We start from the raw sequence: 288358 nt of genomic DNA, 5'->3' as shown, positions 1-288358 counted from the left end.
GATATAGTACATCACACCACGAAGATTTAACACTGACTTATTAGATGAAGTGCAAACATCACACCATGAAGGCTTTGCATTGACATATTTGATATAGTACAACATCACACCACGAAGACTTTGCATTGACATATTTGATATAGTACAACATCACACCACGAAGACTTTGCATTGACATATTTGATATAGTACATCACACCACGAAGACTTTGCATTGACATATTTGATATAGTACAACATCACACCACGAAGACTTTGCATTTACATATTTGATATAGTACAACATCACACCACGAAGACTTTGCATTTACATATTTGATATAGTACATCACACCACGAAGATTTAACACTGACTTATTAGATGAAGTGCAAACATCACACCATGAAGACTTTGCATTGACATATTTGATATAGTACAACATCACACCACGAAGACTTTGCATTGACATATTTGATATAGTACAACATCACACCACGAAGACTTTGCATTGACATATTTGATATAGTACAACTTCACACCACGAAGACTTTGCATTGACATATTTGATATAGTACAACATCACACCTGGAAGACTTTGCATTTACATATTTGATATAGTACATCACACCACGAAGATTTAACACTGACTTATTAGATGAAGTGCAAACATCACACCACGAAGACTTTGCATTGACATATTTGATAAAGTGCAAACATCCCACCACGAAAACTTTGCATTGTGTTATTAGATGAAGTGCAAACATCACACCATGAAGACTTTGCATTGACATATTTGATATAGTACAACATCACACCACGAAGACTTTGCATTCACATATTTGATATAGTACAACATCACACCACGAAGACTTTGCATTGACATATTTGATATAGTACATCACACCACGAAGACTTAACACCGACTTATTAGATGACGTGCAAACATCACACCACGAAGACTTTGTATTGACATATTTGATATAGTACAACACCACACCACGAAGACTTTGCATTGATATATTTGATATAGTACATCACACCACGAAGACTTTGAATTGTCATATTTGATATAGTACAACACCACACCACGAAGACTTTGCATTGACATATTTGATATAGTACATCACACCACGAAGACTTAACACCGACTTATTAGATGACGTGCAAACATCACACCACGAAGACTTTGCATTGACATATTTGATAAAGTGCAAACATCACACCACGAAGACTTTGTATTGACATATTTGATATAGTACAACACCACACCACGAAGACTTTGCATTGACATATTTGATATAGTACATCACACCACGAAGACTTTGAATTGTCATATTTGATATAGTACAACACCACACCACGAAGACTTTGCGTTGACATATTTGATATAGTACATCACACCACGAAGACTTAACACCGACTTATTAGATGACGTGCAAACATCACACCACGAAGACTTTGCATTGACATATTTGATAAAGTGCAAACATCACACCACGAAGACTTTGCATTGACATATTTGATATAGTACAATATCACACCACGAAGACTTTGCATTGACATATTTGATATAGTACATCACACCACGAAGACTTTGCATTGAGTTATTAGATGAAGTGCAAACATCACACCACGAAGACTTTGCATTGACATATTTGATATAGTACAACATAACACCACGAAGACTTTGCATTGACATATTTGATATAGTACAACATCACACCACGAAGACTTTGCATTGACATATTTGATATAGTACAACATCACACCACGAAGACTTTGCATTGACATATTTGATATAGTACATCACACCACGAAGACTTTGCATTGACATATTTGATATAGTACAACATCACACCATGAAGACTTTGCATTGACATATTTGATATAGTACAACATCACACCACGAAGACTTTGCATTGACATATTTGATATAGTACAACATCACACCACGAAGACTTTGCATTGACATATTTGATATAGTACAACTTCACACCACGAAGACTTTGCATTGACATATTTGATATAGTACATCACACCACGAAGACTTAACACTGACTTATTAGATGACGTGCAAACATCACACCACGAAGACTTTGCATTGACATATTTGATAAAGTGCAAACATCACACCACGAAAACTTTGTATTGACATATTTGATATAGTACAACACCACACCACGAAGACTTTGCATTGACATATTTGATATAGTACATCACACCACGAAGACTTTGAATTGTCATATTTGAGATAGTACAACACCACACCACGAAGACGTTGCATTGACATATTTGATATAGTACATCACACCACGAAGACTTAACACTGACTTATTAGATGACGTGCAAACATCACACCACGAAGACTTTGCATTGACATATTTGATAAAGTGCAAACATCACACCACGAAGACTTTGCATTGACATATTTGATATAGTACAATATCACACCACGATGACTTTGCATTGACATATTTGATATAGTACAACATAACACCACGAAAACTTTGCATTGACATATCTGATATAGTACAACATCACACCACGAAGACTTTGCATTGACATATTTGATATAGTACGACATCACACCACGAAGACTTTGCATTTACATATTTGATATCGTACATCACACCACGAAGACTTTGCATTGACATATTTGATATAGTACAACATCACACCACAAAGACTTTGCATTTACATATTTGATATAATACATCACACCACGAAGATTTAACAATGACTTATTAGATGAAGTGCAAACATCACACCACGAAGACTTTGTATTGACATATTTGATATAGTACAACATCACACCACGAAGACTTTGCATTGACTTATTTGATATAGTACAATATCACACCACGAAGACTTTGCATTGACATATTTGATATAGTACAACATCACACCACGAAGACTTAACACTGACTTATTAGATGAAGTGCAAACATCACACCACGAAGACTTTGCATTGACTTATTTGATATAGTACAATATCACACCACGAAGACTTTGCATTGACATAGTGCAACATCACACAACGAAGACTTTGCATTGTCATATTTGATATAGTACACCATCACACTACGAAGACTTTGCATTGTCATATTTGATATAGTACAACACCACACCACGAAGACTCTGCATTGACTTATTTGATATAGTACAATATCACACCACGAAGACTTTGCATTGACTTATTTGATAAAGTGCAAACATCACACCACGAAGACTTTGCATTGACATATTTGATATAGTACAAGATCACACCACGAAGACTTTGAATTGACATATTTGATATAGTACAACATCACACCACGAAGACTTAACACTGACTTATTAGATGAAGTGCAAACATCACACCACGAAGACTTTGCATTGACTTATTTGATATAGTACAACATCACACCACGAAGACTTTGCATTGACATATTTGATATAGTACAACATCACACCACGAAAACTTTCCGTTGACTTATTGGTTATAGTGCAACATCACACCACGAAAACTTTGCATTGACATATTTGATATAGTACAACATCACACCATTAAAACTTTGCGCTGACTTATTGGTTATAGTGCAACATCACACAACGAAAACTTTGCATTGACTTATTTGTTATAGTGGAACATCACCCTACGAAGACTTTGCATTGACTTATTTGATAAAGTGCAAACATCACATGATTCACAAGATACGTTTGCAGAATTCTTTAAAAAAAATAGACTACCTGTTAATACGCCATCAGGATGTTTTTCCGGTTCATCGCTTTTTAAACGTGGCATTAGTCATATAAACATTAATCACGCCCCTTCGTTATTAAATAATTCATACATTTTCTTTTAAATGAAGAAAAGTGTTTTGCAGTAGTTTTTGCATATATAGTGCTTTTATCGTATATCTGGCGTGGTATCTCCATATTCCATATAAAAGTAAACAATAAACGACCATTCGCCCTTCATCCTTTTGAAAATAATGCTACATGTTGTCGCAAATTTTTCCATTGGCAGATCCATGTCTTCGCCTTTAAGCAACTTTGCGTCGAAAGTTAGTATCTTGATCATCGTATGAAGTTATTTTGTGAGATGTGCCTAAAGGCGCATCATACACAATCGAGTCAGAAGTAGTCCTACAATGTAAGAGATATCACATGTTCTTTTTGTTTTTAGTGCTATGTCTTACTATCCAAATAACGGCCTTGTATATCCTGTTCCGATGTCGGTTGACATCAGTAGTATATGGGGATCTTATAGGGTCTATGGGATTTATCATTACAGACCCCCTTGGGAACATATAGGGTCTATGTAAATTTAACATGGAGAAAAATCGTGGGAACATATAGGGTCTATGGGAATTAACATGGCCAAAAACCCTGGGACAATATAGGGTCTATGTAAATTTAACATGGAGAAAAATCGTGGGAACATATAGGGTCTATGGGAATTAACATGGCCAAAAACCCTGGGACAATATAGGGTCTATGTAAATTTAACATGGACATAAACCCTTGGGACTGTATAGGGTCTATGTAAAATTGAAACAGGGAGGGTCTCTATTTTTTTTAAAAAAAAATAAAATAAAAAAGGGGTAGGCAATTCAAAGACTATCTCTTTTCGAGAAATATGGCTGGCCCTGAAAAGGGCCTTTGGGTTTATGTTAATGTATTCATAAACATAAATGGCACCGCATTGGTCTTCTTCTTCTCCTTAGGCTGCGTCTTACTGTTGGTCCGTACATCAGCACTCTTTTCAGGCATCCTTGTCTTTCCACGTAGATCCTACGTATCCACAGGCTGGTGTTTGTCCTGTGGACAACGGTCCACTTCGATCGGACATACATAAGCAAGTCTGTCCGAAACATCATGGAAGACACAAGGGTGGATGACTCAACTGTAGTCCACATCTTGAAGCGACGAGAATAGGTGAATCAATGCAGTGAACGGCGCTTATTTATAGGGACAGGAGGGATTGAAACGGATTGAGTTCATTCACCAATCCGAACACGCGTTACAGAATTCAGTCAGCCCGCATCCAATCCGAAGAGAGCAGTCTGTGACGTCACGTAGTCAATATAGATTCGCTAACGCTTGTGTGCAGTCAATCTATGCGACAGTGATTCAACATGACGGAAACTCAGAAAACGATCCATTGGGCTGCACCAGCAGGGGAGACTGCCCAAGGGAACTCGGACTTACTTTCAGAAGAAGTGAATTGGGATTTTGTGGATTTTCTCTCCTCGCAAGAATTTGTTCCGGAACCTTCGTTACCTTCTTCATTACCGCAAGTGGAGAATTTTAGACAGAGACAGAAAGAAGAATTGGAGAAATTTATGCAACGACAAAAGGAAGCGGAACAAGCTTTTCTCCTACAGCAACAGCAACAAGAAGAAGAGGTAAGAAAAAAACAACAGCAGCAACAACAAGAAGAAGTAACAGCAAAGAAACAAGAGGGTGAAAATGAAACGGCCACGGTACTGTTGGATATTTTAGCGGAGTTAAGAAGTCTGAAACAAATGTATCAGACTTCTTTATCACGACCGAAGAGAATACGACCTTCCCGAGCTAAACACGTTAACCCTGTGACTAAGCCTACCGTACCACCCTTAGTGATTTCAACCCAATCATTATCATCATCATCAACATTACGCAGTCCAGAAGTAGGCCTTGGCCGTGGCAAAGGCATAAGGCAGTTAAAGTTGATTGCTTAAACTCACCCCTACATCGTAAAGAAAAAAGGTCCTTTTCAGGGCCACCCACATATCTCGAAAAGAAATACAATTTCAATTTGCCAATAACTCAAAACAAAAAATAAACCCCAACCATTTTTACCCTTATAGTACGTGCCTGTGTATGAGTGCGTGAGTGTAGCTTCTTATTTTAAAATCAAAACTCAAAGACTCTTACCTTATATCATTCATTTATTCTTTTCTCCATTTTTTACAATCCAATTCACAATTCACAACACAACACTTTAATAAAAAGTTCATCGATTTCTTCTTTTCTCCTTGTTTAGTCTCTCTGTTTTTTGAATTTCTTCACCGTCACACTCTTTTCCTCTTCTTCCTCCTCGCTTTCTTCCCTTCTTTTTTTCGTCTCCTGTTTCTTTTTCTTCACCTGTCTGCTTTCTTCCTCTGAAGAATCCCTCTCTTCTTCTGAAGAATCCTTCTTTTCTTCTGACTCCTCTTGTTTCTTTTTTGGGCAATCTGGAGACCAATGTCCTTTTTCTTTACAATAATAACAGGTATCTTTACTTTTGTCTTTTTTAGCTCCTGTTTTTTGACGGTCTGGACACTCTGAAGACCAATGCCCTTTCTTCTGACAGATATAGCAAGTATCTTGACTTTTATCTCGAAAGGAAGGAGAGTAGTCCGTAGGATGGTCTGAAGAGAATTTTCTAATGACCCCTCGCAAAGCTCTGACGAAACGTTCCATCTGGTTAGTCTCTTCCATCGTTGTGCTCGGCTTGAGAGTGAAATGAATAGTGAAAGGACAAGACACACACCCTTTTATATACGCTGGTCTGCTATGACTATAAAGTAGTTCATGGTGTTTGAACTTGAGTCATTTGACTTTTTGCTTTCAAGATGAAACGATCCCATTCATTCGAGAAGAAAGAAGAAGAAAGTAAGAGGCAGAAACGTGATCTATCGCCTCGTACCAGGGCTGAAATATTGACACAAATTCATGCCAGTGATTTTGAAGAGGACATGAGTGAACCAGAATCCGAACCCTCTAAACCAAGTCCACCACCCTTTGTCAACCCTGAAAAGTACTATTCCATTCGAGAGACGGAAAAGCGCTCCTCTAGAAAATTTAGAACCACGGCTTACAAATACACGGTGAAGTTTAAAGATTTCAAGTCCGAAGTACCGTTAGAGAAAGCAGAAGGGTTCATCACCGGAGTGTGGGATTCTTTGCTCACTGCACTCAAGCGACAATGTCAACCCAAAGAAGACGATCGCTTGAGACTTTCCATACAACACGACGGTTTGAAATCCCCTGTTTGGATCGAGTTTAGCACCCCTGCAGAATTGACCGCTTCCAAAGTCATGGACAAGATTCAACACGTGCAACAATCTAATGACCAGTTTGACATCACCGATGGAAAAGCCACATTGGACATGACCCACGTCTCTCCTCCTCAAGGGACCGGACGCAAAAAGATGTTATTGGTGAACGACCTTCGCAGCATTAAGCGTAGCCTTGTCCAAATTCACAATCCTCATGACCAGATGTGTTTAGCCCGTGCCATCGTGGTGGGACGAACCTATGCCAACAAGAACGACACGGTAGAATGGAAAAGAGACTGGGAGAACATTCGACAATCGGACCGAGCCAAACAACGAAGTGAAGCAGAACTCCTGTTACGACAAGCTGGCATGTCCAAAGACACACCCTGTGGCATTCCTGAGATGCAAAAATTGCAAGATGCCCTAGCTCCACGATACACTTTGAAAGTGCACCCTCAAGAAGTGCGCGGGTCTCTGTTGTTTCGAGGGCAAGATTTTAAGGACGGAAAATACATTCATGTTTATCATCACGATGACCATTTCGATACCATTACCAGTATCACCGGATTCCTAGGATACGGTTATTACTGTGAGAAATGTGACCATGGTTATAATAATCGAGAGCAACACAAGCATTGTGGATCGAAATGCTCAGGATGTTTGGCCTCTTCACCCTGTCTGAGCGAAGAACCAGTGCCTTGTTCCACTTGTCTGCGCACGTTTGTCAGCCCTACCTGTTACCAACAACATCTGAAAACGCAAGGTTCACAGCAGAAATGTGCTTGTCAACTCCTGAGATTGTGCCCTACGTGTGGACAAGGCATACGTACCAATAGTACCAAGGCACACGTATGTTCAGGAAAAAAGAAATGTCACATTTGTCACCACATCGTGGACTTGGAACACCAATGTTACGTGCAAAAATACCAGCCCCCACCAGAGAAAGAGGACGGTCACAAGAAGAAAGGCAATTTCATCTTTTTCGATTTCGAATGCATGCAAGAGACTGGCATTCACATTCCTAATTTCTGCGTGGCTCATCGAGCGTGCGAGAAGTGCATTCAAGAACCTATCTTCAGTCATTGCCCTCACTGCAGCAAGATTCCTGGAGGGCGTGAAAAAATCTTTCGGGGGCCAAACACGTTAGCCGATTTTGCCCAATGGGTCTTAGACCCCATCGACAAGACGTGGAGCCAAGAGGACATCGGACTTTACGGAGATTGTCATCGTCATGCCACGGTGATGGCTCACAATTTCTCCGGATACGATGGACAGTTTCTTCTCAGATACTATACGGAACATGGCACCGAACGTCCTAAAGTGACTTTGAACGGAGCCAAAATCATTTTCATGCAAGTGGGACAAGTACAGTTTAAAGATTCGATGAGCTATTTGGCCATGCCTTTGAGTCGAATGCCTAAAACGTTTGGAATGACAGAAATGGCTAAAGGGTACTTTCCACACTTTTTCAATACGGAAGCCAATCAACACGCCGTTCTACCCCATTTACCTGAGGCTCACTATTACGACCCCGACAACATGCGTACCGAACAACGAGAAGCTTTCTACGCTTGGTACCAGGCTCACGCCTCTGACCCCTTCGACTTTCAGGAAGAAATGCTAAAGTATTGTCGTTCCGACGTGGACATTTTACGGCGTTGCTGTGGAAAATTTCGAGAACTGTTCATGGAACACGGAGGGGTCGATCCTTTGAAAGAAGCTTGCACCATTGCCAAAGCGTGTTCCTTAGTGTACCGCCAACGATTCATGCTTGAAAACACCGTGGCTGTCATCAGTCCTCAAACGACCCACTATGTCAAGCGTCAATACTCGGTCAAAGCCCTACGTTGGTTACATTACTTGTGCGACAAGGAAGACAAGTGGATTCAGCATGCCCGCAACGGAGGGGGTGAAAAGACCATCGGAACGTATTCGGTCGATGGCTGGGACTTAGAAAACCCCAAGATCGTGTACGAGTTTAACGGTTGCTTATTTCACGGATGTCCCGTTTGTTATCCTGACCGTGGCACTAAAAATCAGTTTTTGCAACGAACCATGGAAGACTTGTACCAGGACACTTGTCAGCGACGCCTAAAGTTAGAACAGCAAGGATACCAAGTGGTGGAAATGTGGGAACACGAGTACGATCACCGTATGAAAACCGATCCCGAGTTTAAACGCCTCGTGGAAAGTTACCAGTTCATGGACCCGCTGAACCCGAGGGATAGTTTGTACGGAGGAAGGACCAATGCCACCTGTTTGCTGTACCAAGCCGACGAAGAGAACGGAGAAGAAATCAAATACTTGGACGTGTGTTCGCTGTATCCCTACGTGTGCAAATATTGTCGCTTTCCTGTAGGGCACCCGCAATTGTTCACGGAACACATCGACCTGGTCAACATTCGACAATACGAAGGCTTGATCAAGTGTAAAGTTTTGCCTCCCACGAACCTATACCATCCCGTCTTACCTCACCATTGTCAAGGCAAACTGATGTTTCCCTTGTGCCGTACTTGTGCCGAAACGTGCAACCAAGACCAGCCTTGTCATCACAGCCAGGAAGAACGGGCCTTGACCGGAACCTGGGTCAGCGTAGAATTGTTCAAAGCTATGGACATGGGATACCAACTGTTAGAAGTGTACGAAATTTGCCACTTTCCCAAGACACAACAATACCACAAGGGTGACCCCACTCAGAAAGGCATTTTCGCAGACTACGTGGATGCCTTTTTGAAACTGAAGCAAGAAGCCAGTGGCTATCCTTCCTGGTGTCACACTCCCGAAGACCAAATACAATTCAAAGAGAAATACTACGAACAAGAAGGCATCACTTTAGACCACATCGAGAAAAACGAAGGCAGGCGATCGTTTGCCAAAGTGATGTTAAATTGCTTGTGGGGTAAAATGGCACAACGCCCGTGTTTACCCAAGACGGAATATTTGACAGAACCTTCCCGCTACTTTCAGATGATTCACGACAAAACCAAATTCATGAAACACGTGGACATCGTTCGCGAGGATTTGATCTTAGTCAATTACGAAGAAGATCTGGACTTTGTACAAGACGACCCCTTTGGAAATGTCATCATTGCGGCTTACGTGACAGCCCATGCTCGCTTAAAATTGTACGAAGCTTTAGAACTGTTAGAAGAACGCGTCCTGTACTTTGACACGGACAGTTGCATTTACATCCATCACCCGATTCAACATCACCCTGACATCGAAGGAGACCGTTTAGGAGCCTGGACAGACGAGCATCCCGACGACAAGATTCTAAGTTTCGTCAGTGGCGGTCCCAAAAATTACGGCTACGAATACCGGGACAAACAAGGAGAAGTGCACACGACGTGCAAAGTGAAAGGACTGACTCTGAATTATCGTACCAGTCGAGTGGTCAACTTTGGGGTATTGAAAGAAGCCTTGCAATCGGAAGAGGATGGAAACTTTAAAGTGACCACCTATCAACCGAACAAGATTGTACGTTTACCCACTCACCACATCGTCAGTCGACCCTTGGAAAAAGTCTATCAAATCGTGTACCAGAAGCGAGTGCGACTTCCCAATCACTTTACGTTACCGTACGGTCACGTCGGTATTGGTCTGTATATAAAAAGGAACCCTAGACAAGATCGATAGTTCATTGTGACTACCAAGACCGAGCAAACAAGATGAATACTTTGAAAGAGACATCGTTCCAGTTTGGGGATTGTAAAAAAGTTGTATCTTCCTCTAGTGTGACTAATATTGGATGGATAAGACCCAGGCATTGCGACGGAAAATGTCCGGAAGGAAACTGCGATTGTCCATGTGGTTACCATTGTAATTGCGTCACGGAGTTTGCAGACGAGTGCGATTGTGAGCCTTGCGATGGATACGATGCTGTACGTTGTGACCTGAGCGATGCCGTAAAGCATCATGGGAACTTTAGTGCCCCTACCCCTATCATGGAAAGTGATGCTGTGCGTGTCAAACCTGTCGGATGCGAAAGTGATGCCGCTCGTCCTCTTGGACATTTTACTGGGTTTCGTTTTAAAGGGGAATGTTCACCTTCACGTCTACCCCCCTACGGATGTCATCCAGCCTTGAGCAAACTCCTACCCATGTCACTCAACCCTCATCGAAACGAACCTGTGAAAAACGAATATTCGTTTCCTGTGCGTTTGTCGGAATACTGCGACTTTGAAAATCGTCTTCAATCGTTCAAAGGAAAATGGCCAAAGTATCTGGGAGGACCGACCCCCGAAGAATTAGCCAGAGCCGGATTTTTCTACTTGGGCGAAGGAGATAAAGTCAGGTGCTTCAGTTGCGATGTGACACTTCACCACTGGGAACCACAAGATTCGGCCTACGTAGAACATGCTCGATGGTCACCGAATTGTCATTACTTACCCTTAGTGGGACCGAGACATTGAAGTAACTTCTTACCATAATCATCTGTTCATGGATACTTTACAAGAGAACATTCGTGCTTTGCCTGTGGAGTTGAGAGAACGCATTTACCGAGAGCTGGTCAAAATACAAGTGAAACGTAAAGAACAATTGCATCCGTTACGTCACCGGTGTTTGAACCACTGGTACCTGAAGGCTATACAAGGATTGATTCAATTGAAAGTGTTCCATCGGACAGACATTGATCAACGATCCTCTAGTTTTAAAAAGGATTGGTTTGGTATGGACGATTCTACCTACATCATTGTAAACGTACTGCATCGAATTCCAGAGGAAGAGTTAACGAATTACCAACATCTTGAACACAATGTCAACTTAGTGAAAGAGGAAACTTCTGAACGAATTGTCATGTGTAGATTAGTGACTCAACGATTTAAATTTGACACTGAAGTGAAACCATGTTTGTGCAAAGAGTACATTTCTTGTGTCAGACCAAAGAGGATTTAGTATGACCTATTCATGGATACTTTGCTAGAGAACATTCGTGCTTTGCCTGTGGAGTTGAGAGAACGCATTTACCGAGAGCTGGTGAAAATACAAGTGAAACGTAAAGAACAATTGCATCCGTTACGTCACCAGATCTTTAACCACTGGTACCTGAATGGTATAAGAGAACTGATTCGTCAGAAATTGTTTCAGTGGTCAGACCTTGTTCAACACTTTGAGTTAGTGAATGATCGAAATGTTCATTATTTTGGTTACTTCGAGATTCACCTACAGCAATACATTGAGGAAGACAAGTTAAAGGATTATCAACATATTTTACGTGGAATCTACTTAGAGGAAGAGGAAACTTCTAAACGAACTCTGAAGTTTCGGTTACAGTATGCAAGATTTAGATTCCCTACTGGAGAACGAAGATCTCTGGCTAGAAAGTACGTGTATTGTTTCCGAAACAAAGAGACTATAAAAACAGGCTGCCATGCCACGACTTATGTCACATGTCATCCAACAGATTCCGTGGAAGGAACTCAATGACCATATTCAAACCGTGGATCATTACCATCGATTATTACAAGAACTGTATCCATTCAATTTGGGACGACAAGTGGTGTGTGTCTTAGTGACTTGTTTTTTGGGATTTCGTTTACCAGCCGATTCTTTGTGGACTCTTTACGATCAGTACTTACCACCTCCATGGCCTTAAATGGTCACGAAAAACTCCTTTTGCTCAAAGCCTTGCGTTTTCATCTTGATACTTCTCGACCTCTACGGGAAAAAAAGATTCGTCAACTTTTAGCGACCCAAGACGTGTATGACGATGTGTGTGTAGCTTGTGACTTACATCCCCATTGGACAGATGTCCGTGCCTGGAAAGAATGGGATTTTGAGGCTTGGACCCAAGAAGTGGCCCAGTATGCACGAGAGTTGTTCAAGGAAAAAAGTTACTTTTCAACCCGTGTTAGTGACGGTGCCAGAAGAACCCGTCACCCAGGACAGGACTGTCGTGGACAGACCTGAAAGACCCTTTCGGGAGGACACTTGTGTGACCTTACCCCCTGTTGAACTGGTTAGAACATTACCCAAAAGATGTGATTGTTGTACAGACACTTGTGTTTATTCCACGTTCATCGTTATCATGTGCCTTTTATCCTTGTACTTAAGCCTTTGGCTTTTATGTATTTTTGTCTTTCGTATTCATGTTTGATAAAAAAACATTCAATAAACGTGTTCTGAAAAAGTATATAAACTCTTGTCTTGTTTGTTTTCGTGTCACAAGTGACATTTCTCACACCATGGCTACCTCTGCTGTCTCTGCTCCCTCTTCCTCTACTGTCAAAGTCATCGACGAACACTTAGATCGTGCCAGTTGGGAGGCTTTGTATCTTCGCCATCCCTTTAACATGCTCATTGCTGGACCTAGCGGTTCAGGCAAAACCGAATTCGTCAAACGTTTGATCGAACATAAACATCATTTGATCGATCGGCCACCTCAACGGATCGTGTGGTGTTACAAAGAGTGGCAATCGGCGTACAGCCTCTTGCGAGAAAGTCAAGGCGATTCCATCGTGTTTGTGGAAGGCATTCCTAAAGAAGACGACGGCATCGTCTCTGACTCCCGTCAAACCCATTTGGTCATTTTCGACGACATGTTAGGAGAAGACGAAGAAGAAATTAAATTGTGGTTCACGCGCAAAGGGCATCACCGTAATGCCAGTGTCATTTACATCACCCAAAATTTGTTTCAACAAAGTAAAGCCCATCGCACCATCAGTCTCAATGCGCATTACGTGGTCTTGTTTAAAAGCCCTCGAGATAAATCGCAAGTGCAAGTCTTAGCCAAACAGTTAGGAACGCCTTGGCTGACTCAGGCGTACGACGATGCCACTCAAACGCCACACGCCTATTTACTCGTCGATTTGAAACCTACGACCCCCGAGGATTTGCGATTTCGTACCCACTTGTTTCACCACTGGTGCCAAGACGGAGGGCCTGTCCTGTACACGTCTCCGTCCTCGACTTCATTTCACTCCCCATCAAAAAATCTATAAAAACCTCAGACCCTTTTTCGTCTGTCTCACACAGTGTGAACATGACGTCCCTTCAGTCGCATCTTCCCGTCAAATTGATTCGTGCCTTGTATGGCATCAGTCGAGAAAAAAATCCACAAACACGAGCCCGTGTCTTAGAAGCTAGTCTCAAAGAAGTCTTACGATGGTTCACGGTGACGGCACGTCAATTACTCCAAGGAATCATTCAGATTCCTCATCAAACCCAACGCTTTTTCGATCGAAACAAAGTCGCTTTGGTCCAACTGGCCGATCCCCGCATCGACACTCAAACCAAAAAACAAATCATTTTGAAACCTGGAGGGAGCGGTACTCTAGGAGGGGTCATCATTCGCTCACTCTTAAGATGGGATCCTAATGCCCCCAAAGTTATCCCCAAGACAAAAGTCCAACGAAGCCCCAAGAAGAAAAAGAAAAAGACCAGGTCCCCAAGAAAAATAACTTCTCCAGTGGCAGGACCCTCCTCTTACCAGACACCACCCCGGAAAAAGAAAAGAAGCCCCCAGAAAAAGAAACAGAGAAAAAGTCCCCAGAAAAAGAAAAGTCCACAGAAGAAAACTAGTCGCAAGAGAGGCACTTCGGCCAGGACGCAACCTTACACTCGCAAACCACGACCTGCCACGGCAGTGACTGCGTCTCCGGCATCCTCACGTTCATCCACTTCTCCGTTGATGACACCCAGAACTGAAGAGTACTTGGAGACGTTGATCACACCAAGAACATCTCCGTTGATGACCCCCAAAAGAACTTCCCCAGTGGCAGGACCCTCCAATTTAGTGGCAGTGGCTGCTGCTCACAAAGTACCTTCTCCCAAAATCAAAGTCCAAGAAAGATCGGGCATGTTACAAAGTTTACTGGATTTGTCCAAGCAAGAACTGGCTCGATTTAGTCCGTTGCGTACCCCTGCACGACGTGTCATGCCTGTCCTCAAACTGATAAAACGTAAAGACAATCAGTGGCGACGCGTTCCAGTATAAAAAGAGCCTGTGACCAAGTCGGGGTATCAGTGAACTTGTAAAAAAGATGTCACCTCCAAGAAGCCACAAAAGAAAGAGACAAAGGCAGACGCGTCATCCGACAAAGCGCTTAGCCAAGCATCGACATTACCCTAAGAAAAGACACAGTCGTTCCAAGAAAAAGAGGCGTCAACAAAGGGGAGGATTCCTTGGTGATTTTGGGAAAAACATTGTCACCTTTATGACAAAGCGATAGTCCCAAAAAAAAGATAAAAGGGTGTGGGTTAAGTCATCGACGTTAGTGTCTGTTCGGTGAATGTCCCGGAACCACAAGCAAAAAATGTCACCCTCCAGAAAACCCCAAGGAAAGAAAAGGAAAGGACTGCCACCACGTTTAGCTAAACATGGGGACCTGTTATCTGTCCTGTCCAAAGCTTCTTCACCCCTACGAAAAAAACTCATTCAAACGGCCTCCAAAGAGGTCATCGATACCGTCTGCGAATGTTGTTTGAACGTTTTGAAAGGCACGATCCCTTTGTCCAAACACCAGAAACAATGCTTAGGCAAACATCGTCACGTTCTTCGCCAAATGGTTCAAAAGAAAATTCCCATTCGTCAAAAAAAGAAGATGTTGGTTCAACGTGGAGGCATTTTGCCTCTCTTGTTAGGCCCCATACTGAAAGGAGTCTTGGGAACCATGTTGGGAGGACTGATGGGAGCAAGATAAAAAGGCCTTCGAAAGTCCCAAGATCTCAGAATTGACCCCTGACAACCCCATGGAAGGACGAAAACTAGCTTTAGTGCCTTACAAACGATGGATGGAATACCATCGGTGGCAAGAACAACGCACCCCGCATTTACCTCCCAATCCCAATTTGAGCGAAATGTCCCAGTTACAACACGAATTGCAGTCCTTGATGGATCGCCAAGATTTGTCCGAAACAGAAAAATCGCAAAAGTACGGTCAACTCTTGCAACGATTGCAACTCTTTCACCAGAAAGCTTTAGACGAAACAGCTCTACCCACTCTGAAAGATTTTAAGACCTTGATGAAAAGTCCAGCACCATCACCAGTGGTCAAGACAGAAAAAGGAGAAGAAGAAGAGGAAGGGTTTCTAACTCCACCAGAAAAAGTACGCAAGTTAACAACACCACCTACCTCCAGAATTGGATGGATTAAAAAGATGATGGCTACCCCTTCTTCATCACAAGAGAAAAAGAAAGTGAAGACAGAAGTGAAACAAGAACCGATATCCCCTGCACAGACATCCTCCTCTTCGACACCTATTGCTGGTCGCACACGCAAAGCCTTGCAATCCAAGAAAATACCCCAAGAGAAAAAGAGTAGCCTCTTCCAAGAGTGGGTGCCTTATTAACACATCAACCAACACAAAAAATGGAAAAAGTCTTAGCCAGCATTTACTACGATCCCTCCCATCCTGCAGGTTACGCAGGAGTTCAAAAATTGTATCGTGCTGCCAAAACTCGACTGAAAAGTCTCCGTTTACCTCAAGTGCAACGATGGTTACAAGAACAAGCTACCTACACTTTACACAAACCCATTCGACGCAAGTTTGCCAGAAGTCGCACCCAAGTGGAAGGCATCGATCATCAATGGCAAGCCGATTTAGCCGATGTCTCTCATTTGGCCAGCTACAATCGCGGCTACAAATATTTGTTTTGTGTCATCGACGTCTTTTCCAAATTTGCCTGGGTCGTGCCCTTGACTTCCAAATCGAGCAGCGAGTTAGTGCGAGCCCTGCAACGGGTGTTGAAACAAAGCGGTCGTCGCCCTCTTCGATGGCAAACGGACAAAGGCACCGAATTTCTGAACCAAGCTTTCCAAAAAGAATTAAAGAAACGTGACATTCATTTTTTTACCACCGAGAATCCCGAAACCAAAGCCAGCATCGTGGAACGTTTTCAACGTACTTTGAAAGAACGCATGTGGAAATATTTTACGCATCACCACACTCTGAAGTACATCGACATCTTACCGCACCTGGTGCAAGCGTACAACCAATCTTACCATCGAAGCATCGGACGTGCCCCTCAAGAAGTGACTCCCGACAACGAAGTGCTGGTGTTTGAGCGTCTGTTTGGTACGTCCCCGACGAGGGCTGTCCCCAAGAAAAGTGGAGAGTTGACCGTAGGAGATTGGGTGCGCATTGGCAAAACCAAACGCACTTTCGACAAAGGTTACTTACCTAACTGGACGACCGAATTGTTTCGCGTCACTGGACGAGTGCATGGCCGTCATCCTGCCGTCTATAAATTGGAAGACATGAACGGAGAAGTACTCAAAGGAACGTTTTATTTGCCCGAGTTACAACGTGTCACCAAAAAAGAAGACGACGTGTACGACATCGAAAGCATTCTCGAACGCAGAACCCGTAAAGTGGGCAAACGACGTGTCAAAGAAGTCAAAGTACGTTGGAAAGGATATCCACCCAGTTTCGATTCTTGGATCGACGCTTCGCAAGTCATCGACTATAAAAAGAAGAAGTGACCATCATGCCCTTTCACACAGCAGCAGACGCAGCTACGTCGACCACTCCTCCTTCCCCTAGTTCTTCTGTGCAAGATTTACAAAAACAACCCTTGTGGGTGTGGTGTGGAGAACGTGTGCCTAAAACGCAAATCGTCTTTTTCTGCCAAATCTTCGTGGTGTATTGTGTCATCGGGGCAGCCATTGCCAATTTGAGTTTGCAACAAGGAGACAAACAATTGTGGACCATTTTATTGAGCAGTTGCATCGGTTACCTGCTTCCCAACCCCTCCCTGAAATTCTCCTCGAACGGGAACGTTGTGTCCAGTGCCAGTGTCAGTGCCAGTCACCACTCCAACAACAATCACAACCAGAACCCCATTTTGGGCGGAGACACGCCTCTGACGTCCATTAATAACCCCTCGGACAGCCACAGAACTCTGGAATTATGAGTCACCAAAACCAATTTTACTTAACCTTACCCAGTGACAGTTCCATGGAGGTGTTTCCCCACAACGCGTTGTGCTGTTACACGGCCAAATTACCTCAAGCCATCCCCTTAGATCACGAAGCCCATTGGGAAGTGGCTTTAGTAGAAATGATTCACCCGACCCAAGTCCTCAATGTCCTTCCCAATCAAAATTTTTTTGATGTGGAAGTTCTTGACGAGCAATTGCAACAGGAGTTGGATAAGAGAACCATATCTGACATTAAAACCTATAATGAGAAAACTAAAACGACCACCTACCACTTGTCCATTCTCCAAGGCTATTATTTCAGTGGTCAACATTTGGTCAACACCATAGCTACCAAGTTTAATGGCGTGTTTGGGAAAGCTTTTGACATTGTCAAGAACAAAAGTGTCACCATGGAGTACCACAAAGTAGCTCGTCGCTTCTTAATAAAATTTGAACGGACTAAAATCGTGTCCATTTTATTTTGTCCTGAATTGTTTGACATGTTGGGCGGAGACATGAACCTGAGAATGACCATACTCAAGAACAAAGAATCACCCAGCGTTTACGACAACGACTCTTTTAGCAAGTTATTTCGTACCCCAGTAGAACTGAACCAAGGACTGAATTTGATGTTCGTGTACTCCGATGTGGTGGAGTACAACGTGGTGGGCCACACCTCCGTGCCGTTACTGCGTGTCATTCCTTTCAAAGTGGATTCTGCCACGAACGCTGACGAGGAAGGTGGAAACACTTACCACGTCCACCGCGAATTTGTCCATCCTCACTATTTACCTGTCAGCAAGTCGTATTTGGACACGGTCAACATTACTATAAAAGGAGATCTGGGACAAAATATTCCATTCACCAAAGGAAAAGTCACGGTGAAACTCCATTTTCGAAAACGGTTCTCTCACGACTCGTAAGTAAGTCATGTATCCAGTGTACCAAGGGGTGGCTCGACAGCGAGGACACGGTTTAGGAGACATGTTAAAATCGGCCTTTCGTTCGGTGGCCCCAGTGTTGAAACCGATGGTGACACGCGGATTGCACGCCTTGAAAGATGCGGCACTGACGCAAGGCAAAGAATTTCTCCAAAATGTCATCATCGACAAACAGAACCCTAAAGAAGCCTTCATGAGGGCTGGCAAAAATGTCTTGCTGCAAACGGGTAAAGACATTTTAGGTCGACGAGAGACACCTATAAATGCCCTGCACGCTACCGAGTCAAGCATTCAGCAAGGACAAGGCAGAAAGAGACGACGAAGAAGAAAACACCCTTTCACCAGACTTCAAGCGAGAAAGGCCAAGAAAAGAAGAACCGTTCGAGACTTAGACGTTTTCGATTATTGAAACACAGCAACAACAAAAAATGATGCACCGAGAGTCTTGCGCTTGTTCCAAGACGGAACTGGATCTGTTTGCCATGCCCCCCACCATGATGACCATGCAAGAATCCCAATGGGTGGAATTTAATCCCATCTCCTCATTGACCGATTCCGCTCCCATCGAGTTTGAAATCAAAGGACAGCCCGAAGATTACATCGATCTGAATAGCAGTTACTTGTACTTGAAAGTCCAAGTTCTAGATAAGGATGGTGATGCAGTAGAAGACACTGAGAATATAGCTCCCGTCAACAATTTCATGCATTCCTTGTTCAGCTCAGTGGACTTGTACTTGAATAACAAACTAGTCAGCAGCAGCATGGATACTTACCCTTACCGTGCCTACCTGGAAAATCTCTTGACGTACGGAATAGATGCCAAGGATACTCATCTCAATGCTTGTGTGCTGTGGGAACCTGACGAAGCGAAGGAGTTCGACACATTAAAAAAAGACAATAACGGCTTTGAGGAAAGACAAAAGAAAATCCTAGGTGGAAAGAGTTTAGAACTGATGGATCGTTTGCATTTGGACATGTGGTTGCAAGAGAAATATTTGCTGAACGGGGTCAATATCCGCTTGAGACTGAATCGCAGCAGTGCCGCTTTCCATTTGTTGGCTGATGCTACTAAGACTGGCATTCCTAAAAGCACAATAATACAAGCCAGACTCTACGTACGACGCGTGGAAGTGTTACCCAAAGTGGCAAACGACATCAGTCAAACGTTGAGCAGAACGACTGCCAAGTATCCCATCCGACGTGTGGAAGTGAAAACGTTCACCATTTCTGCTGGACTGCAATCCATAACCGAAGATCATCTGTTTCAAGGACAGTTACCCAAACGTTTAATCCTTGGTATGGTCACGAATTCAGCCTTCAACGGAACCTTCGTTGAAAATCCTTTCAACTTTCAACACTTTTTAGTGAAGAAAGTCGAAGTCAGTCGTGATGGCAAGACCTTGTGTACCCGACCTTTCGAAACTGACTTTGCCAACAAAAATTACTTGAGATCGTACTTGTCCCTGTACGAAGCCACCGGTCAGTTAGGAACCAACACCAGTCACGGCATTGAGTACGAGGATTATGCAGGAGGCTATGCTTTGTGGGCTTTCGATTTCACTCCAGACCAAGGCAGCGACGAGGGACATTTCCACCCTATAAAATCTGGCCAGATTCGTGTGGAACTTCAGTTTGCAGATAAACTACCAGCAACAGTGAACGTCATCCTGTATGCAGAATTCGATAATACCATAGAAATCAACAGTTTGAGAGAAGTCATTCTAGATTATTAGAAAGCCATGGAAGACTGTTATCCCTCTTTACCTAGTGGAGAAACTTTGGAGATGGAATGTAAGGAGACCGTGGAAGGAGAAGAATCTCAAGACAAAGACGAAGAAGTTTTGATGAAGTCGAGATGGCCAGAACAAGAAGCCCATTTAGTCTCCTGTTTTGCCAAACACTTGGTCGACAAAATAACGGAATTGATCAAGAAAAATTGCTATGGATGTCAAAACGATCATCCCAGTCAAATTCAACACGATAAATGCCTAATGTTAAGTCAAGAAGAAAAATTGGACGAGTATCTGGACGAAGCTTGGAGTCTCATCTCGAACAAAGACGTGTTGCACCAGTGGTATAAAGACTTGCGTGAACATTCTTGTCCACCATTAACCACTCAAGAGATCCATCGTATCGAAGCTCTCCTGAATCAGAGTGAGGAAACAGAACGAATAACCGTTTATTCGTCAGACATTTTCAAGCAAAAAGTCAGGATCGAATTGACGACTTATTATTACCTGTGAAGAAAAAACACAAAACAATGGATACCTGGGAACTTTATTACCTTTTGAACCACAGTTCGTATACGTCTTCTTGGAATCCTGTCGTCTGTGCTAAAGATGAACTCCCTCATCGCAAACCTAAAGACCATCAAGCTTACGTGATCAACACGGACGACAGTCATCTCCCAGGAACCCACTGGGTAGCCGTCTACTTTCCTCAAGAAGGATGTGTGGAATATTTCGATTCGTACGGATTGCCCCCTTTGGAAGACGATATCATCGACTTTATGAGAAGAAATGCTCAAACCACCCGATTCAATAACGTGAAATTACAAGGCACAGATTCCTTGGTGTGTGGACAGTACTGTGTGTATTTTCTGCATCATCGCAGCCTGGGCTATTCCTTAGAACATTTAGTGACTCATTTCGATCCTCGTTCTTCTGCTAGAAACGATGTGAAAGTAGATCGATGGTTTTGTGACCATTATGCTTATCTTTTGTCTCAAGCTAGGAAACGTAGTGTCCATCAATGGCCTAATGATTTCCAACAGTGGAAATCACAATTTCATTCACAACGTTGTCAGCCCTGTTTAAAGTAGATTGAGAAAAAAATGTTTGTGATTTGAAAAAATTGTTTGATGTTATAGTGTTGGATTATTGTTAAAAATGTTAGAGTTGTTGTTTAGTGTTAAGTGATTTTGAATAAAAAATGTTGTGTTTTGAAAAAATGCTTTTGTCTTTTGTTTAGCTATAAGAATGTTGAATTGATGCTCTTTCATTTCTTACTATCCCTCTCATGACAATCACTGAACGTTGCGAATCGAAAATCGTGTGGGGGATGTTTTCCTTCACGTCCGCGCTTTCACTATAATAACCGGGGTTGTTTCCAGTCTAGCCATCCACTGTCGACTCATCCTCCTAAGAAGATGTGCTCCAAACTAGCTAAGCTCAACGAAGCCTACGTGAATTTGCATAGGGTCAGACACAGTCTGATACCGAAGCCAGAAGAAATAGAGAATGTGAGAATGTTAAAAATCACTGAAGACCTGATAGAAGAGCTCTTCAGAGAAGAAGTGAACAGGGAAAAAGAAGAATGGACGGAGAAGTACAGACTTCAGAGACAGCAGCAACAGCAGCAACAACAGCAACAACAGCAGCAGCAACCTGAACCTGACAGAGGCTTTGTCGATTGCCGTATCGACACCAAAGAGTTCTTCTTCTCTTTCCGAAGAAGCAGACCTATCGCCAGAAAGTCTATCCTCAGAGGACATCGCATTCTTAGAAACTAAAAAAAGAATGCCATAGCAAAACAAAAAAACAGCCCTTTTCAGGGCTACCCCAATACTCTAGAAAAGAAGTAACGATCGATTTGCCAGTGTGTGTGTAGGTAGAGTAGTGTGAAAATAAACACTAACTCTTTATTGATAGTGAAAGTGTATGTGTTGGTGTGTTTGTGTTTGTAAGAGCTCAAGTAAGTTGGTGTGGATAGTAGATTAAAATAATGTTTTTTGGGTTTTTGAGGTGTATATTTGGAGTTAGATTGGATTGTTTTGCTAATGTGGATAGTCTACTGAAGTGATTTATAAAAAAATTTTAAAATAGTGATGGGTAGCATAAAAAGTGAGTGAGTGTTTCTTTTAGGTCCGCGCGTTGTTGTTTTTTTTTTGGTCATGATCTAGGTAAGATGAATTTTATGTTATTAGAGGGATGTTTTCCTTCACGTCCGCGCTTTCAGTATAAATTGAAACTCGTTCGGTAGTCCAGTTACCCTTGTTGATTGATCAACACAGCCAGAAGAATGAACACGAGACTTGAGAAACTGTTGGAGCTTCATGTGCATCTGGAATATGCCAGGCGCATATTAAATGAACTGGCTGCGGAAGCCATTGTCGAGGAGGGAAGGATAAGAGAGGAGGAAAGAAGAAACAAAGAAGAGGAGGAGAGAAGATATAAAGAAGAAGAAGAAAGAAGATATAAAGAGGAAAGAAGAAACAAAGAAGAGGAGGAGGAAAAGGAGAGAAGAAAAAATTTCAAAATCCCAGAGAGCGAAAATTGGGATTCTGAAGCGACATATCCTGCCTCTGCTCTCTGCCCCCAAAAGGTAAAAAGTAACTGGGGGATAAGATGCGTATGTGGCGCCAGGCCTGGAAGGTGCCACCATTAACCAGGTGCCCATGAAGTTCCAAACAAAACAGCCCTTTTCAGGGCTACCCAATACTCTAGAAAAGAAATAACTATCGATTTGCCAATGTGTGTAGGTAGAGTAGTGTGAATATAAACACTAACTCTTTCTTTAAAAAATGTGAGGGTCAGTGTTTGTGTGATTGTGAGTTTGTGTTTGTAAGTGATAAAGTAGATTATGGGTTTCTTTATTGTTTCTTAGCAAATGGGGAGAGTATAGTTTGGGTTATATTATATGAAATGAAATGAAAAAGTAGGGGATGTTTTCCTTCACGTCCGCGCGTTGTTGGGTCATGATCTAGGTAAGATCAATTTTATGTTTTTTAGGGGGATGTTTTCCATCACGTCCGCACTTTCAGTATAAAACTAACAGTGTTGGCCATTGGAGCTCATTCTACGGAATAAGCAAACAAGAAGATGCCAGCAGCTTCAGCTTTATACAACGATCTTATGGGAAGTTGGTATTGGATGGTAGATGGATTGAGTGTAGCAGAAAGGGTTGAACAGGAATGGAGGTATGAAGTGACAAAAGACTTCGTCACAAGACAAGTAAAGAGCCTGCACTTAGCCGTAAACATCGTGAAAGAAATGATAGAGGATGAGGAGAAGAGAATCAGAGGTTTAATTAACCCACCGTATGTCAAAGTGGGTAAGTTAAAAGAAGCAATAGATCATGTGACAAGTGCAAGGTGCTTTTTAGAAGACGTTGTAGAATGGACAGATTGGTGTTTCGCAAAGTGGGGGTTAGAAAAACTTAAGAAAGCTGAAGAACTAATGAGGAATGTGCTGACCAAAGAGGTCAAGAAGATCAAAGAAAAGTGGTCCAATGAAAGAAAAGACGAAGAAAATAGAAGAAAAAAGGATGAATTCGAAAAACTGAACACAAACTGGATGAAAATCCAAGAGAAGTTCCGGGCCATGGGTCACCCGGACTGGCTGCCGGAAACAGAAAAGAAGAAGAAGAAAGGAATGATGGACAAATTAAGAAGATGTTGGAAAAAGTTAAGAAGATAAAAGAAGAAGAAGAAAAACCCAAAGGCCCTTTTCAGGGCCAGCCATATTTCTCGAAAAGAGATAGTCTTTGAATTGCCTACCCCTTTTTTATTTTATTTTTTTTTAAAAAAAATAGAGACCCTCCCTGTTTCAATTTTACATAGACCCTATACAGTCCCAAGGGTTTATGTCCATGTTAAATTTACATAGACCCTATATTGTCCCAGGGTTTTTGGCCATGTTAATTCCCATAGACCCTATATGTTCCCACGATTTTTCTCCATGTTAAATTTACATAGACCCTATATTGTCCCAGGGTTTTTGGCCATGTTAATTCCCATAGACCCTATATGTTCCCACGATTTTTCTCCATGTTAAATTTACATAGACCCTATATGTTCCCAAGGGGGTCTGTAATGATAAATCCCATAGACCCTATAAGATCCCCATATACTACTGACATCGGAATGAGTAGTCAAAGTTTCAGGAATATCTCTTGGCCGCTTATATCGACACTCTTCCATTAATTTATGTGTAATTAATATACTTACTGTGCCGTCTTTATCCTGGCGGAATGACAATATGACACTAGCAAATGGACGTATTTTCATGTTCCGTTGACATACATTTGAATTTGTTGCAATGCGACTGTAGTCGAGGTATGCCGAAGTATGTTTCAGTAGGTTCATGTGGTGGACATGTTTCTTGAACGAAACGAAATGTTGCTTACAGTTCCAATAGGCATAATATATTTTTATTCGTTTCGTTAAAGAATAATATTTCAACTTAACCCGATTTCGGCATTATCGGCTTTGATCGATTTCCAGCCAACTGAAATGTAGGCCAACGAAACTTGAAAACAGGTCCATTTCTTTTGTGAGAATTTAAATTTATTAGAGAAAAGACACCAGGATAAGTAAAGTCTGGCAAAAACATTATAACTTTACTTTGTAGAAAAGCGTCGTTGTTGGTTGCTAGTTGTGTGTGATATTCCTGAAAATTTGACTTTCGTTACACTGTTTGTCGACATCAAAACACGCTACACAGAGCCGTTAGTTAGGCTGTAAGACCCATCACCCCCACCCACCCCGAGAACAAAAATACCGGGTGATGTGTCTTACGTTTTAGGACTAGAGGCAGAAGATGCCAATGTTTCAAGTTATGGCCTTGTCAGCTGGCCATATAATTAGATATATTTCGTGTCAAGGTTTCCATTTCGGGTAATATAATACTAAATTCAGCAAAATGTATATAAAGAGTATACAAGTTACAGCGGTCGTGTAATTGAAAAGGAATCCTAAAAGAGGACTCAATGCGATTTAGTAAGTTTGAACATAATGACCTTCAAAGCGTGCCATGTGTTGGTATTTTGCAGACATAAAAGAGTTGTTTCCCCTTATTTCAGGGATAACACTTCGTTATTACTCAGATGCTCAGAGGAAGGTGCTAATAAAGCAATTTTCCCAACATGAAGACGTATTTGCTGTATTTAATGATGATTCATATCTTATCCTGTATATCTGTAGGTAAGTTCAAAAGATCAAACCAATTTTAAGATCCATGTTCTTACAATGAGTTATTTACAACTCTCATCAGGAAGAAGGGGTGGGGGTGGGGGTGGGACTGTGTAACACACTGTTACGTTCAATGACTAAGATCATTGTACATACTTGAAAATTTTGCTGTGTTAATAAAATGCTAAGTATATATATATATATATATATATATATATATATATATATATATATATATATATATATATATATATATATATATATTTACCTGTCATTGATCAGTGTGTGTGTGTATGTGTGTGTGTGAGTTTGATTTTCAAACGTAGCTGTTGAGATTTTTCAGTCATATCGCTACGATGTATGCAGTGTGGCAGTTTATACTGATGTCTAGCACTGGGGCATACATATAGCATCATGACCACCCAGTCACATATTCCTGACACCAGGCCGACCAATCTTAACACTAACCTCTTAATGCTGAGTGCAGTGTAAGGCACCTGCTTGTACCATTTGTATTGCCTTGGTATGAATCGCCTGGGGTTCGAACCCGCGACCTCCCGCATCCCAGGCGTATGGTCTAACTATTAGGCCACCACAGCGACCGTCATTAATCAAGTAATAAGTATGGAATAACTTCTCAGGCTTTACGTTTTCAGGTCAGCTTCCGAATCATTTGGAATTGTACCCTGCTGTCATTCTTAACAAGTATTTACCTGACTGAGAATAATTTAATCCCTTCATACATAACACATTTGAAACCATACCATACAGTCTAGAAAGATACAGTCATCAACGTTGAGTGCAATGTGAAATCCATACTACTTCTAGGTTACAGTGCAACATAATGTACACGTAGAGCAGGGACGTCATTGGGGGGGGGGGGCGCAGGGGGCATTGTCCCTCCCCCAACCTCCGAATTCGCATGTGCTGTAAAATGTAAAATTGCAGTTGGCTATATACGAAAATTAACAAGCCCGTCAAGTTTTGCCCCCCCCCCCCCGAAAAAAGTTCGAAATGACGTCCCTGACGTAGAGCTGCAGCATTCGAAATATCGTCGTCTCTTTCCGATGCTAATTGAATGACCTCCACATCCCGAAAGAGACCCCGGAAATAACAGCAGTGATACTTCTCAAACTGGGAAGGTTCTGGCGGACGAATATCCGGTTAGATATTCGAATAAGATTTTTTTAAGATAAAAATAAATACAGTTGTTGAAATTAATAATCGACAACGCTTATACAATCAATAAAGTTACTGCTTTTTAAATTGTTAAGGCTATTATCCGAATTAAATAGCCAGAAACAATTCCCTTTTACGCTGTTAGTGATGGCACGTCATCTAAAGTATTTGACGATGTTGTCGTTTACGCGCATTTCCTAATCTTAAATTGTAATTTTTGTTCTGCAATTTAACACTAAAATCTGATTATTATTTGCTCTGCATATTAACTGTTCTTAAAACATCCAGACAAATATTATTGAACGCAATGGACTTTTATAATGGTGGCCAGGTACTAAACTGAGCCAAAAAAAGATCACGTATATTCTAATGGTCACAATATAAGGTAGTACAAATTTGTTTTTGCAACATGTGTAGCTCGCATTGTGACATCTCAACGCGTGACATTCGATCCGGTTTGTACTGTTCAGACCTTTAGTTTGATCTCGTCCAAAAATGTATACGTCCTTTAGCGGTAAGTTTCGCCGTATGTGTTTCTCGGGTAGTGCAGTGATCTTCCAACGGTACATAGATGTATGGGGATAACAAATAAAGTGAATAATCGCCATTTAAAGGTATGTGTAATCTAACTGAAATAGTCGGTGTTGAATGCATACATGACCTGTATGACATTTACTGTTGTTATTGTGGGGTCAATTAATTAAGTTAATATGACAGAATAACAACATGGGAATGATAGCTGTATGATTCAGAACAATTTTCAATGTTGTTTTATTTTTCTTATAGCATTTATAGAGGTAGGTATCTTGCACGGATTTTTACAGTGTATTCTTATTGACTTTTTTCTTGGCAACTTGCGCTAGAGACCAGGTTATGCCTCCTGCAGTGCATCATGTATATATGGTTTTTCTGACTCTTAAAAATAGCTTCGATATAACATTGAACTCGTTTTTGACTATATTGTTTCCAAAATTACAAAATTTGCGGTTACTGCGAAAGTTATTCGTTTGAAAATTGTGTAAAGTAAGAAGGGATTAAATAATTTTCAGCTAGATTGTGACTGTGCCAGGTAAATACTTTCGGAAATAGAACGTGGAGTACAATTAATTCTGTACGGTTATTCCACACATGATGAAATTTGATGTCAATACAGTATCGAAGTTTGTATTTTAAATTTATGATAAAACGGACATAATAAAATCGTAAATGAAGTCAAACGCGCATTGAAAATTAATTAAGGGTTTAGTTTAGCATTCTAAGTCACTTCTAACATCAGGCGAAATCAGACGAATCGTTCATGTTTTACATTTAGAAAATTAAATGTGGAAACCCCGAGAATCGAAGTTTAAGAAATGCTAAGTAATGATTTTTTAAACTTTCAAACTCCAAAATTAAAAAACCTCAAAACGTGTACTTTGCTTATTGGAAAATAAAATTCATTATCAGGCTTGTATCTTACTGTTCATGGAAATCTTTTAGCGAGAATAAAATTTAAGCGAATACAGGAAGAAAATTATAATACTAGATAAAAGTGATATCTTCGCTTGTGTTTTTAGATGAAAGATGTGTGTAATAGAAACGAAAAAGATTCTCCAGAGCTTGTCCATAATTTTACTGTAAAATCCATAACCATCAGCAGCTGTTTATGATATTTACTGGTAGAGAATCACATGTATTCAAATACAATTCGCCCGCGCTTCATTTCATTTGCATTTACAGGGATTAGCGTGCATGTTCGCTTACCCTTCGTGTAGATGGAGAAAACCTATTACTATTTTTTTCCTTTACGTTTTATTATATAAACATTTTCCAATCGATAATGGGATACAATAATATTCCAAATAAACGATTTTCTAAAACTGAATGACGCTAAATTGTTGGGATTTATAGTACCTTTGTGACAAACTACTATAAAAGACTGAAGGTATGGTGGTAGAGGAGATGTAAATACAGCAACATCGATAACGGGCTGTGATGGTGATGGTTAATAGTCGATGAATTCACTTCATTGTCAAAGAAAATAACTTGAATGTTTAGCTAATTTTTATTAACCATTTCTGGTGTTTTATTTTTAAACTCAAAGACAAAATAGAAATAAAGGACTTTCTTTTCTCAAATGATATTAATGTACTTAAGTATATTGGAGATTGGAAGCATTTTCGAGTTGAGGAAATACTAGAATCGATGTTGTTGTTTTTACTAAGACATGAAAATCCCAGCTACGTGGGCTTGTAGGGTTGCTTGCTATATATATATATATATATATATATATATATATATATATATATATATATATATATATATATATATATATATATATATATATATATATATATATATCAGTCAAAGGCCTCTGCTGTAACACATTGGGTCGCTACGATGAATTTTATTATTATTTGAAAGACTTAACACCAGTATGTCTTGGCGCTCAGCATTAAGAGGTTAGTGTTAGGACTGGTTGGCCTGGTATCAGGATAACGTGACTGGGTGGGACATCATGCTACATGTCTGCGGCATGATGCCCCAGTGCTATACATCGCTATAAACTGCCACACTGCAGACATCGTAGCGATATGACTGAAAAATTGTTAAAGCTACGTTAAAAATTCAAATCACACACACACACACACACACAACAGTATGTCCTAAAATTAGCTTTTTTTCAAGACCTCATGTCTAAGATATGCAGCAGAGTAACTTGATATCTAAAAATCAAACAAGAAAACAACCAGTCAGTTTTAAAAAATAACATCAATAAAGGAATACAGTTTTGAGTTTTCTGTACTTTGTCATTTTTATGTTCAAAGGCAATATGATGATACACAGAAAGAGAGAGAGAGAGAGAGAGAGAGAGAGAGTTTGTGTGTTTGTTTTCGTGTGTGTGTGTCTGTGACAGAAAATGAGAGATGACTGTTTAAGGTATCAAAGTTTAACACTGTATTGATGTTATTAATAAGCAACTAAGCATTTCAAAACGATTTTTCATTAGAGTCTTAGTCCACCTTATACGCAAAAGATGCCGTCATGTTTGGTGGGTGGGATCGGGTGGCACCTATGATTTCTTTGAACGGTCCGCTAAGTTTTAAGAGGCTTACATATTTACAGATTTCTCTAGGTTCTTAGAGAATCCATGTTGTGTGTGCATGGTATGACTTTAAAACCACTTTAACATCTCGTTCATCTTAAGATTAAACCATGGGTTTGAATGAAATGACAAATTTGAAACTCTAATCGTCTGAGAAACAAAATGTGGAAAAGGAAAAAAGTGGCATCTGAATATCTCATCTTGCTATTTTGTTTTTCAGTTTCTCTTAATCCCACATTTGAAAATATGCTGAGAAAGCATCAGCTGGATGACGAGACGATCGAGATCCTGAGGAAGCAGAAGTTATACGACATTACAGCAGTTCGAGGTTTAACCGAAAGTGATATGAGAGATTTAGGCCTACCCATAGGCCAAAGGGTATTACTCAGAGAACTTGTGGTAAAACTACGTGCATCGTCTGGAGACGTGCCGCAGCAATCCAGTAAAGACGATCCTGCTAGTAATTCAGAGCCTGAGAGAAAAACTAAATTCCAGGACAAAGATTTACGACGTATGGAAAAACACGAAGGCAATGACGAGGACAATACTGATGAAACGATAAAAGATCAAGACACGTCTACCAGAAACGAGGATACTGGTGATGAAAAGGAAATGAGCGAGGAGCAATTTTGGTGTATATTCAAATGCCTTGGGGGCATTTCTGCAGTTGGTATTGGTGGAATATTGGCCCTAATTGGGCTTGTCACATATGGGCTCCCAGTAATCGGATTTGGAGCGGCTGGAATTGTTGCAGGATCCTTGGCCGCCAAGATTATGTCCCTTTATGGTGGAACCGTAGCAGCGGGGAGTGTAGTCTCAGTTCTGCAGTCTGTAGCAATGGCCGGTATCGGCTGGAAGGCCATACTAGGAGCATTCTTCGGCTCTGCTGCTGTAATGACAGCTGTTAAAAAGACTTGCAGCCATTGCATGGATCTGTAAATCTTAATATTTTAGAAATCTTTATATTTTGTTGGTTGTCAAAGTGCATCCTGGCTTGTTGTATGTGTTGTCCTATCTCGTATACATAAATGACTATAATTTCTGAATTTCTGTTGTTGTACTGGGAAGTGTCAGGATGGATATGTGATTAAGATAGCATAACAAATTTCCCATGGATCAGCTATGGTGGCGCTATACAGTTTCGCATTTTGCATAGGGTTAGGATTTTAAAAAAAAAAGAATGTCCCCGGCTTTCCTCACTGGTTATACTGGCTATTTAAAAAAGACCTTGTATATCTTAGGTATAATTCAAAGAACCTTTAATTCCCTTTATTTTGGTGTATGATTGATGGGTGTACTATGGGTTATAGAGTATACAGCTTGGCCTTACTTCAAATGTGCACCTTTCAAAAAAGTGCTAGTTCTACTTGGTCATTTTCACATCCTGAACTTAAGAGGTAAATTGTATAAAAAAGAGCCGATAACTTTTTTTACATTTTATATATTTGGTAATTCATTCATTGCACTTTCAGAAGCTGGTATTGTCTAGTCTGGCAAAATTCATTTTCCCTATTTTAATAGCTGCTATGTATAGTGTACTTTAGACTAATTCAGACTGATTTTTTAACACAAGGGAGCAGTCATTTTAGTTAGCAGTGTGCTTAAATCATGTAAAATTTCCAAAAGTACAATATCCAAAAGAAATATCATCCCCATTACATTAATGTAGCATAGAGGTATGCAAACATTCTCTCCACTGTGCATGTTTTATATGTGAACTAATTCACCTTACATACGTCACTCTCTCAAAAGTACATATTATCTGGTGAGCGCCACCTATAAAAAGTTGTTTCAATTGATATTATTTGCGTCTTCCTGTAAATAATATAAAATTTACAACAGAGTAACTTCGCCAGAACTTGATGAATGCAATAAAACAGACTGCAGTGATTACTTTTTATCTCAGCGTCATCATATCTTCTTACGTAAAAGACGATAAAAAATGTTATTTGAATTCCCAGTGCATTCCTGCGATTTCATTCTTAATGGTGAAAATCAAAGAAGGTTTGTGTTTTTCTTTCGCATAAAAGTATGTTACTACTAAATCTTGACTTTGGAATTTAAAGTACCATTTTGTTTCTGGGCATAAAATTGAATGCACAACAATATAAATGCAGGTGAAGTTTAAACACTTTAGTTGATTTGTTTAAACCTTAGTTCACCAAGAATAGTAAAGAAAAGAAGTCGTGGCACTTGTTGGATAAAATTCAATTGAAATGAAACTAATACAACATTAACAATACATAGAAAAGATGTAATTTCACGTCATGCATAATCAAAGCATTCCTAATTGCCATCCATCATTCTTGCCAACATTCCTTATGTGCTCTTTCTGTGTTTCAACCCATTAGAAAACCTCTTATTGATCGACATATACGATCATTTCATGATGTCATCCTTTTACGCTTGGTATAGTCACTACTTTATATCGTTTATATCAACCTGTGACTATTTTGTATCGCCAGTTCAATACTTTTCATGCTGTATTACTGGCGTTTTGTACTTCCGAGATGAATGTTCCATAGGAAAGGCTCGAGGCTGTTCAATTTTTCCACGATACACAGTCAAAATCACTGACATTATTGCTACATCACGAATCTCCTTATGATGTAAGTCAACGGAAAATTACATTTTCATCCAATATTTGGATCTGGAATTAAACAAGTTATGTTTCAGAAGTTACTAACACATATCAGTGCTTGTGTATACAAAGATTTTTCGTTTTATCGGCTCATGCTACGTGATACTGATGAAACTAAATTTACGACAATATAACTATAAACATACGTAAATGAATCTGAAAGAAGGTACAGTTATACTCTAAAGATAAATCAAGTATTACACAACGTAACATCTTTATTGTAGGAGTATATAGTTGCCTACCCATTTTATGCCGCTTTCTCCTATTAGTAAAACCAGTCAAAGCAATTTGTTGGAATATCTTCCAAAATCGATGCAATTAATAATCGTTGGAGTATCGAGTCAGGAAAACGTTGCATGGCCGTATGTGTTTGTGACAGATCATACAAATGATATCATGAAAGAGTGCCTTTCTTGAATACTTTAAGCGACGAAACTGCCCACTGTCAGGCAACAAATGACATTTGGTTCACTGCATTCTGTTATATCAATTTAGGTATAAGTAATGCGAATTGTCTTTTGCAGTTTGTTTTTGTTTTAGCTGTTGATGAACTTCGAAACAACTATTGCATCAAATATTTGCGTTTTCAGTTGCATGTATAATGTAAATATTTCACCATAGATTCAGGGTAAATGAAAGCAAAAGTTTTAAGCTAAAGATAGATGAGCAATCTTTTAATGTCCCATTTTGTTTCATTTGATATATTCGTGTGCACAATATAGCAAAGCAGCCGGTACTCTCACTTTAAATAATCTAAAATGTTTCTCTTTTCGGTAATGCTTCATTTTATTAAGGTTTCCTAGTGATCGCATTCGGGTCAGCTGTCATTGTTGTTGCAGGTTTCTTGCCGGCTTATTGTCCTTTACATGGAGTATTATGTTGCCCATTTAAAACGCCATACCAAGAGCATTCATTGATATTCGCGTCGGTGTACACTCTGAAAATTAGTCGTAATTGTTTAGAAATTAATGTATGCTTGCTAGCTGTATATGTGCATTATGATTTGCAGTTTTATTTCGTGCAAATGACTTTAAATCATTATGTATTCTCGAATTCTTCGTTTATGCTAGGTTCACCCTAAAATACTTTTTACTTTTTGTGCAGCGACATTCAAAAAGGAGCACATGACATATATAAAAAAATGCTTGTTTGATATTTTTGCATCTTAGGCTAAATAAACAATAATTGCAGCAGTAAATACTTTATTGTGAGACAGTGTCTAATAAACGAGAATGTTTCATGCAAAAAATTTAACATTTTGCCCTTATATGAATAATCATTTTAAATATACTTGAATTGAGAGAATATAAATAAAGTGTACATAAAACAATTATTCATTGTAATGTCTAATAGAAAATGAAAGGCAATGCTGTAACCCGCTCTTTGTCTTCCTTTTCCAGCCCTTTTTTATTACTGACCTAAATGATTAACGTGTAATAGACTCTTCAGGTATTTGGAATACTTACATTAATGTTGATTGTTAACAGTTGTGTACCTTCGCTGATAAACCACGGTCCACCGGTCTGCTTGCAACTATATATTATGTTCTGATGACTACGTGATAATCAGTGTCCCCTATAAGTACATTGTATGTTAAAAATGGGTGATTTAATAAAAATATTAGAAAATCTTACAGTCTCAAAAGTCAATCAAACCTAAACAATCGCCTCTTTCGGCGATCATCAGACATGGGTGACTTTGGTGATAGCTGGTGCACAACTAGCATATGTAAGTTAGTATAACCGTCATTCTAAGAAAAACATATCCAAAACGTATACAAATTTTAAAGACAAGATGATTTGTGTTTTCTTTGATGCAAGCAAAGACAAAACGACACTTTATTTACCGACAACGTAAAGGAGAGACAAAACATGGCCTCTAATGTTTCACAACATTGTTATGAGACAGCCATGTACTTGACAATACCATCCATGAAATCAATCACAAACGTGATATACCAAAAGTAATATTTTATACCTTACCAGCTCTTGCAAACCGATCCAAGCACAATAATTCCTCAAAAGTATTCAAACAGAAACTGTAACGTCCGCTCAATACATTGGTGTTCGCATCGCAAACCTAGCCAAAGACAATACTTCCTCAATAGTATTGAGACACTGTAATCTCTTCAAAATGCGTTGGTGTTCACATCGAAATCATCATTGCATGGAACACACACTCACGCGCATACACATACAAACAATTAAACACAGACTTCGAAATTCATTATAAGAAACACCAAAGTTCACCATGAAATCTAAGAAGAAGTTTGGTACAATTACATCTGCAGTATGCTTCTTCAGTCAGATCCCCTCACACAAATAACCTTGTCTATCAACGTGAATCCTTCCTAAAGCGTGATGTCGGATAGGTGAGCAAATCATATTGACAAACATCAAGTTTTATAAATGTGCTACAATCGCTACATTCGAGACGGCATGTCCAATAAAGAATGACAGTGTTGCTACTAACAAAGAAAATTAACTCAGTTAAAAGGGACAATTTGACGATAACCACAATTTTGGCAAATGACAGACCTAGACTTCTACAGATTACTGTAAATAATGTTTCTTCTCCAACAGAATCATTCATTTGAACTCTGCAGACATTGATAAACTGCCAGATGTGGGTACATTTAAGCTGGCAATTAGCCACATGGTTACATCAAACCATAACTCCATTCAAAGGTTATTTACTTTTGTTATTTATAGACTGTTTTTCACAATATATCCAACCATATTTTATCAATATAATTATCTCTTTTAACACCACTTTCATTTAACAATGGGCAGTGATGCATATAGAGACAAAGGAATTTTCATTATTATTTGTAAGCAGTTCGTTTATCAGCTTATGGGTTTGATGTCACATTTCAATTTTCACGTGTGGATTACTCTTGGGTCAAGCAAACAAAATCATTGGTCATGTTATTAAAGGTTGAGGTCGATACCGCCGATAAATATGTTTTCTTGGATACGTATAAGGTTTTACTGGCCGATGTCGCCCAAATTCCCATGTAGTCATTACGATACTAATTAAATGCGAGCATTGCATTGTGGGTAAAAATAGGTTCGCACACTTTTTTCAGCCAAAAACATTTTTTAATTATCATCTTTTCCAAACGAACCAGTAATAAATTTTTGTTGAGGATGATTACCACCAACTTCTTAAAAGAAAATTCAGTGTTTATAGAAAATAAACTTAAACTTACTCGCAGATCAGAATGCAATTTTGCCCAAGTTTTTACTTTTTTCTCTGATAAATTGAGTCATTGACTAATACATTGACGTCACGCATGTTTAGCATCGCTTTTTAAACGAAGGAAAACTATTTTACTTAACATTTAAAGCTAAATTTGATTGTCTATAGTTGGATTTATTTGTTCTGATTCCATACATCATGATTACAAAAATCTCGGATCTATTTATTGTCCTGATTATGCCCAAAACAATGCAATATAACTTGAACGTGTGGATGCCTTTGATGACGCATACATTTTTGTACTCAGAACTATTGATTCTAGACTCTCGACATTTTATTGTAAATTTTCTAAAGCAGACAATGAAAAGGTACCAATAATAGTGATCACAGCAGCCTGTCTTTGGTGAATTTTGATTTAAAAATTAAATAAAAAATTAAAGATGATGGTCTTTTTGTGTACAGTTATTCAATGTAAACTCTCTTCTACAATAATGCAGAAGTTTTAGTTGTGCATTTATTTATTTATTTGGATATATATGAGCAATACAGTTACTCTACGTCCACCATCGCAGACCAGCAACGGTTTTGAACGGCCAATTATCTCAATGCGTTATATATTTACATTATGTCTTTTATCCAATAACGTGTTACTAATTTTAAATATGTGCGGATCATATACATTATGTTGATAAAATGCTGTCCAAACCATCGTATGATAGAGATATCAAATACAATGCACATTCGGACAGCGACGGTTTCTTTCGCTCACAAAGGGACAAAATAAAATATCAAGGCTATGCAGAGCTTTTTATTACGTCATATAATTTGGAATAAGCCTACCTAAGGATAGGAAGGCAATTAGTCCACTTCGTTCAGATATGAACAGAGGTACAAAATACACCATCATATCTTCCAACACTCCCCTTTTATAAGACTAGACTGAAGTTCGGGAATTTAATGTTTAAAATAATACTGGTTCGTCACAGTCACGGCAATATCTCAAATCATAATGAAGTGTTTTACACACATACCATGGCATGATTATCAGGTTAAATGCAAATTTTCCTGTGGCATAAAATATTACAATACGAGTGTTTGAAAAAAACCTTTTTCTGTATCGTATAGAATAGCGTGAAAATAAAGTAATTCATTAATTATATAAACACAGAAATGTGATCATGAATCAAACAAGTATATACAAGTATATACAATTTCATTTTCAGATGTTTATACGTTTATTGTATATTTTCCCACGAGATCATCGTTATTTTTCGAAATATTTAAAACATATTTATCTTATGGTCAATTAAACGTGCCTTAAGTATATTAAACTCTTTGAAACTATATTTATAAACATACTATTGAATGAAGAAGAAAAGATAGAAATATAAACATAGTCTTGAATGTAGAAGAAGAAATATGCATATAAACATACGTTCCGTTAATGTTTAGGTTCAACTGAAGTAATTCCAACAGTTTTACATAGGTATTGCCGGTATTAAAGCCCAAGCTAGCGTAACTATCGTCTAATAATTTTTTTTTAATGTAGTTACACAAATTGGACCTTGAGTATTACGCTTGCGATTCATTGAATACTTTGTTTCGTTTTCTATCGCGATTTCGTGGATTGCTGTGATATTTTCCGAACAAATCAAATCATATGCATTGAATTTAAAGTTGAATGGAAATTATATAAGGAAGTTTTGATAATCCTGTACTCGAAAAAGAAATATATTTCGAAGTCAAAATAAGACTGATCGGTTTTACGTCATCATATTCTTTGTCCAGTTCCTTGCATTATAAATGTGTTTTTAATCACGAGTCTCAAAATTATCAAAATTCATTCACTTTTAGCAAAATGTTCCTAGTGTTACGAGTTTATGCTCTTACAATAAGTAACAGAAAAGAGTGAACAGCAACAAACTTTGCAAAATTCGATAAATAATTTATTTGTCTAGAATACAAAGTGAAAATGAGAAAAAACTCACGGTAATGCGAATTAAATCCAAAATAATACATGAATTACAGACACAAGTCCTAAGAATTTAATGTCCTGAATAAAATTCAATAAAAGTCCAGAATAAATCCAAAAACTGAAGGCGATGATGTGTCTCTGATAGCTTATAGAGTGTTGATGTGTCAATAGTCTTTTCTTGAATCTCAGTGATATAATTACAGGTTTGAACTCAGTATTAAGTCCAGTAAATGTCTCTGTCGAATAATGTTATCAGAGAACATTGTATTTAAACAGAAATAATCACTTGAAGTCAATAAAATTTCCAGCCAAAAATGAAATATTGGACACAACATGTGATGTTTCAAAGTGCCAAAGATCTTAAAGCACAACTGAAAAGAACCCATGAAGGCATACATAACCATTATGACTTTTACTATTGTCATTGTGGATTCAATGAAGTTAATGTGACGGAAAAAGAGCAATAATAACATTGGTTTCGTCTCCATTTATTTTTCTTGTAGCATTTATAGAAGTTGGTATCTTGCATGGATTTTACAGTATATTCGTATTAACTTTTTCTCGGCAACTTGCGCTAAATTCCAGGTCTCGCCTCTTGCACAGCATCATGTATATATGTTTTTCATGCTTTAAAAATGTTTGGATATAACATTAAACTCGTTGACTGTATTGTTTCCAAACTTTTACAAGTTTGCGGTTATGGAGAAAGTTATTGTTGGAAAATTGTGTAAGGTAAGGGACTAAATAATTATCAGATAGATTATAACTGTGCCAGTTAAATACTTTGGGAAATAGAACGTGGGGTACATTTAATTTTTACGGTTATTTCATAGATACTGAAATCAGATGTCCGTACAAACGTTTGTACTTTAAAAATATAGGAAAGGGGCATAGTGAAATCGTGAATGAAATGCAAATGCGCATTGAAATTGTTGAAAATCAAGGGTTTTAGTTTAGTATTATTAGTCACGTTCAACATAAGGCGAAGTTAGACAAATCTTTCTTGTTTTACATTTTAGAAAATTTAGACACGTGAATTGAAGACTAAGAAAAATGGCAAATAATGATTTAAGATCTTCATATTCTAAAATTGAAAAACCAAAAACGTTTACTTCGATTACAGGAAAATTAAATTATCATCAGATTAACATGGTACTTTCCATGGAATAATTTTAGCGAGGATAAAATATAAGCAAATTCAGCAAGATAACTATAACTCTCGCAATTTTTTTTATCTTCACTATCTTCGTTTGCAATAGATTCATAAGAGTTCGTCGAAAATTTTACTGTAAAATCGGCAACTGTTTATGATATTTACTGGTAGAGAATCCCATGTATTGAAATAAAAATCACCAGCACTTCATTTAATTTGTATTTACAGGGAATAGCGTGCATGTTCTCATACCTTTCATTTAGAACGAGAAAAAACTACCACTATTTTCCTTTTTATTTTGTGTTTGTTTTCTTCACGCGATGATTGGTTTAAATAATATACTAAATGAACGATTTACTAAAACTTAATGATGCTAAGCTGTTGCGATTTATAGTACCTTAGTGATAAAATACCATAAAAGACGGATGGTATGGGGGTAACCGAGGTGTAAATACAGTGACCTAGATAAAGGGCTGTGATGGCGGTCGATAATTCGATGAATTCAATTTATTGTCAAAGAAAACAACCCGACTATTTATCTAATAGTAACAAACTGTTTATGGAGTTTATTTTTAAATTCAAAGACAAAATAGAAACAATGGGATTTCTTTTCTAAAGTTATATTAATGTATTTAAGTAGATTGAATATTGGAAGCATTTTCGAGTTGAGGAAATAATATAATCGATGTTGATATTTCTTTGTGTGGTCCAAGGATGACATTGCCGGGTGGGAGTAGGAGATAAGTGCCCTACTCCTCCAGAAATTCCCCATACAGCTTGTGTTTCTGATTGCCTCTGTCAACTAAAATCCAGCTCCTGGCCTTCTTGAGTAGCTTAGCTTCGAAGTCCGGCGGACCATGTTTCCGCTAACAGGAGAAGGAGTGAAGGCGGGCCACTGGCGCCTTAAAACCAGCCGCTTCGGGTAGATGGAACTCGTAAACCTTGGACGGTAGCTCATCTAAGAGAAGGAAAACTCCGATTCCAAACCTCTGCTATCTTGCGGCTATACCCACTCACGGGAAAGGCTAAGGGAGTAATCCCAGACAGATAATCCGGAAACGGATTCCCTAAGATGGTCTGGTATTGACTTCAACATCATTCAGGCAACTCCTGTGAAGCCGTTGGTGCCAAGCTGTATCGGCATTCGTCGTTCCCTTGGGTCCACCAGCTGCGTAGAGAGGGGGATCTGCTGCATGGGCAACAGTTGATTCTCCATACCACCCTGCCCAGACTTCGTAGCTCCACTGGATAGGACACCACAGCGTCGTCGTAAGGTGTCGACACAACACGGGAAGTAGCAGTTTACCAGTTCTAAGTCAAAGCTCAATTGACGTGGAGCTTGGCGCCAGGGGATGCTTCCGATGGTGAGAGAGATCACACTGTCTCACTGGACAGCTACCGCCCGCCTCAAGCAGGGCAGCCCTCAGATAATAAGGTACTTTCCGCCATGGCCTGCCTGCTTCACTGGATGCATTGACTTTCGAGAACCATCTCGACAAGTGGGCTACAATTCCGTACGAGGCAAGACTCAAAGAAGAAATAATAAGACTCCAGCTCGAACACCAGGACCATGCTGACCTGCAGCAGATTGAAAACGCATGGAAGACTCCAGTCATTGACAGAGAACTCTCCTGACTATACGTCGACATTGCCTGCCTCCAGGTGACCCAACTGACCGACAGGGGCACCATCAGGGAAGCCAATTACACCTTCTTTTGGCAAGGGAAGCTCTCGGATGAACCTAGGCAGCACGGTGTCGGCTTCCTTGTAAAGAACACGCTAGTAGCCTTCATTGAACCTATGTCATCAGGTACTGAGATAATCATTGTCCTCCGGCTGTCAACATTGTCAGGCCCAGTCATTATCTTCAGCGTGTACGATCCAACCCTCTGCTCCACCCACGAGGAGAAAGAATATATCTAGGAGGCTCTGGATCAGGCAATATCCAGTATCCCCAGCACTGAAGGCCTCTACATATTAGAAGACTTCTATGCTAAAGTGGGAGCTGACCACGAGGCCCGGTCCACCTGTCGCGGCTCTCGCGGAAGGGGCAAGATCAACAAGAATGGTCAGCGACTGCTGAAGATTTGCTGCTCCCACATACTATGTGTGACCAGCACCTTCAAATGCAAGGAGATTCACCAAGTGTCATTGAGACACCCACGTTCCCGCCGCTTGCACCCGCTAGACCTCGCCATCACTAGGCGTACGGAACTGGCCAGTGTCCTCCTCACTCGCAGCTACCACAGTGCCGATTGAATCACTGACCATACTCGCAGCTACCACAGTGCCGATTGAATCACTGACCATTCCCTCCAGGCCAGCAAGGTGCGAACAATACCCAAGAAGCTGCAACACGCCAAGAAGAAGGGTCGCCCTCGCATCAACACCTGCTGTGCAAGCAACCCAGAGAAAACACAACAGTTTATCAGCAAACTAGAGGAATCTCTCACGAAAGCGACATCGGATGACACCATCGATTCCAATTGGTTCCACTTCCTTGACGCTGTGCACAATTCAGCCATCACTGCCTACGGGAAGAAGGAGCGCAAAAATGCCGACTGGCATGATGCCAACTGGGAGGAGATGGAGCCCATGACTGAGGCAAAAAGGAAAGCCCTCCTGGCATACAAGGCTGCACCTAACCCTACTAATCCTAGTACACTACAAGCCCTCAGGATTGGAGCGCATATAGCATAACGAGGCACGTAGATAGACCTGGTCCTCCACTGCATCCTATTCCATCTCCAGCAGTCTTGACCTTGTCTTGCTACTGGATCCAGATGGTCTTGCCCCCACTCACCCGACCCCGGCCCCGCTTTAAACGTTAAATACTTGATTTACATTTGTTATAGGACCAAATTCTGACCAAGATTATCATTTTCCAGAACCTCAAGGTTTCGATTAGTGTGAGCAGGTTCCAAGCAAACATAAGCATAGATATCACAAGTAACATTTCGAAAGAACAGCTGAAGGCTGTTATATATTGTTTGTAACCAGTAAAGTCGGCAACATGAATAAAACATGAAACACTTTCACCCTATAAGCACCCATTTCATTCATTTGTCCAAACAACTATCAATGTTTTCATATATAATCAGTCTGCATATGTGCCGCATTACGATTTCATTTATGCTAAAATATAGTGAATCCAGAAAAGGCAAAGTTTAATTTAAGACAGAGTTTTATACAAAGGAAAAGGAAACAGAAATATGAAATACGTTCGGGAAGAAAAAAATGCTACTATGGACAATCTGCCATGTTTTGAATCCACTGTCTACGTCATCCAAGATAACGTTTTGAGCACGTTTTGCAGCTGATCAGCCCTAGTCTTTAGACGTCATACCAGATTCATTTCTAGTTTTCGAGCCTGTCAAAGAAATAAGAATTTAACGTTAGAAAATCAAATATTGAACAGACGAGCAATACACATAACACATAAAAGTTTTTGAGTTCCATAACAGCTTTATAATTTCATTACAACACCCCACAATACTTTGACAGTATCTCTACATCATTTCTTTCCGTCATACCGTCCTGTATGATTATCTATCTATAATAATGAACAAGGGCAAAAAAACCCCCATTATTTTACATAAGTTACTAATGTGCTCACCGATACGTTAATGGTCAGCACCATATCTGACAAGAACAAACATTACATATCAAGTGCGATACGTTGTTTCTTTCATTAAGTACGAATACAAATTTCATCACCTTGAATTGGTGATGAAGTCAAAATGTTTTTCCTATACGTAATACAAGGTCATTTGTACACTGACGATAGTTTCGAATCATATTCAAAGTTTGCACAATGTCTTAACAAATGCAGGATAGAACATTCATCTTCTACCATTGTAAAATAATTGCGAGGGTGCGTTTCTTGCAGATGAAAAATGTTTTGCCTTATCTATCTAATTATCCGTCTATCCGACTCTGTCTGTCTGTCTGTCTGTCTCTCTCTCTCTCTATATATATATATAGTGAGTGAGTGCTCATTCATTCATTATTCGCCATTGAATGCCTGGCCGTCAATCAATGTATAATGTAAATAAGTCTATTAGTGTCTAGTATTGTTGTGTATGCCCAATGCCATATTCGCTTGTTGTTGTTTTTGTTATTATTATTATTATTAATATTATTTTTATTATTATTATTTAGTAGTAGTAGCAGCAGCAGCAGCAGCAGTAGTATTTGCGTTCTCTCATTTCATATAATTTTATATTGATTTTGTAAGGAAATGCAGTTTTATTGAAAGAAATTATTTGTTTAATTTGCTTTATTGAACAAATTTTCGTTTAAATTGTTTAATGATACCAATTATCAGATTATTTTAATATATTTAGTGCTGCATAGATAAGATAAATACGTTACGTTCTGGAGAAAGCTTCTTAGCATTCATAATGGGCTTTGATTTTTTTGACTGTATCGGGTAAGGGAGATAACCCAGTGAAGCCTGTAATATATAACTCAATGAAGTTGTATTCATGCTGCATCCACACTTTTCTTAGGAAAACTTTGAAGTTTTAACTTCGTGCCAAAAATCAGATTTCTAGCAATTTGGAAACGGATCATGTGCTGCATTTTGTGTTTGAATTAGTCACAGGACCATGAGTTTGTATTCTGCTTGCTTTTTACCTGCATCGCAGCTTCTCTATAATATCTTTTTTCTCTCAAGGTAAAAGCATTCCAAATGATATTTAGTACCTATTCAAAAGTGTTTTTCGCCGTATCTGTGATACTTTGTTGCAGAATACTTAGTAGATGTAAAAGGAGTGGTTGATGTAATTCCCACTCGAAAGTCTGACTTTTGTCCAACCGCATCCACAGAATCTGTCTATTAGCCAGTCCCCCTCCCGCCCGTAGAAAGAGTGGTGTGTGTGTGTGTGTGTGTGTGTGTGTGTGTGTGTGTGTGTACGGGGGAGGGGGGAGGATGTGGCTCGCACTAAATCAGCCCAGTATTAACTTGCGATAACAGCATTTGTTCCTATAGTTATTAGTGGTAACCTACATTCCAAAAATACCATTCACCATTTCCTACTTCATAGAAGTCAGCGATTTGGCTCTATGGTCATGGCGTCGATTATTCAATTACCATGTCGGTCGTCCAATGTAGGTCACACTGATGGCACAGGGACAGAACAACAAATATACATGCACAATGTTGGAGATTTTAACATAATTTTTTAAAGCCTGATCTTGACAGCTCACCTTGTATGATCTTTCTAAACAAACTCCTGTATGTTCTAGTTACTGGCTAAAAGGAAGCGGTAGTAACGTGAGAGCATGTGATGTGATTTGGATTTTTAACGTAGCTTTAACAATTTTTCAGTCATATCGCTACGATGTCTGCAATGTGGCAGTTTATAGTGATGTCTAGCACTGGGGCATCATGCCGCAGACATGTAGCATGATGTCCCACCCAGTCACATTATCCTGACACCGGGCCGACCAGTTCTAACACTAACCTCTTAATGCTGAGCGCCAAGCGAGGCAGTTGTTAGTACCGTTTTTAGAAGTCTTTGGTATGACTCGGCCGGGGATCGAACCCACGACCTCCCGCATCCGAGGCGGACGCTCTAACCACTAGGCCACCGGAGCGGTTAACGTGAGAGTAAGGCCCTTGTATGTCAGCTCCTAGCGCGTTCCATCTACATGCGCGTCAGCCATTTTATTTAAAGACATTTGGGCGAAAATGGACGACACGTTGTGCATACATGGTATTTATTGCCAAATATTAGTGCGCTTTGTTGAAACAATGGAAGTGAGAGTGGATGGGAAACACTATGTTGGTGAGTATTATGGTATGGATATGGAAGAGTTTAAAAGAGAATAAAAAGCTCACTCAAGCTGGAAACGCTATACTGGAACATGGTCTAATTGCATCATATGTGCAATTTATTGTGAGGATCATGCGGCAACAAATATTAAGAGAGTATGAAAATGGGCAAAATGAATTTTAATAAAAGTAATTCTGAACGGATTTATTGCTTATTACAAACTGCTTAATGAGCAAGTGTGTCTGGAAAAAGAACTCAAGCCGCATGGTGCGACATAACAACAAGCACAGTGAGTGCTAGAGATGGACAAGAACATCCTAGAATTCGAAAACCACTACCACAGGTGTGCGTTCCATTTCTCGTATAAGTGGATTTCGAAGCAATGAACATATCTGTTGAAGGCCCTGCCGGTAATCCTAATAAAAGCAGCACGTAGAAAATAGCTGATACGGTTGCATGCAATTTCTGCTACATAGTCATAGCTCACACGTATCGGCATTTCTGAGCAAGCAAAACGTGTGTGGATGGAGTTTCAATGCCAGAATCTATGAGACTACAATGATCTTTATCTGAGGACTGTGGGAAAAAAATTCAGACAACACCAGTGAAAAGTAATATAGCTGAATAACCTACCATAATAAGCCGTGTTGCATAGTCTCCCAAGTGGAATTTTAAATGAGTCGAACAGACGCGCCAGAGGGCTTCATCCTTGAGGTCGAGGTGGAGTATGCTGATACGTTCCATGACGCACACAGAAACTACCTAGTAGCCGTAAAAACACTACGCGTTTCTGAGAGCTGGCTGAACTGCTATCATCATGATTTAATGGATGAACTGAGGCGAGTTCAATGAGTGCTTGACGTGAGTTCCCAGTCTAAGATAAAAGTAATGACATGCGCTACGGTACCGAAACCTCACGCTATACACAGTCGCGGGATTTTAGTGTCAGTAAGGTTTGACGGACACTAGAGTTGAAGCAAAGCGCATGAATGGTGCCATACACCAGTGAAATACTGATCTCAGGACCATTATAGACTAGCACTGAGTAGGAATTATTCAAACTGATGAACAACTTGAGTCTTTGGAATGCCTCAGAAAGTGGAGAGAATCCGAGGATACAGTATTCAAAGAAGTGCTCTCAGCTCACAGCATCGGAACTAGTGGATTTTAATACCCTACAAAAGCAAGAAATCAATAGCATAAACTGGCACTTGCAATGTACAAAGGCTCACGTGTTAATAATAGTGTGAAGATTGGAAATCTCGATGATGCTATCGAATAATAAAAGGGAAATCTGATCGGGGATGGAAACGACACAAGCCTTACAAAAGATAGAAGAGAAAGGACGAGGACAGAAAATACGATATCACATTAAAAATCTACAAGTCGAGCAGAAACTGTGGTTACATTCTGCCAGCATTGACCGAGAGGGCTTCCACAGTCAGTATGCCAAGGTTCGGGAGACGGTTAATCAAGTGTTCTATAAGGACTGAACCCTCATGAAAAACTTCGAACTCTTCTCAGAGAGCAGGGCATTATAGTAGCCTAAATTTTTATGGCGCTCAGTTTTATCATAAGCATGATTGTGTTCGCGATCACATTTACACAGCACCATGCCCAGTCCATTCACCTAAACAAACTCAGGCGGTGGTGTAAAACACTAGGTGCGAAAGAAACTGGAGCGGGTGGTCAGTATACTGAAAACTCTGGTAGATAAAGCGTCGGCAGTTCCGCCCGGATCTATCAGGTAAATTGTATTGTTCTTACTGAAGACCACTGTCAAGGAATTACAGGTACGGAACCTACTTGTAGTAAGGACAATCAGTCGTGTTCTCTAGCATTATTCATTCTAACTAAATGTCCAACAGCGGTGCTGCCCACGAACTATGCCATTTTAATGGCTTCGTGGTCTTCGGCTTCTTGGCGCCTGGATATTTTGCATGGTTTTTGTCTTTGTTTCAACCGACTCGTAGTGGAAGATAAATTCTGACCTCCTCATATTTGTTGCCTATCGTCATTGTCATCCCTTATAAGAAGCTAATACAACTCATCGGTGACAACTTTAGTTTCCATGTCAGTTAAGATCATGTAGAGTACTACCCTAAACAAAGTAATCTAGCTTATTTTTTTGTCTTCTAGCAATTACTGATACTTATTCAACAACTTCGGGACATTCTCAGCTTGGCAGGACATTTTTCTACCTTTGCAAGACAGTTTATGTTAGAGACTTTTATATTGTCAAATTGTACTAGTTCATATTAAAAAATTATATCAATGTTTCGAAATAAATTTTTTGAATTATGAAAATGGTGTACACTCTTGAGTCCGGTGAAGAGCAAACTTACGTTCTTTCTTACGACGCAGACAGCAGGCCAGAACTATAATCACGATAATACAGATTGCCAATAACGATCCATGTACTATAAGTCCTATATCTTTCTCTGTAATAATAATAATAATAATGAAGCTAAGCTGTTCTCTCAAAGCCCTACTAGATTACAAAGAAGCAAATGAAATATTGCATGCACAAGTTTTGTTACCGGTAATTCTTATTCTAATAAAAGTTCAGAAAGGCAACAAGCGATAAGTAGAATGAACTGCTTGATATTTTTTACCACATTGCAATTGAATTTCAATTAATGAGTAAAATATACTCCAGTTAGAACGAACAAACTTAATTTTATAAAATGGTTTGGTATTTGCACCTTACTTTAAATCAAAAGAGTTTTGACGATAATTTTGCGATAGAGACAGTGATGATTTATTTCTGCTTTTGCCCACTCAAGCACTGATGTTGAAATTGTATCATCTAATTCATTGCATGATTAGACTACGTGACAGACGATAATATAAAATAAAAATATGTTTTCATTCAAAATATTTGCTGATAATAAATTAGTAAATATAATGATAGAATGGTTTAACATTATAGAGCAGAAAAAAGATAATGTGTCCAACTAAAACGTTAAATCAGTCAAAGCAGCCCAGTCTTGGCGGTGTCGAACTCGTTCCATTAGTATCAACTATCCGACAAGCTTGAAATAGCTGTTGTAGAAGCGAGGAAACGTCGTATGATTTAAAGCTCTTGGGATTAGATATTTCTCTCTTGAAACAATGTACGTCGCATATACCTCTGTATTTTAAAATCGATCATGAACAAAGACAATATGTGCTAATTTTAGTTATCAAATATGAATTATGCACGACCAGTCTTTGCTTTAATATAATATTTTCTAATGACTGAAAGGAGTTACTGTATAAAAATTGTATTCATTGGTATTGTGTCTAAAAAAGTCACGTTGTAGATATTCATGATAAAATCAATATCACTTGCTAAGAAATAACACTGAGTCTCAACTGATACAACACCAACACGTCTGCTGACACTACTTTAATTACGCAATAAAATCCATACCAGTCGAGCTATTTTAATTTGAGTCAATTGTTCACATATGCAAACGTTACAGATACCAACTAAAGTTCATGTTAAACCAAACAATAATTTTACTATTCTACTGAATTATATCAACACAAATATGACATGGTTCTTTAATCGATAAATTGTTGTAATAAAGTAAACTTATGACTTTGCGGAGATGGTTAATAATAGGTCATGGAGACCCCTTATGAAAACTGACAATCAAGGACTTTAATATATTCACTGTTCCAAATGCATCATCCTTCAGAAATATGTGTGTAAATTTGATTCACATAACCATTAGTAGTTAACTTACCTACGTAGGTACGTACGTACATACATAGATACATACATACATACATACATACATACATATAAAGCTTCACAAGCAATTATTTCACAATAAATTATGCAATAAATTATGCAAAGATTTAACATTGATGATGAACAGTTTCATGACACTGGTGACGACAAATTATGAACTTACCTGGAGAGAAATGGATACAATTACCTATTTCTCTCTCAAAATAGAAGGTAAGCGATAACAGTTTACAAACCTATCATGTACTCACTGGGCTTCAAGAATCTTTACCCAGATGATACATATATAGACAAATCATTTTTATATGATTTACATATTGCATCAAATTACTTTTCCTTTGTGCAAGGGTCAAAAAACTGTTCCTACATTTACTGTTTGTTGCACTGGAAACAGAGATATAACTTTCCAACATGAAGGGAATGTAATCAATGAAAAGAGATTATAAATTATCTCAAACAATAATGATATGTGCAAATACACTTTATAAGAATAAAAGTTGAAAATTAGTCAGGATTGTTTCACTACTCCCTTCTTGTTGAAAAAGTTCGTCCTCGAACTTCTACTAGTTTCGTAAAAAAGGTTATCATATATTCATAAATCTAACTATTCAAAATTCAATGATGTTGATCCAGTGAGATGGAGTATCTTCTTGCATAGACATCTTGCACACATTTGATAATTTTAACTGCAGATTATGGATGGAAAAGAATACCATTTGAACCTTGTACAATATTCTTCACACATTCCACACACACAGTCATAGTTATCCAATTATTATGGTAAGTATCATTATCTGTCACACGAGAGGTCGGGGTTCAGAGAGCCAATTAATAATGCTGGAAACACAGTGCCATTTGATGGTTATTTAATTCCACTTTAAAAAATATGTAAAAAGAATTTTGAATGTCCATTTTGAAAAAAAATTTGACAGTCCCCTTCTGCGAATGAAAATGAATGAAATTACAGGAAAAGAAGAACATTTGGGGGATAATAACTGTTAACATTAATGTAAAACTAACTGTCTAATTCAAGTTCAAACTGAAAATAGAACACTGTGTTTCCCTTTCCTTCAGTGCTCATGGCAGATAGTGCTATTAAAGATTCCTTTGTCTGTGTCTCCATATGTCTGGTTAATGATCTTTGATCCTGAGTCATGGTGCATTGGCTCCCCATTTTGCTGACTCAAGCCACAGTATGTCAATATGTAGACTGTCCCATCTGGGACAACTGATTTTTCGACCATCCTAAATTACACCTGAGGCGCAGGGCCAGAATGGTATGAACTGGAGATTTGTCTAAACAATTTTGCTTTTATTATTATTCGCCGCAAACCTTCTGCCTCTGGTGTTCTTGAGTATATGCTGGGAGCTCCCACAAAGGTCTCCCTTGGATCAGCGTCACGGAGGGAGGGAAGACGATTTGTATATTCGTATACTTCTCCTTGCCTGGGCATCTCCATGTTCGTGTGTTTGAGTAGTATGTTGGCGCTGGTCACAGAATTTCTACCCTTCTAGGAGGTCTGTATAGTTGATATGCAGTTTCCATTGGAGTTGGATTGTACGGAGGCAGATTATGAAGCTTTTCTGGATCACTGATTGGCTCATAAGGTGACACCGGTTTTCCTGGGATAGGTTCAAATCAATACATCTCCCCCAGATGAGGTTGCTGTAAATGGGGTGGGTGTTACAATTCATGTTGGCTGCTGTTTATTTACTGCTCTTTTGAATAAATTGCGCATTGCTGAAGGTACCATGGTCTCCCTCTCCGGTGTAGTTGGAAAATCTCCCAAATAAATGGGAGAAGGGGATCGTAGAGGCGTCATTCATGTCGAGGCTACAGATGCTATAGGACTTCTATCTGGTGTATGCACCTGTGATGATTGAGTTGCTTCCATTATTTTGTAAGCCCCAGTTTTTAGCCCTCTCCAATATGGACTTCTCCTCCACCGTGTGATTTCGATGAATAAGTCTTTCCCTGGCCCACTTGTTCGAATTCTTACACAGGATGCCTTCTCATGTAACGATCATTCATTCTGTAAAGCACATTCCTGGCCACTACATTGCTGCAGTACTCACCCCTTATTTTCTCACCATGATGATATCGTTGGTGCCTAAGGAGTAGCTGCCAGTTGGCACAGGACACGCTACACTCTGCACACTTGACAACCATTCTGAAAAGTGTCCAGAGAGACAATATTAAAAGTCATTCAATATTAGGACAATTTTAAAACTATAATATATGGCTTACAAGAACCCGCAATCATTTCGGCAATAAACTTTGCATTTAAATATTAGTGGTTTCTCTTTGTTTCTATTTATAAAAATATGTATTAGAATGAAACAAACTAAATAAAGTAAAACCATCACACACAGATAGTTATTTCATTGACTTACGTAGACAAATGTTGTTGTTTGTTTGATTAAGGATTAAGCAAATGCCTTGCCATTTTTATCATAATTATGCAAAAGGAGTACATTTCAAAATACCAAAATTTCTTTTGAACAAAAGCACCAAAACGACCCCACAATATACTGGACAGTACTGCCCATACCGTATTTAAAAATGTTTCAAAATGTATCATATAAAAATACTAATCTGTCCATCCCTCCACTATGACAACATCAGAACCCTCAGAAGTGAGAGTCCTCGCTTCTTTGACTTTCATATTCTGGATCTTCCTTCAGGTGGCTGTGAATATGACAAACCACCAACTAACCTCAGCACAAGTATCTGAGAGCATTTTTCGACTAATGCCTCAGAAAACAAATAGGTACATTTATGTCGGCTAACCAAAAAGAGTCTCGTTCACTCCACAAATAGAATTCACAATAACACCAGGGCTTACATACCCTATCTTTGTGTCTTGTTAAACAAAAAGTGTTGGGCTAAACACAAATTAGAGGTTGCTCTCAAGCATGCGGTTCCCGCCATAAAATGGCTTCAATCTGTCAAGATGGACAATTTTTGGTACTGCTTTAGGGTCGTTCTGTATTTTATAAACTAAATCAGATAACACTCCAATTACATGATGTGAACCTTCCCAGTTTGTTTGAAATTTTGGATTACGACCTTTTTTCTTTGTTTTTGTGTGGAGCCAAACAATGTCTCCTATTTTATACTATCTTACCCTTATCTTATGATCATAGTATCTATTATGCCTCTTGCTTGCTTCCATCATATGATTCCTTGCTTTGTCATGAATTTTCCACATTCGGGCAAGTAGATGTTTAATATGCTCGTTTTCTGGGTCTTCAGCTGTTTCTTGTTCGAATTTTGGCGGAGGTCCGAAAATTAGGTCAACAGGTAGTTGAACCTTCCGTCCCATCATCATCATATTCGAAGTTTGACCAGTGCTTTCATGTACAGATGAGATGATATGTATGCAAGCATAGCCAGTTGAAGATGGTCATCCCAGTTTCGCTGATCGTGTGTAATATACTTGCTTGATATATCTTCAATGGTGCAGTTAAACATTTCAACTAGACCATCACTTTGAGGATGAAAGCCGGTCGTCTTGGTCGTGTCGATTTACAGTCCGAAACAGAGTTCGCTAAATAGCTTTGATTGAAACTGACCACCCTGGTCAGTGTGTTGTTGTTGTGGTAACAAAAAACGGCAAATAAATTCTTCCACAAATAAATTAGTTATTGTTTCAGTGTTTTTTTTCCTGGCATAGGGATTGCATCATTCCATCGTGTGAGGTAGTCTGCAATTACTAATACGTATTTGTTTCCTCTATTTGATCTCGGGTATGACGCAGCACATCCATGGCTAAACTTTATAATTGGGCACCAACAATGTATTGTTTCATGGCTGCTATTGGGCGTAGCTTGGGCCTTTGCGGGATAGACATATTTCGCATTCTTGACAATATCGTCTGACACTTTCTTTATAGCCGACCCAGTAGAAACGGCTTCGTACTCTTGCAATGGTGCGAGTCACGCCAAGATGCCCAGCACTGGGGTCATCATGCAGCATCTTCACGATTTCATTTGTCTGGCTGTTAGGCAATATAAGTTGCCATCGGATTTCACAAGTATCAACTATTATTCATTTTCTGTAGAGTTTTCATCAAGAAGCTGTATATGATCCCTTTGAGACCACTAAGTCTTAACTATTGAATCACACAGAGATACATGTTCCGACAATAGTTTTGTATCTCCAGCCTGCTTCCATTTCATGATAAAGAAAGATTTTGATTTTCATTCTTGGAAAATAAATGTCATGAAATGTTTGTAGAAATTGTATAATTTAAATTTGAATTCTGACTTCCTTTAAACATATAATTTGGCAAAAGCTGTGAAAGAAGGGAGTAAGCAAAGTCACACACAATACTGCTAACATAAATGCCACACATATTGCGCAGGCTTTGTACGAGAGAGACATATATACAGCCAATATGACGTAAACTATCAATTTGTATCCATGTCCTCCTGGTCCCTTCCCCCAAATTAAAACAAATATTTATTACAAACTGTGCCTTACACATGCAAACTTGTCCATTGGCGTATGACAATGAGGCCTGAAACACTTCACTAGCACATAAATATTTGATCTGTGATCAATGAAAGGTAAGAAGAAAAAAAAAATCAAACTTGACATGTTCCAAGTAGAGCGAAATTCCATATTAAGAAGGCGTGAACATTTCCAAAAACCAATACCCTAAAGCGAATAATGCAGAGTTATCGGCATCATCACACCGACATGTTGCAACATATTGGGACAGGACATCCAGAACCTGACATTACTCTGAGAACGGAAGTGTGTATTCATATTCTCACGATTGTCATGTCACACAGTAGCAAGGACAATCCGCATGTCAACCTATGAATTCATTAGGAACAAATACGAAATACTCGAATGAGTACATTTGTCACATGAAAATTCGGGTGAGGACTTGAAACAACTTAAATTAATGGAAAGGAGCCAAACATGTAATGACATTGTTAAAATATTGGCACTCCCACCACTATCCCTCTGTCCTTTAGAGAATACTCTTAAGTTCTTAATGTATTTTGTACTAAGACCATGCGACATTAAGGAGCGAAATATTGTACCAGTTTCAACTACAATAACAAGCATATTTGGCTTTGAAGGTAATCAGTATAAAATATATTTATTTCTTCTTTTCTTGTATGTTTTAATTACAATTTAATTTTTTCAATTCCAGCATTAACATGACTGCTGTATGAATTAGTCGTTTGATTCGCTGGATTACTAAACAGCCCTTCAGCTATAAGTTGCACTCCTGCCATAGGAATAGCTGTACGTAAATTATTTGCTACAACTAGTACATGTAAACCGTTGCCGTGCAAATGATCATGACACATGAGATATGCATCATATGCTGTTAGCGTATGTGAATTGTGGCTTCATCTCAGCTAAATTCAAGCTGTACAAAGGTATTCTATTGAGAAAAAGATATTATAGCTCTGTTACAGTGAACTCGGGATTCTAAGCGGTTCTTCAAAAGACATCTGTGAGAAATACAATCACCAGAGTCTTGCTTATTACTATAGAAGTTACCACCACAACCATCCCACCACACTCAGCTCAGAGTGGAATGCAAGGACTGCAAATAAGGTAGCAATTGTTACTGATGAATTGCATACTGAGGAGATGACACAGAAACTTAAAATTGAAGCATTTTATCCTGGTTTGACTTTAACTTCACAACCAGCCTAATTCGCAACTTCGAGGTCAATGAAACAGATCATACTTGAACGATGGATAAAATCACCCGAACGAACGAGAAAATGATAATCAGTTGAAATAAAGCTGTTTACTTATTATTTATTCGTTATTTCCTATGTTACTTATTCCCTATTTAAGCGGTAGCTGCTTACTTATTCCTTATTCACTCGAGAAAAATGGACGAGGAACTAACTTGATGTCAATGATGTATTGCTCTTACGACACGTGTTTCAACTCAGCGTATATTTATCCAACAATGTCTCGAAAACGGTTATACTAATTTCTTTAAATATTACATACTGTTAGATCCCTAACATGAAACTAAGAGGTGCTGAAATCAGAATCCTCCAAGTAGAGGTTCAGTTATTTCAAACTATTAATATAATCGATCCACATTTTACTTTTTTCATAACAGGTACCCATAAGTTGCTACTTTTTTAATCTCGATTAAATTGGTCAAGGCTTCTTTCGTGGATCGAACATATCCCAAGAAATAAAGTCTACAGAATGGATATATGTCCAAACTGTTTAGTGAGGGATGTTAATGCCCATATGCATGCATAAGATTAATCCTCTTACAGCATGTGCTATTTCACAACTCATGTATTTAGCCCCCCACCCCCGTTTATCGAAATTGACGCGACGATGTTTTAAACAATTTTTGCTACTCTTGAAACAGATAACAAAATTGGTATTGTTTAAAGTCCACGTATGGGCTAAAAAGAGATTTTTCCTTGCCGGCTTTCTTATACCTATCATGTATTGAACTCTCTATTACTTGAAATTTGCACCACGAATTTTCTTCTCACGTTTCGTATTGTTGGAATAGAACCATTGCTAGCAATTATCCAAGAGGCGCTGAAATGAAAGTCCGCCAAGTAAGGGTTCAGTTAGTACAAAATATTAAGTGAATCGTTCCACCGTGTATGGGTTTCTTTCCAGCTATCATTTGGATCATTGGCACTTGTTTCGCGCTTACCTCTCTACAAAGTTCGTCAAGACGTCTCTTGTGAATCGAACATATCCCAAGAGATAAAACCTAAATATAGTGCTATTGTCAAAACGAGATGTGATATTAGGGTCCATGTGTATACGTTGGATTTAATGTTCTTACGGCATGTGTTTTAAATCCCCGTATATTGACTCTTCTTGCCTAAACTAGTCAAGACCGTATTCATCAGTCGAACACATCACTAGACACAAACATCAAGGACGTATCCATCTCAATACTCTTTAAAGAGAGGATGTTGGACCCATCTTATACATTGGATTTAATCCTCTTATATCATGTGTTATTCACCCCCAACCTTATTTAGCGCGCTTTTTCTCGAAATCGGCTAGAAGAACATAACAACTGTTGGAACTGACCCCTAAACAGGAGCTATGGAAGAGGGATCGCAATCAAGATTCTCTAAGATGGCGTTTACTCATAGCCGTGTACAAATCATATTAGGGATGAACTGCAGGGTCCACATATTTACTAAAGATGTAATCTCCATGTATACATGCCATATATTGAGTTCCCGATTTCTCGAAATCATATTGATAGAATAGATTCACAATGTACATGTATTAATATCCGCTATCTAAAAGTTGTCCCTGATTTCACTTATTCAATACAATGACATTAATACGACTTTTGCATGAGTGTAACATATCTTCAGGGACGAAATCTCAAGGAATGGTTCATGTCAAAAGTCTCTAAATGGGGAATTTCAGTGCCTATGTATATTCATAAGATTTAACGCTCTTACTGCACGTGTTCTATACCCCACCTGAACAATTTAGCTCGAAATCGGAACAACGTTTTTTATTATTAATATTGGCTACTGTTGTAGCAGATTCTTAACTAGGAACTGTGAAACAAGCGTTGAAATCAAAATTCTGTAAATAGGGGTTCACCCATCGCACGTTTTAACTGCAATCTGTCCAAAATGTGTTTCTCTTTAATCACGCAAAAGGGGTCGATTAAAGGGGCTCAGTTACAATTATGATTTCAAGTTTTTTGGCACTGATGATTACAATTACAATTGCAATTTATTTGCAAACCAGGATTACGATTTCAGGAGGATGATTACGATTGCGGTTACTGAGGGATGATTACGATTACGATTGCTGAGGTATGATTACGATTACGATTACTGAGGTATGATTGCGATTGCGATTAGTGAGGGATGATTACGATTACGATTGCTGAGGTATGATTGCGATTACGATTACTGAGGTATGATTACGATTACGATTGCTGAGGTATGATTGCGATTACGATTACTGAGGTATGATTGCGATTGCGATTACTGAGGGATGATTACGATTACGATTGCTGAGGTATGATTGCGATTACGATTACTGAGGTATGATTACGATTACGATTACTGAGGTATGATTACGATTACGATTGCTGAGGTATGATTACGATTACGATTACTGAGGTATGATTACGATTACGATTACTGAGGTATGATTGCGATTGCGATTACTGAGGGATGATTACGATTACGATTGCTGAGGTATGATTGCGATTACGATTACTGAGGTATGATTACGATTACGATTGCTGAGGTATGATTACGATTACGATTACTGAGGTATGATTGCGATTGCGATTACTGAGGGATGATTACGATTACGATTGATTTGTATTTGCTTGCATGCCATTTGTTGTACTGCGCAGACAGCATACAATGTATAACTGGAAAACAAACAATTTTAACTCTTTGTAAATCTTTATTGATAATTATTTACCTTCCAAGTAACATGCCTATGAGCACTTCTTTATCGCTGTTTACAACACATTGGCTTCAACAATTTGAGTTGTTATTGTTGTTACAACGAATAAACATTAAGCGTTCAAACGTTCACCTGTCAGATCACACCTGTCTTTTGTGAAGACTGCTTGTAATAGAAAACAGGCTGCAGCACTTGATGCATAAGGCCCTGAAGTAATCCTCCAATGTGGTGTTTGTCTGTGAACACTTTAGTTGAGAATCGTCCATGAATTTTAAAAACACTAAGCTATTTCTCGTGGGTGAGGAGGCATTCTCTGTACTTTCTTTTTCTTCAGGGATACACTAAGGTAACATCCATCTGGGGTCGATGACAGTTGCTATTATAATCATAATTACACTATGCTATTGCACTGCCAATGGAAGACAATTATAATTACGATTACAGTTCACATGGTATTCGATTACAACCGATTACAATTATAATCATAATCGGGTCAATGCCTGGTTTTAATACGATCTGTATCCATAACGACCGTCCTAAATCTTCGTTTGCTTTCCACGAACTTGGGAATCAAATATATCCATATATCCAAAAACTATCAAAGAACGATACCTGCCAGAAGCATTAAAGGGGTGAACTGTATGGTCTATATATGGACTGAAGAGATTATCTCCTTGTATAATTTGCTGTACCTACCATCTACTGAGCTCCCTATGTCTCGAAATCAGCTAGACAAATTTTCTTGCAACTGTTGGAACAGATCACTAGCAAGAAAATCCCCAAGAGGAGTTCAAGTCAAAATCCTCTATTGCTGTATGACACAATAGGCTCGACCAATTATCTCGTAACCATTCCGTCTTTCGGATTAGATTTTTGACTATAAACAAAAGAGTTTTTCAGATGAAAATACTTTAAGGAAGGGTTCACTTAATGTAAATATTTTAATATAGTCGATCATCTCTTTGTAATCAGTTTTACACAGCTGGTACACTTACTTTTCTCTACTTGAGCTAGACTAATTGTTTCGTCTCAAATAGTATAGTGACCGACATGGGGCACTGACTATGGATGCCCTGAAGAGAGTTCAAATTTGTAGCAGTTTTGAATCTGCAATAAGCAAGTGGTAACCTATTCTTTATTGAATCAGGGATAAGGAATAAGTAACCAATTCAATGTCAAAATGTCAAAATGTTTGAATCGGTAATAAGTAATTGCATATTTACCGAATTAATTATTGAATAGTGAATTATGAATAAGCAGCCAACTTGATTTTAATGTGTTTTAGAAGACTCGACCATCCGGGTTCCTAAGGCAGCTCCTGTAAAACGTAGTGTACGTAAATATCATTGATAACAGGTGTGTCGCATACGCCATATATGGTGCTGCATTCGAGGTCAAGATCATAAATCAATATTAAAATTAGCCATCACATTTTTCATTTCGCTGTAGAACTTTAAATCCGTTTGAGATTAAGGAATGAACATTTAAAGACATATATCATCACTAAAAGGCTGTCATATGCTGTCGTGAAGGTACAGTTTACTAGGCAAGGTAATAGCTCAGTGTTTTACGTTGCTATAACAGTTTTATTTCAGCTTTGTACCTTTGAATCTGTCTGAGATCAAAGGACGAAGCTTTATATATTTATTCGTCATCGTCAGCAATGCAGTATGGTGTACTGTTATATAATATTAGAAAGTGGTTTACATGTCTTACCTGGGTGGGGATGGTATCTTTAAATTCAAAGACAAGATAACAATATTTTATTTTTCCATCGCTTTTCCTTTCCACTGGGTAATTTTAAAGTACTTAAAGATTACGGATTTACAATTAATAAACTTTCACATTATTTACATTAGATATGTCGTGTCTCACATCAGGGTTGATATTTGAAAAGGTATATATATATATATATATATATATATATATATATATATATATATATATATATATATATATATATATATATATATATATATATATATATATATATATTACGTACCATATTACTAGATTTTTTGTTGGTATTGTTCAAATCGTACCAGTTCAAAAATTGTTACAGATTTTCTTTTACAAACCCTATTTTTTGAGTTTCGTAATTGTTGGTGGACAATGTACTGTGCTTCGCCTATTCTATTTCTTCAAAGTGTATCTATGTATTTTTAAATTTGGTATTAATTCTTAACTTCAAGATGACACGTGTTGGTGTCAATACAAGATACATCTGACAAAGCCTTATTACTTTTGATTGTATGGGTTATTTTATTGCAAGTAACTATATATCTCTTGAAAGGATTTATGATTACTGCAAAGATTATTTTCATTGATTCCCGGTGAATCATAGGGAATAATGGAGCTACTACTAGGGCGAAGGAATTATATATCGTACAAAGTTAATTTGAAATACAAGTTGATCGCTCTGCAAGGTATTTTTATTCTTTGTAATAAAAAGATGTATGCAACTATGAGTTATGTTCACAATGATCGTTCAGCGTTATGGATAATCTCAAATGAACTAATGGAGCATTCAACGTTAAAAAATATGTTTCTGCAGTTAGCGGTGTAAGAATCCAAATTTGCTATAAAGTTTATATTTGATGTGCATTTTTTCTGCTACTCTTAACTGAATATATATTTGTTAGAAAGTATCATTGCACATAAAAGTGCGGAAACAAGTATCTTTAACTATTTGCCCATAAAACAATAGACTAATGTGTATTCAATAAATTATCAAGATTGAAGATAATAAATTCGGTATACGATATTCACAATAAAACAGAATGCTGGTGAGTGAATAGTTTCGTCAGGTCTTAGTGGTTAGTAACAAAAATAAATCTTCATGAAATGTTATTTATTTTTATCAATTTCATGGAGTTACAAAATTATGTATTGATTATGATCACACCTTCAGAAGGTTTCTGAAATGCAATCCTTTTGAAAAAAAGCAGTTTTTTAAAATTGCACTCGTGAATGTTTATAAAATCACATTATAAGTGTAATCGAATTTGTTTGTAATCTAATGCATTATTGTTCTCTATACAGCATTTCCAAGCAGTAAATTATGTAGTGCGAACGTCTAGATAAAATAATGTAAAATAAATCATAAAATATGTTGCAAATAGCAAATGTTACGTTATTTAAATGCGGAAAAGCAGGATAATTACTGCTTTGAATTTTTGATAACATCTGTTTGATGAAATGATTAAAATACCGAAGGTTATAAATATCAATCACGCTGGACTCTAATGGTTAGTTACTTTGAAATCTTCCATATATATATTTATATATACAGAGAGAGAGAGAGAGAGAGAGAGAGAGAGAGAGATGGAGAAAGAGAAAATAACAGTCTGTTGTATATGTTAATGATTAAATATTCTAAAGACATTTGCAACAAACTAGTTTGCACTAGTTTTTTTTACTGTTTTGCTATTTTAACTATTCTTTTGTTGCTTTCAGAGCTTTTGAAACTACTTAAATGATGACGGATAAGTGACATGAGGAAGGATGCTACAATCATCTTATCTGTGCAGAAAATGGAATTGCATAAGAGTTTAATGTTGTTTTTTTTCGCAGGTTTTGGTGGTATAAACTGTCATTTGCCGAATCACACAGCCAGAATATAACGCCGGAATGGCGTTGTGTAAGCTTTTCTGAGTCGGCAACTGACAGTTTATACCACTACAAACTAAAATAAAAATAAAAATGTTAAACTCTTATAATTGCAATTCATTATAATTTTATTTATTGTTATTGTTATTCTAAAATAAGATATTTCCTACCAGTTTTGGAGCCGTTTAAGCGTATGAATTCTTTGTTCATGTGTCTGCTACGTAGCTATTTATCGAACAGGGGATTCTCCATACGCAGCGTAATAGCAAGGTCAGTAGTAAATAAAAAATATACAATTTTAGGCGATCTAAGGCTTTGCACATTCCACAGCATGGTCTTAATCTTCTGTTTAAGTTTGCTTATGTCATATTGAAAGCAAAGGATATGTTGTTTTGCTTGACATACGAATGACTCTTGACTTTGATGGCATCATTGTGACATGGCCGAATCCTTAGTGTCTAGACACGTGAGTAACCAATCTTTGCGACTTTAAATCTATTTGCGCTATCTACAGGGTCTACCTACAAATGAAATTAAGATTATTGGTAAATGGTTATAGTGATGGGGTCTACTAGTGAAAATAGTGCAAGACATCGACACTGACCTTTACGATGGGGGTGTAGTGGATCTCACACCCATCCTCACGTCGTAACTATCAAGGTCGGCGTCTTAAATTGTAGGACAGTGTATCAAATTGTTATAATATATGTCTTTGATCCCCCGTCCTCCCAATCCTTATATCCATTTACCTATATATTTAATATGATTTGTAACGAGCTGATGTGAAAGTGCTGTTGCCTAAATATTATTGGCAGATTTTGAGTTCCAGCTTTTCTTTTTCAAATCTCGTCAGAGAAAGAATTATATTCAGAAAAAACAACGAAGATTTGTTATTTAATTCTGTCAAATCAATTTATTCAATTTTCTACATAAAATATAAACCAACCATTTTTATTTCGTTTCAAAGGCGTGCAGTGTGTATGCATTCCAGTTCAGAGTTTACATTAGTTTCTTTGCACGTGACAATTTATAGAATGTAGTTTAAATTATTTCTCCGCACAATTTATACAGAAATAAACGCAATTGGGTCCGATCACATGATTATGTTCTGACCAATGGAAATCTTCTTTTCATTTCTCTTCAACTGATTCATCTGCAATTTTTCATCAATGACTTGGCGCAATATATTAAATACATTTTTTTTTTCTGCGTTTATCGTGGTATAAACTCTTAGTTGCCAAATCTCACAGAAAATGATGACTGCATACCTAAAAGTTATCGTATTTTTATATATAGAGAAAGCAATGCCTGCTTCAGGTTGACAGTTCTATTTTCCCCTTGACAGTTTTATCATTATATCATTGTTATATCACAATGATGTCCAATACGTCCCACAGTTCCTAGACATATGCTATCAAGCTTTAATGAATAACGTCATAAGGCTGACTCAACAATGAATTGATTACGTTATCTGGAGCTGAGCGGTAAACTTAAATGTGTTACCAACGTGTATCTTCATGTCCATACTACATAATAAACTGAAATAAATATATCTATAGAATTTGTTGAGGCACTTTTTCACATTGTATATTGCCAGTTTTATTGATGATACATTGAATCAAATGGAAATGATGTGTGTTGAAAACTTTGGAATATAATTGATGCGGTGTTTAAGTCACTGCTGAGACTTTCCGAGGAAATGAAAATCATCTTGTCAATGTTAATAAGTTTAAAATGTTAAATTGTTCGATACCAACTTTAAAGATAAATATAAGTAGCCTAAAATATAAAAGTACCCAAGTTTTATTTTTTTGTGAAATATGCAGGAGGTTGGTAAATATTTAGGTTTGTTTCTTCTGTAGTGTGCTATGCATATGATATTGTATTTTATGAAAATAATGAATTCGAACAGCATTCTTTGTTGCAGTGTATTAAGCAGTTCAGTGAATACAATCCGACCCAGTGACAAAACAAGGTAAAAAACATTTCGGATCGTCTGTGATGCTTTCATAACATTCATACACTTTACGTCTACAATATGACAGTGTCGAGCGCTTGGTAGATAAGCGAGATTTTCATATGTTTGAGCTCATATATTTCCACGAGCACTATATTTTTAATGAAGTTAACATCTATCAAACAGAGTGAACATTTTCATGGACTTTCCCTTTGTCTGCCATCTATTGACTCAACAATACATTTTCTGTCAGCTGCTATTTACGTAGGACACTTTCATCAGTCTATTATTTTAATAGGTGATGTTTCGTTGAATGATCAGGCAAAGGAAAACACGATATTGTTGTCTGGGTAATAATCTTATCATTGTGTTTAAAATACAATGTTTCATGACAAAGGGCTTTGGTTTTACTTGAGTCATTCATTTAGTCGCTTAATAGAAATGTTTGTATTGTTAGGATACCATGATCTGCTCATATTGTATTAGGATTATAGCGTGAGTCAGTGATAAGTCTTTGCTGTTTTACTGAATAGTTAATTATTGTTTGGTTTGTCTTTTTTAAAAATAAATTTATTATTCTGGTATATAGCTTTTATTCCTTAACTAATATATAATTTTATTCAAAATCTTCCATACGTGAAACCTCATATTCTTTGAGTATTATACATGTCTATTGCATCCTTTACGTATAATTGCGTTTTAAAGCACATATTCTGGAAAGTTGGCATATATAACCCGCCCTTGATATGCATTCGGATATGACTTAGAAGAACTGTAATAAAGAACTCGTTAAAGCATATATTATACCGCAGGGACCTTGCGAAATGTAATTAAATGAACAGTGAGAAACGACCAAAATTGTACCTGAGATCTCTTTTGTCATCGATGTCTGTGGAGGAAAATGGAAAACAAATAATGACAATGACTGGATCGAAATACGAAAATACTCTACTTTGAAACGCAGAAGAGATCTCAGCGCATTTTATAACGTTTAAACGACAATATGAGAATAAATATTTTGGATCGGTATCTTCTGGTCAAGCTTGTCGACGATAGTAAATATACACATTACAAGTTACCCCATGTCTCCTAATATATCTAATTTTGCCATGTTTTACTTAATATTTGCTGCTCATATTTCTTCATCATAAATCTAGAACAAAAAGGTTTATAAAGTTATGCACTTGAATTAAAATGTTTGTACTCCATAAAAGTTGACGACGTGATTTATTATTGTTGTTCTCATTTTACTTCCATTGTATTGTTATTCTTGTTCTCCTCTCGCTATGTTCTATTCTCCACAAACAGAAACTGAAATATGTGTCAGAATTATTCTCCGAACATTCATAAAGAATTTGTGATGAATTTTCTTCTTGTAATATGGGTGAAGAAATTACGGATTACTAAGGAAGCACTTTAAAACAGAGTGCCGTCGCAGTAAAATGATAATTTGACACGTTAAAAGTGTAGCTGAATCATCGTTTTCGTATTTCAATACCACGGTGTCAGCTCATTGTTCGGAAATATTCATGTAATTTCGGAGGAAATAAAACTTTTCGAGAACATGACTACTTCCATAGTAAAAATAATGTGTTGTACTAATCATGTGGGAATAATGAATCAAATTTACAATCAACATTCATTGTCAAGAAATAATAATAAATTAGAAAATGATATCATTTTCACACTTACATGCATTTAAAACAGCGCAGATGTTTCACAGTAACTGTGTTCGAGAGCAAATGATATATGTATAGAGAGAAAGTTGTGTATGCTGAATAAAATCAATAAAATAAATCCCACATACACGAACGATGCACGTAGATAATGGTTGTGGTTGTTTCGACTTCATTTGCTCGCACAAACAATTACGAAATTAATTAATACAATTAAATGAGAGAGATTAGCTTGAGCTGATTGAAATGTATGCAAACCAAAATAAACAAACGCTCACACACATATCCAGCTAATGTAGGTAGATTTTGGGAAGGCGTTTTTAATTTATTATGCACCTGCAAGACCCGTCTCCCCCCATAGATTAGTTAGATGTAACAGTCTTTTAAATAAGAGAAGGATATATTAGTGTCAGATGTATGAAATAAATACAAAGCACACACAAACACAAACGTGCACAGGCATATACAGCTAATGTAGGTAGCTCTCAGAAGAGGCAGTTTCGATTTCTCGTGCGCTAACAAGCAATCACATAATTAAAATGAGCAATTATACGAGACAGTAAGTACTATGTTAAAGTACAGTACACACACACACACACACACACACACACACACACACATAAAGAGTTTCACAAATGGGTAGCTGGTATTTTGATTCTTTTTTTCTTTAAAAGTCTTACACAGAACTCAACATTTACATCTTATTTCACAATGTCAACATGGATTTGGTGTTATCACTCTCACATACGAATCGGCTTCATCTTTAGTAACCAAAAAGAAAACAGTTCCATCTCGACCATGTCACAAGTTTGATGGCAGCGTCTGCACAGAAACTTTACATTCAAGAACCCATTGAGAACAAAACCAAGCTGAAAATAGTGGCTTCCGGAGATATTCCAGTATCTGACAGTTCCACGATGGACAAGTTTGAGGAAGAGATGCCACCGGGAACCGAACTTATTCTCCTGCACTACTTCTATTCCACTATCGAAGGTTCTCCAAGTGGAAAAGTAGTTCGATGGATAAAACACCATTTCAGGAAAACCCTGGACATAGCTGTTTACCTAATTTAAATCCACAAAATTAAGAGACTTAATAAGGCAGCTGGACCGCATGCGGATTGAAGAGCAAAAACGCTTTTAGGAAATGCAGTCAGCTTATAACAGCGATGACGTTATTCTTCCTGGTCGTGCCTGGAGAGGTGTACATGTCTGTGTGGACAACAACATTGTATTCGACAGCGAGCAGTAAGACAGGAGAACTATATTTGACCATCACCACCTTTTAGAGATAATCATAACAGCTTCCGATTCTATTTGAGTTGTTCGATTTAACCAAAAACCAGGACTCGGTTGTGGGTTAAAACTCTTGTCCCAAAGAAGTTCAACGTATGCTTAGTCACGATGTGGCTATTGACTGCGATTCCTATCTTCCTAGTCCACACGTATGTCTCCTAGGCAGAAACTAAACTTCAGTTAAGTGAATGTTTAGCCAAAATTTGACTAGTATTTACAATGCCCTTTGGATGAAATGCATGACTGTTATATAAGAAAATCTGGGAAACTTTATGATTAGCCAAATATTACTATCGGCTTTATTTTATTTTTCCGTAAGATACATATATGGTGTTTAGGCAGTAACCATATTTAAGATAAATGTATTTCTAGCCCAATTTGGCTAGTGTCTGCAATTCATTTTTGTATAACACTACATGCATAACTGTTAGAACCAAAATCTGACTATCTATGATTAAACAAATCTGGCTATTTACTTTAGTGTCATTTTCTATAAAGTACATGTACGAGTCTTAAACAGAAACCAAAATGTGGATAACTGTCTGCTTATCCAACTTTGGCTAGTCTCTACAATGCCTTAATGTATAAGCTACATATACGACTTTTAGAAACCAAAATATGGCTGATTGTATGCTTAACACAATTTACCTTGCCAGAATTATGTTCATTTATATAATCTGCACGTGGGACTGTTACCCGTTAAAATCAATTTTATTAAATGGGTGCTTGACCAAAATTTGGCCAGTGACCATAGGGACTGTGGCCATAATCTTCAAGTTATGACCGATGAAATAAATCAAATTGTTATTAACCACCTTTAGTAAAAATTGAAATGAAAGTTATTAACAAATAGTATCACAAGTTTTACAATGGTTTATGCTATTTCTACATTTCAAAATATTTTTTCAGTAAACCCATTCAAGAAAATACAATTAATAATAACATTTTTGCATTGCTAATGGAGTTTGATAATAAACCGTAGAACCCCTGTCCCTTCAAAACTTGATGATAGAGGCCATCATATTTTTCATCCCCTTGACATTTGCAATACAGTTTGCTTGCTGCTGATGACCACCTGATCAATGTGACTTGTAACCACAAATTGTGCTTCTATGGAATTTTAAGCGTTGTATACAGACACCATGATCGTTCCTTCTCAGAATTAATCATCTACATTTATCAAAAACTATGTCACAGGTTTTACAATGATTCATGTTATTTCTACATTTCATAATATTTTTTCAGTAAACCTATCCAAGAAAACACAGTTACTATATTGCACTTATTTTATTGCAAATAGAGTTTGGTAATAAACAGCAGAATCCTTGTCTTGTCAACACATGATGATAGACGCCATCATTTTGTTATTCCCTTGACGGTTTCAATACAGTTTGCTTGCTGCTGATGACCACCTGATCAATGTGACTTGTAACCACAACTTTGGATTCTATGGAACTTTAAGCGTTGTATACCGACAGCACGATCGTTCTTTCTCAGAATTAATCATCTACATTTTAAAATTTAATATACACATTAGTGTACTAACCGGCTAACTAATCTGTATGATGTTTTCAGTTACATTTGTTACATATTTGGTTCAATCGTTTGCAATCAAGCAATGTTCCAGTTTTTAACAATTTTGTACCAGTCCATCTGCCCAAGAATCCATTTATCTGTCAATCTACCTTTCATTATATCTTTCTTTCTTTTTTTTCTTTCGTTCTACCTACCTCGAATGTGCTTCATCTTGCATTGCTTGCAAAATCTCATACATTTGTGTGCATAAGACCACCTATACAGAACACCTGCATGTGATCCTTGTGAGTGTTTAATATTGATGTTTTACTTTTTATTCTGCGTACCATCACAAAATGAGATACATGCCATAGAGTTTACAAATTACACTGTAACCTGCTGAATCAACAAATGGTATAAAATCGTATTTGCCCCATTAATTTACGACTGATTTAAGAAAATTATTATTTTTTGAAATACAAATTTATGAGGTAAATTATCTTTTTTATCTCGCCCCTCTAATCAGGGAATATGAATGTCTTTTGAAACATTATTTTCAGAAAATGAATGGATTACCAAAATGAGAATACCAGAATGACATGGCGATGAAATATCCATATTTTAGTGGTAAATTCGCAACTTCTGAAGATTGAATATTTTCAAACAGTGCTTTTTTAAGCTGTGTTTCAAAATAATTCGAGAATGCAAACACGTGCATATTTACTATTCTGTATACTTGGCCATGTGCTCCATGTATCTTTAAAAGTGATCAATTGTTTGGATTTGAACTTGAGTGAACTGTTAATCTTTGAATCAAAGAAAATTCAATATTTGTTTTGATTGGTTTCTTCACAGAATTTGACAATAAATAAAATGAGCATGCCCTTCCTGTATATGTGAACTTTTGTTTTGATGGAAGTTTATGGTATTTTTAACATATCATTGACCATATTGTGCTAAGTAAATAAAAGCCAAGTGTCTTTCCCATGGACAAACAGAGGCAGCCAACATGGCTGGTCTGGATGGATATCGAACCTGTGACCCTTGGATTAGGTGTCTGATGCTCTACCAACTGATGTACCACAGCTTCCATATGTACAAAGAAAATGGAGGGAAAATTAAAAAATATGCATATACGAATCTTATTTTCAATAGCAATTCGGAATGGCAAGTTAATCCCTGCAATTTGTATCATGTCTGTATTTGAATATTTCATAATAAAGAATAGGAGGTCCTTATTAAGGTTAGAGTAATTAAGTCCAATAGAGTACGTAGGAAGCATAGTACCAAGTATATCAACAGAACTGGTAGAATTCGTTTTAGTTTTAAATTTGACATTATGTGTGTAATAAAACTAATGTACATGTATACACGACATTCTAATACCGTTATAATGAGATTGTTTAGGAGGCCATGACGGAACATAATACTTACAAATTAAACCCTTTGAAGGATATCTTTATATTTCCTGCCTCATATTACTTTCTTGGTGTTTTTATGAATATACAAATGCAGCATCAACTACGCCAGCTATCACGTATAACGAACCCACTATGAGTTGTAGGATACAACTGAATCACGAAAAGAAGGCCCGCAGAACAGTCCTAACGACCCGAAATTAATTAATTTGAAGTATGGTACTCTCAGTAGCAACCCCATTTATTCGTGTTTCTGCTTTGTGTTTGCTTTTAAATTATTTTGTATGCATTTTAGCTGTTAACCAAATTCAGTTCTACCTGGATCGTTTACCTTTCGTGAACTTACCTTCTCTGGTATTTTAGTAACCTTTAACTTTTCTTCAGTTTTTCTTTCAAGAATTTGCTAGAATTCTTCCGGTTATTTGTACGTCAATTGAAGTTTTCCTAAATAGATATTGAAGTTATTTTGAAGTCATCTTAAAGTTAGTTTCAAGTCACCTTCACGTTATTTTCAAGTTACGTCTATTTTAAACAGCTACTGTCTTTTAAAAGTAATTGAAATAGAAAATTACTTGGAGAATTAAAATTGCATACCTTAATGCTGCTCTCTTTCAGTAATTTTGCGTTCTAGCAATTAGAACCTGTCTTTTATTACAAGATATCCACCTGGTCCTCTTTTCGTGTTTAACGAGTAAAGCGCTATTCTTTTTAGGCTTCCTTGAGCGACTCTTCTTATCCCAGGACATTTAAGACTAATTTCGACCAAGGTTGTTGCTTTAAATTCACATTACTTCTAACGTGTACGCCTTAATTTATTCTGGCCAATCGTAAGCAGCGGTTCCTAAATTATCCCAAGATAATCATTTCTTTCGTTAGATTTAGACACATATGAACTAAGGTGCAGCTCAATTTCCCTTTGAAAATGATAATTTGACATGGGTTCCTATCAAGCGTCTACGGTTGATAGCTCATATCTTTACTTTCTCAGGACAGCGTTGCAATGCCCTGGTCAAATCTTATTGAGTTATACATGCTAGCCTTTCAAGTTTTAACACTGACACGGGGGAGAAAGGAAGTCAATGAAACAAAATCTAGTATTAAATGATATTGTTTTAGTTCCTGCAAGTGTCGTTGAAAGTGCGTTAATAATAGACAAAACTCCATGGGCGTTAGGATATGCTATATTAATTCATCACATGGATTAACTATTTCTGATATAAATATTTGGATTGTTGATAATCGTATCAAATGGTCAAATTTAGTTTTTTATACAGTGTCTTAATTCAGAAGAATATCTCAGCTGCGGAAGGTTATCGTATATTTCACATAAAATAAAAATCGAACTCAGGAAATTAACGATGATGTAGTAAGAAAAGAAACAACAACATAATAATCATTGTGCGAGCTGTAACAAAGCAATCTTCAAATAGTAATCCAAGACAATTTACAGCAGATAGAATTCATAGTAGTCTTGGTCAAACGCGAAAATGTGATGTTGACCTGTCTCGAATGTAATCGGCGTCGAGGCGTCAGTTCACAAATGTGAACGCGGTGGTAATTGTGTATCATCAGGAATTACTTGTAACTGTTCACGTACAAATCCACGTTGAGGAGCAGTTGAATCAAGTATGTAGGTTGCAGGTTTACCCGTGGATCTTACCCCGCTGAAACGTTTATAACGTCGCACCCCAAATATGATCAGTTGCTCCTTTTTTACCACCTTCAAGTTCACTAGGTTCGTATAACTATCTTACAGCCACATTACCTGGTACTGTATTTTTGGTGATTGCATTAATGTGTTTCATAGAAATTACACGAGTAATTTCACTATTTAACGCAGCTATTACACTTGGTAGTCTTGCAACCCATTCATGAGATCCCTTGTTTTTCTGAATTATTTCCTTCTCATACTGATATCCAAACAATCGCTCAACAAGTGTTTGATTAAATCGTTCAACCATTGCCTGATAGCGATGACTTGCGGTCTGTCCTAGTTTGATTTTGCATAATGTTTTTTCATCAGAGATGATACTGCACCAAAACACTCCTTCCCAGGATCAACCTGTAGTAACTGTGGCCATCGTAGACCACCACGTTGATAAATTCGTTCAAGCGCAGATGCAACTTCAGTTGCTGCTTTAGTTGAAATTGGTTCTGCTTCTTTATATGTACTTGCAACGTCAACAGTTAACGCGTATTTGTATGTACATTATTTACGATTACCAGTTTTCATGGTATCGTGTGGTAAGAACAAACTATCTGCTTGATGAACTTCATTGGGAGTGCTAACATCTAACATCGAAATGTGTATTCTGAATTTGTTAGAATGGTATATACATTTGCCGTATTGCTTGTCGTTCTAACCAATTTGCAGTAACATAATCTGTGACATTTGCTGCATCAGCAAGTTTATCAATCGCTGCTCTACCCCTCCCATATCTTCTTGGGCCATAATAAATCGATTCCATCACAATAATAACACTGGACAACAAATTTTTACAAAAGTCATGTTACTGAAATAAAATTAGTCAATTCTTATCAATTTTTATGTGCTGAACACGAATATGACAGTCAAATTGCAAAATTGGCTCTAGTTTTTTTGTAATCTGCAAGAAATTAATGTTTACATAACGAAATGCATTCCAATAGTAAAAGGTCAACTGTAATAGCCTACCTATAAAAAATCAAGTCATTGACTACATCTTAGATTTCTTCGCCTGTCTCTTGTACAGCTGTTCGGGAGCATCTCTGAGGAGTGTCCAGCAGTAGTCAGCCAGCATTGTAGTGGACCATTTTCCCTGGTATCTTTGTTCCATTGTTGCGATATCTTGATGAAAACGTTCGCCGTGTTCATCACTAACAATACCACAGTTGCTAGGAAAGAAATCCAAATGGGAATGAAGGAAGTGAATCTTTAGAGACATATTGCAGCCAAGTTTCTTATACTTCATCAACATGTCTTCTACTAGTTCCTTATAGTTTTCTGCCCTAACATTTCCGAGGAAGTTTGTAGAAACTAGGCGAAAAGCATTCCATGCTTGTTTCGCGTCACCTTCCAGCAAGTTGTTGAACCGGTCATCTTTGAAAAGCTCTCGAATCTGAGGACCCACAAAAACTCCCTCTTTAATCTTTGCTTCGCTGAGTCGAGGGAATTTTTCATGCAGGTATCGGAATGCTGGCAAAGTCCGGTCAATGGCTTTCACGAAGTTCTTCATCAAACCTAGTTTGATGTGAAGGGGTGGTAGCAAGATTTTCTGAGCCTCAACCAGAGTTGGGTGTTGGATATTCTTCTCTCCAATGGCTACATTCTGCCTGTGAGTCCATTCCTTCCTCATGTAGTGCATTTCCCTTGCTCGGCTGTCCCACTCGCATAAGAAACACATGTATTTTGTATATTCTTGCTGCAGTCCCATTAAAAGGGCAACTACCTTCAAATCACCACAGAGGTGCCAGCTGTACTTGTTATACTCAATGGAATTCAGTAGCTGCCTTAAGTTATCGTATGTCTCTTTCATGTGGACAGCATACGCTACTGGAATAGATGGAAGAATGTTTCCATTGTGCAAAAGCACAGCCTTGAGACTCAGTTTCGAAGAGTCCACAAATAGTCTCCATTCTTGTGGGTCATGAGTGATTTTTAAAGCATTCATGAGGCCCTCAATATCGGAACAGAATATCAGATTACTTTCCTTTCTGAAGAAAGGCTCCAATTGCTGGTGGCGCTTTCGATATGCAGTAATTGTGACATCTTCTTCTAGAAGATTCCATTGTTGGAGTCTTGATCCTAGCAATTCTGCCTTGTTCTTTGATAAGTCCAAATCACGAATCAGGTCATTTAGTTCTTCCTGTGTTATTCTGTGTGGGGTTGATGATGCACCACAGTGAAAATCTGGATCACTGCATGCTGATGGACCAGGAGAAGAACAGGTCGACTCACCTTTGTCTTCGTCAGATGAATCAAGAGAATATTCTGCTGGAGGTTCTGGAATAGGAAGTCCCTCACCATGTGGAACTGGTCTCAATGCAGACGGAATGTTTGGGTAGACTATTCTCGACTTCTTTCGCTTCGTTATTCCGCCGGAAAGAGGAGGAACCAAGCAGAAGTAACAGTCATTTAGGTGGTTGCTTGGCTCTCTCCACACCATTGGGACTGCAAACGGCATTGATGACCTTTTGCAATTCAACCACTGTGAAAGCTGTCTTGTACATGTAGCACAGCATATATGCGGAGCCCAAGGCTTGTCTTGGTCACCAACCTTGCATCCGAAGTAAAGATGATATGCCTTCTTCACTTGAGAATTGATACTTTTCTTCTGGTTGGCAAATGTCACTTCCCCACAAATATAGCAAAAATTGTCCGCGGTATTAACACACTTTCGAGGCATTACTGTTCTTTATTGTACGTAAATGGATAAAAAAAAATAATAAGTTTTATGTAACAGTAGCTTGAACTGTCTCGCACAACGTCTAAAATATTTTAAATGCTGAACCTATCTGATTGGGCTTTATATAGTACACTGCTTACGTCAGCTTCAGCAGCCGCCTGGCATTAGTATAATAGGCCTACACATGTATAGTACACTTCTGACGTCAACTTACTTCAGCAGCCGCATGGCATTAGTATTGCATTGCATCAGAAAATGATGCAATCAACTGTGGATGATGTGAGCATGATGGTATTATGCAATGTTACATCATTATTCCGGATGTTGCTGCAGTCCTACTGGAGAAATTTACACAGTGAAACATAGAAAATGAGGTATATGAATATCTTCAAAACGAGAGCCAATACAAATTTTTCACGGTTATATTCGTGTTCGGCACACCAAAATACTACAGATTAGGGCCTTTTCAAGTCAGTAATGATTTCACTGTTGACCAGTGTAATCGGTTGAATAATTTACGGCCCCTCATACTAGTTTACCTTTCGTCGCGGATTTTAAAAGTACGTTAACAAAGTTTTCTCTGATAGATTTATCTTTTTATGAAATTCAACGAGTGATTCAATTTCATATCTGCAGTATGTCATTGGTGTAAATCCTTATTTTTTATACGCTACTTTGTGAATGTGCCATGCTTGATCAATAGCATTTATTGGATATTCTCCTGGTTTTGGTTGATCTCGTTCGTCAAGTCGGATATGAAGTCGGGTTCCAGGACCACAACAATTATATCCAGGGAGATGTTATTCTGCTGGATATTTTGCTCATGGAGCTCCTGGTAATTGTCTTAATGAAGCACCTGTTTTCCTTGACTTGTCAGGGGATATAAATTTGTATTTTTGGTACCACGTTTCACACACTTGCCTGTAAGGGCGCGCTTTTTAGCTTTTGTTATTATTGTTGTTGCTTCACTTGCTGGGTTGGATGCTCTGCATCAAACACATTATAAATCCTTATTATTAATTATATTTGAACAACATGGATGTTATTGATTTTTCAGCGACACGAAAGTAAGAGCCAGTAAAACATCATCCAGCACTACCACATTCTATCAGATCAATTATCATAGGTTTTTCCGGGTCTGGTAAGATGCAAATTGTTACCTAATTTGATAATGAGATGACTCAAGTGGGATAAATTATATTAAGTGGTACTATCCGTAGATAATCAGAGATGCTACGATGTATTTGAAGATTTTAATAAAAATGCAAATTATTGGGCGAGGATGGTAATGGTATTATTGATTTTATCACCGATATTGTTGAAGCCCCATCTGTGGATAACCTCGTTGGATTTATTAATAATTTCGTAGTATATGATGATATGATGCTATACAAACAATCAAATCCAGCTGGTATTTTTCTCGAGACAGGCACAAAAACACAGACGTGATTTATGTTACTCAGCGATATATATAAATACATAAAGTGATCAGAGATAACTAATATTTTAGTTGTGTTTAATGGAGTTGATACACATACTCAGCGAAATATTCATCAAACTTGGTGTTCAGGGGATATGGATGATTAAGTATAAAAATTTGCTTTTAAAAACACAACCTACTACAAATGGATGTATAACAATATATTTACATGATCCTCGGTGTCGATATCGTGTAGGTCTTGATAAAATTTTCGGTTGAGAGATAGCAGCAGGGAGGGTGCGATCAAAAATGAATATCCGACTGGTAAACAAACACACACACAAATTTGAAAACACGAGCGACAAAGATAAAATAACATAAAGGGGCTAATCAAATTATAGAAATCTCCGTCCGCTAGAGGCTTCGGTTTGACGTTATTGACCTTGCATTTTTCATTTTCGTAGGAAGCTTTTTTTTCGTGAATGGACTCTTCTATAAAATGGTTTGTACACCCTCCCTGTTGCTTGACATGAATGTGCTGTACCATCAAGTTGGCATAGAAGGCATGCTTGTAAAAACTGATGAGAAGCACTCACATACACATAAGCTTTAAATATTTTAAACGTATATGAATCCTGATCAAGATATAACTGGGTATTTTCAAAAACAACTTTAATCATTAGTACATAATACATTGTAAAGATAGAGATACACCATGCCTAGACTACCTGTTTGTCGTCCTTCTTATAAGACGAATACTTTATTAGCGATCTGAAACCGGTAGACTACGTTCTATATGCGAGACCACGGGTATATGAGTGGTCGAAGGTACTCGCCTCTACAGATCACTTAAACATCTCACTTATGTCCGCATGAGTTTGAGCTTTGGCTCGACCAACGTAGGTTTGGGAGATAGTTTGCTAGTCACTATACGTGCGCCCGTGGTTTTTCCAAGGATCTTCCCGCCCTATGTATTGGCGTTTATGCATAGCCTATAAATTGCTTTAAACATAACAAACAAACAAAGAGACAAGACACTTGATTTGTAATGCTTTAGGTCATTTGCATGACAACATGATTAACTTGTTCTGATCTAATAGAATGGCTTGGATGGCATCTTACGTAACATATTCTATACTTTATTATGTCGGTTGCTATTTAGCATCTTCTAAGTTTACACAATCAGAGAAAAGTACTTAATGGTCCTAATCGGTCAATGATAATGAGTAACTCTAGTCATCTGTCCAACATTTCATCACGAGTCATTACAATTATATTGTCGCCTCTTAAAAAGGAATTTCTGCTGTAAGTCTTGCCATGAATAAATGTTGGAAACACGATTAGCACAATGTCAAATAAGATTTCTTTATTTCAGATTGCTCGATTCCAGTGCAAACGTTTGTCTTTCCGCTGTGTGTATCAACACATATGATTATTTCGGAGGTTATTCCTTTTATGTGTGTATAAAAGCCTGATTGATTACTCTTGCAGACATAAAGAATTTATTCTGTTGTTAGCGTAAGTGCAATCAAGAAATTCCCCTACATTAATGGGTCAAGTATAATATATAGAATATCTTGGATGGCATCTTATATATATATATATATATATATATATATATATATATATATATATATATATATATATATATATATATATATATATATATATATATGGAGTATTTTTGTGCTGGATGATTTTATTGCAAATGTCTTAATCATTCATGGGTCTATCTATTCTAAAAACAATGTCTTGTTTATGTTTTGTGAACCGATATTCAGAATTCGAGAAAATGAGAGCAACGCCACAGCAACCATATTAACATTTTTGTTTTTATCTATTTCATTTTCCAGTCAGGTATTTAGAATATTGTGCACTACTGTGCTACTAATTGAAGTTATGTTTATCTTTTGGACATTCAGAAATGCATTAAAAATTAAATTTCTAGATGTTATTTCTAGTTATTGTATATGTCATATCCTTTATTAATATACGTGGAAATTACCTGGATGAACGCTGTTCCGTGAGAATATTGAGCGTAATTTATTTGTTGTCGACTGGTGATGTTTTGTCGTTTACTTATATTATCTTCAAGGTGTTGCTGTTTTCTAAACTACAGAATATAACATAATATATCATAACGTTAAATATAACAGGGGCTTGTAATTTACATACATTATATTATTACCAGCAAAAATACCGATAGCTGATATATAAATTCATATGTATATATACACTTAAACACAGACACACAGTACATTGATAACTAAGAAGTCGAATCAACACTGTTCTCTGCAGGATGAGAAACCAATCTTCGCATATACTATTAATTACAATAATGTTAACATAATTCATTGCTTGGTTGGTTTATTTCTAAACGGAAGGTTAATGTTTCGAACCTCATGTTTACCATATGACAAATTCGTATAAATACATAGATCACACCGGACAATGGATCTCAAAACTTCATCATTATCATCATCATCATCATTATTATTATTGTTATTATACAGTATTAAAGATACGTTGCTATGTAATAGCAGAATAAAACAACCTGAGTGACAGAATGAGCTTATGACAATGTCCTATTGAAGAAAAATGAGAATAATCTTACACTGAAGATACAAATAAAAACAAACTAATGATTTTTTTTAGAAAGCATAAATGTGAGATTTTGACTGCGGCAATCAGGTTAATTCCTGATGCAAATGGTGGCTTTTGTACTGAACCATCACTGCCACCAACCCCTAAATTTTACATTAATTTTTGACATCTAAGAGCAATTTTGAATATATTCCTATGACAAGGGAGCTGAAAGAATCAATATGTGCCTTATGCATGAATCAAGGTCCATAGTACTATAACAAATCAGCATACTTTTCATCATCCCTCAAACATCTAGATTTTTAGATATTTACCTCTGTAGCAGACACACGTAGATTCTCATTTGCAGCCCAAGTTACGCATTTGATCTCCAATGCTCATCTAACTGTGACAGGCAGTCACCAACAAGCTAGCCCATTTCCAAGCCTAACTCAAAGTAAATCTAAACCACATTACATATTTAGCTTCTGTGTGAATTTATAAATTATAAATCCTAGGCGTGTGATAACTAGGTCCATGACTTAAAAATTAGGGAGGTGTCAAAATACGAAACTATCGAATGAGACTTTAGTTCAGCAAAAAGGGCCCTGGGAAAAGAACCTGGTTTCGTGAATGACTATAATACAAAAGTCACGTGGAGCTTGCATCCAAATGTCCGAATTCAGGACATATCAACATCATCTTTAAGAAAGATTTGCGTCCTGCCCTCTTGGCATGTGATGGGCTCCTGTCATGTCTACCACGCGGACGGAGGCTTTACGTTATGAATATTTATGCAAATGTTTATGGCAAAATTTGAAATTTATGATTTACAAACGCATTTTAAGTTTTAGATAGAAAAACAAACTGTTAATGTTTTTGCTAGATAAATAAATAAATCAGGGATGAAGATTTATATAGCTGATCAACCCATTTAAAAGCATCTTATGGATATACTAAAAGAACAAGTAATACGATCATAAAGTCGTAAAAATTTGGGAAGAATTAATAAAGGAAATGTAAACAGTCAGCACTAAAAGCCTTAGCAAATCTTTCATGATATAAAGAAACTATTTTACATTTTGCTGTGATAGCAATTAATGTGAATTTCACAAAGTGACAAATATGCTAAGGTCATCATTCCTAAAATTTTGTGAAAAGTTTAACATTCTTTAACAGTCAGAGTTTCGAAGAGAGAAGGAAGGCTGAATATATCGATAATTCGATCATATCACAAGATCTATGAACATAATACATATAGGTGAAATGGATAATATTACCCACTGTTTCCTTGCCATTTTACATCCTCCTTTTGACCAGGAGATAAGCAAAAGTACAAAGCGGATGTTCGGCTACATTGAATATTTAGTAATGAAGGCAGGAATGTATCAATCAAGACAAGAAAGCCCCTTTATAGAGTTGCACATAATGAGTGAACAAAAAGTAAAAACGCTTTTGTAACTAAAGGCAACATGAAAAATACTGATGGCACGTTTTGATTTTGTATGCATTTGTATCTCTGAACTATATATACACCGAATGGTCATCTTTATCAGGTGTCTCAAAGTCAAACCATCCTGAGGGCCGCATGTGGGCATTTTCGATGGCCCTACCATTATTATCTCTCAGATGTGACGCCAGTCATGTTGCAGGCCACATCACACGGCTTGGCGGGGCCCATGAAGTCCGAGGGCCGCATGTTTGAGACCCCTGATCTATATATACTGTTATAATATGGTGGTTCAGATAAAGTCATTGGTTTGGACATGCCCCATAACAGTATTCTGCATCCATAAATTTGAACTTTATTACATCTCCGTGACCGTGTATAAATAGTTAACATTACATTAGTTAAGAAAAAGGAAACGTCTCATGTTGATCGTATATAACGGAATTGAAAAGTATCATTATGATGTAATAGACAACATAACCAGACTGGTATTAGAAAAAGATTAAGCAAACACCGTGAGAATAAATGCATCTAGAAAACGTGTTTTAAAACATTTCTATAGGCATGAAACGTTATCAGGCCACAAAAGCCCATGCTATATTCTCGACAACTCGACTATGTCGGACAATAACACAGTGGTAAAATATACAAATTGTCATCATAGATTGAAAGTCCTATATGTCATTTGTTGCAGCTTTGAAATTGTCGTAATTATGCAAACTGTACTAGCCACGCACCACGAAAATGTAATGCGGCCTCATATAAAAGTAGCACATTCAGGATGATGAAAACAGGGTTTGATTGCATATTGGTGTTTCAAAACTTGCTGCGTATCAAAGTGAGACTAGCACACCAAAATGAAAAATGTAAGTTGTTTATGTTGTGTCTAGTTTGGTGCTGAATTCTTATTTCCTTCAAATTATTTAAAATCAAGTGATTGTTTTCCCTGGAAATCCAAACGTACTCTAAATTAATTTTTGGACAATGGCATTTACCAAAATTATACTTAATTCCAAAACTGGAATAATATTTTCTGTAGTTCAAATAGAGACTGTCGACACATCATTACAACGCTGACTATTGCATACGTCATCTCCTTCCATCTTGTGATTCACTTATAACTTTTCATTGACTGGACTAGTGTTTTTAAATTCTTGGATTACACTTTGGATTTAATTCCCAATACCATAAGTTCTTTTTTATTTTTTAACTTTGTAGTCTAAGGAAATAAATTATTTGTTAAATTTTAGAAAGTTTGTTGTATTCACTCTTTTATGTCACTTATTTTAAGAACATAGACTCGTAACGGAAAATTGGTGTGCTCCTCCTTGGAATACGAGTTTTGGCAAAAATATTTCAGAAAACTTTGTTTTTGAAATTTAAATTTCCCTAGTTTCAGAATATTTTAAGTCCCAAGTATTATTTTGCATTTTAGAGATCTTTCTTTCAAATCCTGTCAAGGAACAGAGCGTTTGAAAAAAGACGAATTGATTCAGCTTGCCAGAAAATATGATCTTTCCGAGGCAAACGCTAATTTGACGTAAGAAGAAACGAAAAACATTTTGGTCCAGTATTTGGTGGAAAAGAATGTTTTGGATAAAAATGCGTTGGTTTCGATCAGTAAGTCTGTATCAGACTCTGACATAAAAGTAAAGGAATTAAAATTAAAATACAAGATAGACTTAGAATTAAGAAGCTGCAACTTTAGAAAGGAAAAGAAGAAAAACAAATGCAGTTGCAATTCGAGAAAAGGAAAGAACAAATGCAGCTACCGAAAGAACAAATATTATAGGTGAAAGAGGAGAGAGAGAGAAACAAATGCAGTTACAATCGGAGAAAATGGAGAGGCAGACGGATGCAAATTCAAAAAGAGTAGGAAGAGAAGTAATATCAAGTTAGAATAAAAGCAATTAGAGATGGCATTCGTAATGCACGTTCCTACTTTACATACACATTTAAGGTTTGGTGCTACTAAGAATTTTAGGTTAGTACCCCCTTTTAGAGCAAAAGAAGTTGACAAATATTTTCCTTATTTTGAAATAATTGCTGAAAATTTGAAATGGCCAAGGGAGCATTGGACTGAATTGTTACAGCGTGCACCTTTTGGCAAAGCCCGAGACTTATATTCATCCCTGTCAGTACGGTAGGGTGTTGACTATGATTTGGTGAAGGAATACATCTCAAAAGGTTTTAAGTTAGTCCACGAGGCTTATCGGCAACAATTCAGGAACTTTAAAAAAGAAGCTGGACAAACACATGTTGAATTTGCTAGGGAAAAGAGCAGTTATTTTGATAAGTGGTGCTTAGCCAAGAAAGTTCATAAAGAATACGAAAATGTAAGATAACTCGTATTACTTTGAAGAGTTCAAGACCTGTGTCCATAGTGACATTAAGTCTTATCTTGATAAGCTACAGACGAATATTCCTTAACTCATCAGGTTTCTTTTGTAAGCAAGTCTTCCACTCAGCAGTCTTCTGGTAGAAAAGTATTTCAGCCTAATACAAGCCTTTCTAAATTTCAATCTGGCACGACTTTATGAAATCAAGTGTCTGATATGAATGATCAAAAATCATTATCTCTTCCTACGTGTACCTATTGCAAGAAGAAAGGACACATTATTTCTGATTGCTACAAACTGAAAAAAAAGCAACAGAATCACGACAAACCTATTCAAATATTCGTATTTCTAAGAAGCCAAGGTCACGGTCATGTATTGACAGCAATACATTTGTTGGGTCTAATAAACCCCAGTCTGATTTTATGAGCATTATGAACCATTCATGTCGAAGGGTTCAGTATCACTTCTTGGGAATTTCGGCCAATCCCATCCCTATTAAATTTTTAAGGGACGAAGGAGCTTCTCAGGGTCTTTTATTATCAGGTAATTTGCCTTTGTCTGAGAAGTTTTCTTCTAATGAGAGTGTCCTTATTCAGGGAGTAGAGTGCGGCTTTGTTAATGTTCCTCTCCGTTGTGTAAATTTATCATCAGACTTAGTCTCAGGACCTGTTAAAGTCGGAACTGTGTATTCCTTTTCCGTTGAGGGCATTCATCTATTACTAGGCAAGAACCTAGATGGAAATAAGGTTGTGGTTAATCCACTTGTAACTGATAAGCCTTGTTTGGATTAGAAAGTCTATCTAATTGAAAAAGAATCCTCTGTATTGGTCAGGCTTTTAATGAAGTCACTTTCACTCCTTGTTTGGATTAATTAATGGGTACAGATCACAGTGATCCTCTTTTAACTACTCATTCTCTTTATTCTAATCAGGGCGACAAACGACAGTCACATGTCATTGAACAGGAAAAAGATCCCGAGATCTCCTGCTTGTTTCAAATGGCCATTAGTGAAACTGAAGCCACAGAAGTAACTGTTTGTTATTTCATTAAAAATGGAATTCTTATGCAAATATTGAGACCTCCTGAGGTACCTGCTTGTGACGATTGGTCGGTGAACTATCAAATTGAAGTTCCAAAATCATACTTGTTTTATTAATTCTTTGATTATAATTTGGATTCAATTTCCAATATCGTAAGTTCATTTTTCGTATTTAACTTTGTAGTCTAGGGAAATACATTATTTGTTAACTTTTACAAAGCTTGTTGTCTTTACTCTTTCCTGTTACTTTTTTGAAGAACTCATAACAGGTAAAAGAACAACTTTGTAGAGATTTGTATGTTGATGGATAATTCATTACAACATCTAGTGAAAATTTAAATCATGACAAATGTATAAAAATAGTGACTCTTGGTTTTATAAATATTACATTTTTGAAGAAATACATTTACCTCTTTGAATGACTGCATAATTTTGAACGATATAATGACACGTCAATGCCACACTAAGAAATTAGGTTTATTAGTGTTATTGCTTGTTATATATCATTGATAATGACCAGTATGTACAAAATATGATGCCATAATTCAAATTTAACACATGAGAGGACCTTCGTGATTACTAGGTGAAAATACACATAAACTGATCCTTTTAATTAATTTAGAGGAGTTCATCTGAACGTAGAAGATCTATTTTGGTAGTCGTTCTTTTGAATTGACATTGTCTTGTTCTTCCTGTATCAAACGTTCATCATTAGATTGTGAGTTCCTGGATGCGAGGACCTCAAAATCTAGGACCATGCCCTGCCATCCTATCCTCATCAGTTTCATTAGGCAGTACGTTTAACTTTTCATATGGTGTCTGTACAGTGTTCATGTTTCCAAAGGGGTCAGCAGCATAATGATCTTATTAACATTCAGTTTTGTTTGCAGACTGATATGCGCTTCCACACATTTGTGCTCAGTCTGCCAAAAACCACACTTGCTTTTCAATTTTAGGGTTGATTTCCATCGTCGATGTGGACAGTACAGAACAGCAATGTGAACTTACCCACTGTCTGGAGGGTATGACAATTGAATGTTATGGTAGACTATATCTGCGGCTTCTTCTTGCAGGTTGGCACATCACCTCTATCTTGAGGTGTTGAATAAAGCTGTAGAAAAGTGGTTAATATTCTGTTTCATGTTAGACTTGGATTTGGTATTATGGTAACAATCGTCAGCCAACAGTACATCACTGACAGTCACTTCCTATAATTTCGTCTTTCTCGAAAGTCTACTCCGATTGAAAAGCTTGCCATTAGTTTATCTTTCGATATCGATCACAGTGTCAGAGGTACGGTAAGCTCCAGATAGCATTGCAGAAAACATCATACTAAAGATATCTTGGACCATCACCCATCCTTTTTCGACTCCATATTGCCAAGAAACCGTTCACTTAATAAACAGTCGTCTACGACGGAAATGGGCATACCTTCATGGAATTGCAAGTAAAAGGAATTTCACTGGGCATTTAAATACCCCATGATCCTCCTAACGATCTCATGACGGACTGTATCAAATGCTTCTGTCAGATCCGTGGACGAGATGGAGGTTTGATACTGGCGCCTCTGAGCTAACGAGCTGCAAGCAATATATATGTGATTCCTCGTACTTTCCTGAAGTCATAAAGGCAGTCAAACATGAACTCTTGATATATATGATTCATTGGATGATTCAGGAAAATTCTGGCAAGGATTTCGCCAGATCGACAAATTCTAAGATATGTTCACTCATGTGGAGAGAGAGAGAGAGAGAGAGAGAGAGAGAGAGAGAGAGTTGTGAAATGAAGATAAATCAAATTTGCCTAAATATTACGTTATTGGTTTGAATAAAGTACATACAACTCAATTAGTAACTTAATGGAAAGCAAAGTAGTTTCAGAAGTAATATAGCCACTGTGGTGTTAAAATTAGTACCACCACTCCTGCGATATCATTAGGCTTCCACTGAGAAGAATAAGGTCAAATCCTGAGTAAGTTTTTCAAGAAAACAAGACTCTGCAGATAAAGGATAAGTTAAACGTGAAAAAGTAAACTTAGATTCTACGCTTCACTTTTCTCTACACCAACAGAACAAGCTGAGATGTGAATCTGTTTAATATTCATTTAAAGTACTCCATAGGGTTTTAACTTTTTGAGGTTACATTTGATTTCTAAATGAAATTTTTGCCATGTAAATATATTTGGATAATATTAAACTTACCAAATAATGTCGATCTACCTGTCTTTGAACCTTTTCTTCCCCAGCTTACATTTAATATCTAATTAATAACAACTTGTACAAATAGTTATACTGGTTATTCATTAGTATTAATATCATACTAAATACATTTTCACATAACATTAGCAATATGCTCAGTTTGTTTGATTGCAAATGGAACCGATACAATATAGTAATATATTCAATTACATATTAAATATAGCATGTACTGGAATCAACAGAGAGCAATGGTGTTTACACCATTAGTTATATGTGACCTTGCCCTACTGGTAAGAGTGTCCGCCTCAGATGCGATAGGTCGTGGGTTTGATCCCCGGCTGAGTCATACCAAAGACTTACAAAAATGGTACAAACAGTTGCCTAGCTTAAGAGGTTAGTGTTAGATCTGGTCCGCATGGTGTCAGGGTAATGTGACTGGGTATGATGCCCCATTGCTAGACATCACTATAAACTGCCACACTGCAGACATCGTAGCGATTTGACTGAAAAAATTGTTAAAGCTACGTTGAAAATCTAGATCACACACATACACACAATACACATGACCTATACATTTCCCCACTTCGTGACCTTACGACATATTCTTGGATTGGACCGTGACTCACTAGGCGGAAGAACTGTACACGAAGCAGTTGTAATCTGCATTATGCAGCTGACAAGATGGATCGCATATGTGTTGCGCCTTTGCTAATGTGTTTGTTTTATGTGGAGAAAAGTGACGGATGCAATAGTAAGTAAAACTATTTGTTTCGAGCGTAAATTCATATCTTTTTATTTTATCATTAATAATCGCAGTTTATGAGACCTTTCACAATATCACATGAATCTTTTAAAATGTTGTAGCCAGTCCACAAATTAATTTTATATATATATATATATATATATATATATATATATATATATATATATATATATATATATATATATATATATATATATAGCAGCATCTCTTATACAGTACAAACCTCGTTATCGAAATCTGTATTTTCCTATCAGCTTATGATAATTAATTTCAAACTGTCGTTACAGTGTTATTAAATTATCCACAAATATTCCTCACAAAATGAAACATGATACAGCTTGTGGAGGGTCAGGTGTGAATAAGTCGAAGATGTCGGCAAAGTTGCTATTTCTGTGCAGGCATTTATTATTAATATCACGCCCACTATATCACATGATGTGTTGATTCTGTCACACAAGACTTTAATCATTTCCTCTTGACTTCCTCCCTTGGGTTAAATACGACCTGAAAAAGATTTTTCTGAAAAATAGGTAATTTGCACTACAAGGAAACGTACACTGGTTTGTTTTCTTTGCAAATAAAAGCTTGAAATCGTCATCCTCATGAGAAGATTCAATGACTATCCATCGTCAGATCAAGGTATTTAAATGTTTTCTATTTCCGTTTTGGCCTATATCATGGCAATTGTTACCTACAAAATTTACAGAGATTACAATTATTAAGATCTGAAAGAATCGGGCAGTTGAGGGTATTACATCATGTTGTACATTGTTGCGACAACAATGAACCGAAGCACAATTTTGTTCATGAAAATGAAGATAAATCGGCATCAGTTGCTGATAATAAACCCGCTTTATTAGATATTCTGAATCAGGGCTAGTCGTATTAAATGGGGTGTTCTGGTTCAATGTTATCCAAATTTTGTTAGTTGTGTTATTATAAGAGAAAGTATGTCTGTTTCTCATATCTAGCTCACGCGTCTGAACCACCTTAACAGCTCACGCTTTATATGCATTACAATTGCAGTGGACTGGTGCTGTATTCGTCGCGACAACTGTTGTACTTGTGAAAATCATTCGGTTGTTCAAGACAGTTGATTTCATTCACTTGCATAAAGCAAAAACAAAATTATCAAGAATCTATAGTAACAGCTCTGTTGTAAACTTCCTTATCGCAGGTGCTCCATCTGTTTTAGGCCACATAATACATAAGCCACTCAACAATCGTGTGCGTAATAAGTGGAGTTTGCATAAGTACCTTAGAAATGTTTTATGTTGAGTAAGTATATTACACATATATTTGATATCCCATGGATGCAAAAGACTGCTGGCAGAAAAGCAGTGTAGTTTGACTGTAGCTTTAGCATGGTACACATATGCATACATATGGTAAACATGGTAGACATATGTTTGACCAGCAATGTCATCCCTACCTGTAATAGTAAGCACATTGATCTACCAATCGGGGTGAGTAGCATGACAAGTGCCGCCTTCGATCTCGCCTAGCGGGTAGAAATATATATGAACAGTGTTGGATGGAAAATGCTTGTATTGACTTAATATGGAAAACAAGTTTTTCAATAGTATTTGACGGTCTTTTAGCATAAAAAACGTTATATCGCTGATGAACGATCTAAAGTGTCAAGTTCCACTAGCATCACTTCCTGAGTATAATGATAGTGTTCCGTTGGTATGAATTTAAAGCGTTCAACTATAACCAGCGTACGGTGGTTGACAGGTTCATCTTGCGGATTACTAACGTGATGTTTTGACAAGTGCGATATTCCAAGCTTAAATATGGGATCAAATCAGCCTTGAAACAATTGGTACTTGAGCCAGGCAAGCTTATATCTTCATGACAATCCATCAGAAATTTCTACCGCTGGTGTATCAGTAAGAAAGACTGCTTATTTACATCGCGAGGATACATCAACAATAACTACGTAATGCTCGTACACTTCTTGTGCTTTGCTCTTGCTGCTTTTACCAGCCTCATCGTATGGTATATAGAGTATGTGAACCTGGTGAACTGCTCATCTTAGTCAAGCGCATTGTCACGGAACAAACCTAGAGGTTTTGGGATTAGTAAAGGGATATATTCAAGAAATACAATTTATATATTTATGCGTCAGTAAAAATATGCACGAAAATTTAACATTAGTAATTCTGACACCAGAAAGATACAGAAATCAAAGTTTGATCTGGTTCACCATGAAGAGTAAATACATGAGATCTGTAAAAATCTTTAATATAACCGGAGGCAGCTCGGCCGCTGATATTCCTGCGGCTATAAAAATGCAATAATAAATCCCGGTTCAATTAAATTGGGTTTAATTACCAAACCCAAATTTGTACTGTGCATTGGTAACACCGCTAATAAAACGTCTGCAACACGCTCGCAGAAATTATGGGATGTCATAACCCGTTAAGTGTCCATCATTATTGAAGCGCTCTCAGTCGTCTCTTCGGGCTAATTATGAGATGTAATGGAACGTTACTATTTCGACAACATGACTGCACGGCTCATGACAGGTTCATGCTTGTCATCAAAACTGAGCTGCTTTTCTAATAGATTACATGGTAGTGACCAAATAAAATGTGCGCATTCTCTCGCTGCTGCAGTCGATGTTTGAAGAAAAAATACTCTTTACATTTACCTTAAGTAATATGGGTTGCTACATTGGCAAGAACTTCTTGAGTTACATTTCGTATCTCATATAAGCTTCGTTTGCATATTGATTTCAAACATTCTTCTAAGAGACCTTTTTCAGAACACTTTCTTTTACAAATACTGCTCGAGATTGCGTCTCTTTAAAATTAACGGACCTAAAAGCTGATCAGAGCTATACTTTCCGAAAATTGATTAAAGGTGAACTAGAGATTATGTGACTTCAACAAGTTTATCAACTGATCATTCATTGCCGCTTTCAAATTCGTGTCTATTGCTATGGTATACATGCTGTCCTACTACTGTTCCTAATGTCTAGTCGTAATCACCAGACCAAGGCAAAATTTTCTACATTATGCAGTCGATTAAAATACAGTTTTTCCTCCCTCATTTAACTGTAGCTGAGTAAAGACCTTATTAATTTAAGATTATGATACGCTGCCATCTGCAGCATAATTATTATCATCAACAACCTTTGCAATTTTAACGACAATGTGAAACGCATCTTATTTCAGCTTTAAAAGCTTGCTGGTGACCTTTATCTTAAGGCATGATCTCCTGTTTGTGACTCCAGATAATATTCCGTCGCGAACGGGAAATCGGTAACTTTTGAGAGTTATTCAAATGTGTCCCATGCAAGTAATATTGTATGCAACTACAGGAAAAATTCAAAAGGTATATTATCTTTTTTAAATTTTATATTTCCTGAGACGTTTCAAAATGGAAAGCCACAAGAACGTCTCAACATGGAAGAATCATATGCAAATCCTCAAACAGTTCTACAAAGTTTTCTATCTCCATGCTTTTCTTTAGGCGATTCTCAAGCATATCAAAACCACATAGACTACAATGCCTGATGCTAATTGGAAGTCACAAGTAGTACAGTTCTTGTTAACACCAATGCAGAAGCACCATGGGGAGTCGCATCGACAGCTTCGGGTGAAATGTGCCATAATCATAGCTTGTATTTTTTGACTGCAGCAGTTGTGTATAATCTTGCTCCAATCCTTGATTTTGTCATTGCCGCTGTCTTAGCTTTTCATTTGTCCAAGCAGTTCTGGCTGCATTTGTTCGTCTACTTAATAACACGGCAGTTCTTCGAGCTTGTATTCCTTGCATAGTTAAATCCCCAGCAAGCCCTTTATTTCAGGAGCTATCTTAATATCATCTTCAGCTCACGCCGTATCTGGAGATGCGACAAAAGGCCCACGTTTCCTCTCAATCGCTTTGAATGTTCGTGAAATAGGATGGGCAGCCTCAGATATAGCACGTATATCACCCAAAACCGTACTCATGTGTTTTAGCATACTTTGTCGCGCATTAATATCTTTATCTTTGTCTTTAGGCGAAGAAATATCCGCTGTTTCCGTCGTCCCGACTCCGTGCACAACTGATACTATTTTTTCCACACTCAAATGAAAACAATGCAGACGATTTGACTATAGTTAACATTTCTGGGGGCTTTATTCTGTAAGAATCATTTAACATGCAACATTAACAGTTTAGATTTATGGTTGGTCCCATCGACTGGTTACGTTTCCAATTTGATCAGTTTAAATACAATCATGCTTATCGTTTTAAACAAGCTGACGATTAAAAATTGCATCTGTGACACGCGACGCGTGCTAGCGGAATATTTTATTATTGTTGTTTTGTTTGTTTGTTTTTGTTTTGTTGTTGCTTTTCTATTCTTTTTTCAACTCTTTGACCTTCGAACAAGAGAGTTTGTGTCACGCAGCTTTAATGTTTACAAGGGGTCATCGCTCACAGATCTAGATGTATAGAAATGTGTTAAAAATGCAACAGCCTCATTTGCATGCCAGGCAGAAATAAACTTTGCAGTGTCCTCTGCAAGTACAAACTTGCATGCTGACAGCTAATCATCGAACATTAACCATTCTGGTGTAAACGATCGATGCGCGACTACTCTGGGCGGATGTATCGAATAGTGTTAAGATTAGGCAGTGAGTCATTGAAATCTTAATATATGTAATCTTTTAATCCGCACTTAAGTTACACGTTGGTTTACTAATATTTTAATGATATGCAATAACGAGCAAGTAGTTTACCAAAACGCAAGACTTACCCAAAATCTTACGATAGATCTGCACATGGGAGTATTTTGCGCGACTTGTTATTAGCCTGAAGAAATTTTGTCTGTCAGCTTTCTGGGCCGTCCGCAGAGAGTGCACATATGTCGCAGTGTCTTTTTATCGAGTTAGGCTGTTATGCTTATCGGCGTTGTATTCGTACAATCCATCATTCTTATTATAAACTTTTGCGTTCGCAAGCGTGATTTTAGAAAGCATACCATTTATTATTTTACACTCTATCCAATAGACCAGAGGGCTTGCCTGGTATCCAGTATATCTATACAGATGTGCTGCAGTTTACATTCAAAGGAATTTGAGAACCTTCGGGCATGCTATTTATGTAAATCCAATTGGTCTTTGTGTCAAATCATATATTTTGAACACTAAAACTGAACTTAAAACAGTTGATAGCAGAATGATTGATCATCCTAGAAATTATAGGGACAACTCAGAATACATATATGCAGATAATGGTTGTATTTAGTGCTGTTTTACATGGAAAGATGAATAAGATAGCAAAGTCAGTCACCTGAACTGGTGGAAATCTAGTGGCATGGGATACAGTTGGTGCCGTCAAATATTCTGTTCTAAACAGAGCCATATCACCAAAACTGGTTTCCTAACCACAACTGTCGAAAGGACATAACCGGCTGCAGCTGATGGTCATCTAACATAAATTGTTCATATTCGTATTCACATATGTCACCCTCATCTGTAAAGAGAAGGACTTGAAAAGTTAGCAAAGTTGAGATGTCAGGTTTTGTTACAAAAGCGAAAAACTGTTTCAGATTATGTAGCTTCGATGCAATACTTAACAGGTCTTCACCATTTGACGTTAAAACAAAAGTAAAGGATTCCAAATGTCAATTTACAAAATCACTTGATCAGTAGCGTCTGTAACGACGACGGTGAGTCAAATATGTGCTGGTATCGTAGAAACAAATCTAAACGTGGCAGAGTTTAATATTAGTCTTAGGTCAAATATTTCATCCATAGATGCTAAAAGTAGTAAGTCAAGCTCTGAAATAAAATACATCCTCGTTGCTTCTGGTACAACGAAGTGTTATCATCGGAAACATTATCAAATTTTCAGCAGAGGTCTTGTTACGGACTCCGTTCTAAGCCTAGAGACAACACGTGACAACACGTGACTCACTCATATGGGTTGAAAATAATCTCTTAGTGATTGGTCAGAACGAAGAAATTAGGGATTCCGGTATAACAAGGACTAGTTTGCGCTCTTACGGCTGGAACAATTCACCTGGGATAAAATTGCAAGTTCTGCCAACTTCTCCCAGCAGGTGATCAAATGGAGGAGTCCATTCCGATTTTCACTTCAAGTAGACATATTGTAAGATCGGTAAAAAACTAAGACCGACAATTAATACGCCCATCAAAAATCATGACAAACCTGCTGTTGAAGGCGTTGAAAAAGTTTGGTGGAGTTCGGATCAAATTTGTTTATCAAAGATTCCGAAGCGTCAGTATCAGATATTAAATCGGAAATGTTGCTATTGCAAGGTTATTGGCAACATTCGAGCTCTATAAACATCAGAACAGGGATCCAGAAAAGGTTCAGAGATTCCAACATCTTTTTCAACGAGGACAACTTGGTCATGTTTGGTCTTAATGGCCCAAACACCAATTCTGGTAGGGCAGTTTCAAAACCATCCAATTACCTGCTCGTGCGAGCTGTTCCTTGCTCAAGGGTTGACAATATTCCAATTTCTTTTTCAAGCAGTGGTCTGTAATCAAGCTACGATCTTCAATGACCATACTTAGTCGTAAGATTGACAGTTCATACCATAATGGGAAATGTGGTTAGTTTATACACAAATGCCATGGTGTGAGACTTCTGCAGAACACTAATCTAGTTTGATGAAATCTTATACTTTAACAACTTTTCTGTAGAATAAAATACTTTAATCAATTGAGGTACAGTTTGGCATTTCTATGTTTGCCTTCCTACTAACATTTCTGCGTTACACGATTGCCATCTCACCTTCAAATAGATGTAATTTCCTAAATTTTATGGAAAAATGATCTTTAAAAGCCTTTCGAAGTCATTCAATATAACTCATTCCAGTATAATTACTAATGGAATATTCTAGGCACTAAAGGATTTTGTTTTCCTCTTGATGTGTACAACCCCAGTGATATATTAAATGTTTTTTGTTTTAGTTCCTGGTACATTTACGTTTGAGGAAAAACTTGTATCTCTAATTAGTCTTAAAGCTGCACCACTTAAGATGGACAATTCTTTCGGTGGTAATTTTCATAATTTAAAATTAGTATAGTTTATTTGTGGAGTACTCTATTATCACTTTATTTTAAGGAGACTTTCTCTTTTAATATTTTAGATGACGATATATGTGCCATGATCGGATGCGATGTGTCTTTTCACTGGACATTAGGGAAAATATCAGTTGAAACCATTCACGCCACGGTTTATCATTCCTCTAGCAACATTGCTCAGATTATTGACGGTGATTGCGAAATTATGGACAATTTATCAGCCGATTGCAACATATTGAAGGATGAGGATGCGTGGATCCTATCTCTTACTATTTTTAATGTGACTGAACACAACCGTGGCGACTATTCATTGTGGCATTTTGTACCAGACCAAAGAAACAAACACACTTCTAAAAGTCTGGTAGTAATTGGTGAGTCATTTAACTTATGTCAACAACATTTCCTTTATTCCTTAATTTATTTTCCTTTTAGTTTCTCAGGTGAACTTTAAAAATGAAACATTACTATTCCACCATAGTATATTTCAAACTGTATCTCGTATGAGATGTGGCTGAATAATATAAAATGTATCATTATTTTCTTCTTTAATGCGGACAGTGTTCAACGTATTACGAAAGGAACTAGTAATGCTAAAAGGCAGTCATCTTGTCAAATTTTGTTCCCTATAGATGTAAGTGAGCTTAGAGGTCCCCGCTGATTTTCGTTTAATAAATATTTCAGTAATTTATCATCAAAGTTTTGTTTAGTATTATCAAATGCGCTGTTCTTCAGAAGGATCTTTTAATTATTATAACAGAAGAAGAAACAAAATGACTGTAAATTGTAATACAGACGACATGATTATATAAAAGATTATTGGCAGAACCATGAACATGGGTTATACATCAAGCCACTATTCTCGGTTACGAAAAGTTACAATATTAAAGTCCTTTTTCAGCGTATGGGTCGCTGACTTAATACATTTAATAAAAAATTCCAAGGCCATATACAATTTGTGGTTGCAATGTAGTTTAAGACGATTTATATTTTATTTTTCGAATGAAAACAGTATATGGAATTGAGAGAACTATAAATAAATAAAGAAAAGGAATTAAGCACAGTGATTATAAACCTTCAAGAGTGTTACATGAGAAAATATTAATCAGCTGACCAATTCAGGAAAGACCTCTGTATTATGAATATAATTAATGCTATAAATATACGGTATTAGCATACATAACTTGATGCCAGGTATGTGGAAAATTGAATAGCTTAGGAAACTTGAGACCAATTCCTTCTTTAAGCGGCTAACTACCTTAAATGAAAGAACAGAACTATTAGGCAAAAATTGTTAGTCTTAAATGATGCCTCTGATAAACTGGCACCCTGAAATTACTTTACAACAGAAAACTTAAACAAAAAAGATCAACTTAATCCAGTATGATGTACAGAAGATACAAAATTATTTTATCAGTGTGTGATGAAATTCTAACAAAACCATGGTGTGATAAAATATGACTTTACATGACATAAATAGTATGTATTTATATTATGAAATGCTTATACTCCCCCTCCTACTTCTTCTTCTTCTTCTTCTTGGTAACATTCTAACTGTGAGAAAAAAAATTCTATAACAAGATAGGGTCTATAAATATATCACAGTCTCAACGAATATCATTTCCTTTTCTTTATCGAAAGTCATCAAAACATTTTATAAAAAATAGTTGACAATATTACAACTCTCTGTTCGTAAATTAAGTAACAGAAAAACGCGAAAACCAACAAGAATTATGTGTGTATGATTTGGATTTTTAACGTAGCTGAAATAATGTTTCAGAAATATCGCTATGATATCTGCAGTGTGGCAGTTTTTAGTTATGTCTATCATTGCGGCATGAATCAGCAGACATGTATCATCATGTCCCACCCAGTCACATTATTCTGACATCAAGCCGACCAGTCCTAACACTAACTTCTTAATGCTGAGCGCCAAGCGAGGCAACTGTTAGTACCATTTTTATAAGTCTTTGGAAGGTCTTAGCCGGAATTCGAACCCGCGATCAACCGTACCCGAGGAGGACGCTCTAGGCCACCGGAGCATTCAATAAGTTTTGTAAAATTCAACATAAGTTATATCCATAGAAAACGAAGTAAAAATGTAAAAATAAAATATATCAGTCAAAATGTATAAAGTTCTAATTGAATTCCATTGTTATTTTCCAATATTGAATTTGTTGATGTTGATATGCCTATAGTCCCGAATGTGTTAAAGTGCCGATGGGCTGGAATGTGGCGATGTAGTAATATTCTGGTGATGTACCGCAATAATATAATCCAAACTGTCCTTTTCTGAATTCACTATAATTCCAAATTAATATTTTTGTCCAAGAATATTACAATCTGTAATTGTAGTGAAAAATAATCTGAATAAATTAATCAACACAAGTTAATAACTTATTATGCTTTCGATGTTAAGGCATTACTTTTCAAGTAAAGAACATTGATATAAAAAGCTAATAATAAAGCCAGGATGTAGGTCTATCTTCTCATTACAACCTTCAAAGTTGTCAGCAAATTTAGGGATTTCCAAGTGTAAAGCTGATACCTTAGATTCAGGTTTAAATAAACATATATACATCATCAGTAATGATCTTAGTATTTGATCTATTATCTAAGAGAAATACTAGCTATGATATGTTGCTTATAAAATAAATATTAATAACAAACATTGGCTTATCTAACTCATAAACGATTTACTTTTGAATGTCCATGAACGTGGTGATTTAAAAATAAATGAAATACATGTTAATGTACATAAGCATGGAATTGACTCTTTACTTAAGTCTCTCTCCCACATACACGATATATATAATCTGTATCACATACACGCAGATAGATAGTTTACAAAATCAGTCAAAGGGTAACATAAATTTGTTCTTTATGAACAGTTTTCTTTTTTTATAGAGAGCTTAAAGATGATAAACAGTTCGGAAAATGGATTTGTATGTATTATCCGTTCCAAGAGGTATTCTTTATATAGTTTCGTCCTGTACGGTAATACTTACGAAATTTATCAGGTGAAAGGGAACTTTTGGATAATTGACGTCCTAAAGAGATAACATCAATATAAAAATCGGTTATATTTCTTAATCCTATTTAAATATTATATGCCTTTAATTACGTTGAAAAACAATATTTCGTACTTGTGCAATTAATTTGCTTCAATTGTTTCCAAATAGAAAAATATCCCTCATGTGGGTCACACTTACCGGTTTCTAAATCTTAATATCCTTATTCATACATGAAAATTGCTTCATTTAAATCTTAAATTTAATTTAATTTAATTATCTTCGCATATCCATTTATTATCACCTTAGTTTTCCATTCGAGATGAATTAATATTGAGCTAATTGAAAAGGAAAAACAGAAATTCATTTATCATACCTTAAAGGAACGTGACTATGCAAAGAATTTAATTCTTTCATGAATTACATGCTGGAAATATGAGATAACTAGGTTTCTAGTTTCATGACAATGTACAGCTACAGCTATCATTTTAGGTCTTTCTTCTTCAGATATTTTTTCAGGGATGTTTCAAGGAAATCAATTTAATGGCACATTAACAAGGCGATGATGATGATGATGCTAATATTACATTTAATACTACTACTACTACTACTACTACTAATAATAATGATGATAATAATAATATAACAAGTAAGGAAAGACACATATACACATTGAAAAACACAATGACATGTATGTTACCGCCAAGAATCTACACACAAGTGTAACGCGAAGTTTCTGAAAAAGGAGACAAACTGCTCCAGGTCGTCGTTTCAAAATCTCTCGTGTCTCATTAACAAGCATTACTTTCACATACTCATTTGACACCCTATCATGTATTACTTTTACAAGCTTTTCTGACTATCTAACATACAAGGTTTCCACATTCTCGTATTACTCCATAACATAAATTATTTACCTCGTATTACGACTCTATCGTCTTTAAAAAAGTAACATAAAAGAGTGAGATGCAACACGCTTTGTAAACTTCAACAAATAATTTATTTCTCATAAATACAAAGTGAAAATGCAAGAAAGGAACTTCCGGAAATGTGAATTAAATCCTAAAAAATAATATAATTACACACACACAAGTCCTAATGATTAAAGTTCTGAGAAAAAAAAAACTTCAGTGGACATCTGAATTAAATCCAACGCTGAAATTGTCGATATGCATGTGGTGTCTTGTGTCGTGGTGATGTACCAACAGTATTGTGTTGGATTACAACAATATAACCCAAGAATTAAATCATTATTTGAAATTTCACAATCAATTCAAGTATATGTTCCCAAGAATGTTATGTTTGAACAGCCCTTTGTATTTTCAGATAAAAATCACTTGAATTAAAAATAGTGAATAAATAATTTGGAGCTCAAATGAATTTATGGACACAACAATATACTGCAACTGACTCTACTAAGATCTCAGAGCACGAATAATTAATTTTTAGAAAAAACAAGAGTATATAGTCATCTACCTGACCTCGGGTAACAATTAGAATTTTCTAGGTTTCTAAATTTTTTGTACCTAATGGAACTTTTCCTCTTAGAAGGTTCATATTGTTTACAGAATAAACTCATAGTTATATATAGAAGCCAATTATTAATAGTATAATATAAAATGTAGTAAACAACAGGTACACCAATTTCCAAGGTTCTAGGCTCGGACGGATATAAATATGTTTTTGTACAAAACCAGATTCAATAGTTCATGTCAGTTAGAAAATGAACTTGATTTGGCACGGTCAAGTCCATTATCAATTGCATATAATAAAAAAAAACGAAAAAGCCATCCAACAAAGATCGCATAATAAATATATATAACAACCCAAAGTACATAACACCTCCCCAGTAGAGAAACAAAAGATTAATACAAATAGAGCTTTCTTTAAACTATTTGTCAAATGTACATGAAATGAAAATGTACATAAGACGAAATCGTATGAAAGACACAACATATACACGAAGCAAAATATTACTTCTGTACACGTGAAAGTGTATTTGCTATTAGACCGTCTCTTCACTTGACGTCTCTAATGTCAATATTATATTACTGCAACATCACACTCCACCTTAATGATCATTGATTCTTGTGTTTCGTCTTGCCAGTGAAAGTAAGGGGGTTATGATCACTAAATATAATAGCCGGAGAAGAACGGAATTAATATACACTTCAATGTATTAATAACATAATATAGACTAAAAGTAATACTAAAATTCGGAAACTCACGCAGAATTAATCGTAATTTCATAATATCCCTGGTTTTTTTTATTAAAATGGCCGAGGTAAAAGTAATGCAAGAATTTAAAAACAAAATCAAACAGACTTCAGCAGCAATTTAAACGAACTGAATACTTGATTAAATGACCCTGAATGACAGTAAAACCAATATTCCAAAACCGACACTAAATTGCATAACAAAAATAAATTTGTAAAACAATTGTCACCAACAATTGTATAAAATTCCAAACAAAATGGAAGAAGTAAATAATTGGTAAATGTCACTAATAAAATGAAAACAATAAAATAAATTTGTAAAATAAATGTAAAAATGTCCATAATGTTTTCATTAAATTTTAATAAATTCTATTAAAAAGGTTGAAATTAACAAATTTCAAAATTAATAGCATATTTGTGCACCCCCCCCGCAATAATCTATGGAAATGTACAAATAAAAATTATTAAAAGAAGTATATGTCATTTAAAGTGAAAAGACTGAAACATTAAAAAGTAATTTCCTGTGATAACCAGTTAAAAAACAAATGATAACCAAAAATAATTAAACAAAGTAGGAACTAAACATTTTGATGAACATGAAAAATTAAAATTAAAATACAAAAATACATTTAATAGCTATGTACTATTCGGAAAATACAAACATGATCACTGACGGAAAGAAATAAAAGGTCCTCCACAATGAAACTTAATTTTTCCGCCATCTACTGTTATTAAACTTTTGGGATAGCTTGTCCTATCAGTAAGTTAAATGTCATTCGAGTTTAGTTCAACGACAAATACCAAGGTCACTGTTACTGGAGGAAAACATGTTTTCACAAAATCGATGAGTTATGCAGCACGTATAGTTACTAAATTTAGAAGTTAGCTACATGAATTCAACTTAGACAAGATTCAGGTACGCCAAAACTCTAATCCCCGGTTCTGGCAACGGTCAAGCACACAATTACCGAATCAACAGGAGAACATTAGAAACATTCTGCGAGGATAAACCCTTTACATCTACGAACGAGTACCCCATTCATCCTGGATCGTAATAAAAAATATAAACAAATAAATACTTAATTCATTTCATAACGAACACTGTGACCCAGTCTTGTACGAAGCAGCAGAGAGGGTGAACAGACCACTTAGGGGAATGGTCACCCTTGTGTTTTACCAAAAAAAATAGTGACCACTCATAGAGGTCAATTACCACGTCTACGATTATTGTTTGTCCCAAACAGAACCGTAGACGCCCCTCTCTGCTGCTATCAATATTGGGAATCATCATCTGAATCATGGGAATCTTCATCTGTTTCATCTTCATCTGAATCTTCGGAATTTGTTCTATGTTTCAAGTAATATTCAAGTTCTGATGGTGGTTTTTCTATTTTGGGATTTATGTTATTTCTTTTTCTGTAATAGTTCATCAAACTTCTGTATTCCTCTTCTGCTGATATTAATTAAATTATTATGTTATAATAAAATGGTACATCCAGAATCTCATACTGCAAGAACAGCACGAGAACGATTAGAAACAATTAAAAAATTTCTTCCTGTCAAAGACTCATTTAGAAAAAATCTACAAGAGCAGCAAGAAGCAAAAGTTGAGTATGAAGAGGACACTAAAAAACTGTTTAAGCCCGTCACTGCAGCTACTAAGAAAGTTAGAACTGTCATCAAAAAAGATCTTCTTCCGGTATCAAAACAAACTGCAGCGCTGACTGAACAGACAATGGAGATTTTACGAAATCTTCCAACTAATATAGCTGCGGCTCAGCCTCCACCTGTTGGTGAGGAAATACTTGAAGGTATTGGAAAACTTCGTACTGAAGTCGCCGATGTGAGAAAAAAACTTGCATCTGAACCCAAAACAGCAGAAGAGAGCTTAAGATTAATTGCAAGATTTAACGAAGGAGTTGTTGAGGAAATTAGAAACACTGAAAGAGAGAGATTACCTGAGTTGATATCAAAAAATATATCTAATAAATCTAATTTTTTAAAACCCTTTTATGGAAAAACAACTGATGATGATTTCATTAAATGGATATATCGCGTATATTACAATAAAAAACAAGCTAGAGGTCAAGAATTTAAAAGACTTAAAGAAGAAGTAGAAAGATTTAGAGGGGGACGGGAACAACCAAAACAAGGAGAGTCCTCCCAGTATCAGCTTCCTCCACCTCTGCAACAAATAGAACAACAACAACAATCTTCTTCGCCACAGCAAAGGTTGTTGTCGAAAATTAAAAAGGCTAAAGAGTCACTTAAATCACCCTTCTCGAAGAAAATTTCTGCACCGAAAATGACATTTGCACCGACAGGTTCACCACATGGATTTCGAGAAGGTGAATCATCCCCGGCCACCGCTGAAGTACTTACTCCGGTAATGCAACCACCAGTATTTAAAACACCTCAAGATGAACCTAAAACAGGATCTGGTTTATGTCCTGATAATATCATCAATGACGTGTCACGGTTAGAAGTTCTCATAGGAGGAAAACGTGCCGGAAATAATTCACCAGAAATAACCAATGAAGCAGCTGATATTTGTCGGCGACTATTTCAAGGTGGTATCATGGATATCGGCGTTTACCGAGAACTTATTGATGAGCTCGTTGATGACTAGTTGTTAGATAAATGGTAAATAAAATAAGATGATTGTGCATGATAATCATCGTAAACCCACACAGGTTAGAGCGGTAAACTCACGATTACCAATCTATAGTGTTATTTACGGAAATGGACTTGGTGATGTCATTCGAGGATTATTCACGAGGATAGCTCCAAAAGTAGCACCCGTCGCAAAACAATTATCGATGAAGGCTATTGATATTGTTCGTGATAAAGCTCCTGGTGCAATTGTCAATGTTGCTGGTAAGGCGTTCTCGGCGATCAAGGAAAGACTAGCACGATTATTGCGACGAAAACAACAACCACCGGTGAAACTGGCAAGTACTGAGGTGATGCCCTCAGACGTAAGTAAAATAATAAATCAGGCTGCAAATCAAAAACTAGCGGCGATATCTGAAGAAGCGGAAAAAAATATAACAGCAAATTTAATAGCAGGAAGTGGTCTTCGTCGACGATGATCATCATTTGGAAAAATGATAATTATAATAAAAATGTTCAGGCGCGAATCAGACCCAGCATTTGATATGGAGGCACCTGTCCTTAAGTACGAGTCAGTACGTGATTATCAGTTTTATTCTTATGACGCAAGACAACCAAATCATCCCGGGAGAATCGAATTACAGGTTCATGATACAAGTAGATATTTCTTGCCCGCTGAAGCGTTTATTGAAGTAGAAGGTACACTTGTAACGAATGTTGCAGCTAATACGGCATATGCTGCTAATTTGCGTGTTGGTTTTGTCAACAACGGGATTATGGCGTTGTTTGATAGCGCCACATACATGATTGATGGAAAAAATATTGAATCAATTCAGAAGGATGTCGACGTTGCTACAACAATAATTGGTCTGGCGAGATATTCTGACGACTTTACAAGATCAGCTGGTCCAACAATGATGTTTGCTAAGGATATTACCAACAACGCTGATCATGTTCAGTATACCAAAGTACTGGTAACACGAGCTACTGCAGTTGATCCACAAACGGCTGATTTTGAACACGCAGCCAGACCAGGTGCTGATTATGATATTATAGGAAGCGTTAATGCGACTTACAACCTGGGATTTGCAACACGCCGATCAGCACTGTCGGGAGATGATAGAAATTTTTCGTGTGCAATTCCATTATCTCACATCTTTGGATTTTGCAGAAATGTTAGAAAAGTCATCTTTGGAGCTAAACACACAATTGTGCTCATAAGAAAAGGTAATGATAATGATGCAATCTGGCGAGGTGCTGGTGTTGCCGAGGGTAAAGTAAATATATCAAAACTTTCATTGTGGATGCCAGTAATGACTCCATCTATTACTGAGGAACAAAAATTACTATCTTTTATGGATCAAGGCGGTAAATCATTGCTATTATGGTTAACAGTAACCACAGATGCTGCTCAAAGCAATATTAATGGTTTATTTACATGGAATATAGCATCACAACAGGGTGTTTCTGCACCACGACATATTTTTATTGCACTACAAAATAATGACCGGATAAATAATCAAGAACGTTCACATATGATATTTGATAACCTTGGAGTTAGTGAAGTTTCTTTACGGATAAATGGACATCAAGAACCATCCGAGGATATATTGTTAAATTATGCACAAAATCATGTAGCGCGCATATCATCGTTTAATGTCATTCATGGGACGTGATCAAAATATAGATACTGGTTTGCAAATATCACAACTAGATTTTACAGGTCTATATCCGATTTATTATTTTTCATTAGAACATCTTGATTTATCCAAACAATCTGTTGTTGATATACACTTTCGAGCTCATGTTACTAACCCGCCAGGTGCTGGTGCCTTTTACAGAGCGATCGCGGTCATACTTAGCGACAAGGCCATGTTACTTGAAGGTGGCAGTGGTCGAATGAGGGTCGTTGATGCACCGGTGGAAAATCTTTAATCGTGTTATTTAGAAAAATATATTTTATATAAAAATGTCGTATGGTCATGTTAATGTTACTCTGACCCCGGGTCAGGTAAAAAAGCTTCAATCAAAAACCGCCAACAAATGCGGAACTAAAATATCACTAAAACGAGATCAGATTGGTGGTGGTCCAAACAAATTATCGCTGACAAATAATCAGATTAAACATTTCAATAAAGCTCTAGAATCAAAAACTGGAGTTCAATTCCATCTCTCCCCGAGCGCCATCAAAGACATGGTTAAAACGGGTGGTATATTTCCATTTCTTGCGGCCATTCCGGCATTAATAGCTGCAGCTGCTCCAGCCTTAGCAAAAGCGGCCGCGTTAGGTGTTGCTGGAGGTGTTGCTGGAGCGGCGGGTAAAAAAGTTTTCGAAAAAGTTACTGGTGGACGATATAACAAAAAAAAGGGACGCGGTCTAAGATTACCGGGATCTCGTTGGGGGAGAGGCCTAAGGCTTCCAGGGTCACTTCGTTAGACGTTCCATCATCAAATTTTGATTTACTTGATGCTGCTAAAAAATTAAAAATACCTGCCTTTAGAGGTGTTTTTATGCGAGATCAATTACCGAAACAACCAAACAAACTAGAAACAGGTATTATTAATCTTGACAAACGTTCCGGACCCGGTACTCATTGGGTATCATACGCGATTGATCCGCGTGGAATTGTTTATTTTGATTCGTACGGGTTAGCTCCACCTGTTGAATTTATCAAGTATGTCGCACCACTCCATGCAACAACTAGAGGTTCCAAAGTTTGGTATTCAACGCTACCCACACAAACAATGACAGATCCGCCAATATGCGGCCGTGAAGTAATTAATGTACTCGACGCTATATCAAAATCATCCAAGCCGCCACATAAAGTCGTGCACGATTATACAAGCAACCGATATGTTGCGCGTAAAGCATTTTAAACAACGGATCTTATTATAATGGTTGATATTTACGGAAGATCTTCTACTGGTAAGAAAATAAAATCCGACGTTGATCTGTCAAAGTATGCGACTAAAGATGACCTCGCTGATATTATGAACCTTGCTGGAGTTGATCCAGATGAAGTTGTTATTTTTCAAGATCGATATGGTAAACTAAAAACCAGCAATATCAGATGGAATGATATAGTCCGGCGAGTACTCGGTGCAGTTACGGATAATATTCCCGTGTTTACTGACGGTGGTAGAATCAGAGATTCAAGTATGTCACTTAAAACCATCAGAGATGAAATTGCAAAAAGTGTTGCTAATCGCGTGAGAAACACCGGTGACACGATGACAGGTGAACTTAGCATGAACGGGAACAAAATAGTAGCTGTAACAGCTCCAAAATCTGACAACGACGTCGCAAACAAACTATACGTCGACGACGTAGATGGAAAACTATCCACGCTACGGGCCGAGTATGACGTTCACGTAACCGGTTTTACAAGGCTTCGAAGAAATTTTCAGAAAACCGATGATGCCATAAATAAGTTCTTTGGAACTCCTTCCGTCATTGACATGAAACTCGTTGATATCAAAAGTAACCTAGACACAATCAAACGAACACAACTAGACATCGTAGCGGGAATTCCTGAGATTATCAATAAAACCAATCTGATTAAAATTCCAGCTGAAATAACTCCCGGGCATATCACAAACATCGTATGCACGGTATCATCGGGATTTGCAACATGGTCAAAACAAAATAATACCATCAAATATACCGCAACAAGTACTGGCATGTACAGGCTATCTGTGTTTAGTGCTGCAAAATTTGAAATATTTACAACGTTTCCATGGCGTCATTCCACCGACAGGTTTTCCGGGGTTGTATCTGTTATATTAAATATCGGAGCCGAGGAAATATTTATTCTGGAAGCAGCTGATAGGACATTAACCGCAACATCTTACTGGTGGTGTTTGGAATTTGTAGCTGAAGCACATCAATTGGTTACTGTATAAAAATATATATGGACGGTGCACAATACAGATACAATCAAGCGCGTGAATGGCAGGCTGCGCTAAAAGATCAAGTCGATCAATATACAGTAAAAGTAAAAAAATATCGACGACGATTGGTTATCGTTGATGTGATTGTTTATTCAGTATCCGCTGTTGTTGCTGGAACCGGTGTAATATTATCAGCGTTGACAACGATGGCACCAGTAGCTGTAACTATCTGTGTTTCAGCAGCAACAACTATTGCAGGTGTGCTTGGTATCATCACAAAAAAAATATGTACTTGTACGAACGAAAAATTATCCGATTACAAAATAAAATTACATACAGCGACGGTAGCATACTCGAAATTATCCTCGTTGTTATCAGCGAGTCTCAGTGATGGAATTATATCTGATTTCGAATTTTCAATGATGACCAAAATATACGATGAAGGTATTAAAGATACAAGTATCAATAATGACAGAATTACTCCAGCAGATCGTGACCAACACAACTCCGCCAAAGATAACGATGATCTCGGTAAGTTCAACTAATCCTGAATTTAGTGTTAATTTTCCTATTGCAATTCCAGTAAAAGAAATAGCACTAGCACAATTACGAGTATATTACAGCTGGCCAAATATCAGATCAAAATCATTTAATGGTACACCAGCAAATAATTCGCTCGTATTTACTAACAAGAACAAACCCGATGGAACACCTGACTGGGTTGTTGTTGGAATACCAACCGGCAGTTACCAGATTGAAGAGATCGGTGAGGAATTTGCGCGTAGAATAAAATCAATAACGGGAAATGAATCAAAAATATCAATAAACGTTCATGAGCCGACGTTGTCCTCGACGGTTGAAATAAACTCGCCTGATTATGCCGTTGATATTTATCAATCTTCAATCAGATCCGTGCTAGGATGGCCTGAAATTCCCCCGGTGCATAAAGGACCACCAGAACCAACTCGGGATGATTTTACGTCAAAGACCAGTCTTCGTCATGATATTAAAATGAATTCAGAATGGCTAGATTACATAGAAGTAAAACCAGGATGGAGGGGGGGAACACCTGTATATGATCCTAGAGCTCTTTTGTATAATCTTAATGAACGTGTTATTGCTTTGAATATTGATTCTATATTTGCTTCAATAAACTTAGACCATGAAATACAGGTAAATAATTTACGTGATAGTTTTCAAGAGTATTTATTTGATTCAACATCCGCGCGCGATAATATTATTAGGTACATAGAAGTTTTAAATTATATAGTTAATTCTTCTGAAGTTATCTATAACAGAATTACAGATATGGTTCTTAAGTCATCAAGCGATTATAAAAAATCCTTCGCAGCCAAGTACAAAATACCCGAAGCTGACATTGTAACGTTTAAGTTTCCTGATTATAATCCGGATAAATTAAGAAAATCTGTCAATGATGTCATTGATGAGTTTTTTCCTAAAATACTCGATGCGTGGAAAAAACTAGCACCATTAGCAGTTGTTCTCAGATATGATAATGATCCACACGGCGGTGGAAGGCACGTATCCCCGCGGATCGTTAATATAACACCGACGGTCGCGGTCAATCTGGTTTGTGACGTAATCGATGGCAGCTATCAAATAGATCTCGGAAGATCAAATCAGGCTCAACAAGGATACATCCTATACACGTTCACACCACAAGTTCCCCCTGGAAATTTAATCGTGCAAGAACCAACTAATCCCGTGTATTTACGGTGTCACAATAATATGTTAACACGAATCAATTTTAAACTCACAGACCACCTTAATCGCTTGATTGACATACGTGAAGAAGAGCTTGTAATAAATCTGTATGTAAAGTCGTAAAGACTTCCGTCGTAGATCTTCATGTGGAGGAGGGTTTTATACGCGAGGATTTCTTAACAGTTAGAAGAACATTTGTAACAGAGATCAGAATCAAATTCGATCAACTTAAAAAAATAATATTTATTAATTTTCCTGATTTTTACTGAAATTGTACAAATTACTTGATTTTGACTACCAACTACCCCCTCAGAAACATAAAAATGCACGAACTACTTGATTTTGACTACCAACTACCCCGTCAGAAACATAAAAATGCACGAACTACTTGATTTTGACTACCAACTACCCCGTCAAAATCAAGAAAGTTCTAACCTTGTCAAATTGTTCCTAACAAATTTTATTTATTATAAATTAATTTTATTTATTAATAATATTATTTTTACTGAGATTTTTATTTTTTTTTTACTAAAATACAACGAAATTGCTCAATTTTCCTGATTTTGACTACCAACTACCCCGTCAGAAATCAAGTAATTCGTGCATTTTTCTTTGATTTTGACTACCAACTACCCCGTCAGAATCAAGTAATTTGTGCATTTTCTTGATTTTAGTAAAAAAAAATAAATCCTCAGTAAAAATAATATTATTAATAAATAATATTATTAATAAATAAAATTTATTAGGAACAATTTGACAAGGTTAGAACTACTTGATTTTGACTATCAATACACGTGGTCAGCGTTGACTTGGACCCCAGTTACCAAAACTTTCATTTTCATTATCACCAGTAACGAAGTTACCTTGGATCGTTTCATCAGTAACGAGGTTACCTTGGATCGTTTCATCAGTAACGAAGTTACTCTCTGACATTATTTTTCTTAATAGTCTTATGCGAGTACTAATCGTTTTCTTTGCCTCATACTCGTGGGATAATAACGACTTAATTCTTTCTACGGCGGTAGAAAGAGGAACGAACTCCTTCACATGATCATCTTCTACGGTAGCTAGCGACTGAAACATTGCCGATTGAATCCGTTTCATGAGCCTGTATTCAGATGATAGTGTGTGTGTCCCCATGGTTTTACGTTCTTGTAAAATCTCAAAGTCAGAAACTATTTTTTCAGGATTAAGTTCATCAGATATATTAATTCCATCTTTTTTTAATTTTTTAATAGCGACAATTACATCATTGATATTTTCATGGTTCATTATATAATATATAAATCTTTAAAATAAAAAAAATATCCCTAGAACACCTATCGAGTGTATTAGCGAGTTCGTCGGGATGTTTCAGGGACAGCACAGCCAAGAACTCGTAGCTTGCCACCGCAATCTACCAAGTTCATTAGGCAAATATTCCCTCTACGAGAGCCCCTAACCCGCCAAACAACGGTCTAGAGGCCCAAGAGGGAGGACAGCACAATCCTCATTAAACTCGTAGCTTGCCACCGCAATCTACCAAGCTTAGAGGATATACATATAACATATATACAATGAATGAAGAGCCCCTATCGAGTGTATTAGCGAGCTCAGATTATGAATGAAACGGCACTAACTAAGGACAGCACAAGGACAGCACAGTCCTCATTAAACTCGTAGCTTGCCACCGCAATCTACCAAGTTTAGAGGATATACATATAACATATATACAATGAAATGGTTATATACAATGAAATGGTTATATACAATGAATGAAGAGCCCCTATCGAGTGTATTAGCGAGCTCAGATTATGAATGAAACGGTACTAACTAAGGACAGTACAAACATATACGCTCAGCAAAATCACACCCACAATAATTAATCCAGTGGGTGATACGAAAATATGTATCAACCACAAGTCAATATTGTGGTTTGTGAATTTGCTGAGCGGAGGGGTTCTTGCGGTTCCCCCCACTATTATAAAAATCGCAATTATGCGCACCACCGACAAATTGTCAGCCATGGGGATTCGATCCTGGACCGCGAGCGTCACAGTCCAATACCATACTGATCGAGCTATCAAACATTGTTACGAACATATGTTTCGGAAGTTAATATATAGCTAGCTATATAGCTAAGGAACCAATATTTACACTAAACAGCGGTTTCTGAATAATAACAGTTTCTGTATTTATAACAGTTTCTGTATTTGTAGCGGTTTCTGTATTTATAACAGTTTCTGTATTTATAACAGTTTCTGTATTTATAACAGTTTCTGAATAATAGTTTCTGTATTTGTAGCTAGTTTCCTAAGCAGACCGAAAATCAATAATAACAGTAGCATTAATGCACCAGTCAAAGAACTTTCCAGAATTGTAAGTTCAGTGAACACACAACTGCAGGTCAATTACAATGAGTAACGGTTTTCTGTTTCACACACAGCTTCCTACGGATCAATAATATTATCATGTGTTGTATGATGGGAAAATATTTAAAAACCATAAATAATACTTATGAGTCTAATGAGTTAGGTTCGTCGGCACTATACGATGTAATTAGTTAAACTGACTAATTACGATCATAAAAAACCAACCATCTACGAAGAAAACTATATATTACAAAGTAATCTCCCCTTAAATAAAAAATTCAGTAGTGTATGGAGGACCTACTGTGACATAAATTAAAAAAATTAATTCAATGTGGTGATGATAGTTAATAATGTGGTGATGATAGTTATTGATACTGAAATGTAATTTTCTGCTTATATTTTTTCGAGAGAGCAGATCTGGTTATATTATCTGCCACTCTTTGTACTGAACGCGAGTGAATATCAAAATATGTCGCAGCCGCGTTCATAGACTGAAACATAATTTCTTTACCGGTTTCTATGTTTGTAGAAATTACCGCCCTCTTTCCGATTGTCTTACATCTTCCTGTATTACCACATGCAGAGTTCACGCTTCGAGTTGTCACTCGAAGGTTGGATAAATTATTGTTTTGAGGATTTCCATCAATATGATCAATAACAAGACCGTCATTGATCAAACCCTTGTGACACTCGTATGTAAATCTATGACATAGATATCTTCTCTTTCCAACTGTAAATCTAAGATAGCCAGTATTAGAAACATTACCAACTGGTTTTTTTAACTTACGGTGCCTGATGATACCATTAATATTTGATTCATAGTTTGTTATGACAGGATGTGGGACAAATATATTTTGCTCCATTATAATAATATTATATGTTTAAATCATTGTTTGTCTGAAATCTTGATATATAATCCTTCACGGATTTTATAGCGTTTTCACCGCTATTATTTTTTTTGTCATAATATCTTTTAAGCTCTCTGAACCGTTTCCCGCCACACTTTCCACATAATTCTGTTTTTCCTCGCACTCCAATACCACACCGTAGACATGGTATTGGTCCTAGACTTCCTCGTCGTATGTTTTGTGAGTGCATCCAACAAAATTCCTTTCTACAGGATTTGTTGCATCGATTTACTGATCCGATCATCAACCATCTACATTGGGACATTGTATATATATATATAATTTTCTTTATTTAAATATTTGTTTTAATTATATGAACGAGTTTGAGAGATTATCCCAAACTAGGCCTGTTAAGTATAAATTCAACCTTGACAGATTATCTTCTGACTTGCCAGTACGAGATCTGGTTGATCCGAAAAATAAAAGTTTGATCTCGAAAATTCATGACGCTAAGAAAGAATTTTACACGGATGGTGCATCTCATACATGGTCAACGTTCAAGATTATACGCAACACTGCCACGGACGCCACAATGAACGACAAGCGAGCGGCAACTATCATTAACTACATCGCTGAATACGAGGGCAATCAAAAATATTTCTTCAGAGTAAAATTTATTGTATTAACAGAAACAGATAGTTGGATTATCCGTGACAAATATGATCCTGTCCTTGGTAATAATAAAACTATCATATTAAGTAAAAATTCCAGACCGGGTCTATTGACTGGTATTGATAAACCGTATTATGAGCGAGCGTATCCTGTAACAGCAGTTATTTATGGAATTTATGAGATAAATAAAAAACCCAACGTTGATAAACTAGCGCCGATGAAATTTTCAAGGTTAAATTGTGTAGCTGAACGAGTAATAGAACACTTTACAAACGCGATGCGTGGAAATGGATTAACTGATTTAAGGCGTGAAAAAATAAACTCGTGGGCTGATTCAGTTAAGGATACTGGTGCTACAATAAAAGATGTTGCTGAGTTAGGAAAAATATTAAAATTTCCAATAACTGTGGCGACAATAACGGGAGAAGTACTGTACCAGTCGAAATATAAATCGAAGGGAGCTCCAATAAATATTATCGATCATAACGCGCACGCATGGACTAACGCAGTAACAATATTTCCACGTGATCGAACTGTTAGATTTTACTCCACAGAATTATCTGTGGCAGATATGTTTGATTTTATTAACGAAATAAGTAAAACCGATCCTGTATCGGTATGGTTATTTAAAAGTAATGAGGAGGGTGAATTTGATCAGTTTGTCAAACCGAACGGTGAAATATATCGCACAGAATTCCTCCATGACGAGATGAAAAATCTTGCGACGTTTTTACAGTGCAAGCACGTGGAAAATACTGACAAATTACTAACTAATTGTTTTACCGTTCCATCTGTTGCGGCTCATTTCGCCAGGGAACGAAATTCATGGAAACCAACACGATTTGATTTACTCGAGGACGTACGCGCAAGTTGCGTCGAATATGGACATGGCGGATTATGGAATACCAAATACAATTACAATGATGTTATTTCGGTTGATATGGTTGCATGTTATCCAGGAAGTTTTCTGGGATACGGAGATTGTTCTACGTACTTTGAAAGATTTGGTCACCCTACAAACGAGATGACGCGAGTGGCAATTAATGGACAATTACCTGATTTTGATCTGACTGGATTCGCCTGTATTGAATCATTCGAGCTTAACGAAAATCTTCACAAGATTTGTTATGTTTGGTTTGGTAGACATTTTTGTGAAAAACGTTGGGCACCTATAGTTTTGTTGCGATATATGCTAGATTGTATGATACTGACATCGTTGGTGGTCAGTGAGGCAATTATATCATATCATGCACAGACCAAAGTTTGGTTGCCCATGTCAGATTCTGAAGTTATTAGCGAGTTTAAGGATGATATTCCTAATAAACTCAAAACCGCAAAAGATCTCGGTAGAAAAATTATAGGTAAATTTACTCAAGGTGGTGCATATGATTATAAAAGACATCACGCACGATTAATTCTAGATGATGCCGAGTACGATTTTATAATCGCTGATACAACGGCGAAAAATACATTTGTAAATCGAGAGAGTGTTTATTTATCCGACGGAACAAAATTAGGTACGATCGTTAGTTACATAAATGACGTATCCCCGCAATATACTCATCTAAGATCTTCCATGTTGGCTTATGTTTCTATAAATTTATTATCGATGATTAATAGATTTCCTGAGGCCGCAGTCAGAATCGCAACGGACTCGTTTTATATTTCAAGTAAATATTTAGAACCTGTTATGAAATTTACAAGTAATGATGAACGATGGGGTTCGTGGAGAATAAAAAAGGAACTATTACACAATTACACAGAATCAGCAGATGTTCCAGTGAGAGATTTTTATCGTGAGGGTAATAAAATATCAGAAATGTCGAAAGCGCCATCGTTGAGTGATCCAATAACCAGATATAAGACAGTATATCTCAATGGACCTGGTGGATGCGGCAAAACAACTCGAACGATTAATGTTTTTAGAAATTCAGATATAATCGTGCTGACACCCACACATAGACTTGCACGTGAGATGAAACAGCGGCAAGTACAATCGTGTACGTATCATAGTTTCTTCCGATGGCGCGGGGATACATGGACTCCTGAACGGATGGGAGAAAAATATATACCTAAAATAATTATTTGGGATGAGATATGCACGGTCTCATTGGATACATTAAAAACGTTTCTTGATTGGTTGTTGACGAAAAATACCGCTATAATAATGTGTGGCGATCATGGTCAACCTCCGCCCTTTGTTGGACCATCTCCACATGATTGGTTAAAAAATTTCGTTGATTATTATGAAGAAATAGATGATGATCATAGAGCTCTTGATGCAAATTTGAAGGAGTTTAAAAAATTAATCAGATTACAATCAAACAAAATTCAGTGTGAAATATTACGTGGAGTGATCTCAGAGACATCAATGAGTGATTTTTTGAACTCATGGAGACCCACTGATTTGATCGTAGCAAGTAGAAAAATAATCAGAGACGCTTTACAGCAGCAGTTATTTCAACTACATAAAGAACAATATTCAGAACTACCCGTTCCGTTGTGTTATAGACCATCAGATACACGAAAACAGAATATTAATGTTGATATTCCAGGACAGACTGAGAAGCAAAATCTCGTATTAAATGATATTGTCGCCGTTGATATCAGTGTAGTCGAAGATGCATTACACGCTGACAAATCTCCATGGGTGTTGGGATACGCTATGACGATCCACTCGTCACAGGGATTAACTATTTCTGATACACGAGTCTGGATTGTAGACGATCGCATCGAGTGGTCAAATTTAGTTTATTTAGCGGTATCGAGGGTCAAAAAAATATCTCAATTACGTAGAATTATAATTCCTGAAATCTTTGATAAATTTAACATCATCGATGATAATATAATAAGAAAAAAATTAATCGGATACAAACAATCTGATAAAAAAAATAAACGTGACTTTGATCTTGATGTTGAATTTATTATTGAGTTAAAACAGCAGCAGAACAATCATTGCGCATGTTGTAATTGTATAATGTTATGGCGGTATTCGAGTAATGATTCAAGACAATTTACCGTAGATAGAAAAGATAATAGTCGCGGTCATACACGAGAAAATACCATGTTAACCTGTCTTGAGTGTAATCGACGTCGGGGTGCAGGGCACCCTTGGCGCTAGTTAAGTGATCGAAATCACCGGAGTGATCGCGGTGGTAGTTGTGTATCCGCGGGAATTATTTGTAGTTGTTCACGTGTAAATCCACGTTGAGGAGCAGCAGAATCTAATCTGTAGATTGCAGGTCTAGAAACGCCTACATTTCTTCCAGTGGATCTTGTCACGGTAGATATTTTGTGTGTGGTAACACTCCAAATAGGATCAGTTGCTCTCGCGCTACCACCTTCAAGTTCACCAGGCTCATATAAATATCTGACTGTGACATCACCTAATATTTTTTGTTTTCCAACATCTTTCCGTTGTGTTGGTATATTTTTTTTTGTGACCGCGCTAATGGGTTTCATGTTGGTTGTTCGTGTGATCTCATTATTTAATGCAGCTATCACGTTTGGTAATCTTGCAACCCATTCACGAGATCTCTTATCCTGAATAAATTCCCTCGCGTATTGATATCCAAATAACCGCTCAGCAAGTGTTCGATTAAATCGCTCAACAATTGCCTGATCACGGTGAATTGCAGTATGACCTCGTCGTATTTTGGTATTATGTTGTTTCATCAGCGATGATACTGGACCAAGAAATTCCTTACCAGGATCAACCTGTAGTAGCTGTGGCCATCGCAGGCCACCTTGTGGTCCAAGTCCTCGTTGATAAATTCGTTCAAACGCATCGGCTACTTCAGATGATGTTTTCGCCGATAGCGGCTCTGCTTCTTTATATCTACTTGCAACATCAACTACGGTTAGCGCGTACTTGTACGTTTTTCCACGCACAGTATCATGCGGTAAAAACAGAATATCAGCTTGATGAACTTCATTAGGAACACTGACATCGAAATACGAGTACTGAATTTGTTTAGGACGTGGTAGATAAATTTGCCATATTGCTTGTTTAGATAACCACGTTTTAGCAGTAGAATGTTTAACCGATGCTGCATCAGCAAGTTTACCAATTGCTGCTTTGCCTCTCCAGTATCCTCTCGGTGAATAATAAATTGATTCCATTATTAATTACCAGCCCCAATCGCTAATTTACCTTTCATCGAGGATCTTACTAACCAATTAGCTAATGATTCTCTAATATTTTTATTTTTTATAGAATTTAATGAATGAATTAATTTTACATCTGCAATATGCCTATCTTGTAGATTTTGACTTTTATAAGCTACATCATGAGCATGACAAGCTCGATCAATAGCGTTTACTGGTTCCTCGCCTGGTTTTGGTTGATCTTGATTATCGAGCCTGATATCAAGTCTGGTACCAGGACCGCAATAATTATATCCTGGTAGATGTTTTTCTCCGCTGTATTTAGCCCATGGAGCACCTGGAAACTTTGACATCAAATTAGCAATATCACCACCGCGCTTATTAGGTAAAAATGAAAATTTCTTTCTACCGCATATAGAACATTTTCCACCGTACGCTATTTTTTTGTTTTTTGTTATAACTGTAGCTAAATCAATAGTTGGAGTTTTAACTTTACAGCGTAAACAATATAAATTCATGTTATAATATATATGGATATAATTGATTTCTCAGCAACTCGGCAACGAGAGCCAGTTAAGCATCATCCTGCGCTACCGAACTCCATCAGAATGATTATCATAGGACCATCTGGATCGGGTAAGACGCAATTATTACTTAATCTGATAATGAGATGGTTGAAATGGGATAAGTTGTATTTAGTAGCACCATCCGTTGATGATCAACGATGTTATGATGTACTTAAAGATTTCAATGAAAACGCACGATTACTGGATGAAGATACTGATGTTATAGAGTTTATAACCGATATTGATGAAGCACCATCCGTAGATTCCATAGATGGATTTATTAATAATTTAGTTGTATACGACGATGTGATGCTAGATAAACAATCAAATCCAGCCAGAATATTTTCCCGAGGGAGACATAAAAATACAGACGTGATCTATGTTACTCAACGATATACACAAATGCCAAAAGTGATCAGAGACAACTGCAACATTTTAGTTGTGTTTAATGGCGTAGACACACACACGCTGCGAAATATTCATCAAACTTGGTGTGGTGGTGACATGGATATAATTAAATTCAGAAATTTCTTCTCACGAGCGCAAGCTACCCCACATGGATTTATAACAATAAATCTACATGATCCAAGAACAAGATATCGTGTGGGTATTGATAAAATATTTGGGTAACAGGGGTGATGATAAAATTAAATTGAATTAAATAGATATCATTAATATAATGAACAACTGTGCGTGGCTGCGTCAAGGAACAACAGATAAATGCAACAAAAGGTGCCGTGGAGAATATTGCAAGAAACATAATTATCTTATAAAGAAAAATCCTCATGCTGGTCCACGAAGATGTGTTGGATGTAACAACGGCGTTAGAGGATTATATCAGATTTGCAAAAATTGCGGTGGAGATCGATATCGAAGTTTGATGAACTATTACAGAAAAAGAAATAACATAAATCCCAAAATAGAAAAACCACCATCAGAACTTGAATATTACTTGAAACATAGAACAAATTCCGAAGATTCAGATGAAGATGAAACAGATGAAGATTCCCATGATTCAGATGATGATTCCCAATATTGATAGCAGCAGAGAGGGGCGTCTACGGTTCTGTTTGGGACAAACAATAATCGTAGACGTGGTAATTGACCTCTATGAGTGGTCACTATTTTTTTTGGTAAAACACAAGGGTGACCATTCCCCTAAGTGGTCTGTTCACCCTCTCTGCTGCTTACGATGATTATGCTTTTAAGTCCAATAATACGTTTGTTTGAAATTGTTTTAGAAATAACGTTTACGTTTGTGCACGCTAGTCTGTGACATCACTTCTATATCGAGATGACGACAAATGTGTCGTTTACAAACAGTTGTTTTTCATATAGAAAGGTTAAAAAGATAACCAAATTAAGAAATATAATTTACACGTGTTTTCCAAATGTTGCCATGCTTGATTATGATGTTTATGATTCAGGAAAGCCAAAAGTAATGGCAAAAGAAAAACCCATTCTTGGCCGGCCGTTTGAAATGACCTGTAACTCTTCCCATGTAATCGAGTCTGTGATGTATAGGTGGAGAATGCATCGTGCCCAGACAATATACATGTACAATGGAAACACACATTCTATCCCCAGTCTGCGCATGACTGATCACTTAAGCCAAGTTACTTGTCAAGTATGTTTGAATGAAACAGCAAGAAAATTCTCAACTATAATCTGCGAAAATGATGCCTGTTCAACAGACAGTGTTCCTTACACAATACAAGTAATATGTAAGTCATTAAAGTTTTATTAGATAGATAGATAGATAGGTATATAGATAGGTACGTGCATGCGTGCGTACATGCATGCATGCATACATACATAGATACATGCACATACATACATACATACATACATATGCTATAATACCAATTTCGCTAGATAGATATATAGATAAATAGATAGATAGATAGATATGTGCGTACATACATACATACATACATACATAGTGTAATATATCAAAAAGACCAGAGTTCAAGACTTAAAATGCTTTTTTAAATAATAAAGGTGAGATAGAACACGTTTTTCAATCTCGCATATGGGCTTTACATAAACACAGTGTCTGTCACAACACTAAGTTTCTAATAATATAGAGCAAACTTGTTTGTCTAAATCCCAAAAGACAACGTTATAATACACCATATTATGGTTAAATGAATTATATTATTAAATTCATGCATGCATTACCAGATAAATATATTAGATTGACTGTAACACATTCTGACATAGTAGCGTAATCTCAATAATGAAAACGTTTTTATTACTAGTGTACTTCAGCAATGTGGTGGGAGATAGCAGCGGCTTTATAAAGAATTATTTAAGAATTATAATACGTTTAAATTCAATAGCAATCATGCAATACATCCATTTAAACTTCTCATAACAATCTGATCCAGTTTTGGGCTTTTAAACTGCCAAAGTTAATATCGGTTGTGTAGAAATTTATAAGTGATGGTTTTAGAATACATGGCCGAAATTCATTTCTACGTAGTGTTCTGTATATTTGATTTAATTATATCTGATTTAATATATATTTATTTCAACTTAATTGTTTGTCAGTTTTAATTTTTTTTATTGTTCATTACATGTTATTATAATGTAAATTTATTCACTAGAGATGATACTTTTTTTTAGAAAATAGTTTGACCTTCACTGTTAATAAACACCTGGTGCTGATCTAAGATGGAGGATGATAGTAACTCTTATATGGGATGTCACAAAACACAGGAATCGTGAAACATTTCTCAGCGATGTTGATTATCGGGGTCACTCACACTCTTCCTTTATTGGGCGAATGAATCAGTGTCTTCATGAAATAATTAACTGTTTTTGTTTGGCTATTTCGGTTACGTCCCTAAGAGAGCGTTTAGCACACTGGTTGTTTCAATGGTATTCACCCTTCTCAATATCGACCTATCTAGCACCCCAAGATGCTTTTTGGAATGATTCAAATCATGTTCATTAAGCCGTATCTGGAGGTGTAAATTTATGACGCACAACGTACATCAACAACTCCGTGCCTTTGTAGTCGAGTTGATATTGAAGGTTGGTTTAAAAATTCGAAATTTGTGAAAGAGTTGGAATGTTTTCATGCACTTTTTAGCAATATTGTGCATGCATTTAAGCAGGTGTACAGGTACAAGCCATATACAGTGGATCTCGGAGATACTTTGATTTGTTTGCAACTCAGTTTGCACAGTATTTATTTTATTTATCAATATATTTTGGAGTTATTTACGTATTCTATATGCAGTTTTTTTTCCACTTCGTGTTTTCGGCTCGAGGTGCGGGTGTTGAAAGGGTATGGAAATAAAAAGCTGAAAAATGTAGTTCACTACAAACGGTGTTATTTTACACATATGCACTATTGCAAATGTTTTCATGACAGATTCCAGACATATTTTAACTTAAGAAAAGAACATTATAAAACTGATTCAATCATCATTCTTTCTTTTTTATTCGATTTTAATCCTTACTACCTGTTCGATATATTTTTGTGAAGTTTTGGTCAAATAAATGATGAATATATATCGTAAATGATAATTATTATATAATTAATATATAATCATTAATCCTCTTTTATTTCAATTAAACAATGTTAGTCGAATCTGAATACTTTTAATATCGTAGACTTGCGAAATTGAAAACATTCCTTGTAAGGAAATACTTCCGCATAAAGCTTAAAAGTCCTGCCCAAAATCGTAAATATTTCGGTAGTAAACAAACGCGGCGGCCTGTCAGCTGAAAGAAGACACTACCTACCGAGGACTGGAGTTAGATACATATTCTTTATCTAAGTTCATATAATCCAAAATGAAAAACATCTAAAGCCTAGTTTGAAATAAAGAACGACAACCGATGATTTTGGCCCTGAAAGCCTGAAATATGGTTCGGCTTTAATAACAATCATATATCTTAGTCACCTTGGTTCATCTGAAATCTAAACGTTCATTCATTTCTTTTCATACTAGATATTGTCATCAACGCATCAGAACAACAATGTTAAGGCTAGCCAGTTTCCTGGCACACGTGCCTAAAGTACTCCCCTGCTGTTAGGCATATATACTGTATTAGTGCAGATTAGTTTGCTTTTACATCATATAAATGGCTAGGGTTACCATGATAACGTTTCTAGGTACATTTATCAGTGAAATATAGCGCAATTCAAGATCTTAAATACAAATCACACAACTAAAACGGCTTAATACTTTATACATGATGACGTCAGGTACCGATCTGAGTCTGGAGGTTTTCAAGCACTGTATAGCGTCGTGTGTTGATGGGGACGCCACTACGGTCAGCGTGGTGCAAATAGTGTTTAATACAAAAATATAACTGGTTACAACTATAGTAAACAAGATAAAAGAAGATTGCAGAAGTCAAATGGTGACTTATTGTTTATTCAATGGAAAAAAATGTGATGAGCGATTTTAAAAGAAAGTTGGAAAATAAAGATACAAAAAGAGTATTTATAATTTGGATGCTGCTGTCGCGAGTTTCGAGCTGGTGACCTCTTGTTTTGGTAAGCATTATACACGGAAAGAAAGAAAAATGTGGATGTTTATATATAAGATCTGTGCCATCGAACAAACAATGTGTGATATTTAAGGCTGCTGGAATCATGATGTATTATGACGTTGCAATAATCTCAAAATTTGTAGAAACATTTTATTTATAATTCCTCATTGGTCACATAGAAATGCGAATTATATTAAATAAAGGAATTGTTTTCTGAGAAAGACTTCGTGATACTAAATGAGTGTGTGTGTGTGTGTGTGTGTGTGTGTGTGTGAGAGAGAGAGAGAGAGAGAGAGAGAGAGGGAGGTTGGGGTGGGGGAGGGACTGACAGGTGGAGATAAGGTGCCACGGTATCTAGTAAAAGAGATCGTTACCACTAATGTTTGCTCACAACTACTCGCGAGCCACTCGCATGCAAAGTTGCAGGAAAATGTATTTCCAGAACAGTTTGATTACCCTTAAACGGGTCAATGCAACGTCCACAGACTTTATGACATGAGTGGTTATTTTAAAATAGGCCATTTTTAAAATAAAAAACAGATTTCTTCCATCATGATGACTTTCTATATCTACGGACGAAAACGTCTCTTTACTTTCGCAGAACAGGTCAGTACTACTCTATTATACGTTATAAAACAGCAATCAGATATATTCCAACTAATATTCATGTTTTGTAATTCCATATTTTACTTTGTTTGGTCACTGTGTCTACTAATATAAAAAATATTTCAATGTATCATACTGCAACTTAACACTGACTACTCTGATGGTTATTGTAGCTCTTTTTGTTTTATATAATTTATAACATGAATTGTATATGACCAGTGGCCTTTAATACAAAATAAAAGCCGTCATGTTTGTTCAGCTGAATTGCATTACACACACCTATTTCGTTCATATAATAAATATTGGTATCAACACTAGTGATGGTTGTTTTTTCTGAGAATAAATATTTGCATTGTGACATTTTAAAAGGTCAATTCAAACGGGCAAAAAGACGTATGAGGCAGTAAACAGCGACAGTGGAACTGTTTCGGGTCTATCTATAACAAACGAGCGCAACTTTGAACGTTTGTACTGACTTAGGGTCATGAACTTGAACTAAGAATATTATCTTTGCTTTCTTTACTTAATTTCTCTTTTACGTTTTATTTTTGATTCATCACACCTCTATCCAGATCTTCGTCGCCAAAAGGTTCCCCATTTAGGAAGCTGTTCACCTCACACGGGAAAGACGAGAAAGTTTCGAATGTGTGTAGAACGGCTCGTATTGTGATCACCTGACACGGGAATGACGAGAAAGTTTCGAATGTGTGTAGTACGGCTCGTATTGTGATTACCTGACACGGGAAAGACGAGAAAGTTTCTAATGTGTGTAGCACGGCTGGTATTGTGATTACCTGACACGGGAAAGACGAGAAAGTTTCGAATGTGTATAGCACGGCTCGTATTGTGATCACCTGACACGGGAAAGACGAGAAAGTTTCGAATGTGTGTAGCATGGCTCGTATTGTGTTGATCTCACACGAGAGTCTGGTAGAACAGTCTGCTGTGCCGATGATATGATTACCAAAAAGAGAAGCTTTGGTCGCTATTACAGAAGTCCTCATTCTTACATAAAAATGTGTTTGACTAGGTGTATAAATGTGTCTGTATCTATGTATCAGCATATGATTTCACGCGGTATTAATGACTTGGTGTTAACGTATCCTTTTTCTGGGCCGCACCCACCACAAATTGGATGAGAACATTCAATCATATAATATTTGTCAGTTGCTTGTAAGAAATACGTTTTAGTAGAAGAAAATTAAAAAAGTAAAGTATTCACTTATCGTAATATGCCTTTTTCATCCCGACCAAAAAACATCTAAATAACTATGCACGCAAGGTGTATTTTGAACTAATCTGCTCCACAGTAGTAGATGTGTATTATCAGTTTGTGTATCATCAAAAATAGGGTTCAGAATGTGTATAATTTTATTTATATTAAACGTGGGTATATCTCAATAGATCTTCAAAGCTGGCTTATTTGCGAGACGCTGATATACATCGATCGTTTTACATCAGCCAGTCCGGAGCAAGCACATCCCTGGACAAAAATTAAATAAAGCTTTAATACCTGAATAAAAGAAGAAAAATAAAACATGTATGATTCCTATAATGTATATGCGTGTAATTTGTTTACCAAATTACGTCATGATGCGTGTAAATCTATACGTTCATAATGATGAACATTGTTGAGGGTTGTTTTTAGGAATTGGAAAGATTATATCATAAATTTTGACAATTCCTTTCTTATTATCTCCGGTGACTGGAATGTTGTTTAGGACGTGGAGCTTGACTCTAATAATATCTTGCTTGATAAATACTCCATGGCCCGAGCAGCAGTACAGGACATCAAGAATCAACTTGACTTAGCGTATGTCAATCCTTAGAGTAGAATATTACCTGTACTATTAATTGTCCCACCCAGTCACATTATCCTGACATCAGGCCGACCAATCCTAACACTAACCTCTTAATGCTGAGCGCCAAGCGAGGCAGCTGTTAGTACCACGTTTGTAAGTCTTTGGTATGACTCAGCCGGGGATCGAACCCACGACCTCCCGCATCCAAGGCGGACGCTCTAACCACTAGGCCACATGAGCAGTCAGTTCAAATTGTATTAACGCTTCTATTATTCCTGACTGTAAATATGACCATTCAGCAACAACACTAAAAGTAACGATATCCCTAGTACCAAGAGGTTCTGGGTACTGGAAATTCAATTCAAAGTTATTAAAGCATGATGTTGTTCTTGTTGTAGGGTTTAACTCCATTTTTCAGCACACGATAGGCTATACATGGCGGTCAGTATTAATGGTGGAGGAAGAACCCGGGAAAACCCCCGAAAAGAACCACCGACCCACGAGAAGCTACTGGTAAGCTTTCTCACATACCGACATTGGCTGAATCCGAGACGCGAACCCACGCAGGCAGAGCACTCGGGGCCCCAAAGCATGATGAATATATTTAGTTGGTTAAAAAATGTGTATCTAACTGTTGTGAAGTCGATAAGAACAACCCAATTCTGGTGAAATTTATTTGCAATGAACAATTGGTTTTGAAATCCTTAAATGATTATAAGATCAGAAGTAATTACGTATTCTCAAGCTAAGGCAAAACAAGAACAAAAATTAAAAAAATTGAAACTGAAATACAGATCTTGCATAGTTTAGCAGAGGCGTAGCTATGATATTTTTGCGCCCGGGACGAACTATAAAATTGGCGCCCCAGCCCCCTCCCCGTTTAATCACATTTTTGAATATTACCCTTGTTTACTTATTATAATGTAACGTTGTAAGCCTCATTTTGGCGCCCCTGTACCTTGGCGCCCGGGGACATATGTACCCCCCTGCCCCCCCCCAGCTACGCCTCTGTAGTTTAGTGAATCAAAATAATAACCCTACCGAAGAACTGAACAAAAACAAGCAGATTTAGAAGATATCAGAAAAAGAAGTGGAATGTATACTCATACGATTAAAAGCAAGGTGGTGTGAGATTGGTGATTTAAACAAAATAGTTCCCGACTTTTGATAAGAGAAATTACATAAGCAAAAAAATATAAGAGTTAATTATGGAAGATGGAAGAAGACTAACGAATCATAAAAGGTATTAATTCACCAGAAAGATTTTTATGAAATATTGTACAAGAAACAAAAACAACAATAACTTAAAAACTCATAATCGCTATTTTAAATCATGATAAAAACCTTTCAGACCTTGAAATATACTCGTGTGACGGTTTGAAGAATGTGGATTAGCAACCAAAATAATAAAAAATGAAACTAGCCATGGTTCCTATGGATTTACTATTGAATTCTACAAATTCTATTGGAAAGCTCAAAGCGGCTTTCAATTTAGGTCTCTAAATGTTCGACATGATATTCAACATTTTTCGAAATTTCAGCCTCAGGGATTCATTACTTGCATTCCAAAAGAAGATGTAGATAGAAAATTCATTAAAAATTGGAGACCAATTTCACTACATAATGTAGATTACAAGAATGCTTCAACATAAATTGCTTCTAGGGTCAAGAAAGTATTCCCTTTTAGTTTTAGTGACATTCATAAAGGTTTTATGAAAGGGAGAATCATTGATGAGAATACACTACTTTTGTATGACCTGATGCAGTGTCTTGAGGAAACGAACGAATCTGGTCTTTTTTTACTGATAGACTTGGAAACAGTATCGTCTATGCTAAATGGGACTTTCTGGAGAATGCCCGGTAATATTTTAACTTTGGGGATTCTTTTTGTAAGTGGATGACAGTTAAGTACAATAAATAAATAAAAATTGTGTCGTTAATATTGGACAGTTATCCCCATTTTTTAATTTGGAGAGAGGTTGTAGCCAGGGAGACCCTTTAAAACCATACCTATGTATAATAGGAATTAAACCGTTTGCAATATAACTAAAAGAGAACACAAATATTACAGACATTTTTTATAATGAAATGGACCAAGTAGGGCTAATGACGCTTTTTATTATATAAGGTTCTCCTTGTCTTGGAAGACAACCATGCATATTTTAGGTCTGCACTGCAATGTTTTGAAAGCAGAAGCTATTTGGATTGGAAAAAAAATTTCGAATGAAAAAATATATCCCGATATTGATAGTAACTGGTCAATCGCCAAGTTCAGGTTACTGGAAGTAACTTTCTCTTTGAATTTGGAGGATATGGCTAAACTTAATTATTTGACGAAGATGAAGGAAGTAAAACAATTGCTCGGCTGGTGAAGCAGAAGAAAATTACCCCTTACTGGAAAATGACTTTGATAAAGTCATTGATTTTGCCAAAATGTATTGTTTTTGAGATGGCAAAACCGAGAGGGTAAACAAAGATGCTCTTATACCTCTCTTTAAGGAAGTCTGATTAAATTTGATAAATTTGCACTTATTTACATGGTATATCAAACTTTCCTAGATTTGGCGCATTAGCCTGGATGAAGATGGATTCTGGTAAAAGCTAGTTTCCGAACAAATTTTTGAAACATTTGGAGGTATACTGTTGTCAAAATTTGGAAAACCCCAAACTGAAAGAAATCTCAAAAACAATTCAAAATATCTTTCGGCGGGATGTTATTTGTGCTTTATCTCAATGGAAAAATGAAACATCAACTGTTCAATAATATTTGTCTCGAGATTTTCTTAATTTTGTAATTATAGATAAGTTTAAATCATGCACATGGTGGAGAACCAACCGTGTTGTACTTATTAAACGCCTTTTTGATATGGAAGGATCTCTATTAAGGTTTGATAAAATAAAATAAACAACACAATTAATAATTGTATACAGTCCTTTGCCTTTATCTAAAAAATGCCACTAAAGTGGAAAAAGAAAAGTAATAGTCTGTTTTGAAAGTGAAAATACCTTCCATGTTATACTCGACGAAACGTCGCTTCTTGGGGTAAGATAAAAGAATAATTTATTTATAAAGATCTAACTTGGTCCATGCAGCAAAGCAGATGCAATTGGTGTAAATTAGTGGACCAACTCTTTTGTTGTGGCTACACTTTATACAAAAGACACATACCTGATTAGCTTTAATTTTAGATTTATACATATTAGTATAGCTCCAAACCAGTTTTTAAAAATTATTTAATTCAAGTGATAATGATAAATAAGGAGGGAACTGAAGAAATTGAGCACTTATTCTATTCAGTTACTAAACATTATTGGAAATCAGTTGTGGAATGGATCCAAAATTACGACCCAAAGTTTAAAATTACACGAAAAGATGTTTCTAATTTTACTTGCAAAAATATATTATATACAGAACAAGCTCTACATTAAAAAATCCCAAATCCCACCTGTTATAACAAGATTATTTGATCATACGAAGGGCAGGAAAAGTATGACATCAAAGTGAATAAGAGAAGTGACTAGTTTTATAAACCTTTTTGACCCCTTTTGGTTTGATGTCTTAGTTTTATCTTTACTTACACGCCAAACAAACAAACATGCAAATAAAACACCTTGTGACTTGTAAATGAATGTTTCTATTTGTACATTATTTTTGACATTGTGTGTGTGTGTGAATGTGTATGCGTGTGTTGTATGTAAATAAAAGAACATAAGTAAAGATGAGGAAAGGAACCAAATTAGAGTAATGCCCCATATACGTGGTTAGGTGGTGTTATATGGGGAACATGTAAAATCCTGACAACTTATGTTCAATAAATAAAATACGGCATGTCTTCGTGTGCATGTTGCACACCATCGCCACATAAAAGATGATTTATTTGAAAATTCAACATCATATTGTGTTTGCTGTGTATAATATCTTTAAATTATATTTCAAACATTGTCCATACAAAGTAGATAACAAACATAGACGTTAACTAAATGATCAAACGAAAATATCTCTTCATAAGCGAAATTCTTATTTCTTAATGTCATTTCTTGTCCTGGTAATTTACTTTCAGATGGACCAGACAATATATCCCTGAGTCTCAACCAAATCAACTTTTATCTCGAGGATCGTGAGTTTTTCACAATAGATTGTTACGCCAATTGCAATCCAAATTGCACATTTTCATGGAAGGGTCACAAGACTACAGAAAGCAACAAACTAGAAATCACCAGCTTTGATTCAAAAATGGCAGGATATTACATTTGTCATGTTACAAATCAAGAAACAAATTATACATCGAAATCTAACACCATTTATTTGCATCATGTAAAAGGTGGGTCAGATTACTAGCAATTTATATCATCTTTGTATCGGTTGTTGAGCAAAGATTCACGGTATAATTAAAATTGAAATTGCATTAGTTGATAAAATTAGCGAATATTTCCATTGAACAGAACATTATCATGTTAATATAAACAAGGTAACGTACAAAACGTACAAAAATTCGTCTCGGCAATGTGATCCTATAATTTAAGGATTTATAAGATACTTAATCCATTTGTCTGAAGTGGAGAATATAGTTTCCTGTACTGTTGGAAGGAGGGTTTTCATCTCCCTCATACTTGGATGTTCTTCATATTGTGTCGCATGCCAAAATTACTTCGTATGAAGTAGTGACATAAACGGAAACGATTGGACAGTAAATGAACTCATAACACAGTGTATTTGTTGATGCTTTATTAATATTGTCTAATCATATAATTTTAGGCTTATAATGTACATACAAACAATGTTAGGATGAATATTGCCATGGACATGACCAGCAACACTGTTAGCATTCACAAACATTTTTCGCCCAGATGGATATATAAGCTTTGGTTTAATGTAATTCTTGCCATATTTCAGTTAAGACTATGCATGAGAGTATCCAACAAGGAACATATAGTCTTTGTGTATGTATAGCGTTATTTCAGACATTCTTGCTTTCACAAACTTCCAGCAAAACTGTGATGTTACTGACTCCGTTAGCAACTTTTTGTGGAAAGACGGGTGTCTATATTAACGCTGTATGTGTCAACATATTTCCTTGTACTTTTTGCAGTTTTGGGTTAATGTCCTTTCCAAATATTGATGAAAGCCAAAACCTTGATGCGAAGGAGGTCGAGATATATATTTATAAAAGTGCTCTCATGAATGTGACTTTGTATCATGGTCTTGATATATATTTGATTTACAGTCTTATGGTCTCGCAATTCACATTGCCACAAAACTATAGAAACTCTAGAAATTTAAAACGCATCGTGAGTTTATCGGTAACTGAATTCACGCTGTAGAATATTTATCTGACTAATTTATCTGTATGGTCTGTGGACAGATTTTCTGCAAAAAATGTCGCAATATGAATGAAAGTTATCTGATTAGTGACGTACTATAATGTTCTATTAGGACGAGACCATTTGGTGGCATTAGGACGAGACCATTTGGTGGCGTTGGCTGTAGTTATCCTAATGAAAACTTTATCTTTAGATTTTTTTCTATCATATTACAAATATAAACATGTTATCGCTGATTTGGACATAATTTACATTCTTCTCTCTCCATGCAAATAAAGAAACTGCCAGTCCTGAATCCTAATTTTTTAATAAGTTCATTTTCTACTCGTTTATTTGCTAATGCATGCATAATCTGAAATATAAGCACACACATTTGTCTTTCTTTATGTGTATAACGCTTTCCCCAAAGTACGTTGCTAGCTCGAAGCTTGGGGCGGCATCCATATTAAAAAAACTTTTTCTGCTATTTTTATGTTCGAACTATTTTAATACTTTTTTAACGTTATTTTGAAACTTTCTTTTATGACTCCACGCTACCCAACAAGAGGTCGCGAGTACGAAACTCGCGGTGTACCATTTATTTATTTTTTTTATTTTTATGTTTCAACTTGTGTTTTAAACTTGTGCATCCTAATGTTTTATATTGCACTGGTTTTTTAAATTCAAACTTTTATTTTTTCATACATACATACATACATACATACATACATGCCCACACATACACACACATGCATACACACACATACATACATACATACATACATACATACATACATACATACATACATACATACAAACATACATACATACATACATACATACATACATACATACATACATACATTACATACATACATACATACATACATGCAATCATGCATGCATGCATGCATGCATGAATGCGTGCGTGCGTGCGTACGTACGTACGTACATACATACATACATACATACACACACATACATGCACACACATACACACACATGCATGCATACATACATACATACATACATACATACATACATACATACATACATACATACATACATACATACATGTAACATTTGAAAAACAAAATTAAAAGTATGCACCATTTGGAACAAAAAGGTTGGAAAAAATTAGCAAACTCTAAAAGAATGAAATTTATTTTCAAAATTTCAAACTTTTGAAGAAATGTTTAAAACATGATAACAATTTAAACATATAAAATTAAAACATAACTAAAGAAAAACTGTTGAAAAATAGCACTTGAACACTTTTAAGAAAATTAAAAATCGTCCTTCTGAAATTAATAGATTGATAACATTAAAAAAATTTAAGATAAAATTTAGAAAAAATAAAATACATACAAATGTTTAAATAAGATTAAAAAATTAAACAGTCAGCAACATTGCTCCTTAAAAGAATTTGGACAAATTAAGATATTGAACATTTTAAATAATTGTACAGTTGATCGTAGAACAATTAAAAAATTGCATTAAAAAGTGGTGAATATTGCTTGAAATTGGTTTATAGTATCCTCTATTAATAAATGTAATTTGTGGAGAGGAACTATTGCTATTTGTCAGTTTCCAAGATATTGGCCGTTTAAAAATCTTCACTATAGAAGATTGGGCGTTTTTGATATTCAAATTTAATTTATATCTCATATTTAAATATCATAACTCAATATATATTTTTAAATGACATTTTGAGTGGTCCATCCACGTTACAGTTCCTCAATGGAATGCTTTAGGACTATTTTTATTTTCGTTGTGAATTAATGAACTCCCCATGGTATCTGACCATACTGATATGTTTATGCATGCGGACACTACAGTGCTCAAGCTATAAGTACAAATATAGAAGAAACTGAGAGTAAACTAAATTCTGACTTTTCAACTTAATTGATCAACAACTCTATGTACATAAATTCATTAAATCAAATTTTTAGTATCGCTCCTCAAAAGTTAAAAGTAAAAGAAATCATTCTATTTATAGCGGACAAAGCAGGCTTCCATGTGCCACGCATTAATACTTTTAGCAGTAACAGTTTACAACCTTATGTACTTTACATAAGTACAAATCAGCTCTATTATCGCATTCAGATTTAAGTATTTTTAACAAGAACAAATAATAACCCTTGACAACTGGTTTATGTTACCTCAATTGGATGTTTATTTTATCATTTGTGGACATTACTCATCACATCGTTTAAAGCGGATATAACATTTATAAAAAGAACTATATAATACACTATGAAACTTCAGTTGCAAAACTCATTTGGATATTATGTAAAGATAGAGCAAAATACAGTAAACCAATCCCCATATGCAAAGTCCCAAACATTCCAGTACCAAATTATCTGAACACATTTACTCCATCATGCACAACGCTTGCTGATTTTAAGATGAAATTAATATATTCTGTACAATCTTAACTATAAGTCTATAAATGTTTAAAGAAGAAATTTTCATGTTATTTCATTGCCTCCTGACAGATAATATTTATTTTCTGTACTTCATGCATTTGTTGTATATGATACGCGTCCTGTATATTTTAATACATTTCCACCTTAGTATTATTATTATTATTATTATCATTATTATTATTATTATTATTACTAGTAGTAGTAGTAGTAGTTGTATTAGTAGTAGTAGTAGTTGCAGTAGTAGTAGTAGCAGCAGCATTGATGTCATTTATCCCATTCGACCTATATTACAAATTTATGTCAAGACTTGCAGAAACGATTAAAATAAATGTGTCCTTACTACAACACAATTAAGCTACATAATGATACAAACTTGCTTGATGTGCAATCTCAGAAAGAAAGAGGCATTTTCCAGACCTTTAACAGAATATAAATTCACGAAACAACCACTATGCATTCGTTGTATATATATATATATATATATATATATATATATATATATATATATATATATATATATATATATATATATATATGTGTGTGTGTGTGTGTGTGTGTGTTACGAAACAATGATTGATTCATAGATTATATCTTTGTACTTTTGTCATTCTCAAATATATGATTGCACTCAGACACCACATTTGATGACAACAACTCAAAAACCCTTCCGATGCTGTTTTGTTTTATCAGATAATTGATTACATTTTGTGCCAACATCAAGTACAATCCACTTTGTCTCATTTTATAATGTATATGTTCTTCCTACTGTCTAGAAAGAATGTGTAATGTCCTGGTGCACAATGCTTCGTTGTTTTGAGTCCTTAGGTAAGACATACATAAATTAAAATGCCGTTTAATTACTCTTTCAGCTGTCCGACCAGAAGAATACTGGAAGGCACCAGTCATTATTTCCGTCTTCCTTGTTATATTTGGAGTTGTACTATTAGTCACAAGTAGGCGTAAATTCAAAACGAGAGCAATAGGTATGATTTTACATCACTCAAGACGCAAAACAATTTTACTGCTCCGCACTTCCTAAACAAGTGTAATTATCGATTTGGATATGGGTCTTACCGAAGAGTAAACAAGGTTCTTGACCACTCAGAGGTTCGTTGTGACCACCAAAACCAAATCAAAATGTTGTAATTTATCAGAGAATGGCAGCAGCTAAAAGTGTTAAAGCAGATTCATCTTTAGAATCACGGATTTTAAGTCGAACAATATTACTATCATCATTTCGTTTTAGTTGGAAATTGATTCATCTCTTGATTTATCAGCCAAACAGCGAACGTTATCTCTCTCTCTCATCTAATATAATTTTAATAACCTACATATTACATGTATTGTTTAAGGATTACTGAACAAGCATAATTTTCATAGACTACAGTTGAGATTTTTCTGCTGTTTTATTCGAACATACTTGACATGTAACTTGGCTTAAGTGGTCATTCATGCGCAGACTGGGGATAGAATGTGCATTTCCATTGTACATGTATATTATCTGAGCACCATGTATTCTCCACCTATATATCACAGACTCGATTTCATGAGAAGAGTTGCAATTCATTTCAAACCGCCGGCCAAGAATGGGTTTCTCTTTTGTCATTACCCTTGGCTTTCCTGAAATATAAACATCATAATCAAGCATGACAACATTTGGATGACAAATGTGAATCATTTATCTTAATTTGATTATCATTTTAAAATTTATATATGAAGAACTGTTCGTTAACCTGGTGTCAGAATAATGTGACTGGGTGGGACATCATGCAGCATATCTGCCTCATGATGCCCCAGTGCTAGACATCCCTATTAACTGCCACAATGCAGAAACCATAGCGATATGACTGAGAAATTGTTAAACAAAAGTTAAAAATCCAAATCACTCACACACACAGATCTATCTATCAGTACACATACGAAGCACCACGTGAGAAGGTAACTATGCCATATGACGTTTCATCATTATAACACCACAATAAAGCTAGGTAGTATGTCAAGCAATATACGTTTAAAATCATTTTCTTGTTAGTGTTCGAGCGTTGTAAACGTGGAAATTTGGAAGGAAAAGTGGGTAAACAACCTTACATCAGATCACTTCTTATTCGTAAACACTGGTTATACCTACATATAACATACTATTCGCTTCGTGTTGAAGATATAATCTATATATTTATTATCATTCGATTTATAAAAAACAAATAAAATAATTCATGAATACAAGGTACATTTATAATAAATTTGAAGAAGAAAGTAGTTTTAAAATTAGGCGCTTTCGGACAAAATACTATTAGTAACCAGATTACATTCTTTTACACACTTTAAACATTTAAATCAGGTTTTTAAAGTTTTTAAATTCTCAAGCAGCTATCCACTATTTTTTCATAATTTGTGTTTGCTTTTGTAGGACCAATGGTATAGTGTCTTTTTTTAATCAAAAGTTTTGGACCACTGACCTAGCACTCTTTCTTACATGTATTTAGGACAAATGATCCAGCCTTTTCTTCATATATTTTTAAGGACCACTGGTCCAATGGTTTATCATACATTCTTGAAGACAATGTATTAATACTGCATATAGCAACCAAATATTTAGAATGTAAGGAATTGTCAATTTGATGCAAACATGCCATACCTACTGCAGAGTCAAGTAGAGTAGGTGTCTTCATATTCTTACAAGTAGTTTTAAATTTAACGGGTTACAAATATTGACTACAGCAGCAGCATCAGTATGTGTCGTATTATTCTCCAAATAAGGCGAAAAAAATACGATCCTATGTAGGTGCCCACTATAAACGTTCGAAGAAGAAGAGAAATAGTATAATTTACATCCAGGGCTACCTGTGCGACAACATCGATACGTTTAAAATATGCAATAATTCCAACCTTACTATTGCATAGAACTGACTCATAAATCGCCTTTGAAAGTCAGGAATTTAATTTGGGCCAATCAGTGGCTTCATTCTCCAAAACAGTATATTCCACCACACATATGCACGTTCAATAGCTCTTGCATTATTAGTTGTATATGACCATATACAACTGTCTATGTGGTAAATATAGTTTCTTCGAATTGTGTGCAGCAGAATGAAGTGTCATTTTTGCTATAAGAACGTATTTTGACAGCAGTTTATGTAGTGTTTACTCACAATATTTAAGAAGGAGAGGAGTCATACGTTAGCGAATGAAATAACACTTCACTTTACATACAAAATCGATTACTATTGTCCTGACTGGTCTTTAAATTGTTACAGATTCCACAGAACGGCAGACAGACATTGAAGTAGTTCGGAAAGAATTAGAAAGGCTTGACAGACTTCTTCATATTCCATCAATACAAGACGGAGTATCCAGGCGGACTACGAGACTGGTGTATCCTAACGAATCACAACAAAACAATAGTGGACCAAACCTCCAAGAAGACCCTTACAGTACTATTAATGAAGTAACATTTGACGATATTCCTCTCTCTCTCTCTCTCTCTCTCACTGGCTGTATTTCATAGTGAAGTAAAATATGTTTTTCTTCAAATCTGAATAAGTTTCTAACTGTACACAGTGTCTATGCTGAATTTACAGCTATTATGTGCATTATCAAATGTGTAAATTGTTGGAACAGTGTTTCTGTTAACTGTCCCATGAGACTGCATATTTATGAAATATTTGATGTGAGTTTAACTTTATGCATATTATGTAACCTGTGAACGTCTTAGAAAGTTAGCTAGATACCGGACATTTCTAATACTTTATGGTGTTTTTGTTGGCTTGGAATATAAAAAAGGAGACAAATCCTCAAAGATTGGCAGGCGACAAACTGTTTCCTATCAAGAAACGTGGGAATGTCATGGTGCAATTGATTGTAGTAATTATGGTGTTAAAATATCACCAAAACAGAGTGTCATCAGTAAACGTATCCGATCCATCATCTCCATTTCAATTTACTACTATGAACATTCATATGCGACCAACAATTATGGTATGGCACTTTTTATCTTCTGAGGAAAATTTTAAAAAGTATGCAATGCCTATTAGGTTTATAGGCGCATCATTTACCTTAGATAACTTCTTTACCACGTCAAATATCTCGATAGTGGTCATTTTGTAATCAATTTGAATCGACTCATCTGTGTTACCCTCCAGTCCACAAAATATATACTCTAACCACTACCTAGTTCGCAAACTTTACTTGATCTTACTAGTATAAAGCCTTCTTTCCAACCTAATTATTGACCGAGCTGTTGATTTCATTGGTTGGTTAAAACAGTAAATGTTTCCGAAATATATTCATACGTCTTCTTCTTCTTCAGGATGCGCTGTCGGCAGATTTCGATCACGGGATAGACAACGTAATCAACGAAAGTTTACATGAAACCGGAAGAAGTATTGAACATTACGATTATGCTTATTCACTAGAAATATGCCATGTTGAGACAGCGCACGTGCATGCATCAGATGAAACCTGTTTAACCCCAAATGAAGATTTAGACCGTTCGTTTGAAATACTTCAGGATGAGGAAATAGACGCACTTGAAACAGATCATGCATACTTAGCATTAATGGATGATCATGCACATCCTATTGAAATATGTCATGTTGAAGAAACCGAAACGGATGAAATAGATGAAACCTATATAACCCCAATTCATGAGTTGTAGTATCCGTGAATTACTGACAAAGAAACGATTACATATTGCTGACTTACATAATGAATGTTTTAACTCTGAAATATCTGTATCCCATTTGTTTCTTTAACTCTACATCACTAGCCAATTTGTTTTGAAGCTGCGAATGTATAATAGTGTTTATATAAAAAACACAATTTTCTACAAGTAAATATATCACGAAACATTGACCAAAAGCATCCTGCTAGAGTTTAAAGTTTCAGTCGTGTTAAAAAGAAGTCATAAAAATTTTGACTTTATATTAGTCATCATTTCATCCTTGAACACCCGTTTAGAACGGTCAACACATCCAGTATGGTCAACACATTTAGAACGGTCAACACATCCAGTATGGTCAACATATTCAGTATGGCCAACACACCAATTACAATATATTTGAAATGGAATGACGGGTATATTATCAGACTGTAATACGGTTTACATGGAACTTTGTTTTGAGAATGGACATGTTTAAGCAAGTAATTGTATACTGCATATTGTACTGCATAGTTGGCATGCTTGCCTGAATATATTCACATCTTGTACGTAAGGCCAGAAGTTGATGTCATCCGACATGTCATATTCTTGCGTTTGAATCTGTGTTCATTATCCGCAAAATGTTCTTAAGACCATTCATAACACAGATCATGATACAGTGTCTACGACGGATGTAAATATTTCATATAATGAATTGCAAATTGTTTCAGGAAACTATCTTAGGAATATCTTGGCAAATATATAGCTTATTAACTATTTAAGGTAAAATGAAAAGTATTTTTTATAGGAATGTACAGAGATTATACGCTTAATTTAATGTACATTTCTAGATGTTTTACAAATTACATTATAAATAAGGAATGGTATTTTCAAGTTGATAATATGTAAAACATATTAAGTTGAGTTCTTGATTATTAAATTATGGATAAATTCTACATCTCAATGCTTTGCCCAATGCAGTCTTTTTCCCGTAACTATTCGTTCTTCATAAAACACAAAATGACCACGGCCAGACATCTTCAAAACACGGGGAGGCTGATGATGATAGTCCTAAAGATTGTCTTCTCTAAAGGATAGAGAAGTTGCCATAATTAATGTAAGAAATGTACGTATTGGGAAAAGAAACAACATCATCAGCAACAACAGCGTCAACAACTACCAGCAGCAACAACTACCAGCGCCAACATTTTGTATTTTACCTTAGTCATGTTAACATTTACATAGTTTATAAACAGTACTCAAATTATATGGTATGCACAATCTGCTGAGATGAATCTCTCTCTTCAGACAACTTGTTTTATTCTGAAATAAGATATTGAATTTATTTGCAAAGACTTTTTACAGGTTAGTCAGAATTATTCCTTGCATGAGTCTCTCACCTGTACATTGCTACATTTAAATCTTCCCTACGTGTGGTGTGTATTTACAAAGGCATGTATAAACATGCTCAGTCTTCCCCACGTGTGGTGTGTATTTACAAAGGCATGTATAAACATGCTCAATCTTCCCCACGTGTGGTGTGTATTTACAAAGGCATGTACAAACATGCTCAGTCTTCCCCACGTGTGGTGTGTATTTACAAAGGCATGTACAAACATGCTCAATATTCCCCAAGTGTGGTGTGTATTTACTAAGGCATGTACAAACATGCTGTCTTCCCCACGTGTGGTGTGTATTTACCAAGGCATGTACAAACATGCTCAGTCTTCCCCACGTGTGGTGTGTATTTACCAAGGCATGTACAAACATGCTCAATCTTCCCCACGTGTGGTGTGTATTTACCAAGGTATGTATAAACATGCTCAATCTTCCCCACGTGTGGTGTGTATTTACAAAGGCATGTACAAACATGCTCAATCTTCCCCACGTGTGGTTTGTATTTACAAAGGCATGTACAAACATGCTCAATCTTCCCCACGTGTGGTGTGTATTTACAAAGGCATGTACAAACATGCTAAAGAACTAAATCTCAGCTAATTAAAAGTTGTAATTAGATGTCATTTCTCAATCGTCCTCTCACTGCAGAATAATACAATTTAATTCAGAGCATGCTTGAACAAGAGACTGATCTTCTATGTTGATTACTTTGCAGTTTTATCGTACACGCTATACGGCAAAGACAATGAAGGACTCCCATCTTCAATTCTCTAAAATAGTCATAGTGTCTCCCCCCCCCCAAGAAGTGACTCTCGACAACGAAGTGACTGATTTTGAGCGCCTATTTGGTATGTACTGACGGTGGCTGTCCCCATGAAAGTGGAGTGTTGTCAGCAGCAGGAGATTGGGATCGCACTGGCAAAACCAAACGCATACAGGTTACTTACACAACTGGACTACCGAATTGTTTCGTGTCACTGGATTAATGCTGTCTATATATTGAAAGATATGAATGGGGACGTGTTAAAATGAACGCTTTACTTGCCCATGTTAAGATGAGTGACCTAAACAAAGACGAAGTGTACGACATCGAACGCATGCTCTTAAAGATAGTATGGATATAACATTAAACTCGTTGACTGTATCGTTTCCAAACTTTTACAAGTATGCGGTTATGCAGAAAGTTATTGTTTGAAAATTGTGTAAGGTAAGGGATTAAATAATTCAGTTAAATACCTTGGGAAATAGAACGTGGGGTACAATTATTTTTTACGGTTATTCCATAGATACTGAAATGAGATGTCCGTACAAACGTGTGTATATTAAAAATATAGAAAAAGGGGCATAGTGAAATAGTGAATGAAATGCAAATGCGCTTTGAAATTGTTGAAAATCAAGGGTTTTAGTTTAGCATTATTGGTCACGTCCAACATAAGGCGAAGTTAGACAAATCTTTCTTGTTTTACATTTTAGAAAATTTAGACCCGTGATTTGAAGACTAAGAAAAATGGCAAGTTATGATTTAAGATCTTCATATTCCAAAATTGAAAAACCAAAAACGTTTACTTCGATTGCAGGAAAATTAAATTATCATTAGATTTGCACGGTACTTTCCATGGAATAATTTTAGCGAGGATAAAATATAAGCAACTTCAGCAAGATAACTATAATTCTCACAAAAAATGTCATCTTCGCTATCTTCGTCTACAATAGATTCTTAAGAGTTCGTCGAAAACATTACTGTAAAATCGGTAACTGTTTATGATATTTACTGGTAGAGAATCCCATGTATTGAAATAAAAATCACCCTTGCTTCATTCAGTTTGTATTTACAGGGAATAGCGTGCATGTTCTCATACCTTTCATTTAGAACGAAAAAAAAACTACCACTATTTTTCCTTTTTATTTTGTGTTTGTTTTCTTCACACGATGATTGGTTAAAATAAAATACTAAATGAACGATTTAATAAAACTGAATGATGCTAAACTGTTGCGATTTATAGTACCTTAGTGACAAAATACCATAAAAGACGGAAGGTACAGGGGTAGCGGAAGTGTAAATACAGTGACCTAGATAACGGGCTGTGATGGCGGTCGATAATGGTCGATGAATATGATTTATTGTGAAAGAAAACAACCTGAATATTTAGCTAGTAGTAACAAACTATTTATGGAGTTTATTTTTAAATTCAGAGACAAAAGAGAAACAATGGGCTTTCTTTTCTAAAGTTATATTAATGTATTTAAGAATATTGGTTATTGGAAGCTTTTTCGAGTTGAGGAAATAATATAATCGATGTTAATATTTCTTTGTGCGGTCGAAACATGACATTGCCGGGGTGGGAGTAGGAGATAAGTGCCCTACTCCTCCAGAAATTCCCCATACAGCTTGCGTTTCTGATTGCCTTTGTCAACTAAAATGCTCCTGGCCTTCGCGAGTGGCTTAGATTTGAAGTCCGACAGACCACGTTTTCCACTAACAGGAGAAGGAGTGAAGGCGGGCCACTGGCGCCTTAAAACCAGTCGCTTCGAGTAGATGGAACTCGTAAACCTTGGACGGTAGCTCATCTAAGAGAAGGAAAACTCCGATTCCAAACCTCTGCTACCTTGTGGCTATACCCACTCACGGGAAAGGCTAAGGGAGTAATCCCCGACAGAAACTCCGGAAACGGAGTCCCTATCATGGTCTGATATTGACATCAACATCATTCGGGCAACTCCTGTGAAGCCGTTGGTGCCAATCTGTATCAGCATTCGTCGTTCCCTTGGGTCCACCAGCTGCGTGGAGAGGGGGGATCTGCTGTATGGGCAACAACTGCTTCTCCATACCACCCTGCCCACGCTTCGTAGCTCCACTGGATAGGACACTACAGCGTCGTCGTAAGGTGTCGGCACAACACGGGAAGTAGCATTTTACCAGTTCTAAGTCAGAGCTTAATTGACGTAGAGCTTGACGCCAGAGGATGCTTCCAACGGTGGGAGAGATCACAATGTCTCACTTGACAGCTACTGCCCGCCTCAAGCAGGGCAGACCTCAGTCAAAAAAGGTACTTCCCGCCATGGCCTGTCTGCGTCAGTGGGTGCATTGACTTTCAAGAACCATCTCGACAAGTGGGCTACAAACTCCTCACGAGGCAAGAATCAAAGAAGAAATAAAAAGACTCCAGCTGGAACATCAGGACCATGCTGATCTGCAGCAAATTGAAAACGCATGGAAGTCTGCCGTCATTGACAGAGAACTCTCCTGACTAAACGTCGAGTGACACCACCGACTCCAAGTGTTCCCACTTCCGTGACGCTGTATACAATTCAGCCATCACTGCCTACGGGAAAAAAAAATGCCGACTGGCATGAGGCCGACTGAGAGGAGATGGAGCCCATGACCGAGTCAAAGAGGAAAGCCCTCCTGGCATACAAGACTGCATCTAGCCCTAGTACACTACCAGCCCTCAGGACTGGAGCGCACAGAGATAACGAGGCGCATATGTAGTCCTGGTTTTCCATTGCATCCGATTCCATCTTCAGCAGTCTTGACCTTGTCTTGCTACTGAATCCAGATGGTATTGCCCCTCCCCCCGCCCCCGGCCCCGCTTTAAACGTTAAATACTTTATTTATATTTGTGCCGACAAACCGACGCTGTACAGGGACGAGGGCCGTTACAACCTGCCACATTGTCACGGAATTGTGTCAAACCATAACACCATTCAAAGTTTATATACTTAGTTATTTATGAACTTTTTAAAATCATACTATTGGGAATTTGTTTCAGTATAATTACCTCTTTTAACACCACTTTCACTTAACAATCTTTTCTTCACATACTTATTTACACATTTCTCCATAAATATAACTGCGTATACATGCATCTCAGCCTCAACAGTCTCACAAATGGGCGAAAGGTATAGAGAGAAGGACGAGTTTTCGTTATGTGGGATTGGAATAATCTGTTCTTCCTTCTGACAATTTATGGGTTGGACATAACATATCTTCCTCAAATTTCACATGCGGATTAGTCTTGGTCAACAAAAATCAACAACAAAAAACATTGGTCCTATTGTTAAATATTGAGGTCTATACAGCCGATTAATGTCTTTGATACGAATACGGTTTTACTAGCCGGTGTCGCCCTAATTCCCATGTAGTCATGGTTATAATAATTAAATGCAAGCATTGCATTGTGGATAAAATGGTTAGTACACCGATTTGTTTTCCGCCGAAAACATTTTTTAAAAAACTTTTCCGAAAGTACAAGTAATAAATTTTTCTTCAGGATGACAAACACCAACATATTTAAAGCAAATTCAATGTTAATAGAAAATAAACTTAAACCTACTCACTGTTTTGCACAATTTTTACTTTTCTTTATCGGAAAAACTATGTAATTGACTAATACAGAGAGGATATTTTCTTTTTCTAAGTTAATACCGAATATATTTTATTGTGTGGTACCAAAAACGTGATATTTTAACGAGTGGCGAAGCCTCGACTTAAATGTATAGGTTTTTGGTACCACAAGATGAAATATATCCGGTATTAACGTAGGAAAAGAAAACTTTCCTTTTATTATAAACCACATTTGCTAAAAAATCGAGCTTAGAGATTAAACTCACTCTTCGGCAGAATACTCTCACCCCAACCCCTTATTTCGTAAATTCACCTCACATTTATTTGCTGATCATATAAATTTACGTGACTTAAGAAAGCAGTAAGATTGGGTTGACCTAATCTGTTACACTAGATCACATTTGTGCCATTTTGTAAACTAGTTGACCTTATCTAAAAACAATGCAAGTTCAATTAGTCAATGAATCACAGCGTGTTTGTCGTTCATGTCATGGGAGTAAAGCGAATTAATTTCAGAGAGACGCCGAATTTGATTGTCTATGGTCTGATTTATTTGTTCTCATTCCGTACAATATGATTATAAAATGTCGGATATACATATTTTCCTGACTATGCCCAAACTAACTCGTAAAATGGCCTTTGACCTGTATGTTTGGAGCGCCTTTGATGACGCAAGAATTTGTTTACTTAGAACTATTGACTCTGTACTTTTCTCCAATAATCGTTTTGCAAAATTCTCGAAATCTAATTGTAATTTATCTTAGGCAAACACTGCTAAAGACCCAATAATAGTGATCACAATAGTATGCTTTAAATAGACTTTGGCGAAGATTTATTTAATAAATAAATAAAAACTTATAAACGATGGGCTTTATTGTGTACTGTTACTTAATGTAAACTCTCTTGTACAGTAATGGCCACTATTTAGTAACGCATTCATTTATTTATTTAGATATATATGAGCATCACGGCTGCTCCACATACATCATCGCAGACCAGCAACGAGTTTGAAAGGCCATTTTTGTTAATTGGTTATATATTTACAACATGCCTTTTATCCAATAATGTGTTACTAATTTACAACATGTGCGGAACATTTCCAGCATAATGATAAAATGCTATCTAAATCGTCTATGACAGACATATCGAACACATTATAGGTTCCGAAAGCGAGTTTTTGCTTCCAGACAAAACAGACAGAACAAAATTTCAATCCTATGAAAAGAGTGATATTACGTCATATAACTTGAGATAAGCCTATATAAAGATAGGAAAGCAATTATTTTCCTCGTTCATATATGAATATAGGAACAAAATAACATCATCCTATCTTCCCTCACTCTCCTTTTACAAAAGCGGACTGAAGTACATGAATTTAATGTTTAAGATAATACTGTTGTTGGCATTATCTCAATTTTCGGGATGAAAAGTTTTACACATCTACAACGGCATCATGACCAGGCGATGTACTAATTCTACAGTGCTATAAAATATTTCGATACGAGCTAGCGTTTGTTATTACTCTTTGGCCTCCTATAAAATTGCATCAAAATATCATGACTTAATTAAGTAATTACGTATTTTCAGAGAGATGTGATCACAGATCAAACAAGTATATACAATTTCATCTTCTGTTGTTTATGGTATTATTGTATATTTTTCCACGTGATCATCGTTATTTGGACATAATTAATACAAAGCTTTCTCACATTTATGAGCATAATTTTGAAAGAAGAAAGAATATAAATATAAAGAAGAGTTCCGTTATTGTTTAGTTTTACTTAGGTATCATTGGCATTAAAGTAAAAACTAATGTAATCATCGTTTATTAATTTGTTAGGTAATTAAGCTAATTGGACATTGGGTATTATGCTTTTGATTCGTTGAATATAATATTTTGCGTTCTGTCTCGATTTTGTTGATTCTTCTGATGTTTTAGGAACAAATATAATCGTATGCATGGAGAGGATGCAATGACATCAACGTTAAGGATAATTAACAAATGATTAACAAAATGACACAGTTATTGATAATGATCTTCTCGAAAAGAAAGAAAATTCAAAATCAAAACAGCACTACCAGTTTATTCGCAATTGGGTACATTTTTTTCCTATTCCTTTCTTTCCAAATGTGTTGTAATTCATGAGTCTCAACATTAGTAAAATTCGTTTATTTTAATCTTAGTGAAAACGTCAGTGTTCCCAAATTGTAGTAATTTACCGCTTTTATCTCATTTCTAACAAGGCAGGTGCATATTCCTTTTGAATAATATTTATCCATCCAAAATAAACTAAATTCTGTTTTTGCATGTGCAAGTAAAAGAAACTTTTCAGGCAAAGATTTGTTGAGGTTCGTGTCTTTGTGTCTTAGCAAACCCTCATAGTAACTTTTTATCTTTGCAACTTAGCATTTTCTCATCATCGCATCATATTTCGTATTGTCATAACTTCGCCAAACTGTCTCATAGCGATGAAGTTAAGAGGCAGTTGTTTTGTAGAACGGCGCTAACGGTACACCGTATGCAACCAACACCGGCTGTTGCAAGTTGAATGACGTGATAATTCAATTAATTGTCATCTAAGTTTCGATTTTGCGTAAGAGAGACATCGATTGCTCTAAACGCAGAACTGCATCACGGAAATAACGGGGATCATGAGATGAAAAAGAATCACATAAAGGACTCTTTTCAGCTGGCAAATTCGAACCTTGTGATCGCGCAGTTATCAGATAATGGCTAACGTTGCTTGCCATATGCGTTTGTTAATAATTAGACTTACTCCTAAAAGAGTTGTTTCCCTCGTGTTCAGGGAATCGCATGACATTATTAACCATATAGATTCTTATTACACAGCTAATTCAATCGACTCAAAGTGAGCAGGATGCCTAGTATTCTGTTAACACCACTTATTAAAATGATTATACTGCTCTGCTAATCTAAACATTTTCTTCCATCATTAATGGAACCAGACACCTCCACACATGAAGATAGAAAATATTTCTTTGTTAACTATTTCAGGCATTCAAACAGAGGAGACAGAGAATTTGTTAGACAATGGGATTGTTGTCCTCACAAGCCCACACTATTTATGACAACGTGTATTATTAATGATTAATTGATTTGATTGCCTAATAATCATACGTCCAGAGAATAATTTTTTAGACATTACCTATTAATTGCAGTTCATCAATGCATGGGAAAAAATAAAATATATACATATACATATACATACATATATACATACATATGTGTATATATATATATATATATATATATATATATATATATATATATATATATATATATATATATATATATATATATATATATATATATATATATATATTTAGCCTTAGATAACATATACATATTAAGAAATCTACAAAGCGACTTACTACGAATTGATCATAACATTGAAATTTACTGGTGATATAAAGGTATATCTGGTGAAAGTACAACGAGTCCAATGAACACATAGTTAGCGTTCATGTACACCTGGGGAGCCACAGTAACTCAGCTGGTAGGGGTCAAAGTTTCGATACCCTACCAGGCCAACACTTTTTTATTTCCATAGAAAATAATCACTTGAATTCAATAATTTAAAGAAATAGATTTCAGCCCCAAAATACTGGTTACAACATATGATACAACTTGATTGTGTTAGATCTTTAAAACACGAACGAAAAATCCTCTCACTTACAAGGTTATATAGTTCTCTACTTGACCTCAGGTCACAATAAGCTTTTTATTAAAAAACAAAAACTATTACCTAATGGAAACAAACCTTCAATAATGATCCTAATGTTTCCAAATAAAAGGTGTTAGTTATTATTAGAAACGAGAACCTAGACTATGTCAAATGCGCTATGGAAATTCCAAAACCTAGACATTGTCCCAAATAAACATATTTACTTGTATTAATAATAATTCTAATTTTAACCCCATACACATAGAGAATAATTTAGCTATGTATTAATTGTTTTGAGAATAAAATGAAAAAGTTAATTCAGGTCAAGCAGAAAATGAGCTCAATTTTGGACAAGGTCAAGTCCAACGAACAATGTTATATTACAAGAGCAGGTAATCAAATTAAAAAAATTAAAAACAAAACTAACAAATAGTGCAAATAAAATATCCACAATACTTCCTCTCGTAAAGAAAAAGAAAGATTTACGCCATAAATCTCTCTTTTTACTATAAGTCAAACATACATGTGACAAAAAATTACATAAGATGAAATCTTACGAATGACACAAAGTATACATAAACCATATATTTCTATACACGTGAAAGTGCATCTGCTAAACGAATTGTTCTTGTCCATGACGTGCCCGATGTCAAAATTGTATTCCTGCAACATCAAACTCAACTTTATTAATCTTTAATTTTTGTTTTTGATTTTGCCAATTAAAGAAAGGGGACTGTGATCACTAAACACAATAATCGGAGAAGGTGCTGAACTAATGCAGACTTGAAAGTGTCGTAATGCCAATATCAAGGCCAGACGTTCCTTTCCGATCGTAAAATAATTTCTCTGGTGCTTATTTAATTTCTTTGAAGAATATCACACTGGATGACTTACACCATTTTTATCTGCTTGAATCTTCACTGCTCCACCCCAACATCACTTTCATCAACATACATTTTAAATGATTGACTGAAATTTGGACTCTTAAGTATGGCTTTTAACTTATTAGAAGCCTCTCAAACAATTTTCAGACCAATGGAACTTGGTGCTTGTGCTCAATAAAACTTTCAGGGGTTCAGCAATTATGAATAAATTGGAACAAAATTGCCGATAGTATCCAGCCATACCCCAAATTGCTTCAGTTGCGTTTTACTAATAGACGCATGCAATTCAGGATAGCCTTGACCTTAGTATCTATAGGTTTAACTTATCCGTGTCACATGATATGTCATAGAAATGTTACACAAGCACGGCACAACTCACGTTTAGATGAATTAATTGTCAAATTTGCATCTATGAGTCTGTAAAAGAATTTCCGAATTGCCTCTAAATGATCTTTTCAGGTGTCTTTGTAGATGATGGCATCATCGACGTAAGGAACACAATTATCTAGATCAGATGTAATCATTTTTATCAAAGTTTGAAAAGTACTAGGCGAATCTTTCATCCCATGACCTGGACCTCTTAGAAACAAAAACATTATAAATAGGTATGTCTTGTTTCTGTTGCTTAATTTTAAGCTAGTAGCAATCAGAACTAACGTGCCTTTTGTCTTTCTATAGGAACACGTAGGTAGAGATAAGTAGATTTGATGAATCTTTTCAGAAATTTGATATCTTAACTTTGTACCAGTTTGAAACTTGAAGTGCTCCTATTAGGCTGAAATATTTTTTTTTAATGAGAAGACTGCTGAGTTAACGTCTTCCTGGAAAAAGAAACGTTATTAGCTAAGGAATACTCACGAGCAGCATTTTCTAACGCTTCAATCTTGTGCACATCACGTTATTTTTCAGCCTCACCATTGACCCAATTATATAACCCTTCAACCAAAATGAGTTGTCTAAGATATTCGTAATCTTGGAGAAACATTCTTGGCTAGGCATCCTTTATCGAATAAATGCTTTTTCTCTTGCAAATTCAACATTAGTGAGTCCATTTTATTTTTTATGGTTCCTACACTTTTGTCCATAACCTAGAGTTACCAGCTCGTAACTGTTCAAGGTACATTTCTTATCCAGGTCATGATCAGCACATTGCTGTACTGACAGGGAACAATATGTCACGAGCTTTGACAAAATGTGTACTTTGCAATATTATAGTCTAATGCTCCCTTTGGCATTTCAAATTTTCAGCATTTTTGTTCAAAATGAGGAGAATATTTATCTACTTCTTTTTCTTTAAAAGGGGAAATAACCTTATATTTTTTGTAACATCAAAACGTGAACTTGAAATTCCCTTTCTTTCTTTTCTCTTTCTCTTTGTGGCTGCAATTATCTTTTTCTCTCTTTCCCCTTTCTGTAACGGCATTTTCCTTTTTCTTTCCTCGGTATATAATTGAATTTGTTCCTCTTTCTTTTTTCTGTAACTGAATTGTATTTCTTTGTGCTTAAGCTTTCTTTACTCAATTTTATTTTGTATTTTAATTTCAATTCGATAGCTTGCAAGTTACATATGAATTGTAGTATTTATATACGGTAGAGATATCGTAGGGTTTCCTATCATATGCAGTGTTCATGATTTTCACAATCATTCATTTATTTAACTTCCAATAATTATCATAGTATTTTGTTGTGCCCAAAGCTGAAGTCTAATAAAGTCAGAGTCTAATCTTTATTTGAATAATTTCAGTATCAGAACTAGGTTTATACACGGTTGCACCATCAACAAAGAAATTTGGATTTGCCGATTCATTATTTAATGGGAGAATGTTTCCATAAATAGAAAAGAGGAGTGTGCCTAAACAGAGCCTTGAGGGACACCTGAATACATAATGCATTTTGTTGTGAGTTAATATTTCCAGTGGTTACCTGTTGATAGCTTTTGGTTTAGGCATGATCTAAACTAGTTTAAGAACAATAATAATCAGACCTATAATAGTTCAACTTTTGCAGCAGAATTTCATACTGAACTCGACCAATGGCTTCTTTGAAGTCAAGGAAAACAATCCCAATCAAAGAATCCTATTCCATTTCTTACAGCCAATGCTCTGTTAATTTGGTGGATTCTGTTTGGCCTCATTGATAGTTATAAATCCGATTGCACATTATTAAATAGAGAGTAGGTTTGAGTCAATTTAAAGATCGGCATAGCTAATTGCTTTCAAATAATTTTGACACTATATGTAGAATGAGTATTCGTCTCTAGTGCCCTGGATCGAACTTTTCTCCATTATTAAAGATAGATGTAACCTTTGACATTTTAAGGCATCTGGAAAGTTACCCATCATTATACTTAAGTTTACAATAAGCATTAACGAATGCAATTAATGTTCAAAATTTAAAGATTTAGGGCATAATGCCATTCAGTCTGGAGGATTGACTAAAGCTGAACTAACTGAGCATGTCACAAAACTTACCTTCACTGATATTATCTATTAAAATATATCTATCATCAGGAATTTTATCTCTTATAAATAATACAAGGGCATCAAATTCAATTGGGATGCTAGCCTGGTTTGAATACAGGTATTGTATACGCTTGTTTGGATTTTATTGAATATTTCAACAATATATTGCACATATGTTGTTGTGTCATCAGTTTGCTTAGCTCTAACGGCGAAACAACTGTTCTTGGATGTGTTAAACTCTTTTAGTTGCTTCCACATTCCACACTTTCTTGGTACTATTGTTTTTATATATAGCCTATTTATAATATAGGGGGCTCTAGAGATAGGTAGTACCTTTGTTGTCTCGCAGCTGCATTCTCTGAGTGGACGGACACACTGGTCCTCGCGCATTTTCCAAATCTCTCACGTCTGCCTCCAAGAAGGAATTATTCCTGGCATACCCCGGTACATCGCTTGAGCTGGCGGGCCAAACGACGTTGATGGGGTGATGTTAACACTGCATCACTAGGCGTATGCACTTTTACAGTGAAGTCACCGGCTAGGGCGGAAGGTCTCTACAGATCAACGGCCAAGTGTTCGGGACCAAGGCGCACCATAAGTATTAGTGGATTGCGGCTGTGGCCGACCAGCTATGGTTCGAAATAGCAGGGAAGGCAGATATCTTCAGTCATGGTTGTCCATCTGCCTTAGAGATGGAAACTCTGATATAAAACCTACGGCCTGCAGATCTCGCTATCACCGTCCTCGCTTGCTGGGCCAAGGCAGATGAACACCTGGTTTAAAGGGTGGGGCCAGTTTACGCAGACTGCACTCCACCTAAAAGCTCCATTGCGCAGGAATGAATGAACTGTCTACTGCCTACGTTTACGTTCGACTCTATCAAGCCCTGCATCGATGGGAAAGGGGAGAATACGGCAGGTGCAAGATGTCACTGGAATCCGCAGTCCAAATTCTGCATGCAGGAGACTCAGGCCTTTGGCCGTCTGGTGTTGATCCGGAGACGACACCATCACCTGGCAGCAGCCTGAGTGACCAAGCAGCCTTCTCTACGGAAAGTACTGCTTGCTCCGCATGGAGATGGGCCTAGAAAATGTGGTCTAACCAAACATCGTCTCTTTACCCCCCCACCCGTTGGCCTGCCGCAGCCAATGGGCATGTTCCAATGCGGTGGAAAATTAACAGGAAAAACAAGGCATTCCCCACCTGATTCACATCGTGGTAAAAGATTGAAACTGGCTTGTTGGAACATCAGAACATTGCTAGACTCAACCGACTGCAATAGACCAGAACGACGCTCTGCCTTAATCTCACACGAACTCTCTCGCCTTGTTGTTGACATTGCTGCACTTAGCGAAGTCCGCCTTTTAGAGGAGGGAAGTTTGAGAGAACTCGGAAAGATTAGACCATGTACTGGTCAGGAAAACCAAAAACTGAAAAACGACTTTCAAGAGTCGGTTTCATGGTCAAGGACACAATCGCCACCAAGTTAACAAACCTTCCCACTGGTCACGATGACCATATCATGTCCATGCGTCTCCCGTTAGGGAACCAACAACACGTCACACTCTTCAGTGTATATGCCCCAACACTCCAAGCAGATCCTTCTGAAAAGGATAAATTCTACGTTGAACTGCTCAGCCTTATCAAAAGCTTCCCAGAGAGCGACAAAATAATCATCCTCGGAGATTTCAATGCCAGAGTGGGTCGAGACTCAGAAGCCTGGAAAGACGTCACTTTGAAACATGGCGTGGGTGACTGCAATGACATTGGGCGCCTGCTTCTTGAATTTGCGCAGAATTACAGTTCCCCATCACAAACACCGTATTTCAGCAGAAAGACAGCCTGAAAACCACATGGATGCATCCTAGATCAAAACACTGGCACCTAAACGAGTACATCATAGTACGCCAGAGGGACTTAAAAGATGTGCTTCATACCAGAGTGATGGACAGTGCAGAGTGCCACACAGACCATCGTCTTGTCTGATGCAAGCTCGACTTTCACTTCAAGCCCAGGCCCAAATAACTAGGGGGTACCCTAAAAGGAAGCTCCAGATCAAAAACCTGTTGTCTGAAGACGTCAAGGCAGATTGTCAAGAGATCCTGCAGTCTAGGCTTGAAATACTTAATTGTCCCCTAGATCTACTGCTGAAAGAGTTGTGGAATCATAACAAGGCTGTCATTGTGCAAACCTCGGAAGAAATCATTGGATTCATCACTAAGAAAAGCAAAGACTGGTTTGACGAAAACAACCAAGAAATCCAAGAACTGCTTGCCAAAAAGAGATCAGCGTACCAAGCCCATCTCGCACAACCATCCTGTCTACAGAAGAAAGCAGATCTGCCTTATCTGCAGCTCACTCCAATCCAGTCTCCGAGACATACAAAATGAATGGTGGACAAAGCTTGCAGAAAAAACCCAGCTGTACGCTGACACTGGTTACTACAAGGGGTTCTATGAAGAGCTGAAATCAGTGTATGGTCTTTCCTTCCAAATACAAAGCCCCCTATGGACTGCAGATGACCAAGATCTACTCACTGACAGGGAATCTATCCTGAACCGCTGGTCAGAGCACTTCCACACCTTCTTCAGCACTAGGCGTACAGTCCAGGAGGCAGCTATTGATCACATCCCACAACAACCACCTAAGATGGAACTTGATGAGGCACCCACACTGCAAGAGACTCTAAAAGCTATAAAACAACTGAAGACAGGAAAGACTGCAGGAAAAGATGGTATCCCACCAGAGATGTGGAAGAGAGGAGGCCTAGCATTGCACACCAATCTCCACGAGTTCTTCGTTTGCTGCTGGGAGCAAGGGAAACTTCCACAAGACCTCAGCGATGCAGTCATCATCATCTTGTACAAAAACAAGGGAAAATTCTGATTGCTCAAACTTTCCATCGCAGGCAAAATTCTTGCTAGTGTGTTGCTAAACAGACTGGTGCCCACCATTGCAGAAAAACATGCTACAGAGAGTCTTTAGACCGACATGTCTGTTATAACTAATGGAACTTTCTACATGGATAAGAACACCCCACCCCAGAGTCACTATATCTTTAACTTCAAGCTAGTATACTAAGGAACAAGTATGGGGTCAATGACCTAATGCTTACATGTTAGTAATATAACAGAATTAACTATAACAATATAACAAAAGAGGATATGATAATAAAAAGAAGGTAACCAGAGTACACTAACTAGTAGGGTATATGGGAATGTAGTACAGTTAATATATGATATCAAAGGAGATAAACCATCATTCGTCTTGTACAATATACATACGCTTGCACAATACATGCACGCTTGTCCATTATACTTTCGTCTGTTTGCAAGTTTGATATCAAACATACATAGATTTAACTATAACCAATGAGTATTGCAACACTTTTCTGACCATGAGGAAAGTTATTAAGGTCGATAAACACTAATATTAAATGAGAAGGACTCGTTATTATTACGAAGAGTGTAATAGGTAATGACCTATAATAAATAAAAAGTAACATATGGATAAAAAATAAGCTGATAATATCTGTGCAACCAACATATGTATGAGAATGTTTGTTCTAGACATGCTAAATACTGAATATTTGGACTTCATGGGCCATATGGTTGTTATCTGCTCATTATTTAACAATCGACGACATCCGAATTTTAGTAGGTCTAGTGGACTCGACAAATTATGGAGTACTTAGTGATTGTATGCAAGGGATATTACTCAAATTGAATCTACTACTCTAAGCTGGCCTTTATCAGAAATAAGCTAGATTATATGTGTGCATGATAACACATCTGTACAGTTTTAAAGGCAATTATTCTGAACCCTGTCTGAGTTCGTTTATAAGGATGATTGCTCAGATTATAATATGTAATAGTTCAAATTGTTTTAGAGATAATCTCACAGTGCATTATGTCGTTGTCAGCGTGACAAGTAATCGTTAAGTTTGATTTATGAGCCAGGATCGCAATAAATTGACTACTGATATGGATGGAATCTACTCTGTTTAGGGCATGATTACAATTTTAATTAGAGTCCATTCGATAACGATTCGATAGACATGTCTGTAAGGGAAATATCGGAATAAATGACGAGTTGAGATAAACAAGAGAAATGTGTAGGACGACTTGTGCCATTTGAGACAGGTATCATAATAAACTATTTTTCAGAATAATTATTAATAGAGGCTGTAGAGAGAGGATTATTCTGACGTTAAAGGGAGTGATACATTTTGGGTGGTAAAAGAAAGTAATCCTGATTGGCTAAGCTGACTGACGGTGTGCACGTGTTCTCAGACGGAATTCTGGCTTTTAAGAAATTCCCTTCGCGAAATTAGTCTAAGTTCCTGAGGGAAGAAGGAATTAAGCTCCTAGAATTATTAAAAGGTACTTTTCTCGTTAAATTGTCTAACGAATACGTGTCAGAGAGGGAGAGACACGAAATGAGAGAGATTCGACTTCATAGAAAGATAAGGGTCTCGAATACTGCACAAGGTTTATCTCACTAACATACAATATATGTTCATTGACGTAAGTTTAAATTTAATTGTTGAATTTATTCATTTTAATTCATACATCAACTTTTCATTGAATTCAGAAGTACTTCTTTGCAAGCATATTTTCTCAAGTATTATCAATGGCTCATGTATTATATGAATGAGTTCGGATTTAGATGTTTTTGTATGTAATATAAATATTGCAGTGTAAAGATGTCATACATTTATTATTTATTGTAAAAATTATTTTTGTTGTCTTAAATGATTTGTATCATATATGCTGAGAATTGATTTTTCTATGTCCGGAAAGTTATGTCAATGAATTGCTAGTTAGCAAGGTAAACCTTGTTTATTTTATTTATAAATTTTAGCGTATCGTCTATGCAAATATCTGCAGTAAACATCATGCAGACGGAGAAAACGTTACTATGGTAAATGTAAATTGGAATATCTGTAAAGTTTAGTCGAATTCACGGCTTTTCAGTACGGACTCTCAAAACTAATTTAGTCGAATTCAAGGCTTTTCAGTACGGACTCTCAAAACTAATTTAGTCGAATTCAAGGCTTCTCAGTACGGACTCTCAAAACTAATTTAGTCGAATTCAAGGCTTTTCAGTACGGACTCTCAAAACTATTTAGTCGAATTCAAGGCTTCTCAGTACGGACTCTCAAAACTAATTTAGTCGAATTCAAGGCTTCTCAGTACGGACTCTCAAAACTAATTTAGTCGAATTCAAGGCTTCTCAGTACGGACTCTCAAAACTCTTTTACGATTATCGTGTATTAAGACAACATTTTTAACTGAAAATGTGTGAATACCATGTTCATGTTTGCATGAGAGAAAGAAAGAGAGAGAGAGATGTGTGTGTGTGTGTGTGTGTGTGTGTGTGTGTGTGTGTGTGGGTGTGTGTAACAGCACTCAAACATATACAAAATTATATCGTTTGGATGGAATCCTTGCCTGGAGTTTTTAACGCTGATTTGATAAGAAACTAGGAAGATAGACTGAGTCTTTATTCATTTTAGTCGCGATAAATTTTTCAATAAAATGAATTGAAAAGTGGATACAATAAGCAACACGGCATTATCTTTCGTGTACAAAATGCCAAGACAAAACATTAAACAACGAAAATACGTCTGCATTCAGATGTAAGCAAAGCACATACAATAATCAGGTTAATTCACACAAGAGGGATAGCAAATATTTGAATTGTTAAAGGTATACATATGAAGATAAAAGCAGCCATGTAATTTACAATCATGTTGAAACAATATTAGGCAAGTGTTTAAATCATTGAACATCATTTGGTACATATATGTTATATATCTGTTCAAATTTGCGTCTAATAAGATGAAATAATTTTCCCCAATGAAATCATTTCTATTTATTATTGTTGGGATTTTCGTTTTGCTTTTAAGATGGCGGATGGTACTATAGAATGCGTGTGCTTATAGGACTGAAATTAAATTTGATAGCTTATATGTATTTATTAGTATCGCTACCATTGAAAGGATTCCTTGTATTTAGACTTCTATATGAATTTACAATTGTGTAGTCAGTCATGGCTTCAATTGTTGGATTTGGTGTGCAGACGGACAATCCATTTTCTGTTCTAAATGACAATCACATCGAAATTGACGGATTACAATTTGTGGCCAGTTAGCGATGGCGGGCAAATACAGTTGGGAACCTTTGGGGGACCTAACGATGTTGGATCAGTTACGATGGAGGATAAACTAGTATTCATTTTTGAGATTCAAGTTACAAACAAAAACGTTGACATACTAAAGATTCTGGCATACGAAACAATACATATCGAAGTTCGAAATAGGAAAAAATCAGATTCCATAGGGTGTTGATGAAGCGTTCAGAGAAAACTGTATTGTTGTGGTGCGAAAGTTTACTTGCAGTCAGCTGATGTTCGATGTGGATTCCATGTCCATGGCTAGTCCGTTCAGATTAGAGGTACATCATTTGAACAACCGTTACCCCGAAGTAAAGAGACACAAACGGCCCATATTTGAGGCGTTCCGTAACTATTGTGACAGAATACTTAAAAATAGTCTAGAAGGGTACTAACTATTTATTTGAAAGCACGAAATATGTGGTCACAAGTCAAGTTGCTACGCCACATAAATTCGAGGTCCAAACTTTTGATTCAATATCTATCAAATCCGGTTATTAATGGGACTGTCATCAGTGACCAATTACCAGACTGGCTGCATGCAATGAATGGTTTTTGTAATATGTCACGTCTGTTATATTCAACGTTTAGAGGCAAGCCAGAAAAGTAATGTTTCTCCTAACCAATTACACAAAGCACGCACACAAAAAGCAAATCACTAGTAAACTATGAACAATCCAAGCAGCAATAGTTAAGATGGTCGACACATTGTTTACTGCATAACATAATAAATGAAGAATTAAAATCAAACACCGATAAATATGAGAAGCACAATTCTCCTAAGAACGATAACATGCCACTCATGACAGTGGGTTCAGCATGTTCAGCGAGTGTAGAGCAAATACAACGGGTTAAGAAATAACGATGATTACAGCGAGTTCAGAGTGCAGCTCATATGAATGCTGATGAAAAAGTAAGGTGCACAGCAACATAAAAGTAGATGCAGATCTTTCTTCCAAGTTAAACACAAACACCTCACCAACCAATTGATCTAAAATAGATTACCTCCGCCAGAAATTCGTTGTATGTTTCTATCGAATGCATCCGCAAACGTTCTAGAAGGTCTGTCATCAACATGAAACCCACAAACAAACATACCTGAATACCTGTCTTCAACGTTAAATCTCGTCATTTAACAGGTCAGTATTCATCTATTGAACCAATCCCGCACTGATCAGGTTCAAGAGCTGAGATCATCGACACCAAACAGCAATCTGACATGCAGCCGACTGTGACTAGGACAATACACAGTGATAGTTTACACAGAAATAACTAATGATTATTACAGAACAATAAAGGGCAGGACAAATGAAACCTAAATGGTAGTATAAAATGTGGTATTGAAAATCCCGTGTCTGAAAAGAGGAGAGCCGAGAAGTAGGTACCGAGTTTTCACCATTTGTTTTTAAAAAAGCCTTTTCCTTTCTGGAACATACTATGACAAAAATAATTTTTCTTTCGGAAAGAAGCAAGAGTCATTGGTTACAGCTTTAAACACGCATAACATCTACACTTTTGAGATATGGATGGAAATCCTCATATAGTTGCTTTAAATTTACTAAAAATCTCATATATAGTCAATGGTGGCTACCGAGAAAAATAAATATTTGATACCAATGCAGATTTCTTTCTTTATACAGCTAACTGTCAAGCAAGTAACTCTATCGATTTTCCCTGCTGCCACATCAACTTGGAAAAATAACTAAAGAGCGGCTTTTTTCTCCACAGAAATGGTGGCCCGAGGACATCTTTGTTTATCACTAGGGAATAAGAATCTTATAGCTATTTGCCCAAAGAGGAAAAGCTGTTATCTCCCCTTAAATCTTTTGGAGCATTTTAGAATCACCCCATCCCCAGAAAACTACTCCAAATATATTTTCATCCGCAGTATGCACGTGTACGTCCCTGATATATTCTTTGATAATTCTCAGGGTTTGATACAGCTGACGTTAGTTTATAGTTCATATAAATCGTTTAAAACAAAATATATTTCCTCTATTACTGTGCGTTCTTTTAAAACAAATATTACGCAGAACAGTCATGTATATTCGAACTGTATCAACCTTTCTGGCAACAAAATGTATACAGAATATGCGTTTCATCCATGCATCAGTTCACTATCAATCACATTTTCATGTCCACTTGATAGAAATGGCTTGCACTATTGAAAATGACTCGAGTTAAATAAACTTTTTTTTATAAAAAACCGTTATACGTAAATCTATCTGGCATAAAATATTCCTTTGTAAAACTATTGTTTTGTTTGGATAGACAGATATTAGTTTAAAACATTATCTAAGTTTTGAATGCATGGCAAAGCCTGTTGCAGGATATCTGATGTGAATAAGAAGCCTGTATACGTTTTAATGACCAAGTCAATAAGTTTTATGCAAATGAATTAAATTGTTATCTGACTAGACGAGTATTGCTATTACACACACTCGTGAACAAAATAGTGCATATATTTTTCACTGAAAAATGGATACAGAAAAGGTTTTCTTCGCGGAAAAATAGTTCTGAAGTGATCTTTCACTGAGTAAAAAGAATACTTCAAAGTGAAGAACTTAATCTTGGGTATCTTTTCTTCCACAAGTGAAAAATATGTGCTTGAAATTATTTTACCACAGGGGTGGTGACGTTTACGGGGGTTGAGGTGGTATTAGAAATCAGCCAAAGGAGAAAGCAGCTTTGCAGATCTAACATAAATACTTTAAAGATTTCATTTACCATTTTAGAGTCTTATTAAATTTGTATGAATACATATATAAAGAGGTCTATCTATAACCGGTTATAGGACCAAATTCTGACCAAGATTATCATTTTCCAGAACCTCAAGAGTTCGATTAGTGTGAGGAGGTTCCAAGCAAGCGTAAGCATAGATATCACAATTAACATTTCGAAAGAACAACTGAAGGCTGTTAGATATTGTTTGTAACCAGTAAAGTCGGCAACATGAATAAAACATGAAACACTTTCACCCTATAAGCACCCATTTCATTCATTTGTCCAAACAACTATCAATGTTTTCATATATAATCAGTCTGCATATGTGCCGCATTACGATTTCATTTATGCTAAAATATAGTGAATCCAGAAAATGCAAATTTTAATTTAAGACAGAGTTTTATACAAAGGAAAAGAAAACAGAAATATGAAATACGTTCAGGAATTAAAAAAAGCTACTATGGACAATCTGCCATGTTTTGAATCCACTGTCTACGTCATCCAAGATAACGTTTTGAGCTCTAGTCTTTAGACGTCATACCAGATTCATTTCTAGTTTTCAGACCTGTCAAAGAAATAAGGTTTTAACGTTAGAAAATCAAATATCAAACAGACGAGCAATACACATTACACATAACGGCTTTTGAGTTCCATAACAGCTTTATAATTTCAGTACAACACCCCACAATAATTTGACAGTATCTCTACATCATTTCTTTCCATCATACCGTCCGATATGATTATCTATCTATAATAATGAACAAGGGCAAAAAAACCCCATTATTTTACATAAGTTATTAATGTGCTCACCGATACGTTAATGGTCAGCACCATATCTGACAAGAACAAACATTACATATCAAGTACGATACGTTGTTTCTTTTATTAAGTACGAATACAAATTTCATCACCTTGAATTGGTGATGAAGTCAAAATGTTTGTCCTACACGTAATATAAGGTCATTTTTACAATGACGATAGTTTCGAATCATATTCAGAATTTGCACAATGTCTTAACAAATACAGGATAGAACATTCATCATGTTCTATCAATGTAAGATAATTGCGAGGGTGCGTTTCTTGCAGATGAAAAATGTTTTGCCTTATCTATCTATCTAACTATCCGTCTATCCGACTCTGTCTATATCTCTGTCTGTCTGTCTGTCGCTCTCCCTCTCTCTTACTCTCTGTTTCTCTCTCTCACTCTCTGTCTGTCTGTCTGTCTCTCTCACTCTCTGTCTGTCTCTGTCTCTCTGTCTCACTCTCTGTCTCTCTCTCTCACTCTCTGTCTGTCTGTCTGTCTCTCACTCTCTGTCTGTCTGTCTCTGTCTCTCTCTCTCACTCTCTGTCTGTCTGTCTCTCTCTCACTCTCTGTCTGTCTGTCTCTGTCTCTCTCTGTCACTGTCTGTCTGTCTGTCTCTCTCTGTCTTTGTCTGTATGTCTGTTTGTCTCTGTGTCTCTCTCTCACTCTCTGTCTCTCTCTCACTCTCTGTCTGTCTGTCTGTCTCCCTCTCTCTCTCTCTCTCTCTCTCTCTCTCTCTCTCTCTCTCTATATATATATATATATATATATATATATATATATATATAGAGTGAGTGCTCATTCATTCATTAATCGCCATTAAATACCTGGCCGTCAATCAATGTATAATGTAAGTAAGTCTATTAATTTCTAGTATTGTTGTCTATGCCCAAGGCCAGATTCGCTTGTTGTTGTTGTTATTATTATTATTAGTATTATTATTGGTATTATTGAGTAGTAGTAGCAGCAGCAGTAGCAGTAGTAGTATTTGCTTTCTCTCATTTTATATAATTTTATATTGAGTTTGTAAGGAAATGCAGCTTTATTGAAAAAAATTATTTGTTTAATTTGCTTTATTGAACAAAATTTTCGTTTAAATTGTTTAATGATACCAATTATCAGATTAATTTAATAGATTTAGTGCTGCATAGATAAGATAAATACGTTACGTTCTGGAGAACTCTTCTAGCATTCATAATGGGCTTTGACTTTTTGACAGTATCGGGTAAGGGAGATAACCCAGTGAAGCCTGTAGTATATAACTCAATGAAGTTGTATTCATGCTGCATCCACACTTTTCTTAGGAAAACTTTGAAGTTTTAACTTAGTGCCAAAAATTTGATTTCTAGCAATTTGGAAACGGATCATGTGCTGCATTTTTTGTTTGAATTAGTCAAAGGACCATGTGTTTGTATTCTGCTTGCTTTTTACCTGCATCGCAGCTTCTCTATAATATCTTGTTTCTCTCAAGGTAAAAGCATTCCAAAAGATATTTAGTACCTATTCAAAAGCGTTTTTCGCCGTATCTGTGATACTTTATTGCAGAATACTTAGTAGATGTAAAAAGAGTGGTTGATATAATTCCCACTCGAAAGTCTGACTTTTGTCCAACCGCATCCACAGAAGCTGTCTATTGGCCAGTCCCCCTCCCGCCCGTAGAAAGAGTGGTGTGTGTGTGTGTGTGTGTGTGTGTGTGCGTGCGGGGGAGGGGGGAGGATGTGGCTTGCACTAAATCAGCCCAGTATTAACTTGCGATAACAGCATTTGTTCCTATAGTTATTAGTGGTAACCTACATTCCAAAAATACCATTTACCATGACCTACCTCATGGAAGTCAGCGATTTGGCTCTATGGTCATGGCGTCGATTATTCAATTACAATGTCGGTCTTCCAATGTAGGTCACACTAATGGTACGGGGAAAGAACAAACAATATACATGCACAATGTTGGAGATTTTAACATAATTTTTTAAAGTCTGATCTTGACAGCTCACCTTGTATGATCTTTCTAAACAAGCTCCTGTATGTTCTAGTTACTGGCTAAAAGGAAGCGGTAGTAACGCGAGAGTGAGGCCCTTGTATGTCAGCTCCTAGCGCGTTCCATCCACATGCGTGTCAGCCATTTTATTTAAAGACATTTGGGCGAGAATGGATGACACGTTGTGCATACATAGTATTTATCGGCAAATATTAGTGCGCTTTGTTGAAACAATGGAAGTGAGAGTGGGTGGGAAACACTATGTTGGTGAGTATTATGGTATGGATATGGAAGAGTTAAAAGAGAATGAAAAGCTCACTCAAGCTGGAAACGCTATACTGGAACATGGTCTAATTGCATGATATGTGCAATTTATTGCGAGGATCACGCGGCAACAAATATTAAAAGAGTATGAAAATGGGCAAAATGAATTTTAATAAAAGTAATTCTGAACGGATTTATTGCTTAATACAAACTGCTTAATGAGCAAGTGTGTCTGGAAAAAGAACTCAAGCCGCATGGTGCGACATAACAAAACAAGCGACAGTGAGTGCTAGAGATGGACAAGAACATCCTAGAATTCGAAAACCACTACCACAGGTGTGCGTTCCATATCTCGTATAAGTGGATTTCGAAGCAATGAACATACCTGTTGAAGGCCCTGCCGGTAATCCTAATAAAAGCAGCACGTAGAAAATAGCTGATACAGTTGCATGCAATTTCTGCTACATAGTCATAGCTCACACGTATCGGCTTTTCTGAGCAAGCAAAACGTGTGTGGATGGAGTTTCAATGCCAGAATCTATGAGACTACAATGATCTTTATCTGAGGACTGTGGGGAAAGTGTTCAGACAACACCAGTGAAAAGTAATATAGCTGAATAACCTACCATAATAAGCCGTATTGCATAGTCTCCCAAGTGGAATTTTAAATGAGTCAAACAGACGCGCCAGAGGGCTTCATCCTTGAGGTCGAGGTGAAGTATGCTGATACGTTCCATGACGCACACAGAAACTGCCCAGTAGCCGTAGAAACACTACGCGTTTCTGAGAGCTAGCTGAACTGCTATCATCATGATTTAATGGATGAACTGAGGCGAGTTCAATGAGTGCTTGACGTGACATGCGCTACGGTACCGAAACCTCACGCTAGACACAGTCGCGGGATTTTAGTGTCAGTAAGGTTTGACGGACACTAGAGTTGAAGCAATGCGCATGAATGGTTGGTGCCATACACCAGTGCAATACTGATCGCAGGACCAGTATAGACTGGCCTTGAGTAGGAATTATTCAAACTGATGAACAACTTGAGTGTTTGGAAAGCCTGAGAAAGTGGAGAGAATCCGAGGATGCAGTATTCAAAGAAGTGCTCTCGGCTCACAGCATCGGAACTAGTGGATTTTAATACCCTATAAAAGCAAGAAATCAATAGCACAAACTGGCACTTGCAGTGTACAAAGGTTCACGTGTTAATAATAGTGTGAAGATTGGAGATCTCGATGATACTATCGAATAATAAAAGGGAAATCTGATCGGGGATGGACAATGACACAAGCCTTACAAAAGATAGAAGAGAAAGAATGAGGACAGAAAATACGAGATCACATTAAAAATCTACAAGTCGAGCAGAAACTGTGGTTACATTCTGCCAGCATTGACCGAGAGGGCTTCCACAGTCAGTTTGCCAAGATTCGGAAGGCTGTTAATCAAGTCTTCTATAAGGACAGAACCCTCATAAAAAATTTCGAACTCTTCTCAGAGAGCAGGGCATTATAGTAGCCTAAATCTTTATGGAGCTCAGTTTTATCATAAGTATGATTGTGTTCGCGATCACAGTTACACAGCACCATGCCCAGTCCATTCACCTAAACAAACTCAGGCGGTGGTGTAAAACAATCGGTGCGAAAGAAACTGGAGCGGGTGGTCAGAATACTGAAAACTCTCTGGTAGATAAAGCGTCGGCAGTTCCGCCCGGATCTATCAGGTCAGTCGTGTTGTTCTTATCGAGGACCACTGTAGTAGTAAATGGGGTCACCCTAGGGACAATGGGACTTAGCATTAAAAACACCCCTGGGTCACTCTAGGGACAATGGAAATTTAACATGGAGAAAAATCGTGGGTCACTCTAGGGACAATGGGAATTTAACATAGAGTTTGGGTCTGTCTAGGGACAAGGGAAATTAACATGGGAATAGAGTTTGGGTTTGTCTAGGGACAAGGGGAATTGAATATGGGATTTTTTTTTAAAATTTTTTTTAAAATTTAAATTTAAATTTAAAAAAGTGTAGGCAATTGAAAGGCTATCTCTTTTCGAGAAATATGGCTGGCCCTGAAAAGGGCCTTTGGGTTTATGTTAATATTAATATTAACATAGATGGCATCTGTCACATCTTCTTCTTCTTCTTCTTAAACTCCTTCTAACTGCCGGTCCATACACAAGTACCCTCTTGAGACATCCTTGTCTTTCTATGTAAACTCTCCTCATCCATTGACTAGTATCTGTCCTATCAACAACAGTCCACTTGGACCTGACATACATGAGCATGTCCGTCCTAAACATCATGGAAGACACAAGCGTAGAAGATTGCACATCGGTCCACATCTTGAAGCGACGAGAACAAGTGAATCAATGCACTGAACTGCGCTTATTTATAGGTAGAGGTAGGATTGAAACGGATTGAGTTCATTCACCAATCCAAACACGCGTTACAAAATTCAGTCAGCCCGCATCCAATCCGAAGAGATTAGTCTGTGACGTCAGTTGGTCTATATAGATTCGCTAGCGCTTGTGTGCAGTCAATCTATGCGACAGTGATTCAACATGACGGAAATTCAGAAAACGATCCATTGGGGTGCACCAGCAGGGGAGACCGCCCAAGGGAACCCGGACTTACTTTCAGAAGAGGTACATTGGGATTTTGTGGATTTTCTTACCTCGCAAGAATTTGTTCCGGAACCTTCGTCTCATTCTTCATTACCGCAAGTGGAGAATTTTGGACATAGACAGAAAGAAGAATTGGAGAAATTTATGCAACGACAAAAGGAAGCGGAACAAGCTTTTCTCCTACAGCAACAGCAACAGCAACAAGAAGAGGTAAGAAAAAAACAACAGCAACAACAGCAAGAAGAAGTAGCAGCAAAGAAACAAGAGGGTGAAAATCAAACGGCTACGGTACTGTTGGACATTTTAGCGGAGTTAAGAAGTCTGAAACAAATGTATCAGACTTCTTTATCACGACCGAAGAGAATACGACCTTCCCGAGCTAAACACGCCAACCCTGTGACTAAGCCTATCGTACCACCCTTAGTGATTTCAACCCAATCATCAGAAGTAGGCCTTGGCCGTGGCAAAGGCTTAAGGCAGTTAAAGTTGATTGGTTAAACTCACTCCTACACCATAAAGAAAAAAGGCCCTTTTCAGGGCCACCCACATTTCTCGAAAAGAAATACAATTTCAATTTGCCAATAACTCAAAAAAAACCCCCACCCATTTTACCCTTATAGTACGTGTCTGTGTATGAGTGCGTGAGTGTAGCTTCTTATTTTAAAATCACAACTCAAAGACACTTACCTTGTATCATTAATGTATTCTTTTATCCATAGTTACAATCCAATTCACAATTCACAACACTTTAATTAAAAGTTCATTGACTTCTTCTGTTTCGTTGTTTAGTCTCTCTGTTTTTTGATTTTTTTTCACCGTCACACTCTTTTCCTCTTCTTCCTCCTCGCTTTCTTCCCTTTTTTCTCCTGTTTCTTTTTCTTCACCTGTCTTCTTTCTTCCTCAGAAGAATCCCTCTCTTCCTCTGAAGAATCCCTCTCTTCCTCTGAAGAATCCCTCTCTTCTTCTGACTCCTCTTGTTTCTTTTTTGGGCAATCTGGAGACCAATGTCCTTTTTCTTTACAATAATAACAGGTATCTTTACTTTTGTCTTTTTTAGCCCCTGTTTTCTTTCTTTTTTGACGGTCTGGACACTCTGAAGACCAATGCCCTTTCTTCTGACAGATATAGCAAGTATCTTCACTTTTATCTCGAAAGGAAGGAGAGTAGTCCGTCGGCTGGTCTGAAGAAAATTTTCTAATGACCCCTCGCAAAGCTCTGATGAAACGTTCCATCTGGGTAGTCTCTTCCATCGTTGTGCTCGGCTTGAGAGTGAAATGAATAGTGAAAGGACAAGACACGCACCCTTTTATATACGCTGGTCTGCCATGACTATAAATTAGTTTATGCTGTTTACACTTGAGTCATTTGACGTTTTGCACTCAAGATGAAACGATCCCATTCATTCGAGAAGAAAGAAGAAGAAGAAAGTAAGAGGCAGAAACGTGATCTATCGCCTCGTACCAGAGCTGAAATCTTGGCACAAATTCATGCCAGTGATTTTGAAGAGGACATGAGTGAACCAGAATTTGAAACCTCTAAACCAAGTTCGTCACCCTTAGTCAACCCTGAAAAATACTATTCCATTCGAGAGACGGAAAAGCGCTCCTCTAGAAAATTTAGAACCACGGCTTACACCTACACGGTGAAGTTTAAAGATTTCAAGGCCGACGTACCCATGGAGAAAGCAGAAGGGTTTATCACCGAGATGTGGGATTCTTTGCTCACCGCACTCAAGCGACAATGTCAACCCAAAGAAGACGATCGCTTGACACTATCCATAGATCACGACGGTTTGAAATCCCCTGTTTGGATCGAGTTTAGCAGACCCGCAGAACTAACCCCTTCCAAAATCATGGACAAGATTCAACACGTACAACAATCTAATGACCAGTTTGACATCACCGATGGTAAAGCCACACTGAAAATGGCTCACGTCTCTCTTCCTCAAGGGACAGGACGCAAAAAGGTCTTATTGGTGGACGACCTTCGCAACACCAAAACAAGTCTCGTCCGAATTAACAACCCTCATGACCAGATGTGCTTAGCCCGTGCCATCGTGGTGGGACGAACCTATGCCAACAAGAACGACACGGTAGAATGGAAAAGAACCTGGGAGAACATTCGAAAATCGAACCGAACCAAACAACAAAACGAAGCAGAACTCCTGTTGCAACAAGCTGGCCTGTCCAATGACACACCCTGTGGCATTCCTGAGATGCAAAAATTGCAAGATGCCCTAGCTCCAGGCTACACCTTGAAAGTGCACCCTCAAGAAATGCGCGGGCCTCTGTTGTTTCGAGGCCAAGATTTTAAGGACGGAAAATACATTCATGTCTATCATCACGATGAACATTTCGATACCATTACCAGTATCACCGGATTCCTGGGATATGTTTATTATTGTGAGAAATGTGACTATGGTTATAATAATCGAGAACAACACAAACATTGTGGATGGAAATGCCCAGGATGTTTAGCCTCTCTACCCTGTCTGAGCGAAGAACCAGTGCCTTGTTCAACTTGTCTGCGCACGTTTGTCAGTCCTACCTGTTACCAACAACATTTGAAAACACAAGGTTCACAGAAGAAATGTGCTTGTCAACTGCTGAGAATGTGCCCTACCTGTGGACAAGGCATACGTACCAATAGCACCAAGGCACACGTATGTCGAGGAAAGAAAAAATGTCACATTTGTCACCACATCATGGACTTGGAACACCAATGCTACGTGCAAAAATACCAACCCCCACCAGAGAAAGAGGACGGTCACAAGAAGAAAGGCAATTTCATCTTTTTCGATTTCGAATGCATGCAACAGACCGGCATTCACATTCCTAATTTCTGCGTGGCTCATCGGGCGTGCGAGAAGTGCATTCAAGAACCTATCTTCAGTCATTGCCCTCACTGCAGCAAGATTCCTGGAGGACGTGAAAAAATCTTTCGGGGACCGAACACGTTAGCCGATTTTGCCCAATGGGTCTTAGACCCCATCGACAAGACGTGGAGCCAAGAGGACATCGAACGTTACGGAGATTGTCATCTTCATGCCACGGTGATGGCTCACAATTTCTCCGGATACGATGGACAGTTTCTTTTGAGATACTATACGGAACAAGGCACCGAGCGTCCTAAAGTGACTTTGAACGGAGCCAAAATCATTTTCATGCAAGTGGGACAAGTACAGTTTAAAGATTCGATGAGCTACTTGGCCATGCCTTTGAGCCGAATGCCTAAAACGTTTGGAATGACAGAAATGGCTAAAGGGTACTTTCCACACTTTTTCAATACGGAAGCCAATCAACACGCCGTTCTACCCCATTTGCCTGAGGCTCACTATTACGACCCCGACAACATGCGTACCGAACAACGAGAAGCTTTCTACGCTTGGTACCAGGCTCACGCCTCGGACCCTTTCGACTTTCAGGAAGAAATGCTAAAGTATTGTCGTTCCGACGTGGACATTTTACGACGTTGCTGTGGAAAATTTCGAGAACTGTTCATGGAACACGGAGGGGTCGATCCTTTGAAAGAAGCTTGCACCATTGCCAAAGCGTGTTCCTTAGTGTATCGACAACGATTCATGCCTGAAAACACCGTAGCTGTCATCAGCCCTCAAACGACCCACTATGTCAAGCGTCAATACTCGGTCAAAGCCCTACGCTGGTTACATTACTTGTGCGACAAGGAAGACAAATGGATTCAGCATGCCCGCAACGGAGAGGGTGAAAAGACCATCGGAACGTATTCGGTCGATGGCTGGGACTTAGAAAACCCCAAGATCGTGTACGAGTTTGACGGCTGCTTATTTCACGGATGTCCCGTCTGTTACCCTGACCGTAGCACTAAAAATCAGTTTTTACAACGAACCATGGAAGACTTGTACCAGGACACTTGTCAGCGGCGCCTAAAGTTAGAACAGCAAGGATACCAAGTGGTGGAAATGTGGGAACACGAGTACGATCACCGTATGAAAACCGATCCCGAGTTTAAACGCCTCGTGGAAAGTTACCAGTTCATGGACCCGCTGAACCCGAGGGATAGTTTGTACGGAGGAAGGACCAATGCCACCTGTTTGCTGTACCAAGCCGACGAAGAGAAAGGAGAAGAAATCAAATACTTGGATGTGTGTTCGCTGTATCCCTACGTGTGCAAATATTGTCGCTTTCCTGTAGGGCACCCGCGATTGCTGACGGAACACATCGACCTGAAAAACATTCGACAATACGAAGGCTTGATCAAGTGTAAAGTTTTGCCTCCCACGAACCTATACCATCCCGTCTTACCTCACCATTGTCAAGGCAAACTGATGTTTCCCTTGTGCCGTACTTGTGCCGAAACGTGCAACCAGGACCAACCTTGTCATCACAGCCAGGAAGAACGTGCCTTGACGGGAACATGGGTCAGCGTGGAAATGTTCAAAGCTCTGGACATGGGATACCAACTGTTAGAAGTGTACGAAATTTGCCACTTTCCCAAGACACAACAGTACCACAAGGGTGACCCTACTCAGAAAGGCATTTTCGCCGACTTCGTGGATGCCTTTTTGAAACTGAAACAAGAAGCCAGCGGCTATCCTTCCTGGTGTCACACTCCCGAAGACCAAATACAATTCAAAGAGAAATACTACGAACAAGAAGGCATCTCTTTAGACCACATCGAAAAAAACGAAGGCAGGCGATCGTTTGCCAAAGTGATGTTAAATTGCTTGTGGGGTAAAATGGCACAACGACCGTGTTTACCCAAGACGGAATATTTGACAGAACCTTCCCGCTACTTCCAGATGATTCACGACAAAACCAAATACATGAAACACGTGGACGTCGTTCGAGAGGATTTGATCTTGGTCAATTACGAAGAAGATCTGGACTTTGTACAAGACGACCCTTTTGGAAATGTCATCATTGCGGCTTACGTGACAGCTCATGCTCGCTTAAAATTGTACGAAGCTTTAGAACTGTTAGAAGAACGCGTCCTGTACTTTGACACGGACAGTTGCATTTACATCCATCACCCGATTCAACATCACCCTGACATCGAAGGAGACCGTTTAGGAGCCTGGACAGACGAGCATCCCGATGACAAGATTCTAAGTTTCGTCAGTGGCGGCCCCAAAAATTACGGCTACGAATACCGGGACAAACAAGGAGAAGTGCACACGACGTGCAAAGTGAAAGGACTGACTCTGAATCATCGTACCAGTCGAGTGGTCAACTTTGGGGTATTGAAAGAAGCCTTGCAATCGGGAGAGGATGGAAACTTTAAAGTGACCACCTATCAACCGAACAAGATTGTACGTTTACCCACTCACCACATCGTCAGTCGACCCTTGGAAAAAGTCTATCAAATTGTATACCAGAAGCGAGTGCGACTTCCCAATCACTTTACGTTGCCGTACGGTCACGTCGGTATTGGTCTGTATATAAAAAGGAACCCTAGGCAAGATCGATAGTTCATTGTTCATTGAAGTAACTTACCATGTCGTTGACGAAGAAGAAACCAGATTGGTTTGGCTTGGACCCAAGAGGTGTCCCAGTATGCACGAGAGTTATTCAAGGAAAAAAGTTACTTTTCAACCCGTGTTAGTGACGGTGTCAGAAGAACCCGTCACCCAGGACGGGACTGTCGTGGACAGGCCTGAAAGACCCTTTCGGGAGGACACTTGTGTGACCTTACCCCCTACTATAGAACTGGTTAGAACTTTACCCAAAACATGTTGTACAGACACTTGTGTTTATTCCACGTTCATGGTTATCATGTGCCTTTTATTCTTGTACTTAAGCCTTTGGCTTTTATGTATTTTTGTCTTTCGTATTCATGTTTGAAACATTCAATAAACGTGTTCTGAAAAAGTATATAAACTCTTGTCTTGTTTGTTTTCGTGTCACAAGTGACATTTCTCACACAATGGCTACCTCTGCTGTCTCTGCTCCCTCTTCCTCTACTGTCAAAGTCATCGACGAACACTTAGATCGTGCCAGTTGGGAGGCTTTGTATCTTCGCCATCCCTTTAACATGCTCATTGCTGGACCTAGCGGTTCAGGCAAAACCGAATTTGTCAAACGTTTGATCGAACATAAACATCATTTGATCGATCGGCCACCTCAGCGGATCGTGTGGTGTTACAAAGAGTGGCAATCGGCGTACAGCCTCTTGCGAGAAAGTCAAGGCGATTCCATCGTGTTTGTGGAAGGCATTCCTAAAGAAGACGACGGTATAGTCTCTGACTCCCGTCAAACCCATTTGGTCATTTTCGACGACATGTTAGGAGAAGACGAAGAAGAAATTAAACTGTGGTTTACGCGCAAAGGGCATCACCGTAATGCCGGTGTCGTTTACATCACCCAAAATTTGTTTCAACAAAGTAAAGCCCATCGCACCATCAGTCTCAATGCGCATTACGTGGTCTTGTTTAAAAACTCCGAGATAAATCGCAAGTGCAAGTCTTAGCCAAACAGTTAGGAACGCCTTGGCTGACTCAGGCGTACGACGATGCCACTCAAACGCCACACGCCTATTTACTCGTCGATTTGAAACCTACGACTCCCGAGGATTTGCGATTTCGTACCCACTTGTTTCACCACTGGTGCCAAGACGGAGGGCCTGTCCTGTACACGTCTCCGTCCTCGACTTCATTTCACTCCCCATAAAAAAATCTATAAAAACCTCAGACCCTTTTCGTCTGTCTCACACAGTGTGAACATGACGTCCCTTCAGTCGCATCTTCCCGTCAAATTGATTCGTGCCTTGTATGGCATCAGTCGAGAAAAAGATCCACAAACACGAGCTCGTGTCTTAGAAGCTAGTCTCAAAGAAGTCTTACGATCGTTCACGGTGACGGCACGTCAACTACTCCAAGGAATCATTCAGATTCCTCATCAAACCAAACGCTTTTTTGATCGAAACAAAGTCGCTTTGGTCCAACTGGCTGATCCCCGCATCGACACTCAAACCAGAAAACAAATCTTTTTGAAACCTGGAGGGAGCGGTACTCTACGAGGGGTCATCATTCGCTCTCTCTTAAGATGGGATCCTAATGCCCCCAAAGTTATCCCCAAGACAAAAGTCCAACGAAGCCCCAAGAAGAAAAAGACCAGGTCCCCAAGGAGAACTTCTCCAGTGGCAGGACCCTCCTCTGACCAGACACCACCACCCCGGAAAAAGAAAAGAAGCCCCCAGAAAAAGAAACAGAGAAAAAGTCCCCAGAAAAAGAAAAGTCCACAGAAAACTAGTCGCAAGAGAGGCACTTCGGCCAGGACGCAACCTTACACTCGCAAACCACGACCTGCCACGGCGGTGACTGCGTCTCCGGCAGCCTCACGTTTGTCCACTTCTCCGTTAATGACACCCAGAACTGAAGAGTACTTGGAGACGTTGATCACACCAAGAACTTCTCCGTTGATGACCCCCAAAAGAACTTCCCCAGGGCAGGACCTTTCAATTTAGTGGCAGTGGCTGCTGCTCACAAAGTACCTTCTCCCAAAATCAAAGTTCAAGAAAGATCGGGCATGTTACAAAGTTTACTGGATTTGTCCAAGCAAGAACTGGCTCGATTTAGTCCGTTACGTACCCCTGCACGACGTGTCATGCCTGTCCTCAAACTAATACGACGAAAAGACAATCAGTGGCGACGCGTTCCAGTATAAAAAAGGCCTGTGACCAAGTCGGGTATCAGTGTTTTTTGGTGCTCCTGAAGACTCAAAGATGTCACCCTCCAGAAAACCCCAAGGAAAGAAAAGGAAAGGACTGCCACCACGTTTAGCCAAACATGGGGACATGTTATCTGTCCTGTCCAAAGCTTCTCCACCCCTACGAAAAAAACTCATTCAAACAGCCTCCAAAGAGGTCATCGATACCGTGTGCGAATGTTGTTTGAACGTTTTGAAAGGCACGATCCCTTTGTCCAAACACCAGAAACAATGCTTAGGCAAACATCGTCACGTTCTTCGCCAAATGGTTCAAAAGAAAATTCCCATTCGTCAAAAAAAGAAGATGTTAGTGCAACGTGGAGGTATTTTACCTCTCTTGTTAGGCCCCATACTGAAAGGAGTCTTGGGAACCATGTTGGGAGGACTGGTGGGAGCAAGATAAAAAGGCCTCGGAAGTTCCAAGATCTCAGAATCGACCCATAACAACCCCATGGAAGAACGAAAACTAGCTTTAGTGCCTTACAAACGATGGATGGAATACCATCGGTGGCAAGAACAACACACCCCGCATTTACCTCCCAATCCCAATTGAGCGAGATGTCCCAGTTACAACACGAATTGCAGTCCTTGATGGATCGCCAAGATTTGTCCGAAACAGAAAAATCGCAAAAGTACGGTCAACTCTTGCAACGACTGCAACTCTTTCACCAGAAAGCTTTAGACGAAACAGCTCTACCCACTCTGAAAGATTTTAAGACCTTGATGAAAAGTCCAGCACCATCACCAGTACCAGTACCAGTACCAGTGACCAAGACAGAAAAAGGAAAAGAAGAAGAAGAAGAAGGGTTTCAAACTCCACCAGAAAAAGTACGCAAGTTAACAACACCACCTACCTCCAGAATTGGATGGATTAAAAAGATGATGGCCACCCCTTTCTTCATTACAAGAGAAAAAGAAAGTGAAGACAGAAGTGAAGACAGAAGTGAAACAAGAACCGATATCCCCCGCTCAGACATCCTCCTCCTCTTCAACACCTATTGCCGGTCGCACACGCAAAGCATTGCAATCCAAGAAAATACCCCAAGAGAAAAAGAGTAGCATCCTCCAAGAGTGGGTGCCTTATTAACACACCAACCAACACAAAAAGATGAAAAAAGTCTTAGCCAGCATTTACTACGATCCCTCCCATCCTGCAGGTTACGCAGGAGTTCAAAAATTGTATCGTGCTGCCAAAACGCGACTGAAAAGTCTCCGTTTACCTCAAGTGCAACGATGGTTACAAGAACAAGCTACCTACACTTTACACAAACCCATTCGACGCAAGTTTGCCAGAAGTCGCACCCGAGTGTAAGGCATCGATCATCAATGGCAAGCCGATTTAGCCGATGTCTCTCATTTGGCCAGCTACAATCGTGGCTACAAATATTTGTTTTGTGTCATCGACGTCTTTTCCAAATTTGCCTGGGTCGTGCCCTTGACTTCCAAATCGAGCAGCGAGTTAGTGCGAGCCCTGCAACGAGTGTTGAAACAAAGCTGTCGTCACCCTCTTCGATGGCAAACGGACAAAGGTACCGAATTTCTGAACCAAGCTTTCCAAAAAGAATTAAAGAAACGTGACATTCATTTTTTTACCACCGAGAATCCCGAAACCAAAGCCAGCATCGTGGAACGTTTTCAACGCACTTTGAAAGAACGCATGTGGAAATATTTTACGCATCACCACACTCTGAAGTACATCGACATCTTACCGCACCTGGTGCAAGCGTACAACCAATCTTACCATCGAAGCATCGGACGTGCCCCGCAAGACGTGACTCCCGACAACGAAGTGTTGATGTTTGAGCGCCTGTTTGGTACGTCCCCGACGAGGGCTGTCTCCAAGAAAAGTGGAATGTTGGCCGTAGGAGATTGGGTGCGCATTGGCAAAACCAAACGCACTTTCGACAAAGGTTACTTACCTAACTGGACGACCGAATTGTTTCGCGTCACTGGACGAGTGCATGGCCGTCATCCTGCCGTCTATAAATTACAAGACATGAACGGAGAAGTGCTCAAAGGAACGTTTTATTTGCCCGAGTTACAACGTGTCACCAAAAAAGAAGACGACGTGTACGACATCGAAAGAATTCTCGAACGCAGAACCCGTAAAGTGGGCAAACGACGTGTCAAAGAAGTCAAAGTACGTTGGAAAGGATATCCACCCAGTTTTGATTCTTGGATCGACGCTTCGCAAATCATCGACTATAAAAAGAAGTGACCATCATGCCTTTTCACACAGACGCAGCTACGTCGACCACTCCTCCTTCACCTAGTTCTTCTGTGCAAGATTTACAAAAACAACCCTTGTGGGTGTGGTGTGGAGAACGTGTGCCTAAAACGCAAATCGTCTTTTTCTGCCAAATCTTCGTGGTGTATTGTGTCATCGGGGCAGCCATCGCCAATTTGAGTTTGCAACAAGGAGACAAACAATTGTGGACCATTTTATTGAGCAGTTGCATCGGTTACCTGCTTCCTAATCCCTCCCTGAAATTCACCTCGAACGGGAACCCCGGGAACCTTGTGTCCAGTGCCAGTGCCAGTCACCACTTCAACCACAACCAGAACCCCATTTTAGACGGAGACACGCCTCTGACGTCCAGTAACCCCTCGGACAGCCACAGAACTCTGGAATTATGAGTCACCAAAGCCAATTTTACTTAACTTTACCCAGTGACAGTTCCATGGAGGTGTTTCCCAAGAACACGTTGTGCTGTTACACGGCCAAATTACCTCAGGCCATCCAGTTAGATCACGAAGCCCATTGGTAAGTGGCTTCAGTAGAAATCATTCACCCGACCCAAGTCCTCAATGTCCTTCCCAATCAAAATTTTTTTGATGTGGAAGTTCATGACGAGCAAATGCAACAGTGGATGGATAGCAATGTCAAATATGACAAGAAAACCCGTACACAAAAGTACACCACCTATCACTTGTTCATTCCCCCAGGCTATTATTTTAGTGGTCAACATTTGGTCAGCACCATAGCCTCCAGGTTTAATGTCGTGTTTCTGAAAGCTTTGGAGCATGTCAACAAAAGTGTCACCATGGAGTACCACAAAGCAGCTCGTCGCTTCTTGATGAAATTTGAACGAAGTAAAATCATGTCCATTTTATTTTGTCCTGAATTGTTTGACATGTTGGGCGGAGACATGGACATGAGAAAGGCCATGCTCAAGAAAAACGAATTACCCATCGTTTACGACAACGAGTCTTTTAGCAAGTTATTTCGTGCCCCGGTAGAACTGAACCAAGGACTGAATTTGATGTTCGTGTATTCCGATGTGGTGGAGTACAACGTGGTGGGACACACCTCCGTACCGTTACTGCGTGTCATTCCTTTCAAAGTAGATTCTGCCACGAACACTGACGAGGAAGGTGGAAACACTTACCACGTCCACCGCGAATTTGTCCATCCTCACTATTTGCCTGTCAGTAAGTCGTATTTGGACACGGTCAACATTGCTATAAAAGGAGATCTGGGACAAAATATTCCATTCACCAAAGGAAAAGTCACGGTGAAACTCCATTTTCGAAAACGGTTCTCTCACGACTCGTAAGTATGTCATGTATCCAGTGTACCGAGGGGTTGCTCGACAGCGAGGACACGGCTTAGGAGACATGTTAAAATCGGCCTTTCGTTCGGTGGCCCCGGTGTTGAAACCGATGGTGACACGCGGATTGCACGCCTTGAAAGATGCGGCACTGACGCAAAGCAAAGAATTTCTCCAAAATGTCATCATCGACAAACAAAACCCTAAAGAAGCCTTCATGAGGGCAGGCAAAAATGTCTTGCTGCAAACGGGCAAAGACATTTTAGGCCAACGAGAGACACCTATAAATGCCCTGCACGCTACCGAGTCAGGTATTCAGCAAGGACAAGGCAGAAAGAGATGACGAAGAAAACACCCTTTCACCAGACTTCAAGCGAGAAAGGCCAAGAAAAGAAGAACCGTTCGAGACTTAGACGTTTTCGATTATTGAGAAAAGAGACAAAAAAAATGATGCACCTAGAATTTTGCGCTTGTTCCAAGACGGAACTGGACCTGTTTGCCATGCCCCCCACGATGATGACGATGCAAGAATCCCAGTGGGTGGAATTTCACCCCGTCTCCTCACTGACCGATTCCGCTCCCATCGAGTTTGAAATCAAAGGACAGCCCGAAGATTACATCGATCTGAATAGCAGTTACTTGTACCTGAAAGTCAAAATTCTAGATAAGACTGGAGGTGCTATAGACGATGAAGCAGTAGCTCCCGTCAACAATTTCATGCATTCCTTGTTCAGTGGAGTGTACTTGTACTTGAATAACAAACTGGTCAGTAGCAGCATGGATACTTACCCTTATCGTGCCTACCTGGAAAATCTCTTGACGTACGGAATAGATGCCAAGAACACTCATCTCAATGCCTGTGTGGTATGGGAAGCTGACGAACCTACCAAGTTTGAAATATTGGAAACTGATGAAAAGAAAGACAACAATGATGGATTTCTAGAACGAAGAAAGAGAATCACGGGAGCCGACACAAGTTTAGAACTGATGGATCGTTTGCATTTGGACATGTGGTTGCAAGAAAAGTATTTGCTGAACGGGGTGGATGTCCGCCTGAGACTGAATCGTAGCAGTACCGCTTTCCATTTATTGGCTGATAGTGACGGTTACAAAACCAAAATCCAAGAAGCCAGACTCTACGTACGCCATGTGGAAGTGTTACCTAAAGTGGGAAACGACATCAGTCAGAGGTTGAGCAGAACGACTGCCAAGTATCCCATACGACGCGTGGAAGTGAAAACCTTCACCATTCCCAAGGGACAGCGATCCATGATCGAAGATCATCTGTTCCAAGGACAGTTACCCAAACGTTTGATCGTTGGTATCGTCGAGAATACAGCCTTCAACGGAGCTGCCGAAAAAAATCCTTTCTACTTTCAACACTTTGGCGTGTCCAAAATCGAAGTAAGTCGCGATGGCAAGACCTTGTGTACCCGACCTTTCGAACCTGACTTTACCAAGAAGAATTACTTGAGATCGTACTTGTCCCTGTACGAAGCCACCGGACAGTTAGGAACCAATACCAGTCACGGTATTACGTACGAGGATTATGCAGGAGGTTACGCTTTGTGGGCTTTCGATTTCACTCCAGACCAAGGCAGCGACGAGGGACATTTCCACCCTATAAAATCCGGCCAGATTCGTGTGGAAATTCAGTTTAAAGACCGAGACCCTGATGAAACGGTGAACGTCATCCTGTATGCAGAATTCGATAATACCATAGAAATCAACAGTTTGAGAGAAGTCATCCTAGATTACTAGAAACCATGGAATACTGTTATCCCTCTTTACCTAGTGGAGAAACTTTTAGTGTTGGATTATTGTTAAAAAATGTTAGAGATGTTGTTGTTTAGTGTTAAGTGATTTTTGAATAAAAAATGTTGTGTTTTGAAAAAATTGTTTGATGTTATATTGTTGGATTATTGTTAAAAATGTTAGAGTTGTTGTTTAGTGTTAAGTGATTTTTGAATAAAAAATGTGTTTTGAAAAAAATGCCTTTGTATTTTGTTTAGCTATAAGAATGTTAGATTGATGCTCTTTCATTTCTTACTATCCCTCTCATGACACTCACTAAACGTTGCGACTCAAAAACCGTGTGGGGGATGTTTTCCTTCACGTCCGCGCTTTGACTTTAAGAACCGGGTTGTTTCCAATCTAACCATCCATTATCGACTCATCCTCCTACGAAGATGTGCTCCAAACTAGCTAAGCTCAACGAAGCCTACGTGAATTTGCATAGGGTCAGACACAGTCTGATACCGAAGCCAGAAGAAATAGAGAATGTGAGAATGCTAAAAATCACTGAAGACCTGATAGAAGAGCTCTTCAGAGAAGAAGTGAACAGGGAGAAAGAAGAATGGACAGAGAAGTACAGACTTCAGAGACAGCAACAACAGCAGCAACAGCAGCAACAACAGCAACAGCAGCAACCTGAAGCTGACAGAGGCTTTGTCGATTGTCGTATCGACACCAAAGATTTCTTCTTCTCTTTCCGAAGAAGCAGACCTATCGCCAGAAAGTCTATCCTCAGAGGACATCGCATTCTTAGAAACTAAAAAAGAATGCCATAGCAAACAAAAAAAACAGCCCTTTTCAGGGCTACCCCAATACTCTAGAAAAGAAATAACGATCGATTTGCCAATGTGTGTAGGTAGAGTAGTGTGAAAATAAACACTAACTCTTTTTTTAAAAAATGTGAGGGTATGTGTTTGTGTGTTTGTGTTTGTAAGTGGTTAAGTAGGTTGGTATGGATAGTAGATTAAAATGATGTCTTTTTTTTTTGGTGTTTGAGGTGTAGATTAGGAGTTAGATTGGATTGCTTTGCTTATGTGGATAGTCTATTGAAGTGATTTATAAAAAAAATTTAAAATAGTGATGGGTAGCATAAAAAAGTGAGTGAGTGTTTCTTTTAGGTCCGCGCGTTGTTGTTTTTTTGGTTATGATCTAGGTAAGATCAATTTTATGTTTTTAGGGGATGTTTTCCATCACGTCCGCGCTTTCACTATAAATTGAATCTCGCTGGGCAATCTAGCTACCCTTGTTGATTGATCAACACAAGAATGAATAGCAGAATAAGCAAACTTCTTGAACTCCAGATACATCTGGAATATGTCAGGCGCCTGTTAAATGAACTGGCCGCGGAGGCTATAGTAGAAGAGGAAAGAATGAAGAACGAAGAGGAGGAGAGAAGACAGAGGGAAGAGGAGGAAAAGAAACTAGAAGAGAGGATGTCGTACAATATTCCCGAGACAGAGGATTGGGGTGTTGAAGCGAATCATCTTCCCTCTGCGCTCCCCAGAAGAAAGGTGAAAGGAGACTGGGGAAGAAGATGCGTGTGTGGCGCCAGGCCAGGAAGGTGCAACCATTAGATAGGTGCATCTGGAGTTAAAAAAGACAGCCCTTTTAAAGGCTACCCAATACTCTAGAAAAGAAATAACTATTAATTTGCCAATGTGTGTAGGTAGAGTAGTGTGAATATAAACACTAACTCTTTATTGATAGTGAGAGTGTATGTGTTTGTGTGTTTTTTGTTTGTAAATGTTCAAGGAAGTTTGTGTGAATAGTAGATTATGGGTTTCTTTATTGTTTCTTAGCGTATGTGGAGAGTATAGTTTGGGTTTGATTATATGAAATGAGAAAAGTGGGGGATGTTTTCCTTCACGTCCGCGCGTTGCTTGGTCATGATCTAGGTAAGATCAATTTTACGTTTTTAGGGGGATGTTTTCCATCACGTCCGCGCTTTCACTATAAGAACCCACCACGTTCGTCATTATAACCATTCTACGGAATAATAAAAAACGAAGATGGTGGTTGCAAGTGACTTGTTCAACAATTTGGTACATATATACAACTGGATAATAGATGGTATCTATGTAGTGGAGAGACTAGAAAAAGAATGGAAAATAGCAGAGTACCTGGACTACGCTAAATGTCTAAACATAGCAAAAGAACTGATAGCAGGAATGATAGAAGAGGAGGAAAAGAGATTGAGAGGTATGATAAATCCCACCTATGTCAGATTGGGAAGCCTAAAGGAAGCACTTGACAATGCAAGCAAAGTCAGGTGTTTTCTTGAAAAAATGTCACATGGGACAGAGTGCTCTCATGTGGAGAGAGGTCAGGAAAGACTTAGGAAAGGAGAGGAGTTGATGAGAAAAGTGATGGAGGTAGAGGTAAAGAAGATTAAAGAGAGATGGTATAAAGAAAGAAAAGATCAGGAAAACAAAAAGAAACAGGCTGATTTTGATAGGCTAAATCAGAATTGGATCAAAGTCCAGGAAAAGTTTAGAGCCTTGGGCCATCAGACTGGATGCCAGAGGAGAAAAAGAAGAAGAAAGGAATAATGGAAAAAGTGAGGACTTGGTGGAAGAAGTTAAGGAGTTAGAAGAAGAAGAAGAAACCCAAAGACCCTTTTCAGGGCCAGCCATATTTCTCGAAAAGAGATAGCCTTTCAATTGCCTACCCTTTTTTAAATTTAAATTTAAATTTAAAAAAAATTTTAAAAAAAATCCCATATTCAATTCCCCTTGTCCCTAGACAAACCCAAACTCTATTCCCATGTTAATTTCCCTTGTCCCTAGACAGACCCAAACTCTATGTTAAATTCCCATTGTCCCTAGAGTGACCCACGATTTTTCTCCATGTTAAATTTCCATTGTCCCTAGAGTGACCCAGGGGTGTTTTTAATGCTAAGTCCCATTGTCCCTAGGGTGACCCCATTTACTACTCACTGTCAACGGCTTACAGGTACGGAACCTAGTTGTAATAAGGACAATCAGTCGTGTTCTCTAGCCTTATTCATTCTAACTAAATGTTCAACAGCGGTGCTGCTCACGAACTATGTCATTTTAATGGTCTTCGGCTTCTTGGCGCCTGGATATTTTGCATGGTTTTTGTCTTTGTTCCAACCGACTCGTAGTGGAAGATAAATTCTGACCTCCTCATATTTGTTGCCTATCGTCATTGTCATCCCTTATAAGAAGCTAATACAACTGATCGGTGACAACTTTAGTTTCCATGTCAGTTAAGATCATGTAGAGTACAACCCTAAACAAAGTAATCTAGCTAATTTTTGTTGTCTTCTAGCAATTACTGATATTTATTCAACAACTTCGGGACATTCTCAGCTTGACTGGACATTTTTCTACCTTTGCAAGACAGTTTTTGTGTTAGAGACTTTTATTTGGTCAAATTGTACTAGATCATATTAAAAACTTCTATCACTTTTCTAAATAATTTATTTGAATTATGAAAATGGTGTATACCCTTGAGTCCGGTGATGAGCAAGCTTACGTTCTTTCTTCCGACGCAGACAGCAGGCCAGAACTATAATCACTATAATACAGATTGCCAACAACGATCCAAGTACTATAAGTCCTATCTCTTTCACTGTAATGATAATGATAATAATAATAATAATAATAATAATAATAATGATAATAATAACAATATTGAAGCTAAGCTGTTCTCTCAAAGCCCTACTAGATTACAAAGAAGTAAATGAAATATTGCATGCACAAGTTTTGTTACTGGTAATTCTTATTCTAATAAAAGTTCAGAAAGGCAACAAGCGATAAGTACATTGAACTGGTTGATATTTTGACCACATTGAAACAGAATTTCAATTAATGAGTAAAATATACTCCAGTTAGAACGAACAAACTTCCTTTTATAAAGTGGTTTGGTATTTGCATCTTATTTTAAATCAAAAGAGTTTCGACGAAATCTTTGCGAAAGAGACAGTGATGATTTATTTCTGCTTTTGCCCACTCAAGCACTGATGTTGAGATTGTAGTCTTAACGTCCTTTGATCTGGGCTCTGCGGACTTTGCTCGCCTATGAGAACATGTATATTCTAATTCATTGCATGATTAGACTAATCGATGGACGCTAATGTCAAATAAAAGTATTTGTTCATTCAAAATATTTGCTGATAATAAATTAGTAATTGTAATGAAAAATGGGTAAACATTATAGAGCAGAATAAAGATCATATATCCAACTACAACGCTAAATCAGTCAAAACAGCCAAGTCTTGGCGCTGTCGAACTCGTTCCATTAGTATCACATGTCCGACAAGCTTTAAATAGCTGTTGCAGAAAGTGAGGAAACGTCGTATAATTTAAAGCCCTCGGGATTAGAATTTCTCTCTAGAAAAAAATGTCCGTCGCATTTATTTCTGTATTTTAAATTCAATCATGAACAAAGACAATATGTGCTAAGTCTAGTGATCAAATCTGAAATACGAACGACCAATGTTTACTTTACTATGATATTTTCTAATGAATATATGAAAATTGTATTAATTGGTGTTGTGTCTGATAAAAATCACGTTATGGTTATTCATAATCAAATCAATATCACTTGCTTAGAAATAACACTGTCTTTGAACTCATACAGCATCAGCATATCTGCTTACACTACTTGAATTGCGCAATAAAATCCATGTGGACAGTAGCGCTATTTTAATTGGAGTGTCGTTTGTCCACAGATGCAAACTTTAACTATAGATACCTATACATGATATATTAACACTGTGCATTGTGTTTATTCGTGTTTGTTTTGTTGTTGTTTTTATTGGACACAAAGTCAGTATCACTTATGGAAGCAGCCTAATCAAAAGTTCATGTTAAACCAAGCAAAACCATTTAGTATTCTAGTGAGTGATAGCAGCACAAATGCGACATCATTCTATACTCGATACATTTTTATAATAAAGTAAATTTGTGACTTTGCGAAGATGGTTAATAATAGGTCATAGAGACCACTTATGAAAACTGACAGCGATCACGAACTTTAATATATTCATTGTTCCGCTTTAATCCATCAGCTTCCATAAATATGTGTATAAATTTGATTCACATATACAATCATACATAGTTAAGCTACATACCAGCCTGCCTGCCTGCCTACCTGCCGACCTACCGACCTACCTACCTACTAATACACACACACACACACACACACACACACATACATACATACATACACATATGCCATACCTACACCCATCGTGTCTTACGGATTGCCTACTTAGCCATGTGGACGCCAATCGTTTGAAAATTGTGGTTCTGGACTTCCATTTTATAAATTACAGAGATAAACAGAGATAAACTAATGCTAATTACATACAGATGGATGGAAAATATAACTGATAAATCACTAACTACTTTGACAAAGAAATATTCACTTGAACAGCTGCAGAAAAGGAGCTTTGACGTAGTAGATTTATCAGAACTTTCGTCTGCATTATGGGACTACATCTTACGTAGAAACCGTTAATGAAAATATTCCGTTTTACCAGCAGTTTTAATGTGTCATGTAATGAAGTAGTTTACCTGTTAGTTCGTCAGTACTCCCAGTTGCTTTAGAAACTAAAGAAAAGAAATATATATATATATATATATATATATATATATATATATATATATATATATATATATATATATATTCAGTTTGATATTCAGACTTCCAAACTGCCAACGATTTAATAGTGAAATGTTCAATAAGTGTTTAGTAACACCACACTTGCAAGTAGTTTGTTAAGCCTTTTCTTATATTAGAAATTTTGTTATGTTTAATATTCTATCTTGAAATAAACGTCCGATAATGTGAATATCCATAAAGATAAGAAGTCACAAACTAAAGCCATGATGAATAAACGTACAGTTTTAATATGATCATTATAACGCTTTAACTTTTTAAATTGAAAGTCTAGATTTTTTTCCATAGCCTTCTTAAAAAAGGTCATTGAGGATTAAACAATGTTACCAAATGTGTTATCATTGTACCTTTTCTAAATCTCTATCTCATAAACTTAAATGCATATAAATTTCACAATCATATATCAAGTAATACTAGCAAAATGTACATCCGACAACAAAGTAAGGACTGACTGCCCTGTCAAATTTTCTTAAATTTTTAATTGAAAGGTACCAATAATTATATTTTGCCTTAATCAAGTTATAAATATTAGAACTTTTAATTATGACTGATAATTTAAATCTGAATGATAACAATGCAAAATTGTTGTGAAATGTGAGATGTTGTGCAATTGTAAAAGTAAAATAGTCCTTAAGTATAGTCGATCTTTTTCTGAGATTTTTATTGCTTTGCTTTAGTCATGTAAGCCATTTTGGAAGATGTAGCGGTTTTGTTATTTGCGACTGTGTCGTATTTATTTAATATGCACAATAACAAAATGTTTCAGATTTGACTCTGGTATAAGTATTTTGCCAAGATACGTGAAAAGGTGTTGGGAAGTTGCTTTAGCAAATCTAACATAACAAGATGGACGGTTAAACAGAAGGCCATTCGTGCTGAGCAATACAGTCATGAAAAACCTCAATGCTGAAACTCTGTTGACTTACGTATACACTTGTGAAACTCCTTTTGTGAAAACAAATTTGTAAAAAGCCATATTGATGGTACAACAATGAAGATCACAAAACATTTATACTTTCAACCTTATAACCTTATACCCATTAGGGTGATAACTCATGTACATGTTTCAGCTGAAAGTAATATATGAAAAAAAGTCAAGATCAATTCAGCAGCAAAAGAAATACATTAAAAATTGATTTGCATATGCAAATACATTCATTATAATTATCAGAAGCAGACGCGTACATGACAAAAGTCGGCTTGCGCCACGTTGAAATAATGTTCAATTCCTTTCACATCTCTCATTCACCAGTTCATATATTTGAATTACTAATATCGAGTTATCACAAGGTGATTTATCGTAATTATAAATTAAGTACCACAGATTCACAATTCGCATCATTGAAAAACGCAATCAAGTCGCAAAGAAGTCGCTTGATGCATTTGTTGAAAATAAACATCACGGTATTTAAGAGTAGCTAAATTCCAAGTGAAAGTAGAAGCTGCATGTACTCATAGAATCCATACTGCATGGCAGAAAATGATGTACATTTCATAATAGTGATAACACCGAAAGGTTTAGGATAACCAAACTTAATTACAGTCACAACAGTATGGCTTGATTGTTTCTTTCAATGATGCGTTGTTGTCCTTCCCCTAATTAAAATGTGATTACGAGATACTCTGTAAGTCCTAATGAGAAGAGATTAAGTTGAAAATAATGTATTCCCAGTTGTAACTACTATATATCAAGTCCTATGTAACATTCACTATTGATTATGAGTTAGCTAAGTTGCAATTACAAAATAGATAACTATTACATAAACTAACTCGTAATTACGAACTAGTATTTACAAAATAGTGACGTGTAACTACAAACGAGAGAAAATAATGGCTCAGACATCACCTAACCGGTGTAAATAGTATCATTTTAGCTAATTTCGCTCATAGGTTTAAGCTTATTCACGCATTTTAATATTTTGGTTTGTTTCAGTTTGTTTTCTTTACTCACAAATCTGCTTGGTACTTTTTGCAAAGGATGTGTAAGAATAGTTGTCACTTAACATACGCATTATTAAGTTCATCACTTTTAGTCCTATAACTGTTGTAAATAATCACAGGTTTTTCCACAAACCGAACAATGTCTATAACGTTTTGCAAGAAGAGCAAACATATGTTGAAAGGATGTTTGTGTAAAATAGATTTCAGTAAGCAGCAGGTTAGTCAAGAGACTTAGATGAAGGCCACAATAAATCTGGGCCTTTTATTAATTTTTCCCACAGTAAAAATGCAGGTTTCCATATATAAAAGGAACCGCCTTGTATTCTAACTGAAAGGTAAAATCTGTGCATGTTCAGAAAAGTTGCCAATCTCTTAGAATGCTGTAGAGACATAAGGGCTGACAGTTCCTTCCTCTCTCTCTCTGACACGCACTGACTCAGGTCTTTGAAGTTTCTATGCTTTATTTTTCGTGAAATTATGTTACTTCTGTTTCAAAAAGCCCTTATCATATGTAGAATATTTAGCCATGTTGAAATGTTTTATTTAGCAATATGCCAGGCATACAACGTCTACTTATTGACATAAATAACACTTGATCGCTGAAATACATAGAGGTGCAATAACATTAAAAAAAACGAGTACATGCACGGAGACTTTGTTGGTATAATAAAACCTTTACCTTGCGCAGGATGTTGGAGTGGTGAAGAAGCACATTAAGTGATCGCCTTAGGAAGACAAATAAAACACTTGGCTGCTTGGAAAATTTCTTATGTCAGATGTCATTAATGTTTACAAATTTTTAAATGGTCATCGGCTAATCCTTATTAAACGACACATTCACAGTAAAGCTTGAGAAACTATATTGCGCACATCAGGCCCTATAGCAGGAAGCTGGCCGCTTTGACGTTATTGAAATCTAGGAAGACGTAGACTTTGAGACAGCAGTTCCTCACTCATGCCACAAAACCTGTACCTTGATTGGTATCGCCATCTTCCTGACGCAAATGAAGAGTTTAAAAAGATGGAACAGTGCACGTCTTCAGCGCTTTAAGGATGGAACGTGCCGACAATAACTTTTGCAGGGGTATCAAGTCTGAGGCAATCTCCCGATCTTCCATAGCTAAGCAGGACCGATTCTTGCCACTATCCATGTCATTCCATTCACATCAGCTATATGTTCTATGACGTGAAGCAGAATGAGAGGAAAAAGAACAATGAAGACAGTACAACGCAAGGCCAGAAATGTGGCTACGATTTCTCGTAATACGAAGCCAACACCTTTTATTGGCATTCTTAATCCTTATTATATGTTACCCTTTGACGGAAGAAGTGTACGGCCTCTACCCCTTTCAAAAGTGCCACCAGAATAACCTCACCTAACAGAGGCTGCTACCAAAAACTAACAGTCTAGAAGAAGTCAGGGAGTAGTCGGTTTATCACTGACCAGGATAACCCGGACCACATTTTGGTTGAAGAATTGCGTAGAGTGCGACACTCGTCGAGAAGCAAGTCATTTAACGCCGGGACGTCAATGTTCATACCCAGGATATCAAAGTAATTTTCTGTACCTGTCACGTTTGTGGACTCAGTACTGCAGATCATTGACATTAGGTCCACAACGTCCAAGTCTGACATACATTTGTAGATTGGTAACTGTGGCAAGATACACATTTAGAGTGGTTGCCAGACTCATGTTTCCAGTGTTTCCAAAGCTTTCACTTGGTCTTGTCCATGGTATACATTTTTGGGTGACAAAAATAGAACAGACATTATACACAGGAGTTCCCCGGGACAATTTATTCTTAATGAACGTGGGGAGGGCAAGTGAGGAGCTAATCACTATGACAATTTACATATAACAGGGCGAACGTGATAGGCGACACATGTAGACTATTGGAGCGTGGCTTTTAATACTTATCAAGTGGATGCTAATATATCACATTTTCTAATGAAAGTTATTTCTTAGAAAGGCCACATGATTGTAAAAGTAATACCACCAAGGCATAACATATAATAACGACGAAGTGGACGCTATGACTAAACTATATTCAGAAAACCTAACTCTACTTATCCGACCGTAATGGAAACTATACAGCAATATAATTCAGTTTTCTTTAGTGCACACAATAATAATACACCAAAACAGGCTTTAACAATGTGAGGGGACACACTCAGTGCAGATACATACCAATGGCGCCTAGGTGTGTGTGGACGATACAGTTATAATTAAAATGAAAGACAGAGAGAGGTCTGTTGACGAAAGGAGAAGCACAAACGGTTGGAAAATTGAAATGGAGTATACAATTTATGTCATTTGGTTTTAAATCAACGGATAATATAGTGAATAAAGTGGACAAGTAAACACGAGAACACGACATATGGTGGTTTTGGACCTAGGACTAATAGTATAATACGTTTAAGATATGCTACTAATAGTTTAATATGTAAGTCACACAGAGAGTTTATAAATATATAGATATACATTTTTATTGAACATGAAGCGGTATTTGTTCATGTACTATAGGGTAAATGCACTTACTGTATCGTCTTTTTGTGAAGAAGTGTCGATAATAAGTTATGGAGTCTTTCATTGAATACAACTGTTTGTATAAAACTTGATGCCAATGTATATTGGATAATTATTTTGTAGAATGAAATGACGTAGTTTCATAATCATCGATGCCAATTTTAGGAAACATACGCAGATAAAATCCTTTATCCAAAACCATTGCAAACTGACACTGAAAACCCAGTTTCATGAGCACATGTCTTCGTCTTGGTACAACCTTACAGAAGACAAATAATGTAACCACTCAACTATGATTGTCTTGTCTTGGTGTCAACATAATATTATATTATCCCGACACTGACAATGGTTCAGCTACGGTTAAAGTGCGTATTCGTGTATTTATTGAATTATTACACCAAATACCAAAGAGATAGTTGCAATATTTTTAGCTAGTAATATTCAAACTATTTTCAATTTCTACAGCATATTCATTTGATTGAAGAAATATTCATATATGTATAGTTTGCCGTAATAGGTAATATTAAGATTGCAGGTCTCAAACTATGAAGAAAACCAACAAGTATAGTAACATCAAGAAATAATGTATTTCCCTAGAATACAAAGGGAAAATTCAAAAGCACTTTCAATAATGCGAATTAAATGCTATTACAAGTTAAAACTATATAATATTTCGAATGAATTCAAATAATCATAAATATCCTGATGTACTAAGAGCCTTACATGTCACAATTATATAATCCAACATATCCTGGAAGGAGTTCTCAATAGTCCCAATATAGTGCTTAAAGCCAAAAAGTAAATGAGCACTTCGTAATTCCAATGACTAATGTTTTAAAAAAATAATTCCTTTCGGATTATATCTGAGCACAGTAGTAAATGATACCACATACTTAACTTAAAACATGAATTGACTATTGTTCACAAAACATCTTAAGGTACAAACTCCACTTGACCTGCGAGGTAATAGGTTTCCTGTGGAAGAACCCCTAACTCGTAAACAAGGTCAGGTATTGAACTTGAAGTCAAATAAAGATCTTGTTTACTTCTTTCACTCATGACGATGTCCGGTGGACAAAACTCCAACCCTCAGTTACGTTAAAACGTACATCACGAAATATTGATATAAAGATCTGCTGTAAACGTATTATTATTGGATCATAAACTAAGCCCTATATAGCAATTTACATATAATACATTTGAAAAACACCACTATTAAGAAACGTCTAGTTCTTTTTTGTTTCAGATAGCATCACTTTTGAGCCATGTATGTGTTACTATGTTGGGCAGAATGGATACGTTTCTTAATTTTGAAATACATAATCTTTGATAGGATTCACTTTACATTCATATAATTATCAGAATGTTCGTTACCTAATCGTATCTATTAAATACCAAGATGTTTACCATACAAGTTCTATCTCAAAACTTTATAAATACATAGAAAGTTTCTTGGAAAGGAAAGACATGCACATAATACCAACCTATTGTGAGGTGAATGGAATCTTCACTTGCACCAGCAATATTGGTGGCGTGACACTTGTATGTTCCTGTGTCCTGGGGTGTCACATCATATATTCTCAAACTACCATCGAAAGGAACTGACATTTCACTTATACTGGACCAAAAATAATGTGGGTCAGAGTGGTACAAAAATTTATTCTTGAAGTACCATTGCAATGAGTCGATGGTGGCTGTGTTGGTGATGACACATGAAATGCGGACATTTCCTCCTTCGTTCTCAGAGAGATCCTCGGAGTTTTCAATAGTCACCACTGGTCTGGCTGAAAGAAACTCAAACCACTGAATTTAACTAACTTGCATGTTCTTTCATGTCGATGAGAGAGAATAATACAATGAAAGACAATTGATCAACAAGCAGCAATGAGGCAAATATATACACATACAAACAGATTGAGAGATACATTTATGCAAATGTTATCAGTTTAGAAGTCAGGGGATACTACATCTCCTTTCAGCACGTTTTTCTCTCTAGTTACTTACATTCCTGTTAAGTTTATATTCGATCTGTTCACAAACCACAATATTTTCAGTTTATACAGCCTTCTTAGGTTATTTAGGGTGGAACGTAAATATGAATTAATTGTTGATTTATGTATGGGAGTGAAATATTTATCAGAAAATAATAAAAACACTAATTTAATCATACAGCATAAAACGTTATTTTCAAAAATGTCAATCGAATGAAGACTATATATTAAGCTATGTTACTACTGGTGATAAAACATTAAATAGTCATCACGTCATAATTATTAAATTTCACAAGCATAGGTTGGGTGACACACCACCGCATTCTATTGGGAAATGTAATACAATAGAGTATGTAAATGATTTAATCACAATCGTGGTTATACATAGTACAGTAACATTAGATATTTAAAAGGCAACCTAAACCAGATATAAAGCTATGAAAAGAATCTTTCGAAACTGATGTTAGCATAGCCGCATCTCACTATTCTGAAATTGCTAGATTAGAGATGAGGTGTAGGCTATTGCTAGTGCTGTATTTTGCATAAAATACGAATTATATTGACATATGCATGTGACCATTGAAAATAGCTAGACTAGATCTGGTTATAAATATTACAACTCTCGCACAGCTAGTACTGTAAGAGTCAATTTTAAGCCCAAAATAAAAGAGTAAAAATTCCCACAAGATAATTGTCCAATGCTAGATATAATTTAAATCTTTTTAGAAATGTCAAGATCTTCGCATATGGAACAAAATCAACAGATAAATCTCTCGACAGTAAGGTTGCCTCTCTTAGTCACCTCCTACAATATCTACGAGGCTACACGCTGTCTATACTACCATCTCGAGCTCACACAAACATTACGAAAATAAAGAGACATCAGATAGAGAGACATTCATCAACAAGAAAATATTCTTTAGAATACATACACGTGTGTGCAAATGTCTTTATTTTTTAAACATTTGTAAACATAATTAATTTCAAAATCTTAAAGACAGGTTTAAATGTATTTGTCTAGAAACCATAAGAAGAACACCAGACCGTAAAGTTGATAGTTTTGACTACACTTATTCTTCTTATCTAAATTTTTATTTTAAATCAAGGCCAGAGCAATTAATGACAGGTACATCACAAAAGACTGCTATCTATGATTTGATTGAAGGCGGGGGCCTTAAACAAATATTTTGTTGAATGAGGTATGCTGTTAAAAGCATATGATGAAGTTAATTGTCAAGGGACAAAACTATATCAGAAATGGAATTGACGAAGAAGAAATATAAAAGGCACATCAACGTCTATGAGACATTGTGTACAGTATATTGCATCAGTATTTACTAACTGGGTTTTGAATTATACTAGGTACAAGAATCTGCTATACCGAGATTTCATATTGCTGGAGAAATATAACATCCAAGTATACGTAAAGGTCGCAAAGCTATGTTATATACATTAAATTTCCAATGTAAAGATAATCAGTTAATTGTCAAAGACCATACCTCTGTTAAAATTAGTTCAGAGGATTAAACCTATAAAAGCCACATTTGGATCTTCGAGATAAGATATGCATCATTTTGCGTGGAAATGTTTTGAATGGATTGTGAATTATATTGTGTAGTAGAATCTGCAAAATTGATTAAATAAAAGACAATAGCTACATCAAAATTGTTCCTTGAAGATCTAATGTTTAGATGGCACGTCTACATGTATCAGGCACTTCAACTACCAAATGGAATCCAACTATTTGCAAGGAATACATAGCGATGCTGGTGAAAGGAAATGTGAACGAATACATAGGTGCATGGACAAACCGATGGACAGACAGATCGACCAAAATATTTTTTCTGCATCGTTCTTTAGTTTGATGTGGAGCATGTAATGACAAAGGCAAACCATGTTGTAAAGAGCCCATTTCCCACAGACACAAAAACGTTCTTTCTAAGAAAGGTATTTCTTAAAAATGTACTATTTTTCTTGATAAGATCTGAAAAAGAAATCACAAGATTGTATGTAGAATGCTAAAATAATGTATTAAACCATATATTTTGATTTCTTCTTAAAATAGGTGCACATAATCTCCTTGACCTACTATTACAAATTCCTCCTGTGTGAACACGAAATTCAAATTTAGATTTGATTAATTCCATTATACTAATTTATTTCTCAATAGAGTGTTCTAGATATTTTACAATATTCTTTGAACGAATAAAAATCACAGCTTTCAAGTCTATGCTATAGATATGAAATTATTTACCTTATATTCAAATCCAACATTTAAGCGCACACTAAAATGAGGGAGTTTCGTAAGTGTGGCACTTAGTTAATTTCAAGATAATGCCTCAAAATGTGGCAATAAATCAATTCTTCCTGAGAATAAAGACTACCTTTTAACATCTTAAGAACTAAATGCCTAACTTTCAATATTGCCGCAGTGATACACTCTAATAAGTGGCTGCTTTTATATATATATATATATATATATATATATATATATATATATATATATATATATATATATATATATATTATAACTTAGAATATCTATCTTTGGTTATGAAATTTCTTTTTATCCCTCTCACTTCCACTATATTATTTATTTCTCATGAGTAAACACAAACAAGTCCAAGCACTTGACTTTTCTGTCCACAGTGCACTATCCTATGGTCCGATTTTTCTCGATTTCTGACAGACAAGAAATCAAAAGAAAATAATTTAATATCATTTCCAACACTCTTTAATTCACTCTTGTGAATTCCGTCTCTCTTTTCCACATTGCACTATTTACATCTTACGATACTGTCTTAATTGTTCTACAAACTGGACGTTGAAAGAAGATAATTAAATATCATTTGTAACACTGCCTCACTCGATATAGCGAATTTCTTTGTTTGAAAAACCACACAACGTCAATTCCGGATCATAAGTCTCAACTATCAACAACAAACCAATGTAATAAGAATTACTGGTACAAATTCCATACCTCACTACCCGAATTATATAATATATGTCCTTCATGTCAAACCCACAACTTCTAAACTCTATTCTGACTTTTCAAACGTCACGTTACTCGCCATTAAATACAAATAACATTGTTCTATCAAATTATAAAACAGATCGATCCATCACTATGAGCTTATACGGGCAACCTGCATACTACTATGTCAAATATGGCTGTTAACTGTGTTTCTTGATAATTGGTCTTACATATGAGAGCAAAATCAAGACCAATGTATGGGAAACATAAAAACAGCTGAGGCAGCATATTAGTTAAGGTATATTAGCATCCATTTCACTATTTTACAGCTGAGGGAGCGTATTAGTTAAGGTATATTAACATCCATTTCACTATTTTAATCCTAGAATAAGTGAAAATATTTAGAATGTTTCCAACGAATTCCAGTAATCTTGATTGGCTTGATGTATTAGAATGATGTATTTGAATGAATTCACAAATAATGTGCTAATCCAATGTCAAACAGCATTAATAATCCAAAGAATAATTTAGATAATTCCTCTCGAGTTATATCTCAACACAACTACAAACTATAATCTCAGATTCCCAAAGGGTAATAGGAAACGGCAATAAGCGAATATGTTTGCCTAAACTCTGTATATACAAACTATCACTTGACTGAACAGAATATTCTGAAAATGCCGAGATGCTAGTCGGTTTTAATTGGAAAACGCCATCAAACTGTCAACAAGTTTCTTTCTAGAATATTCTGAACTCAGAAAGCTAATTCAGCTTGATGCTTACAAATTACCATTAACTTAAAGTACAAAATTAAGCACACATAATAAATATACATATATTTATTTATTATGTCTGGAATAAGCATACATACAAAACATACATACCTGCAAAACATTCTGAATTTTAAAAAAACAAATGATATATTTGTTTTACTTATATCATTATCCATTCTCTCAGGATACACTCAATAACATTGTGGAAATGTTCAGCTAATTATTCAACAATTTCAAGGACTTTTAAAGGATAAAACAAACTTTTCTACGCAATACACCTGTATTGTTTTAAAAGCTTGGACATAAGGATCACATGTTTGAAATTAAAACTTACCAACTACTGTGAGATTAATAGAAGCAAAATCTGTCCCTGCATGATTGGTGGCAGAGCACGTGTACATCCCCGCATCAGCGATGGTCAAGCTATCGAAGTAAAGGTTTGGTGTACTAGATGTGAGCCAGTAATATTTCATTTCATTATTGGTCAATGTGTTATTATTGAATGACCACTGAACAGATGTGATGGGCATTCCAGCAATGTAACAACGTAATGTCTTGATTTGACCCACTATGCCAGTTTCTGTTCCGGAACTTACTGTCACATTAAGCATTTCTGAAACAAAAACTCATGCACATTGTGAATACGCCAAGGTAAATGCAATTATAACAAATTTTACGTACAAAATACTAAGATATATTCAGAATGTATAATCTACACTTAATCAACATATCAAAAGCAGCTCCTAGAATTTTATCGAATGGGAGATTGCACTATTGTCAACAAAATGCAGGGAGGATATTACAACACAGTGGGTAATAGGGAAAACGACTGTAGTTCAAACGTTACCTAACACTTAAAAACCGTGTCTCTTTGCTACTTGTCTGCCCTGTTGGTGCTCTATTGGAATCAAAATTCTCGATAGGCGACCCCTCTAGTTATATTAGCAATAATGTGTTGATTGCTTGTGTGCATGAACATGGAGAAACCCGTTTCTTAATATGCTGTTAAAAGGAGCATATTCATCGCTAGCGTCACCAGTATGGTCATTATGGATGATATATACAATTTGCCACAGATCATATGTACTATCGTTTGAATATTTCTGTTGCAAATTAAAAAACCTTGCAAACATGAAATCTGCAAAAGTTTCACAGTCGTGGACAGTACTTTGCAGGCTGTGCGGTATTTAGTCTGTTCCATAATGCGGTATTAATTATTCATGCTCACCAAAAACAGAGTCTGTTTGGTCGGAAACTGGCATTTGTCATCAAATAAATACAAGTATTCTTACTTTCTAATTTACTTTTAGAGTTCTGTTTTTTCAATGTATCTTAACCCTGAAAGTTCTATTTAGTTATGCAGTACAATATCCCTTAGTACTGAATCGATTGATAAAAGAATTGAAAATTGTACTCTATTTTTAAATTGTGTGTATTTTAGTCTTGGTAAACTCCATTTCAGCATTTCATTTCGAAATAGCGATGTTGACTGCCATGCTGTCCGCTTTGGTTCATCACGTATCGGAGTCATAATTCAACATCATTTTCGTGCTCAGCATTACTCGGTCTCTCAGCTACAATAATATGATATACGTCACCACTTTCAAAGTCACTGCCATCATTTCTATCATCCGCCAGTATACGCCAAATTAAATCATCATCTGAAGATGAATACGAAATTAAAACTATGACAGAATGCTTTTTCAAGGGCCCAATGTATCAATCAAATTTATTTTAACAACCATTTATGTTAATCGGAAGTACCAAGATTCGTAAACACTTGCCTACCTGAAAAGACGTACTTCGTGACAAGCGCTAGAAAACCTCTAATGTCGATGCACGCAATTTAATGGGTTACAGTTAATTAAAAATTGTATAATGCGGCAGAATATCTTTGCGCAATTTTTGTACTCGTACACACTTTCAGGAGCACCGCACCGCATACGTTGCTAAACAATTTAAAAAACTGAGACAAAGACTTCAGATTTAAATTACTCAATGAAATGAAAAGGATCTTTAATGCGATGCTTTACAGAGGAGGAAATTGACATGTTTGATGACATATCTTTTTCAATTTTACTTTATAAGAAAGGTATTGTCTATTGAGTGAAAATAAGTTCATTTCTAGTTCAGTGTGAAAACGTGTTCCAGGGAATGCGTTGTCTCACATGCATATGGCTCACAAATACATTAAAACGAACACTTGGAATATGCTGCAGTATTTAACATTTTAAAAGAAAAATATAATTTTCACATAGCTAAAAATTCCAAGCAATCCATAGGTTGGTGTACATTTTTGTACAACCGTTAGGTGAATATCTATCTTTGCAGGCCAATAACAAAGAAAGGAGTGGGGAAAATCAAATTTTCACTAACTATAAATTAAAAACTGCTTCGATATTCATTATTTATCAATTTTTTACAGGTTGAAGACCATAGACTCTCTAATGAATAAAGGAAAAGATTAATTATCTGAATGAATCACATTGAGATCATTTTGTAAATTTCTCATTTCATAACTAAATAAGAGACATAAATTGCAACTTGTCATTTTATTTAGCGTCTGCCCTCATGTATCCTATTGTTACTATACACCGGGGATAAAACGGATTTATCAATGATCTCATGTTGTAATGTTCACGTCTTTTCAAACTGCGTGGTGAGTGTTGATTTTATAATATCGGACTACCTTAAATTAAAACTCTAATATTATGCAATTATTACAAACCCTTAAGAGATGGTAAAGAACGAATGACAGTTGGTGACGTTTTATTCCTTCTTGTCCCGTCTTTACTATACACCTAACATTATTTGAAACTGTATCCTGCATGCAAGATCATTGGCAGATGCTAGATGACGTTTAGCACTCTTGCCATTGCAGGTACTGACCACTACAAACACGAAACTCAAACACAGAACCTTATTATTGATGCTGCCACTGTTGTCACAGCCCACTATATGCCATCCCTAAACTAAAAAAATATTTAACTGTCAGTACAAAATTGTGAACTATCATACAAACCTTCTGCCGAAAGAATGACCGAGTCAGAAACCGTAACAGCAGCGTGTCTTGCTGAGCAATTGTATGTACCACTGCCAGATTTAAGCAAAGATGAAATCACCAGATCTGCACTTCCACTTATCAGACTCTGCGTCCAGGAGTATTGTGAGGAAATATTGAGAGGTATGCCATTAAAATACCAAGTCACTGTGGAAACCACTGTCCCAGATACTTTGCAAAATATTGTTTTTGGTTGACCCACAATTCCAAACGTTGGCTTAATAGACAGTATTGTGACAGTCAGGAGGGCTAAAATAAACAAATAGGTGCAAAGATTAACTTTTACCTATAAACTGAATTATAAAGATCAAAGTCTAACTGAATGGAACCGAAGATCTCATCAAAATTGTCCATTTTCGATAACCTTAAGTTTGAACAATTTGTTATATTTTTAAATAATTATCAATTTTTCTTTTTATGAAACTTTCCTTTGTTTGGTGAGTAAGCAAATTCATAAATATTGCAACATTTCATGCATGTCAAAATGCTATATGAATGAATTAAATTAATTTAAAATTGGTAAAAGGTATAAAAGCCTGTTTAATTTTATTATAAATAAAATGTCATTCAAAATTCCAGTTATGTCATATAACTATCCTTCAATTCTACTTATACAAGCAACGTGTATATTTTACAAATCTAACCATTTCGCTCCTTCCGCATCTCTAGTCTAATGATAAAAATAGAACAGTCTCATTGTTGCCTTTGTACATATAATTAGATTGCTAGCTTCTTACTTGAAGGAATATTGCAACTGAATCATATAAATTAATCGTGAAGCCGTCCAAGTTTTGAATGTATTTAATGTGAAAGTGAACATAATTTAGTTCATGGTGCTGATGTCTTGCAATTACCCAAAGAGATGGTTTCAAGTTCATGAAATGTAAAACTCAACTGTAGGTATATGAGAGCTAAATTTCATGTGTTGCATTTAACATGTGACAAACGATAACAACGCCGCCATGAAACGCTCTGTAGGCACAATTCCACCATGTCACTATTGTCGTACAGAGAGGGTACCCATATTTTCGGGGATCCCATTCTTTTAACTCTGATTAGGTCATATCATGGATAGCGGGACAATTCTACGTCATCATCTGTGATAAGGAAACCGTATATTTTTCATTTGAAACCATACAATATTAGTAAGAATTTTACATAGCTCTGAGAAATGTTTCGTTAAACTTCTAGACACTGTATGATTTGGATATGTTTTAGAGATTTTATTTATGTATCTAAATATGGAATGTGTCAAACAAGTTCTTTTCATTTCTCTTCCTTATGTGGTGACATATCTGTATTTTGTAGCCATTAGTCCTCTTCCTTGAGAAGCGGACAAAAGTAGCAGCAAAATATACTCAGTTTGTTTTCGCATAATTCTATACAAACTATACTATACACATAATTTGGCTTCTGGATTGGACACACTCATAACTGCAAACATGTTTAGTAATTGAAGCTTTATTTTGTAACTGCACGAAGAACATTTCCAAAATTTGTCCAAATTATATACCACACAAATGTCAAATTATTCCTCAGTTTGTGTATACCAAATAGTGATTTCTTGAGGAATGAATCCACATAAATATCCCAGTACGTGATTTGCATTCATAGTATAAACCGTAGAAAAAAGTGCTTACTTTATGAAGAAAAATAATGTGTTGCAATGCGATACCTTTTTGTGCACTTACGCTGTGCGAACACCATGAATAGGGTCATATGTTAGCGTATCATCTGTAATTTATTATACCTTGATCTTCACAAAGTCTGATATTTATCAACATGAGATGAAATTTGAAATTTTGACCTGTCGTGCTTAATATGACTGAAATGATTGTTCTAATTGGGTTTATTTGACATCATATCATGATGGTTTATCTACATGCAAAATTATGTGTTCATATAAGTATTACACAAAGATATAAAACTATAAAATATATTTGCAAACAGATTATTATAAGATTTGCATTTACATGTGAACATAGTTTAGTAACCACTGGTCTATTATGAACCGTACACACCATCCTGTCATCGAAATTATATGCCTGGCACAATTACAGTGTAACGCAAAATTTTTAATCATTTCATTCCTTACAAATTTCAGACCAAATCCGCCAAGGTTATAGAGATTATGTAAAGATCAAAGATGGCTCCAGTATTCTAGATATACTGAGAACTTTTAGACAGCTGGTTACCATGCATCGCCACTGTACGCTATTAACCTTTATCACAGTGATGAAACAAAGCCTGGTTGTGGCATGATAGGAGTAAGTTTAGAAACTATGTAAATGAAACGTGCTTTCTTACTGATCGAATGTCTGGCAATTAATTCTGAGTGTCCGATCTAAATATCATGAGGATATCTGAGTAGTCAAAGGTTAACTTTTGCATCAATAAAATCCACCAAAAACCATTGAACAAGTATAATTATTATGATGTCATTAATTTCCTTGTCAAGTGGTACCATCACTGAGAAAAACACGTCCACGTATTTTAAAACCAACGGTCTAAGACGTGTGCCACAAGCGTACTGTGAATAATGCGCTATATTCTCGACATGTGTTTAATAGTCCTCAATCAACCTAGTTGTGCACGGTTGACTCAGGAAATTATTGGGAGATGTGTCTCAATGTCCTGGACTTACTGGGCAGAAATTATTATTTTCTTATTAGACTAACCATACGTGTAATCTCTCAAGAATAGAAGCTATCTGTTTATTTTATTGTACTATGTGCAAGTCATCCACAAGGTGTGTCAAAGAACTTATTCTGGAATAAAGTTATCCAATAAAAGCCATCGTCTGAATCACAATGGTCCTGACCTTGGCGTTTTGATCCGTAGTTCAAAAGGCATCTTCAATACCTTGAGTGCAATTCCTCTTTAAACTTTGGTCGAAGTACATAGTCTAAATATAAAATTACCATAGTATTGAAAAAACTTATTCTTTCTTGACTCACAGTGACCTTGACCTGTGACCTTTTGATTCCATAATCAATGGGCTGCTTTCTTATCTAAGATGCAAATCAATCACAAATCTCAATGAAGGTTTCGAATCAATATAGGTTTTGTAAAAATTATTTTTAAATGTCTAAACCTACTTAATTGCAATAATGCCACTTCTTCTCTAAGGCTTTGAATAACTACAAATACATCACGCATCCTTGAGTGATAGAAACAAGTGTCACTTGTCAAAACAAATGCAATTTTCTCAATGTAAAACAGAAGGAAGATGAGATACGATTATGTCTTTATTAATATACGGAAGAAAAAAATGAGCAATGCATATTACAATTTAACCAGTTTACATACTTTAATCTCACCGCTGAATCCAAAAGAGAAACCAGCAAGATTTTTCATCTGCATTAGCCTAGGCCTAAGTCTTCCTTGAAGATAAAGTACTTGCATATAGGGCAGCGAGAGAACATGGGGTGCCACAATACACTTAGAGATAAGTTTTTATCAGCTTATTGCAATCGACATCACTAAATCTGACTTTGAGCCAGTTTTGTCGCACATGGAAAACAGGTTTGTGAAGAAAATTAAGGGTCTGACAGTAGTCATATATGGTTATATTTAGACATGAGGTAGTTTTCATGGCCAGTGATCATGCCTTGCATATTGGTAACTAATATAAAAGAATGCGTGTTAAAGCATAACATGGTTATATAGCTTAAAGGAGTACTGGCATGAATGCACATCCAGTTTGTCAAATATGTATCCATTTCCAGCTGTTTGTAGCTTTGTTTACATTTTAGTGATTGCGTGTTGCTTATATTGCTTTTGGTATTATGAATATATGTATTCTGTTACGAGTCTACGCTAAAAAAAAAGAAAAGAAAAGAGTGAAAAGCAACAAGCTATGCAAATTCAACAACTAATTTATTTCTATAGAATACAAAGAAAAACATTAAAAATAGAACTTAAGGTATTTCAAATTAAATTACAAAATACTTCCAGAGACATGTCCTATTAATAAAAGTTCTGAATAAACTTCAGTGTAAATCCAAATTAAGTCCAATGCTGAAGGTGTTTATTTGCCTCTGGCGGCCTGAATCGTGTTATTGTACAAACAGTCTTTTGTTGAAACACAATATTTTAATTCCATGTATGAATTCCCTATAATCTCAGCGAGTGCCTCTATCCAAGAATATTAGTTTTTTGAGTCTTAATTATTTCCAGAGAAAATATTTACAGAATGAAATAATTTAATGAAACAACGTCCAGCCCAACTGAGTTTTTGGACACATCAATACTGCCAAATTGATTCCACTAGATCTTAAAGCACGAAAATGAATAATATTTCCATTAACAAGTGCAACTGTTATGCGCAAGAATTTTCTAAGTTGCGATATTTAACAATAAAGTAATTCATTTCAGTGAAATATGTATGACGAGAAAAGTTAAATACGTCAACCATCATGCACTGTACTTGATCAGTATGTTGGTTCTGGCTGTGAAATGCGATTGGGCATGCTTAGATCGTACTCCTACCCCAAATAATTAAAACGACCAAGAACAGAAATATATCAGCAATATAATGTGTATATTTTCATGTTTAAACGAACTTCTTTATTTCATGTTTTTTTGGCCGTTGCAAGGTATAGATTGAGAAAAATAGATATTGAAGGCTTTTGCATAAGATGTTCCTGAAGAAAATATTTATTAACGCTTATAAAGTAGAATGCATTTGTTTGAATCATCGTCTAGCTTAATATAGTTGGCAGAACGTTTGTGTGTGTGTATGCGTGATTTAGATTTTTCACGCAGCTATAATAATTTTAGTCATTTTGTAGACATGTAGCATCATTTCGCACCCAGTGACATTATCCTGAAACCAAGCCAGCCAGTCCTAACACTAGCCTCTTTAGGCTGAGCGTTAAGCGAGGCAGTTGCTGGTACCACTTTCCGAGGAGGACACTTGTTAACCACTTAGGCCAGAGAGACTGCTCAAGTTATCAAATACAAATAGATAAAAGTAATCTGAGAAATTTGGACTAATAAAAGTGTGTACATACCAATCATTATTACCAGAGGGATGTGTCGGTGCGATTACACCAGAAGATAAAGGGAGTTAATTCAGTCTCGTAGCAAATCGGAGTACCTCTACCTGTTCCGAAAATGAACCTCATATCTTATTCGCCGCCATTAAAAATATTTGGAACTACTTTTCTTCACATTTCAAAATATAGTAGTGAAAGGAAATAAATCCACAGTCAGAATATTTTTGTCGATTTTGTTCACTATACCCATTACATATGTATATATTCCTACAGCTGCATCCAACTTTATTTCTGGATCTACAATGTTCCGAATGTCTTCAAGTACCTGGACAAAACCAGCATGGAGATTCCATGCCAAATTCCGGCCTTTATGTTAATTAACTAACGTTGGTACCATTGTTAAGAATGCAATTATAATTAATATACTGATATAGTGATATCTGGTTGAAGAATGTATGTATGTATATGTATATAACTTTCTTCTTTAGAAAAGATGCAACGATCGACGAAGGCAATATAGGTTACCTTACTTGCTTGATTACTTACTTGCCTATGAGATTAAGTCACAAAAGAGGTAAGAAACTAGAGGATATTAAGATATAAGGGTTTGACTAGATATAAAACTAACTGACAAAATTTAAAACGTCATTCACACGCACTTAGTGGTTTTTGTTTAATACACAAATTAATAGGATCTATCTTTAATCTGCCATCTGCAACATCTTTCATCAAGGCGTAAATTATTATTGCAATATAAACTGACCTTGATGCAACAAACGGCCTTCATATTATACAGGCATGATGGAATTGAGATAAAAAAATATTGCTAATGGAATAGATTCTGTATATACTTACAGCTTTGGGAAAGGGTTCCTGTCATTATGAAACAGAAAACAATAAACAGTACTAGTGACTGGGAAGCAGTACCCATTGCTCCTTTGAATATGTTCGAGATCCTTCTAGAAGTCTAATGGTGACTCCCAAGAAATGCAATACTGAACACTTTGTTCTTCTTGCTGTTTGTGTAACCAGAGTTGTTCACGAGGCACATGAAAAATACACAACAGCTGTGTGGAGAGTTATAGATTAGAACTTCATTAATACAAGCCTCCTAGCTAAGAATATGTACTTTTCTTAGTAAAAGAAATTTACTTTTTCTCCTCAGTTCTGCATTCATCACTTTGTTTCAATCGCCGTTATACAATCCGAAGAAATGAGATTACACTACAAATCGGAAAAGTGACGATGCTGTTTAGTTTTTAATTTTCGTTTCAATCGAGGACTTATATAATATTAAGTTTACTGAGGTTAATATGTCAATTTATTCTATGGCGTTTATTAGGTCCCCTGAATTTTCTCTACTGACACCAAGGAAACAGTTTCATGGGACCTTCCTGTCACATCATACAGTGTTGATAATAATCCTTTCATATAATCGTTCTGAAAAAAAAAAATATATGTTACAATAAAATGCGCCGAAGGTATATGATAATGACTTTGCCAGTTTCATATAAGAAAATGCGATTCACCAACGATAAACATCAAATGCGTTAACATAGTCGATAAGTGAAAGAAACTTAGTGAAATGCCTTACTTGGTCATTCCGTGAGGTTCAAAATCTACGACAGCGAGAGTGGGCTGGCTTCAATTCATGTAGACGTTTGCTAGCTCTTCGCCTTATAACGTGGCAGATTTGGTTCCATATAGGACAATATAGACTCTGCTTATAACGTACGCGGAAGTAACTATCATTTACCTCCTAAGTCAGTTAAGATTATATTACCTGGTCGGCATTTAAACTATACATGTTATATGCATACCTATTTACCCGCTTCCTTTTCAATTGAAATATAAGCCGTGTGTAACAAATGTTGTTTAGGAATACCTGAAGCAAGCTGTACAAAAGGCCCTATCGTAATACAACTTGAAAAAAGATCGCTATTCATATACAAATAAGAAGGGGCTATTTAAGAGCTCTCAATGTTAGTGGCATGAAAAACAAGAGTCTCTGTTAGTGAATAAGTACATCAGTGCACCCCCAGTGGTGATTTGGTGGGGTGTGGGGGTCTTAAGGGGATCAACATTTGGTCATTGACTTACATGGATGTGGCTCTTGGGGATCATACAGGAAATCCAGTGTTGAAGCGGCCCATAGGTTTACCATTAAAACTGGGTTTATTGAGTCAAAAGTGTTTATAGGGTCAAACGATAATAGCCAATATGGACAAACATATACACAAAACAGAGACAAACACATATGGTGTAGTATCTCTCTTTTCTAGCGACGTGGGGTACCCTCCGAAGGGCCATGGGGTTCGTAACCAAAACGACTTAACATGAGCAGTATCTCTCCAGCATTCTTCTTTCCTCACACTTCATCTCATGAGGTGTCCGTACAGCAACACCCTCTACAGACAGTCTTCATTCTCCACATACATTATCTTCCAGCTAGCCGTGTCAGTGATTATGATAATGGCCCATAACGATTAACATACATCATATAATCCAGGTTAAATAGCATTCCCGACACTGGTTTGAATGCCTCCACGCTTACCAACATCGTATACTTCTTAGACTCTGCGGTTATAAACATGCTATACATCTGGATCGTTGTTGAGAACAGGTGAAACAATGGGAAATGGCACTTGTATTTATAGCCCAAGGCCGCATAGAAAAGAATTGAAATGTTTTATCAATCAAATATAGCGTTACATAACTCCAATCAGAGATGCACGCATCTCTTCCAAATTGAAGAGAGCGACGCGTGACGTCACAAGCAGAAACTAGCAACGTGTGTAGGCAGCTAATCATTGCGACACTTTAAGCATGGCTATAACTAGGAAGACCATGGCCGTGGTATGGGATTGAAATAGCTAAAGCGCATCATGACATGTCCATTTTCAAAAATAAATACCCAACGTTCCTTTTTAATGGCCACCAACATCTCTTAGAAAAGAGATAGTACTCAGCGATTTCCAAATCAAGTCAAATTTCAATCTCTTTACACATGATCGAATGGTGTGTGTGTGTGTGAGTGCTTGTTAAATTCACTTATCCAGAGCATAAAACATCAAGACCAAGAGATACTTACGTTTTCCATGGTGTAATATCATATTTGAATCACAATGAAAATTTTACAACACTTTACAAAAATCCATTTTCTTCCTTCCTTTTTTCACTGTCTGTCTGCTTTTCTGAATTTCTTTCCTGGCATGGATTATTGTTCCTTTTCTGTTGCCTTTTCAAGGGTCTGTATTTCTTACATTTCTTGATGCAGATGGGGTCTTCGTCTGTTTCTGAATACTTATCCTATTTCTTCTTTTCATCTGGTTTTTTTATTCTCTTCCTTCTTCTTCTTAGGACGCTCTGAAGATCAATGTTCTTTTTCCTGTTAATGATTTAACTTTATCTTTCTTTTCTTTCCTTTGCATTTGCGCTGTGGGTATTCTGTAGCTAAATGTCCTTTCTCCTGACAGATTAGCAAATACCTTGAGGAGGCTTAGTCCATTTTATTCTCTGAAGTAAACTTTCTTATGACTCTCTGGAAATATATGTCCAGAAGAGCAATTTGGTTTCACTCTTTCATTTTTACGGTTTGAAAACTGAATGGATACTCCCAGGGAAAGACACTTGCCCTAAAGACAGGGACCTAGTGCATGTAAAACTTTGCATTCAAGATGAAACGATTGCATTATTCCAGTAAGAAACTAGAAGATTCAGAGGTAACGACGTGCCATTTTACCTCCTACACGAACGGAAGTGTTAGCTTAAATAGATGCAAGTGATTTTAAGGAAGACATGAGTGAGCCTGAATCAATGCTTTCCGCTTCTGCCACAAAATCAAGTCTCCAGATCCACTATAAAAGAAAATTGACGCAGAAGCTGTCTCCCAGTAAATTTATAACGACGACTTACATCTACACCTTGAAATTTAATGAGTTCAAGTCAGAAAAATTTAGAAGGACAGAATGGCCAAAGGGTATGTTCCGCCCTTTGTCAATACCAAAGCCTATAAACACGTGGTGCACCAGAGAGGAAGGAAGTCTCTACCAACGCAAACGTGTACAGATTAGTGTACCGCAAGAAACTCATGCACGAGAAGAAACTGACTATTATACCCCATTCAAACGTATCTCTCCACTAGCCTCCATATTCCGACAAAGCTCTGTTTCCATTATTTGTGCAAAACGGAAAACAAATCGATCCGACATGACAGAAACTGGGGCGAAAAGGAAATTATAAGTCTTTCGGGGTGTGTGTGTGTGTGTGTGTGTGTGTGTGTGATCAAAACTTTGGAACCAGGGGTCTGCCGTAAACAACAAAGCTTGAGACCACTAATCTTTCAGGAAACCGATTGGGATCATTCAGTAATGAGGATGTTTTTTTAAATTTAAGACCAAATCCCCGAATATAACCTGATTATTTTTTAATCTGGATTTAACATTGTTTAATTTATTTTGTTATTTGAACTGAAAATACATGTATGAATATTTCTTAGTTTACCAACATCTCTTTTCTTTGGACTACAAAATGACACTTAATACAGCCGGTAGAAAGTGGCGTATAACTTAATACAATTTTAGAGTCGTAACGTTGATGCTTTTTTATTTTTTGTTTATATGTATACTGTATAGTTAAGAATATGAAATACCATTAACAGGCATGAAATACGGCGCGCAATGTAAGGGGGTGATACCCTGTGTTGTAAGAAGGATATTTTGCTGAAACTAAATTTTCATATTCTGAATACAGAAGGCTGAAGCGTAGGAAAGTATGTTCACACCTGAATAACCAAAAGAGATTTTTTAGAATTACTAAAATATTCTGAATTACAATATCATCATATATGTTTTCTAAAAAAAACCCCATATCTTCCTTATCCATCATACAGGGTGTGGTTCTGTTCTTTCCCTCGGATTATTTCCAATTGGCAACGATCAATATTTTGTGTGCACTTTTCAATTGCATTGTACGATACTAGAAAAGTCATTATTTAAAAAAGTAATTTAATGAAACTACTACGTGCGCCTGAAACTCAGATTTACTGTGAAATATTTCTGAACATAAATTCGCAAACGATGATATTGAATATGAATACTATTTGATTTTAACATGTTCTGTGTATACAAGCTTGCATATAAACCGAAGTCGAAAGTACTTCTGGCATAATCAATATGTGCACAGGTACACTGAATTTTAACTTCTGGAAATAGCAAAATAATATGTTCGCTTGCGAAAGTTTTTCTGAAGCTTTTAACATAAGCGATAGATGATTATTTTTAGCATAATGAAATACAAAGGTTTTGTATATTTGTCAATCCTTTTCAAGTTTGGTAGTTACCTTTCTTCATTTTTGACATCACTGACGCTTTATCGCTTTTATAAATGGATTCAACAAATGTTTCACTTTTTTCACTATCATCACCAATATCTTATTTGTACTTAATTCAAGACAGGTAGAAATTGAAAGTGTAGTTGAAGTCCTAGGGAAAGGGAAAGCAAGTGCGTTCATCAAGGTAAATCACAATCAAGGAAGTACTGTTGCAGCATTTCATTGAGAGGCCGGTCAGCGAATATGGGTACCCGGTGGGTACGGTTCCCAAACCTTTGCATATATTTTTTAACCTTTTACTGACACTCGTCTATTGCCCAGTGGTGATGCAACACATAGTAATTGATGGTAAAAGTTGCCACGAGGGCATTATAATTGTATTTGCAAATTCGGATTATCTTGTTACCATTCCGAAACCCTTAATAAAAACTGAACATTTCCTAATGCCTCTTTTATGAAGTTTTCAATCGTCTTTAATTGCTGAAGTAATGTGCTTTTTAATAATTTATTACGATAACATTTATTACAAGAAAACACGTTTACAGCAATGTTCTCCTTTAGTCCAATCACGATTACATTAGGACTTTCTCTTCTATGTGACATGGTTGATTACAATGAACGTAACATATAATACAGAAAGACCGGTGTCGTTATGTGTCCAGTGTCTGTCACGTACTTAGGCTTCATCGATGTCTTATCTCTGCATTATTCACGACAGGTAGTAAATCCCAGGTAAAGGGAGAACAAGTGCATTCAACAAAGTAAATCACCATCAAGGAAGCACTGCTGCAGCTCTGTATTGTGGTACTGGTCAGCGGGTACAAATAAAAGGTGTGTATGGTTCAGATGGCTTTTGGATGTATGTTTTCATCTTTTTGCGACATTTTTTTTCTGTGCCCCAATGATGATGTAACAAATCGTAATATATATGCTTGTGTGTGCAAGCGTGCGTATGTATATCGTTGTTTTCTAAAATTAAAGATATTAAATTGCTATTTAGGTGTAAGGCATTTTGCGGACCTGAGCGATAGGAAAATTATATATAGATATATTTAGTATATGTTTACCTAATTAACTTTGTCATTATCTACAGGGTACCTTACGTATGAATATTTAATATGATTTCATATAAGTTCAAAACTATTTGCTCTGCGCTAATCGCTATTCTATTTGCACTGCGTTATACCTGTGCGTTTTCGTTCTTGCGGTGTTGCATTAAAGATGATGATTTACCAGTCATATACAAATCGAGAATTCTGGGATATTTGTTATCTGATCAACGCCAATACTAGGTCATGCTATATTGATTGTCCGACTCATCACTCAAATTATAGCCTTGACAGTTACGAAAGTGAAAATATCTTCATTAGGCATATACAGTTTTAAACTAAGACTCTATTTGAGACGAAATTCAAATGATTTGTCCATCATTTTACCCAAAATACGTTTACTAGTAATCCGTAAAGGTGTCATCACCTTTATCGGTGCTTGTCAACTAGTATTATTAAAGTAGATTCTGATTTCAACCAGATTAAGGAAATATCAACTATTTTGACATAATTTAAGGAAGGAAAGAAAACCAAAACTATTTTGTAAATTCAATTCCACGATAAAGTATATTTGAGATGGGGTATTAGTCTGAAATATTGAATTTTAGATTCTTTAGCTATCGTGAATTATCTGTATTCTATTGTAAAAGGCAGAAATGATGCAAATGTATGATGTTGGTAAGTGAAGGAATATCGTAGTTTATGAAGAGTCATTTCGGAATGTTGATATTGGAATGTAATGTTGTATGTTGAGTATTTCAATAAAGAGTCCATTCGTCAGAAACTCAAAGAGGCTTGTGTCGTTACATCATCCCGAAGTACCCTCGCATCGCCATGTTCCTTAGGGTATGCCATATCTTCGTTGTCAAAGTGACACCTCTTTCAAGAGAGCTTGAACTCTTCTTCTTCCTTTCTCTCTCTCTCTCTCTCTATCGTGTCATGAGAACAGCTAGACTAAGAGTTTATGAGACGAACAGTCTCGTAAAATCTAAATAAAACCGAGACATTACATGAATGCATAAATAACTAAAGGAAATTAGAACATAGACTCATCATCGATATCTAGGCATAGAAGTCTCTTAGAAAAGATAATCATTTAAATTTTCTATTTTCAACAGCATTTAAACGCCCTACACTAACAACATTCTTACCGTTCATAGACTATTAGTGTGTTCACTTGAATGTCATACAAGATGCACTGTTCTTTTTATTCTATTGCGGTTTTGTTTTTAATAACATTAACTTTGTAAACTAATGTATTTGAAGAAAAAAATGCATACTAAGATAGGATGCCACCATAAAGCTGATTGAAATTAAGATGAGATACTGTTTCGAAATGTCTGAATACCTTGGCTAAAAAAAACATTTATCATAAAAAGAGACATGATATAGACTTGTACTAAAACATTCAAATCTGTTCAGTAAATAAGGCAAGCAAATTGACAATTATGTAGGAAAGGTGAATAATAACATTTTTCTGCAAACAGCCACACTCTCGAAATAGAAGCTTGAGGAAAATGTAAATAAGCTTCAAGATAATAATTGTTTTCGTTTTGTAATCTTATTCTTTTGATTTGCTGCAATTTGAGTTATTGCCACTTTGTTAGATAATCAGTATCACCTGAATTACACGAGTGAGCAGGCATTTTGATTTAATTATTTCAAACGAATTTTGATAACATGAACTGTACACCCTAATTTTACATGATGCATAGAGACAGATTGTCATTTGCCTTAATACTAATCTGCTCAGGTTTACATATATACAGCAATGTTTCTTGATCAGAATATCCGTGGCTCTGAGAAATAATTGTACAAATATGCAGTTTCAATGGAAATAGGTACACAAAAAGTGAGAATAGTTTATTAAGCTCACAATGGAATCATAATAAATCACTGCGAACAGTATATTAGTCTCTATATAATAGTTGTGTCGAAGTGAAATGTTGCCTAATATCTAAATGGAATTGCGCGTGTGATTTGGATGTTTAACGTAGCTTTAAAAATTTCAGTCATATCGCTACGATGTTTGCAGTGTTGCATTTTAGAGTGATTGTCCAGCACAGGGGCATCATGCCATAAACATGAAACATTATGTCCCACCCAGTCACATTATCCTGACACCAGGCCGAACAGTCCTAACACTAAATTCTTAATGCTGAGCGCCATGCGAAGCAGATGCTAGTATAATTTTGATAAGTCTTTGGTATGATGTGGCCGTGGATAGAATACGCGACCTTCCACATCCGCGGCGGATGCTCTAAACAGTCAGGGAATTGGAGCGGTCACATCTGGAATTAAATACCGTATAATACCAACCATACTCATTTTTTCCTTTCCATTTTAAATATTCTTCAAGAATATTTATGTCGCTTATATATATATGACTATCTGATTTTGGTGATAACGAAGATGTTGCTGACGATGACAGTAAGGACTTTTTTTTTGTATTATTGATTTATTACAGGACAGCGTGGCCCTGGGTCTATTGGTCTCATCACTGCCATCTCAGCTTTGTCCGCGTGGGTTTGAGTCTTGACCTCGGCCAATGTGGGTGTATGAGAAAGCATGCAAGTAGCTCCCGTGTCGGAGAATGTTACCGGATTTTTCCGATTTCTTTCCCCACCAGTTATTTTGACCGCCATGTATTACCTATCATGCGATGGAAAATGACGATATCCCAAAACAACAACATTAAAAGACAGCGATATTACCATGAAGAATAATAGGTATGAAAAAAACTATGTATGTCATCTTTTTTTCTTCTGGTTTAGAAATTTCACCGTCTTGATTTATTTCTTTACTAATATCAATATATTCTCTTTGAAGATATACAATTTCTGAACTTGACATACCGTATAAAATAGCATAATTCTTCTGCTGTAGTTTTGAAAGAATGTAATTAAAATTGATCACTTAATTTCTCGCCTGTTTATATTTTTCGGAAAAATCAACAAAGTAACATGTATCATATACACATTATTGTTTACGAATTTATTTGTTTTACAGAGCAAGTTTATAAACATGATTTAAAATCGAGAATGACCCGTTATACGGTATATATTGCAATGCCAGGACGCATCTCAAAACAACCCTCTCATTGTGATTCGCGCTCTCCACAAACATACTGGCGTACCAAAAACTTGCCACCTACGGCTGCCTGGTACTTTACATAACGTTACTTAAAATTTTAAGGGAAATTTAGGAACAAAAAAGTACATAATTCTCATTAGTGAAACACCCATAATCAGTATGAATATCGTACGTAAAAATTTAAGAAAATCTTGGGCGGAACGTTGTTTTGTGAAACTAAGCCCAGGATGTTTCTATCTGTAGCCAAAATCTACCATTTGCGTTGATATTATGACGAGTTATCGTCACCTAGTAACGTCAATGAAGTTATTACGATGCAATGAAAACCACGGGAGTGAGATTAGCTTAAAATGGCCGCTATTTCCATCCTAATGCCTTTTTAGCATGCGACGATAATGCACGGATGACATTCCCAATGCGCCACCGTCATGATGTCTGCCACATGTGATAATATCACGGATAAAAATTGTAGTCACGTCAATCAGAAAGTTCTCAACCCTTTCTGTCGCATTCTTGTATATGACCTTGAATGTAAACCGTTTCCGTTCTGAATGGTCATCATGCCCATATGTGCTGTTGTTTTTACGTCATTTGACCTTCATTGATGTCATAGCAGTTCTGTGATGTACCATTAATAATAACAACGTCAGCAATAGTTTGAAGCTATTAAACCAAATATAATTTTTAAAAGATCATTCGAAACTGCAGTTATAATTTTAGAAATTGAATGGTTGAAACGTCGCCCAGTGACAGTTTCAGCACCTGTTTGTTTATAACGATCAATATTTTGGACATCTAACCGATATTCTTCCAACAATATTTTACCAGTTTGGGAGGAATGAATATGATTATTTCGTATCTCTCTCAGAATGTCGAAAAATAACAATAACTTTCTCATGTAATTGAATTAACGAAAAGGTTATATTGTCACTCTTGTCAAACTGCCATTAAGTCGGAGATTTGAATCTGACTGGTGAGTTATGCATTGTTACCTCAAAGTAGGAATATAGAAAAGGTAACTTCGCTTGTATAAAGTGGCAAATTAAATGAGTCAAACAATACTAGAGCTATTAGTACAAGATACATATGTATATGTTTATGAATTTCGCCATCTTTAACTTATATAACTTGTTGAACGTCAATGTTCCTGTTCAATATATAATACAAGATTTATACAACCATTAATTTCGTATATATTTTAAGCGTTTAAATACGAATGAAATCTCTTAAAAGCGGTATTAGAAATGGACAATCATTTTATTAATATTTTGTTAGAGTTAAAAAAGATTTACCGATTTTAGCCTTTAATTGATATCTTTTAATATCAACTGCAAATGTTCTTCTGGCAACTGTTATTCTGAGGAACGTATGTCTGCGTCAGTTACTATTTGCTGCAGCATCACTGGGCCACAGAAGCATGAGAGTAGACGATGAAAGAGTCAATCCATAGGCTTGGGAACCTTGAAGGGCTTGTACCCACACCTGTTGACCGTCATCGCAATGTAGAACTGCAGCAGTGATTCCTTGGTCATAATTTATGTCGTTGAATGCACTTGTTCCCCCTTTCACTAGACCTTCAACTACAATATCTATTCTTACTTGTCCTGCACCAGCCATAGATAAGATATTGGTTAAGAAAAAGTATGTGCCAGATACTGCACAAGTAAAGATTCCGATCTTTGGATCGTATGCGTTACCTTCATTGTGATCAACCCTGTCAAATTGAAGAGAACGACCTGGTGTAATTATGACGGAAACTGCGGAGAACACCGCTGTAAATGCAGCCTTTCTTATGACTGTCCTTTTTACGTCTTTTGTTACACCCATATTTTGCACTAGAATAACAAGAAATAGAAAAAGGACAAGTCATCTTAATACATGCAGATCTATTAGTAGAATTTGTAATCAATGTTTGTAATAACCATTTCATAACAAATGCGTGAAATGTTGTTGAAATGTTCTTCTAGGTTTATAAATATTACAGTCAAAGCTGATAATTGCAATCAACAGTTCCATTTTAAGCCTGGTTATTTCTAAAAAATATACAGATGGGGAAAATTAATGCGAAATCATCGTGTTGCTTTAACGTATGAAGTGCTTGAATTGGAATTTTACTCATTTAGAAAATGACATAATTGAAAAAAATCGATACCATTGAAAAAATTTTGCAAACTACACACGAGATTAATCCACTTCAAAACAATTCGTCATATGGGAAGGTCGCAGTGATGATCGTGTAATTTTGTGCAAGCTGTGGGAAATGTCTGAGAGTAATAAAAGGCATGGATTCAGTTGTTTTTTGTAATGCGTTACGTCAATATCAGCATGATATTTATATTGATTTTCTGCTATGATTCCTGTTATTCTGTTTTGAATCTGCATTTTCCACGTTAGAAAGATGGAATTTCAGTTTATTAGTGGATCATTTAACTAGTCGACCAAAGTTCCCATATAGTGGGGAGGTAGAGTAGATAATAAATAAGTCTTTTGGTTTTGTAATTTATTAACAGGTAATGCTTGTTTGCTTGTTGCGCGAAAAGGATAGTACTATTGAAAACGTTTAAAGTGTTTTAGAACTATCTCCCACCATGTAGTCGTAAAAGTTCTTGACTTTGAGTAAGAAATGTGAACATCACGAACAACTGTACTGGCGGACATTTGACAAATTGAATCTACACACACACACACACACACACACACATATATATATATATATATATATATATATATATATATATATATATATATATATATATATATATATATATATATATATATATATATAAGTTAACAGAAAACAGTGAGAAATTATACTCGTCTGAATGCGATTCTTGAAGAAGAGAAGTTCCTTTATTTTGTCACCCATCTTAGCCTGACGAGACTCTATGTTGGAAACAACTCGTTGTATCCGGACGGAGCCAGAGGAAACGATATCCATATTGTCACCTGTTCTGTTGGCATCAAAAACATCCATATTCGTTTTTCAGCCTTTTGCAGCCTGTACTCTAATTTCTTCATATTCTCCAGTCGTCTGTGAGCCTCGTTAAGACGACCTTTAAGGACATCAATCTCTTCTAATTTTCTATTGATCTCACGATCGCGTTCTTCCAAAGTCGAAATTTTCTTCAGAAGTGCAGAAATAACTCCACCATCCTGGTCATAATCCAGTGTGTAATCTGCCGCTCCAAGATATAATGCTTGAAAGAATGAACACAAAAGAATTAAACTATTCATTCTGTCAGAAATCGTGGCAACTACCTGCTGCTCAATACGCCTCTCTTGCAGGACACTTATGTCCGCCACACGATTCTTTTATATAGGCCTGTATTAGTGTGATAAGACGACACATACGTCTTTGGTTACACCACCTTAGATTTAAGATTAAATTAGCTTTGATACTGTCCATTGTACAAATACATTCATGAAATGTGATATACATGAAATGTCATATACATGAAGAAACAAAATAACATACTTGCCTACACCGAACCTTTATATACATAATACAAACAAACATTCATGCATTCAGTTACAGACATAAAGACTAGGACACAGCTATTAAGGAGATATAAATATAGATAAGCAGGACAAGTTACATACAATGTTTTATCCCTCTATCATCGATGAAACTGCGATGACAGTGACTCTTATCGTTGATGTGGTTGAAGTCGTGAAGCCGTCGTTTGTAAATCTTTTGTCAGTTTCATATTCATATTTTAAAACTGTACTGTAAACCCTATGTATTAAATTAAATGATTACATTTTAGAATTTCACATTCATGCTAATCTGCACGAAATTCGAATGGTAATATTAATCGTTCTATAAATAAATAGATGTGGCATTGTATTACCCTATCTATGTTGTGTACAATTAAATTACCAGCGCCAGGGACCATTGACCTGTGATCTAATGAAGAAAAAACCAACACACACACATACATACATACATGCATACATACATACATACATACATACATACATACATACATACATACGATAAAGATTGCATTATACATGCAGAGAAGCATCAAGCACACAGTCAGAGATTATATGTTAAGAAGACAAAGAAGAGAAAGAGAGACTACAGGACAGATAAGTGCGAGTTAGTTTTATAATTAAAGAAAACAAGTCGGAGCAAATATACGAATTGTTATAGTTTACATTAAGTACAAGTGGTAGAATCTAGTTATTTTTTAAAGGCCAAACTATAATAACTGAACGTCGAGTCAGATATGGCGTTGTGAAATATGTCTCTTTTTACTGCTGCTACGAAAAATTCTGTCAGCTTTATCAAGCATACCCCAGTCCGACCTTTTAAAACATTAGGTTATGAATCCATTGAGTTTCGATGAAACAAAGTACTGATGGGGTGCATCAGATATGCGGAAGTCGTGAATATCATGAATCATGAATCCAGCTCACCCTACATTTATTTAAGCTCACCCAACAATTAATCTATCTTACCCTATGATTACTTCAGCTCACCCTATGATATCTCCATGCTCAACCTACGATTACTCCAGCTCACCCAATAATTACTTCAGTTCACCCTACGATCTCTCCGTGCTTGCATTCTCCAGCTCACTCCAGGTCACCCTACAATCGCTACAGCTCATTCATTTTGAACGATATGGTGTGCCATATCAATCAAATAAACAGAGTTCTCAATATTTCACTAAACAACAGATAGCCGTATTTTATATTATATAAATATTGATCCAACTGCAACTTCATTGATGTAGAAACAGCTTTCGCATACTGTTGCAGTAGGTTTGTGAAGTTTGTTATGATCGATAACAAGAACAGCCAAACGTGACCATGATCTACCGGCATATTATGCAGTTGGGACCTGGCAATAGGCGTGTATACACGGATTTGTCCACACGCCTCCCAGTCAGTACAAGTCTGTCTCAAGATTCAATTTAGAGAATTCAACTTCGTGCTTGATAAGATTTCACAGATGTCTTCGGTTACATCATTTCGCTCTCACAGTTTTGAAATTGTAAGTTAAACATACATATACAGATATAGGCAGAGGAACAAACTTGAAAATAGAGATAGAAGAGACAGACATACAGAAAAATAAAATAACATAGATCTATGTATTCTTTAAAACGGATGATTACGTGTTTGTTTCAATGGGTTGATAAGAAAAAACTATCGTCAGTTTATAATGGCAAATAAAGAAATGCCCGTTTCATTTTCTTATTTCTGCTTTTATTTTAAAGAGATTTTTGGTACTATCTATATCTTATTTCACTCATTTCGGACACTATTTTATAAAAATATTTCTGATTGGAATAATACGTGTTTCGAGATAATATCAGATGCAGACACATAGCCAATGTTTTCTTCTGGTTGTTGAAATATTCAGTTACAGTTATGGATTGGTTACGTATGTGTACGTGTCGAAAGTGCTTCATTGTTTTCTTGGCCATCATGGAAATAACGGATGCAAAGAGCAATAATTTTGACTTAAATAATGGTTCAATTCAATTTGAAGAAAGATATATCACAGTGCACAATCGGTAATATATTCTTACAAAGTAGAATATTGCACGAATTAAATGCAGTCAGTACTTACCTCTGTCCTACAATTAACAGGTAATATTTATACTCTTCTGAATGTCACAGAATAAGGCAAGAAATAATTTGTTTCACCTTAGAACGATTTGATCATTATCGTCGTACATGCGTGCAACGTTACCTAAGGTGAATAATTGTTTTCTAGGTAAGCAACTGAACTAACACGTACCTCGTCGTAGATAAGATTGCGGTGAGATTCACTAAAAGCACGGTAAGCACAGGTATTTTACCCTGACTAATACTTACTCTACTGTGGATTTAAGGCAAGTTCCGTTTCTGACACACTGGTCAATGGATCTTGTCAAGGAGTGAACGTTTTCCATTTGTGTTCTCCAGCCATAGGGCTGTTTAGGGCTGTCTGAAGCTATTTAGGGCTTTTTGAAGCTGTTTAGGCTGTCTGAAGCTCTTTAAGGCTGTCTGAATACGTTTATGGCTATCTGAAGCTGTTAGGGCTGTTTAGGGGACTGTCTGAAGCTGTTTAGGGCTGTCTGAGGCTGTCAAGCTGTCAGTACTGTCTGTAGCTGTGTATGTCTGTGCGCATGGTGGATCCATGAAGGGAGGGTGTAGCCAATACAAGTGGGCCAACCCAATCTAGGAAAATGTTGTGCTGTCTGTGCGTATGTGTCTGCGGGTATCTCAGGCTATCTGTCTGGCAGTCTGTCTGTCGATATGGAAGACGATGTAACCATCAATGCCATACGAAGACGAAACCGCTAGTTTGTAAACTTGTGCGCATGGTTGATCAATGAAGGGTGTGTACGGCCAATACAAGTGAGAGCCAACCCAAGAATTCGGGAGAGCTGTGTGGGTTGTCAGTAGACACATTTTGCAAGTTTTACAAGTATATATATAAATCATACGGCTGTACAAATGACTGAGACATGTTTGTTTCAATTGGCTGTTTCAGTTGAGTACAATTGAGTCGTTTTGTTTACAACAGAATATTTGAATCTTTATTTTGAAAACATGATATTACGTGAATCTCACTTACATTCCAGAGATTATTTGAATCTCACTTTCATCTGAATCATTTTTATTTTCTTACTTGTGACTGTTTGGATGGAGTATTTGAATGATAGGTGTGTTTGGAGCGTGAAAGATATATATTTTATTACTTCATTTTATATAAATTATGCTCTTTCATCACATTTCATCACATTGTGTTGCGTGGTCATCCGATCCAGGCATCCATTCAGGTCTATCCTGTTACACTGAAGAACATTTGGGATTTAGACGAACGTTATCGTGAGTTTGATTGAAATTTAGAAGAGTTTGATGTGCTGAAAGAGCATATTGACTTGGCTCAAACACGTTTGGCGAATATGCAAGAACTAGAGCACAGTTAGCAAAAGACTGACGAACGAACACGGATATTAGAAAATCGTGTGAACCACAAAAAGCTGACTCTAAAGTAAAACCCTCATTTACCATGAAATATTGATACAAACGGACCGCATGGCGATAGGGATATCGGTTCCTCTTACTCCTGGCATCCTGTTTCCAACATATAGTCACATGTGGCTGGAGCTGGGGGAAAGAATCACTGAACGTGTGAACTACGAGTCGCATTTATATAGCAAATATTTCATATGGTTTTAAGGTTAAACCTGTAATTAGTATAAATATGAAAAATATTGCTGTGTCAAATACTCTCCTACACACTTCTTTTGCATATTAAAATGTCTTACTTTCCGAAAGTTAAAAAATATTTCGATTACATAGCTGAAGAGATGCCTGAACCACTAAAAACTCTTTATGGTGGTATGATCCTTTTCGTGCAATAAGCACAAATATACCGATTAATGAATTCAAAACCAAAAGTCTCATTTACTATCTACTCTTCTTCCCCTTCTTACTAGGCCTTTGGATTTTTAGTGAAATTGTTCGCTGATAAATTGAAACTCCATCGTTTTCGGACGTAAAATGCAGTATCAAAACAGGATAATATGAGTAATAGAAGGGAATCAATATAAATAATATGCCAATTTCAACCAGTCGAAACAAAGATGACATATACAGAGAGGAAGCGTTCTTAAGTATACTATGCGATTGATTGAAGTGATTCACACCGCAGTCCATGGAAATTGACAAAGAAAAGCAAAGTGTAATGTCTGTCAATTACAAACATATCAGTGAAATATATATTGAACCATTTTGTTTTTAATTCGATTATTAACGAAGGCTACACTCCTTGTGTTTCCGATTCCAAAACATGTAAGGAAATATATTTAAGCTCCGTTAATACTTTTCAGAACCAGAAAGAAAATACGTTCGAATAAAAAACCTTAAACATAAATATTTCGAATAAATGTAGAGAATGATTTAAAATGTACCTAGCTTTTAATTGGCAACGATCAATATTTTGTATGCACTTTTCAATTGCATTGTACGATACTAGAAAAGTCATTATTTAAAATTTTTTTAAAATGAAACTACTACGTGCTCTTGAAATTCAGACTTAATGTGAACTATTTCTGAACATAAATTTGCAAGCGATGATATTCAAGATGAATGCCATTTGATTTTAACTTGTTCTGTATATACAAGCTTGCATATAATCCGAAGTCGAAAGTATTTCTGGCATTATCAATATATGCACAGGTACATTGAATTTTAACTTCTAGAAATAAGAAAACATTACGTTCGCTTGAGAAAGTTTTTCTGAAGCTTTTAAAATGAGTGATAGATGATTATTTTTAGTATAATAAAACACAAAGGTTTTGTTTATTTGTCAATCCTTTTCAAGTTTAGTTGCCTTTCGCCATTTTTCCCATCACTGACGCTTTATCGCTTTTATAAATGGATTCAACAAATGTTTCACTTTTTTTTACTATCATGACCAATATCTTATCTGTGCGTTCGTTAAGGTAAATCACAATCAAGGAAGTACTGTTACAGCATTTCATTCAGAAGCCGGTCAGCGAACATGGTTACCCGGTGAGTACGGTTCCCAAACGTTTGGATATATTTTTTTACCTTTTACTGACTCTCGTCTATGGCCCAATGATGATGCAACACATATTAATTCATGGTGACCTGCTTTCCCCAGGGTAAAGGTTGCCACGATGGCATCTGCAGATATAATTTTAATTGCAAAATCGGATTATCTCGTTACCATTCAGAGACCCTTACTAAAAATTGAACATGTCCTAATGCCTCTTTTATGAGGTTTTTAATCGTCTTAAAATGCTGAAGTAATGTTGTTATTAATAATTTATTACAATAAAATGTATTACAAGAAAACACGTTTACAGCGATGTCCAATCACGATTGCACCAGGATTTTCTCGTCTATGTGACATAGTTGATTACAATGAACGTAACACGTGGGACATAAAGACCGGTATCTTTATGTGTCCAGTGTGTGTCACGTACTTTGGCTTTATCGATGTCTTATCTCTGCTTTATTCAGGACAGGCAGTAACTGATTTAATAGTTGAAAACCCAGGTAAAGGAAAAACAAGTGCATTCAACAACGTAAATGACCATCAAGGAAGCACGGCTTTAGCTCTGTGTTGTGGTACCGGTCAGCGGGTACAAATAAAACGTGTGTATGGTTCCCAAGCGTTTGGATTTATGTTTTCATCTTTAGTAACATTTTCTTCTGTGACCCAATGATGATGTATGAAATGGTAATATATATATGCTTCTGTGTGCATGCGTACTTATGTCTATCGTTCTCTTTTAAAATGAAAGATATTAAATTGCTGTTTATAAAACGCATAGGTATACCTGAGCGATAGCAACACTTTATATAGATACTAATATATTGTGTAGATGTTTAACTCATTAACTTTGTGATTTTCTACAGTTCACCTTACGTATGAAAATTTAATTTTATCTGGCGACAAAAAAATGTCTCTGAAAGCTATGATGCCATATAAGTTCAAAACTGTTTACTCTGCGTTAATCACTATTCTGGCCTATACATGTGCGTTTTCGTTCTTGTGGTGTTGCATTAAAGATGATGATTTACAAGTCATATACAAATCGAGAATTCTGAGATATTTGTTATCTGATCAACACCAATACTAGGTCATGGTATACTGATCTTTCGAATTATCAATCAAATTATCGCCTTGACAATTACAAACGTGAAAAGAGTGTCATTTGGCGTATAAAGTTTTAAACTAAAACTCTCCTTGAGACAAAATTCAAATGATTTGTCCATCATGTTACCCAAAATAAGTGCACCAGTAATCCATAAGGTTGTCATCACCTTTATCGACAAATAGTATTATTAAAGTAGATTACGATTGCAACCAGATTAAGGAAATATATATTTTGACATATTTTAAGGAAGGAAAGAAAACCAAAACTATTTTGTAAATTCAATTCCACTATAAAGTATGTTTGAGATGGGTTAAAAGTATTCAGATCCCTCTTCAATAACTGTAGTCTGATCTATCTCTCTCTCTCGTATTTTCGATGCGAGTTAAACGAATTCGAGATTCGCAAAGAGACATGGAAGTAATCATATTCATACCTCCCAAACTTTTGGTATATTTTATTGGAAGAAAGACAGGCTCACGTCGCAAGAATAGGTCCTAATAAACTGACAGGTGCTGAAAATATCACTTGACGACGTTTCAGCCATTTAATTGGTAACGTTATACCTGCGATTTTTGAATGATTTTAAAACGATGATTGGTTTAGTAGCTTAACAAGTATTCCTTATCTTACTATTACTGAAGGCACATTACATACTTTTTTTGTGTGACATCAATGAAGCTGTTGGGACGTAACATAAGGATATATACGGACTTAATTGCGATTTTAATGGCCACAATTTGCATCCCAGGTACTTTTCTAACATGCGACAGAAATGAAAGTTAACGTTCTGATTTCAGTAAAAACCCTTGTTTGCCGTGACGTTAAAAATATCGCAGTTGTAGCTGTTCTATTTAAATGGAAATTTTAACTGTGTTGGAAGACTATTTAAATAGCCTTACTGCGAACGGACATACATTTGATTGACTGTAGATTTGTCTTTTCAGAAAAAATAATCTAATTGAGTCACATTTAATATTTGGTGGGTGTGCGTTTATACAAATGTATAATACATTGGTTCTATGAAAATAACGTTTTTCATGTTGCTAATACTACTATTGCATGTCAGTAAATCAAACTTTGTTGTATTAGCTCAGTATGAAAACCAGTCTACACGGTGATGAAAGATCTTTATAAGTATATCGTTATGTCCGCAAGCTTCTTTATTTTTACTGGGATTAGAGATGAAACAGTAACTCTAAAGTGATTTTGGCTATGTCTTGCACGTAAGTCAAATTTCTCTGGCATAATTGATTGATCAAAGAACTATGCAACTATTGTCCGGGAGTGCGATATGGGGCAAACAACACCACCTTATCAATATGATCATATTTCACACGTCAGCGACTCTATCTCATTATTTTATTGATTTTAGTTTTTCTCGCACATTTCGTTACAGAAAAGGGGAATCGCTGGACATGGGTATTCTAGGAAAGTATTTTTATAATGTTAGGCTTGATTTTCATCCATCATTGGGGATGACAACCCTATTATGAGAACTACCAAACGCATACTATAATTTTATGACAATAAGAGGTTGAGACATGAGATGGAATTTTTAAATATATCGTATTGAAAACAAATTTCCAGCCTTCACAAAGAAATAATGATCGCATTGAACATATATTTTCAGCCTTCACAAAGACGAGTAAAGTCAAGCGCTTGTAAGCAAAAAATAACACTGTTGAGATTATACGAGCTTCATAATTGGATTAAGATTATTATTTCCTTTTTTCTGCTAACTGATATGCAATACAACGTCAATACCTTTGATATATTTTGCCTAACAGATATCAAACTGTCTTCGGTAAACAAACAATTATTTTTAAAATGTAGTGAAGGCTTACTTTAGGCTTTGCATGGAATGAATATATCGATATCTAGTTAAACTAAGTGAGTCCATGTGGAAGTGAATGTAGGAATACAATTTATACATTGATATATCACATTTATTATTGTCACTTTTGGTTATGGAAGAAAGCAACATGACGTATTTCCAGCGATCTTTCAAATGACTTCAATAAATATGTTCACATAACAGTTTTGAAAAATGTATTGCACTTTGAATAATCTAAATTTTTAATTGTTATTTCTGTATTGTGGAAACAACAGCGTTGCAACCATCGATAAAATACATGTACATTTTATTTGTAATGATATTCGTGCAACTTTTTAATGAGAGAATTTGAAGAATGGCCCGGCTTTAATATGTTGAGAACATTGCTTATAGTGCTCTTAGTGGTGACACCTCATCGAGTCGTCATGACGCCAATGAAGCTTGTATGATGTAAGAACAACAACAGATCTGAAGGAAGGTCAAAATTTCTACATTTGCATCTAAAGAGTTGTTTTTCTTCTTAAATAACCGAGGAAGTTCCAAGTTACCGTCTCGCCTCCTTCCCACGATCAATCTGAACATCTTGGTCTTTTTCTGATGATGGCCGAAAATCTTCGACTCGGATATATTCTTTGTGATCCTATTGAATTTCCCACGTTTTTAGCGAAAGTGCGTAAGGTTAAACGCGAGAAAGCCTTGTTCTTATAAAATGATACGTGCTGAAATAACACTCCAAGGTTACATTTCACGACACAACGTAAGTTTACGCACAGAATTTTCGTAAGTTTTAAGCTATAAAAGTATCTAATGCTACTTCATAAATGTGTTTCACAAAGAGATTCGGAGGAACATTCTTACGTTTAAGAAAAACTATTGCGTAAGCTACTCTTCTTCATGGGATGAAGATAATAAATGCTAAAATATAACAGGGCACATGAAAGATACTTGCAAAGAATGGCGACGACAAGAACAACTATAGCTATACAATGACCTCCCACAAATATCGGGCAAAAGTGCCATGACGAATTGGTCATATCAAATGAAATGTCGATATTATTTCTGCTTAATGAAGACGGGGTTAATATATCTGTGTGTGTGTGTGTGTGTGTGTGTGTGTGTGTGTGTGTCCAGATTTAAGATTTTTCAGGCCCCAGGCGCTCTTAGATCTGGAGCGCCACCATATGTCCAACATAAAGCTTTGAAAATAGACTCTTTAAAGACCGTTTCTTTCTGAAATAATACAAAAATTTTAACTGGTGTTTTTATATGCAAAATAAATACACTTTTAACAAATCCAGATTTTTATACTTTAAGATCTGCCGCTGCTTAGATTTCTTTCAGCTCCAGGCAGGTAGCTGCCTTCTCTGTCTAATGGGAAGAAAGTAATTATGTTTGTGTGTGTGTGTGTGTGTGTGTGTGTGTGTAAGAGAGAGAATGATAGATTTGTGATTGTCGAGCTATATAATACATGTCGATCAATATCATAATTTAACTTAACGTAATGAAGGTAACGATTAATTCATACTTCTTTAGCTGTCTATATCAAAATGGTTATCTAACCACCAATCTATATTTCTCGACTTTTATTTCCTTTAAATTCTTACATGTACATGAAGGTCCTCATGCTGTCGTTTTCAACGACAAGCCAACCGAGACCGCCATTTTAGATGAGAATGTAAATATGGCGTTTTATCAATCTTTTGCGTTAGATTCAGCCATCCATACTTGCTAGATATTCATTACAATAATAAAATTAGTGTTTCAGATAGGTATAAAGCTACTTTTGCTTAAATTATTTGCAGAATAAGACCAAATTCTGAAACAAACCCTCTCTATTTATAGGTTTGTCAATCGTTTGGATAAAAATACAATGTATAGAATGGGACGTGATGTAGATCCATTTCATTTAAATGGAGGATAATCTCAAATTAATTTCTCTTTGTCACCCATCCACCCACCCACCCACCTCCACACACCTCGCATATTCTCTCGTCTGATTAATTTCAGTTAATGACCACATATTATTAATATTGTTAACTAGAGAACGAAAATATGTTTCAATCCTTTTATTAACGAATTAAACTTTTCTGTAGACCTGTCTGTCTGTCTCGAGACGAGTTTTAACAGCAGTGCACACGACCAATTCAGCGTATGCAAATGAATTTATGCTAGCAATTTTTGAATCCTTACGTAGGTTACCTTATCAGAATTTCAGGGTCTTTTTTATACATATTTTAAGACTGTTTCGAATTGGACAGTTCTAAAAAAAAATAAAAAAAATGGATGAACCATGGCAATTTAGTTGGAAATGTATGATCCATGGCAATTTAGTTGGAAAAGTATGAGCCATGGTAATTCATTTAGAAAAGCATGCGTCATGGTAATTCATTTAGAAAAGCATGAGCCATGGTAATTCAGTTGGAAACGGTTGAGCGATGGTAATTCAGTTTTATGAAACTATGCCCAGGACGTTTCTACCTGTAGCCAAGATCTAGCACTTGCGTTGATATTGTTATGACGTTTTATCGTCACCTAGTAACGTCAATGAATTTATTATGATGCAACGAAAACCACGGGATTGAGATCAGTTTAAAATGGTCACTATTTCCATTCTAATGCCTTTTTAACATGCGACGATAACGTACGGATGACATTCCCAATGCGCCACCGTCATGATGTCTGCCATGAGAGATAATATCACGGATAAAAATTGTAACCAAGTCAATTAGAAAGCTTTCAACCCTTTCTATCGCATTCTTGTAAATGACCTCGAATGAAACCGTTTCCGTTCTGAATCGTCATCATGCCCATATATGCTGTTTTTTTACGTCACGTCATTTGACCTTGATTGATGTCACAGCAATTCTGTGATGTACCATTAATAATAACGTCAGCAATAGTTTGAAGCTATTAAACCAAATATAATTTTAAAAAGATCGTTCAAAATTGCAGTTATAACTTTACAAATTGAATGTTTGAAACGTTCCCCGTTGATATTTTTAGCATCTGTTTGTTTATAACGATCAATATTTTTGACATCTAGCTGATATTCTTCCAAGAATATTTTACCAGTTTGGGAGGAATGAATACGATTATTTCGTATCTCTCCCAGAATGTCGAGGGCATTTAACTCGCATGTCAAAATAACAATAACTTCTTAATGTATGCCCAAATAGTTACTAATTCATCAATCTCTTATAATAGGCATCTGCTTACAATAATATTATCTGAAAGGCATATATAAATGTTGTGACGACCTTTGAGACGATGGGTGTGAGTAATTTGGGGGTCCTCTCAGATAAAGCATTTGAATGTCGTGTCAAGGAGAGTTATAGTAAGAAATTATATAACTTTTAAGGCTGTAGTTTGATTGATGAATCAACATAACATGACATTGTTTCATCGCTTGTCACATTTCGGAGATTTGAATCTGACTGGTGAGTTATGCATCGTTACCGCAACGTAGCAAAAAAAAAAAGGTAATTTGCCTGTATAAAGTGGCAAATTAAATGAGTCAAGCATACTAAAGCTAATAGTAGAAGATACATATGTATATGTTTATGAATATCGACATCTTAAACGAATATGACTTGCTGAACGTCAGTGTTCCTGTTCAGTATAACATGATTTATACAACCATTACTTTCCTATATCAATACATGCGTTTAAAGAGGAATGAAAGCTCTTAAAAGTGGTATTAGAAAATAGACAATCATTTTATTAAGATTTTGTTAGAGTTATAAAGATATACCGATTTTAGCCTTTAAATTATATATTTTAATATCAACTGTAAATATTCTTCTGGCAACTGTTATTCTGAGGAAAGTATGTCTGCGTCAGTTACTATTTGCTGCAGTATCACTGGGCCACAGAAGCACGCCAGTAAACGATGAAAGAGTCAATCCATATGCTTGGGAACCGTGAAGGGCTTGTACCCACACCCGTTGACCGGCATCGCAATGTAGAACAGCAGCAGTGATCCCTTGGTCGTAATTTATCTCGTTGAATGCACTTGTTCCCCCTTTCACTAGGCCTTCAACTACAATATCTGTTCTTACTTGTCCTGCACCAGGCATAGATAAGATATTGGTTAAGAAAAAGTATGTGCCAGATACTGGACAAGTAAAGATTCCGATCTTTGGATCGTATGCGTTACCTTCATTGTGATCAACCCTGTCAAACTGAAGAGAACGACCTGGTGTAATTGTGACGGGAACTGCGGAGAACATCGCCGTAAATGCAGCCTTTCTTATGACTGTCCTTTTTACGTCTTTTGTTACACCCATATTTTGCACTAGAATAACAGGAAATAGAGAAAGGACAAGTCACAAAATATCTTAATACCTGTAGAGCTATTAGTAGAATTTTGTAATTAATGTTTGTAATAACCATTTCATAACAAATGCGTGAAATGTTGTTGAAATTTTCTTCTAGGTTTATAAATATTACAGTCAATAATTGTAATCAACAGTTCCATTTTAAGCCTGGTTATTTCTAAAAATATACAGATGGGAAAGATCCATGCGAAATCACCGCGTTGCTTTAACGTATGACGCGCATGAATTGGAATTTTACTCATTTAGAAAACGACACAATTAAAAAAAATCAATACTGTTGAAAATATTTTACAAGCTATACACGATATTAAACCACTTCAAAACAATTCGTCATATGGGAAGGTCTCAGTGATGATCGTGTAATTTTGTGCAAGCTGTAGGAAATGTCTGAGAGAAATAAAAGGCATGGATTCAATTGTTTTTTGCAATGTGTTACGTCAACATCAGCCTGATATTTATGTTGATTTTCTGCTATGATTCCTATTATTCTGTTTTGAATCTGCATTTTCCACATTAGAAAGATGGAGATTTCGGTTTATTAGTGGATTATTTGACTAGTCGACCAAAGATCCCATATGGTGGGGAGGTAGAGTAGAAAGTAAATAAGAATTTTGGCCTTTGAATTTATTAACAGGTAATGTTTGTTCGCTTGCTACGCGAAAAGGATCGTACTGTTTAAAAAGGTTAAAGTGTTTTAGAAGTCACTCAACCATGTAGTCTTATTCGTTCTCGACTTTGAGTAAGAAATGTTAATATGAAGAACAACTGTTTTGGTGGACATTTGACAAATTCAATCCATGTAAAAGCAGACGTATATATATAAAGCTTAACATAAAATAATGAGAAATTATACTCGTCTGAATGCGATTCTTGAAGGAGATAAGTTCCTTTATTTTGTCACCCATCTTAGCCTGACGAGACTGTAGGTTGGAAACAACTCGTTGTATCCAGACGGAGCCAGAGGAAACGATATCCATATTGTCACCTGTTCTGTTGGAATCAAAAATCATCCTGGTAGCTGATTTGTTCATCTTAAAATCAGAATTTTTATTATCCACAGGAGTTTCTAAAATCCGTATTCGTTCTTCCGCATTTTTCAGCCTGTACTCTAGTTCTTTCATATTCTCCAGTCGTCTTTGAGCCTCGTCAAGACGATCTCTAAGGACATCAATCTCTTCTAATTTTCTATGAAACTCACGGTCTCGTTCTTCTAAATTCGAAATTTTCTTTAGAAGTACAGAAATAACTCCACCATCCTGTCCATAATCCAGTGTGCCATCTGCCGCTCCAAGATATATTGCTTGAAAGAAAGAACACAGAAGAAATAAACTATTCATTCTGACCCAAATCGTGGCAACTACCTGCTGCTCAATACGCCTCTCTTGCATGACACGTATGTCTGGCACACGATTCCTTTATATAGGCCTGTATTAGTGTGATAAGACGACACATACATCTTTGGTTACGTCACCTTAGATTTAAGATTAAATTAGCTTTGATACTGTCCATTGTACAAATACATTCATGAAATGGGATATACATGAAATATCATATACATTAAGAAACAAAATAACATACTTGCCCACACCGAACATTTACATACATAATACAAACAAACATTCATGCATTCAGTTACAGACAGAAAGATAAGGACACGGTTATTAAGGAGATATAAATATAGTTAAGCAGGACAAGTTGCATACAATGTGTGATCCCTTTGTCATCGATGAAACTGCGATGACAGTAACTCTAATCATTGATGTGGGTGAAGTCGTGAAGCCTTCAATTGTATATCTTTTTTCAGTTTTATATTCGGTTTTTAAAACTGTACTGTAAACTCTATTCATTAAATTCAATGATTCCATTTTCAAAATTTCACATTAATGCCAATCTGCTTGAAATTCGAATGGTAGTAGTAGTAATAGTAATTGTTCTATAAATAAATAGATGTGACATTGTATTACCCTATCTATGTTGTGTACAATTAAATTAGCAGCGCCAGGGGCCATTGACCTGTGATCTAATGAAAAAAAGAACAAAAAAAGAAACAACAATACATACATACATACATACATACATACATACATACATACATTTGCAAAATTTAATTATGTTGTGTAGCCTCTTTGAAGCAACATACGTTGGCACAGCAGATGAGAAGCTCAGCTATGGCGATGATGGTGGAATTATTTATGTACTTCTTGGGATTGAAAGTTAGAAGAGGTCGATGTGCTCAAAGAGCGTCTTGATGATGCACAAAGAGGACTGGCGAATATGTAGGACTATGCAAAAGGCTGAAAAACGAATGCGGATGTTAAGAAAGCGTGTGAACAACAATAAAGCTGAATGTAAAGTGAACAAAGCAGTTACCATGAAATATATTGATACCAATTGACCACATGGCGATATGGACATCGTTCTTCTTCATCCGCAGGCATACGACGTCCTGTTTCCAACATATAGTCACTTGACGCTGAGCTGTGTGATATAATCGATGAACTTGTGAATTTAAAGAATCCCATTCAGACAGCTAATGTTTTATTTTGTTTTATGTTAAGCTCGTAATTACTATAAATATGAAAACTACTGCATTTCCATGGACTGAATGTGTCAAATATTCTCCACTACACTTGTTTTGCATATTAAAATAAATTACTAAAGGTTGTAAAAAGATTACGATTACATAGCGGAACCATTGAAATCGTTTTAGGGAGTAATATCCTTGTCGTGCAACAAGCAATACAATACCTCTTGATAAATTCAAACCTAAAAGTCTCATTTAGTATATACTCTATTTCTAATTAGACCTCTGGTCTACTAGTGAAATGGTGAGCTGATAAATTGAAATTCCATATTTCTCGGTTGCGAAATGCAGTTTCAAAACAGGATAATTGGAGCAATAGCAGAAAATCAATATAAATAATATGCTGGTGTCAACCAATCGAAACAAAGACGCCATATACAGAACAAACGTTCTTTAGTATATTATGTTATTGATTGAAGCCTATCACTCCACAGTTTATCGAAAGTGACAAAATTAACGCGAAATGTAAGCAACAGATATATCAGTGAAATATATATTGAATTTTGTTTTCGTTAATTCGATTATTGATGAAGGCTTCACTCTTTGATATTCCGATTCCAAGGCAGGTGGGGAATGCATTTATATCATTTGATGCTTTTCAGAACCAGAAAAGAATTTTGACGTTCGAACAAACATACTTGAACAAAAGTATCATGAAGAAATGTTGAGATTCATTCTAAACAATCCTAAATTAAAACATATTCTAATTGGGCAACGATCAATACTTTTGTGTGATCTTTTCAATTGCATTGTACGATACTTGAAAAGTCATATTTAAAAAATGATAATAAAATAACAAAACTAGTCGGTAAAACTGAAACTCAGATTTAACATGCACTATATCTGGACACAAATTTGCATACGATCATATTGCAGATGAATATTATTTGATTTTGGTATGTGCTGTATATACAAGTTTGCGTACAAACCTAATTCGAAAGTATGCCTGAAATAATCCATCCATTCACAGATTCACTGCTATGCATGCAATGTTATTATTTTAACTTCTAAAATTAAGAAAATTTTAAGTACATTTGATAAAAGTTTCATGAAGCGTTTAAAATTAGAGATCTATACTTTTGAGAATAATTAATTCCAAAGATTCTTTAAATTTCTTAAGTAAATATAATTATCCATCCTTGACTTCACTGCCGATATATCACTATTTTAAATGGATTCAACTGATTTTAACTTTTTTTCACTATCATCACCAATATCTTATTTGTACTTAATTCAGGACAGGTATAAACTGAAATTGTAGTTGAAGTCCTGGGGAAAGGGAAAGAAAGTACGTTCATCAAGGCAAATAACGATCAATGAAAAGCTGCAGCAGCATTACATTGCGACGCTGGTCAGCGGTTATGGGTACAGGTTGGAATGGTTCCTATACCCCTTTTTGATACATTTTTTAATCTTTTACATTCTTCTGCGGCATAAGGAATCTGCAACAAACAGTAATTGATGGGGACCTGCTCAGGGTAACAGTTGCCAAGAGAAAATTTGCAGATATAATTTAAATTGCTAAATCGGTTTATCCTGTTACCAATTAGATAAACTTAATGAATATTGTAAATTTCCTGATGCCTCTTTTACTAGGTTTTAAATGTGTTTTTCAATATTTTATTAGAGGAAAGTAACGATCGTGTAATATCAATGCTGTCAAAAGCACGTTTAATGTTACGTTTTCCTATTGTCTAATAACGAATACACCCGGATTTTCTCTCCTATGTGACATGGTTGATCACAATGAAGGTTACGCATACTATATAAAAACCGGTAACTTTATGTGTCCAGTGTTTGATACGTACTTTTTTCACCAATGTCTTATCTCTGTGCCCTTGAGGATAGGTAAAAACTGAAATTGTAGTTGAAGGCCCATGGAAAGGGAAAACAAGTGCATTTAACATGGGAAATCACAATCATGGCAGCATTGCTGAAACTATATATTGTTATGCGATCAGCTGGTATATGTACAGGTTGTTGTATACATGTTTTCATCTATTATTGGTATTGTTTTATGTGGCCCAATGATGATGGAACAAATAGTAATATATGCGTTTGTATATGCAAGCGTAAATCGGTATGCTTTCAAAGAAAGGATATAAAAATGCTTTTTGTGGATCTGAGTGATAGAACACTAGGGAAATTGTTTCATTTGGAATATAAAATTGTAAACTAATGGTCTCTCTTACACGAAATTCATATGATTTGTGGTATATATCCAACTGGAAATTTGAGCTCTGCTGGAAAGTATTTTAATAGCGTTACTACGAACGGACATAAATTTGATTGACAGAAGACTTGTCGTTTCAGCAAAACAAAGCAGTAATGCACTTAAAGTTAGTTTTAGCAGCAGAGGGGGCGAATCCGACATTTTGTCCAATCGTCATTTGGCTTAATTATTACTTTCTGCACTCAACGATCTAGTGTCGTCAGCGCCTGGTAAAAAAAAAACGACGTCGTCGTCGAGGGGATCGTCCGGACGTCATTTGGTTTAATTAATACCTTCTGCGCGCCGATCCCAGCGTCGTCAGCGTCCGGTAAGCACATCGACGACCGCGTCGATGTCATCGCCCCCTCTGCTGCTATGATCTTACAAACAGAGTGATCACTAACTCCTCCTCTTGCAGATCAATTAGGTTATTTGACTGATCGGTAAGTCTGAAATTAATTCTCGTTAAAAGCCGATTATGGCATCGCATATAGACCGGATTAATCGGACTCTCAATGATCAAAAATCCCGGAGGGGCTGTTGGTGAAAACGAATAAAGGATATACCCCTGTTGAGCTTGATTTGATTGCTTGGTATCCACCTGGTAACTCCCTTCGATAACATCACACACCAGATTGATTGCTATCACCGATGCAATATTTACGTTGTATGGAGCAATATGCCTACCACCATCTCCGTTATCGTATCTGAGGATAGTTGATGGGGGGGCGTCCGCGGGTGGATTCTTAGGCCATCCTAGTATGGTTCTTATTGAACTGTTATAAATATCAACCATATACCCCGGTGTGCTTATTTCAATCGTCGACGATAACGTCGGTTCATGAACCGTAATAGCGATTTTTGATTCTTTTCCTGTGATCGATTTTATCCTGCGTTGAAATTCCTTATTGATTTGTTCTATTTGGTATGACCCAGTTGGTATTGTAACCTCCTTCCAGTCTGGGGTTCCATCGGGTTTATTTGTCCATGCAAAAACCAGCGAGTTATTAGGTTGTTGTCCGTTAAATGCGTCCGCTCGGATATTAGGCCAACTGTGATATATTCGCAATTTTGCCAGCGCTATTTCCTTCACTGGAACCGGTGATGGAAAGTTCACACTGAATTCGGGTTTCGTTGATGTCACTGATATCATACTTGTTTGTACCGGAGTGGTGTTCTCCGCGATCCGCTGAAGCAACTGAAACCCTTCGGGGTTCAGCGACATTATTATTATTCGTTGTCTTTAGTGTCTAATTTCAGCAACCAGGTGGTTCCGGCTTCCAGTTAAAAATCCTCGATTTTTGACATCGCGGAGCTATATAACTGGACCATCGCGGAGAATTCAACATCGGATACGAACAAATTATCAATCGATAATGAGATCAACCCGGATAATTTCGAGTACGCGTCGGATACTATTTGATGTTTTACTGTATACTCGTTGAGTTTTTTCTGAAAACACGATGATATCTTTTTAGTGATTGCGTTGGCGACTCCAGCAATTGTTGTCATCGCGGAGATAGCGATTGGAACAGCGATCGGGGCTATCGTGGTTACCGTGGATAAAATAACACCGGTGCCAGCTACTATACCCGACACCGAGTACACGACCGCGTCGATGGCGGTTATTTTACGACGGTATTTTTTTATTTTTGCACGGTATTGTTCGGAAAGCGTTTTTAAGTTCGCGGAGAATTCTTTTGCGGTATCGAATCGATATTGATGTGACGTCGGTGATACCTCTGATTCAATTACCTTGGTGGTCATTTTTATTTTAAAAGAGCTAGTGTTTTTAATTACTTAGATCCACTACAAATTCCGCATACCATGTGATGTTTGCCCTAAATAGACTGCTATCAACGGCTTTAATTATAAACCGTTCGATTGTATCCTTGTCGATGATTGTTGATATTGTATTGTTAAACCCGGATGAACTCGGCGATGATATACTGAACTGCATCGCCGAAATCAATGTCAATCGATAAATACCCTTAACAATTGCGGTGACATCTATTGCATTACGCGTAGGAGTCCAATCGAATGATCCGTATTGAACCGTGTATACGCCACTGCCGATGATCCCATGAGGTGTTTTCATTTTTTCGAGTTGCTCTGTCATTCTAGGTAGTCTGTCCTTAATCGCTTTAACATCAGTTTTGATTGTTTTTATTTCCCCTCCATACGCGTCTACATTTTTTTTGTTCGCTTCAATATTAGTTTCGAGTTGCTCTGTTATTCTCGGTAGTCCGTCTTTAATCGCTTCAACATCAGTTTTGATTATTTCTATTCTCCGCAAATTCGCGTCTATATTATTCTTGTTCGTTGCAACATTAGTTTTGATTGTTTCTATTTCCCGTGTATTCTCGGTCATACTTTTTTTGTTCGCTGCAACATCAAGTTTGATTGTTCCTATTTCATATGTATGCACGTCTATACCTTTTTTGTTCGCTGCAACATCAGTTTTGATTAATCCTATTCCCCGCCAATACGTGTCTACATTTTTTTTGTTCGCTTCAATATCGGTTTTGATTGTTCCTATTTCCTGTGTATGCGCGTCCACACCCTTTTTGTTCGCTTCAACATCAGTTTTGATTGTTCCTATTTCCTGTGTATGCGCGTCTACACTCTTTTTGTTCGCTTCAATATCAGTTTTGATTATTCCTATTTCTTGTGTATGCGTGTCCATATTATTTATGATCGTTGTAACATCAGTTTTGATTGTTTCTATTTTCCGTCCATGCGAGTCTACATTATTTATGATCGTTGCAACATTAGCGCCGATTATTTCTATTTCCCGCTCATGTACTAATACACCATTTCTGTTCTCTGCAACATCAAGTTTGATTGTTTTTATTTCCTGTCCATACGCAGTGATATCATTTATAGTTGTTGTAATCTCATCCGGTCTGGTATTTTTTTTACCAAAGAATTTATCAAAGTTGTCATCGATCCTGTTAACATTTTTCCGTAACGAGATAAATTGGCCCGACAGCGTTGCAAAATCCAAAATAGCACCCATTATTGCTGCAAGATTTGGTTCGGTTACCGCCGGGGTCCCGAAAAAACTAGCGGTAGTGAGTTGTATATCGGTGATAGATTTTTTCACCTCGGTGGCAGATTTTTTCACCTGCGCGTCAAGTTCGGTCACCGATCTATCCAACCTTATAAAACCGTCTTTGACTAATGTTACCGCCGATATATGTTCACCCGGTTTGAGTCGTCCGTCGCCGGTATACAGCGCGATAGTGCCCTCGGCGGCGTCACGCTGTCGTGTTAAAACGTCATTCAGCGACACATTACCGGATTTCAATTTACCCTGGCGGTCTTGAAATACAACTATTTCGCCTGGGTCAACACTGGTTAAATTCAACGTATCAGCGATTTCATCCTCGATTAGTTTTTTTATGTCATCGGTGGCGGGCGTTTCCGTGGATCCTTTCAGCGCCGAAACCGGTCGCCCCCAGATATCAATCATTATTATTGTAAAAAAAAACAGCGTTTCTAATTAACCCGCCGGGCCTCTACGACCCCACTAGTGTATTCGTTTACAACCACATGAGGTGGTTTCCGCGATGATGAAATCGCCGCGAGTACGTTCAATACCTCACGGCCGCATATCGGTGGGTCACTTAACTGCTGTGTTGGCAGCGTGGAATAAAAAACCCGGGCTGAACACGTCCGGATATACCGCATAAACTCGTTCGGCGGGGCTAACCCGTATGAATCAAAATAGACGATCGCGCGCGGATCAATCGCGTACGCAACCCAATGAGTTCCCGCTCCGGAGGACCCATCGAGGTTAATTATGCCGGTTTCAATATTTCTTGGTGCCGCCGGTAATTGATCCCTCATAAAAACACCTCTGAAGTTTTTTTTATCGCTAGCGCGTTTGCGGCGTCTATTAAATCAAAATTAGACATGGGAGTCATAGACTCCCGAGTCAATAAACGGTTCCCGGTAGTCTTAGACCCTTTCCCGAGTACCATGAATACGGGGTTCCCGGTAGTCTTAGACCCTTTCCGGCCACGGGTCGTTTTTTTTTGTAGCCTTTCCCGGTTGCCTTCTTCAATGCCATTCCCGCCGCGGTACCAACGGCTCCTAACGCCGCCGCCTTAGCCACTGCTGGTGCGGCCGCGGCAATCAACGCTGGAATCGCGGCTAACAGCGGAAATATCCCACCGGTCTTTTCCATGTTTTTAATTGCTGCGGCTGAAAAATCTATTTGAACACCCTTTTTATTCTTCATCGCATCATTGAAATGTTTTATTTGACGCGCCGTCAACGATATCTTATGATTACCACCTGCCATCTGTGACGGCTTCAGCGTTATTGTGGTTCCGCATTGTTTAGCCGACTTTGATCGTAATTTCTTGACTTGACCATCAGTCAACTCTACACTGACGACACTATACGACATTTATTGTAAACGCGTTTGTGCTTTCAATTACATGTTTTCCACTGGCGCATCAACGATTCTCATTCGTCCACCAACACCTTCCAACAGCATTGATTTATCGCTGAGAATGACAGCAACCGCTCTATAATTAACACCACCCGGGGCTATACGAGCTCGGAAGTGTATATCAACGACGGATTGTCTCGTTAAATCAAGATGTTCCAGCGAAAAATAATAAATCGGATACAGGTTTTTAAAATCAAGTTGTGATATTTGCAAACCGGTGTCGACGTTTTGATCACGACCCATATATGACAGCAATCGATGATACACACGTGCGATATGGTTGTCACCGTAATTAAGCTGTATATCCTCGGATGGTTCCTGTTGTCCGTTTATTCTCAGCGAAACATCCTTGACTCCTAATTGATCAAATATCATATGGCTGCGTTCTTGATTACCCAATCGATTCCTATTCTGTAGCGCTATGAATATATGACGCGGGGCTGAAACACCCTGTTTTGACGCCAAGTGCCATGTAAACGTATCGGCGACGTTATCCTCTTTAGCATCAGTTGTTACCGCTAGCCAACTCAACAACGATTTCCCTCCCTGTTCCATAAATGCTAACAATCGTGCTTCCGTGGTAACTGATGGAGTCAGCACCGGCATCCACAATGCCATTTTAGTTAAAATGACTTTACCGGCAGCGACGCCAGCAGCACGCCATATTGCATTGTTATCATCACCCCTTCGCGTCAGCGCGATTGTATGCTTAGCCCCATAGATAACCTTCCTGACATTTCTGCAGAATCCAAATATGTGATGGAGTGGAATCGCGCATGAAAACTTTCGGCGTGGTCCTTGCAACATTCCTACTCGTGTTGCGAATCCTAGATTGAAATCATTGTTGGTGCTTTTTATAACAGTGAAATTGTCACCTGGTTTTGCTCTGCGGTCTGGGTTAGCTGCTTCATCCTGGTCAGCTGCGGTATTTCGTGGTGTGAGCACGTTGATGTACTGAATGTGATCAGCATTATCGGCGGCGTCCTTCGCAAACATCATAGATGGGCCCGCCGATCTTGTATAATCATCCGAGTATCTCGCCAACCCAATTATCGTCGTTGCAACATCAACCTCGCGTTCTATTGATTCAATTTCTCGCCCGTCAATAAGATATCTGGTACTCTCAAATAACGCCATGATACCGTTGTTGACGAAACCAACTCGAACACGATGGTCATCTGCGTACGGTGCATTATCGGCAGCATTTGTCACGAGTTCTCCCTCAATTTCGATAAACGCTTCACACGGCAGAAAGTATTTACTGGTATCTTGGACTTGAAGTTCAATTCGCGATCGTAGGTCGGGTTGCGCTGCATAATAAGAATAATATTGATAATCACGGACAGAATCATCCCTGCGCACTGGGGCGTCCATATCAAACGCGGGATCAGCGGTACGCGCAAACATTCTATTATTTATCATGTTGATGTTTTCAATTGCGATTTTTTCATCGTAGACCACTTCCCGCTATCGCGTTCATGAGCGCGTTGGTTGCCGCATCGGCGGATGGCGAAGTCGCCAACGACTGAGTCGTCGCCAACGACTCTAATTTTTCTTCCACGGCGTTATTTATTACTTTACTGACATTTGCAGGCATCACTGTCGTTGATGGCATTACCGGTGGTTTCTGTTTTTTTCTTCTGGATTTTACCAACGACATTAGTTTGTCTCGTGCGGCAGAAAACGCCCTTCCGGCAACATCTCCAATGGCACTAATACCCTTATCACGAATAACATCAATAGCCTTCATTCCTAATTGTTTGGCTAACGGCGCTACTTTTGGAGCCATTCTTGTAAATAACCCCGCAATGGTGCTACCGAGACCATCTCCATAGTACGCGCGGTAAATAGGCAATCGCGAGTTTACCACGTAGACGAGTACTGGTTTATCATGGTTGTAGTGTATGATCATCCTTATTAAAAACACCAGTTTTCCAATTAATCATCCACGAGTTCGTCTATGAGCGTTCGATATGTATTAATGTCTATGATACCGCCTGCAAATAACCGCTTGCAAATATCAGCAGCCTCATTGATTATTTCCGTAGAGTTATTTCCGGCTCGTTTTCCTCCAATTAATACCTCTAGCCGTGATATATCACTGAGAACACTATTAGGGCAGGTAACACTAGCGTTTTCAACTAGACCACTACCACTTGGATACCCCTCTCCGCTTGTTTTTTTAGAACCAGCTTTTTTTTGACGTTTTTCTCGGACTTCTTCTTTTTGCTGTTGTAGTATTTCTTGTTGTTGTCGTATATCATAATCATCAATTCCTTTTTTAAATTCTTTATATCCCAATTCTTTTGTATCCAAGCGATCAATCTCTTTATTCGTTTTATACAACCAATTAACCCAGTCATCTCGTTTTATATTACTGTTTTTATACTCGTCTTTTAAAAAGTTTTTTCTTGAATGATAGCTTTGAGCGGCAAAATTACCAAAAACCCTATACTCGTCGGATTTCAGTAATTGAGGTCGTTTTATTTGTGCTATAGCCCCTTCAGTGAGTTTATCTATAAAGGGGACTCCTTTTTGAGTGGAAATTTTTTGAAGTTCACCAACATCACCCTGTTCAGAATCATCAATATCAGCTAATCGTTCATACTCTCGTTGGGTTTTTATATCACTGGAAAGTTGTTTTATCCGTTGCTGTGTTTGTTCTGTCTCTGCTGCTATCTTTTCAAGTACAGGAAGAAGAGGCGCCTCTTTCCGTTCGCCCTCCTTAGGAATATCCCCGTATATTGCTCGTTCTGTTGCAGCTGTAACATCCTTAGTCGCTTTAGTTACCGGGGCAAAGAGTTGTTCGCTTCCAACAGTAAAATCGGTTTGCATTTGTTGTCGCGTTTGAAGTTTCTCTCTCACTCTGTCTCGTAACGGTATGAACTTTTTAAGCGCTGCTAGCCGCTCTCTGGCTAGCCGAGTAGTAAGTGATTCACCTACCATTATTGTAAATTGATCCGCAATTTTCTAATTTTCCGCCGAGTGTACCATCGGGGGCTCCACGGAGTTTTCGTCTATAATCCTTCTAATGTTTTTGATCTTACTAGAAATCTCCCGGCGTCGTTCATAAACACGTCCGAGTTTTTTTCGTATTATTTCAACGGCAGTGAATAGTCCAATGAATGCATTTGCGTCATTGTGGTACAGGTTCTCATTAATCGTATGTTGTAATCGTTTTATAAAAAAGTACTCGCGGGCCAGGGTAAAACGCCCCCGTTTCGACTGTTCGTTAATAATCTCATAATCGGATAATATTTTTTCACTGTCGAGACCATCAGATAATTCAATTCCTTGATTTTTTAATTTTGAAATCTCAGTTAATATATTATTGATGTCTTGGGAATCCATATTCTTATAAACATCTTATTTCTAATATCAAAAATTTTAATAAAATTTAAGTTTAAAGTTTAATAAAATTATTGGGGTCATTTTTGACCCCGTTTTTTGTATGGACAGTACAATGCCGTAGATCTCCACTCGAGTGTTGTGGCAGATTGCAGGCATACATGGACAGTACAATGCCGTAGATCTCCACTCGAGTGTTGTGGCAGATTGCAGGCATATACATATACTTAATTAAGGATGAATATATTTACAATGAAATGATTGATGGATGATGGGACGACACAAGACAGCACAAACATAAAACGGCGGGGCGGAACTCTACGGCCAATTCAACCAATCAAAAGCAACCCAATTAAATTAACCCGGTTGCATGATTGTGAACAAAAGACAACCACACGCCCGGGTCAAGAGCGTGGGTTAGTTTTGATTAGTTGAATTGGCTTTCGAAAGCCCCAGGCTTATAACGAGTCAACTTATATATAAAGTGACTAATACAGCGGCGTCAGTCACAAGGTGTGTGTTAATTTGAATTCCCTTGAATCGTTAAACCCTTAAATACTTATTAATGGTGTTTCACGGCATTTAAATGAAACCAAATATTTGAATAAAACATTAAAAAAAAGAATACAGCTGTTAGATAACAGCGTGTATTTCATTAGTTTTCATCGTAAAATGATTAATTAATCGCAACATTAATTGGACTTCAAGGGACATAACTCTTGTCATGCGACGCTATCACAAAACGAGTTATCTCCCTTTGATGTTATATATGAAAATCGAATTCTATGACCCGTCTTTTTTGAGATCGCTGTTTGATATATTCGTTCTGCAACAAATTGTATTGAGGCGATACAAATGTCAAAATATTTTCCTGCCTCATTCATGGAGTGAAATATTTTTTCCTCGTAAGTTGTTGTATCAAATGACTTTACGGGTTTTGCTTTCTTTGAGTATTTACCAGTTTGGCCTTTTTTACTATTTTCACTCTGAGAGATGGCTTGCAGATTACACAGTCTGTTATTTTGATAATTAGAATCAATGTGATCAATAACGAGACTATCTTTGATCAATCCGTGGAAACATTCATAGATGATTCTGTGACAGAGATATTTTTTCCCTCCAGCAGTAAACATTAAATACCCGTGATTGTTTTTCCATCCAACCGGCTTCTTCAGTCTGCGGTTTCTAACAATACCGTCGCGAGATGCCTCGTAATTGACGAGCAGGGGGTGCGGCTGAAATTCTTGGTCCATTTGTATAATAATACTACTTGTCTAATTTATTATTTGGTTTAATTATGAATCTTTCAACGTAGTCTTGGGGGGTTTTGATGACGGAGTCAGCGGTGGGGTCAATGACGGCGTTTTTAATTCGTTTGTCATAATAGCGTTTTAGTTCCCTGTATCGCTTTCCGCCACAATTAATACACAACTGGGATTTTCCTCTTACACCGACGTGGCAAACCAAGCACGGTAGGGGGCCAAGAGAACCATTACGAACGCTTTGTAAATGATATCCGCAGAATTCACCTCTACATGATTTATTGCCCGGGGTTGTCGACCCAATCATCAACCATTTGCAGTGATTCATTATACTATATTCTTTCATTTAAATACTTGTTTTAATTATATGGATGAGTTCGAGAGATTAGCAGCAATTAAGCCCCGGAAAAATATTAAGTTCAATCTCGATAGAGTCCTCAAGGACACACCAAAAGCGTTAATAAACGATAGAACCCTGTTAAATAAAATACGCGATTGTATCAATGAATTCAAACGTGATGGTGCATCTCATAGTTGGTCAACATTTCGAATTGATGGCGTTGTTGATGCTACCATGAACGACAACCGCGCAGCAACGATAATATCACAACTTGACGGTAAAAGGTATTTCTTCAGAGTAAAATTCATTGTCCGGGTGGAATCAGGTGATTGGATCATACGTGATAAATTTGAACCAGTTCTCAGCGACATGAAAACAGTCATTGTTAGCCGCGACTCCAAGCCGGGGTTGTTAACCGGAATTGACAGACCATACTATGAACGAGCGTATCCTGAAACAGCAGTTGTTTATGGAATATACCCGTTAAATAAGAAACCTGATATCGGAAAACTGAAACCAATGAAACAGTCAACGGGGATAAATTGTGTAGCAGAACGAATAATAGAACATTTTACAAATGCATGTCGAGGAAACAAATTGACTGATTTACGACGTAGCAAAATCAACCAGTGGGAACTAACCGTAAAAGAGCGTGGAGCGACCATCAGCGACATAGCGAGATTAGAAACATCGCTGAGATTTCCAATAACCGTTACAACGATAACCGGTGAAGTATTATACGAATCAAAGTACAAATCAAATGGGGCCCCAATCAAAATTATTGATCATAACGAACACGCATGGACGCCCGCGATCACAGTGTTTCCACGGGATAGAACAGTAAGGTATATACCCGAAGAATTCCTGGGAGAACAATTCTCCAAGGACGGTTTTCTCGCGGAGAGGAAACTATTTGATGCTATTGCCTACTTGTGTAAAAACGACCCTGTATCAGTGTGGTTACTTCGCAGCGCTGAAAACGATGCGGATACCTTTGATCAGTTTGTAAGACCAAACGGCGAATTATATCGCACTGAAGCATTTCACAACAGGATGAAAAAAACCGCCATGGAATTTGAAGAGCATGATGAACAACTGCTAACAAATTGTTTTACAATTCCATCGGTTGTAGCTCGTGTTGCAGCAAGGAAAAATGCGTGGAGACCAACGCGCAGGGAATTTCTACCGGATGTACAATCCAGTTGTTTGGAATACTATCACGGTGGACTATGGAACACTGAATACAACCGCGACGCTATGATCTCGGTTGATATGGTTGCCTGTTATCCAGCGAGTTTTCTCGGGTATGGATCCGCCGCTGAGTACTTTAGACGATTTGGACACCCCAGTCATGAAATGACTCGTGTTGCTATTAATGGACCACTGCCTGATTTTGATTTAACCGGATTCGCTCGCATAGTATCATTTGAATTCGCGGCAGGACTCCATCGCTGTTGCTATATTTGGATCGGTAGACACATGGCTGAAAAGAAGTGGCTGCCAATAGCGCTGCTACGGTATATGATTGATTGTAGCATGCTAGTTTCGTTGATTGTCAGTGACGCGATTATATCATACCGGGCACAGACTGAAGTCTGGTTACCAGAACCGGAGCGTCTAGATAGCATAATTGACGAGTCCAGAAAAAACATTGATGCCGACGAGGAATATATCATCGAATGGTCCAGGAGGATATTTAACCAACGAAACCGCGAGGCAAAAGATCTCGGTAGAAGAATAATTGGTAAGTTCACACAAGGTGGAAAAAACCACGACTACAAACGATATTGCTCACGGCTGATTATAGATGACGCAGAATATGATTTCGTAATCAAGGACGCAGTGGCAAAAAATAGATACGTGAACTGCAAAACAGCTTTCTTGTCCAATGGAACGAGGTTGGGTACAGTTGTTACCTACAGCGATGGAGACAGCCCGGCGTATCCACATTTGAGGGCGTCTATGCTGGGTTATGCCGCTATCAATTTATTCTCGATGATAAATAGATTCCCCGATACCGCGGTTAGAGTAGCCGTTGATTCATTTTATGTTGACGTAGCGTATAAGGGAAACGTAGCCGAGTTTACTAGTCCGGACGAGAGTTGGGGTACATGGAGAATTAAAAATGAAATACGACGCGATTATTCCCCGTCAGCAGATGTCACCGTTGAGAACAACTACTTACGCGGTGATAAATTGTCAGAATGGTCTAATGCACCATCGTGTTCTGATCCAATTTGTAGACACAAGACGGTTTATTTAAGCGGCTGTGGCGGGTCAGGAAAGACGACTCGGGCAATTGAATTATTTCGAACGCGGGCAAGTATAATCGTGCTTACACCGACCCATAGACTAGCGCGAGAGATAAAACAACGAAATGTTGACGCCGTTACTTATCACAGCTTTTTTCGATACAGCGGCGGTGAGTGGACTCCTGATCGAATGGGTGAAAAATTTATTCCCGACATTATCATCTGGGATGAGATATGTACTGTTTCGTTAGATACTTTACAAATGTTTCTTGAGTGGTTGCTGCGCGCGAATACAGCGGTAATCATGTGTGGGGACCATGGCCAACCACCACCATTTGTCGGCGAGGGTCCACATGAGTGGTTGAGCGGGTTCGTAGACTATTATGAAGAAACCGATACTGATTACCGAGCACTTGATGAACAACTGCGCGAGGTTAAAAAACTAATCAGATTACAGCCGGATAGAGTTCAGTGTGAAATAATCCGCGAGGTGATTCCGGAAACGCCGTTGAATGAATTCTGGGAAACATGGAGACCAAACGATTTGATTGTAGCGAGTAGAAAGATAGTCAGAGACACACTTCAGCGGAAGTTGTTTACGTTGCATAAGGAAAAGTTTCCAACGCGTCCAGTGCCGTTATGTTATAGACCCGCGGACACACGGCGGCAGAACATTGAAGTTGAAATTCCAGCCCCGACAGCGTCGGGGACAAAAAAACAAATTCTCGTGCTGAATGATATTGTGCTCGTTGATATCAGCGTCGTCGAGGACGCGCTACGTGCTGATAAATCCCCGTGGACGCTAGGATACGCAACAACAATACATTCCTCGCAGGGACTAACCATCACGGACACAATTGTTTAGATAGTTGATAATCGCATCGAATGGTCGAATCTAGTCTATCTTGCAGTGTCCAGAGTACGAAGGATAAATCAGCTTCGAAGAATTGTTATTGACGGAGCCGGTGACGGAGTCACTGACGAAGCCGGCGACAAAGTCACCATCGATGCAAGCGTCATTGATAGAAAACTCTCGGGTTACCGCCAACAGGATAAAAAAAAACAGCGGCGTTTTGATATTGATGTCGAATTAATAATCTCGCTACGACAACAACAGAATAATCACTGCGCGAGTTGCAATTGTATAATGAGTTGGCGTTATTCGGATAAAGACACTCGCCAATTTACCGTGGATAGGATCGATAACAGTCTCGGTCATGTCAAAAACAATGTGAGGTTGACCTGTCTTGAGTGCAATAGACGCAACGGCGCTAGTTAAGACCACGTGGGGGCAATTGAGTATCGTTAGGTATCACTTGTAGTTGCTCGCGTGTAAATCCGCGCTGAGGAGCAGTTGAATCCAGTCTATAGATCGGTGGTCTACCAGTTGATCGTGTTATCGTTGATATGTTATGTGTGGTAACACTCCAAATAGGATCAGTAGCTCTTTTTTTACCGCCTTCAAGCTCTCCTGGTTCATACAGATATCTGACAGTGACATCGCCGAGAATCGGCTTGGAAACGCTATCTATTTTTGATCTTCCGGGTATATACTCGTATTTAATCGCGTCGCTGGGCTTCATGTTGATTGCTCGGGTAATCTCGTTATTTAACGCTGCAATTACACCTGGCAACCTTTTAACCCATTCACGAGATCGTTTTTCTTGGATGAATTCCTTCGCGTATTGATATCCAAATAACCGTTCAGCGAGAGTCCGATTGAATCGTTCAACAATTGCCTGATCACGATGTAGCGCAGTATGACCTCGTCGTATCGTGACGCTATGATGTTTCAGCGTTGATAAAACAGCGCCGCGAAATTCACTACCGGGATCAACTTGTAATAGATTTGGCCAGCGCAGAGGGCCTCTTCGATAAATTCTTTCAAACGCAGCGGCTACTTCAGTTGCCGACTTTGTTTTTAACGGCTCCGCTTGTTTGTATCGACTCGCAACATCAACTACGGTTAGCGCGTATTTGTAACCGTTGTCATGCGGCAGAAATAGTATATCAGCCTGATGAACTTCATTAGGTACGCTGACATCAAAGCGCGAGAAGTTGATTTGTTTAGGCGGTGGTAGATAAATTTGCCATATAGCCTGTTTGGATAACCAATTAGCCGCAGTGGTCTTTGTTACCTTTGCAGCGCTTGCAAGCTTACCAATTGCGGCCTTCCCCTTCCAGTATCCTCTCGGAGAATAATAGATGGAATCCATCGTTTTTCTTGGATGATTGTTATTAATTACCAGCGCCAATCATTAATTTACCTTTCATAGCCGATTTTACCAACCATGAGGCCAATTTTTCTTTGACGGATTTATCAGGAATAGCATTTAGCGCGTGAATTAATTTTACATCCGCGATATGACGCTGTTGCAGATCGCTACTTTTGTAAGCAACATCATGAGCATGACACGCCTTATCGATAGCGTTTATTGGATACTCACCGGGTCGCGGCTGATTTTGATCATCGAGTCTAATATCTAATCGTGTTCCGGGGCCACAGTAGCTATATCCTGGGAGGTGTTTTTCTCCTGGATACTTTGCCCACGGTGTTCCGGGGAGTTTTGCCAATTTGGCTGCAATATCACCTCCTCGCTTTTTTTTAAAACATCCCCGGGTTTAATAGAAATAAATCTAAATTTCTTTGTACCGCATTGTACACACTTACCAGTAAGCGCCGATCTGTTATTTCTTGTTGTAGCGGTTGTCATATCATTTGTGCCAGTACGCACTCTACACTTCACACAATATAGATCCATAATTTATGTATAGAAATATGAATATAATTGATTTTTCGGCGACTAAAACAAGAGAACCAGTTAAGCATGTTGCAGCGTTACCAAACTCGATCCGGATGATTATCATCGGACCATCTGGATCCGGCAAGACGCAATTGTTACTCAATTTAATAATGAGATGGATGAAGTGGGATAAGTTGTATTTGGTTGCTCCTAGCGTAGATGATCAACGATGCTACGAGGTGTTGAAAGATTTCAACGAGAATGCATCAGCGATCGCTAAAAAAAATGTCATCGAGTTTATTACAGATATCAATGATGCACCGGGTATTGATGATATTGATGGCGACGTTAACAATCTAGTCGTGTACGATGATGTTATGTTAGACAATCAAAAAAACCCAGCTAGGATATTTTCCAGAGGCAGGCATAAAAACACTGACGTGATATATGTCACTCAACGATACACTCAGATTCCAAAAGTAATTAGAGACAACTGTAATATTCTTGCTGTGTTCAACGGCGTTGATACACACACGCTACGAAATATTTGGCAGACATGGTGCGGCGGTGACATGGACTTTAATGTTTTTCGAAACTTTTTTAGTCATGCTCAGTCGACCCCACATGGATTCGTAACGATAAATTTACATGATCCTCGGACACGATATCGTATCGGACTTGACCAAATATTCGGTTAGTTGTAAATAATTTTCATTGTAAATAACCACTTAGCAGCAGAGGGGGGCGATGACATCGACGCGGTCGTCGATGTGCTTACCGGACGCTGACGACGCTGGGGATCGACGCGCAGAAGGTGTTAATTAAACCAAATGACGTCCGGACGATCCCCTCGACGACGACGTCGTTTTTTTTTTTACCAGGCGCTGACTACACCGGATCCGCTGAGTGCAGAAGTAATAATTAAGCAAAATGACGATTGGACAAAATGTCGGATTCGCCCCCTCTGCTGCTGTTTTCAGCCTTTAGAAAGAAGTGTAAAGTTCAGTGCTATACTATTGACATATATGAGCTGCATAATTGACTTTTAATTTCCTTTATTTTCAGTAAATGAACAGGTATAATATAATTACCTTTGATATATTTTTCCTAATAATTATCAAAATATCTTCACTAAACGAACACTTATTTTAAAATGTGGTGAAGGCTTACTTCCGACTTTGTATGGAATGAATATTTTGATTAAAGCATGTGAGTGCACGTGGAAGTCAATCTTACGAATACCATTTATACATTGAAATGAACTGAGCAAAGGAACATGACTTATTTACAGCGATCTTACAACTGACTTTAATAAATATATTCACATAAAAGGTTTAAAAAAACGCAATACACTGTGAATAGCCTAAATGTCTAAGTGTTGTTTCTGTATTTGGAACCATTGCAAATTCCCAGATCTTTACGCGTTTCTCCCATATTTGATAATTTCATTTATTATGGAGACGAAACGGTCTTTCAGTAATTAAAAGGTGAAAGATCATAATTTGCAATTTTGTTAATGATAAGTTACATAAAGCGGTGTATAATTTTACAGTTATTATTTTTTTCTTCACGTAATTTATTTGAATAAATCACAGTGTCAGAAAGAGATGGTATTTAATAGGGATTAAATTATAACGCGTAGTTTATTTCTGAGCACATTTATACAATTAAAGATAACGGTTAGCAACGAATATTTGGTCATGTAATTCTATCTTGCATTTAAAAATGTAATTTGTTGACAAAAGTACCAATGTACCCTTGCCAGAATGAAAGGTTATGATACCTTCCATTTCTGTCAGTATGTTTACTTTCATCATTCCTTTCTAGATCACATACTACATGTGACTGCATTAGCGACCATGATATGATAATATAGTGTCAGATATGTAATAGTCTCAAATGACCAATTAATCAAATATATGTTATGCATATATGACCGATATGTCATCAACATTATAAAAGTCTAGATAGAAAATTAGAACACATTGATGTGCTTAAAGAATGGCTGGACAAGGCTCATAGACGATTGGCTATTATGCAGGAACTAGAGTACAGGTTGGAAAACAAATACAGATGTTAGTCAATCGTGTGGGCAACACTAATGCTTAGTGTAAAGTGAACGATTCAGCTTCTGGTAGTGTGTCGTCACAACGTGCTGTTTAGACGATATAGTCACATCTGCCTGAGATTGATGACAAAATCACATAACATGTTTGCTTCAAGAAATGCTTATATATATATATATATAGGTAATATATAATACCTTTTTATATCAATCTTTTTATTAATAGAAAAAACAACAACTTTGTCTCCATGTATTAAATAGATAAGATATTCCCCTATGCATTTGAACCAATTGCAACTTGTAGAATTTTCAAATCCTTTCCGCGTAACATTGGAAAGAAAGAATGAACTCATTAATAAATTCATAAGTCTCATTCACTATCTACATTAATTGCAAACGATCGCTGGGTCTCTCTGGTCTACTAGTGCTATGAGTCACTGATTAATTGAAATTTCATTTCTCTAGTATATGAGTACTACGCCGATCTCGAAACAAAGACGCCATATACAGAGAGAACATGTGCCATAGTGTACTTTGTGATTGATTGAAGTAAAGGATACCGCATTCCTTGCAATGCTAGACGACAACAAAATTTCAATTGAAATGTTCGTAAACAGTATAAATATCAGTGCATCTTTTATATATATATATATATATATATATATATATATATATATATATATATATATATATATATATATATATATATATATATATATATATATATATATATATGGTCTATTCATAGTTATAGACCGTTCATACATTTCGAAAATTAGCAAAATAAGATGTTCCAATATAGTTTTATGGAGGCAATACTCAGGTATACTGTATTATGCTTTAAAAGTCATAATTTGAGAGGTTAAGTCAGGTTTAAGGATTAAAGGTATGACATAATTAACGGCGGAGCCTGTTCGAATCAAAATTGAATAAATAAAACAAATTAAACACATATACTTTTTACAGAAAAATTCCTATGAACTTACTGAGCAAAGGGGAAATGTACATGGCGCTGTAATAATAATCTGCAATCAACGTTTCCAGACGGTAAAAGTGAGCATACCTTTGAGATATTTGACAGTATTGAATATTGAAAGCTCATGTGCCACGGAATAGTATAAACCTTTTTTATGTATTAAATACATGTGACTGGGTGGGACATCGTGCTACATGTCTGCGGCATTATGCCTCAGTGCTAGAAATCACTACTAACTGCCACATTGGAGACATCGTAGCGATATGACTGAAAAATTGTGAAAGCTACGTTAAAAATAAAAAATCACATCACATCACATGTACTCGCGTTTGGTTTTTCGTGTACAACGATACCCGAATGTGATTTATGTATATTGTGTTGTATTTTGAAAGAGTGAGTTCAGTTCATCCTATGCCGCAGGTGCGAATTGCTTTCGATGGGAAGAACCGAATGCCTTCAGTGCACAGACGATATCTGTGTATAAATACCTCACCGTAGGTAAAGCTCTTTACATTACGGATAGTAGTGTCAGTCAGAGATTTACTATAAAGACTTGCATATCTTTAGCTGTAGAGCTGTTCAGAGTGTCCGGAGTCTTCGAAATGTTTGGAGTGTGCGGAGTGTTCGGAGTGTCCGGAGTGTTCGGAATGTTCGAAGTGTCCGGAGTATCAGGAGTGTGTAGAGCTGTATAGAGCTGTCTGTGGTGTCCAGGGTATCTAGGTTGAGTAGAGTGTCTAGAGTGACCAGAGTGAGCCAAGCGTTAAAAGTTATCAGACTGATCGGGGTCGTCGTTGTGCGAGCTGTAAAGCCAACCACAGGAATTAACCGTAGGAGATGTGAAGCTGAACTGTAACAGCCGTTGAGCTGAAATAAAGTGTGCTGATGACGGAGTGTATCTCCTTACATATAACCAATTAGCCGTTGGTTAATTTTGGGGTGCGTTAAACCCATTTGTTACTTTCGGGACTGTAAAGATAAATTGTATATCTGTCCCTTTGTATCACCATAATTTCACTACCTGAGTGAATTCATTTTACTACATGAGTAAAATTCTACTTTGTTTACTAGCTGAGTAAACTATGTCTATATTTTGATTATCAAATCATTGTGAGCTATTCACTCCTTGTCTTTGTAGGTTGTAAAGCAATTTATTTGCATTTTTCATTATTAAGTCTGTGCGTTGTTATATTAATTAAACCCAATAATTGGATTATATATACACGCACATATTCATAATTAAGTGCTCATTCAACTCATTTATTATTGAACATTGTATTTATATCATCGCCAAAAGTGTTCTGTTGTGAATCCGGAAATCCCACCAGTTAACTTGTAACATCATGTATGGATTTGGCAGAATGGGAAAAGATCAAACAATTCTTGTGACCATGTTAACCACCACCAAAACAACAGGTAAATACATGAATGCAAGAAGTGGTCGCATAGATACACTTTCAAAATACTGTTTGGATATACATGTCACCAGTTTAATATATATTCAAAGAAAAGGAAGAGGTTTGGAACAAAATTGGTAAGGGAGATGATATTTTTCTAAGTTGAACTCGTCAAGCATTAAAAATCTTTAAACCTATGTAACATCTTCGGTTAGTTTCGAATTATTTTTATGTAACACTACACGCTTGACCCAGCAAATTATTAAAAAGTACGAAGATGTCCTTTGAAAGATAACCGTGTTGAATTAGCACATTTGACATATTCCAAAGCTTCGTTGACCCTGGTTATAAATATTAACTAAACCAGTATGTAAAACTGAAACTTACACAGGTTAAATTTGAACTATTTCTGAACACATATGTACAATGTTTAGAAATATGTTAATTTAACTTTATTATCAAACTTTGTACAGTCTGGTAAAGAACCCACATAATTATTAGCATCATGAAGTTCCACAGGATGATGTAATGCGAAGAAAATTAAAAAAACTACTTGAACCTTTGTTCAAATTGTGCTAATTTTCATATCTGCGTCATTATTGTCTTGATGACTTCGATTCCATACTCAAATCTTCACAAGGAATCACGATTACTTATTGTCATTGTTTGTCGTTGACTTCATTGAAAGTATATTGCTCTTGTCAATGGATCCAATTGATTCTTCCCTTCTTTCACTATCAGCAATTGACATACATTCTTTACGAAACTGTCCGTCGCTGGTACTTCTGGAAAACATAAAACGCAACGCATTGAAAAAGCAATTGCATGGATGCCCTTTTCTAAATCAGGAAGTTCACACAGTTTATTCAAAATTATTCGATAATCGCTGTGTCATATTTTCTTCTAATGTCATGTTTTGGCAGAGATTTGACTTTGCATTTGAGCGCGTAAAATATTCTCAGAACGTTATCCATTTAACGAAATAACTATTTATAAAGGGTTTACTTATTTCAATTTTAGTCACAAACAAACATGATTAAAATTGAATTCTCTAAAATCATTTTCCACTGCAATATTTATAACACTTGCAGAATATTTTAGATACATTTAACGCATTTGTTGTGAAGTGCTTATTACAAATAGTTTAATTTTGCACACGTAGCCCAGCCTTTTTATGTGTAATTGCAATGTCCACGAACGTTTTGGATTTAATTTCATTTAGTTTTTCCAACACAAATGCTAAAGCAGGTATGTCACATGTTGTCTTTTCGAAATGTTTTCCTGTAGTAGAATATATGACTGCCAAAAAAGATCTTGAAAGGACCATCGCGACACAAGCTCCCTTTACAGCGATGTTCTCCTCAACATCAGTCACGATTACATCAGGGCGTTCTATCTGTTTTGACAGAGTTGATCTCAATGAAGGTAATGCATATGACCCAAGCACGGGAATATTTAAGTGCCCAGGATTTGGAACGTATTTTGTCTTTAACAATATCATAAATGAAACAAATGGAGGACCGGCAGAATCTGAAATTGCTGTTCAAGGCTAGGGAAAAGGAAAAACACGTGCATACATGGCCAATTAATACACCCAGGGAAGCACTGATGTAGCACTACATTGTGAAGAAGGTCTAGGGGTACGGGTACAAGGCGTGGCAGGTTCCCAAGATAATGGTATTACATTTTCATCTTTTACTGGCATTGTTCTATGGCTCAATGATGTTGCAACAAATAGTAATGTTTACATACTTTGCTCAGGATAATATTTGGCACTAGAGCATTAGTAGTTCAACGTAATACAACACGGTATATAAATAAATAAATAAATAAATAAATATATATATATATATATATATATATATATATATATATATATATATATATATATATATATATATATATATATATATATATATATATATATATGTCTGTGTGTGTGTGTGTGTGTGTGTGCATGCGTGTATTTGTGTGCGTTTATGTATGTGGAGGAAGTACGCTTTAAATTGAAGAAAGTTTGTTACTTCTTGCGGAATCTAATTAAAAGACATATATATATATATATATATATATATATATATATATATATATATATATATATATATATATTAAATAATATAGTGCATATTTATGTCATGTACTTAGTCCCTGTCGATAGGCCACGTAGCGTGGTATTTTATTAAACAATTGACGTCTTCTTGCGGCAAAAGTAACTTTGCACTTGGGCATATGCTACTATTTCAACAATGTTATGCGACAGGGAAGTACTCTATCCTGAGGTTTCACCTGTGCTTTTCCTTCTCGCTACGCTGCATCAGAAAGGGGGTGTAGGTGACCCCGATGGACTAGGCTATTTGTAACCATTGCTCTTTTGTGGAGCGGCTATATAGCTTCTGTAGTCTGGGCTTATTTAATAGAATAACATTTACGTTTTATGAGTTTAATAAAGTATAGTATTCAATGTGCAGTTTAAGAACCTTCAACCATCTGTTTGAGGTTCTTAACTACGATTCTATAACTAAAATGCATAGATTCCACAAAACAAAGTTTTAAGAGTATGTTATTGCAGCAATAGTTATACTCAAAATTTTACTTGATATAAAAACGTGAAAAGCTTTGCGAAATTCAATAAATAGTTTATTTCCCTATAATAAGAATGACAGACACACAATTCCTAATCATTTAAAGTCCTGAATACATTTCAGTAGAAGTCCAGAATAAATCCAAACACTGAAGGCGATGCCGTGTCTATGGTAGCATTAAAACTGCTGATGTATTCTTTTGTTAAATACCAGTAATACAATTCCAGATTGTATCTCACTATAAATTCCAGCGAATGTCTCTATCCAAGAATTTTATCAGAGCTCTTCTGTATGTACAGAGACCATTCATGTGGCCTAGTGGATAGAGCGTCCATCTCGGATGCGGGAGGACGTGGGTTCAAACCCCTGCCGAATCATACAAAGACAAAAAATGGTACTAACAGCTGCCTCGCTTGGTGTTCAGCATTAAGAGGTTAGTGTTAAAAATTGTTAAAAATCCAACACACACGCACACACACAATATTTACAGAGAAAATGATTACTTGAATTAAATAATTTGAAGAAATAAACTTCCAGTCCAAAAATGAAATACTGGACACAAAATATATTTCAATTCAAAAACCCGTCTCATTTACAAGATTATATAGTTCTCTGCTTGATCTCATGTCACAATTAGCATTATCTGAAAAAGAAACGTTTACCTAATGGAAAAGAGTCTTCAAGAATGATCCTGATAGTTACAAAATAAAAACCAGAACCTCGGTTATGTAAATTACACTAAGGAAATTCCAAAAGATACACCCAGATCCAAATAAACATATTGTTTTCTATTTATAATAATTCTGATTTAAAACCAACACACAGAGATAATAATGTAGCTATGTATTAGTTGCTTACAGAATAATTCATGTGAAGTAGTAATGAACTCAGTTTTGTACAAGGTCAAGTCCAAGATAAAATATGATTTTACTTTAGCATGTAATGAAATAAAACAAAATTAAAAATCTAACAAATAATGAACATTAAATATGCATAACAGTACATATGTATGTGTATAAGTAATTTTTTAAAATATTAAATCATAGCTCAACAGACGCAAATGGTGTTAATCTAATTGTATGCAATATTGATATAGTAATAAAATGCAATATCTAAATATGCCGCGTGTGAATGTTTGCTTCTTTATATGTATATTTACTACACGAAGTATTTATAGAATAACTATCATAGCATACATTCTTGAATGAAGCGATATGGAAAAGGTAAACTCCCTCTAGCGGTGTTGTATATAAGTGTATGTGCAAAATTGTTATCAAATTCTGATAAGGAAGGACACAAACACGTCTTCTGTGAAAAAGATTTTGATTTATGTTTTAATGTGAAGTATTTGCACTTGCCAAATATTAGTTTTTCACCATCCTATGTCTTGAAACCATTGCAATACCACTACAACGTTCTATTCCATTATAGAAATGATATCATATCAAGGTATTTATTGAAACGTATTCTGCCATGGTACATATAGCATGTTTTCTTGCTTAGCTCTAATTTCTCCATGGAGTACCATCGGCAGATGTGTGTGCTGCTGGCATCACCAGAAAATCTGCGTTTTCACTAATATTATATACATGATGGTAATATACATTTGGAGAAGGCGTGATGATATGGGAAACAAATAAGCAACTGATATTGGGTAAAGTGTACAAAGAACTCCCCAAAATGACGATTCTTTATGCCAACTTCTTTCAACAAAATTCACAATAGTTTCAAATCGAGATCGACAACAACTACCGAAAGTGGTTACGCTGTCATCAACAAAACCTAAAATATCGCCTGCCGATGGTAAAAAGTAATGAATTCGCTAAGCAACGATTGCCAGATTCAGTGATTGCAAATATGTCGATGGGAATTAGATTGCGGTTGAGAACATGAGTTTTAAAGCCACCAAAGCCGTCACGCAAGAGTATTAAACAACAACAATAATGCAGAAACAATGGCTCATTTCAATGGTATATCTGATCCTGCATTTAATATGGGTGCAACTGTGTTAGATGATCGACGTAAACGAGATTGTCAGTATTATTCATGTCCTGCCGGATTCCAATCAGTTAAAAATAGTATTGCTAGCGCGGGACATGTCTAGAATCTTTCTTTATTGTGAGGCATTTTTTGAAGTTAAGGGCAAACATGGACAAAATAATTTTGGTACCGATTATAATGCCAATAATTTAATTAGATTTGTTAACATGGCGTTGTTCAATAGCGCACGTTATTCCATCGATAGTACGGAATTAAAATCAATTCTTGAGAACGGTTACTTTGCCCCAACGATTATTGAAATTTCGAAATACAGCGATGATTGAATAGCTATGATGTTTGTCTTGGATACATACGATGATGCGTATTCTCTACAGAATACAGACAATACTGATGCAGTTTTAAAATATGTAGTTGTAGGCGTTAACGACGCTTTTAATGGTGAATTTCCTCAGTGCAAAAAGCCTCTTTGATTTTCGTGTCCTATTATTTAAAGTAACATACTTGTTGTTGTTTTACATAGATGTTCGCAGGTTTATTTTGGGGCCAAACACACTTTCACTTATCTCTATGCAGTTGACGTGTTACAGCTGCTGTGTATGGTAGAGTTGTATTAGAAACATTAACATTGTGGATGCCTGTATATCCCCTTCACTTTCCACATAATCACCTTTGTTATCAGTTATGCGAAATGGAACCACGTCAACACTGACGTTTCTTGCACATACCACAGACGCGTACCCATCAACTGGTATTGCCGGACAATTTACTTGGCAAATAAGTTTCGAATATGGCCTTACCGTGCTAAACCATGTGCTCTTTGCGTTTCAGCTTACAAGCCGACACACTATCTAACCTCGTAGGAAAATGATATTTGACGACATAGAAGTGTATGCAGTTCCGTTGTAGTGAAACGGTCATCAAGAACCTTGCGAAGGAATTCGGCATGTCACAGTCTGTGGTCTTATAAGGACATTCATCAAAACTTTGACGCTGGTTTGTATATTTCCTAACACGATTTCATAACACTGTACCCGATATTTTGTGTGATCTTGTGTGGTTGACCCAAACATAACTGATCATAGTGAAGGCATACAAACAATACTTGAGTGAGTTTAAAGTTATCCAAGTCAGAGGTGACGCAAATGCAAATGACTGGTGGAATGTTTCCATTCTGTGCAGCGATTGCAGCATTGTTGTCAGCAGCGGCTCCATCTGTTGCAAAAGCTGCGGCGTTACGGACAATCGGAACTGCATTAGGAATAGTACTGAACAAAGCTGTCTGCGTTCGTAGATAAAAAGGCCTTCGATTACCAGGAACTAGTCGCCGAATTTCATCAGCGATATGTCTTCAATTACCAAGTCGCAGAAAAAGTCACGCCATTGAACAGTAAATTGACGAATCACGATGACATAATGAAGCAAGAATTTTCGTTGTGTCTTTATGCGAGAAGAACTAACATGAGGGTTTCAAGCACAAATTATCAACCCGTATTTGAATAAAAGACCCGGAACTCAATGGGTTGCATACAAGGTACCACGTCAACCTCGTATGTATTTCAACCCGTATGGACTTGCCCGTATGTATTTCAACTTGTATGGACTTGCACTACCAGTGGAAGTTGTGAACTATTTAACAAAGAACGGTAAACAACCACTATTTTATTCAGCTGTAACAGTACAAATGTTATTGGAAGGACCAATATGCGGTCATCTCGTTGTTGAAGTGTTAAGTGCATTTGTGGGAAGACAAACCCCGCAAGCAACTATTCATTTCACATTAAATTGTCTTAAACATTATGCAAATAGCAAATAACATTAAACTGTACGTCGTGCTGATATTGATCTGAACAGAGTTTCCACCAAAGCGGATTTGTCTGAGTTTTACTAATCGTGTTTTTCTAGGTGCTGATCAAAGGTAAGCTTGTAAACGTTCCAGCACCAACATGCTTATAACATAATGTGGTGCAGTTGTGGAAATACTAATCAAAGAAAGAGAAAAACAAATTGAAACGGCAACCTGAGCGAATTTAAAAAATAAAATAAAACCGAGCGTCAAATCGTTAACGTGCGCGAGTCCAGATCATACATATTTATCATAGCTGGAACTAAAAAGGTACGTGGTGCCGAATAAGAATGTTGATACGGTAAGCGGCATCATGACATTATTATGTACTAGTATTATATGTCTGGACAGTGATGTTTTCCATTTGTACGCAGTTGTAATATCAGCAATATTGGTTGCCGAAGATGAACTTCTAAGCGCTCAACATAGTGTTTACATGACTGTCTTTGAGTTTGTGTTCAAGATTAGATTTTATCATTGGATACTGACAATGAATTCTGACCGCGGTGATGAATCTAATAACTGGGTGTTAGATCAGTTTGCGTCGGACGTTAACATCATTAACAATTTAGCTCCACTACTCGATGAGTATTTTCTTCAAAGTGTTGTAACCAAACCCCCGTATGTACTGTGGTGTAATTTGTTTAGCACCAAATATAAAGTTGCCATTGAAATCACTGCACGTGTACGTGAGAAAGCCAAATCTTTGACTACACAACCTGGTGCAGAAACACTCCGTGGTTGTGTCTATAATGACGAAGTGGTTTTCAACGATGTATCTACCCTAGTTACTTAGTAATCCGTGTTTTTGGTTTTTATTAGCAAATTACAATTAAAGTAAAGATTACGTGTTTGTTCAGAAATGCTTGCAATGGCACTTAACAGTCCCACCATAATTAGTATCCTTTATTAGATAGCAATCGATGATAGATGATTAGCATGGCCTAGTTCAAGACAGTACTGGCTGAAACAGAAAATCAGAAGCTCCGATCAAAAATAAAAATCAGTACGATTAAGGGTTTGCATACAAAAAGTCGAGTAAAACAATCTTTAATTTCATAAATGATTAATCATCCATGGCTTCCGCATTGTGTTTACATGCTTGCCAAATCACGAGGGGTAGAGGCTGTTTATTCGGGCACCAACCCGAAGGGCAAAAACGAAAACACCGTATACTGACACGACTAGAGGAGAATAAAAGAAAGATTAAATCGGAAATTAATCAAATTCGCAAGTTCTCAAAAAAATGTATGGTATAGCAAATCCTTTCGATACTTCAGTGGGTGCTCATTATGCTGAACGTACATGTACATTTTGATAAAAACGAACAAACGTGAATTATTTTGTTCCGGTATATCCATCCGATATAGACCCGCCATATTCACTGTTTGTAAGGTCTTTTTCAATCGGTCTAACATCTGTCTCTGCACTGTCAAACCCAACAGCGCCACGTTTCATCATAAACGATAGCTGGCTAGAGTGCTATCTTTTGTAGTTCATGAACCTAGGTTTTAAGATTTAATGTACTTAAAACACAGTTTATTGATTTCTAGAAATATTATGTTTAAACGAGAATAAGTGGAAAACAACCGTATCAATATTAACCGTTCTAAATGTTATCGCATTTGTAATCGATCAATCTGGTTTTTACTTATGCAACTGTTTTCGTACTATACCGTATCGATACAGTACCGTTGCCGATGATTAAAAAATCTAACATGTACATTACCATTTACATATCGGCATGAAATAGCGAAGAATTGTACGAATGGGTGGGGTTGTTGGTTGTAACCATTCTAAGTAAGATTGATTGCAAAGTCTGAACCACTTTTGCTGGGAAGGAGCAATGGAGTTAAAACAATGTCTTTATAGGCCATTTAAGGGTTTAGTTTACTTTATACTCACGTTTTCTTTGCTTACAACGTAGTCTTATATTGGTTCTTAGGAGGGTATCAACTTTTGTTTGTTACTTCCTACCTTACCATCCTAATATCATATATATGCTGGTATTTGTGTTTCTCAAAATAACCTCGACTGTTCAAACGCAAGATTTGTTTTACTTAGAACTATTAACTCTGGACTTTTCTCCAATAATCGTTTTGCAAAACTCTCGAAATTTTATTGTAATTTATCTAAGGCAAACACTGGTAAAGACCCAATAATAGTGATCACAACAGTCTGCTTTAAAAAGACTTTGGCGAATTTGTATTTAAAAAATAAATAAAAACTTAAAAAACGATGGTCTTTACTGTGTACTTTTATTTAATGTAAACTCTCTTATACAATAATGGCCACTTTTTAGTGACGAATTAATTTATTTATTTGGATATATGTGAGCATGACAGCTCCTCCATATCCATCATCGCAGACAAGCAACGAGTTTGAAAGGCCACTTTTGTTAATCGGTTATATATTTACAACATGCATATTAACCAATAATGTGTTAATAATTTACAATATGTGCGGAACATTTCCAGCATAATGATAAAATGCTGTAGAAATACTGTATGACAGACATATCGAACACATTTTAGGTTCTGAGAGCGAGTGTTTGCTTCCAGACTGAGACAGAGTGAACTTTAAATCATATTACGTTACATAACTTGGAATAAGCCTATACGAAGATAGGATAGCAATTATTTTCATCTTTGCAACTTAACATTTTCTCATTATCGCATCATATTTCGTATCATTATAATTTCGCCAAACCGTCTCATCGCGATGAAGTTAAGATGCATTTTGTTTGTAGAATGGGCCGTATGCAACCAACACCGGCTATTGCACATTATAGACCTGTTGAGTGGCTTGATAATTCAATTAATTTTCATCTAATTTTCGATTTTGCGTAAGAGAGAAATCATTTGCTCTGAACGCAGAATTCCATCACGGAAATAACAGAGATGATGAGATGAAAAAGAATCACATAAATGACTCCTTTCAGCTGGCAAATCGAACCTTACGATCGCTTATTTAGCAGATAATGGCTAAAGTTGCTTGCCAGATGCATTTGTTTACATTAGACTTAGTCCTAAAATAGTTGTGTGCCTTGTGTCCAGGGAATCACATGTCATTATTACCCATATGTCCAAGACCGCAGGATTAATTATTGTGTTTCTACAAGGAATTGCAGACTTCTACACAGTACAGGTTACAGCATACGTCATCGCCTTAAATCTTGGATTCTTCGTCGAGACTCGAACTTGAAATCATTAGAACATTTTATTATTAGGACTTTTAAAATATTATTCGTGGATTTTTCTTGGATTCGAATCGGAAAACCGCATTTCTTTTTATTAATGTTTACGTTTTTTTTTCTCCAGGGAAATAATTTATTTTTTATTTTTAAAGCGTGTTGTTTTCACTCTTTCCTGTGTTACTGTTTATTCGAGCCTAAACACGTAAGTAAAAAATTTCTCCGGTGCTTTTTTAATTTCTTTGAAGAATAGCACACTGGATGATTTTCTCACATTTTTTCTTTTTGAATCAATACTGCTGCAACCCCAAAATCACTTGCATCAACATTCAATTTAAATTAGTGACTGAAATTTCAGACTCTTAAGTATGGCCTTTAGCTCTTTAAAAGCTTCCTGACAGTTTTCAGATCAGTGAAACTTGGTGTTCGTGCTCAATAAATTGTTCAGGGGTTCAACAATTATGAAAAAATTGGAACAAACTTTTCGATAGTATCCAGCCATTCCCCAAATTGTTTCAGTTGGTTTTTATTGATAGACACAGGGAATTCAGAGATAGCCTTGACATTAGTATCTATAGGTTTAACTTGTCCTTGACCCACGATATGTCCTAGAAAGGTTACAAAAGCACGGCAAGCCTTAACTCATTAAAAGCTTCTCGACATTTTTCAGACCAATGAAACTTGGTGTTCGTGCTCAATACATTTTTCAGGGGTTCAGCAATTATGGAAAAATTGGAACAAACTTTCCGATAGTATCCAGGGATATTCCAAATTGTTTCAGTTGCTTTTTACTGATAGACATAGGGAATTCAGAGATAGCCTTGACATTAATATATATAGGTTTAACTTGTCTATGTCCCACGATATGTCATAGAAATGCTACACAGGCACGGCAAAACTAACGTTTAGATAAATGAATTGTCAATTTTGCATCAGTAAGTCTGTAAAAGAATTTCCGAATTGTCTCTAAATGATCTTTTAAGGTGTCGTTGTAGATGATGAAATTATCGATGCAAGCATCACAATTATCTAGACCAGATGTAATCATTTTCATCAAACGTTGAAAAGTACTAGGCGAACCTTTCATCCCAAATGGCATCACTTTCTATTGATAAAGACCATCTGGAGTCACGATTGCCTAAATTTCTTTTGCTATTTCAGTTAGTGGAATTCGCCAAAATCCATACATAATTTCACATTTGGTGAGATACCTTGCATTTCCAATTTTATCAATGCAGTCATCAGTTCTTGCTAATGTAATCTGTTTTAGTCACACTGTTCACCTCTATATAGTCAGCGCATATGCGGAAAGTATTATCTGGTGCAGAAACATATAAACGGTGAATTTCAATCACTTTTAATCAGTTTTATAAAAGCTTTCTTCAGCAAACACTGGATTTCTTTATTCAAACATTACTGTTTGAGACGGCTGACCCTGCATGGTTGTTGTTTCACAGGTGCGGTATTTACAAGTGCATGAATCATTTTATTTGTTCTTTTAGGAGCATCTAAAAATAAATGATCATACTGAAGCAATATCTGCTTTAGTTCATTCTTTTCTTGCTGCTGCAAATGGGAAAGTTTCTGGTCCAAACAATTCATAATTTCTGAATCCCTAAGATTTGTTACTCCAAAATCAGTACAGTCCGATTGCATTCCATCGTTTAAATGCTCACTGTGTGGGACAGGTACAACTAAATTAACGTGATGATGAACCTGGCTATCTCTATCAACATACTCTTTTAACGTATTAACATGGCAAAGTTGATTTTGTTTTCGCCTTCCTGAAGTATTGATGATATAATTTAAATCACTTACTTTCTTTTCAATTGTGTAAGGATCATATCACTTAGCCTGAAGTGGATTTGTACTATGGGCAACCAATCAGAACTCCATCACCAGGATGAAAATTACTTTCCTTTTTATCTTATCATAACTTAAGTTCATTTGTGACGGACTAGAGTGCAGATTAGTTCTTGCAACCTCACAAGGATTTAACAACTTATTCTACAAATTGGAAACAAAATCGAGAAGATTAACTTTTCGTATCTCAATTAGAAAGAAGTTTCTCCTTTAACTACTTCAATGGTCCACACATAATATATCCAGTTCAAAGTGCTTGAATCCTAAAGATTATTGAACTGATTCTCTCGTAGCAAACAAAAGTAAATGAATGCCTTCAGTCCAATCTTTTTCGGTATCTAAACAATATTTTTCAAAGTTTGATGAAATCGTTCTAAAGACCTTTCTCATTCAGTGTGATAGGCAGAAGACCTGAATTGTTGCGTGCCAAATTCGCATATACCTTACTGGTAAGTTCCAGACATTACATTGTACCCTTGATCAGATTGGACAGATCTGTATTGGCCAAAGTGAGCAAAACAAAACCCTTTATCAAGGCTTTTACTGTTGCTTTCTTGTTTTGAAATTGGCTCTGGGAATCTTGTAGACGCACACATTATAGTCAACAAGCATTGGCTGTCTGACTTGGTCTTACGAAAGGGACCGACGCAATCTACCATTATTCTGTTAAATGGTTCGTCAAGTGCAGGAATAGGTAGCAGATGAGCATTATGTACAATCTGGCTGGGTTTTCCTACCAATTGACAAGTGTGATACGATCAACATTGCTTAAAAACATCACTTTTGATTTTTTGCCAATAAAAATTATTCAAGATCTTGTGATAAGTCGTATTGATTCCTAAATGAACAGGCAAAGACGTTTCATATGTTAGACTAATAATGTATTGTCTATACGGCTTTCGAACTACAGTTTGGTAGTTCACTAACCATTCGTCACCAGAAGGTACCTCAGGTGGTTTCTGCTTTCAGATAAAAGCTCCATTTGTAACAAAATAGCAAAGAGGTACTTCAGTGGTTTCACCGCGCAAATAGTCTTCGTAAACAATTAGGTGATATCATAATCATTTTCTTGTTCGACGGCAGGTGTCCTTTGTCACCCGGAATAGAATAAAGAGAATGAGTAGTTAAAAGATGATCACTGAGATGAATACACTTTGATAATCCAAACGAGGTCCAAAAGTGACCTCATCAAAAGCCTGACCAATACTTTCCTGGTCAACATCATTCTCAAGACTTTTCTCTGCCATAGCTCAAGCTGGGTATATATGAGATAGTACATTTGTAAGTATAATCGACTATATGGTCAAAACAAGTTTTTGTAAGTTACAGGTGGATTAACCTCAACCTTATCTCCAGCTAAGTCATAGCCTAGTTATAAATGCATGATCTCGTTGGGAACAGACGCCACTATTCTGACTATCCGACTATCACGGATCCTGAGGCTATGTCTGATGATAAATGTACACAATGAAGAAGAATTTTAACAAAGCCGTATTTTACTCCCTGAATAAGAACAGTATCATTAAAACACCACTCAGAAAAATGAAATGCACTTAATAATAAATAAAAAAAACTATGAGAGGCGTCTGTGGCTCTTACATCTGAATAGGGATAGGATTGACAAAATCGGTCATGAGTGATATAATACCCTTCGAAATGATTTGTCCATACTTTTCCATAATACAAATAGATTGGGGTTTGTTTGATCCAATATATGTATTGTTTTAAATACATGAATATGACCTGAACGTTTTAGAAACAAAAGCATTAGAAATAGGTATGTCGTGTTTCTGTTGCTTATTTTTAAGCTTGTAGCAGTCAGAACTAATGCACCCTTTTGTCTTGCAATAGGCACACGTAGGAAGAGATAAGTAGTTTTGATGAATCTTTTCAGAAATTTGATTTCTAAAATGCATACCAGTTTGAAACTTGAAGTGCTAGTATTAGACTGAGTAGTTTTCATGAGAAGACTGCTGAGTCGAAGAATTACTGGCAAAAGAAACTTTATGAGCTAAGGAATACTCGTCAGCTGTACGAGCAGAACTTTCTAATGTTTCAAACTTGTGCACATCAAGGTAGTTGTAAACGTCACCATTGACCCAACTAATATGAGTTGTCTAAGATTTTCTTAATCTTGACGAACATTCTTTATCGAAACAGTTATCTTTTTCTTGCAAATTCAACATTAGTGAGTCCATTTTATTTGTTATGGTTCCTAAACGTTTGTCGATAAACTTCAGTTACAAGCTCGTAACTGTTCAAGGTAAATTTCTTAACTAGATCATAATCATTACACTGCTGTACTGACGGGGAAGTGCAGCTGTCACGAGCTTTGACAAAATGTGTACTTTGCAGAAACAGAGTCTAATGCTCCCTTTGGCATTTCAAATTTTCATCATTTTTTTCAACATGAGAAGAATATTTATCTTCTTTTTCTTTAAAAGGGATAAAATTCTAATATTTTCAGTAACATAAAAAACGTGAACTTTAAATTCCTTTTTTATTTTCTCTTCCTCTCTACAACTGCAATTTATTTTCTCTCTCTTTCCCCTTTCTGTAACTGCATTTTTATCCCTCTTTCCTAGGTATCTTATTGCATGTTTTAATCCTCTTTCTTCTTTCTGTAACTGCAATTGTATTTCTTTGAGCGTAAGTCTTCTTAACTCAATTTTAATGTTGTATTTTAGTTTCAGTTCGATAACGTGGAAGTTACACATGAATTACAATGTTTGTATAATGTAGAGATGCCGTTGTGTTTTCTATCTTATACAGTGTTCGTCATTTCCACAATCATTCAGTTATTTAACTTCTAACAATTGCCATATTATTTTGTTGTGCCAAAAGTTGAAATCTGACAAGGTCAGAGTCTAATCCTGTTCGAATTACTTCAGTATAAAAACTAGGTGTATACACCATTGCATCATCAGCAAACATATTTGGATTTACCCATAACCATTTCAATAATTATAAATGTGCAAGCCGACACATGTATGTGATTCTACCATATTTCATACACAAATAATGGTTTTTACTAATGAGTGACATGAATGCCAAATGCAAACGTAACAACATAATTAGTTCAGTATATGTTTTAATTTAAATGACGTTTTATTCTGTCTACGTGTCTACTTTTTAAAATTCAAAATATAAATGATTATTCTGCTTTCGTAATAGTACCACCGACCATAAACACTGTCTCTCTCTCGCTCTCTCTCTCTCTGGTTGGTTTGACATTACAATTCTCACTCTTTGTGGTCGGTTTGACTCTAAAACTCTCTCTCTCTCTCTCTCTCTCAAACGAAATCGATCTTTGACTTGGCACTGACGCTCGAGTTCCTCTATCAGTGAGTCAAATAAGTCCGTAATGAAACGTGCTGCTTCCTCGGCTGCAATGTCAGACGTGAAGTCTTTAAATTTCACCTTGTATGTGTAAGTTGTCATACTAATTTTTTTCGAAATCGCTGTCTGAGTCATTTTGGATGCTAAAATACTCCTTGAGGTCTACTGAATCCTTTTCTTTCTTGAACGCACTTTTCTGTGACGGTATGAGGGAGGTGAAAGAGGCCAATAATGTTTGTTCCTTCTCTTTTTTCATCTGCGTATAGTGATTCCTCTCTCTCGTCGCTTTTCCTCGCAATGAAGTGTTGTTCTTGGAAGTCGTCCCCTTTATTATACTGGGTGATATTAGAGTGTTCATAAGGTAAACTCTTGTAGTTAGGAAGTTTCACTGGTTGCACATAGTTTTCCACGGCGTTAGTAAATAAACAACTAATATGTGGTACTACATTGGTGAAGTGATCATGAGGCACAGCATCTCACTCGAGTTTCTCATTGGACTTGAGTCTCTCCCTCATTTGTTTCTGTCTTGAAGTCATCCTTCTTGTTGTTGGCTATCGTCGTGGAACCAATATGTTTATCCCAGTGTGTCCATGAGGCGAAGAGAAGTGGTTGGGAAGTCACACTCGTTTCTGATACACGATTTGATACACTTTTTCCAAATCTCGACTGACGATTTGGCGTGTGGGTAAACGTACAATCTTTTGAGGTTGGTAGGTGGTCACTTTAAATATTGATCCTATCCGACTGCAAGGCTTCGGTCAGTACCCCAAAGTTCACCACTTGATTGGTACGATGATTGAGAGTCAATCCTTTCACTTTACACTCGGTGTGCACTTGTCCTTGTGGGTCTCGGTATTCGCGGCCGTAATTGTTAGGACCGCCACTAGCGTCTTGTCGTCGTGGTGCTCGTCCGTCCAGGCTACTAAACGATCTCCTTCGATGTCCGGGTGGTATTGACCCAGGCGATCGATATAGTGTCCGTGTCAAAGTACAGGACGCGATCCCCTAACTGTTCTAAAGCTTCGTACAATTTTAAGCGGGCATGGGCTGTCACGTAAGCCGCAATGATGACATTTCCAAATTTGTTGGTTTCTACAAAGTCCATTTCTTCTTCGTAACTAAGATCAAGTCCTCAAGAAGGACGTCCACGTCGAAGAATCACCTGGAAGTAGGTTCTGTCAAATAATCCGTCTTGGGTAAACACGAAGGTTGTGCCATTTTTCCCCACAATAAATTTAACATCAGTTTGGCAATCAATCGCCTTCCTTCGTTTTTATCCACGTGGTATAAAGTGATGCATTCCTGTTGCCAGCATTTCTCTGTGAATTACGCTGGTATTGGTCTTCGGGAGTGTTGCACTAGGAAGGATAGCCAAACTATTCACCAATCAGACCGAGCCAAACAAAAATGAACTCCTGTTACAACTAGCTGGCCTGTCCAAAGACACCATGTGGCATCCCCAAAATGCAAAAATTGCAAGACGTCTTAGTTCCACCTTTCACCTTGAAAGTACACCCTCACGAAGTACGTGGACCTTTGATGTTTTGAGGCAAAAATTTCAAAGATGGAAAATACATTCACGTCTATCATCAAGATGCACATTTCGATGCCATCACCATTATCAATGCATTACTGGGTTACGGTTATTACTGTGAGAAATGTGACTATGGCCATAACAATCGAGAGCAACACAAGCATTGTGGATCAAAATGGTCAGGATATTTGGCTTCTAAACCTAGTCTTGATGAAGGACAAGAACGAGTGCATTGAACTTCTTGTTAGCGCACTTTTGTTAGACCAACCTGTTACCAACATCTGAAAACGCAATGTTAACAGCAGAAAAGTGCTTGCCAACTCTTGAGATTGTGTCCTACTTGTAGACAGAGCATACGTACTAATAATGACAAGGCACACGTTTGTCGAGGAAAGAAATGATGTTACATTTGTCGCCAAATCGTGGACTTGGAACACGAATGCTACATTAAAAATACGAACCTCAACAAGAGGAAGATGACCAGAAGAAAAGCAATTTCATATTTTTCGATTTCGAATGCATGCTGTTGTTGTTGTTATAGGGTTTAACGCCATTTTTCAGCACAAGATAGGATATACATGATGACCAGTATTAATGTTGGAGGAAGGACCCGGGAATACCCGGAAAGAACCACCGACCCACCAGAAGCTACCGGCAAGCTTTCTAACATATCCACATTGGCAGAGCCCTAGACTCGAACCCACGAAGACAGAGGTGAGATGGCAGTGATCCGGAACGGTGCGCGCTTTAGACCACTCGGTCACTCGGGTCTCCTTCGAATGCATGCAGGTGACCGATTTTTACATTCCTAATTTCTGTGTGGCTCATCGAGCGTGCAAAAGAGCATCCAAGAGCCTATTATTAGTCATTACCCTCATTGAAGCAAGATTCCCGAAGTATGGGGAATTGATAGCTGGCAATCTGACTATTCTTGCAGATTTCTACGTTCACTTTGATTGTCCTGGAAACCATTACACATCAAAACCCCAAGATTTTATTCAACTTCAGTCAGTTAGCCATCACACTCATAAATATGATCACATGTTAGACTGAATTCATCAGAGACTTGATATTCTCCACTCCTCATTTGTGCCCACAAGTACTCGCATCATATAACTTCTGCATCATATGCCATTTCGACGTATCAGTCTCTCACCTTCCATCCCTGCCTATTACTAAGAGAAACCTCCGTATGATAAATATAACCCATCTAATGCATGACATCCAAGTAAACCGGACAACTTGACAACGGCTTGCGTTCATTGCCTGGCACACATGAACCATCATTGAAGTGCCGAGTATCAATTAAAAAGTGTTCTCCATAGTCTAGTAGTGTTCGGGACAAGCGACGCACTGCTAAAATAGAATGCCTTATGGCTGAGAGGATTTGGCTTCCCACCAGCCTCATAATGCATAAGCAGGTCCATGTCGCTGCCGAGAAGAATGTCACAAACATAGTTTATGCAGACAAATCCACCTATTACAGTACTAAGATCATTGAAATTTCCTGTTGCAAAGTGATTTTCGAGATTACGAAAAAGCTAATATATAAGAATAAATGCACATCATTTCCAAGCCATTTTCTCCAGGCGACCGTCCGGACCCATTTTCAAATTTCTTCCGTTACAAAATTGAACCCACCAATGATAAGATTGACAGCAAAATTTCAATTGACTCATCTCCATATAGTTGTGATACAGGAGATACCCATCAACCGGTAATATAATTTGAAACCTGTCTCTATGGATCTGGTACACGCAATTGTCATGAAGATCTCCACAAACTCATGTAAAGTCGATCCGATTCCTACATCAATGTCCCTCGAGTGTTTTGATTCAATACTGCTTTCACTAATCGGTGTATCACAACTTCTCTCTCATCCGGAAATTCCCATCATTTTTCAAAACTGCTATTGTAAAGACTGTGTTGAAGACACCGACACTTGACTATAACAGAATAAGGCAAGAAATAACTTGGTTTTGCCTTAGAACGATTTGACTATTTTTCGTTGTACATGGTACAACGTTATCTAGTGTAAATAATTGTTTTCCAGGTAAGCGACTGTACTAGCATGTATCTCGTCGAAAATTACTTACGGCGAGAGACACTAATAGTACGATATACACGGGTATTTTACCCTGACTATTACTCACTCTCCTATGGATTTTAGGTAGATTGTATTTCTAACCAACACTGGTCATTTTGGATCTTGCCAAGGAGTGAACGTTCTCCATTGTGTTCTCCAGCCATAGAAGTAAGTGTTAAATTTATAATTTATTTGATATGTGACCTTATTCAGGTTTTAATGTCATATCGTTTAATGATGCATTCACTACTACGCAGATTTGATACGTTGTGAGCTTTGAATTACAAATTGCTATTAGAGTTTAATTTATTAGCATATATCTAAAGATGTTTCAGAACCCATTATTATGACCAGTTTGGTGGGTAGCTGTTCTGGGCTGTCCATGGCTTTTTGGCGTAGTTTTATTTTGCTTTGTTTCTCGAGCATGCAAATTATTGCATTTTTGTACGCATTTGCTTAGTGCTGCTTCTTCGTTCCAAGATGAGGGAATTAAACACTAATATCATCTCAAATGAAATCAATGCACAATTTAATCTTCAATGGTTGAAAATATTCCGCTTCAAATCTCAAATGGCTTTACGTATCTATCCATTCATCTGCACTTTATTTCAAAGAGAATAATCAACAATCAAATAATGTCTAAACTACATTTATCTAGCTTGTCATTTAAATGGAATTCCCATGCGCTACAAAAGGGGCAGTCACCATTTTCTTCCGAGAATTCTCCAAAGTTACTGCTCAGATGATTGGTACAATATTATAATATGTAGCCTACTTTTTCTAGCTTCTCACACGGACGTGGCCTTCAAATGTGCTCGCCAGAAATTGGTCTCCACTGTTTTCCGAAAATTCTTCAACCTTGTCACAGAATGGAAGAATGGCTGGTTGGAATGCTACTTACGGAAAACAGACAACACACATATACATTATGGTGACTTAATTAAATAATTATGATGAAAACTATTTAAGAGTAGTAAAACGAAAACATAACTACAGTTGAACCGTTCTTAAATATTATTGATTATTCTTAAAGTTCTTAAGAATAATTTATGTCCACTGATACATCTGCATTGAATTAATATTCACCGACTTCTTCAATGCATATGTATGTCCGCCAATTGCACCTTGGTTGTGTAGGTTTGCCATCCAATGGCTTGTCCACTGTATAGTGTGAATCGTACGGTACTTCTTGCGACAGGGGCTCCCGTATCCCGATATTCTTAGTACGTCCCGAGTTTATCCGCCTTTGTGGCATGATTCCCTGGCGTGACTGGGGCTCCCGTATCCCGACATTCTTAGGACCTTCCGGGTTGTCCTCCCTTGTGGCAAGATTCACTGGCTAGCACAATCTCCCGTTAGCAGTCTCAAACCGGCCATATCTCTCCAGGGTTTGGAGTGGCTACAAAATGGAAGTTCATCTGAGTCATAGGATAAAGTTAATATCTACTTTACACTTAATGACTGTTACATACAGTGCCTCCGTATTTTTGCTATGTTTTATACACGTAATCTCTTTAGGGCACGTCTATACTTGCGTTTTTATCTTTTGTTTAGACTAAATTAAATCAAACCAAACATTTTATGAATGCAAGACCATGAAAATATGAAATATGTTCGTTTGCAGCTGAAATGTACAAGTAGATTACAACATAACATAAATCTATATTCAAAGTACTAGCATTGAATACTTGAGTATGAATTAGAATCAGTAGTCTGTAGGGTATAAAGAATGACTTGTGGATAATAAATACATATGCAGTGAAAAATAACCTACTAGAATGAGTTGTAATGAATAAAAAGAATCCTCAAAATACAACATATATTCTATATAAAAGAAAAAAAGAGATAAAGCTTTACGTCCCGAAAGTATAATTTCCAGCTATCCCAGTTACAACACAACTTTTTCCGTATTATTCAAAATGCTAAAATATATAAAGAATTTTCTTACCTTTATCTAGCCGCTCTAAATGTCCAGGTTTTAAGTCTTGTCTATAGTAATCGAACATGGGACTGCCCAAATATAACCTTGCATATTGTCGCTTCATGAAGACTATTTGTCATGTATCATGAAGTGCACGAGCTTCTCGCCTGGTGAGAACTATTACGTCACTATCACGGTCTTATTGCTTACCGAGTTAGTATTCTACAATTAACTTGGATAATGCGTTTTTACTACAGTCAACTTCAGATAATATATGTTCAGTTCTTTTTATGTTGAAAATGTAAACTTTGTAATGATAAATAAAACATGTGAATACTTTTAAGTCACTTTGTGACATTATTATTCACATGAAAAACGAAGAATGGACTTATTAAAAATGTTTCCGCTCAAAATGATGACGTATGCACTTTATGTAAAGGCAATTAACATATTGTATTTTAGCCAGGCAGGTAAAAAAGGAATTCAAACGTTTGTGCAAGAAAATGTCTGCAAAAGTATTTTTAAAATTAATTTAACAACTTGCAAATGGGGGAGGTGATATTGGGGTGGGTGTGGTAAAGAAAGCATCTACAACCATCGTCGCCATACCAACATCAGAGGTGTTAATGTTAAATGAGATCACTTTCAAAAGTGTTATAACTTGTAACACGTGCCAGGTGTTGGACGGATAAATATTATATGATAGAAAAAAATTCAAATCAAGAGTGTTTGTCTTTAGTTATGAATTTAGAATTGACATCGGCAGGAGAGTCTCTATTTTTATAAAGAAGTTGATGCATGATCTGTGATAAGACACAAGTATGTGTGTGTGTATTTGTGTGTGTTATTTTGATTTTTAACATAGCGTATGATGTCTGCAGTGTGTCAGTTTATAGAGACATCTAACACTGGGGATCATACTGAAGACATTTAACATTATTTCTCACGCATGCGAATGAGAAATGTACTTGTTTTGCAAACCTTACTTTTCTTGTTTCAGTCTAGTCATCTCAGACCAGTAGTCTCAGTCAAGGTGTCCACGCGCTCAGAATTCCTTTAGAAAAAAGAAACCCTTGTTGTCTTCTGCTGTTCCTGACGTAGTTGTACTAAAATCAAACAACAACAACAACAACAAATATATAACAAAAACATAGCAACTTAAGTTAAATCCATCTCTGAGAACACACCATGCAAAAATATTTCGAGAGAGACGAAGACAAACGCATATGATGTCGAGCCTTTTGGTATTATGCTTGTTCGTTCCACACAGCATGGTCAGTTTTATCCTATATGCACGCCTAGTTCAGTACATTTTTAAATCAGCGTCATTAAATGTAACTAAGGCTACCTAACTAGTTTTAAATACTTCGTGTGAAAGAAATTATATAATGTTAGCTACATTTAATGACGCTGACCCGAAAATGACTGTGCTACAGATAGGAAAAAATTCTCAATGCTGTGTGAAATGAACAATATAACATAAAACACTGACCCATGCATATAAATTATAGACCTATACACTTCATAGCCTCTTAACTCTCTTAACAAATACGGATAACTTAGTCACAGCCAGAAAAGTGTTATATAAAACATGCTCTTTTTCTAATTTTGTTAAGCATCTTCACTGTGCCCCGGTTGAATGAAACATACCTACAATATTTAATGACAAATAATACACTTACCAGCCAGAAGGAATCCTTTATCCGTCAGCACATTAATCAATAAGCAAATTTCACTGTAGCACTTACCATATTTCCAGGACAGAAAAAGAAATGTTCAAAGAATCCGTGAACATTAAAGTTTAGCACATGGTTATCCGCTAGAGTCAGTTGTTGCAGGGTCTATTATACACATGGGTAATTTACAATTAATATTAAGGATAACACAAGTATGTCACACAGTCTCACCTCCTCCAAATAAAAGAATAGTTAAATACGATAGTGACACAGATCTCTATTTACCCTTGAATAATCTAAAGAAATATGTTACTCTTCGTTACAGCTTGAACTAAGTATAACTACAGTAGAGCTGAGTATCCAATATCATTTTCTTATTTACAATATAACTTTTCAAAATTGAAACTGATGAAAATAAAACAGTTTCTATTAATAAATATTAATTATTTATTGTCAATTTCATATTACATCCATATATTAAATGTGATAATACCTCATTATTATGCGCCGTTTTGTGTTGTTATTTTTCTTTGCTCACGCGTATAACCTGTGTACTTAATACGCAACGGTCACACCACATTCCTCATTAACATATTTATATTCATGCGCCACATGTAAACAGTGTACGTGAACACTAGTGAAGAATTCCTTTTACTTGAAAGGAAAATATTGGGTGAGAAAAATAATCTACGTTGGGGTTTCGACCGAGACAAGGAATTCCCAGTCGCGGGTTTATATTACATGCCTCCCCACGACGCTTTCCCGAGTGCGAAGATATATAATATAAACCAGCGACTGGGAATTCCTTGTCTCTGTCCAAACCCCAACATAGATTATATATGTCACAGCTAAGCACATTACCCTGACACAGAGCAGACCATTCTTAATACTAACCTCTTAATGCTGAGCACCTAGCGTGGTAGCTGCTGATGCAATTATTATAAATCTTTGGTATGATTCGGCCGGGGCTTGAACACTCGACCCCGCTAATCCAATGTGGATGCTCTAATCACGTAGGCCAACGGAGCGGTCATAACATCAGAGAAAGAAATATTTGAAAATGTAGAAACAATTATACCTTTCATGCGGAATTGAAGTTACATTTGAAGCCCATTCATAATTTTCTTTTAACGTTTCATCGATAGCTTGCAATTTTTACGGGTAGCCCATTGAGCAATATATCTTTATTTAGGACTATAGTTCGACCAATTTAGGAGGTGGACGAATCAATTAGCAAACCAGTTTGCGACTGATTTAGGGAAATTAAATTATTTTAAGATACAGGTATTATTACACAAAAATCTGCTGTTTGTAAGATGCTCTCTTGTTATGTGATCCGTGAATAGACACCCAATGGAAGCTTCCAACAATAAAATGGTAGTGCGTATATGAAACTTGAGACTGAGCTTGGGACCTTGATACCGGGGGATGTATGAGTGTACTTTATCTATCCAATGATGCTATTAAGATGATGCCAGCCATAATATTTATTTCTGAACATCATCTTTGTGTACATGTGCGCTTTTGTCTTACGCGTATTTGTCGGGTCGTTGATCATTTTTGCGCAGTTGTCGGCGCGTTTTTGTCGACGCGCTTATGTCGGAGAGCTTTTGTCATGCGCGCTCTGTTACGACACCGCTCCATTCTCGTTGTCGGATTAAAACTGTGTGACCTACCGTCCTAATCATCTCCTAGGCAAAGCTTTCCAACAGTTGTTAAATTTTCATGACCTACCAATTTATTAATTTACTAATTCAGAATGCAGATCATATAAAGCAATTATATCGAAACTACTTCACATAAAGACATTGGGTATTGGATCAATTGTTTAATAACTGTGTTGTGCCTAACTTAGACTAAACAAGTACATTAGAACTCATACAAATATGAAATATGAGCAGTAATGAGGGTCATCCCACCACAATCCCGCTTCGGGCGATCCTTTGCAGAAAAAATATTATCGTAGAAGGGAAGCCGTTGCCACGAATGAGACTTCTTTCCTTCATCCCACAATGATCTCGCGTCGGGCGCAACACTTATAAAAATATGAATCAAAGACAGTGTCGGCTGCCACGAATACAACTTGGGGTATGCGTTCGGCCAGTACTGACGTACAAATCTTGACCAAGATAAACGCACAGTTGGTCGAAAAACAAATACATCATCATGTATGTGGTATGTAAACACATTGCAATAAAATAGCCATTGAATAAATCAATAATGACGGATTAACAAACAATGTCGCCGGAGTCTTGTATAGCACAATTAGTTCTGGAACGACTAGAAGCAATTCATCGGTGTATAACAGTCAGAGATGTGGCTAAGCAACAATTGTACGAGCGCCAGCAGGCACGAGAAGATCTCGGTGTGGGCGCCGAAGAATTGTTTAAACCACTTATCACACCAACAAAGGCTATCGCCAAGGCAACCACGGCAATGCAAGAAACTCCTGCAGCGCTACCAGCATATATAAGAACAATTAAATAAACAACCACATAAAAAAACTACCAAAGCAAATAGCTGAAGTTGGCTGACGCAAATCGTACTGATATTGATGATGTTAACAGATATCGTTGATAAAATGTCCAAACCAGTATTAAAAAACCAAGTATCTGAACCAGGATGGTTAAAGATAATTTAAAGGGGATCCAGATGCAGTCGCTGAAACCAGAATATGATAATATTCCAGAAAACATGTTGGTCCGTATGGTATATAGAGAATGTATGGATGTTCGAAAATCACCCCCATAAGAGGTGATTATGAAGAATGTGTTAATGCAGTTACAAATGTACTGGTTAAACAATCATTATTGTCACCAGCATAACAGCACGTTATCATACAAAGGATATATTATTTACAGTTTCTCGCTTAATGCTAGTCCCAGTGACCTCATGGTGTCGGTTCCCTTTTATCTACGGTGTCATATTCGTAGTTGGTCACGGCTGAAATTAACAATGACAGACCAAAACGGGCATTTGCGGGAGAAAAGTTGGCGGTCAGTTTGCATATCAGAGACAGAACTGAATAATTTATGATAAGTAACCTGAGGTTACCAGTAAATCATGATAAAAAAGACAAAAAATATATGTGGTTGTTGCATTTGCTAGCGCATCAAACCACTGATCGGTAAAACAGATCCATTTTGTATGTTTGAGGTAATTTAATTTATTATTGGTCACTGTCGCTGACAATTGATGAATTGCTGGTTTGGATTACACCCGTCAAGTACACGTGAGCAATTATACTTGTGATCTCAGGATTGGACGGTAAACCATCTGCTTGCAGTCCAACATCAAGTGTTCGTAGGTGTCGTGCTCGTGCAGTTGCAACGCTTCGTTCTTCTTATTCGGAAGACAACGCTGATATGACGCGTTCTCTCTGTCTCTGGCTCTGTCTCTCTCTGTGTCTCTGTCTGTCTGTCTCTTTCTCTCTCTCGTCGTCATCATCCTGGATTGAAGCTTTTTAATAAATTTATGTTGAGCGGTTAGCATGTACCTGCCAGATAGTCGGAGTTCATCAAGTGTTTCAAAATCATCGGCCATTACATTGGGGTGAAGTGCAGGATCAAATTTCATAGGAGATCTGTCTTTGGAAGAGGACTTTAATTGTTCGATATCGAGAATTATTCTATCGATGTTTCACATGGTTCATTTCGATTTATACATAGGTTATAATAACTAATTCTTTTAAAGTGATGAATCGTTGATCGGCGGCATTTCCTGTTGGGGACATTCAGTGTTTGAAAGTAAGGATGATAAGTGAATAATGTGGACGAGTGTTCTAAGCCACACAATAAACTTTCAAACAAGCAAATGAATGAACGTGATATTCGCAATGCTCACAACAAACGAGAGAGACGCAGCATTGAAAATACCATTCTGATCATTTAAGCAGTTATTTAGGAGAAATGTTCGTAACGTTTTGTTAATGGAATGGTTCAAACTTTGACCAGCATAGAAGAGCATACTGAGGGCAAGGGCTATGGCATATCTATCAGAGACGTACAATTTTATACGCGAATATTCTAAATATGTGTGCGTGTGTGTGTGTGTGGGGGGGGGGGAATGCAACTGAAGGTTTTGGTAGATAATTAATAGCTTAAAGGCACAATAGTGCAGCTGAGGGTGAATTTTCTTGCAAAAATGTTGGGACATTTATGTATATCAACTGATTAAATACTATTTAAAAGGCATTTCTGGGGTAATATCAAGTACGTAGGGGTTCTCTTTATGAAATACGAGCTCTCTGAAATCTTCGAACGTAGAGTAACGAATCTATCGTCTCCATGTTGAAATCCCTCTCGGCAGTGATCGGCAGATCCCGAATGAATAACACACATAATTCCGGTGACCGAAATTTGCATAATTATAGGCCACATTGTAAACACTGAAGATGATGACGTAAAACACAACCACGCTACGAGACCGCCAAAAATGTCAACAACGGTGAGTACGATCTTTTTCTGATCTCGTTCTTTTCTTCTTATCATTTTCCTTTCTAATTTTAATTTTGAGAGGAAACAATGAAATGTATGTAGAACTACTTTTATAGTTATGTTTCAAAGTTTTTGTGGTACGAGAATAATTTAAATCGACGTGCTCTGTACAGCATTGCAAAAACCCACAGGTAGTCACTCTATTTCTTGCCCAGTAAAATTCGTACTCCCTCACGTCCCCACCACTCAATTTTATAAATGAAAAGCATCAGAAATATTTAAAAATGCTCAAAATTGAGTAATGTCATTAATCAATTTATAAATTCTAACCAGATTGTCACCACTGGACCCCTAACACCCATCTTTCTGACGTTTCAAACAAAGCGGAAAAGAATGTGTGTGCTTCTCCAAGTTAATACTTTACATACACAAGGTTTTAAATAAGCATTATTTTTTATTTTAAATCTGCGAATAGAATATGGAATCCAGGTTCAAAACTCGGGGCCAGATCATAAAAAAGTACACACACACAAACGTACAGTCACATGTCAGCTGAAGTTTGACCACAGTTTTATTCTTGCACATGTTTATTGGGTATTGTGCACACTGAGTAAATACACACATAGACTTTGCTTTAGTGCCCATTCGAGGAAAGTAGGGGCCCTTTTTAAATTTTGGATCCCCACCCCACCCAACACTTGACCTGATCCAGCCCAAAAAAGCTTCCATCAAATCACAACCTCTCATGTATTAATTTCTGATCCAAAGTTAGCACTATATTCCTATAAGTTTGATAACACTGGTCAACAGTGAAATCATTACTGACTTGAAAAGGCCCTAATCTGTAGTATTTTGGTGTGCCGAACACGAATATAACCGTGAAAAATTTGTATTGGCTCTCGTTTTGAAGATATTCATATACCTCATTTTCTATGTTTCACTGTGTAAATTTCTCCAGTAGGACTGCAGCAACATCCGGAATAATGATGTAACATTGCATAATACCATCATGCTCACATCATCCACAGTTGATTGCATCATTTTCTGATGCAATGCAATACTAATGCCATGCGGCTGCTGAAGTAAGTTGACGTCAGCAGTGTACTATACATGTGTAGGCCTATTATACTAATGCCAGGCGGCTGCTGAAGCTGACGTAAGCAGTGTACTATATAAAGTCCAATCAGATAGGTTCAGCATTTAAAATATTTTAGACGTTGTGCGAGACAGTTCAAGCTACTGTTACATAAAACTTATTATTTTATCCATTTACGTACAATAAAGAACAGTAATGCCTCGAAAGTGTGTTAATACCGCGGACAATTTTTGCTATATTTGTGGGGAAGTGACATTTGCCAACCAGAAGAAAAGTATCAATTCTCAAGTGAAGAAGGCATATCATCTTTACTTCGGATGCAAGGTTGGTGACCAAGACAAGCCTTGGGCTCCGCATATATGCTGTGCTACATGTACAACACAGCTTTCACAGTGGTTGAATTGCAAAAGGTCATCAGTGCCGTTTGCTGTCCCAATGGTGTGGAGAGAGCCAAGCAACCACCTAAATGACTGTTACTTCTGCTTGGTTCCTCCTCTTTCCGGCGGAATAATGAAGCGAAAGAAGTCGAGAATAGTCTACCCAAACATTCCGTCTGCATTGAGACCAGTTCCACATGGTGAGGGACTTCCTATTCCAGAACCTCCAGCAGAATATTCTCTTGATTCATCTGACGAAGACAAAGGTGAGTCGACCTGTTCTTCTCCTGGTCCATCAGCATGCAGTGATCCAGATTTTCACTGTGGTGCATCATCAACCCCACACAGAATAACACAGGAAGAACTAAATGACCTGATTCGTGATTTGGACTTATCAAAAAACAAGGCAGAATTGCTAGGATCAAGACTCCAACAATGGAATCTTCTAGAAGAAGATGTCACAATTACTGCATATCGAAAGCGCCACCAGCAATTGGAGCCTTTCTTCAGAAAGGAAAGTAATCTGATATTCTGTTCCGATATTGAGGGCCTCATGAATGCTTTAAAAATCACTCATGACCCACAAGAATGGAGACTATTTGTGGACTCTTCGAAACTGAGTCTCAAGGCTGTGCTTTTGCACAATGGAAACATTCTTCCATCTATTCCAGTAGCGTATGCTGTCCACATGAAAGAGACATACGATAACTTAAGGCAGCTACTGAATTCCATTGAGTATAACAAGTACAGCTGGCACCTCTGTGGTGATTTGAAGGTAGTTGCCCTTTTAATGGGACTGCAGCAAGGATATACAAAATACATGTGTTTCTTATGCGAGTGGGATAGCCGAGCAAGGGAAATGCACTACATGAGGAAGGAATGGACTCACAGGCAGAATGTAGCCATTGGAGAGAAGAATATCCAACACCCAGCTCTGGTTGAGGCTCAGAAAATCTTGCTACCACCCCTTCACATCAAACTAGGTTTGATGAAGAACTTCGTGAAAGCCATTGACCGGACTTTGCCAGCATTCCGATACCTGCATGAAAAATTCCCTCGACTCAGCAAAGCAAAGATTAAAGAGGGAGTTTTTGTGGGTCCTCAGATTCGAGAGCTTTTCAAAGATGACCGGTTCAACAACTTGCTGCAAGGTGACGCGAAACAAGCATGGAATGCTTTTCGCCTAGTTTCTACAAACTTCCTCGGAAATGTTAGGGCAGAAAACTATAAGGAACTAGTAGAAGACATGTTGATGAAGTATAAGAAACTTGGCTGCAATATGTCTCTAAAGATTCACTTCCTTCATTCCCATTTGGATTTCTTTCCTAGCAACTGTGGTATTGTTAGTGATGAACACGGCGAACGTTTTCATCAAGATATCGCAACAATGGAACAAAGATACCAGGGAAAATGGTCCACTACAATGCTGGCTGACTACTGCTGGACACTCCTCAGAGATGCTCCCAAACAGCTGTACAAGAGACAGGCGAAGAAATCTAAGATGTAGTCAATGACTTGATTTTTTATAGGTAGGCTATTACAGTTGACCTTTTACTATTGGAATGCATTTCGTTATGTAAACATTAATTTCTTGCAGATTACAAAAAAACTAGAGCCAATTTTGCAATTTGACTGTCATATTCGTGTTCAGCACATAAAAATTGATAAGAATTGACTAATTTTATTTCAGTAACATGACTTTTGTAAAAATTTGTTGTCCAGTGTAATTATTCATGAATATATTAGTTGTCAAATTATGAAATACATTTACATATTAAAATTCATTAGATAGACTTAAATCAGCTCACTTTTAAGCTGAATTCTAGAGCGACCTTTAAGAGGAAGAGGGAGAGGAAGGATGAGACATGGAGCAAGAAGTTGAAAAACCAGATGGGGGAGAGGAGGAAGACATGCTGTGCAGCCTAACAACTGAGCTGACCAAGCTCTACACATAGTTCAGACAAGGCAGACAAGAATGAGGGTAATTGTTTATTTATATCTTGCAAAACAAGTATTGATTGATATTGAAAAATGTTTGGTACTAAGTAACTTGGCAAAGACTCTAATATCTATGTCAGTAGTGTTCTGCACAACTTAAAAATGCATACTTGTATTAAAGGATTAGTTATTGTACCAAACAATGTATGTTTAAACTGCTTTACTTTTTGTTGCTAGTCAACACCCCACCCCAATATGATTTGATAAAGGAAGACTATGCACAGATACCATAGAAAATACAGAGGCCACCTCATTTATATGGCCACCTATATAATACCAAAATGGTAAAAGTATTATGGAGACAGTCTCATAGAGTACCCCATTGCATGATGAAATACATATAATTGATATGAAACTAAATACAAAAGGTTTTAACATGGGTCACTTAAATGTACAAGGTATAGTGGAAAAAATAGAACAGATTAAGTTAATGTTGTATTCCAAGGAAAATAATATGCAGGTTTTAGGACTCACTGAAACCAAATTAAATGCTAGCCACAATGATAATCTATTTCACTGTCAAGGCTACAATAAACCATTATGCAGGGACAGAGAGACAGAAGTGGGGGGGGGTCTTGTATACATTACAAGATGTAAATGCAGAAAGGCGACCTGACTTGGGGTCACATGAAATTGAGAGTATTTGGGTGGAAATTTCTCAAAATAATGCAGAATCATTCCTAGTTGGTTTCATTTATAGGTCACCTTCCTCCAAAGCAATTTGGAATAATAACTCTTTGAAACAAATAAAAAATGTTCATGCACAGGAGAAAGAAACATATATACTCAGCAGTGTAAATAAGGACCTACTCAGTACTCAAATAAGGAGTAACTGGATGGAATTTATTGAATCATTAGGCCTAGTCCAGCTGGTAAATGAGCCTACAAGGGTAACAGAAATATCAAGCACTCTTATTGATCACATTTATACCAACCAACCAAACAATGTGGCTTGTGTTAATGTACCAAATGTTGGTCTTAGTGACCACTATCCTACTTTTTTGACAACAAAGGTTAAATGCAACAGAAATAGGAAACATACACACAAAACTATCACTTACAGATCTTTCCAAAATTGAAGTAAATAACAATTTCAAGATGACCTATATAAAGTTCCATGGAATATTATCCAAAATTTTGATGACATATGTGAAGCTCTAAAGGTGTGGACTGATTTATGAATGTAATCTCTAAGCATGCACCACTAAAAGTACATTGAGTAAAGTATGAAATCCATCCTAACTAATTTACTACTGAAATTCTAGATACTATGAAGACACAAGACCAATTGAAGGCTATGGGGAACCATGCATAATATCAAGTATGGGGAAATAACATAACAAGTATGATTGAAAAGGCTTAAAAAAACTTTTTATTAATCAATGCTTGAAAACACAGAGAGCAACACAAACTCCATTTGGAAAGTCTTCAGTGAACTCATTGTGGGTAACACACAAAGATCAGACAAATAAAATTCACTCACCTCTGGTAAATGACACAAAAGTCACTGATGACACTAACATTGCAAATATTTTGAGTGATTTGTTTTCACTAACGTTACAAACTAAGTTAAAAGAACCAGTGATAGAAAACAACTATAATGAACTGAAAAATCCCTAAGGAGGTATGTTTCTCTATCCCACAGGTATAAAAAAAACTGATAAAAAATGTCTCAGTAAACTTGATATCAAGAAAGCTACAGGACTTGATCAGATTGGTCCACCACTCATTAAAACTTCTGCCTCAGCTATTTCAAACAGCATAACATTCATAATCAATTTAAATATTGCAACCTCATCTGTCCTCAAAATATGGAAAACTGCAAAAGTAATGCCTATGCACAAATCTGGTTCTAAGAATGATGCTGGTAACTACCAACCAATTTCAATACAACCAAAACTTGTCAAAATTGATTGAAAAACATGTCCATGACTCGTTCGTGTCATTTTTAACGAGACAGTTGCTGTTACACCCTATTCAATCAAGCTTTAGACAGAAACATTCATGTGAGACTGACTTGATCTCTCTAACTGATAAATGGCTTCAACCACTTGATCAAAGTTGAATAATAGGATCTCTATTTGTAGATTTCAGGAAAGTTTATGGGTTGATGTACATGAAATTCTTTGAAGAAACTGAAAATCAACCAATGTGATGAAAGCACAGTTAGATGGTTTACTTCAAACTTAAGTGAGACAACACAACATGTTTATATAAATAATGTTGTCGGAACCTGGAACAATTAGATATGGAGTACCACAAGGTTCAATTTTAGGTCCATTACTATTGATACTATTTATTAATGGCCTTTTTACTAAGGGACTCAATTTCATCTACAGATCTCTATGAAGATGACACAACATTGTCAGACATCCAAAACACAAAGCACAAACTATAAATTTATTTACAGGATGCCCTAAACAAACTGGACAACTGGTGCACATGCAATGGCATAGTGGTAAATACTGGAAGAACTAAAATATTACTTATCTCAACATGGCAAAAAAGAACAAATCTTGGTAGTGATGAACTATGGCTGACGTGGATGGATACAAATTTGCAAATGGTTTGTCATGATAGACTACTTGGTGTTTTGGTATATAATAACCTATCATGGACTGAACATGTCAGTAAAAAAGTTAATTCAAGTTTTTGGCTTTTCAGTAGGATAAGGTACAGAAAACTATTTTATAACAGTTACATACAACCCTATTTAGACTACTGTAACGCAGTGTGGAGTAATTCAAATGATAAAATCATAGCAAAACTGGCACAACTTAAAACAAGTGAATTCAGGCTATATCAATCCAGAAAGTAAGCAAGGAAAATTTTAGCTGGTAAGTTAAAATTATTACCTATTAAAGACTGAATCCGGTTGAGAAAAGCCAAATTAATGTACATGATATCCAATAATAGTGCTCCTGAATATTTACAATCACTATTCAAGTAGAGGCTACCTGGTAATACTCTACAACTGTGATCCATGTCTGCCAAACAGTATAAAATTCTCAAACCAAATAAGGAACTATTCAAAAAATGTTTCCAGGACTCTGGAACTTTGCTCTGGAATAGTATTCCAGTTGACATTAGAAATGCCAACTCTATTTCCTTCTTCCAAACCAATATATACAGCGGCTTCAGAGATACACTTAAAATAGATAAATTCCTTTGTTTGAGGGCCTAAAGGTAGATTAGCTAAAATTATTTCATATATAGGTATTAGTTATCTACGCTAGTGGCATACAAACATTCAATACTATTAAGGTCTAATTGCTCTTTTTTCAATTTAATTAATAAACCAACTTAAGTAATACATTTATTTGTTTTATTTTTAAAAAAATACAAAATGGTAACAAAAAAGTCTATGCAATCTTACTTTGGAGTTCAGCAATTAGACCTGACTAGATTGCAGGATTTTTAAAAAAAAAATTAGACATGTACAGAATTCAAATAGCCATTTAAGTCTTATGAAATAAATACTACACTTTTATTCTTCTGTTTTAAATATGATGCATGCCTTAATGTGTATTTCTAAAGCCCCAAAATATGTTAAGATAATACTATATATGCAATATCATGATAAACATAAGGACTTAATAATCCTAAATTGTTTTATTTATCCAGAATTAAGGCTATCATGAAGGCTTGCAAGAAACTTTTTTTTCCTTCATATCTGATCTAACATTTTTGGGTAAGAATTTTAATTGCCCAGTCTGCTTGGCATTCAATGTTTCCACCTTTGAACTGGTGATTACTGCAAATGATTTCTGTATAACAAATTTACTCGATTCAATGGCAATTTTGAAATTTCTTTAATTCTTTCAAAAACTTTTATATATTCCTTGAGTGTGTTATTGCCAAAGCTTAAAATTGTTATGTACAGAATGTATATCACAAAAGGTATGAATAACTTGACAGGTATGTTGGCTACATTACAGAAAACCTCTTTCTGTATACAGGATATGTGTAGCACATGCCTATGAATGTACAATTTGCACTTTGTACCAATAAAATCAAAATACTGCATCAATTTACAAACATAATTAAAACTTTGATAGTTACTCTTACAATACAACATTTACAATGAATTCCATTTCCAAGGTGGACTCTCAAACATTGATAATTGATATACATACATGATTTAGTAAATGTTATTTCTTTGCAACCACTGTGAAAGAATTTTAAAATTGTAAAAACAGACATGCATACATATGCAAATGATAAGGACTTTGTTTTAATTTACAATTGATACTCATCGAGTAGATTCTTTTCATTACCTGATTTCACTGTGGGTATCTCACTATACTAAACAAATCTAAGCTGCAATCAGCCATTCCTATTTGATCCCAATGCAGGAATCTCAGACTTCTAGAAATGCTCCCCAAAAACTTTGAGCTGTCCATCTTAACATAAACTATCAGTTCTAGTTGCAATGGAACTCTCAGTGTTCATGTCAAAATAAAAACCATGTGCAGTTTGATCCACGTGTATTTCACAGTGGAATTTGCTGATCGAAGATGAATAACATTTGAATAAGCGCATGTTCCTATTATTTCTTAAAATATATTTTTCTACATTTTAGAAATAGCATATTACAATTGGAATAATTTTTCAGATTTTTCAAGATCTAATCCTTGATGAGGCTGTACTTGCCTTGTCCAGGATGTACAGACAAAATGTTCTTTTCCTCAACAATAAAGTTGACTTGATGAGTGCCAACAGTCATGCTACCTATAGGCAGTTCATGCTACGGCAACATGGAAGGCTGGGGTCTGGACAGAGACATGTAATTCCCTCTTGCTGTTTCTGGCAGACGCATGACAAATATCCAGATGGACAATATACTGGCTTCATCCCCTCTAGGCTTGCATGAACTTAAACACTTTCTTGCATGTATGAGTTTGTATATAAATGAATACAATTGATTTTATTCATTGTTTTCTTATAAATGCACATAATATTGCATCAAACAATAATGCTTTCAGATTTTTTTTAAGACCAGTCTATTTCTGCCTATAAACAATGTGGGCACGAAGATCATGAATAATCAATATAAAAAGTTTTCAGCAACTGCAGATACAATGTTATACATTATTTTATTGTCAACTACTGATATTTCAGGATATTATATAAAGTGTAACCTGCCTTAGCTGACACACACACCTCCATATATTAGACACTGTTTCATATTTTACATAACTAAAATCGAGAGATCTCCCTCACCACACCAAAACTAGAGCTGATGGTGGTTCTTGAGGTGCCAGGTTTCTACAAATTCTCCTGGGATCATCTTCCTTTAGTTCTCTTCTCCTCTGCATACCCTGCTTTCCCTCAAGTTGACAGATGAGGGCTTTCTTTATAAGCTCCCTGGTGTGTGGATGTTTTCTTTTCCTTGCAAAGGGTAGACGGACCATCTGCCGCTTTTTTGTTGTAACATCGATGCCTGTTTTAAAGAAAATTTTATTTTATGTGTGACAAGCATCCCCATGCTAACCCATATTAACTTTTACCCAATATTAGAGCCTCATGATCAGATCCCAAGAATAAGTTGTTGAGGGGTTGTTTTTCTTCTTATTTGTTCTATCTACAAAATACTATGTGAGACAGGATGCATTTTTGCCCATTCCTTCAGAAAGCAACATGTTTTCATGAACAGGTATTAGCTAGTAATCATCATGATGACATTATCTACCCCAAACGTCCTGAGGATATTCCATAAACATCATATATCCTTAATAAAGTGTGTCAGTCCCTTGGGAAAGTGCTATACATATCACTGGATCTTTTTATTAGACTTGCATTGCTCAAATCAAAATAAATATCCACTAGAATGATAACAATACTAATTACATTATCTGTATGCATGAAAATATTAAAATTCCTTACCACAAATATAAATGTGTGCCGATTGTTGCAAAATGACTTGTATCTAATACAAAGTTTTCATGACTTGTACATGTGAATAATACTCCATTCGCCTGATCTCCAGGCAGGGATCATAATGCACAATCAATATATAAAATTATTTCTAATGTCCTGTAGCGAAACAAGCTTACACTATCTCCCCTTCTTTGTTTCTCATTACAACTCAGCCACTATGGATACTGTGATCCAAAGCAGCTAGCTCATTCATAATCCAGTACACAGGAGGGATGTATGAAAATCTCTTGGCACTGTACATCATGATCTGCTGATGAAAAACTTCAAGCTCAGCAGTGCTTCTGCAATTATCAAAAACATGTATCTTGTAACATGTGTCATTTGTAATCTGCTAACAGATTAATACAATTATTAAATAATCATTACTGTTGGTAATTTTTGCATACACAAAATCGTTACTGAAGTGTTTATTGATAGAGTGTCATGAAATTGTTTATACCTGATGTGCATGTATTATACCTGAAATTACCAAAGACTTGAGAAGGAGAGTCACTATACATGTATCATGTGCACACATCTTATGAATTCTAACTTATTCAGATCTTGAAATGGTAAATATATACAGTAATTTATTATTTAGTTTGGCAACCTTGAAAAGTAGGTAGATAAAATAAAGTTAAAAATGCATGAAAAGCAACCATCAAAACAGAAACAGCTTTTCAATTCCATAAGTTTTATAACAGTAAAACCAACAAGTCATTTAATTCCCAAGAATAAAACATGAAATTTAAAAAGAACTTACAGTATTGTAAATTAACTCCCAGATAAGTTATATCACCAGTCCTAATGAATAAAGTTCTAATGAACTGCCAGTGGTTTCCAAAAACAAACTTCAACTGTTATCTCAGTATTTTGTTTTTAAATTAAATATGTCTTATGTGCATTCATTATGAGCTAAGTGGATAGATGGGAAGAGGATGTTAACAAGAACTGCATGTGGGACATAGATACATATATAAATGGAAAACGGAATAAAGAAAGCATATGAGGCATGTAGACACAATTTCAATATGCAATCACTGATCGTCTAAGTATTGAGTGGGAAGAAATAAAGCAGCTGTGATTATTGGCTAAGCCAGCACAGTATACTGGAACTTTTTTGCATAACCAAAACAATGACAGTTCAAATTATGCCTTTTCTATGCATCAAGTGGCACAGTTGAAATACCCAACCCCACTTCTGAGAAAGCGAAATTCAAGGTTTTTTTCGAACTCAAACTAAGAAAAGCATGAAGTGGGAATTCAACCTGCTAGCAGTTATAATAATGTCCTTTATCAGCATTGCATTTGTTACATCATTGTTTTCAGCAGAATGACAATTGTAAGACAACCCCCACCCAAACACACAAAAAATCTGCAAGAAATTTGTCATTTTTACCTTCCTGATTCAATAGCAAATACTTCAGATACTGAAGGTGTCTTCATTCTCTCAGTATGTTGCAAAAGCACTTGGCAGGTGTTGATGTGAAGCATGAAAATGTACTGGCCTTCGGTTCTGTATGCTTGGGTTCATCTTTTGCTATATTCTTTGTAACTTAAAATATGAATTAAATATTCATTAGTATCATAAGTTATGTTTTAAATATGTTTCTTTGTGTACTGTGTTAAACACTTAGAACTGAAATCATTTAAGCAAGAATACATAATAATAGATCTAAAAAAAAGTCACATCAATAAAACTAACTTGTCTACAGCTCAAAACTTTAACTGATAACAATCTGCCAGCCATATATTCTGGTAGCACTACAACATCCTTTCCTATCATGACTAGAGATCCTTTTGTAATTGTAGTCAATACAGTGCTTTATAATAGATTTACTAGTAGTTGAAAGATGTACAATAAAATCTTATTATTTGTTCCATCATGTTTACATGATAAGGTTATTAAACTTTTATGCAAGTAATGTGCATGACACATTAACCTAAGGGGTGGGTGTGAGAGAGAGAGAGAGAAGGGGGCAATAGATATGATATAAATAATGATAACGCTTGTAAATGTACCTAATTTTCCTCGCCGAATTTTTAAAAAAACCTGTCTCAAGAAGATAATTGACATGTGTACAAAATGACCTTTATGAGCACGTTGTTATAAAAAATAAATAATATATTCCACCCCACCATACAATACACACAATGCAGTCACCGAGTGAAATATTGATCAGCCGATCACATCTATTTTGGGCATATTACAAAGCAAGTCCTTGTGCAAACATTGTATTAATAAAACAGTGTGCTTTCAAACATACAGTAGGAAGAAGATATTGAAAAACGGAGAGCACATACATAGACATCACAGTCACTTGATTCTGGGGAAACTAATGTGTATCACCATATAACACAAACATTGGTTTACCTGTCCAATAACAACTTCGCCATTTCAGTGTCTGATGCCAGTCCTAACTCTTACATCAATGCTCTCCATCGAACAAACTTGTCCCCAAGACGAATCCTTGATAAGTCCCGTTCGGTTTCTCAGACAGTTTTCCGACGTTACTTCTCGGAAAGCGACAAGCGCGGGCGACCTTTACGTTTTTGACTCTCACGTGTGTCCGCCATTTTTGTTTATAGTAGATATTTAAATTACAACCACGTGACTCATAACCCGCCCACTGGATGAAGATGACGTATACATTTTTGTGGTCACGTGAGGCTTCCGTAACAGTTCGTGACCTACAAGTTTCAATTAAAGCGGGGCCCCCACAAAAATTCATTTTCTCTCGTTTATTTATCAATTGTCTAATTTAATCTTCTCAAACTCTAGGTTATTTTTAATTATTTCAGCTTATAAGTCGACACATTTCACTAATTACATGATCTGTAACATTCACAACATTACAGACACTTTGCACTATTGTGCCTTTAAAAGCCAATAAGTCAAGGCGAAGAATTGTTACTTCTGATGTCCGCTGCTTTGAAATATTTCGTTTTAACTTGTTTGATACAATGTTTCGGATTGAGGCTACTGTAGAGATAGATGCCATGCAGGTTATAACATGCCTGGAGTGCATGCAAGTCAACAGGCATATACATGTCTACAGTCCTAAAAATATATGATATTATTTAAAAGTGAAAATAATTTGGAGGAATAAATGTTATTTTTGTCTAAACTATGCAGCTGACACTGAGTATTTATTTTAGGAGATAATCACATGATATCAAATAAAGCTAATCACACGATATCCATGACAGCTAATTAATTACATAATAACAATTATAGTGTGGATGCAGTTACACATGCAGAAAAAGGTGATTTTGATGTCTGCATACAATATTAGTAAAGTGTATTTTATTCAGTAGAAAAAGGATATACATCCTAAATTATATTTTTAAACTTATTCTTTTTGTGTCAGATTGGCCAGGTATATTCATCTGAATTGCATGTATATATTATGATAATGCATTGGTAAAGTATGTCTTATGTATTTATACATAAATGTGGGTGGTGAATCATAGATGTATTCAGGATGGTAAACTGGTCGTAATTGAAACAGTTATTGTGTGGCTAACGCGATATAAATCCAGAACCTAAAATGGGAAGCTGAATTTTCAGTCATGATCATTATCATGAATATTATTGAATATAATACTAATATTTATTGTATAAAGGATGACTCAATTCACAAAGGAATATTCTCCATTGAGATACACTTATAAGAAGTATAACAATCCGCATCATACAAAACATAATACCAATTAACATATAGTTTTGCATGTCTTTTGTATTATAGATACTAAATTCTATTATATTAGTAACGTATATAAACTCGTGATATGCATGCTTAAAAATACCGTAACATTTTCTGCAAATTTGACATCCATTGGAGAATTAGACGCTTGTTCCAGAGAATTTTACGAGATTGCTGGAAGCTTTTGATAGATTATGTTGTTCTTGGTTTTGGCATATGAAGGTTTCCATGTAAAGTTGACTACTACTGGTAATGTGTTGAATAAGGTCAGAATAAATCATAAGCATGAACGACTTTGTGAAAATCAAACATTTGGTATATTGTAAACCATTTGATTTCTTTTAGTTCTCATTTTGATAAATAATCGCTAGCGGTATCTTAAAAATGTGTGCTGCCTTTTCTGAAATTTTTGAAATCTTGTCCAGCTGAGATCTGGCGCAGATTCCCAATGCATTATACAACAATCTATTGTTGGAAGAACATATTAATTGAAGTGTGAAATATCAGTTTTCGTAAATAGTTTTAGATTCTGCTGAGTAAGACATTTCAGAATAACAAGCTGCTTTACAAATCTTGTCAATGTGGTCAGCCCATTGTATCTTATTATAATAGACACACCTACAAGTTTTACATGTCTTACATTTTCTAACTGACGATTATTTATTGTAAGAGATAACTTTGTGTTCCCTAACTTACGCAGTTATTGTGATGTCCTCAAAATCACACATTTCGTTTAACTTTTAATACTTCCCATTTTTTTTTTTGTGCCCAACTTTAAACTCTAAAAAGGTCAGAGCTTAATCTTAATTGGATAACTTAATTATTAGAACTGCATGCATATGAGGTTGCATCATCTGCAAACAAATTTGTATTTGTGGATTCGTTATTAAATGCACGATCGTTTGCACAAATATTGATGAGGAATGTGCCTGAACATAGCCTTGAGAGAACCCTGAATGAATAGTGCAAGTTTTTAAGTTAATATTGTCAGTTGTTACGTGTTGATAGTTTTGGTTGAGGTATAGCCTAAATTATCAAACCTATATCTGTTCAACGTTTGAATCAGAATTACAAGCTCAACTAGACAAAAAGATTTCGTGTCGTAAAACCCTTACATATATATATATATATATATATATATATATATATATATATATATATATATATATATATATATATATATATATATATATATATATATATTAGCCAAAGTTCTGTTAATTTGGTTAAATTAAGTTTGGCATGATTAATGTTTCTAAATCCTCATAGCACCTTATTTGACAGAGTAAATTTGAAACAATTTATAGATCGACATATCTAATTGCTTTCAAATACTTTTGACAATATAGCTATGATGGATATCGGTCTGTATTACTCCGTGCCCTACGTTTCTCCTCTGTTAAAGATAGGTGTAACCATTTCACATTTTAACGCATCTAGAAAGTTACCACGCATATTTAAGACTAAAATATTCATTAATGACTGTTATTATTGATGCAGTTGCAAACATTTGTAGCAGAGTGAATTTATTAATACTGAACTAATTGAACATGTCAACAAAAGAAACCCAGCATCAATAGCATCAATTATTGAAAGATATTTATCATCATGAACATTTGCTCTTATAAATCATAAAGAGCATACAACTGAATTGGAATGTTAGCCTACTACTGAGTACACCTACAGGATATACTTGTGAAAACTTTATTGAATTTTTCAACATTATCTTGTACAGGTGTTGTAGTGTCATCGGTTTTCTTAGTTCCATGGGTGAATCAACTATTCTTGGGTGGGGGTAGCTCTTTAAGATGCTTCCACACTATCTTGGTAATCTTGCTCTCATAAATAGCCTGTTCGTAATATTCTTTTGACTAAAAACTCAGACGCTTAGGTTGATTTCTCTATTTTCAATAGTTTTTAATGTTTCTTCTTGTAGAATTTATTCCTAAGATTCCTAGCCTTATTCACATTTGGTTATAATTTTGTGATGTACATTTTAAAAATTTGTTTAAGCAACCGTGTCTAAGATATGTTATAATTGGTACCATGTAATTAAGACAGTGTTAACATTATATATTTTACTAAGTCACTAAAAGGGTTTAGAAATGAAATAATTTAAGAACTTTTTCTCATCAAACTGTTTGAAGTCTTTATATTGTGTTTCAATTTGATGACCATTTTTTTACCATTTGGGAGCATGTCTAAATATACAGACTAGAAAGCGTTCACGCAATGAATCAATTAACAACCTAATTTTACTTACTTTTTTCAGGTTTATTAGTATAATTATGATCAATGATAGAAGCACTTTTATCTTTTCAGTAATCGGAGTTTTACTTATTTAGGCAAAGCTGTAAGTTTTAAAGTTACTTATCCATTCCAATGATAGTGTTTTCATGTATTCGATAGTAAAGTCATCAAATAAATATGATAATTTCTAAATGGTCCGTTGTAGGGCTTTCTGAGTTTGCTCTTTAAATCTCTCAGCCCAGTTAACTTAAGAACTAGTTGTCACATACACTGAACAAAAGAGTATTGGCTTCCATAGGCCAGGAGAGACATGAATCCAGAGGTTCGCTAGCTCATTAGGCTCTATACGGACTATTATTACTAATGGAACTGTATACATATATAAGATCCACATCAGAGATACCACACCTTTTCTTTCAAAGCTGGACCAATGTGTATTGGGAGTAAACTCATTAGTATTATCAGAG

At 36.9% G+C, this 288358-nt stretch overlaps 4 protein-coding genes and 1 long non-coding RNA gene across 6 annotated transcripts; 3 read left to right on the top strand and 2 right to left on the bottom strand.

Annotated features, from left to right (window-relative positions):
• Positions 1 to 25585: 25585 nt before the first annotated feature.
• Positions 25586 to 33979, top strand: LOC149793339 (uncharacterized). Its single transcript, XM_089967312.1, has 2 exons — positions 25586 to 25711; positions 30184 to 33979. The coding sequence occupies exons 1-2, from the start codon at positions 25654 to 25656 to the stop codon at positions 30900 to 30902; spliced, it is 777 nt and encodes a 258-aa protein (XP_089823438.1). The 5' UTR covers positions 25586 to 25653; the 3' UTR covers positions 30903 to 33979.
• Positions 33980 to 84442: 50463 nt separating this feature from the next.
• Positions 84443 to 133787, top strand: LOC149793338 (uncharacterized). Its single transcript, XM_089968984.1, has 7 exons — positions 84443 to 84512; positions 91645 to 91950; positions 115004 to 115300; positions 124558 to 124818; positions 129096 to 129209; positions 131481 to 131671; positions 132533 to 133787. Exons 1-7 carry the CDS (start codon positions 84443 to 84445, stop codon positions 132878 to 132880), a joined length of 1587 nt encoding a protein of 528 aa, XP_089825110.1. The 3' UTR covers positions 132881 to 133787.
• A 17342-nt stretch (positions 133788 to 151129) lies between these two features.
• Positions 151130 to 198924, bottom strand: LOC149793337 (neural cell adhesion molecule 1-like). 2 transcript variants are annotated; one of them, XM_089967311.1, is made up of 8 exons: positions 198743 to 198924; positions 198004 to 198588; positions 192110 to 192397; positions 189422 to 189700; positions 184834 to 185133; positions 178776 to 178811; positions 176703 to 176826; positions 151130 to 155103 (listed from the first exon to the last, which is right to left on the bottom strand). In XM_089967311.1, exons 2-8 carry the CDS (start codon positions 198077 to 198079, stop codon positions 155091 to 155093), a joined length of 1116 nt encoding a protein of 371 aa, XP_089823437.1. In that variant the 5' UTR covers positions 198080 to 198588; positions 198743 to 198924; the 3' UTR covers positions 151130 to 155090. The 2 variants fall into 2 exon arrangements, with proteins under 2 accessions (XP_089823437.1, XP_089823436.1); XM_089967310.1 differs by having other exon boundaries at positions 176731 to 176826; positions 198743 to 198923.
• A 22882-nt stretch (positions 198925 to 221806) lies between these two features.
• LOC149793336 (uncharacterized) lies at positions 221807 to 223803 on the bottom strand. Its single transcript, XM_089966358.1, has 2 exons — positions 223285 to 223803; positions 221807 to 222388 (listed from the first exon to the last, which is right to left on the bottom strand). The coding sequence occupies exons 1-2, from the start codon at positions 223766 to 223768 to the stop codon at positions 221931 to 221933; spliced, it is 942 nt and encodes a 313-aa protein (XP_089822484.1). The 5' UTR covers positions 223769 to 223803; the 3' UTR covers positions 221807 to 221930.
• A 52091-nt stretch (positions 223804 to 275894) lies between these two features.
• Positions 275895 to 280893, top strand: LOC149793335 (uncharacterized). The gene is made up of 2 exons (XR_016422551.1): positions 275895 to 275998; positions 280631 to 280893. It is a non-coding gene; the product is annotated as an uncharacterized LOC149793335 (long non-coding RNA).
• The last annotated feature ends 7465 nt before the right edge of the window (positions 280894 to 288358 follow it).

This window comes from Sinohyriopsis cumingii, chromosome 8 (assembly GCF_028554795.1).
Source record: "Sinohyriopsis cumingii isolate HCF-2022 chromosome 8, ASM2855479v2, whole genome shotgun sequence".
Classification (NCBI taxonomy): Eukaryota; Metazoa; Mollusca; class Bivalvia; order Unionida; family Unionidae; genus Sinohyriopsis; species Sinohyriopsis cumingii.
This window is presented reverse-complemented; position numbering and strand designations above follow the sequence as displayed.

What these genes read in the sequence shown, in the direction of transcription:
- LOC149793336 (XM_089966358.1), bottom strand. Translation starts at nt 223,768, where the DNA reads ATGAATAGTTTATTTCTTCTGTGTTCTTTCTTTCAAGCAATATATCTT. An exon ending in CAAGAATCGCATTCAGACGA is followed by an intron (nt 222,389 to 223,284) that starts GTATAATTTCTC and finishes CTGTTATTCTAG; the next exon opens with TGCAAAATATGGGTGTAACA.
- LOC149793337 (XM_089967310.1), bottom strand. Translation starts at nt 198,079, where the DNA reads ATGGGTACTGCTTCCCAGTCACTAGTACTGTTTATTGTTTTCTGTTTC. An exon ending in GGTCATTCTTTCGGCAGAAG is followed by an intron (nt 189,701 to 192,109) that starts GTTTGTATGATA and finishes TTTTTGTTTCAG; the next exon opens with AAATGCTTAATGTGACAGTA. An exon ending in TATTAATCTCACAGTAGTTG is followed by an intron (nt 185,134 to 189,421) that starts GTAAGTTTTAAT and finishes AGTTTCTTTCAG; the next exon opens with CCAGACCAGTGGTGACTATT.
- LOC149793339 (XM_089967312.1), top strand. Translation starts at nt 25,654, where the DNA reads ATGAAGACGTATTTGCTGTATTTAATGATGATTCATATCTTATCCTGT. An exon ending in CTTATCCTGTATATCTGTAG is followed by an intron (nt 25,712 to 30,183) that starts GTAAGTTCAAAA and finishes TTTGTTTTTCAG; the next exon opens with TTTCTCTTAATCCCACATTT.
- LOC149793338 (XM_089968984.1), top strand. Translation starts at nt 84,443, where the DNA reads ATGGATCGCATATGTGTTGCGCCTTTGCTAATGTGTTTGTTTTATGTG. An exon ending in GAAAAGTGACGGATGCAATA is followed by an intron (nt 84,513 to 91,644) that starts GTAAGTAAAACT and finishes TTAATATTTTAG; the next exon opens with ATGACGATATATGTGCCATG. An exon ending in TAAAAGTCTGGTAGTAATTG is followed by an intron (nt 91,951 to 115,003) that starts GTGAGTCATTTA and finishes TTTATGATTCAG; the next exon opens with GAAAGCCAAAAGTAATGGCA.